The 238,053-nt window shown below is 46.9% G+C and overlaps 1 protein-coding gene across 2 annotated transcripts; it reads right to left on the reverse strand.

Moving 5' to 3' along the window:
* Positions 1–57,575: 57,575 nt before the first annotated feature.
* Positions 57,576–201,934, reverse strand: LOC138487698 (nicotinamide N-methyltransferase-like). Of its 2 annotated transcripts, none has more exons than XM_069614224.1 (3): positions 201,713–201,934; positions 93,649–93,856; positions 57,576–60,993 (listed from the first exon to the last, which is right to left on the reverse strand). In XM_069614224.1, the coding sequence occupies exons 1-3, from the start codon at positions 201,858–201,860 to the stop codon at positions 60,555–60,557; spliced, it is 795 nt and encodes a 264-aa protein (XP_069470325.1). In that variant the 5' UTR covers positions 201,861–201,934; the 3' UTR covers positions 57,576–60,554. The 2 variants fall into 2 exon arrangements, with proteins under 2 accessions (XP_069470325.1, XP_069470324.1); XM_069614223.1 differs by lacking the exon at positions 201,713–201,934 and adding an exon at positions 190,259–190,475.
* Between the last annotated feature and the right edge of the window lie 36,119 nt (positions 201,935–238,053).

Here is a 238,053-nt window from a genome sequence, read left to right on the forward strand (position 1 = left end):
AGGGGGGCTAGCTAGCTCACTACGGTTGGCCCCAACCTCTAAATAATTGCTTATAACTCCTGTTCTGTAGTGGATCTAATGTAGAAAATGGTTGATCAAACCGGATCTAATGAAAATCTAACAAATTACACACGTTTTTGTTCTATTTTTGATTGAGGTGTGTGACTAGTCTACCGCAGATTAGCCCGCCTTCTCTAAATAATTGCCTATAACTCCGGTTCTGTAGCGGATCTAACATCGAGAATGGTTGATAATATTGGATCCAAGGAATATCTAACAAATGATGTTCATTTTTGATAATTTTTTTGATTGAGGGGGCTGGTTACGGGATAGCACTTCACTCTAAATAATTGCTTATAACTCATGTTCTCTAGCAACTCTAATGTTTAAAGTGGTTGATCTTAGGAAATCTAGTGAATATGTATTGAAATGAATACCTTTTTTTCCAAAATGTTGTTGAGGATGGCCTGTCCCCCTTCTTTGCAGCCAAATATTTCAGCACCTGTGTATGACCTAACAAAGAAAATGCCTGATTATACCATATCTAATGAATATCTAACAATGTACATTCATTTCTGTACATCATTCGGCCGAAGGGTGCTAGCTAGCTCACTAGGGGTTAGCCGCAACCTCTAAATAACTGCTTATAACTCCTTCTCTGTAGCAGATTGTGGTAAAGAGAAGCTCGGGGACTCCAGGTAAGTTACTTCAGCTATATTGTACAGGTCCTGTACCTTCACAGATACACAGGGATAGTGGGGGACACAATAACAAGACAAGAAGGAAGAAAACTGGGCTTGCCCCACACCCCACTGACACTCTCTTTCTCCTATAGCCCAACGGTCACCCGCAGAACCCCACAGCCCACACATTCCACCAATGATGTCACCACCACGGCTATGGAGCATGGAGCTATGGAGCAGCAGCTCACATTACAAAACATCCCCCTCCCTCGGGGAATGGCACAAAAAAATGATGGAAGGACTATGACCAGCATACCACCCACATCGTCACAAGACCAACACTAAATCACAGAACATGACGGCCGTCCATATCCGCAACTTAGCACCCAAACACAAGGACAATCATTAGAGACCTAACCGGACCATTCCAAAGCGCCCGAACACCAATTGCCTCATTACAACCCTGGCGGTAAGTGGAAACCAATGCCGGTAAAGGATTACCGGCATTGCTTACCGCTAGGTCCGATTACAATCCAAGTAAGTGCAATTAGCGGCACCATAGTTAACGGTGCCGCTAACAGCACCAAGGGCGCGGGCACGCGACCCCCATGCCGGAAATAGCGGCATGGCACAAATTGGGGAACATCACGAGTCAAGCGGACATGCTCTTAACGCCCTTGCAAAGGCCGTAAAGTACCTTACCGCCATGGTGCAAATACCGCCATCGCGGACCAACCGTAAATGGACATGTGCAGTGTTCCCAGCTGCCACAGGGGAACACAATCAGCACAGGTGGAGGCAATACAGACTCACCAAGTACAAAAAGAGCACACCCCACCCCTTCCCACACCCAGTCACACTCCACAATGGTTCCAATAGGAATAGCAATGTTGGGGCTGGAGGACCTGATTGCAATGCAAGTGCTACAACAACAACAACAATAACAACAACAACAACAACAACAGGCAGCACAGAGGAGACGCAGGAGGAGAAGGAGGGCAAGGCAGGGCCAGCAAGCCCCACCAGCACAGCCAATGCCACCACGCAGGCAGCCCCCAATCCCACGCATCAGAGCCAGTCCATTCAACCTCACCGCTGAGCAGAGCCACACCTTGTACCGTTTGGACCAGGATGCCATCACCACCATCGTGGATATGATACACAACGACATCGTCAGCATGATTGAAACACCCACCGCCATCCCCCCACTGAAGGTAGTGTCCGTGCTCCACTTCCTAGCCACAGGCACCTACCAGCACACAGTGGGGCACTTGCATGGCATTTCACAACCATTATTCTCACGTACGCTGATCCAAGTGCTCGATGCCCTCCTCAAGCACACAGACAACCACATTTCCTTACCACGGTCTGCCCAGGAGATTGCAAACACCAAAGTGGGTTTCAATGCATTAGCCAGCATACCTGGTTGCATTGGTGCCATCGATTGCACCAATGTGGAATTGGTGGTCCCACATGCCATTGAGGTAGCGTACCGCAACCGTAAACTATTCCACTCAATCAACGTGCAAATGGTATGTGACTCCAACAGGATCATCACACATTGTTGTGCCCGATTCCCGGATCAATCCATGATTCAATGGTCCTGCGTAACTCCACAATACCACGCTACATGGAGCGACATGCAGGGCCAAGATCCTGGCTACTCGGTGAGTCTCATGTCATTGCCATGGAAATGTGAAGTGGGTAGGTGATTGACGTATCAATGCATACTTTACATGGCTGAAAGGGGGGGGGAGATGCATACTTTACCTGGCTGAAAGGGGGAGGGGGAGAGATGCATACTTTACCTGGTTGAAAGGGGGAGAGAGATGCATACTTTACCTGGCTGAAAGGGTGGGGGAGTGATGCATACCTTACCTGGCTGCGAGTACCAGAGGCAATGGAGCCAGCTCATACCCTAAAGCAGCCCAAACGTCAACTGACACCTGAACACATAATGCCCGATGTAAGCAGCCCTACCATGTGAATGAAGGTGTGTCCCAACCATGACACAACCATCTGCAAGTGCACTGTACCGAATCGGACCATATAGACCTCAACGAAATGCACCTACATGCAATGACTTCAGCCAATACACGGCACCAAACACCATCAACTGAAAGGCCAGTCCCCAATAACTGCGCACAAAGGAGGCACATGACGGACAAAAACATCTATACACCACTACACAGACACCGAGGCCCCAAAAAATTGCCTAGCAACAATAGTAGTGCTCAGTGGGGTCATCATGAGGCTGACAGCAATGTTGCCATGATGAGAGCATTGATATCACTGGACACCTTCCAGGTCAACAAAACAAACGCCATGGACTAACACAGTGGATGGGCACTCACAAGGCACTGGACCCCCCTGCATACACTGGTTGATGGCATGCAAAACAGTCCATGAGAGGAATACACATATACCAGTCACATAATGTGACTCCATTGGTGCATGTAAATGTGGTACAAAGTAAGAGATGAATGCATGCCATGGTGGCACGTCATGATTTGAGATTTGATGTCATGACTGACACATACATTGTTGCCCACATACAGGTGATGCAGGCTATCCCCTGAAGAGGTGGCTCCTTACCCCAGTCCAGAACCCACAGACCCAGCACGAGGAGGACTTCAATCGTGCACATACACAAACCCGTGTGGTGATTTAGCAGACATTTGGCCTAACAAAGGCACGGTTTCGCTGCCTCAGCAGGTCTGGTGGGGCACTCCTGTACCGCCATGAGAAGGTGGCAAAGATCGTCATGGCATGTGTCATGCTACACAATATGTGCATCAGACGGAATGTGCCCCTGCCCCCTGACGCTGAACTGCAACCACCTGACGATGAGGATGAGGAGGGTGGGGATGGGGAAGCAACTCAGGGAGGCAGCGATGCACAGGAGGGACGTGACATGTGTCGGACTCTGATCAACCAATGTCTCTAGCACACACGGATGGGGGGTGTCACATGGAGATGGCAATTGGGGCACTGTGTGTGTCTGGGATATGCACACTGTGGACTGTTCACCAATAAAGCACACATGCGCAATGAGCAATGTCCACACATGTGATTTGTGCTCAAGCAAAAATTGTATTGTAAATGTGAATTCAATTAACACACCCAGTCCCCCCTCCCCCCTCAACTCCCCAACACACCCACTCCCCCCTCTCAACTTCCCAACACACCCACTCCCCCCTCCCCTTCAACTCCCCAACACACCCACTCCCCCCTCCTCCCTCAACCCCCCAACACACCCACTCCCCCATTCCCCCCTCAACTCCCCGCAAAAGTGCGTGGATGCCTGTGATGAAGTGCCTAATGTGGGATTGTTCCACAGGGCGGCCTCTATTGGCAGCCCCCTCTGCCGGCCTCAGGGGCACCCCTGCCTGTACTCCGCAGGTTCCTGGCCGACCTGCGGACGGGGCTGCTTGGGGCAGAACTGGCAGCGGAGGTGGTACTCGGCTGCTCACTAGGACGCATGTCCCTCATTCTCTGTACAAGCTCCGAGAGCATGTGCCGCACCGCGGCAAGTTCGGCACAGATATCCTTGGTGGAGGATTGTATGGCTGCCTTCACAGTCTCGGACATTTTACCATTTCCGCACTTGAACCTCCACATTCGGCCACATGCTGAGTCAGGAGTGAGGACAGTTGGTGTTGGCGTGTTAAGATTTGGTCCAGCGACTCTTTTTTTTGGGCATTGGATAATGCCAGTGGCGTGTTCATTGAGCTGCTCCCCTCCTCCACACCTTCCACTGGGCATGGAGTGGCTGGCCAGGAGTCATCAGGGGATTGCCCCTGTGTGCCATCATCACGCAGGCTACATGGGGACAGGTAGGGGGCATGAAGATGGGCAGTGGGGGGACATTCTACGACATCATCATTCCCTACATCACTACCCAAGCAAGCTGCAATGGCAGCAGTCTCCCCAATCATGCTGCTTCCTGCAGACACAGACCCTTCAGTGGCCACCAGTTGTTGGATGTCTGTTGCTGGTGGTACCGTGCTGCTTGCTTTGGTGCTTATCGGTGCCCTGGCCTGTGTTGAGGCCGTCGATTTTGGCTGCTGTGGGCGTTTGTTTGGTCCAGCAGAGACGGAGGGTTGGTGTGGTGTCAATTCGGGCCTGGCCTTCTTGGCAGGTGTGGTGCCAGTGCCTTCCTCGCCAAGGTCCGAATGGGAGCCTGTGGTGGAGCAAAGGAGGGAAAGTGTTATTGTGATGACTGCCATCATTTTGATAACTAGATGGTGCACATTGGAGGCAGTGACATACAGGTTGTCTCCCTTTTGGGTGGGAGAAGCATGCAGGAATGTGGGTGCCTGCAGTGAGAGAGTGCATACTTCATGTGTACAGGGTGTAGGTCAATAATGTCTGTAGGCAGTCTTCTGCTGATGTGTCGCGTTAACCCTATTAGGCAACATTGTGCTTCCCATGAAACTGGACTTCAGAGAGTTTTGCATGGCTTGATTTGAGGCACCTACCTGCGTCACCTGATGTGGGGGCTCCTCTCTCCATTTCTCCGACCCCCTCGATGCTCTCGATGCCAATGGCTGTGGCACATATCTCCTCCCACGGCTACAATTTTATCGGTGAGTCTGCTCCTCCACCAGTTGCCATGCCCAGGTTTCTGTTGGCAGACAATATAGCCCGGGAGGATAGCTCAGCGGCAGCGTGTGCGTCTTGGAAGCAAGACGACACAAAGCAACAACAGGTTCGATCCCCGGGTCCGCGCTTAGAAACCTCTGGGTGTTTAAGCACGTTATAAATACGTAACTAAGAAAAAAAAAAAAAAAAAACACAACTACGCAACTAAGAAAAACAAACAATTCCTGTAACAGCGCCTCGATGCCTGCGGGCTGTGTGAGCGCTTTATAAATGTAAAAATAAAAAATAAATAAAAAATATACTCCTTACACGGAGCCGGAGGACGTCCCACCTTTTCCGGCACTGTTTTGTGGTGTGGGGTGTTGTTCCAACTGCACTGACCTGCTGTGCGACCAGGTCCCATATGGCCTTCTTCCGTGCTATTGCCGGTCTGGTCATTTCTGTTGAGAATACAACGTCCGTGTTTTCCTGTAGGGTTTCCGCCAACATGGTGAGCTCTTCCCTAGTGAAGCACTCCTGCCGCAGCCAATCGCAACTTTTTTTAACAACTTCTGGCATTCTGACGATGGGTGGATGTGGGTGAAGGTTTGTGGCGGGTCTCGGGGTCAGATGTGCAATGGTTGTGGAGGATGGCAATGGATTGTGTTTTTAAAGATGGCCACAATGCTCTTTCCTGTTCCGGTGCAATGGCGCAACTTCCGGATCCGCTTCTTTACGGTCACCGCTAATAGCAGTCACCGCTATTTGCGGTGATCGCTAATATCAGTGGGTAGGGTGGCCGTAGTGCACCTTGCACGGCATACGATGCCGGTAGGTGCCGTTTTTGGGACGTTACCAGCATGGCGCAGATTACATTACCGGCATGGCGCAATGCTCGTGCCCGAGACGTCGTAATGTACCACTTTTAACGGTTTCTGGCCAGCACTGACACGTTAGTTGCGCCATGTCGGTAATGTCCATTAATTACCGCCTGGGGCGTAATGAGGCCTGTTAGGTAAGATTTCCACAGAGCTGGTAAATCTTCCTTTCCTGGTTCAACTCCATAACTTTTTGCTTTTCTAGTGAGAGATTTTTCATTAATACCTCAGTGAGTGGGAACCTTTTTCCACACTCACCTGTCTTTAACTCTTTTTATGGGTGTCATTTTTAAGACTCTCCATAGTGTCTTTTTAAAGTTATCATGTCTAACAACTTGTTGGCAATAAGTGCCTGTTGTTGCTGGGTTGCCCTAGGGGCTCCCCCTTTAACTTTCTTGTGCTAACCTTGAGTGAACTACAGTTACCAAGGGTACAAAGGATATTTGGATCCCTTTTACATTTACTTCTGTGAAACCAGCACACCCCACCTTATGTGGAGTGCTGGGGAGATACAATGTATCCCCTTTCACATTTAAACTGTAACAATTCTGTTACAGTGACAAGCTTACCTTTAATGGCTGGTGGCAGTGATACCTTTTACTAATTTGGTGCACCTTTACCGCGTGCTGTAATCACAGCTGCAGTAAAGGCACCTAAGGGTGCTCATTTTTACCAAAATGGCCCCTGTCTTCTTTTTCTGCCATTTTAGTGTTTCTTGTCGTTTCTTGTTCCTTCCCCTGACATCCAGGGTGGGAAAATCCTTTGTTTGAGTTTTGTCTTTGGCGGGAGTCGCCTGGACACCCCGCCCAGGCTCCAGTCAGTCTGTAAGCACAGGAAGTAGGGGAGGAGTCCCAAACTTCCCCCTCCTTTGTTTTAGGCCTTCCTTCAACTGGGTCAGATCCCAGTGGGGGGGTTGGCTGTCCTGATTGGACAGCCAAACGCCCCTTTCTTGTAAAATGCGGGGAGAGAATGCAGAGGTTGTGTTGCAGTTCCTGATAAATACTGGAAACCTGGAAGCTGAAGTCATGTCGACCACTGGAACCAAAAACCGAAGAGGATGACGAAGGAAAAGCAGCGGGAATGATTTCCAGCGGCCAGAGAGCCTGCTTTGTAACCAGAGCCTGCTGCAGCCCTTCCTTCCGATCGACCTGGGGTCTCCGAAAACGACGACCTGAACCCAGAGCCTGGTGAAACCCACTAGATTCAAGACAACCTGCATTTTGAGCCATCCCACAGGTTGCTGCGACCTTGCGTTCTTGCAATACCCCAATACCCTGGGACTTCCTGCCACTGTGCGGTGCATGGTCTTCCGAATTCCAAATCTCGCTGAAACTTCGTGGGCATCTTGGTCTATCTCCAGAGACACGAATCGAGTCCAAAAAGTCCCCTCACAAGAGTGCTGGACCTTTTAAACGACGAGAATTCAACCACGATTTTCTGTCTTCTTCTGTGCTCCCTGAAAAGGTGCCAAACCCACAGAACCGCATTCAGCCATGAGAGAAATCTTGCCTAGAGCCTTCTTCATCGATCCCTGCTGCAAAGTCCCTTCTGAGGTCTTGTGTTCAGTCTCCAGGACAAGGAATCCAGTGACCGGGTATTTGGCTGCAGTCCCTGAAGTTCTCCTGCTGCAATCTCTTCTTCATTGCTGAGGTACTGTGTTGGCTTGGGTATATACTTACCTTAAGCCTGTTGGGATTTCTGTGTAGTCCTGCGGTGTTTTCTGTGATTGGGAGGTCCCTCGTCCAGTACACCCAATCCCACTGCTAGAATCCTGCTGGGGTGTCTTCTGTGAAGCCCCTGGACCCTATTCTAACCCTAGAAGTAAAGTACTCACTTGTTTGCCCAGTTTTCCTAAGGAAACTCTGACTTTTGCTACTAACGAACCTATTCTAACACTGCCTGTTGGTCACTAGTCCTAGTGCCTTCTGCCACTGAGAACACTCATGCTCTAAGGGAAAAGACTTTGAAGGGATTGGGACTTCTGCCTAGAAAAGAAATCAAGTGTTTTTACTTACTTGTAAAGAGTTGGTTGGTAACTGTAATCCTAAGAGTGAACAGTTACAAAAGTTCTTACTGATCTTGGGTGTGTGATGCACTATTCTTAAAAGTATGGTTAACATCTTTCCTTCTTTAGCCACTGTTTTGCCAGTCTAAAAGAAAGTAGATGTGAAGGTATTTTACACTCCTGTGATTAGGTTATGCCTCTTTACAAAAGTAATGTGTTGGTTTCACCAGATTATTCCTGAAGGGTAATTGTATGAGTGTCCTCCAACTGTTGGTATCACCAGTTTAGTCCTGTTAGGATAACTGTATGAGTGTCCCCCAACTGGGTCTTGCTTCCCCTGACTTGCTGCTAGCCTGTCTTTAATAAGTCTACATTAGGTTGTTGCCTAACTAGAATATCTATTCAGTAAAGTGTGACATTGGGTTTTACTTTCCCCTTCATTGTGAAGTTAAAGTAAGTGGGTTTTACTTACCTTGTGTTAGCTGTGTGCCATCCAAAACAAGTTACAAGGGTTATTGCTTACCTCAATGACTATAAAGTCACAATGAAACACTCCACTGGGAACAGACAACGGCCTCAACAAAACATCAACCCCTTACACTACCTAGGAGCTATTCCCTACACCCCTAACATGGGCCACTACACATAAACAACATCACACTGGCCCCAACACACTGACCTGTCCTAACAGGTGGTACAAAACTGCTCCTGACCATCAGGTTCCTCAAAACACCCCAGGGCTTCATCCAGGGAACAAAACAGACTCTCAGCACCAGCATCCGGAACGCCCATGGTGTGATCCGCTGTCCTCTACTGGCAACCTACACCAGGACCAGAATAGCCCATGACCTCTGATCTGCATACCGCCCGTTCAGAATCCGAAACTACACACACGTTATGCACATCGCCCTTTGATCGCCTCAGATTACTGTTGTTTTTTGCTTGAGACAAACCCTGCCTCTGCATCCTCTGATTCACTTCGATGGCAGCGTGTGTGGGACAAGACCCGCAGGAACACCAGCGGCTGCGAAGCTGATTGGAGCACAGAGCCCCGGATGAATGTAACATCATCACTCCTGCTCCTTTCTCGGAGCCGTCCACAACACTGCTTGCTCCTGCAGAGCCATCCACAGGACATTGTCACACCAGATTTTCACTTAACACCGGACAGTTCCCTGGAGACGGACTGGGAACCCACAACTGCCGGCCCTCCAAGACTTGACAAGTCTTACGCTTCCGCTCCATGGCTGGACCCGACTGCCACCAAACCGCTGCTGGCTGCTTCAACAAAGTAGCATGAACCTCCTCAAGAACTGTCACAGACCCACTTCCATGGTGCTACATCTCGCCAGGAGAACTCGCTCCCAAATCAGCTCCACTCTGCTGATCTGATTGCGGGAGCACGCCACACTATAAGCATGTCCCTCTTTTTATCACTGCAGGCACGGATGACTACGGGCACCGGCGCTGCCAAACTCCCTCGCAAGAAACCACCAGGAGAATGCACATCTGCAACAGTCAGGGACTTCAGGCTGCAAAACTAACCCGGGGTGTGGGGCCTTCCGTCAGGGGCAGCGTTCTCCGGATGAAATCGCTGCACCCCCTCCAGCAGACAGCAGTGTCCTCACCATCATATCCTCGTCGCCAATGTGGTAAAGAGAAGCTCCGGGACTCCAGGTAAGTTACTTCAGCTTTATTGTCCAGGTCCTGTACCTTCACAGATACACGGGGAAGGTGGGGGACACAATAACAAGACAGGAAGGAGGAACACTGGGCTTGCCCCACACCCCACTGACACTCTCTTTCTCCTATAGCCCAACGGTCACCCGCAGAACCCCACAGACCACACATTGCACCAGTGATGCCACCATCACGTTCCACAGATATGGAGCATGGAGCTATGGAGCAGAAGCACACATTACAACACGGACCTAACATTAAAAATGGTTGATCTTACCGGATCTAACAAATATGTACTGAAATGAATGACTTTTTTCCAAAATGTTGTTGAGGTATGGGCAGCCCCCACTCCTTTGCAGCCAAATAGTTTGGCACCTGTGTGTGATCTAACAAACAAAATGCCTGTTCATACCAGATCTAATGAATATCTAACCAATGACCCACCTTTGTTTACATTATTTGGTCGAGGTAGGCTAGCCAGCTCAATACGGATTGGCCCCAACCTTGAAATAATTGCTTATAACTCCTGTTCTGTAGCAGATCTACTGTTGAAAATGGTTGATTGAAGTGAATCTAATGAATATCTAACAAATGACATACCTTGTTGTATTATTTTTGATTGAGAGGTGTGACTTGCTTACTATGGGTTAGCCCCCTCTCTAAATAATTGCTTATAACACCTGTTCTGTAGCAGATCTAATGTTCAAAAATAGTTGATCATACCAGATATAACGAATATCTAACAAATGGCATACGTTTTTGTACTATTTTTGATTGAGGGGTATGACTAGCTTACTATTGGTTAGCTACCCCTGTCTATACAATTGCTTATGACTCCTATTCTGTAGCAGATCTAACGTTGAGAATGGTTGATCATACCAGATCTAATGAATATCTAACAAATGACATACATGTTTAACGATTATTTGATTGAGGGGCGCTGGTTATGGGATAACTCCCCCTCAAAATAATTGCTTATAACTCCTGTTCTGTAGCAAATCTAACGTTTAAAGTGGTCGATCTTACGAGAACTAACAAATATGTTTTGAAATTAATGACTTTTTTCCACAATCTTTTTGAGGTGGGCCAGCCCCCCTTCTTTGCAGCGAAATATTTCAGCACCTGTGTGTGATCTAACAAATGAAATACCTGATCATGCCGGATTTAACAAATATCTAACAAATTACATACATTTCTGTACATGTTTCACTCGAGGGGGTGCTAAATGGCTCACTCTGGGATGCAACTCTCTATAAAATTGCACATAACTCCTGTTCTGTAGCAGGTCTTATGTTGAAAATGCCTGGTCATACAGGATCTAATGAATATCTAACAAATGATGTACATTTTTGTCAATTTTTTGATTGAGGGGTGGTTGGATATGGGTTAGCCCCCTCCAAATAATTGCTCATGGTTGATTTTACCGACTCTAACGAATATGTATTGAAATGAAGGACTATTTTTCTCTGAAAATGTGTTGATTGGGGGCCAGACCTCCTCCTTTGCAGCCAAATATTTCAGAACCTGTTTGTGATCTAACAAAACAAAAGCCTGATCATACCGGATCTAACAAATAGCTCTAACAAATGACATACATTTGTGTACATTTTGTGCTCAAAAGGGGACTAAATAGCTCGCTCTGGGTTAGCTGCCTAAAACATTTATTATAACTCCTGTTCTGTAGCCGATCTAAATTTGAATATGGTTGACCATACCTGATCTATTGAAAATCTAACAAATGACATACATTTTTTTATTATTTTTGATTGTGGGGTGGCTGGTTACAGGTTAGCCCCCCTCCTAATAACTGCATATAGCTCCTGTTCTATAGAGGATCTAATGTTAAAAATGGTTGCTCTTACCAGATCTAATGAATATGTATTGAAATGAATAATTTTGTTAAGTAGGTGCCATCCCTCCTCCTTTGCAGCTAATTATTTCCGCACCTTTGTGTTATCTAACAAAACAAAAGCCTGATTGTACCGGATCTAATGAATATCTAACTCGGGAGGATAGCTCAGTGGCAATGTGCTCGCAACGTGCTTGTCTTGGAAGCAAGACGACGCTGAGCAACACAAATTCGAACCCCAGGTCTGTGCTTAGAAACCTCTGGGTATTAAGTGTATTATAAATAACCAATTACAATTTAACACATGACAATAAATAGTTGATCATATCAGATCTAATGAATGTCTAAAAAATGACATTGATTTCTGTACTATTTATGATTGAGAGGGAGTGACTAGCTTATTGTGGGTTAGCCCCCTTCTCAAAATAATTTCTTATAACTCCTGTTCTGCAGCAGATCTAACATTGAAATGGGTTGATCATACCAGATCTAACGAATTGCTAACAAATTACATACATGTGTGTCCTTTTTTTGATAGCAGGCTTGCTATGGGTTAGCCCCCCTCTATAGAATTGTTTATAACTCCTGTTCTCTACAGATCTAATGTCAAAAGTGGTTGATCAAACCAAATCTAAAAGAGATCTAACAAAACAGATCATGTTTTCTAAAAGACCATGAAAATGGGGGTCTAACCTGGGGAGGTGCAGCACGGCATGTGAAAATTAAAAGCCTCTGACAGTATTTCTGCCCCCCTTTCATGCTATGTTCACATGCATTCTCTGACGCACCACACAAGCTCTTAACACCTTTTGCTTGCCAATTCAATATTAAAAATAAATAACCCCACGGCAGACAGCATTGCCAATACAAAAGTCTTAAGGAGGACAGCATTGTCTTACTCACCCGAAGAAAATGTGTTATGCAGATGTGTGAATATGAATTTTAGATATTGGTCATCGATGAAAAGACTTGACGTTTTACTGAAGTATGTGTCCATGTAGTCTTTTGGATCAAAATCCCTAAGGTAAATGTCATAGCTGTTTTTTCCAGAGGCCATTTGATTTTAGTTTGTTCACAGGAGAACAAGTCGGTGCTTCTGTGTCGCAGTTTGCAAATGAGCGTGTGCCACATGTTTTATGGCGCAAACAAACACCCCTGCCAGCTTTCATGAAAAATAAACACGTTGTACCAGTTGTCTCTTTGGTACCGCTTCCTTTTCCTCACTGCAGCCAGGCTGCACTGGGGACAGACAGTGCAATGTAAGACTGTGGAGTGCAGAAGGTGCATGCACCCATTGAAGGGGTGTAGCTGAGGCTCACATGCCCCAGCCAAGGGTTGAATGTGATTACATCAACAACAGTTAGTTTGTAGTCTTGTAGTTCGACTCTTTTACAGGCTCGCACTGGCATGTAGGGCAATAGGGCAATGTCCAAGGTGCAAAGCCAGCATGCCACTGTGGGCCAATTTTGTGGGTAAAAGTGGGACGGTTTTTTGACCAAAGTGGGCCAGTTTGATGAGATATTTCACTGTGCAGCTGGTAGGTTTTACAAGTGTTACCAAAGAAATATTCTTTGAAACCCATAATTTGAAGCACATTTTATCATAAACTCCACCGTGGATGCTACTTAATAGCCTGTCACAAAAGGACAATTTGCCATTTGTGAATGCTGCCCTCTTTTTCATTGGTGCCAAGCCAATTTTATGCCCCAGTCTGACCCAGATCTTGTAAGTCAACATGTTTTTTTTAATATGCATACAAACAATATATATATATTCAGTGAAAAAAACTTTGTTAAAGAGACATTATGGTTTGTGGGATGTTTTTTAGCCCTACCACAAAAACTGTGCCTTACTGGCATTGAAAACATCATGATGGCCAGAACTTCCCAGAAAATGCACAGGGAAATGCATGAAGAATAGGCTGCCACCCACTTTTGCCTATGTTGTGGGCACAGAAGGGCACTGCCTAAAACCACCATTGGGCTTCACACAGTAGCCTGAAACCATTGCAAAAGGGGCAATGCTGATTGCCAAAAGCAACCCATAACTATTGGGAATTCATTTTCTTGAGGTCAAATATGGCTAAATTATGGGCACAAAATTATTGCCAAAAGCAACCCATAACTATTGGGAATTAATTTTCTTCAGGTCAAATATGGCTAAATTATGGGCACAAAATTATTTTACTGCAGAACCACACCAGTGCCATGTGCTGAACCTGGATAATATACTTCCATGTAAAATCTCTTGTTTGAAATGCATTAAATCAAGACTGATCCAAAAAAAAAAAAATGCATGCAGTACCCGCTTTGGACTCAAGGCGGCGCTAGTGGTCTAAACTCTGACAGGAGAACTGCTACTTCAGAAGCTAATCAGCCTTCTGTGACAATTGGCACTTCAAAGACTGTGAGTTAATTAAAAATCTAACCACCTGCTGTTCCCAGAGACAATCTGATTTGATTAACAGGCCAAAAGGCTGGGAAACCTTCTCACCTCAGAAAGCCCAGGATATCACATGGTCATGCTGTCTTTTCCCTGTGCCCTCCACCTGGAAGGATGGCCCCCTCGACCACCGTGGGACCCGGAATGTTACTTTCTTCATCTCTGCAGCATCCGACGAGGCCATGCCAAGATGGCCGCCGTGCTTCCTTCTTCGTTTCTCCACCGTCCTCGGTGCTTGGAGGCACGTCCCCCTCTACTGCCTCCTGATTGGCCCCTGCCCTCCTCAAATGCAGAGACCCGACCTAGCCGTGAGGCGAAGCCGGGTCCACGCATTTAAGGGCAGCGCTTAAGGGCTTCTTTCTGTCTTTTCCCTGTGCCCTCCACCTGGAAGGATGGCCCCCTCGACCACCGTGGGACCCGGAATGCTGCTTTCTTCATATCTGCAGCATCCGACGAGGCCATGCCAAGATGGCCACCGTGCTTCCTTCTTCATTTCTGCACCGTCCTCGGTGCTTGGAGGCACATCCCCCTCTACTGCCTCCTGACTGGCCCCTGCCGTCCTCAAATGCAGAGACCCGACCTAGCTGTGAGGCGAACCCGGGTCTGCGCATTTAAGGGCAGCGCTTAAGGGCTCCTTCCTGTCTTTTCCCTGTGCACTCCACCTGGAAGGATGGCCCCCTCGACCACCGTGGGACCCGGAATGCTGCTTTCTTCATCTCTGCAGCATCTGACGAGGCCATGCCAAGATGGCCGCCGTGCTTCCTTCTTCGTTTCTGCACCGTCCTCGGTGCTTGGAGGCATGTCCCCCTCTACTGCCTCCTGACTGGCCCCTGCCCTCCTCAAATGCAGAGACCCGACCTAGCCGTGAGGCGAAGCCGGGTCCGCGCATTTAAGAGCAGCGCTTAAGGGCTCCTTCCTGTCTTTTCCCTGTGCCCTCCACCTGGAAGGATGGCCCCCTCGACCACCGTGGGACCCGGAATGCTGCTTTCTTCATCTCTGCAGCATCCGACGAGGCCATGCCAAGATGGCCGCCGTGCTTCCTTCTTCGTTTCTGCACCGTCCTCGGTGCTTGGAGGCATGTCCCCCTCTACTGCCTCCTGACTGGCCCCTGCCCTCCTCAAATGCAGAGACCCGACCAAGCCGTGAGGCGAAGCCGGGTCCGCGCATTTAAGGGCAGCGCTTAAGGGCTCCTTCCTGTCTTTTCCCTGTGCCCTCCACCTGGAAGGATGGCCCCCTCGACCACCGTGGGATCCGGAATGCTGCTTTCTTCATCTCTGCAGCATCCGACGAGGCCATGCCAAGATGGCCGCCGTGCTTCCTTCTTCGTTTCTGCACCGTCCTCGGTGCTTGGTGGCACGTCCCCCTCTACTGCCTCCTGACTGGCCCTGCCCTCCTCAAATGCAGAAACCCGACCTAGCCGTGAGGCGAAGCCGGGTCGGCGCATTTAAGGGCAGCGCTTAAGGGCTCCTTCCTGTCTTTTCCCTGTCCTTTCCATGGACTTGTCTATGGACTTTGCCTGCAGCCTACCCTCCTGGTCACCCAGCATTCTTTGCAACACCTTGTTGCCGAGTCACGGCACAAAGGTAAGGTGTGCACGCACCTCCGTTTTTGCCCCTCCTGTTCCATGTCCGCCTTCCCCTCAGAACCTACCGAATAACCCAGCACCGTTGTTATCTTAACTTTACAGCACCAACGTGACTCTTTGACTGCCCTCCATCACCAGTTGACTTCTGTTTCGGCCTCTCTACCCGTCAGTGGACCCTAACCCTCAGTGCCACAACAATCATTCGCGTTTTGGGCACATGTTATTTTGCATGCCATCATCTTCATGTGCTGGTCATCTACAGTCTCTAATTCCACCGGAGTGGAATCTTTGTAACTTAACACTGTTAATATTGCCTGTAGTGGTCTTTGCACTAATTTTGTATACCCCACATCTGCCCGCCATTGCTTTGGGGGATTTACCCGTACCTCATTCATGTTTCACCCTTCCTCTAAACAAACGCACTGCATATGCTTGATCCATTATCCATGCATGTTCCTGTGTTGCATTCACTGTTTTTAACTTACCTTGATTGCCTACTTCTGGATACTTTGTGCCTTGTACACCTACTCTGACCCTTCCACCTCTCTCCCCCACCACCTTTACACCCCTTGCCCCATTCCCTCTCCCTCTGATCGTCTTCCTCCCTCTCTCTTCTCATTCCTTAAATGCCTAAGCATGCCCGCCTCTGTCGAGACTTGGTCCCGTTACGGCCTGACATTGCCATTTGCTTGTCCACTTCTTGCCCCTGCCTCCGGACCTTCGTGACCTTCCTACCCCTGCTCTGCGCCTACCCTGTACTATGCACCTCAAACCCTTCCTCTTCTACTTCCCACTCTACTTCCTACTCTCACTTGCCTGCATCTCCCCCTCCTCTGGGGACCTAAACACTTCCACGAGGTCTTCCCTCCTTGCACTTACTCCTATCATCTGTTCCTCAACCGATGATAGTAGCTTGTCTGTCCCCCCTCTTACCCTTTGTTCTCCATCCCCCTCCCCTGTTTCTAAATTTATCTGATGAATTTGGCTCAGCAGTTGTCTTGTTCCTCCTCTCCCCCTCTATCCTTGCCCTCCCCTCCCAACCCTCCTCTTGTATTCCTCCTGCACTGCGTAAATTGTCGACAGACATAGTAATGTTACTGCTTGCTTTGTTCTCCTTCTCCATTCCCTCCTACCCTACTTGTTTTTTGGTACTTGCACTATCAGAAATGTCGTCAGGCCTATTATGGTAGTTATTTTCCACATTCTATATTGTTCAATGACTTTACTGAATGCACTGTATTTCCTATGTTCCCTCCCTCCTTGAAGCGCTTTGAAACACTTCTGTGTATAGGCGCTATATAAATAAACAATCATATCATATCATATAACCAAATGCAAAGTGGCCCCCTGGTCTGTTGACCTCAGCTTGCTGCAGCCCACACAAAAGACTTTTCCCTTGAATAGGATATGGTGATTTTGACTGTTTCCTGTCAACAAAGATCTGCCAGCCAGGAGAGACATGTGATCACTGTCATCCCCAAACTTTGGGGGCGGACTCAAACACTGCAGTACTGTGAATTGAAAGCAAATATATATTTTACAGAAACACAGATAACTCTTGGTAACCAGATGACAGAAATGTGAAATTTGGGGATCCTTAAAATGAAAATTTTGCCCACAATTCAAGCCCAAACTCCAATTTGTGTGATGTTCTGGGGCAAAACCCTGCTATTTATTGATACTACAGACTCTGTGTTTAAGCTGGAGACATGGGAATTTACTGGAGTATGTATGGACAGGCCGTGTATATGTGTATCATTTTTAATGAAAAACCAATGTTGCATAACCCACTAAAATCGAAAATAAGTTGCCATTTCTTTACCCAAGCTCCTAGAAACGCCAGAGTCGGAAAAGTGCCTCCCTCATGTGATATATGATGTGTGTAGGTGATGTAAAAACAACTGTGTAGTTGGGAAGTATGTATTTGGATCAAATATAGATTTGTGTGTAAAGATGGCAGGGGAGGGCCCTCTGGCCAAAAAATCTACCTCATCACTCTGACTCACAACTCAGTTCCCCCAATCATGGGAGAGGGGAGAACTGGGCCAATGACAAGTAGAGAGGGGCGGGTTTAGTTATGACCAACGCACACACCCACTTTCCAAAACACATAAAAAGAGACTCCTGGGACAGGTAGAGACATTCAATTCCATTTGCTGCGGAGCATGCTGACTGAAGACTTCACATCCAGAGATCCAACACTTAGACTTCCAAGCTAAACAGAGACTACAGAACTTTGAACCAAGAAGGCCCACTGCAAGCAAAAGTAGTTGTCAGCAGGCCTCAAAATCATTTTCAAACTATTCCACAGCCGGGCGAGCTGTCTGAATTCTTTTGCCAAGAACTTTTGCCAGTACTCAGAAAGCAGTGTTACATCCAGAATCCACTTGATCCGGATCGGAAAGCAGAGCAGTATCCAGAACCAGAGGCCGCTGAATCCAGAGAGGCTAGACCAGCAGAGCAGAGCTGACCCAGATCGCTGTGAGCAGAACCGGTGCCTGATTGACCCGCCGAGCAGACAGAACCGCAGCCGGACGTGTTGACCAGATCCGTGACGAGGTCTAGTTCAAATTTATATTGTGAGTACCTAGCAGAACTCTGCAGAACCAATCTCCTAGTTAAAATAATCTAATCCAAACTATTTTAACCTAAGTAGAACAGCATCCTAGAAATTGTGTCATCTGTCATTTGTAAAGCTGCACAACTGTCACCTGTCAATTCTGAAGCTGCAAGCTGTCACCTGTCATTTTGAGTTTTTCTTTAAATCCGAAAAACTACCTTTATTTAATCATCCGTATCTCTGGAACCGTTTGGGCTAGGAACGAGATTTAACTTTCCCCTGAAAGCCTAGAATCTAAGCTTTCCAACAAGCCTAGACTTCTTACTCCTTATACTTATTCTGCAATCACGATTCACGCACTCACAAAATTTACTGCGATTTGCGATTTTTGGCTCAATTTCTCCACTTGTCAAAATAGCAGCTCCATTCTTTCTTTTGTTAAAATCCGTTTGCAACTTGGTAATAACTCATAGAGCATTGCTAAAGTGAGCCTGAACTAATACCAACACGCATCTCCCACTCACCCTGAATCTCTAGAGGGAATTTAAATCAGTTGGCACATTTTCCCATCCATTGCCATCACATTTAAAAAGCATTTTGGGCCTGTGTTTCAAACTCCTACCTGTTTCCGCTAAGCTTGCTGCGGGGAACTGAATTTCGTATTGTATTTGATTGCATTCCTGAGAACTGTGTGCTCCCCTTTCCATCTCCTTCCATTTCTTACATTGCATAGGGGCGGGGGGTGAATTGCCAGAGAAAAAGTGATTATCTTATCTTTTGCTAAAATCATATCAAGTATTTCTGTACTGCATTTTATTCCTCATTGCTTTTCCCTTGAAATCATAAAAGTATTTTTGCTACTTTATCCATCCTATACTAACTCCTCATTGATTGTAAAGAAGTGTGCTAGTGCCAGATTACCCATTGTTGATCAACATCATATGTCTAAGTGTACTATCAGATATTAATTTATTATAAAGTGTGATATCTATATATTGTTTAAATTCTCAAATAAACCTTTTAATTTGCAAAACTAACCTACTTCTTGGCTCAGTGGGGTCAGGGGGATTCTAAGAGGGGGGTGTTATACAAGGGTGGTCCTCCAGAGTACTGAACTAGACATAACAATACATTAATAAGGTTTTTCTCAGCATCCCAGACTAGGCATTGACTTGGCTGTAGTGTTGATTGAATATCGCTTACAAAAGTGGGGGCTCGGAGCCGGGATATTCTGGGTTAGATTTACCATTTGTGCAGATTAATACAGTGTGCCAACTGACCAGATACACATATCCGGTTAGATCACCACGCTGTTTTACACTGTGAAAGCACCCCTCAAAGGAACGCTCTAAGGAAACGGTCTGTTTTGCAAAATAAAATACAAACTTCTGTAAGTCAGGAAGGAACTCAAATTCCAGAATGACGACCTTGGTAGATATGAAAAAAGCCAGAGAGCACTTCTAACATAAGCTATTTGTGAGAGGTGAGTGGACTCATCAGGACCAAACGGTCTGGTTGCAGGCAATCGAGCAAAAGGTCACTGAAACAGGGTCAGATATATGGAGAGATCAGGGTCCATTACATGTGGCCCTGAGTGAATTATACATGGCTCCTAAAGTTAAAGATGAACACGACAAGATGGTTAGGATAGCGGCATATTTGTATCTATATATGGGAGCCATGCAGGACAAATGTGCTGAAGGCCAAGATCTGGCAAGTAGGCAACAGCTGGCGTTAGAAAAGGCCCAATCTGACCTGGTCTCTTCTGAGCAGAGGCTGCAGAGGAGCCAGGAGTCAGAAAATGATAGTAGGCAGTATATCATTAAAATAAAAGAGGACATGGATAGACGGCAACAGGAGAAGGCTGACCAGGATACCAGATTTCTGGCCTTGCAGAAGGAGTACCAAGAAGGTTTGGACTCCCTTCTGCAGAGCCAGAAAAAGCTGGAGCAACAACTGGACTTCAACAGGGCATGCACAGAGCAGGTAGCCACCCTGCAAATTTGATTAGACAGAGAGAAAGAGGAAAGCAATAAATTGATTCTGAAAGACCTGGATACCCAGGCAGAGTTTGATCAGGAGCGCCAGAAAGCTGGTGCCTTCCAAAGGCAAAGGGACGACCTGGCGGCACAGATGCAGGCTCTTAGTCAGGAAAGGGATACCTTAGGCCAGGAAGTCTGCCACTTAAAAAGGAAAATGGAAGAAAATCACCTGGCCCTCCAGGGACTGGGTGACCTCCAAAAAGAACACCAGAACTTGTTAGAGCACACCAGGAGGGTGGAGGATGCTCTGCCAAGAAAGGAGCAGGCCAATGGGGACACAGCTCAGGAGGTAACCCTCCTGCAGCAGAGACTGACCCAGTACTCCAGGACCAATCAGGAGGCACAGAGAGAAAATGAGGCTCTCTGTCAGCACAATGATAGGCTCCAGCAACAGGTAGCGATGCAGGAGAGACTGATAGATTCTAGTAAGGCCTTAACTGAGGAACTGAAAGCGCAGGCTCTTGCATGGCAACAGGAAGCAGGGGCGGATAGAGATGAGGTTCGCTGGGAAAGAGAAACTCCTGAGCATAACCTCAGGAGCCCTAGTACCAGAGGCCTTCATCTCTCCCAGTCCCTGGACTCTGCCACCCCCATGTCCCCTTGCGCACATGAGCCCAGGGCCACGGGGATGGCAGATTACTATCCAGCTAGAAGTATGGGGCTCATAGGCCAGTACCTCCCAGGAATGGATGGGCGGGTATCCGGTTATGGGCACCCAAGCACAGTGCAATTTAGTGGGGAACCCCTGGAGAGTAGGCCCATTAAGGGCATCCTGAAAACCTCTACCCAGTTAGGTCAGTGGGGGGGATACCCAGCAAATCCTGGTAGCAAGGAGGGATCTGAAGACTCCTCTGAGTGTCACAGGACACAGGAGACCAGGTCCCCACATTCTGCCAGCCATTCCCAGGCTCACAGAATCCGGGAAAACCTGGAAGATCAGACGGGCACCTCTGGGAGCAGTGCTTCTGAGTCAGAGGATGAATGGACCAGGGTTACCCGAACCAAAAAGGCCAATAAGGCAAAAAGGGCCTTGCTTAAGGACCCATTGAAACAAATAAAGGCAATCAGGAGTGTCATCACTCCTTATCATAAGAACACCAAGTATTCCGTTTGGGAACACTTGGAGCTCTATGAGCAAATTATGGAGACTTTCCATTTGAAGGACAGCAGTAGCTGCATCCAGTACGTCAAATGGACATTCTCCCCAGAATACTCCAGTTTCTTTGCGGGGCTGGAGGAACAAAATCATTTAAGATGGTCCACTTATAAGGCGGCCATCTTGAAACATTTTTCTGTTCTCAGAAATCCTCAAGAGGCTCGCAAGGCAGCCTACAATTTGCAATGTGGGGAGGATCAGGCCCCACAAGAGTTTGTGCAAGAATTAAAACGTGCTTTTGCGCAGACCACCAGAAGGGTGCGCACGGATAGCAGAGAATTTATCAATACGTTTTTCCATGCCTTACCCAAATACATAATGACCCAGCTCGTGAGAGATTTTCATGAGAAAAGATCTTTAGACTGGGTCATTGAACAGGCTACCCGGATCTATGAGGTGCAGAAGCCTATCGAAAATAAAAATAACGCGCCGAAAAACCCCAAAACCAACAGCACCCCTGCTGCTGCCAAGGTGGCAGAGGTAAAGGTTGCCCCCGTTTTAGATTTGGAGATGGGGGGCCTAAAAACCTGCCTGCACCAAATAATTCACAGCCCAGAAGGTCACAGACAGGGAGTCGAGGAGGTAGTCCCACAAATGGGGTCCCCCGCTCCCCTGACTATGTAAGTCCCTGCTACAAGGGAAACCGACCAATCCTGGGTTATGTGTGGACTCCTATAGCCCAAGGGGGGATCCGGCCAAGCACCTGGCCCGGGGAACTTCCCTCCTAACTTCCCCCAGGAGGGCAGAAGTTCTCCAAATCCTGGGCAGAACTTTTTTCCCAGGTATCCACCCAATTTCCAACCTTCAAACCATCCATCCTTCTTTCCCTAATTCCCTGAGCCCAGACAACCTAATCCGGGAGAGGGGAGGCCAAGGATGGAGGGGTACCAAAATCTTCCCAACCAGGGGTACTACCAGAGAAGGGATAGCTACCCTTCCCGGGATCAGCCCAGGGGAGAAAATAGAGCCCAATATAAGACTGAGCGGGTTTCACAACTTGAGCACAAGGTCCAAAATATGGCACGGGATCTGGGTCACATACTGAGGGCTCAACAGAACCCTCAGATGAGCATGTCACCGCAGAATACCCCAAACTCTGGACCTGGTGCTCCAGAACAATGACGGGGGCAGCACCCCGATAACCCACCGGTTCCCAGGGAGGAGGCACAAGGGGAAAGGGGGTGTAAAGCCCTGGAGGAAGCTTCCTTCCCAACTTGTAAACAGCCCCTGGAAAACCAGGAACCGGAAACAAACCCCTGAAACAAACTCCTACCCCTGAAAGTCTGCCACCCAAGGAGCAGAGAGGAGGTAGGAGAAACAAAGTACCCAAACAGGCCTAGTTTGTGGAGGAGGTACAGATCTTCCAATTTGAGGGAGAGGGATCCTCAGAAGATCCTGGGAAAAGGATCTTCTCCTTCAGAGATGGGGGAACTCCTCCCAAGGAAAAATGGGTCCCAAGGGATTCCAATCCAGATTGGGGAGATGTGGAGACGGAGCTACCGCCGCCCATCATCTCATCCCAGAACCGACAATACCAAAATCCCAAGGGTCAAACCCATCCTGATGACTGCCTCCAAAATGGGTGGGGCGGCCCAGAACCAGAACCAGGGGAACCCACAATGGCTCTGATCTCCAGTTGCCAACTTTTTCTTTCAGATTCCCAAGGCTCTCCACAAAATTCTGCCCAAATCTCTTCGCTAGCAATGTCCAAAACCAGAAAGTTAGCCCACCAGTTGTCCAAAAATGTGCATTATCTGTGCCCCCTTGAGGAGAAGGAGGGAAGATACTATGCCCCGGTACAAGTACAGGGGCAGGGTACAATTTTGGCACTGGTTGTCACTGGATCCCAAGCTACCCTTCTGTCCAAAAGGGCCTTTGAGGAACTAAATGCAGGAAGTGGGGAGAATTACCGAATTCCTCTCACCTCTCTTCCTGGACAACTGCAGAACTTTGGCGGGAAGGAAATTCCTGTTGAAGGGACTGCAGACTTGGACATTAAAATTGGGCGACACAAGGTGAAACACCCGGTCATAGTAGTGACTCCAGAGGGCACCCCTTGTTTACTAGGGAATGACCTCCTGAGAAGGTTGTCACCCCTAATAGATTGTGTAAACAAGGTCCTCTGGACCCAGACTAGCCGACCAATAAAATTAAAACAGAGTGTCAACCATGTTAGTTTAAACGGCACCTGCCACATGGTTGAACAAAAATCTGACCAAGTAGAATTTCACTTCCAGAACAACCAAACTCCAGACGTGACAGTAATAGCAGTAGGACAACAGACTGGTGATGGGGGGTCCTCTCTATTTCTGAAAATCAACCTTCCTTCCAGTTTAAGGTGGTATTCCACACTGGAAGGAAACACCCTGAAATTCTTTACTAATCCACAATCAGAAACTCCCGCTCCTATAGTCCAGAAAGATGTAAAATCAGCTCAGAGCCTGGCTGATATTCAGCAAATTGGAGAGCAGTTGTTCATCCCAGTTCAGTTAAATGATGGGAAGGACTCTGTTCTCGCTCGAGTGTGTGAGAACAACGGTAAGAGCTTCATCAGCGAATCCATGTTCCGCCAACTCCCAAAAGATCCAGCCATTCCCACATTCAAACTGATAGACAAATGGGAAATGGACCTGGAAGCACCTAATTCCAAACATCTCCTGCAAAGCAGGTGTATGCTCAAAATCTCCATTGGCAACAAGAGCATAGTCCATAATTGTTGGGTTGTGCGAGATGTCACTGGCGCCTTTTACTTAGGCAGTGACATTTTCAATCGCTTTGCCATTAGTTTGGACCTAATAAACTTCAAAGCTTGGTCCCGATTAGCGGATAATTCCATGGGCTTTGATGATCCAGAAAAAGCATTTAGGTCAGCTCAATTGCTACCTTATGCAGTTGAAATTCAGATTAAAGAGGAAGTCACCATCCCAGAAAGGACCCGACAATTCTCCCTGGGAGTGAAAGTTAAAAGAGGACAAAAATTGAAAAACCCTGATGCTTATATTCATCTAAATGCTTCTCTCCAACAGCAAGGTTTAGGGGTAAACCCAACACCATTAGTTAACATAGAAAATGACAGCATTCCAATAGAGGTGGATAACAGCGACTTACAGAGTATTACTCTAGCCGCAGGCACCACTATTGGAATGGCGGTTGATGACCGACATTTCTCCATTGATTTAGGAAATGAACTGTTAGGACCAATCCCCAAGAACTGTTTTGACAGTGACAGTGAGGACAATACAACACCAGACAAGATTTTCACCCGGCATGGGGGGAACTTCCTGGTGTACACTTCTTGCCCTTATGGTAAGGAAGATGTGACTTGTGACTTCAGGAGGGATGAGGTGATTTTCCAGGTCCATGAGGGCTGCCTTTCCCACCTGAAACCTCCAGTCCAAATCAGCACTCTGACCAGGGACTTCTCCACCCAGCTGGAGGAGGCCGCTGAGATAGCCAAACCAGAAGTCTTTCCAGGCTTCAGGCAGATGTGGAAGAGAGAGTCAACCTAGCTGATGCCTGTGTGACTCTGGAACAGAAGCAAAAGTTGAAACAAGTTTTCTTGGATTTCCAAGATCTCTTTGCGGTAGACTCATATGACTGTGGTCGCACCGACATCCACACCACAACAATTCCCACAGACCCTGGAATGACTCCAGTGTTTGTGAAGCAATATCGCTTGCCTCTCGCATCCATGGAGTCCCTTACTGAAATAATTAAGAACCTTGAGTCCCCGGGAATAATCCGTCCAGTCCACAGCACTTTCAATAATCCGGTGCTGGGAATATTGAAGCCAAACGGCCAGTGGAGACTCTGCGCCGACCTTAGGGAGCTCAACAAACGGGTCCATACTTCCCGATGGCCTCTGCCCTACATTGACCAAGGGCTGGCCCAGATTCAGGGCTCACAGGTATTCACAGCAATAGACCTGACCAATGGATACTGGACCGTGCCTGTCAGTAGGGAGGACCAATACAAACTGGCTTTTACCTTTGGGGGCCAGCAGTACACATGGACCCGGACTCCCTTCGGATACCTCAACTCCGGCAATGAATTCAACATTTTCCTACATAAGGCCATGCCCAACCTGGGTGCGAGGGGTAACCTGGCTTATGTAGATGATGTCCTCATCAAAAGTTCATCTGTGGAGGAACACAGAGCGGAGATCCGTTATGTTCTGACACAGTTGAGGGCCGCCAGAGCAAAACTTTCCTTTCAGAAAGCACAGTGGTGTAGAACCCCTGTTAATTTCTTGGAGCATGAGATTACTCCTCAGGGTCTCTGTCCCCAAGAAAAGAAAGTGGAAGCACTCCAGAAACTGAAAGACCCCACAACTCTGCGGGAACTAAGGAGCCTCCTTGGACTGACTAATTACAGCAGAAAGTTCATTGAAAGCTACGCAGAGATCACTAGGCCCCTGATTCATCTCTTGAAGGGGGGGGGTCAAGTGGGAATGGGGTCCAGAACAATCCGAGGTTTTGAAGAAGCCTCTCACAAGCGCCTTGCCTAGCTTACCCTGTCAGAAACAAGGAGTTCTTCCTGGAGACGGGGTTCTCTAATACGTGCTTGACGGCAGTATCATACCAAAAGCATGACAAGGTCAATAAAGTAATCTTCTATGCGAGCAAAACTTTATCCTCTCTGGAGGAAAAATTCAACGATTGTGAGAAGGCACTCCTGGCAATGGTGTGGGCATTGAAGAATTACCGCCCATTTATCCAGGGGGAACACATCATAGTGGAGACTCCACACCAGCCTCTGCAATATCTCCAAAGTGACAGGATCCGGGCCGGAAATGTGAGTAATTCCCGAATTACTTCCTGGATTCTGTCAATTCAAGGCTTTCCTGTGGAGGTCAGATATGGCTGACTTGCATGATTGTGCCAGTGAAAACTGTCTCGAGGATGAAAGTCTAAAAATCAAGGACAACAGGGAGGCATACCTTAATTCCCCACACAAAGTCTTTGAAGAAGACAATTGTGAGGGAATGCCCACTGTCTATGTGGATGGATGCTCTTACCATGTTGACAACGACGGGGCTAAAGAAGTGGTGGCTGGCGTAGGGAATGCATGGCCGAAGGAGTTCCCAGAACCCTCCGCTGGATACAAAATTGGTCCCCGAAGTAGTCAGGTGGCAGAGTTGATGGCTGTGCATCAGGCCATCCTCACTGCTGTCCAACATCAACTCCATGAACTGGTCATAATCACTGATTCGGTTTATGTACGGAACGGGTTCGTGGAGCACCTGGTTAATTGGAAAACCAGAGGCATGTTATGTGCTAATAACAAACCCCTGAAACATGGGAAGTTAATCCACAACATTGATGATCTGTTCACCTCGAATGGGATGACCATCTACTGGAAGAAGATCAAGGGTCAATCCAAAGTAGAGGAACCAGACAAAACTGGAAATGACTTAGCTGATCAGCTGGCCAAAACCGGGGCCATCCAAGGGGATCTAATCGAAATAGAGTCCCTGTTGGGGGAAAATCCAGTTCACCGCTATCACTAGGTCCCAAACAAATGCTCACAATGATCTTTCAATTGCACAATGGAGTAAGGAGACCCCTGATGCTGATTTAATTACAGCTCAGAAGGGGGATCCAATAATTGGTAAGTTTTACCAACACATTGAGGACCCTGAGAACTTTCCCTTGACGGACACTGATTACATTGGGAAAGAGGACCTTAGAGTGTTGATGAAATGTCCAAAGATGTTCCGGATCCAAGACGGGTTGTTGGTAAGGAAATCCCAAGCTGGCCATGATCAGTGGGTGGTTCCTACCTCATTCTGAAGCCTGATGTTAAGTCACGGCCATGATGCGGCCACCGCCGGTCATAGGGGGTTTCATACAACACTTGAAATCTTAAGAGAGGTTGCATACTGGCCACACATGGGCCAGGACCTCAACCAATACTTGAAGGGGTGTCTTGTGTGTGCACAATTTCAGCCATCATCCCTCGCACACTGTGCACCTCTCCAAAAGAGGGGGATGACACTGCCATGGTCAGATTTGCAAATCGACTTTGTAGGCCCTGTAATCCGCTTGTCTAGAGGAAACAAGTACATGTTGACCGTTACATGCTTGTTTACCAAATGGGTGCAATGTCTCCCAGCCCCAAACTGCAAGGCAGAAACAGCAGCTGCCCTGATGATTAACCACATCTTTTCCCATTTTGGTCTACCTCAAAGGATTGAGTCACACAGAGGTAGCCACTTCACCAGTGAAGTAATGACAAAGATGTGGGAGATACTGAGGGTCAAAAGAAAGCTACATATTGCTTACAGGCCAGCTTCTTCCGGAGAAGTGGAGAGATATAACCAAAGCATTGTGAGCATCTTAAAAAAGTTTGTGGCAGATTCTGGGCCAAATTGGGATATCCGATTACCTCTGGTCCTAATGGCCATCAGATCTACCCCTTCATCTGCAACTAAAATGTCACCATTTGAGTTGATGACGGGACGCAAGATGGTGTTTCCCCAGCATTTGCTCTACAGAACCCAAGAGCAAACGTTGATAAATGCCTCCACAACTCATGAGTATGTGGAGAATTTAAGGAAACACCTTCAGCATGCTTTTGCCGATGCTCAGCGGAATCTAGAAAGATCAGCCGAGAGCATGAAGACCCACTATGATTTAAAAACTATCCGAAAGGAATATAATGTGGGTGATCGGGTCTATCTATACAATTTCCAAAGGAACCAGGCCAAACAGCGAAAATTCTTGCCTACATGGAAGGGACCGTTTGAAATTATAGACAAGATCTCCCCTGTTGCCTATAGGATCTGCATCCCCAAAGGCAGTCTGGTGGAAGGGGAAGACAAGTGGGTACATATAAATCAGCTAAAGTGTTGCCATCCCAGGCACACTCTGCAGCAACTGGAGTAGTCCTCTGCAATACCAGAGGGGGCCGCTCCAGAGTAATTCAGTTCCAACCCTAAAATATCCCACATATAGTCTCTAAAATATTATACTCTTGTAAGCCACTGTCTTTGAATGATAACTTGTATCTCAAAAGTAAAATGTTAGGTATGTTAAAGTATAAAATGTATATGTCTGCCACACCATTATAAGTGATGGAAAAATGTCTACGAATAGGTATTGCCGCTTTTCCTTTGTCGTCCTAGGAGAAAGAAAACCTGGAGACTGGCCAAGGAGAACGATCCAAGGACCGGGAGCAAAGATCCGAGTGGCCCGGGGTACCGCCCAATATTCCCATAAGGACCGGCGAGGAGAACCGATCGATCTAACCGGATGGGGGAAAAGATGCTGAACTGTGCCATCTACCGGAAGAAGATGAGGAAAACATCCCAGATCTTGCGAGTTCCATCTGTGAAGGATCAGAATGGCCATTGCAAGAAGGGGGGGCTTGTGGGATGTTTTTACCCATGCACCCGAGCCCTACCACAAAAACTGTGCCTTACTGGCAGTGAAAACATAATGATGGCCAGAACTTCCCAGAAAATGCACAGGGAAATGCATGAAGAATAGGCTGCCACCCACTTTTGCCTATGTTGTGGGCACAGAAGGGCACTGCCTAAAACCACCATTGGGCTACACACAGTAGCCTGAAACCATTGCAAAAGGGGCAATGCTGATTGCCAAAAGCAACCCATCACTATTGGGAATTCATTTTCTTCAGGTCAAATATGGCTAAATTATGGGCACAAAATTATTTTACTGCAGAACCACACCAGTGCCATGTGTTGAACCTGGATAATATACTTCCATGTAAAATCTCTTGTTTGAAATGCATTAATTCAAGACTGATCCAAAAAAAAATGCATGCAGTACCCGCATTGGACTCAAGGCGGCGCTAGCGTTCTAAACTCTGACAGAAGAACTGTTACTTCAGAAGCTAATCAGCCTTCTGTGACAATTGGGACTTCAAAGACTGTGAGTTAATTAAAAATCTAACCACCTGCTGTTCCCAGAGAAAATCTGATTTGATTAACAGGCCAAAAGGCTGGGAAACCTTCTCACCTCAGTAAGCCCAGGATATCACATGGTCATGCTAACCAAATGCAAAGTGGCCCCCTGGTCTGTTGACCTCAGCTTGCTGGAGCCCACACAAAAGACCTTTTCCCTTGAATAGGATATGGTGATTTTGACTGTTTCCTGTCAACAAAGATCTGCCTGCCAGGAGAGACATGTGATCACTGTCATCCCCAAACTTTGGGGGCGGACTCAAACACTGCAGTACTTTGAATTGAAAGCAAATATATATTTTACAGAAACACGGATAACACTTGGTAACCAGATGACAGAAATGTGAAATTTGGGGATCCTTAAAATGAAAACTTTGCCACAATTCAAGCCCAAACTCCAATTTGTGTGATGTTCTGGGGAAAAACCCCACTATTTATTGATACTAAAGACTCTGTGTTTAAGCTAGAGACATGGGAATTTACTGGAGTATCTATGGACAGGCCGTGTATATGTGTATAATTTATAATGAAAAACCAATGTTGCATAACCCACTAAAATCGAAAATAAGTTGCCATTTCTTTACCCAAGCTCCTAGAAACGCCAGAGTCGGAACAGTGCCTCCCTCATGTGATATAGGATGTGTGTAGGTGATGTAAAAACAACTGTGTAGTTGGGAAATAGGTATTGGGATCAAATTGAGATTTGTGTGTAAAGATGACAGGGGAGGGCCCTCTGGCCATAAAATCTACCTCATCACTCTGACTCACAACTCAGTTCCCCCAATCATGGGAGAGGGGAGAATTGGGCCAATGACAAGTAGAGAGGGGCGGGTTTAGTTATGACCAACGCACACACCCACTTTCCAAAACACATAAAAAGAGACTGCTGGGACAGGTAGAGACATTCAATTCCATTTGCTGCGGAGCATGCTGACCGACGACTTCACATCCAGAGATCCAACACTTAGACTTCCAAGCTAAACAGAGACTACAGAAGTTTGAACCATGAAGGCCCACTGCAAGCAAAAGTAGTTGTCAGCAGGCCTCAAAATCATTTTCAAACTATTCCACAGCCGGGAGAGCTGTCTGAATTCTTTTGCCAAGAACTCTTGCCAGTACCCAGAAAGCAGTGTTACATCCAGAATCCACTTGATCCGGACCGGAAAGCAGAGCAGTATCCAGAACCAGAGGCCGCTGAATCCAGAGAGGCTAGACCAGCAGAGCAGAGCTGACCCAGATCGCTGTGAGCAGAACCGGTGCCTGATTGACCCGCCGAGCAGACAGAACCGCAGCCGGACGTGTTGACCAGATCCGTGACGAGGCCTAGTTCAAATTTATATTGTGAGTACCTAGCAGAACTGTGCAGAACCAATCTCTTAGTTAAAATAATCAAATCCAAACTATTTTAACCTAAGTAGAACAGCCTCCTAGAAATCGTGTCATCTGTCATTTGTAAAGCTGCACAACTGTCACCTGTCAATTCTGAAGCTGCAAGCTGTCACCTGTCATTTTGAGTTTTACTTTAAATCCGAAAAACTACCTTTATTTAATTGTCCTTATCTCTGGAGCCGTTTGGGCTAGGAACGAGAACCGACTTCCTACTCCTTATCCTTTTTCTGCAATCACGATTCACGCACTCACAAAATTTACCGCAATTTGCGATTTTTGGCTCAATTTCTCCACTTGTCAAAATAGCAGCTCCATTCTTTCTTTTGTTAAAATCCGTTTGCAACTTGGTAATAACTCATAGAGCATTGCTAAAGTGAGCCTGAACTAATACCAACACGCATCTCCCACTCACCCTGAATCTCTAGAGGGAATTAAAATCAGTTGGCACATTTTCCCATCCTTTGCCATCACATTTAAAAAGCATTTTGGGCCTGTGTTTCAAACTCCTATCTGTTTCCGCTAAGCTTGCTGGGGGGGAACTGAATTTCGTATTGTATTTGATTGCATTCCTGAGAACTGTGTGCGCCTCTTTCCATCTCCTTCCATTTCTTACATTGTATAGGGTTGAGGGGTGAATTGCCAGAGAAAAAGTGATTATCTTATCTTTTGCTAAAATCATATCAAGTATTTCTGTACTGCATTTTATTCCTCATTGCTTTTCCCTTGAAATCATAAAAGTATTTTTGCTACTTTATCCATCCTATACTAACTCCTCATTGATTGTAAAGAAGTGTGCTAGTGCCAGATTACCCATTTTTGATCAACATCATATGTCTAAGTGTACTATCAGATATTAATTAATTATAAAGTGTGATAAATATATTGTTTAAATTCTCAAATAAACCTTTTAATTTGCAAAACTAACCTACTTCTTGGCTCAGTGGGGTCAGGGGGATTCTAAGAGGGGGTTGCTATACAAGGGTGGTCCTCCAGAGTACTGAACTAGACATAACAATACATTAATAAGGGTTTTCCTCAGCACCCCAGACTAGGCATTGACTTGGCTGTAGTGTTGATTGAATATCACTTACAGGTTCGAAGTAAAACCGAAAACCCCCAGAAATTTGCCAGTTATAGTAAGCTAAGCAACCATAACTCTAAGTCTAACACCCAGGACATCAAAAATTACATCACAAATGTACTCATACATTTTCTGTATTATGTACACTAAAACTTATATATATATATATATATATATACATATATATATATATATATATATGTATATATATATATATATATATATATATATATTTTTATTTTTTTTTATTTTTTATTTTTACACAGAAATGTCCAGTACTTTGGATTGGCTGGAAGAGAATTTCCCACGAGACGACATGAGTGAAGAGAGTGATAATAATGGTATACACAACATTTCTCTATATAAGCCAATTAATAACCATTACTTTACATGTTCTTAACACATTTTTTTTAACAGACCAGACAGACAATAAAACTATTATAACAAAAGAGATAATAGAAGATCCTCTCAAATGAATGGAACTGAAAATGGATTTATTACTATAACACTTCAATCAACTAAAAGAGTGTATTGTGGACCACATTAAAGAAAACATTAAATACCACTGTCCCATATGTACCTGTTCCCCCTCTCCATGTCCCAGCGAACTATCCCCAAACCCTCCCCACCATGAAAAACGGTACAATGAAACTTCCATACCTTGCTCCCCTCCCATACATCATGTCCAAACCCCTAATTCCCCAATATTTGTTTCAGTTTCTGCTTCCCCTCTCTTTTCTAATTGTTCTACTGTTAAACAATAATCACATTTTAAATGTGTTCTTAGTATATACCTGTGTCTTATTTTTTTTTAAAAGGCAGTCAGGATATCCACGGACAGCGCGGCTGTCCGGTATGTCCCCAAATACCCAAAATGGGGATTTTTGGAATTGAAATAGATGTACAACAAACTAGCAACTACTGTACAAACAGCAACCTTCTATTAAACACATACAAACAAGAAATAAACTCTAAAGACACTATAGATGATGCACTTGAAACTTACCAAATGCGACAAGCCAAAGGATCTCCAATCAGCATATGGGAAAAAAGTATAGAAGCACAGGCCTTTCCGGTACTCTTTCCTACTGGAAAAGGAGGAAGGTACGATGATAGACCCACACAGATAACAGCATCAGAATATCGCTCTCTATAAATGTATTCGGACGACCTCAGGTTCAGACAAAATGTGGAATACATATTCAACCTTCTCTTTGAAAGTTAACTAGCAACTCTATGCTACGGAGTTGCACACACATTAAAATCCGGTACCCATTTTCAAAATATGTCAGCTATTCAATTATTACAAAAAGTGCAAGAAAAAGATGAGGTTTTACAGTCAAGTATTACAAATCTTTTAGCAAACATGTGTGGTACAAAAGAATACTGGTTCCGACGTCACGGAGTTGTACGCTGTATGATAAGAAACCTTGGCCCACCCACTTGGTTTGTAACATTAAGTTGTGCAGAATATGCATGGGAAGATTTACACGATTTCCTACGGATAGCAAACAAAAATAAAACAAACCTAGATATAAAAACACCAGGATAACTCTGCTCTCAAGATCCTGTAAATGTATCAAGATATTTCCATCATCACTTCATTGCTATGCTACCCTTTATTTGTAATAAGACGGTTGCTTCCCTCTGAGAAGTTCAACACTTCTTTTGGAGAAAAGAATACCAAGCCTGAAGAGCACCACACATCCACATGCTATTATGGATTAAAGAAGCTCCTAAATTTGGTCAGGACAGTGATACCACTGTTTTGCAGTTCATCCAAAAATATGTCACTTGTGAAATCCCTTTAAAAACAACACATAATGACCTTAATGCACAAATTGTACAATTTCAAAGACACACACTTGGGAAATATAGTTGTCACAAATATAACATTGCAGACTATTCCACTGAAGTTGCACGATATGTCACAGCCTACTTAACCAAAGCAGAGAAAACAGAGTTTCAGGACCTCTGGGATGATATCATCTGACAAAACACTATCACAGAAATTGTACAGCGTAAGCATAAAAATGCTCTCTCATAGCGAATGTGGCTGCTATGAAGCAGTAGACCGCTTAACCAGTATGTATTGTATGGAAAATCTGACAATATAGTATGGTTAAGTCTTGGTCCCGCTAAATCGGGAAAATGAGTTCTCAAATCATATGAGGACATAGAAACAATAGCCAAACATGATCCCAACAGCCAAGCTATTTTGAAAAACAATTTACTAGACGCACACTACCCAAACAGAAGTACCACTTTGGAAACCATGTGTCTCTACCATGTAGCCCAAAAGTTCACATACGAAAATAATGTTAAACCAGATGAAAAGAAAGGTAGATACAGAGTGGTAAATTGTGAAGGCAGTGAAACTTACCAAACACAGCTCATTTAATCATATCAAATTGTCATTAAAAACTCCTCAACATAAAGAACTGTATTACATGTCCCTGCTACAACCTTTTAAACCATGGAGAAATGAAGGAGATTTACTGGATACATATGAGTCCTATGAAGACACTTTCAAAGCAAATGAAAGCACTATAACAGATGTGAACTTTACACAGTACCAAACAATGTGGCACAATGAACAACAACACGAAGAAGAACTCCATGTCCAACTACACGTGGACATTCCTGACAGTAGTCAACCTTCTGTAACAGGAAGCCAAGAACCAATTGGACAGCCACTAATAGCAAATGAGGCAGAATTAGCCATGACAGAAGTGGAAAACACCACGTGTCAGTATGAACAAGCTACAGAAGTCTTCGCTCTACTGAAATCACAATTGAACAATGAACAGCGTAGCATTTTCCAAGATATAACAAAACAAATTGAACATAGTGTGGAACATGAAGATAAAAACTGTACCTGCCAAGACTACAAACCTATACTGCTATACGTGAGTGGTGAAGCTGGTACAGGCAAAGCATTCTTAATCAAAATCCTTCAACAATTGATAAACTACAAACTGTCAGCTGTTGTAACTGCCCCCAAAGGTTTAGCTGCCTACAACATAGGTGGTGTCACTTTACACTGATTACTACTCCTTCCAGTAGAACACCAACACAAATTAGACTATTAAAAACTTTCCACAGAAGCTGAAATGGAACTACGCAGAGTTTTCAAACAAATGAAAATGCTGCTAATAGATGAGGTCAGCATGGTCTCCAACCTAATGTTGGCTTTGATTCACCTCAGATTACAAGAGGTCCTCAAACAGGCTACAAAGAGGTCTTTGGAGGTAAACACAGTATTGTTTTCGGAGTTCTTCTCCAATTGACACCAGTGAAATCTGAACCTATTTTTAACACCTTAGGGCACAAACTGTGCCATAAAACTCTTGGCAGCATAGGAAATGTAAACCTTTGGCAACATTTCCAATACAGAGAATTAACTGAAAACATGCACCAGTCTGCAGACCTCACATACGCCAACATTTTAAAAAGTATTAGAGTTGGTGTACTATCTCAAGAAGCACAATCAATATTAAAAACCCGGCAAATCCTTACACTCTATGGCCATAACTCACGTGCTACTGATGTCATGGAATAATTAGCACGCAAAAATGTCAATTTTATGTCCTTGATGCAAACTCTTGCAAGCTGTTCCAAATTCAATGAAACAATGTTGAAAATAGAAATGCAAAAAATAATTGAAATCTTCTCCACCGATAAACTGAACGTACATGGTATGACACTACCCATGTGTCAACATGCCACAACAAGACTATATAACCTAGAAAACTCTATCTCCAACACAGCTGGTTTGGAGAAAATATTAAAATTATCTTTAAACTGTAGAGTAATGTACAGGATACCAAGTAATGTACAGGATATCACCACAATTCCTCCAAAGAAAAAAAAATAAACTAATACTTCTTCAAGTACCACAATCAAACAAGAATCTAGTGGCCAAAGTAACTCAACTACTTCTTCAAAGAAGCAACAAAAACTCCAAACAAATGACTTCCCCATAGAACTATCAGGTTCATTCAAATGTTCAAATGTAACGGATGGAAATTGCTATGCAAATGTAGCAATACATATTCTATTCCAATTGCCACCAATGTTTGAGAATATTTACTTACACAGTACAGACCAATTGTGTTTGCAAATGTTAGTTCTTCATAGAAAAGCAACCAACAATCCTTCTGTATTTTTTTACCCTCATATTTAGTACTTTACAAGTACTATAGTTTAAACCAGTGTACTGTGCAATTTGCTCAGTTTCTGTGTTTGTTTTCTAAATCATTGGGTCTGTGGAGAAAACAAAATCCATGCTGGATTAAAAAAAAAAACTTCTATGGTGTGGTATAATACATTTCTTTCATTGTGTTACTGTTTATTTCTTGTTTCTTGCTAATCTTCTATCTTTGATTTGTTGTACATTTGTGGGGCAATTAGATACCTGTTGGCATATTCTAATGATTTACTTTTACTTTTATGCTATCCCATATGTCTATGGGAAAAAAATACATTTTTGGACCCCCCTATAACTTTGCCCCCCCCCCCCCGAACCAAACCTCACTAAAATGTGCAAAGAAATTCAGAATGGGCCATATACTTTCTTTGCAAAGTTTGGTGAGGATTCGTCCAGGGGGAGTGATGTTATAAGCCACCCAAAAAGTGCTCTTCCTATGGGATTAGCAACTTAACCATAACTACACAGCCTCTAACGTGGCATATACATATATACATATAATATATATACACACAAAAATATTACATTTACAAGAATCGATCTAAAATACCACAAACTAACTGTGGCTGGTGTAATCACTGTAAATCCCAGCTTAGTTGGTGCATGAAGCTTTAATTGACACAGAGAAGACCAGGAATCCCTTGCTTAGCTTTCTAGCTTTGCAGTAGGAACGCCTGAAGAGACTTTGGGAGGGAGCGGTAAGAAGTGGCAACACACAGACCTTAGTTTCATAGATGATTGTGTTACTGGAGGTTCTCGCAAGGTTCGCGAAATGCAACTTCCAAGCTCATATCACTGTACTCACAAACATTTGTCCTAAACGTCAATCCAATTCATACAATCTCTGTGCCATGCAGCTCCTTTAGGGAAGATTAACAACTCACCCACAATGCCTTTGATTGACACTCCCCAGACCTGCTTATAAACCAAGGTCGCCATGTGGACCAAGGTCCTACGCTTAGCCATTGGTCCATTTTGCCTCTCGCGGTGAAAGTGCTTGAAACTTTCCCAACTCACAGCCCTAATCAGCTTGTGACCCAACATATGATTATTCTTGCTACAAACTATTACTAAGAACGTTTGCAGAGACTTTTGCATTTAACTACCAGAACTGCTTTATCCTATCCAAGACTTTAGCCCATTGACTTTGGCCTAGCCTATTGAATTGAATTAACTCTTCTGGTGAACTCTAACTATTTGCACTGTCTAAGAAATTGTAACCTTTCATGTTCTAATAATTTTTGCCTTTTATTCCTCTTGAAAAGTATTTCTGAAATAGTATTGAAGTGTATTTGAGTATATTATAGAGTTGCCTTCTTTTATTGAATGTTTTATAATTGAATGGTTAATAAATTAATAAGTATTTAACCAAGAAACCTTGAGTGTAAGAGTTTATTTGAACACCTGTAATTGTGGATCTCTGTGTAACATCATTACAGCTCACATTCCCTCTTGCGATTAGCCTGGCTTCTCTGCTCCGCTACCAAAACGGTGTGGTACAGACTTATACCAAAGGTTGGTTTTGCTTACACCTGTAGTCATAGTTGTCTGTAGTGGTCCCAGGGGGTACTGCATTCAAACTTTGCCCAACACTGGTGGCAGGCGGTGAGGATAAATTGTAGAGTTGTTACACTGAGAGCTCTGCTTTGCTTTTGTTCAAATAGTATCCTTCACAAGGCTAAGCTCCACTAGAAAAGCAATTGTAATATGTCAGATATGGATAACTTCAGACAGGAAGCCCTGATCATTCTAACAGTAGATCAACTGAAAGATATGTGTAAGGACAGGAATCTCCCAGTTAATGGAAAGAAAAATTAATTGATTGAAAGATTGTTGAATTATCAATGTCTGAGAAGTAGGGCTGTCATCCCTACTCCTTCAGCAAACATGGAAAATGATGAGGATGATAATGATTCAGAGTCTAACTCTAATGTTATTGAAGGGTCAGAAGAGTTAGAGGAGTCTCAGGAAGAGAGCGCCTCTTTACCTCAACAAGCTCTTAGGCCTCAACCTTTAGCCACAGGGACCCTACCATGTCAAATACTGAGTCCAGAATTGGTCTCCCTTGGAAAAATGAGACTTGAGTTAGAGTTCAAAAGGCTATGACTGCAAACTGAAAGTAAACATCAAGAAATCAAACTCAGAGAAATGGAAATCCAACATGCTCTTGAAAGGAAGAAATTGTCCCTGGAAAATGTTTCTATCCCAGAGTCTTCTAGGTCTTCCAGTCCTAAGAGACCTTGCATGCCTAAGGAACCTGTGAGTATGTATGAGGTGAAACCTGATATTTTGGATTGGTTGGGTGCTTTTGAGTATAACTATGGGATTCAGGGTTTCACAGGGAATCAGTTGATTCCGTGGCTTTTGTCTAGGCTCCCCCAGGTTGCAACAGATGCTGTAATGGAGGTGGGGGAACTTGAAAGATTGGAGTAGGAACATGTGAAGCTAGCTTTGATAGATAGATTTGGGAAAACTCCTTCCCAGTACCTTAAGAGGTTTCGGACCATCAAAAACTATGATGGTACCCCTTGGGCTACCAGAGTGTGTAAATGTGTGAAAAACTTAGATGGTTGGGTAAAGGGTTACAGAGTTAACACTTTTGAAGGAATGAGAAATCTGTTTTTATTTGAAACTATTTTTGATGCCTGCTCTCCTGAGCCCAGACAGCATTTGGCATACTCTAAAGAGATTGATTCCAAAAAGTTATCAAGAGCAGCTGACTTATGCATAGCCAACAGGGCCACGCATCCGGATTCTGGGGGCACTCACAAAAAGGATGAGGGGAAGAAGCACAAATGTGAGAATAAAGATATCTCTAATTCCAACCAACCAGACGAGGTCTCCAAACCACAGAAGGGTAGGCCCCCTGGGAAACCTGGTAGGTCTAGTCAATCCTCTGCTGCCCAACCAGAGGGAGGGCAGCAGGAACCCCCATCCCAGAGAGCATTTGGTAAATGCTATGTCTGTGGGTCTGTAGACCACTTGAAAGGAGATCCCAGATGCCAGGGTAAACCTGCAGGGGTCAACACTGCCTCCTTAGCCTTCATCCCTGAGGGATAAGTACAAATGGCTAGTGCCCACTTTCACCTATTGGCTGAAGAACCCTTGGTTGTTCAAGCCAGTGTATCCTTAGAGTCCCTGCTTCTGGATAAGAAATAGAATATGGATGTGTATGACTCCATTCCAGATTACTCCAAAGGGTATTATATGGACAGTGTTCTTGTGAATGGCCAGGATACTCCTGCCATGAGAGACACTGGGGCCAGCAGAACAGTTGTGGATAAAATAAATTTCAAGCCTGAGGATGTTGCTAAGGCACCCAAAGGTCCCACTAGATTGGCTGGAGGCCCTGTTTAATTGGTTCCAATTCTACCAGCTTTCATTCAGTGTAATAATATGACAGTGAGGATTTTTGTCAGTATTCAGAATGAGATGCCTGGGAGAGTCCTGTTGGGGAATAACTTACAAACTCTAGAAGTAGTGTCCAGTACCCCCAGGCCTCACAGTAAGAGGAAACAGGACCAAACCAAATTGACTAGAGAGGCAACCTTAAGAAACCCCTCTGAGCCTGTGTGACCCTACACAGAGACCCCCACTGTAAACCCTTCTGTTAGTAAGTTAACCTCTAACCAAGGCAAAACTGAGGCTAGAATAGTAGGGAAATGGGAGCCCCAACCAGGCTCCATCATTGCCCAGCCAGTTGTAAAGTCTCTGACCCACCCTGCTTCTGAGGTAGAGGTGGATAGACTATTTGGAACCCTCTCTAGGCCTGTGAGAACTGGTAATTCTCGAAGCTGGTGGAAAACCAGAAAAGATAGGTCTAAGGCTAAACACCTTAAGACTGTTGGAGCTTCTACTTAAGACTCCAGTGTAAATCCTAGTGTTAGGAGGGAAACCTCTAAGCCAGGTAAAACCAGATCTCAGAGGAAGTGGAAGCATGTACCTTGCTTGACCACCGCCCCTCCAACCGAGATACCTGAGACCCAACATGCTCTTGTGAGAGAAGTGGTGAGGAACCATGGAGGCCCCTCTAGGTCTAAGAGATTTCTTTCAAAGGACCCCTTGAAAAAGCCTATTGTAGTTTCAGAGGTTGTCACAACTTCTGAGGGACTGTTAGATCAGATCCCCTATACCTTAAATAAGAGAGATGTACCAAACAGAGATTGTAGGTCATATAGCTTACAAATGAAAACACTGGATAAAAAGTGCCATAGCAAGGGTTACAAAAGGTTGCTGGTATATTCAGCAGCCCATTTAACTGACTTGCAATAGGAGATCCATCCTGATGGGGATTAGATACTCCTGTCCCTTAGTCTGGGGGCGACAAGTGTTCGGGAGAATTCTCATGAATGTGCCAATTCCTCCCACCCTAGAGCCCTCCATCTCTTTTGCTAAACTTTGGTGCTTTGAACTTTTAAATCTGTTTGTTTTCTGTCTGTATTCTCTTTGGTTATGGAGTCTAAACAACTCCATAGGCATCATGTTTTCATTTGTATCATGCAGCACCCTCAGTGCAATGGCACAGTTATAGGTCAAAGGGTCGATTCAAAAGGATCGAATGGTCAAAGGATCGATTCAAAAGGACCGAAAAACTTTTATTTATTTTTTTTACATTTTCTTTTTTGGGGGGTCTCCAACCCCTGTTTTTGTGGTAAAAAAGAATGTTTTTACCTACACGAAAACCGCAAAAAATATATATAATAAAAAAAAATGTGATCCTTTTGTTTTTGGCCCTATTGCGTTGACCCTATTGCATTTGATTCTTTTGTAGTCGACCCTTTGACCGGACACCCAGTGGGCACAGGGAAACCTTTTCAGGCTTTCCAAAGGTTTAAATACCTTCTCTGGGATATACTACTGTTTCCCAGAGAAAGTAAAGTGAAATTTACTTTACTAGTCTTTTTAAATTCCTAGACCCAGCAACCCTATCTTACAATAGAGTGCTGGAGGGGTTACTCAGTATCGCTTATGTCTATATACTCATGTAACAGTCAAATTCTACCCTTTCTTCTCAGAATGGCTGGTGGCAGTGGTTTTACAATGAACTACCATGATTTTTCCAGACCGCAAACTATTCATAGCTCCGGTAGCGTTAAATCACGGGAGCCATGTTTTTCAAGATGGCGTCTGAACCCCCTTTGTTTAAATAGGTCCCAGTCTTCTTTTTTCACCATTTCTTTTTGAAAAGGTCCTTCTAGAGTTTGTCTCTGCACGCCAAACCAGGTTTGGTCCCTTTGTTCATTCGCCTTTGGCGGGCTTCAGGAGTGAAAACTGCCTCTAGCACCCGGTTATCTGGGGTGAGCAGGAAGTGAGGGAGGTGCCCAAACCTCCCTGTGCTTAGTCTCCTAGGAGAACCAAATGCACTCTGGGGTGATTGGCTGGCTGACTGTCCGGCAAGGACAGCCACCCTGCTGGGTGAGTGACAGCTAGGCTGGAATGAATGAGAGAGAACTGAATAAAAGGCGGGTCTCTTGGCTTGGAAGGCAGAGTCGACCACTGGAACCAAAGAACCGAAGACGAGCTTGAAGAGGACGACTGTTGCAACTCCTGGACCATTGGTTTGCCCATTGAAGCCCTGCTGCAGGTCCGAATTGCCAAGTTTGCATCAACAGAGAAGCCCCTGCAAGGATGACTTCTCCCTTTGAATTGGTGGGACCAATCAACTCAACCATAAGCCACCTTGAAACCTTTTGTCAGAGCTGGTTGAATTTCCTCAGAGTTGCTGCAGGAAACCGTAGAACCAGGGAGAGGGACACCAGTTTGTGTGCTTTACTTACAGCTACCGGAATCAAAGTTTACCAAGAATTCTGACTGTTCAAGTGCAGTGCAGGAGTCCCCCACTGTCCTCCCTCTTGTCCACACGACTGAGGCCCAGGAACAGCAAGATCTGCAGGAACTGCCAGGAACAGAAATCATCAGCTTCTCTTTTTCTTCATTTTTAAGTTACTGTAAAACTAGACTGAGAGTACTTACCTCTCACTGTGAAAGTGCTTGAAACTTTCCCAACTCAAAGGCCTAATCAGTTTGTGACCCAACATATGATTCTTCTTGCTACAAACTATTCCTAAGAACTTTTGCAGTGAATTTTCCGTTTAACTACCAGAACTGCTTTATCCTATCCAAGACTTTAGCCGATTGACTTTGGCCTAGCCTATTAAATTGAATGAATTCTTCAGGTGAACTCTAAATATTTGCACTGTCTAAGAATATTGTAACCTTTCATCTTCTAATAATCTTTGTCTTTTACTCCTCTTGAAAAGTATTTCTGAAATCGTATTGAAGTGTATTTGAGTGTATTATATAGTTGCCTCCTTCTATTGAATGTTTTATAATTGAATAGTTAATAAAATAATAAGTATTTAACCAAGAAACCTTGAGTGTAAGAGTTTATTTGAACACCTGTAATTGTAGACCTCTGTGTAACATAATTGCAGCTCACATTACCTCTTGAGATAAGCCTGGCTACTCAGCCCCACTACCAAAACTGTGTGGTACAGACTTATACCAAAGGTTGCTTTTGCTTAGACCTGTAGTCATAGTTGTCTGTAGTGTTCCCAGATGGTACTGCATTCAAACTTTGCCTAACTGCTTCTTTTTCACTGCCTCCCATTTGAACTTTGCAAGGAGCTTCGAGACCCGCTGCACAGTGCTAGGTCTGGACAAAACAGATCAAATCAAATAATAATAAATTTAATAATTGTGTTTTCCTGCAGAATGTTGGGCACCTTCTGTGAGTGCTCATAGTTTATTACATTGAATGCAAGCATTTAGGTGGAAATACAGAAAATGCAGTGTGCGCTTGTGTCCGCGAGTGTTCGTGCGTATGCATGTGGTAAACATTTAGAAAGTAAGCCAAATGCAATTAATGGGCCAAGGGGCCACCCGAAAGGGGGACACCTGATTGGTGCTAAAACAACATTTTATTTGATCGAATTTAAAGTCAACCCCTCCATTAATTTTTCACACTGCAGAGAGATCACTTATCATACCACACAAAATCAAAAGCAGAAAAGAAAATACTACTGATGGATGTGTATGATCCCTCTGGTGGCAAAAGTACCAAGCCATTAGGGTGTATATCCCTGATATATACACTAAATGGAGTTGGAAAAATGCCAAGGGCAGTATTATTTTATGTGGTGATCGGAATGCCTATTGGGATGTAGCTAATAGCATTAATAATGATTCATATGGTTTGAGTGTTAAGCACAGGGCCACTATCTATCAAGAAAAACTCATCAATAGAGACACTCAATGGCCGGACTCTGCAAATAATCCTGCACTCATTGTTATTGACACCATACACAACGAGGGAAAAAATGGGAATCATAATTGGAAGAACTCAAAGTCGCATAGCAATGTGCATTATATATATACATAAGCCCTGAATTAATAGGAAGCCCGCGGGGATCAAGGGCCTGGGTGTTGCGTACCCGCAGGGTGTTCGGTGCCTGAAGGGGGAGGCCCACGGACAGTCCAGCCCAAACAGAGAGAGGACTCTGTGGATGCTGGGGATCAAGTAAGTGACTGAGCCTGAATCCAGTGGCAGAAGGTGGGTGGCGGACACAGTTTTGGTCTTTTCTTGGGCCACTTGATTTTCCGCCTGATATGACAATACTGCTAAGCTCTATCCATGGAATCACTGGAACCCCCACTTATTTCTCCCTTCCCTTCTCTGCTTTTCTGCACTCAGTTTGCCCCCCCCCCAGAGCAAGTGCCCAAGTGCCAGCACAATATGTTGGATGTTAGAAGGCAGTGGCAATATGGAGGGCCACTTAAAAACACCATCAGCACCCCACCGACCCTCGATCCAGCTTTTGGGGGTGTATCGTGGCCCCCCGAGTTACCCCCTAGCAACTCTACTGATCCAGCGTGGAGGCCCATTTGCTGACAGAGGAGATAGACCAATTTCTGGGAGGCAAAGCTGCCCTTGGAGGGGCTCATGGAGCGGCTCCCAATGCAGCAAACTCCAGCTGCCAGGGAGCCATGTATTGTAACCTGGGTGGTTTGTTCAATATGGGCCAGGGAGTGAGGTGTACAGAAATGACCCAAGAAACTACAGCCACTTCAGCCACCTATGGAAGCCTGCCATCCTCCAGGTGGTACACCACTCCTAGTGACATGGTCATGGACATTGATAGGCTGAACGATCGGGTGGTATGTTGGGTAGCACCTGCCTAACCGCATCTAACACCACCCGGCACTGTGTGTCCCCTGTCTCCATATCAACCTCTGCTGCCCCTTTAGTGCACTCCCACCCCGATCCATCCCGCATATGTTTAAAATCTATATTCTCCCCTTGCTACTCATTCTCGATGACCTGGGTGTTCTGTATACCAACTACGCGGAAGATATCCAGGTCGTCCTTGAATTGTCTGGCTCCTATCCCACAGACTCCAAGGCTATCTCCGCCATCTATTCGGTCATCCATTCATGGATGTGTCAGAATTTCATGGCTCTGAATGCGGATAAAACTGAGCTCCTCATTGCATGATCAAGCCACATGTTAAAAAATCTTCCAAAGGAATATGAGTCATGTAATATTGCTAATGTATCTATTCCAGTGGCATGAAGTGTTAAGACTCTTGGCATCACCATTGATGCAGAGCTCTCAATGCGCCAACATGTCACTAAAACCAGGGCATCCTCTAGCTGGATTAACAAACAACTTTGTGCAATGCGCCCTTTTCTCTCTGTCAGCAATATGGCTCTCCTTGCATTTGCCCTTGTTAATTCCAGGTTAGACTACTTCAATAGTCTCCTAGCATGTACGTCTGCTGTTAATATCACCGCTCTCCAGACAACCCACTGAAGCCAGGAAGAAACTGCACTGGCTGCCCATCTAGCATAGGGTATCTTTCAAGATACTCACTCTCACTTTCAAATGTTTGACTGACTCCGCACCCATCTATCTGACCCAGTGTATTCATCGCTATGTCCCTGGTCGTTCACTCAGGTCCACTGAGCAAGCCATGCTTACTCAGCCACGCTTTCGCTCAGTCAAATTTGGCAAAACCATGTTCAGTGTTGTGGCCCCTGCTCTTTGGAACACCCTTCCTCTTCACCTCAGGAGCTCCTCCTCACTGATCCACTGAATGGGACTGGGCTTTCTGATGGTCTTTTCCCCACCTAGTGTCACTTGATGTGCAGTACTATGTTGGGCTTATAGTGTATGAACTTTTGTGATAGGCTACACTTTGATGGCCTTAAGGCCAAATAAAATTATTATGTTGATGAATAATATTAATAATGATTCATATGGTTTAAGTATTAAGCACAGGTCCACAATCTACCAAAAAAGCTCATCAATGAGGCACTCAATGGCTGGACTCCGCAAATATTCCCGAACTCAATGACATTGACATCATGTACAATGAGGGAAAAAATTGGAATTATACTTGGAAGAACTCAAAGTCCCATAGCAATGTCCATTATATATTCATGAGCCTTGAATTGGTGGATACAATTATTGCAGTGAAGCTAGTACTTAGCTCCACGAGTGTTCAAGCATCCTTACAGATAAAAATGAAAACTCAACTAAGAAGTATTTCGGACAAATTGATTGGTCGATTTATCCCTAATTCACAGGGAACCAGAATCATATGGCATGAAAGAAATATAAATAATTATAACACACACATTGCAAAGGATTATAAATCATTATGTTACTACTCACAATTGGCCAGTAAAATGATTGTTGAATGTTTCACTCAGATGACCAGGAAGTGATGCAACTCTACTTATACAGCGAAATCTCAACTGCGCCTGAAAACAACCCTATTTTTTTTTACCATGTAGTTAAGCATAAGCAGGATCTAAGGCGCAATATTAGGAGGGTATTAGGTAATGTAAATATTACAGAAAGTAAAAAAAAATTAAGCATATAAAACAATATGAAAAGTAAATATAAAAACTGGATACGACAGCTCAAGTTAACTACTTTCACTGCTCAGTGGCAATTGATGTTTAACATTCTTTGGAAAAAATAACACTAAACAATTCTGACAAATGTTGAAAAAAATCCAGAATGATGGTAACAAGCAAGAACTGATTCTGATTACTCATTACTATTAGAAATGACACATTATTAATACCTACTGTGTGGAAGACATTCTCTGCTGTATTGAAACATTGCTATCTGCACGGGCGCCTGCCCTGGATGGCTTGTCAAATAAAGTTATTAAAAGTCACCCTACTCTTTGGGCTGATATACTAAAGAAATGTTTCGATAACCAGAAAAATCCTGACATAGTGGAAAAAAGCCCATGTCATACCCATTTACAAGAAGAAAAAAAACCTAAACAATCCAAAAGATTACAGATTATTGGCCACGTTGGGGACTCTGGGCAAAATCTTCTGCAATTTAATACTCCAGGACATCAAAGGATGGGGGAAAATAAAAAAAGTATTTCCCTATTATCAAACATGCTTTTGGACTGTCCAATATTTAATGAATGCAACTTGTTAGTGGGACTCTAGACTCTATATGGCCTTCATAGATTGCATAGTCACTTTCAATGTCATCAATAGAGAGCTACTGTGGCAACAACTCAGGAGATGGGCCTTCCCTGATGTCTGGTTTCACCTCATCAGACAGCGACACAGCAGTCCGTATTCGTTTGACTGACAAGGGCGAATTTACGGACCCAATTGGTACTAAGAGAGATTAAAGTAGGGGTGTGTTTTGGCACCCCCTGCTTTTTAACCTCTACATTGCTGATTCTGACAAGGCTTTAAAACACATTCGTAGCTTCCCACCTAAAATTAAAAACACACATATCCACTGGTTGGGATATGCGGACGATATTGTCGTTCTTGATAGGACTGACATTGGGCTACAAAGGTCACTAAACACACTCTCGGATTATTGAGAATGCAATCAATTGAAGATCAATCAATTTAAACTAAAGTGATGTGTTGAAAAAGGGAAGGAAGCATTGATATAAACACCTGGACGATCAAAGTAATGCACTATATACCTCAGAGTACTGATCACCCATGATAATAGCAACATATTACTAAAAAATCTTATATTAAAAAAAAAAAAAATAGAGTCTTAAAAATGAGGAAGATTATGCAAAAAGAAGGCGGGTTCTCTATATTGGGAATCACAAAGCTTCATAAAACATGTTTTATTCCCAGTGAATTATATGGAATTGAGATATACATGTCTAAAGATATTGGACCTCATTAAGGGTCCAGCGGTAACCCTGCCGCTGCTACCAGCTGGTTGCTGCCGGACCCGTAATATTTTACTGGCACCTGACTTCCCTGTGCCACTGGGAGATTACAACGCCGGCAGCCCGGGAAGTCAGGTGCTGGTAAAAAAAAGTCCACATTCCCACAGAGTCCCAGAGAACTCTATGGGAGTGTGGACACAGAAGCACAGGCACCGTTAGCAACGGTGCCGGTACTCCATGACTGGTCTGCCTACCGTGGTCGCTGTGCCCGGCAGGGTCAGACCTGTTGGGCACAGCGACTCCGACAGGCAGACTCAGAGTTTGCGGATCTTTAAACACGGGTGCCTGTGAGCTTACCGGCACCCTTGTTGCCGGGGCGGCAAACTCCTAATGAGGCCCATTGACTGGCCAAAATGTGTTCAAGGCAATCTATGGCACACCCTACTTGGCCTTCTGAAGGGTACTTGATTGAGGCCTAGGTCTCCCCTCTCTATTAACTATTTATAAGATCAGGCGAGTTTAAAGCTTGTGGCTCTCAAAAGAGTTCATTAATTCATGTCTTGCCTTCCATAAGGAGATAGATTGGAATGGACGGCTTGACATGAACTATATCAGTGCCAAAAAATAAATGACAGAAAAGACAAACAGATGGAAGGGCATTGCAAATATTAACCATCTCTCCAAATTCAGCACACTGAGAGAATATTTGCAACAATAGTTCCCTTACCTTGTCCCGGTCAATTACTTAATAGTCTCTATCAACAGAATATTACGAAACATTTATTCTATGCTGGTGGACATGGGGGCATGGGATAAAATCCCTAAGAAAGCAATAATATGCAGACTAGACTGTGCAATATCAATTTGCAACACACTTGCCATCTATTGACCCAATGCCCCTCGTTAACCAAATATTGCTATGAACACTTTAGTAAGCATTCACATGAAATGTTGCTGATTGGCCCTGATGAATTCTGGTCCTATATAATCTCTGCTAGATTGATTGCCTTTTCGAACCTGATTTTTGGATTATGGAAGTTGATTTTAATTAAACTGCCTTCAGGATAACAGTCACGAGCTAACATTGATCACTAATTGCTGCTAACTATTTTATTCCCTTTGATAGCATCAAATTATGAAACGTATTAGGAATGTTATGACATCATTTGCTCTTTGTATATGTTATCCCTTTTTACTTTGTTAATTCATTTATGTTGCTCTATAGTGTTTAATGCGAACTTGCTTTAGCGATAGAACATCTAATAAAAAAAAGAAAAAGAAAGTTGTGTTAAATTGTATTTCCCTATTTTCTGCCCCAGTGTTGATAGAGTAACTGGGCAATATTGCACAACGTGGTTGTAATTTGTAATAATTGACCCTTTCCTAATCTATGCCATTTGCGATGGATTGCACAGAAGATGCGTGCATGCTCTTTGTTCCATGAGTTATGAACAGGCAGGAATGAGACTATATGGGCGGATTGGAGTAGACCCTCAATAACACTTATTTTCCCTCAAAGTGGTTCACTTGCCCCAAAGACTGAAACCACCTTCAGGAAAACATTTTAAAATAATTGTGTTCTTCACGTTTCACATTCCCATGTTCATTTTACTTGTATGTCCTAGCACCCGGCCATAGGATCTTTCTCATGATTTGGGTCCAGCTGTGCGCCAGCAGTGTGGAAGGTGTAGTAACTTGCAGGTGGACACTTTGTGATTCACAATGCACATGCCAGCTCCATGCAGCTGTTCTGCCTTCTTCAGACCACATGACCAGGTTTGTTTCTTTGTCCGTAGAAATCATTGAGTTATATTAGAAAAATGTAAAACAAAGGAGCGCAAATTACGAATAAATTACAATCTACCACTAACATGCAATATCTCTCTGTGTCGTATGGCATCAATAACGCAAAACAGTAGTTTAGCGTAAAAATCTGAATTTCAGCCACCCACAGCTGCTAGCGAAAGTTCACAGAGGCAATTTCGCAGTGAAAATAAATATAATATAAACTGGAGATTAAAAGCTCATTCCTGGAGACTATTAGGGAGTGAGGAATAGTATGGCCGCATAAGCAGTTCGTCCCCTGCTCCATTCTGAAAAAATATGTCTCCATGGGGGTATTGTCCAATTTGTTCGAATTTAATTGAACGCGTGGCGGATTTGGCTCGAATTCGGCCACTACCATTTGTTCAATTACATTCAAACAAATTGGGTAATCAATACAAAACATGGGGAGTAGAGGTTGCAGGGTTGTCCCCCACTTCTTGAGGACTGGAGGCGGGGGACGGAAAAAAATGAAAAAATAAGAGAAAAGCGAACCCTGCAGCGTCGAATCCGACCCACGTAAGAGGGGCTGATCCGATACTGCAGGGTTAGAAGGAAACGAAGAAGCAAAAGGTAAGCGCGTGGGGACAGTGGTGGGATGTGTTGGGGTGAAGGGTCAAGGTTTTGCTGGATTTGGCTGCTGCAAAATTGAATTCACTGCGAAATTGACCACAGTAATTTCCGCTGCAAACAATTCTGCCACGGTTAAGTCGCTGATATCCACCATTGGCCGAGGTCGTAGATTCGAGCGGTGCAAGGCGTAGGGAAACCTACTAAATGTCTCGGTGAGCGGAAGCACTGGGCTGGGCTGAAGGTTTCAGCACAATATGTCCACTGCCGCAGAATGGGGTACCCAATGGCGCTAAAGAGCACGGCCCCTGAAGTTAGGGCAGTAAGCAAATAGGAGCATATTAGAGAGGGGAAGGGAAGGATTTTCAGAGGAGGCAAGACATCCTTTCCCTTCCCTTCCCCTCAGTCAATCCTGGTAGCAAGAGCCACGTTAGGTATGAGCAGGAAAGGAGAGTCACGCCAGGGTGCCAATGTGTGGTGGCATCACTACCGCATGCCCGCCCTTGGCTGCCTAACAACAGGACAGGAGTAAGAACACAAAAAGAAGAAAGAAAAGCAAAGAGCCTCGCACATAGGTGTACACTGGCTTGTAGGCGCAAGCCGGCCCTGTTTGGCGACTAGGACATTAGCCATGTGCATGGTCTCAGGCAATTTTTTACAAATAGAAGGTTGACGGCCGCGGGAGAAATCTTCAGCTTGTCAGCTCTCCGGACGGAGTGCACTCTAGGTTGTCTGTGAACGCAGAGACCTCTTTCTTCACCCAGAACCCACCCACCTGCAAGAAAGAAGAGGAAGAGTACACAATGAGAGCAGATAAGACAATAAAGGTTGCCTCAAAGTCGTGGAAGGAAGAGGACGGCAGCGGCATGGGCCCGGAAAGAAGGTACCTACATCCACAGGAGAGCTAGAAACAGCCTAATTACAGGCCCGATGCTCACAGTCCTGGGAGAACCAAACGGGCCCAAAAGAGAAAACCAATTCTCATTCTCCTCCTTCAGTTGCCCAAAGTACAACAGAGATGCGACTTTTTATGCATAGTGGTTTTTCATACAAAACATACAGACATGTTTATGTTGTATGTTTTATTGTGCAATACAATCCACAGCCTTTTATTGCCAACACAAAGCGTAAGTCTCATCCATTATTATAGGCAGCATAGTCATTATAAGATATGTAATAAGCAAAGAAATGCCCGACAAACATCACTGCTCCCCAACTTATGGGACCTCCATTAGGGAGAGATGGGCCTGTCGAAGCTGTGGCCGAGTAGCCAATGTCAATACTGAAGCAAGCAGAGGGGAGAGAGGCTTGAGCGGGTGCAGAGAGGTAAACCCCCATATCGTCTCTGACGCAACGAGGGGTAGAGAGACTGTGGGGCATTTTTCCACCCCTGCCTCTCAAACTTGCAGCAGACCTGACATTGGGTTGAAGAAGAGGAGGGGCCACTGAGCCCAAGACTTCAGAGGAGTGTGGTGGGCTGAACGAGAAGCCGGGCTGCTTGCTCGCCGGATCACAGAGGAAGAGGGACCTAAGGGGAGACCCGAGGGTCACGGAGGAAGGATTGGAGCCCCTGAATGCCACAACCTCTGAGCAGTGCTTGGATGGGCTGAAGCAGCTCAACTGAGATAGCAGCTTGCATGTGGAGCATGACACAGTGAGTCCCATAAAAGACTATAAGAGGGCACCAGTGCTAACCGGAAATCAGGTGGAAGAGAGCCTACGGCACAAGGGAGGAGATTGACAGTAGAAGGTACTGATCTGCCAATGGCTCTGATGAGTTGAGAAGTGTTGGTGAGGGCCCCACACTGCTGGAAGAGCATAATACTTAAGGTTTGCTGAGATTTGGGGAGGTTGCACATGGAAGCTGTGGAGGGTGGGCAAAGCCCCCCAGAACTGGAGCAGCTGAAGGAGTAGGTGCAAGTTCAGTGCACTCTTCAGGAAGGACAGTACAGTCAGGGTGTGCTGCTGCAGCCTGGTTTCCCTTCCACATGGAGGCGATCAATATGGCAGGCAAGCAATCTCAGCAGAACAGCAAATATTTTGCGGTGCACAAGGCAGACATACACTCTGCCATCAGAGAACTTGTAAACAGGATGGAAGGCAGGGTGGAGGTGCAGGAACAAAACCAACTCTCAGTAGAGATTCTAGAACTAGATGGGCTCAAGAATAGAGGACCTGAAACGGCAGGCGAAGGAGATGCACTACAAGCTGGACGACATGGAGGATAGTGAGTGTAGAAACAACCTGCGTATATAGGGGCTCCCACACAAGGATGGTGAGACATCAGCAACCTTGGAGCAAATGGTGTGAGTGCTCCACAACAATACAGTTCAAAAGAATTCACTGTGGAGCTGGCTCAGGCATGGGACCCAGGTCTGCAGTGGCAAAGTGTCACTATTCTTGAGAAAAGGAGGACATTCTGTGGAGAGTGACAATGGTGGGAACCTTTGAGTGGGAAGGCACCCGCATTAAGATATTTCAATACTAATCCGCGCATGGATCAGAGAAGGCAATGTATAATACCGCTGACTACATGGTTGCAGGCAGATGGAATCAGATACAGGTGGCTCTACCCTTTTTTCCTGTCCTTTGAGATCAAGGGGGACACTTACGTGCTAAAGGAAGGTGAAATGGAGGAACAGCTTCTGCAGGATCTTGAGAGAGGCCCAAACTATTCTGGTTAGGGTGACGTTGTGCAGATGAGAGAGAAATGTAAGTTGGCATTTTCCCAAATGAGTGGGAGAAAGAGGTTGCCAGGATCGTGAAAGTTCCAGAAGACTTTTCTCTCCCTGCAGAAGAAAGCATCTTGAAGGTGGTCAGTTACCAACCTACCTGCCTCACTTTTTGAGGGGCCCCAGAAGGTCTGTGATTTAATGAACACCGTAAAGGGACTGGTCCCACACTATCTTGGACAGGCCTGTGAACTGAAAGAGCAATAATGGCAAACACATGTTGTGGTGTTTGTGGAGCACGTGGGAGCTGAGGAGCTGAACTCTAGTGGCCCAGGAACTACCCGGCGTCCCTTGTTTGAAGGGATTTTCTCGTTTCCTTTGATTACACAATGAGTTTTCTTGGGGGATATTGCCCTATAAAGCTGGGGTTGGGGATTGGTGGGGTTGGGGGAGTGGTGATGGTAAGGGATTTCCTCTCTCTGGGGAGAGACTTTGGCAAGGTTATGTATCATTGGGAGCAGTGGGTCAGATTGGTACAAGTGTGCGTTCTAGAAATAGACCATGGCTGAGCTCAAGGCTGCAACCCTAAATGTGAGGGGGCTTACCTCACTGCATAAGCACTCACTCTTACTCTGGGAGTTCAGGAAATGACAGCTAGGGTTCCTGTTCATACAGAAAACACATTACAAATGTGGGGCAGGATATCCCCTAGTTGGAGGAGTGGTTGCGCAGTCCTAATGGGTCTCAGAAGGGGAAAGGAAGAATGGTGGGGTAGAAATCCTACTTGCAAAATCATTGGCACTAAAGGAGGTGCAAGTGAAAAGAAAAGGGGCATGCCAGTGTAAGCAGGCCAACCGCTCCACTACACCGCTTCAATACAGACACCAAGCCCTGAAACTATTTATTTATTTATTTGCTTTTGTATTGTGCGCAACAGCCCGGAGGCATCGTTATTGCATTAGGTGTCACTACCCCCCAGTGAGGATAGCCCGGGTGAGGGAGGGATATGACCCCCACTTCTGGAAGTGTCACTGTAAGAAGGGGATTATATGCACATGTGGTGGAATTGCCCCAGGGTTCAGGCATATTGGAGAGAGGTTCTGTCCTGGATAGAGGGGGTGGATGGGATCCTGAGAGACCTCTCCCAGTGGCTCTTCCTCTTGGGTATGAATGTGGAGGGGGAGCCTGAGGCAGAACAGGGCCACGTGTTTCAAATTCTGTTGGTGGCAGCGAGGAGTTGTCTGACCCAATGGTGGAAAAGTCCACGAATGCCATGGGAGAAGGAGTAGACCTCCAAAATCCATGTAATATATGATATGGAAAGCCTAACCCACCTCCTAGCTGAGTCCAGATCCAACATTGAGGGAATGTAGCTCCCGTTCTTTGAGAAATATAGACGATTGTCCTAATGAGGCTGGAAATTGCTGGAGGAGGGAATTGGACTGCATTGGTGAGTTAAAGTACAGATCTCATTATTCTGGTTGGCGGGTGTTAAGTGGTATGTATGACCCTCACAATTGTGTTGCACTTTTAAGATGGTGTGTCCATCCCAAGTGTCCTGCCCTTTTAAGGTGGGCCATGTCAGTGTCGTGGTCCGAGCTAATACAAGGAGCAACTGCAGGCATGTGCCTCACAAGGGCTGCAGACTCCAAGAATGTATCTGGTGTCTCCGTCTCTCACTTTGGGCCTGCAGGCCTGCACCATGTGATCACGATCCTGCAGTCCTGGCCTGCAGGCCCATAACGTGTGACCACGGTCCTGTAGGTACCGGCTGGTCTGGGCCCCCCGCCCAGACTGGTGCTCTGGGTCCAGCCGAGGCACCTTCCATCTAGGATTCTACTGGCATCCATGGTGCCCCTAGCACCCAGGCCGTACCCCTGGCCTAACAGGGTCTCACCCTGCAACCACTGTAAGTCTGGGTGATCCCGGCAAAACCCAACAGGATGCTGGGTACCCCAGCACCTGTGAGGCAGGCAGGTGGGTGGAAGGCAATGGGGTTAAACTGATGAGTAGTGGGGATATACCAGGGAAACAACGGAGTAGCAATATAGACTGAACTATATGGAAGCACATACCTTTGCGCATCATAGTCTAGTGGGCCCTTTCTGCCCCGACAGGACCAGACAGGAACTGTCCTTAAGTGTTGGGCTCCTGTGTGGGCTCCCGACTTCACATGCCAGCTTTTCTCTGGTCTGCTATCATAAGTGGGCAGTAACCAATCGCATACAGCATTAACAGCCATGGATGCTGCATTCAAATTACAATCATCATGGCAAGAATACCCCTGGTGCAGGCTTGTTGAAATGTATTTGACGGCCATCTTTAAAGGGACCTCAGGCACCATACCTGTATCAGAGGGCTTGTGAAGGGGCTCTTTAGTGGCACTGGATGCAGTGTCAGGGTCCATCAGGCATGGACCGCTCCTGATGTTTGTAGGGGCACAGGGGCAGACAGAAGGTTGCCTTTGCAAGCCAGCACATCTCTGCAATATAGGCAGCAGGTGATTAAAATGTTGCACAGATGGCACTACCTGCCGGACAAGTTGGCCAGCATGTATTAGGATGTGAGTTTGAACTGTTGGTAATGTGGGCTTAGGAAAGCTGATTACTGGCTCATGTGGTGGGAGTGTGAGGTGATGCAAATATTCTGGAGGAGGGTCATGAGCTGGGTTGAAGAGTTAGATGGGATACATAGGGAGTTTGAAAATCCATTTGTGCGTATGGTACCAAAGACTGAAAAAGATATAAGTAAAGCCTTTGACCATGTCAACAGGGTAGATCTTTGGGAAAAGATCAATGCAAATGGGTATCCTCATTCCTTGATTAGTATCTTAGAAGCCCTCAACTTGGGGACGAAAATAGAAATTAGATTAGATGCTCACAGGTCTTCCTCGGCCTGGATTGAAACCAACCGAGGGCTACGACAATGGCGCGTTCTTGCACCCTTCCTCTTTAATTTTTATATTAAGGACATGACGGGTTGTTGGGAAACAGCGCTGACTAACTGGGATCAGTAAAATTACAATACCTAAATTACGCAGATGATAGTGTCATTTGCGACATGACCCCAATTGGTTTGCAACAGGCCCTGCATAGCATTGATGTTTTGTTGGGGAACCTGGAACTCACAGTCAACGCTGCATAATCAAAAGTATTAGTTTTGAATGTTGTATATTCTAAGTGCAAAAAATGAAAATGGTTCCTGAACGGGCAGAATATAGAAACAGTGAACTTTATCAAATATCTAGGCTCTGTGATGTATTCCAAAGGAGGGAAAATGGCCATAAGTAGGGACTTGAAAACTAAATTCCTAGCAGCCGCTTCTCAGTTGACCCAATTCAATTAAACATTTGGGAGATACCCGGAACTTCCACTAATTAAACTATATAGGCAAATAATCCTCATGGGGTGAATTAATGGTGCTATTCCCTGGGACTTGTTGGAAGCGTTAATGTGGAAGAAGGTCTTCCATCTCCCTCAAGTGGTTCCCTTGGTTGGCATTCTCCATGAATTTGGACAACTACAAAGGCAGACCTATATCGAGTGGGGTCTACTGCACATGTTTGCTAACGTCTTGGCTCCCCCGTTAGCGTCCTTCTTTGTCCTACTTAATAATATGCTGGGCAATGGGACTTTTAGAGCATTGAACAATGGGGCCAAATATGTAGAGAGCTAGCAAAAACGGAGTCGTCAACTGGGGAGCTGGTTGGAAATCCAAATAAAACTAAGGCAAAGCAGTATAGGTATGCCTGGATCGCACTAGTTATTGCCAAGTTATTGGTTTATCGGTGCTTTAATGATCACTTTAGGTGGTCATTTAAAGACTTGGGATTTCCAATTTAAAATCCTAAGGCAAAAATGTAACCTATTACTGATAATGGAGGTTTTGGGGTTCAGGGGAAATGTCCAAAGGGGTTTGCGTCTCTGTCGATTCTGCAGGAGTGAGGATGAAACCTTGTAACATCTATGTATAATCTGGCCAGTATTTTCTATGCTCAGAATGGAGGAAATGTCGCCCTATCTGCAGCTGGGGCCAGAGGAGATCTGGATTAGGATTGTAAATACAAATGAAATCGCAATTTTAGTACGAGATTTTGATATTTTGGAAGCTGTTTTTTGTGTTTTAATAATTCTATTGAATTTTTAGACTGCACTGTTTCATCAAGTGTGTTTATGAAATGTGTTTCTTATCCTAAATTGTGTGAAAAATCCAACTTTATCAATTATAAAACACAATAAATGAATAAAGTAAAAGAAAACACTGAAAAAGACCTGTACCATTCGTACGAATCCAAAAGTAGAGAACATGAGTAGCAGGGGTTGCAGGGGGTTTCCCCCGCTCCCCGTGTTCAGCATTTTTGTATTCAAGGGTTGCAAGGGTGGTCCCTCTTCCTCGACATTGGAAGCGGGGGACACAAATAAAAAAAAAGGAAAAAAAAGAAAAGAGACTCTGCAGTGTCAGATCCGACCTGCGTTAGAGACACACAGAACTCACAGTGCAGGGGTACAGGAGGCGGTGACGGCGCCCTGGAAAAAGGTAAGTAGGGGGGATGGGAGGGGCTGGAAATGGGAATTAGGATAGTCCAAGTACGTTTGGGTTGTTTTACCGAATTCGAAATGTGGCGAAATTGACGATGGTCAATTCCACCGCAAACGTTTCGACTTTGATAAAACAACCCAAATCCAGGAGTTCTCACCATTGCTTATCCTATTGGGGTGGGTGAGAATGAGGAAGCAGGGTTCTGCTCTAACCATATGTCACTCAAATTGTTGATAACGGCAAGAGGCTGTGTGGCCCAATATTGGAAGAGGTCCACGCCACTATTAAAAAGAGAATGGATCCAGAAAGAGAGAGACATACACTCAATGGAATATCTCACGCACCTTATTGAGGAGTCCGGAGGGGACATAGACGGGTGGTGGCTCGCGTTCTTTGAGAAATATGCTCAAGCCTTGTGAAAATGGCTCGCTGTTACTATCCGACACATACCCCGAGGGTTCTATAAAACTGTCATGCCTAGATTGTGGAGGGGGTTGGGTTGGAAGAGGGTCAGAGAGGGTGGCTGAGGGGAAGGAATGGAGGGAGCAGGAGGGTCTTTACACAAGCTGCATTGTTGTTGTGGCTTGTTCACTGAACTGTCTCTCTTTGAAATACCAGTAAAAGTTGAATTTTGAAGGAAAGAAATCACATTCAGAATTAGACATTTCCATTCACCTGGCAAAGGCAAACCATGGGAGAATATTGAAATTAAAGTTCAATTTTGTTGTTTGCAAAAATGTTTTTATTAAACCTAGAATAGCGTCAATGAACGCATACTTTACATTGAAAACAAAGGAACAAAAAGATGACACCAGGAAAATGTGTTTTTAATGCAGATATAAGTATGAAAGTTGATATTGGAGCAAGTTAGCATCTGGCTGCAAGCAGGTCCATTTCCAGAAAGATGTTTGGTCGATTATAATAGCCTCAGTTCTCCCCAGACATGCTGTAGAAGTACAGACACTCAATTCACTCTGTCACTGAAAATTGCCTCTGGGAAAAACCTGAATCACAAACACGTTGCTGGGACTTAATCTTGACTTAAACCTGGAGAGGGTATTTGAGTCACAAAGACGTTGCTGTGAGTAATTCTCGAATTATGCCTGACTTACTCCTAATCGGCTAAGAGTAAATCAGGCGTCAATCAGCCGTACTCCTTGTAACCTCTTTGTGAAGCGGCCCTGATTTTGTGTGTCATGGTGGATTAGAAAAGGATATAACCAGACCATAGTGGCCATGCACAAAGCACATGGAAGCAGATTGACATTCATGCCATATTATCAGAAAGGAAATGACAATATCTGGGGTGTTCAGTGTATGACCGTCTATGCCCAAAGCTACCAAAAGATGCAGATGGAGCGACCTCCAAGTTGCTTCTGTATTAAATGTGTATAACATTCCATGGGTTTCAGCTATTCGGTGCCACCTGTAAACTGAAGCTATCTCAGTTTACTAGAGATCGGTGGGAGATTGAGTGGGGGTAGGGGGCACACAGCATGGGGGGTCTTTCAACCACCCATTGACCAACCATGGCTGTGCGAAAACCTATGTCAAGGTTCTGCAACCAGGCGCTCTCCAGATGTTGTGCACTATAGCTATCATGATCCATCACCCTTGACTAAACTGACTACGGCTGAGGAAGTTGTGGTACAAAACATCTGGAAGACCCCTGCAATATGGCTCTTCACACCCGCTATCTGCTTCTCCCTGCTGGAAACACATCCTCCTGGGATGTATTTGAGCTTGGTCTGCCACGCATAAACCTTGTGCTGTATGGGGATTTCCAATGTTATTTCTAAGCAGTCTTCTGGGAGCTAACGGCTTAACTGCATCTGGAAGAGAGCCTCTGGGACAACAAATGCCTTATCCAAGTAGGCCTTCAGTCACTTGATTTATGAGACATGTGAGTCTTCCTCACACCGGTGCACTGTTAAGAACAAATATTGGAAAAGCCAAGTTGTGCCTAATTTATGGGTATCAGATAGTTATTTGCCAGGTAAGGTAAGGTAAGGTAATGTTTATTTGTAAAGCGCCGATACACAAGGCAAGTGCTTCAAAGCGCTCAAGGAGGGAGGGTACAAATGGAAAAAAACAACAGTCATTCAGAGCCCTTGAATTTCTGAACGATAAAAGTCTGCACCTGCAGAATAAGTGCATATACCACAATTAACAGTGTAGATAATGGAAAATAGGTGTGACGAGAATTCTGCAGTTTTTCCTAGTGCATTGAGGCGAGAAAATACAGGAGGGGAGACATGGGAGATAGATAGGTGAATCTTCAAGGCATGGTATGTTCAGATTGTGCAGGTGCACAGATGGTACAGGAGAGGGAAAGGGGCAGTTGCAGGTGGTGGGGGGGGAAATCAAGTGTGTCTAGTTAGTCAGACACTGGGTAGGTGCTGAGAGATGCCATTTACAATGATCTTGTGAGGTAGTGATGCGGCAAGTGAAGGCCTGGAGGCAAGTGCGAGAGGACTGGTGAGTGTGCCAGGGACCTGTAAGACTCTGAGGTACACCCGGGGCCAGTCAGCAAGCTGTGTGGAAAATGATGGAGAGAGGGATAGAGCGGAGAAAAAGGCTAGCAGGGCAGAGGGAGAGAGAAGGAAGAGAAGAGGAATGTCTTAAGGAGTTTCCTGAATTTAAGGATGTAAGGCTCAAGACGGAGGGCGAAATGGAGGCTATTCCACATGGAGGCCCCTGCTGAGGATAAAGATATCCCTCCAAATCTCTGCTTGGAGAACCGGCTCTCTCGCTGAAGGTTGGAGAAAGATGAGTGGAGGGCTCGGGTGGGATAGTATTTAGGTAGGCATTGTTGCAGATAGGCCCCAGAAAGCCTTGTGGACAATGCAGAGGGTCTTGAACTTGATCCTTGCAGCCATGGGTAGCCAGTGCAGGGATTTCAGTGCCGGAGAGATGCGGTTCCTGGGCTTGAGGCCAAGGATAAGTCTTGTGGTTCTGTTCTGGATGAGTTGCAGAAGGTGCAACGCAGAGGCAGGGAGGTTGAGAAAGAGGCTATTGCAATAGTCAAGCCTAGAGAGAACCAGTTTTCTGGAGACAGTGAGACGCTGGGGGAAGGTGAGAAAAGGAAGAGTACCTCTAGGAGGTACAGCTGGAAGTTGGACTTTTTAGAGATGTTTGAAATGTGACTTGAGAAGGAGAGAGTGGAGTCAAACATGACCCCAAGGTTTCTAGCCTTGCAGGTGGGTGCGGGCACAGTGCCAAGAGAGGCCATTCATAAACGCTGTGCTCTATGGGTCTTTCCAATATTATTTCTAAGTAGTTTTCTGGGAGCTAACAGCTTAACTGCATCTGTAAGAGAGCTTCTGGGGCCCCACAAATGCCTTATCCAAGTAGGCCTTCAGGCACTTTATTTATGAGACATGTGCGTCTTCCTCACAATGGTGCACTGTTAAAAACAAGTACTGGAAAAGCCAAGTTGTGGCTAACGTATAGGTATCAGAGAGTTATTTGCCAGGCACTGACATAATAAATCTAGCTACCATTTCCAGCTGTTGCTGTCTCATGGTGAGGTTGTACTATTGCGTTAGTGCCTGTCAAATGCCTATGCCATGCCTACACAAAAGCCAAAGCTATTTGCGTTGTCAAATCTTGTTTGTGAAAGAGTAAAGAATGGGGTTCTCCCATGCTGTCAATAAGTTGCTTCATGAGATGAGGATATCAGTTTGACACCAGAAAGTCTACTTGACCTCTCTCTGTTTTTCTGCAACTAAATAAAAATTGCCATAATAATCACACACACTGGCAACACACTTGCCAGCCACAAGCTCCACCTCTAGCTGCTTGACGCCATAGCCACATTTGGCCAGGGAGGACCTGAGAAAGTCCTCGGTCAGTGGTAGCCCAGGGAATTGTTTATCAGCAACCATCCAAGCTCTAGACCCCAAAACACCACACAGCACCAAGTGACCGCCTACTTTCAAGAGTGTTGTGATATTCTGAAGGGCGTGGCAAAAAGTGTCGTAGTCCTTGCTCGCAGACTCCAGGCAGAGCAGACTGAGCAAGCAGTCCACCTGGGGCAAGACGACCGGGTCTAGCGGATTGCTCTCTAAGACGTCGCATCTGAGAACCTGCTTGACGGCTGCTCGTATCTTGTTTTCCTTGTCAGCCCATTTGCTCCTGAAAAAAAATTAACACAAACAGGGTTAGCGAGACATCCACATTACACAGTTAGCCAGTGCTGCACACAGTGGAGGCTTGTGATTTTTTTTATTATGGGGGCATACATGTTTGCTATGAAAATGCCAGAGTGACTTAGTGTAGCGACGTGGAACAAACCACCCAATCGAGGCAGGGGGAGTATCCACTGAACAAATGTTCACAATAATGTGATACAATAGTGTGGTTTCTACCACACTTTCTGTGTAACATTGTGTAAAAAGCCACATAGTTTGCAATATGGTTTGTATGGTAGCACATAAACAAGTCTGTTAAATGCAAGCCACCAATAGTGCACAGGACAATTTTCCGACACATTTCCATGATACTTTTCCCCACAATATATGTTACTATAAAAACATTTACATGCTGGCTGTGCGCATACCTGTCCATGCAAGCTAAACCAATATATGGCATTATTATCATATACAAACTCACTCCTTTTGGCTTTGCCAGTAAAATATATCATGCCACAGTAGAAAAAACATGTCCAGACCGGCTGCACTAATGTAGACCGGTCTAGCTATGTAATAACACTTATCATGTTTGCCTCACACTTGATGCCCAGTAACAAGATGCCATGTCATAATAAGAATTTTTGGCCAGACTGGATACATCAATTAAGGCCAGTTTAGCCATGTAATAACACTTCATATCCAGTAAAATGCCATGCAGCAATATGACAGTATCCAGGCCAGACTGGCTACACCAATGAAGACCAGTCTAGCAACATTATAACACTCAATATGCTGGCTTTTGCCTTCATACGAGTAAAGAATGTAATACAACAATAAGAAACATAACTTGATGGGCTGCACCAAAGTAGGCCAGTCTAGCTGTGTAATGAAACTCATTATATTTGCTTTACACTTGGAATGAATACTTCTGTAAGGATGTCACTGCACCTGGAACTCAGCAGGTCCACAACCCATCTTCCCTTTCTCTTCTAAAATTCTAGCACAATTGGACCTGCTGTTCCTCAGTGGAGTGGCAGATTCTGCAATTATTGTATCCTCACATCCAGATCTAGGAGCTGTCAGAATGAGTTTAGTTGATTCATGGGTACAAATACCTTAACATTGTGGTGAGAGATGTGAAACGTGTAATGGACACAGAGCCCAGTATGCATTAAGAGCGTTATGATTGCATCATCTAACCCTTGTATCTCAGACATATGTGTCAAATATAAAGGCATGTAGTCATTCTTCTGTTCCCAACATGCTCTTTAATGTTATGCAAAGCAGCCATAAGTCCTAATTGTTTGTAATTGCCCCAACCCTTTTCTCATAGGGTTATTTCAGAAGCGTACCATAGGAGTGTACTAGTCTGCCCATCTTTTAATGATGCCCTTCTTTTAGAAAATAATGTGTATGGTTATCAGGGTTTTGACAATGTGGTTTGTCAATAAGACAGGTGTAGCAGTCTGATTATGAATACTTTATATTCTGGCAGCGAACATTAGAAAAGAGCATGGTACATTTCAAAAAGAGCACATTTACGATGTAATTACATTTAACCAATATTTTCTTTTTTTGTAAATCGCTTCTTTTGGATAAAAAGCACCACATCACGGGGCCGATTCATGGAACAAACGTGCGCCGAAAATCCCAGCGCAAGCAGGCGCAAGGAGGCGCAAGCGTGAGAAAGCAAGCGCACGTGCATGGCGCATGCTGGCGCACACGTCTCCAAATAGCGTGCAATAAGCGCACAGCGAAAGCGCACATAGCGCGGCGCACACAACAAAAGTAGGCGGAACGGGGCGTAACACACGGAATGGGGAATAACGCATGAAAAAGAAGGCGTAACTGGGGAAGTACTGCAGGGAACTACACGGAACGCCCACACGCACGCGAACAACCCGTATTCATGGATTCGAATACGGGTAAACCGCGCATGGCAAAAGATGCGCACAGGAGTCAACGCGTCCGCCACACGAAGGCAGGCGGAAGCGTCCCCGCGCACAGTATAAAAGTGCGTGCAAACACATATATACAGCTACGATAAATGCCCCATTTGTCGCAGCACTGATCTTGGGACACCGCAGGAGGAGGAGAATAGCCAGGGCACGCATTTTTTCACCGCGGACAAGCCTTTTTGGGATGCCTGACAACCAGGTCTATGGCAGGTATAGGTTTCCACCCCGTATCATCCTAGACATGGTCAGGGAGTGGGAAGATGACCTAACATCCCCCACCCTCTGCTCCCAAGCATTGAGCCCCTTGGAGAAGGTGCTCAATGTCTTGCATTTTTTGGCCACTGGGTCTTTTCAGCAGACTTCTGCCATAGTGGAGGGGTCTCACAGGCCACACAGTCACGCTGCCTACACCAGGTCTTGGTAATCATGACTGCACGCCCCTCAGTCCGCAGGCACATATACATGCCCAGAACACCCGCAGAAAGGCAGGCCGTGGTCCGGGACTTTTACAGGGTGGCACACTTCCCCAAAGTGCTTGGTGCCATAGATTGCACCCATGTGGCCCTACGTCCACCTAGGGCCACTGAGCACATCTACCGAAACCGCATGCACTGGCATTCCATCAATGTACAGGTGGTATGCGATGCAAAGGGAATCATCACCTCTGTCTTTGCAAATTACCCTGGCTCCACCCATGACAGTTTCATATACAGAATGTCTGCCTGAGCCGGGCCCTGGAAGCTGGCCAGCATGGCGACACATGGCTCCTAGGTGAGTACAAATGCCCGTGCACATGCATGCATGTCACACACACACACAAATACACAAACCCCAATAATCACAACCATTATCACCTCTACAGGGGACAGTGCCTACCCTCTGAGCAACCACATGATGACGCCAATCCGGAACCCCACCACACCACCCCAGGTAAGATACAACGCGGCCCATATTGCAACCAGGGCCATAGTGGAGCGCACATTCAGAGTGCACAAGTCACGCTTCCGCTCTCTTGACCGCTCTGGCGGGCAGCTACTCTATGCACCCCCAGTAGTGTGCAGGATCATTGTGGCAGCATGTGTCCTGCACAATGTTGCAACACGGCAGGGCGTACCGGTGGACATGGTGGTGCCCCCACATCCCCAAACACAGGCACAGGCGCTGCCCATGGGAAGGGATAGGGAACGTGGCGAGGAAGCACGAACCCAGCTTGTGGACAGATTTTTCACCTAAACTCCCCACCCTGCGGAGTCCACCAAGGCCTGGCACATACCAGGTGACAATCGATGATGACAAAGAGGCAGTCGACTGTCACAACCTTACCACCCTGAGATTGTTGCCATGGAATTGCCACATTGTGTGCATCCATAGCTACTTAAACACAAGCAATCCTGTGTGACCAAAAGGCACACATGCAAGGTGTGAATCACACAGACCTGCCAAACAGGCCAAGACTATCACTGGTATGTCACTCAAACCCTCCAAAACCACAACATCACATGGCAAGCAATAGCCATACACCAACACAGTAACAATAAGGTACACATTTCTATGTGAAAAATGTAAATTGGCATCAGACAATGATGCCTGGCATGGAAACAGATGAAATGACTGACCAACAACCTCCCACCCAAAATAAGTCATACCCAAATGCATACCAAAAGTTGTAGTTGAAACATAACAATGAATGCCTGTCTACATGCACAATGTGCATTGCAAAATCAACACTGCAGCTACTGTGTGCCGTGTCCACTTCCTACAACACACTGCTCAGCGCACAGCACAGTGAACAGCCATTGTGTGTGATGCACACCCTGAGCATGACATCTAAGTGACAAACTACATAAAAAACCAAATTAGGCATGTACAGGATCCACAAATGGTCAGAGAACATGTGCTGCAGGGACACAGTGGGCACCAGAAGGCAAACAGAGTGTACACGTGGACATGGAAGGGTGGTTGTACATGTAGTGGATCATAGTGCGAGCGTGTGGGTCAGTAGGGACATGCACTCAGCATATGCATGTGAAATCAAGTGACCACCAGTGTCGTCTACACATCACATGTGAACATTCACCATGTGTATACCCCAGCATATCAAACCACAACTATCCCCTCACACCTGAAAGGTAAACACAACACATGAACAGGCATTGATCAGCAGAATACATCATGTACATAGGAAAGCACAATTACAATTTCAGGGTGCCCATCACACTTCAGGGCAAGGCAACTATCAACAACAAAACACCCCCCCCCCCCTCGCTCACAAATCACCACGACCCACAGAACAACTGCATCTGGGTCATTCATCGTACATCTTTGAATTCCACCTGGCCACAGGATCACCCTTCCCCTTTGTCACCATCTCCCACCTTGTGTGTAAAAAGTTGCCAGCACCCTCAGAGTCCACCTAGATTTGCAAAAGCACAAAATCCAAGATAACTCAAAGCAGGACAACACAGAAGCCAAGCAAATACCCTGCAGGCAGTAAAACAAACCAGAACAGCCTCCAGTAGATGACTTCAAGTAGCAGTACGCCACAAAGGCCAAGTACGACCACAATGATGTCGACAACCATGGCAGCACAGTAAAACAATGTCACTACAGGATCTGAACCATGTGTGGTACATGACATAGAATGATGCAACACTAACGGATGTCTACTGTCACAGCTCCCGTGTACAGGTGCAGGAGTGGCACAAAACAACCACCCCCACCGTGGTGTGGGTGCCTGCAAGTTCTAACTCACACAGGCCTCTGAGACCTTGGAGGGGAAGGAGGGTCAGGGATATGCAGTCAGCACAGGCATTGGCATACTGGATAACGGGAATGAGGGGCAGGAGAGGGGAGTAGGATTGACACGGGAAAGTAGGGAATGCACCAAAATGTAATACACACATTAACACATACACAAATCAACAAAACTTGTTCACATGCACATAGCAGCAAATTACTCAAATGGAAGTCAAAGAGAAACTTATCTCTGGGGTGAATGCTGGCCTCCTGCCTGTGCACTCTCCGGTCCGGTAACAGGAGCAGTTCAATGCTGCAAAGAGAGCTACAGTTAATAATCTGTGCGTGCCCAAAACACATAAACACACTACCAAATATGCCCCAAAGTAACAAAATACACTACAAACAGACAAATTTGTGTGGATGCTTCATACCCATACGTAACATTACCCCTCTGATGGTCCATACACAGTCAATGCAGTAAGTCAGGCACCGGTGGGTGCGTGGCAAATGGAACACCAATGTGTCACGATTCAGACAACATGCAATGTTCCCTGTGTAAGTGGACAGACGCATATAGCAAGGTCTGACTTCAGAACAAGTCCTGTACCACCATGACCAAAATAAAGTAGCCAGTGTATGTATCAATTTCTACTTGGTAATGAAATGCACTGCACCCAAGTCTGTCCCTTGCTGTCTGTCCCTGTGAGCTGCTTCATTCCATGTCTCGGAATGCTACATGGCTAATACAAGTGCCTCAATGGACCATGGTGGACCGAAGGGTATGTGCCACTGCCCCTGCGGGTGCCACAGACAACTTTCACATCAACTAGCCATCAGTCCATTAACACATCTGAGCTGTATTGTGCACTTCTACAACAATATTTGTCCATGTTCACCGTCAGTGCTGCTACTAAGCATGCATGTTCAACTGGCCAGGTGGAAGGTTTGCTGTGTTGCGACCCCCCTGTGCTGCTCACCTTGCCTGGATTCCCTTGAAACACGTCATCGATTTTCAGATGTATGATCGCAATCCCTGTGCCTCTGCCTGCACACACATGCGCATGTCAGCAGCACCAAACGTGTCCTGATTCCAGACGTCCAATGGCCCATGTCTGCTGGCAAAGGTGGTCTTGAGGCTCATCCCCCTGCAGAAAGTGCATGAAACACATGATTAATGCTTAATATTCATCTGTGTGTGTCTCTTCAGGCATTACATGACTGGACCATGTCAGAGACGTACATCAGAAATCACATCATCAGTCCGTCTTTCACAGCAACGGTGTGGAACACACTATCTATGGCATGATTTGCAACAAGCAAATGTTCATTAAAGATAAGAAACATACTACACAATGCATAGCAATGAATGTAAACATGAATCATTAAACACCCCATCTAGCAAAGGAAGAACAGTGGACAATTACACCCCAATCATCCCCACTAGGGGTGTTAACACAAGTTCCACAGCAGCAGACAGCCCACAGATATGACAGTCCATTGCCCTTGTGTAATAGGCTGTTACACCGAACCATCCTTGCGAGCCCATGGATAAGGGAAGCAGGAGTGGCATATGTGAGTCAAGGACCCCAAGCAGCAAACACATACACAAGACAAGCTTGAAGGGCCCAGCTGGAACAGACAGTGGATGCTTTCAAAAGCCACAAAGCACCACCCGGTCACATGAAAGCAGAAAAGACTAGCAATTTTAAACTATATTAACTAATCACATTAACTATGAAAAACCTACTTTACCTATTTAAACTAACTATCAAACAGAAACTGAACTAACTAAACTAAAAGAAAAATCAAAAATGGCCACATATGACCGGGGGGGCACCCAGGAGGGGGTAGGTACAGGGTGCTGCTCAACACCCACATGCGATGATGCAGAGGAAAGAAAAAACTTCCATGGGCTCAACGCCTGCACAGCCCGACCTATGTGGGAGATAGATTGTCGTCCGAGTCTGGCTCTTCCTGGAAAGGAGGATATGGTACAGGAGCATGACCACGCCTAGCCGCAGCTTGCCCCTCGTCAGCAGCAGGTCTGCTGGACGGGTGAGCCTGGTTCTGTGTGGTGATGACATGTAGGTCTGCATGCAGAACCTCCCATGATACACGTGCTTCCTCTTGCAAGGTAGCACGTGTAACACAGAGTTCCTCCTGCAAGGCCTGGCTTGACAACTGCTGCACCTCCCGGCAAGCATGTAGCTCAGCCGAGATGGTACGCTCAAGCTGTGCAAACCTCTCCTCTGCCCGCTCCCTCTGGGACATCAGAAGGATACCCAGAGTGGATCTGAGGGAAGCATGCTCCTCCCTCAGGGCCTTCATGTGTGCCTCTGCGTGAGCAGCAATTGCTTGACGCAGAGACGACATTTCAGCCTGGCGTGCCCTGTCTGAGGCCGCCATGCCCAGCCTGAGCGAGCGGGCCGTAGACCGTGCTGCCTGCTGCTGGAGAAGCACCTGCCTAGCAGGGGGGAGCACAGATTGGGCCACACGCTCCATGCTCTCAGCGATGTTCTCCATTGCTGCCCCCTGTCGTTCAGAATGGGCAGTCATGTCTTGCTCCCACTCAGTATACTGTGGTTGCGCGCGGCGACCATGTTGCTGGGCTTGACCCCTGCGGGACCCAAGGACCGTGTGTCCTCGTTGTGTTGGCACCGCCCGCGGCTGCACGACTACATGCCCCCGTCAACGTGATGTCCCAGGCACATCAGTGACTGGTGTGGAGGGTCACCCTGCATCCTGATTCACCACGGGCGGAGGTACCAAGACTGTGTGACCCCTCAGTGCAGGTGTCGCAGACAGAGGAGTGTCCACATCAGAATCACTCACCCCTGACATATAGACCTGATGCTCATCCAACTCAACATGGTCGTCAGAGTGTTCTTCAGGGCTGGACTCATAGGCAGCCAGAGACAAGATGGACTGTAGCACTTGTGGGTTTTCGTGGCCTACCACCCCACGACCCCCACTTGTGCCGGGTTGTTGTAGTGAGTACAACCTTGTGCCTGGCATGACAACGCCATCCTCCGGCTCCACTGCGTCATCATCTGAAAAATAGAGAGAAAAAAGGTCACTACACATGTTTGAAGCACACAACACACACACACACCGACAACAAACACATCAGGCAGACATGTGACACACAAAATAGAACCTGGCATGCATGCTGGGTCAACTTGAATTTGCTTCTGTGATTAGACCTGTTGAAAGGTGGCAGTTCGCACTGAAGTGGGTCTATGCAGTGCAGCGAATATGTATGTTACTCACTACCTACATGTGCAAGGACTCCATGGTGTGTGTCAGAAAATGTGAAGGCAGTGCAAGGTCAACTTCAGGTATCACGTGCAATGTGCATTCAATGGGCAGCATATCTACAAGCAAAGCACCCCACCACTTAAGTGCAAAAGCAGGGATGCCTAGCATGGTATCAAAAGTCTGAACATAGACCTGTGTATTCACAGGCAGTGTTGACTAGCATCAACAGCTTCATGTGAGTCAAGTGACAACACTGCAAATGATGATGGGACAGTAAACTGGACACATGATGAAACCTCTGGAGTCCACCCACGTGCGAAGAAGACACTCCACCAGTTGGACAGAGTCATTGGCCTTTAAACAGGCTGAGGCCTGTCACCCTCACAGATTGTCAGACCCTAAATATGTGTGCAACGCAGCACTGAGCCACAGTTAACATGGGAAGGCAGATGAAATGCCATGCAATTTAGGTCATCCTGGACTTGTATTACAGTCATCATCCAGTCATGGACACATATGGGCATGCATGAAATGCACATGGAGCATGAATGGGCACTCATGTCCCTGCAGGGCATCTGACCTCTGCACAGTACAAGTGAGACATCCTGCATCAAGTACTAAGGATGTACCACAATGGATATGTCTGGCAGATTGGCCGCTGGATGTTAGCATGTACACAGGAGGCATGAAGAGGTAAGTACCCAACGGCAATATTGTAGCAGACCAGTGCTAAGGTGGAATTGGGGTGCAGAGCAGGGGGTTGAGGGGCAAGGGAGCATGCCTACATTGGGTTCCCCCTTGCAGGCAGAGTACACATGCACGTCAGTCATGCTGTACATAGTTCCTGGGCTGAGAGGAAGCTCACCCCACGCTACATGCAGAAGTGCCAGTGAGCTGGAACATGGACCGGAGGGGCAAACTGGTAACCAGCATGTGAGTAGGATGCAAAAGTGGTGATGTGGACAGTCCCCGTCTGCTCCACATGTCCACCATCCAGCAGAGTAGACATGCATCAGGGAAGCATTGCATTACTCACACATCATAACCATGTACACGTGACATGTAGTGGTAGTCATGCACATCACATAACACAAGTAAAACACACACTTCCTCCACAAACACGCATCAACACTCACTGGACTGTGCATCAAAGTCCGGCATCTCTCCCACTCCTTCGACCGATTCTGATGGTATGAACTCCGCAATGAGTGACTCATGCGGAGTGAGGTCTTCCTCCTCCGGTGTAGGCCCACCTCCAGTCACCAGAGTCAAGTTGTAATTTGAGGCACGCTAAGCCTTAGCGCTGCGTTTGCGGTAATTCCAACGCTTTTTGCACTCTTGCGCCATGCGCACCTCAAGGCCGAATGCACTCACATGTTCCGCAACTTGCTTCCAGTGAGTATCACGGTGGGCAGCCATAGTCTGACAATTGGCACCCACTAGCATGTCACAGCCGTGGTCCTGCACGTAGTCCACGAGGTAGTCCAGTTCTTGGTTGCGGAAAGGCTTCTTCCTCGACGTGCAGGAGGTCGTGGCTGTGTGTGGAGTCCCAGCCTGTGCTGCAGGTGCAACCATCCTCCTCTTGGATAGTGGCGCAGACCCTGGCTGGCTGATGCTGCCCTGATCAGCATGGCCAGTGGGACTGGTGGATTGAACCAAGGGAGTGGTAGGTGGAGGGACGACCAAAGGCCTGACTTGCGTCAGTGGCAGCTGGGTGCCCTCTAATGGACCCTGCGCAGCAGCATTCGCTGTGGCAGGGTCATTGACCGCAACTGTCCTGGTTGGCAGACTCACAACCGGGGTGTTGTTGGGTGCATCTGCCCCTGCACTTGTCAACACCCGGCTGTTCTGGGCAGCAGATGACATTAATGCCCCAGGGACACGTGTCTTGGTCAGGGCAGCCCTGCGTGCCCCTACGGTTTACCTCTGCGCCTGTTGGAAATCTTCCAAGGCCTCTTCAATTGCCAACACAGCCTGCGCTGGCAGACCCTGAGCCTGGGTGGTGGTGTCCACAGCTGCACCTGCAGCTTCCACAACCCTTGGGCCTGTGGCAGTCGATGAAACAGACTCCCGGGTCACACGGGCGCCAGTGCCAGATGCAGAAGCTGCATCTCCCAGAACCACAGGGGGTGGTGGCATGACTGCAATGACACATGGCACAACATCGTGCTCAAGTGGCGCACCCCTGCCTCTTCCCCCTCTGCGGCCAGCCTGGACACCCTGGAGTCCCCATACTCCCTGGTCACTCCGGCCACGTCCCTGACCATGCCCGCCACGAGGAGTATGCCCAGCTGAGGTGCCCCTCACCTTTGGTGGCCTCTCAACCATGGCACAGATGGAGTAGTGCCGGCACAGATGGAGTAGTGCCAATGGGAGGTGTACACCACAATTGACCTGGGCAATTGGGGTGAAGGGGGTGGGATGCAAGATGTTAACAGCCCCCCTGCACCTGAAAGGCTGTATGTGACCCCGGTGATGTAGTGACGGGTCACGCTATGCTCAGGCACCCCAAAACTGCAGTAAAACCATGCACGCAACCCTGCAGCCTACGTGCGTGGAATCAACCTCCCGCAGTACGCGGTGGCACCCAGTAACACAAAAAACGTGTATGCGTGGGACACGCAGGCTACTATGACCTCAAAAACGGGTGTGATACACAGGGGCACCCGCAGTGGGAAAAATAGCGTGCACGACTCACCGTCTGACTAGCGCGATGCAGAAAAACACGCGTAGCCAATACCCCCGCCAAAAGAAGAGATACGTCCTCAATCGCTGTGAAGATATGATGGCGCGCGAAACAACACGAAGCAGCTACACACGTCGGTCTCCACTAAAGGCACTTACAGCGAACTGCTGGCCCCGCTCACCTTTAACCCGTGCTGAGAGAAACGCCCGCGTGCGTCACGTCACTTACGCGCATATGCCCTTTCCTCGGATTACACGCATTCACATGCGGACATGCAGTTTTTTCACGCGTGCTGAACCACTATGCCCACATCACGAGGGAAATAACCGCACGCGTACGTGCTTACGCGCTAAGGGCCTTTGGTCCAATGAAAACACATACGTGTGCTGACGCTCTTACGCGCTAAAGGCCTTTCCTCCAATTACATGCTGACGTGCAATTTTTTCACGTGCCAAATCACTCCTTATCAAGCTGGCCACGCGAAAACACACGGAAGACCACGCTCCTGCCCAGAAGGTCGAATTACTGCCCCCCAGAGCCCCAAGCCTGCTCCCACCTGTAATCTGCTGCTGCCTGCTGCCCACGTGCCCTGCCATTTGCTGCCTGCACGTCAGCCAGGCGTGCAGTTGCTGTGACCACCCCTGCTGGAACTGAAGACTCCCGACTGGGATTCCATCGCTCCACATCCCAGCCCCAGGACCCATTTGCCCACCCACTCCTGCCTCTGGGGTTGCCATGTCCAGCAGAACACCATCGGGCAGCACTGGCAACCCCCAGCCAGATAGGCAGAGGGCCACCAGCTTCAGTGCCAGGGAAGTTGGTGTCCTGGTGGAGCAAGTCCTGGGGCAGTATGATGCCCTCTTTGGAAGTTCGCGCGCTGACAATGAAGGATGGACCAGGATCTGGATAGACATCGTGACTGCCATCAATGCGGAGGGGGTGGCAGTCCGCGACTTACATCATGTCAAGAAGCGCTGGGAGGACTTCAGGTCCAGGACCCTCAACAAGGCCCGGCGCCTCGCAAAGGCAGCGGATGCCGAGGGGCGCCGGGGCCAGCTGTCGGACCACCAAATGAGGGTCCTGGAACGCATATGCGCAGCGCTCTACGTCCAGATCCTTGAGAGGCAGACCCATCTGGAGTCGAGCAGTAAGTGTACATGCAGAGTGATTGGACGCTGTGCGTGTCGTGGTGTGCCAGTAGTGTGCAGGTTGCACATTTGTTTTTGTAGGGCCATGTAGGGATGTGTATGAACATGGGCGTGAGGCTGCCACATGTGTGTCCTCTCATGTGTGAGACAAATTGATGGTGTATGTGTTGGTAAGCATGCTGGAGAAATACAGGAGTGGTAGCACACATGTTTGAATTTCTGTGTATGTACATTGGCATGGCTGTGGCATGGATGGTGGTTCCTAATGCATGTATCTGCACTGTGTACATGTGCATGTGTGTGTACTTGACAAGTGTGCAATTGTGATGCAAAATGGATGCATGTGACACTGATATGTAGAAGGCTGAATGGCAGATCTGACATGTATGGCGATCTCATCACTGCAACAGTTGGAGGAGATGTAGACATGCATGTAAGTGTGGTTGCGTGTGTGCATGTCTACTGCACTCCCTGTGTTTCATGTGATGTCTGGCTCACCTTTGGATGCTCATGCTGTTGTATGTGTATGGATGGTGCTGGCTGTTGTGATATGGCTGTGGAATTGCTCATGTGTGTGAGTTAAAATGACACGTGTGTTGGGGATTGTGATGCCATGTCTGAAGTTTGACACTGCCACTCATGTGCAACTGTCATGTGTGTATCAGTCCATTGTACAGTGCCCTGATGCCTGTGTACTATCTCCCCCTGTCTGCAGCGTCAACTGATGAAGAGGGCGGAGAGGGTGCTGTGGAGCACAGCGGCAGGGATTGCACCGCCAGCCGGAGATGCAAGGCCCGGCTCCCCTCCCAGGTTGTCATCTCGTCAGGGAGTGAGGAGTCCGGTGCCGCGTCCCAGGCCGCAGCTGCTGAGGGTAGGTCCAAGAGGCGGAGGTCGGAGTTGGACTCGTCGGCAGCAGAAGGGGCAGCTGAGTCCCCACAGGGTCCGACGGAGGAAGATGGCACGGAGTCATCCAGGTTGGTGGGGGTTTGGTGGAGGAGGAGGCTGTTCAAGGGACAGACACAGGGTCTGGAGGTGGGGATTCCACTGGTGCTAGTGGTGCAGTGCAGGGGCAGGGACAGGAGGCAGCACAGGCCACCGCGGAGGTGCCTGTGTGTAATCCTGTCCCCGATCCTGTGACTGCCTCATCCTGCACTAGCAGGGATGCCTACGTCCAGACCCGTTTTCAGGGAGGGGATCCGCTTACAACAACTGGCCTTCCTCTCCCTGCGGACGTGGCTATCCGGGACCGGGTTGAGCCTGTCCTGAGTGGGACGGCGTTGCGTCAACGGGGCATGCGAGGTTATCTGCAGTGTTTTCATGAGGACACTGTACGTCATCTCGAATGCCTCGTTGACCGCGTTGATCTGCTGGGACAGCTCACCAGGGCCAGATTCCTCCGTTTGCTGGACCTTGTTCCGACCCCCTCCTCACCTGAACCCCCTATGCGCCAGTCGTCCTCCATGCCATCTTCCCACCCATGTATCACCTGGGTACCCTGTGGAGCTGCCTCTGACCCAGCAGCCAGGCTGGTGTAGGACACATCCCTGCCACAGTCAGGAGTCGGACGTCCAGCAGGGGTGGCCACATCAACAACTGCACCCCAGCCGGGGAGGATGTGCAGGCAGCAAGAGCCAGGGCACAGGCAGAGGCACAGCAGCAGCAGCAACAAGGTGGGAGCCATGACGGCTCAGGGCCTTCAACATCAGAGGGGCAGGCATCGGCCAGAGGGCAGGAGGACCCAGGACTGGAAGTGTCTTCCGTGTGGCAGCGGTTAGGCCATGCTATAGATGCGGAGCAGCGGCGGGCGGAAGAGGCACAGCTCACCATGGTCAGGGCGGAGTTCTCCATGCGTCGGGCGTTGAGGCGGGCAGAGTGCCTCGAGGCAACTCGCAGGGAGTTGGAACAGGCCATGAGTGCCTCCCTGCGAGACCTCGGGGCCAGGGCAGAGTGCCGGCTCCAGGACATCGACATGGAGTTCGATGATGCTCTGGCCCGGGACACCACAGAGTGAGCCGCAGGACTTGCCCGCCGCCATTGTATATAGTTAGATAGTGTTAGGTTTCCTTTCCTTTTCTTTTTTATTTTGGTTGCGCTTGGACAATGCACCACGTTTTTGTATATAGTTTTTTATTAGGTAGTATTTTTGGTAGGTTTCATTTCATCAGTTGGGCTCATGGACCCTGGATTGTTCATTTGTACATAGTTCACCATTGGATTTTTCACATTTTTTTTATTTTCACCATGGAGCAATGGATTTCACTTTCTTTTTTCCCTTGGATTTGCTTTGTTGGACTGTGACTTTGGACACCATTTCTTTTGGATTTCTTTGGATTATGATTTCTTGTTTTTTATTCTTTTATGGACATGCAGAATTTCTTTAATTATTACCATTGTTGTGTGTTTTTTTTAAAATTACATTCATGTTGTGTTTAATATATTTTTTTCTTCATACTTCGATGTGTGGTATTATCTCATTGGTTTCATGCATGTCATGATATGGGTTTTCACATTCACTTGCACACATTGTGTGTGTGTGACGGACATGTGTTCATTTACATACTTGCCTTTGGGGTTGTATCATGTAATTGGCTTTTCTATGTGAGTGGATGCAATACTTGGTTGCGTCTTTGGGCTGGGGAGGCTGGCCATAAGGGCCATGATTGAGGATCGTCATGATGTGGGGGCAGGGGGACATGAGTGGGACATGAGTGGGGGCCTGCTGGCAGGTGCCCCGCACTGCTGGGCCGTGGGAGTGCAGGGGGACATGAGTGGGACATGAGTGGGGGCCTGCTGGTAGGTGCCCTGCACTGCTGGGGGATGGGGGTGCAGGGGGACATGAGTGGGGGCCTGCTGGCAGGTGCCCCGCACTGCTGGGCGGTGGGGGTGCAGGGGGACATGAGTGGGACATGAGTGGGGGCCTGCTGGTAGGTGCCCCGCACTGCTGGGGAGTCGGGGTGCAGGGGGATATGAGTGGGGGCCTGCTGGCAGGTGCCCCGCACTGCTGGGCGGTGGGGGTGCAGGGGGACATGAGTGGGACATGAGTGGGACATGAGTGGGGGCCTGCTGGCAGGTGCCCTGCACTGCTGGGGGGTGGGGGTGCAGGGGGACATGAGTGGGACATGAATTGGGGCCTGCTGGCAGGTGCCCCGCACTGCTGGTTGTGGGGGTTCAGGGGGACATGAGTGGGACATGAGTGGGGGCCTGCTGGCAGGTGCCCCGCACTGCTGCGGGGTGGGGGTGCAGGGGGACATAAGTGGGGGCCTGCTGACAGGTGCCCTGCACTGCTGGGGGGTGGGGGTGCATGGGGACATAAGTGGGACATGAGTGGGGGCCTGCTGGCAGGTGCCCCGCACTGCTGGGGGGTGGGGGTGCAGGGGGACATGAGTTGGTGATCAGTAGTGCAAGCTGACATGTGGCTTGGCTGGGGGGCATTCCCATGGTGGATGGGCTGCCTGCGGGACATGACCAGGGGTGCAGGGTTGTCCCCTGTGGCGTGGGCTGCCTGCAGGTGCCATGGAGGGTGTAGAGGGAACACCTGGGAGGACCCACACTGCCAATTCACGTGTAGGACTCCCCGCGCACCCCCGAAATACACATACCCTGCTCATATCGCGTGTGAGACTTCCCGTGAACCCCAGTAATACACGTACCCCACTCGCACAGGCCCTTTCGCGTGTGAAACTTCCCGCGAACCCCAGTAATTCACGTACCCCACTCGCACAGGCCCTTTCGCGTGTGAAACTTCCCGTGAACCCCAGTAATTCACGTACCCCACTCGCACAGGCCCTTTCGCGTGTGAAACTTCCTGCGAACCCCAGTAATACACGTACTCCACTCACACAAGCCAATCGCATGTGAAACTTCCCGCGAACCCCAGTAATACACGTACCCCACTCGCACAGGGCCAATCGCGTGTGAAACTTCCCGCGCACCCGCAAAATATACGTACCCCACTCGCACAGGGCCAATCGCGTGTGAAACTTCCCGCAAACCCCAGTAATACACGTACCCCACTCGCACAGGGCCAATCGCGTGTGAAACTTCCCGCGCACCCGCAAAATATACGTACCCCACTCGCACAGGGCCAATCGCGTGTGAAACTTCCCGCGAACCCCAGTAATACACGTACCCCTCTCGCACAGGGCCAATCGCTTGTGAAACTTCCCGCGCACCCCCGAAATACACGTACACCACTCGCACAGGGCCAATTGCGTGTGAAACTTCCCGCGAACCCCAGTAATACACGTACCCCACTCGCACAGGGCCAATCGAATGTGAAACTTCCCGCGAACCCCAGTAATTCACGTACCCCACTCGCACAGGCCCTTTCGCGTGTGAAACTTCCCACGAACCCCAGTAATACACATACCCCACTTGCACAGGGCCAATCGCGTGTAAAACTTCCAGCGAACCCCAGTAATACACGTACCCCACTCGCACAGGCCCTTCTGCATGTGAAACTTCCCACTAACCCCAGTAATTCACGTACCCCACTCGCACAGGCCCTTTCACGTGTGAAACTTCCCGCAAACCCCAGTAATACATGTACCCCACTCGCACAGGGCCAATCGCGTGTGAGACTTCCCGTGAAACCCAGTAATACACGTACTCCGCTTGCCGTGCTGGTACAGGGTTAGCACAGCCCTTTGCGCTGGATTGGGGATTTTGATGGCTTTTCCCTGCGCGAGGGGTGTTCTTGGGGACGTAACTTGTGCTGCTGCAGGGTCGCTGCGCCACTGTGCACCACAGCTGGTTTTGGTAGCTAAAATTCATGAATACGCTGTGCGCGGAAATGGATTTTAGCACACGCGGCTGGCGCAGACAATTGCATGCGCACACTGTGCGCCAGCCGCGTGCGCCACTTGTGCGTTAAATTCGATGAATTACCCCCTTCGTCTTTAAAAGTCTTCCAACTTGGAAAGTGTTGCTCTCAGTTTAAAACCAATGGTCTGTTTCTTCTTTGAGCACCAAACCAATGTTTAATTGTCTGTGCTGGAAAACGGCTGCACAAACGGAAACACAAAATAGAAACTAGAAAATGTAGCTGTAGACTCAGCGGCCCGGATTGCTGGTACTTTACAAGTCTTCCAGATCAGCAGAAATCACACACAGGCCCCCGTGCGCTCCCCTCAACATTTCCCATATGGACGATGCACGCTCTCTGTGTGTTGGGGACAGAGAGAGAGAGAGAGAGAGAGAGAGAGAGAGAGAGAGAGAGAGAGAGAGAGAGAGAGAGAGAGAGAGAGAGAGAGAGAGAGAGAGAGAGAGAGAGAGAGAGAGAGAGAGAGAGAATATGAATCTAGGATTATTCACTCAGGTACTGCTGGTTTCTATACAGTTATTCATCTAAAGCACTATTGCTGAAAAATGCCACAGCTGGCATGGTTTGGCTGATCATGTATGTTCCCACAACACTTTACTCTCTGCCAACACTTTGTAATCCATCCTGTGTGAAAATGCAACATGCTTTGCGGGAGGGACGCAGAATCATGTGATCCAAGCAACCGAGTCTGCATGGGCCTGTTACTGGCACTGCAGCCGTGCGCCAGCTGCGTGGTAGGTGCACATTGCAGGTGGTGTATAGAGGACACTTTGCGAATCGCAATGCACACGCACTGTGCATGATAACCTGGGCATTTGTCCAATAGTTATGCCATTTGTTTCCAACATTACTCATTTTATCAGCCCCTTCCGTTTCCCCTCTAGTAAGGTGCTGCATGAGACATTTCCTTTGTTTGGCATAACAAGGCCGCAGATTTATTTTTTACATATACAAAAACCACTGCAAACAGGTATTAAACTTTTGATCCAATAGGTGTGGCGACTGCTCCTCGTCCTGCTTCCCCCTTTTTCTCCATACCGATTGCAGGCATAACTCCCCCAAGGCCTTCGAGTCTGAGAAACCGCCTGCCCCTGCAGGTCTTTGCGGACTGGGAGAGCGCCGTTTGTTGGGGGGAAGTTGAGCCCCAATTGCTACCGCCAGACACCCCCGCCGTTTAGGCTCCCAGGAGGCGCTGTCTAGAATGGGCGAAGCCCCTTCTGGTTTAGCAATGGCTCATTCGGAGTCTTAGTCTTATCCTGGGTTGCCACAGCCCGCCTGTCCATCCTGCGACAACGACGTCCAGGCTCTGCCATAGCTGTAGGGTGGGAGGGTGGGAAACGAAGTCCTCCTCTCTTGGCGGGCGCCCGGCTGCTGGAAGAGCTGCAAGTGCTCCCAAGCCGGGCGCCCGCTGTACTTAAGCGCCAAGCCACGCCCACTTTCTTTGTTGCCCTTCGCGGGCTTTTCGGGGCTCTTGGCGCCCTTTCCTCTGCTCTTTCGCCCTCCTCTCGGGGGGGAGGGGCAAGAGCGCGAAAAGGAGTAAGGCCCCTGCCCCGGTTATCGGGGTGCCTCCTCCACTCGCTGCACTCCCCCTCGTCACCTTCATAACCTGGGCATTTGTCCAATAGTTATGCCATTTGTTTCCAACATTACTCATTTTATCAGCCCCTTCCGTTTCCCCTCTAGTAAGGTGCTGCATGAGACATTTCCTTTGTTTGGCATAACAAGGCCGCAGATTTATTTTTTACATATACAAAAACCACTGCAAACAGGTATTAAACTTTTGATCCAATAGGTGTGGCGACTGCTCCTCGTCCTGCTTCCCCCTTTTTCTCCATACCGATTGCAGGCATAACTCCCCCAAGGCCTTCGAGTCTGAGAAACCGCCTGCCCCTGCAGGTCTTTGCGGACTGGGAGAGCGCCGTTTGTTGGGGGGAAGTTGAGCCCCAATTGCTACCGCCAGACACCCCCGCCGTTTAGGCTCCCAGGAGGCGCTGTCTAGAATGGGCGAAGCCCCTTCTGGTTTAGCAATGGCTCATTCGGAGTCTTAGTCTTATCCTGGGTTGCCACAGCCCGCCACGCCAAAGGTGGGTTCTCGCCCACCGTGGCTCCCCCCTTTCCTAGCTTATAACTCCAGTAGTTTTGTGCAGATGTTCCAGAAAAACAAATCCATTCCCTGCTCCGACAAATGCACACCGTCCTTTAAGTAGTACTCCGTGTTTTTAAGATTGATCAGACCGTGCCTGATGTGTTGCAGGCCTCTCCCTTTGCAGAACTTAGCCATGGCCCAGTTCAACTTCCTCCTTGAGTTTTCCACGGCTGCCTGACTCTCGGCGCCCCTCCATTCGCGCCTCGAGATGATTTCAGACCATATGATTTCCGTGTCCCCCAATTGCGCCGCCAGTTCCTGCAATGATGACATCATTTCTCTGAGCAAGATCCCCCTCCCCAACTCAGCCAAATCATTGCCGCCGAGGTGTACCACCAATACGTCAGGCCTCCGATGGCGCCTCAGGAGACTGCGTATGTGCCCTCGCAGCTGTGCCCATTTCATGCCCGGCACTCCGTGCCACTGCACCCGGTACTCCCCGGCGGTCAGCACCTCCTGCTTGGCTGACCAGCTTCCCTTGGCCCTTGTCACAAACGAATGGCCCACCACCCAGGCGGACCGCCGCCTTCCCAGCCTTGGTGCTACTGCGGGGAGACAGGAGGGAGGAACTGTTAGTCTTGCATTTTTTCAGGCCTGACATACCGCTTAAAACAGCCTGACCTCCAGCCCCCAATCTGCTTGATTGTTTCCGCACCCAGGCCCATCCCAGCCGCGGTTGTGGCGGCCCCAATCCTAAAGGAGTGTGTCCCGAAACTCCCACTGGAGAACCCTGCCTCCCCCAGAGATCTGTCCAACACCCTTTTGAACTGAAACAGGCTTAGTGCTGTTCCATCGTTGTGCACCAGGAAGGGGGCCTCTTCCCCCGTGAGGCACCTGTGGCTCAGGTACCTGCTCACGCATCCTACTGGGCAGACCGGACTGTCTTGCCCCCTCCCCAATGTGATCATTCTGCCTTTTCCCATCTGATCGGTCTTGGACCTCCTCAGATATAAGCATAACTGCTCCCCCTGTACCCTTACATCACAGTTCCTCAAGAAACTCGAACCTTTCCCCTTTTTGTTGGCAGGCACCAGCTCGCTTACCCTCAACGCCCCAAAAAATGCGAGAGAGAAGGCTGCCGCGAACAATCTTATCTCGTACTCGTCCCTGCACACCACCCCCAAGTTCCTGATCAGTTTGTGCAATTTTCCCACATCTATGGGCCGTCTTTCGTCGGGCTTTGCCAATACCTGTTTGGCCCAACCTTTCATTGCCATGACAATATAATGCTCCCTCGTGGGATCAGGCATGCCCCTTAATTTGTAGAATTGAGCAATCGCCGCCAAGTGATATGCCACCCACGCCCTGGACCGTCCTTGGCTCCAGGACCAACCCACAAAGGCGCGCACCGGCCGGCCCTTTTCGCTCTCGGGCAGAATATTACTCTGAAAGGCCCTGAACCGTTCCCAGCATGCCTTGTATCTCCGCATGGTGCCTGGTGCGAGAGCCGTGTTGATCAGTGCGCTCAGATCTCCCCAACCAGTCCCCACCACTGTGACTGGAAGGGTGTCATCCGTGCGCTCGCCTCCGGATGGTGTTCCCGGAACTTTCCCCACTGCAAACGAGAAAGAGAATCAGCGGCCACATTCTTAACCCCGGGTATATGACGTACCCTGACTTCTGCATTTAGTTGCAGCAAGCACCTAGTCAATTCCCTGAGCAGCCCCAGTGCCCTCCCGTTCTTGCTTGTTCCCTGGTTGATAATCTGGACCACTGCCAGATTGTCTGACCAAACTAGCACCTTCTTGTCTTGCATCTGCCCTGGCCAGAGCTTGAATGCCACCACTATCGGGAACAACTCCAGTACCGTAATGTCCCTGGCGATCTCCCTGGACCGCCATTCCGCCGGCCAAGCCTGCCCGCACCACCTAGGGCCCAAGATAGCACCAAAACCTAGGGCCCCTGATGAATCGGTAATCAGGTTCGGTCCATCTCCCTTCCCCAGGGGTTCCTTCCACACCAATACCCCGTTAAAATGATCCAGAAAGTTGTCCCACATTTCTAGATCTTTCTTAACCTCTCTCCCTAGGCGCACGTGTTGGCCTGCGTGCTTCAAGCCCACTGTCTTCAACTCTATGCTTCTAGCGAATGCTTTACCTGGGGGGATCACTTTGCCTGCAAAATTTAAGCTGCCTGCTAAGGACTGGAGCTCTTTCAAAGTGGCTTTCTCCTTGCCCAACAATCCCGCAATCACTTCCTTCAACCTCAGTACCTTGTCACCCGGAAGCCTGCACACCCCTGCTACAGAATCAATTTCAATCCCCAAAAACACAAGTGATGTCACCAGACCCATCGTTTTTTCCTCCGCCAGAGGTACACCAAATTCTTTCATTAACCCCTGAAATACCGCCATGAGGTTCTTGCAATCCTGAGTCCCTTGGCCCCCCACAAACATGAAATCATCAAGGTAATGCACCATCCCCCCAACCTTGCTTCTTCGCCTGACTGCAAATTCCAGGAATCTGCTAAACCTTTCAAAATACGCACATGAAATTGCACACCCCATCGGTAAACATTTGTCGTAGAAGTAATCCTGCAACACCTTGAACCCCAGCAAATGATGGCTGTCTTTGTGAATTGGTAGCAACCGGAAGGCTGATTCAATGTCCGCCTTCCCCATGAGGGCCCCCACCCCCGCTGCCTTTACCAAGTCCACTGCATCTTCAAATGTTGCATAATGCACCCTGCATTCTTCCCCCGAAATGCCATCGTTCACCGACTCCCCTTCGGGGAAGGACAAGTGTTGGATCAGTCTGTACTGCCCCTTATCCTTTTTAGGTACCAAGCCCAATGGTGAAACCACCAGGTTTCCCAGTGGAGGAGTGCGGAAGGGGCCAGCCACCCTCCCCAATTGTACCTCTTTCCCCACTTTTTGCGCCAATATTTCGGGCATAGCTAGCGCTGATTTTAAATTGCAAGCCTCCTTAGATCCTAACTGCCCCTGGAAGGGAATCTTAAATCCCCACCTGAAACCCTCCCATAACAGTTTTGCGTCACCCCTCTCGCTGTATGCATTCAAGAAAGGAATCATGGCCTGTAAACGTATGGGTGTGGGCAGCTCTGTTTCAATCATGCTTGCTTTTCTCTTTGCCCTTCCCGCTGCCCCTTGACTTGCCCTCTCGGCTGGTGGGGCTGTGTCTCCCCGCGCTCGCTGCCTTTGTGTGTTTGAACCTGCACGCATTACCATACGTGCACCTCCCTTCGGCGAACAACCAACATTCTGGCAACTCCCCTTGGTAACTGGGCCGGTTGGTCCAAGAGGAGTTCCCACGAAAGGACCCCCTCCCTTTCGCATAGGACCCCCTGCCCCTGCTATGTGCTGTTCTTTCGCTTGCCACGCTCTCATCCACCGGCCTGGCTGGGACCGATTTCGTATCTATGCGACCCCCCACGTCTACTTCATCCCATGTCATTCCCGGCCATACCTGCATTTTAAGTCTAAAACCTTTATCGTAGTTGCTCCATGTATCCCCCCCATGCTTCAAGTATTGCTCGTGAATATACTGCTCATAAGCCATCAATGCCACGCCATCTTGTGGGAATTTTTCTAACATGATCGTGGCATAAACCCTAAATGCCCTCAACCAAGTATGTATGTTGAGCTCTATCTTTGGCCTCTCCCTCTCCTTCTTCTCCCTTTCCCTCTCTGTGGGTTCGCTGAAGCCTTGTCCCGAGAGGGCCATCCCCAACAATTCCATAATGTCCATGAATTCCTTCCTCCAAACCCGCTCTTTGTATGCCAACGGGATATGCCATGCCAATGCATTGATCGCCACTCTGGCCGGTGCAAACCCTGGCATGGGCCTCCCGTATATTGTGTTGCTACTGGCCAGCTCCTGCCCCTGTACCTGTGCGGAGGCCTGTGCCCCCCACCAAGGTGTCCCCCCAATTTGTGGCGTGTAGCTGGTGTTTGCCCCCTGTGTCGCCATCTGCACCGGGTTCCCTCCCATTACTGGCTGTCCTGTACCTGCCATTGGCTGACTCGCCCCCGAGCCAAGTTGCTCCGTGCTCCCATTCTCTCCTTGTATTCCTTTACCCCCCATGTTCAAAGCATTCTTATTAACAGGCAACTGACAATTTGCACCCGTCACCCAAGCTTCCATGCATTCCCTGAACATACCTTTCACCATCTCCAAGGTGGTTGGCGCCTCCGCTGCTACCGCCGGTGTGGCTACAGGTGCGCTGCGTGGACCTCCCACTGGTCTTGGCGCCTCAGCAGGGACAGGTGCCGGAATGGCTTCAACCTCCTGCGCCCTCCCCTTTCCCTTGGGGTTGGTTTTTCTTTTCTGTGCTGCCGCCGCTTGCTGCTGGCTGTCCCTCGCTTTCTTGGTCATCACTCGTTTCCTTTTGGTGACCGGCTCATCCTCTTCCTCGAGCTCCTCGATGTCCAGCTCTTTCTCTTCTTGCGAGTGCACTTCCACCCATGCCTCCTCGATGGGTGTAGGTGGGAACTGGAGTGGTGACCCTGCCCTCTGGTTGCGCCCCGCAACCTCAGCTCCCACCTGAGCTGCCATTAACTGCATCCAGTTGGTGCCATATTTGTCCCCTGCCCTTCTTGCCATCATTAAAAATGCCTCCAGCTCTTCTTTCTGCTGGTCCTCTTGACTTTTTCCTTGCCTCTGCATCGTTTTTCTTTAAGCACCGTCCTTGCCAACAATGTCCGCTTTCCTTCACAGCCCGGCGAAAATTCTGTTTCAATTGATGTCTTTTCTCTTGCTGTCGCCTTTTTGCTAGCTCGTTACTCCCAATTCAAGAATGACACACCTATTGTGGGATTAGAACTCAGGTCGCCTGCCTTGCCAGGCCCAGCACTTTTCGCTTGTGCCACGGACTCTCAGCACGTGGCTGCTTAAGATTGCCCCTGAAAGGCCCTGCAGCCGGAAGCCGTACTACCGGAATGCCCCTCTGCTGCGGGATTAGCACTCCGGTTGCCTGCCTTGGGAAAACACTTGTGCCCTCTCTGAGGCTCGAACTCGGGACCTTCAGATTATGAGACTGACGCGCTGCCTACTGCGTTACGAAGGCAACGTCCCTCGCCTCCTGCCGGCTGCGAGCGTGTAGCTCTCTGCTGCCTTTCCGCTCGATGGACGGCCCCGCCTGCTTCCGGACCTTCTTCGCCGCCGACCGCGGCTCTGGATGTCGGCCGCTCCCACCTTCGTCGGCGCCGCTGCTTCTTCCAAAAGGTTGCAGTCCCGGTAGAAACACGCCTCGGGGACCTCGACCTCCGCTCTCCGTCGTAGCCGCCTCCAGATGCCGCGCGCTCGCTGGGCACCTCTCTCCCTCAACGATGAACGCCGCACCACGAAGCCCCGACAAAACGAAGTCGATTCGAAGTCCGAAGTCCTCCTCTTCAAACGAAGTCCTCCTCTCTTGGCGGGCGCCCGGCTGCTGGAAGAGCTGCAAGTGCTCCCAAGCCGGGCGCCCGCTGTACTTAAGCGCCAAGCCACGCCCAATTTCTTTGTTGCCCTTCGCGGGCTTTTCGGGGCTCTTGGCGCCCTTTCCTCTGCTCTTTCGCCCTCCTCTCGGGGGGGAGGGGCAAGAGCGCGAAAAGGAGTAAGGCCCCTGCCCCGGTTATCGGGGTGCCTCCTCCACTCGCTGCACTCCCCCTCGTCACCTTCATGACGTGTATTTCTTTGCCAACAGGATTTACTGAGAACTGCTTAAAATACAGACATAAATCCAAATAACAGGTGGGTAATGACTTCCCATTAATGGGCAACTTCTGTGTGCAGATTGGCATCCGTGGTGGTACATGGCACAAAATGCACGTTAACGTAACACTACTAATGTTAAGCACCCTGGGCACTTAACGTAAGTGCATAGAGGCAATTTCACGGTGAAAAGAATCCAATGCAGGCCAAAGACATGTATTCATTAAAGACGTAAAGGAAATTACGCCAGCGACATTTGCTGTTCACAAGTTTGCAAGTAAGATTGTTGCAGTTGCCCCCAGACCTATTTTACATCTGCAGCCATTCCCTTCCTCAGCAAGACGACCTCTGACCCTGCAAAATACAGCTTTGCCTCCTGGAAAGAGCCTGAGTCCCAAAGAAGCCGCTGTGACTTACTCTTGACTTAAATCTGGAGAGGGCTATTGAGTCCCCAAAAGGTTACTATGTGCAACCCTGGAGTTACTCCTGGTTTACTCCTAGTGAACTGGGAGTAAATCAGAGGTACTTGTGTATCATGTAGGATTAGACCGGGAAACAACCTGACCATAATGGCCATGGACAAAGGGAATGGAAAGTGGATTACAAATCATGTTATATTATCATTAAGGGAATTAAAATAGTAGGTGTGCATAGTGAAGGACTTTTGTGGCCGAAGCTGCCAAGCGATACAGATGGAGCCATGTCTACATTTCTCATATATTATGTTTTTTAATATCATTTAATTACTTTCGGCTACTAGCTGGGTATTTACAGTCCCATTGTCTGCCCATGGCCAAGCTATACCCTGTGCCTGGCAACTTTTATGCTCCCTCGTCCTCACGCTCATGCTGACTACAGTCCAAATATCTAGAGAGGAAAAGATTGCATTCCCCTGCAACATGGACATTCCAACCTACTACCTGCCCATTGCGGCACAAATCACATCCTCCAAGGATATTTTTTGAGTTAGTTGTATGATGTAGTAACATTGAACTTTGTGCTCTTTTTGGCCTTCCAATGTTATTTCAAAGAAGTCTTCTGGCAGTTAATGCCTTAGCGGCAACTATGAACGTTTCTGGTGTAAAAGAAATGTTTTAACAAAGTGTGCATTTAGCCCCTTGATTTATAAGGCATGTGTGTGTCCACGCATCTGTTCCGGCACCGGTGGCTGTGAATCAGAAAATCCCATCCCATGGAGTCTGATATGGGAACTTATCGGCTCATCACCACCCGTAATACCGGGATATTGGGTGGTGTAGATGGTAAGTGCAATTTGACAGTATCCCGCCGATAATACCCGTGGGCTACCGGCAAACTTATAATGAGGGCCACAGTGTATATGTGTTGTTTGATTATGAGCCCACCCATTGACTGCCCATAGCCATGCTAATCCCAATGGCCATTCCCACCCATTCCTGCCCTCCCCGCCCAAAACTCCTCCTCCTGGGAACTATTCGAGTTTCTGAGCTCGCTTTAACAAAGGCCATCACGGCGTGCTGATGTGCTGGTGTGTGGCACAGGCTGCCTGGTTATTTTTGTTCGGGTTGGGGAAGGAAGGAGCAGGTCTCATGGAGGGGTGCAGCTGCAGCTTTGAGTTGCTTGAGCAGCTCGAGGTAAAGTTTCCCAGATGTGGGGCGTGCGTCTGTTTTTTTTTTTCTTTCATGACGAGCATAAATAATCACACGTGGGGAAATGGCCTTGCAAGGCCAGAGCATCGGGGCTGTGAAATGAAGCGGCTTTTGACGATGCTGCCTCGGCCGAGGTTGAGTTCTTCGATCTGTTCCAGTACTCGAATCTTGAGGTATTAAAATGGTGCGGTATCCTTGTGTCTTGAAAATAGTTGCAATCCTTAGAAAACATGTCCCCTCTGCTGCTGTCACGAGCAGCGTATTCCACAGAGGTTGAGCACATTTTCAAAACCAAAAACCTGATGGTGACACACTGAAAGTGATGTTTTTCAGTCTCTTTCGATTTCTAAGCATGCATGACCTTCACTGAAGTCCTGTTAAAAACAAGCATTGGCATGGCAAAGCCACCAGTTTTTGCTTGTGTACAAGAACTAGGCCTTTGCCAGGCACTGCTTTTAAAATGCCCAGGTATTCGCACCATTCTGCGCCTTCTACCATCATTGGGTGATTTATACTACTACGGCTGTGCCTGGCAAGTGCCTTTGCCATGCCTACACACAAGTCGAAACTGTTGACATTGCCAATGCTTGTTCGTTTAAGACTCTGTCCAGGGACTGTTATCAGGTGGGTGTAGAAATGTGCCAAAAACAGTGCTGGGCGAAATGGCATTGTAGGTCTACACTGCCACCTGGTGGCTTTTAGGGAAAGTTCTGCTTGAAAGTTATGAAGGTGTTCTGTGGCAAAAGCAGCAGAACTATGAAACTGTCCCAGGGGTTATCCAGGGGGTTGTGTGAATCTTTATAAAGGAAGAACAGCGACTGCTTTTAATAGAAAATATAAGCACATCTTGGAGGGTGATTAGCAACATGTTTTCTTAAAGGGGGCTCAGTATAAAAGAGCTTGGATGCTACTGGCCTACATTCAACGGCCTGTAGGGTGAACATATTATGATTACGTGTGGGTCGATTCCCGAAACAGGTTAAACAATAAGCGCCCAACAATTCATCATCACAGAAAAATAATGCAAATAAATGGTTCCCTTAGGGTAATTTATACAAAGGAAAAAAATATTAAAAAATATGAAAAGGCAGACATGCGTATTGAAAAACTATGCAACCATCCTGAGTTTGGCGATAATTCTGCTGAATGACTGTTACCGTTACCGCTACTTGGAGGCTGATTCTTAGCTTGTGCTAAATATATCACAGAACGCCGACATTCTCCTCTCCAGTTTCCAGCACCATCATTCGGAGTGAGATACTGGAGGGGAAATGTTGTGCTCTCTCCATTGATATTGATATTTTATTTCTATCGCGCTCGTACACAAGTGTTTCAGAGCGCCACAAGGCAAGGGAGGGGAACAGGGGAGAGCAAAACAACAATCTTACTAGGCCTAGTGACATTGACAGCCCATGGGACACCATGGGGTTTTTGGTGGAATTATCACGAGTGGTAATTCCGCCACAGTAATTCCACCGATTTTTGGTTTTAAAGCGGAGGATTTATCGTAAATCCTCCACTGTATCGCCAACCTCTGGATTTTTTGGAGCAGTACAAATGGTGGTAACAGAATTACTGCCACTTTTTTAATGCTCCAGCAAACTCAGAATGAGGCCTTAGGCATGTAATTATATATGTTAAAGTGTTATATTTAGAAATGCAGAAAATTAAATCAACAGAGAATTTAATTGCAAACAAATTATGGTTAACCAACGCAGGCAACGGAACAACACACAGGCACAGGATGCCAATTTCACAGGCAATCACATGAAAAAGCAACCCTACACAATATATAGAGAATCAACATGAAAAGCATATCTAATGCACAAACCATGTGTGATCTTAGTTAGTTTCTTCACGTAGCTTGAACATGTGATGGTGGTGTAGTCATTACATGCACTTATCAGATATACCTTATCTGACTGTCACCTGCCACTTGCTGGATGCACTACCATGGTTTATACCCTTGTTTATTTATTTTATTTAATATGTGTTTCTGTTTTCTCTCCACTGCTCTGCACTTTTCCACTCCCCCCTTCCATGCACTTTCCCCCCTTTCCCTTTTCCATACACTTGCGCTTTCTTAAATGTCACTGGGCCTAGTAAGATCGCAGTTTTCTTTTTTGTTCTCCCTTACTCCCCACCCTTTTTGCCTGGCCACGCTCTGAAACAGTTGTGTATGAGCGCGATATAAATGAAAAATCATTTTATTTTACAATGACAAAGCACCTGCTTTGTCATTGTTTTGTCAGTCATCTTTATCAAATATTGTTTGGCAAGGAGAAAAACGTCAAAAGAAGGGTTCTTTATTTATATATGTGTTTATTTATATATGCACTCCGTTTATAACACGCATATCCACACACAAGTGAGGAACGGCGCAGCCAACCTGCATCTGGGTGCAGTTGTACCCAGGAAGCGCAAAGCTACGATTCATTTTTGGGGATATTTATTTTATTGATCTATTACCAATTGCTATTAGCACCATGGCTGCCTCCAAACCTGTGTCCGGGTCCGTGTAGACAGAATGGGTAGTTACCGGGTCATTCCGACCTTGGAGGACCTCTTAGGTCCCCATTCTGAATACCATTCCGCATTCCCATTTGAGCCCCCATAGGGCTCAATGAGAATGGGGAAGGAGCTAATAACAGGCCCGCTATTTGCGGGCCCGTTATTAGCTCCATGGTCCCTTAACGGGTCCCGCTAAGGACGGCTGGTCAGACCGGCCGTTCCAGGTGGGACCCACTAAGGGACCTCGGAATGTGGCAGTAGGGGGTTAATGGCACCGGCATCCTTACCGGTGCCGTTAACCCCCTACCACCATACTCGTAATGACCCCCATTGTCTTTTGATCCTTTGTTACCAGCATGCTCGCTGGTTCCAATAATCCATGCAGCAGGTCTGTTTTCCTCAACATCGGTCTTAAATTCAAGAACTACTTTCTCTCTTCCAACGTCTCCTTGGAGAATTCTGATGTGAAGTATATTCTCCCATATTATCAGACTTTTCCCTTTTGTTGCTGTTAGAACCTGCTGTAAGTGGGGGTAATGAAGGAAACAGCTGATCATCGGCATTGGTGTTTGCATGCCGCTGCCATTGTTTCCTCATTACCATATGCGCTGTCTGTATTTCCAGCCCTCGCCGAAACTCTATTTTCATAATGTCTGGGATCCATTTCTCCAGAATGCTGTCTTGGCCACCAGCCTCCACTGCTTCTGGAATCCCAAAGAAATGCTCATTACACCAACTGTTTCTATCTTCTAAATCATCATTTGCCAATTGTAGCTCCTCTACCTGTGCCTACAGAGCAAAAACTCATTCAGTTACGTCTTCTACTCTTCCAACTCGTTCCACTACTTGAGCCAGCCATTCTGTGAACTTGCCCATTTCATTTCTGACGCTTAGGGCCTCACCATCTGTTTCTCTTGTTCTTGCATTCATGTTAGCTAACACTTCAATACGCTTTGCACGTTGCCATAGGATCAAGTCTAAGCTTTGCATATTGCCATAGGATCAAGTCTAAGCTTTGCACATTGCCATAGGATCAGGTCTAAGTTTTGCACATTGCCATAGGATCAAGTCTAAGCTTTGCACATTGCCATATGATCAAGTCTAAGCTTTGCGAATTGTTATAAGGATCAAGTCTAACTTCAATGTGTCTTGTGAGGGATTGTTTCCCTCTTGCTTTTGGCTGCCCATATTGCTTCTCTGCTACTGCTTCTGTATTCTCAGAGGTTCCTTTATTTAGGCCACTTCCACTCTTTCACTCTTCTTCTGTACTTTCAGAGCTCCTTCTCTTCACCCCCTTCTCTTTTGCTCACGCACCCATTGCCCCTGCATTGGTCCTGGGTTATGATGCTCCTCTTTAATTGCACTTTCTTGCTGTCAGCCTCTTCCAGCCTCTACATGATGTGCCTCTTCCCTCCTTTGTGTCTCCCACTTCCTCTTTGTTCTCTGGAGCATGTGTATGTGCCTGCGTTGGCTATAACTATGTTTTGCTACATTCCTTATTCCTTGTCCCCTATGCTCATCTCTCTTCGATTGCTTCATCTGCAATCTATTGCCATAGCTTCATTGCATTCAGTGGTGTGCTGTCTACCTACCTCTGTCTATGCCTTTCCACCTCCTCAGACCTAGCCACCTACTCCTCACCTTAGTCTACACGAACCAGCCACCTGGGTTTGCTCAGGCAAGCCTTGCCTCATGCTGATGCCTTGCGTCACTGAGGTTCCACCTTCTCCTCCCATCTCCAGCCCTCCTATCTCTACTCTGCTGGTTCACTGCCAACTATGTCCCTGCTTTTGACACACTCCTCCATGAGGGCTACAAGATCCGCTCTAAGCCCAGGCCTAACCAGTTTGGAGGCGGATTAGCCTTGATTGTCCCCAAATGGGTCCCTGCTACTGTCATTCCCACTCCTCCTTTTAATGCCTCGCCTACAGGCTTGGTGTCTCTCCAACCCTCTCGTTGACGATCGCCACCATCTACAGGACCCCTGGCCCGGTCTCCTTCTTCCTCTCAAAGTGGTCTGACCTCTCCTCTTCTTGCTACCACCTCCAAGCTTCTCCTCCGAGACTTCAATATTCACCTTGACTCTCCTGATTTGTCCACTGGCCTCTTCCGCAGACTCTGTGACATTCTTTCCCTCAACATTCATCCCTCCGGTCCGACACACTCAGCCGGACATTCCTTGGATGCTCTCGTCTCAGCATGTATCCCCATCTCCAACCCACTCACTTCATCTCTCTCCTGGTCCGACCATGCTCTCCTGTCCACCCACCTTGATCTCTCAGGCCCCCTGGCTAAGCCCCTGCCTGCACTGCCAGTCTCCTTCTTTGTCATTAGACCGATGAAGCGAGTATCAGTTGCAGCTTTTGCCTCCACTTTCATCTCCTGCTACTGACTCCCACACTGACTCTGCCCTTGCCAATCTTCAACTCTTCAACTCGCTATAACCAACACCCTGGATATCCTTGACCCTGTCATGAGAATCCGCATGAAGCCTGCCTCCAAGCGCAACACCTGTTATGGCTCCAACCTAGCCTCTCTGAACTGAAAGTGCAGAGTTGATGAGCAGAAGTGGCGGGCATTGGGCACATACTCTGACAGACTTGGATGCTGCGTGTTCCAGCGGCATTACAGACTCTGCATCCATGCCTGCATCTCTGGGGCAACTAACAAATCTGGCAAACTGTTTAAAATCTGCAAGGAACTCACTAATCCTACAGTAGTCTCCACTTTCCCCTGCTTTCCCTGACCCTCTGTACTTCACTGGCCTCCCACTTCTTAACTAAAACTCAGGACATCCTGTCCTCATTATCCTCTAAAAGCCTCCCCTTCCCTAGCTCTCAGATCTCCTTTGGCCCTCCTCTACCCTTCCTTTCTACTCACCTCTTTTTTTGCCATTAGCACCGGATGAGGTCTCTAGATAAGCCCTCTCTATGAAAGCCTCCTCCAAACAGGTTCTCCCCTGCTCTTCCAGATCTATCAAGGACAACATTGCCTCCCTTGTGCCAGCCATGGACAATTTCGGTAATCACGTTTGCCACTGGCTCTTTCCTGCTACCTCTCAAGCACTCCCTTGATCATCCTCCCCTCCAAAAGCCCTATCCAGACCCCTCTTGTCCAGCTAACTATTGCCCTATCTCCACAACCCCCTTCATGGCCACCTCCCAACTGATCCAACATACTGAATCTGTTGGTTGTCTCCATGACCACCAGTTGGGCTGCAGAGCAGCCAGAGGCATGGAGACTGCTCTACTGAACACCCATGAAGACTTGCTCTCAATTCTCGATTCCATTTCTATATCCGTTCTAAACATCTGCAATCTTTTCTCTGCCTTTGACACAGTCAATCATGACACCCTGACTAATCAGCTCTGTAACACCACTGCAATCACAGGCCTGGCCCGGACTGTTTCACCTATTTCCTCTCCGACTGACCTTCTGAGGTTCAACTGGGCCCTTTTCTCTCCCCTATCACTCTCTCCACCTGCAGCATCCTTCAAGGTTCTATCCTCTCGCCGTGGCTCTTCAACATTTACCTTGCCCCTCTGGGCCACCTAATTTCCTACTTCTCTACTCACTTCCAGTGTTATGCATACAACACACAGCTCTCCATCAACCTTTCCTAGACTTCCTCCACTACTTCCTCTCTCATCCTTGACTGTCTGACTGCTATTCAGGCATGTTGTGCTGCCAATGATCTCTGCCTTAATGCCAGTAAGACTGAGATCCTTTTCATTGGGACTCCAGCTCCTTCCTTCCCCCACTTGACCTCCAAAAAAAGACGGGTTTACCCTGAAGTAATTCTGCCAGTGGTAAAATCAATAAAAATCCCTATGTACTCCTATTGACTTCAAAAATGGGGAATTACCACCACTTGTAATCCAGATGTAACCCCACAAAACCAAGTGGTGTTAGCAGTAGTTGATTTTGGCGGTAATTCGGGAGAATAACACTGAATTACTGCGAAACTTGTAATGAGGCTCTATGTTTTGGCCTCCACTGTAACATTAGAGATGGACTCATACAGTGGTCTTTACCCATTTGGATATTGACATCAGCACAATGTTAACACTGATAGGTAGGTCTCCACTCCAGCACATTCAATGTCTATTTACCTGTCGCCTTCCAGTTCACAAACCATTTCCCCAACTGGACGCCAGTCGAACGCTCCCGGCTCATTGTGCAGCCATCTCTTGTACTCTTGGTGGTTTTTTTCACACAAATCCGTGGCGATGATTTCCTTAAAGGCCTCGCAGGCGGACATGATCTGATAGATGGTTGGACCCGAGCCGATGTCCATCAAGGTGTCACCTTTCACATCACCTGTTCAATAAAAGAGGGCACATATTAGGCATCTATATGAGTCTTCAGAAAATGTCTTCCACAAATGAAGTAAAAACAAACACATTTCAGTTTTTTTATTTTAATGCATGTGTAGTTTTTTAAATGGGTGTCAAGCTCCTGCAAGATTTTTCTTAACTAACATGGTATGCAATCATTTTTTGTCCATCCTCTGCTTAAAGTGAGGTAGTATTTCTACCTTTTCCTCTCCAACCTCACACTTCTGATTCCCCTAGGTTTGTTAATCAGGTAGTGGGTGAAACACGCCCCAGAAATCCCTCTATTCTGCCTCCTCCTTCGTCCCAACTCTTTCTGTCTGTCACCTCCCGGACGCAATGCCTATGTCACACAAGTGCACGAGTGGGAAGCAGGGATGTCATTTAGGGGTCGCCAGGGGTCACACTTGCGATCCCTGAGGTCTCTCTTGCTACCCCTGTGGTCTCCCTTGCTACCCCTTGTTTGTGTTTTTGCAAATTGAAGCTCCTGGGCTGTGGCCAATGCCATGTGGCTATTTGAGCTATTTGTCTTTCTGGAATTCCATACATTAATTGCTAGACTCATAAAGGTTTATTTCAGGAACACTTCAGGGGGTGAGTCACTGATTTAGTCTGTTCTTAAAAACCTCAAATTCACAATGCAGACACAATCCCCCAAAAAGCATTTAGAGTAGAATAACCATCCATTTCGGACTATGCACTTTGCTTTTGACAAGTTACAGTGATAGCATGTTTTTTTCCTGCCGATACATATGGTGATCCATTCTTGTATGAAATGTATACCATGTTACAGTAATATTGTAACCATATTTTTCACAGTGTACTTCCGCTACCCCTGGCATTTTGGTGAAATGACGTCCCTGGTGGGAAATATTGTGACAAAATGACTACTGCTGAGCAGTAGTGCAGGGATGAGTAGTGAATACATCTCCAACCCAGCTCAGCAGTGCTGCTAAACCAGCAGTAATCCCAATCGTAAAGGTGCTAGGTCTGTTTGGGTAGTGTAGGCCATGGGCAGGCTATGCACTTCAGGACGGATGGGCCTGGTATACAAAAATATGCCTCACCCAGATTTGAGAAAGAATTTGACACTTTAGTTACACTAACAAATACAAGCAAACTAGTTGAAAACACTATAACACTCCTCTGTAAATGAAAAGACAGAGAATGCAGACTTTGGAACAAATGGAATAGGCTGGGTTGAGGACAGAGGTGCACAGGCACTGATTTCAGCAGCAAACATCAAAGGTAGCAGAGATGGCTTTACAAAGATAGAGAGTGTAATCTTGCAAGTCACTAGGTCCCTTTGAGGGCAGCCGGGAGGACAGGATCACGTCAAATACCTTGTAATGCCTCTCTTTGGGGCTCAAGATCATCGAGCCAGGCTTCTGGGTAATTTTCAGCAGTCCAGCCTGTGTGGAAAGAGTCAAGTTGCACTTCCCAATGGTGGGTCTGCATAAAGACAATTCAGAGCGAGGGCACCAAATGTATCAAATAGTTGGCTTTTGAGAGGGTGGCTCCCAGTGGGTCGAGTTGATGGTTGAGGCAGGGTGACATAATGCTGCTGCTGCTGGGTCAGGTTACTGTGGGAGACAGTGTAGTTGATGGCTTCCAGCAGGTCTACGTGGCATTCAAGTTGGGTCAAGGTAATGTTTTAGTTGGATTGAGTCTGCTTCCGGGACACAGTTAGTCGGCTCATTCCACTGAGTTGAGCCAGCAGTTGAGTCAGGATGATCAGTCTCAATATGACAAGTCTCCATTGAGATGGCTCAGAAAGCAAGTAAGCTGATAGAAGCGATTAGCACATCATGGGCAGCACCGCAGGTATGTCATTTCATGGCTTGAAGTGAGTTGCGCACAGCTGATCAGGATCAAAAAGCACTTTGAGGAGGGAGACAGGCTTTGGGCTGCTTCCGGGCTTCTGAGATGCCTGGAGTCCAGGGTCTTGAGGGCAAGTCTCATTATTTCTTCAGCCCTTCCCAACTAGGAAGGTTTGTAGAGAGCAACTCCAGGGTTCTTTCATCTCTAGAGAGCAGGGCCTGGTACGAGCAGTCTCAGATGAAGTAGGTCTTCCACCAGCAGTCAGGCCAAATATTCCTTTGGATGATTAGGGAGAAGATGTGCCTCTTCCTTGGAGATCTCTGTCTTCACCTCTATGGTAGAGAACTTTGAAGAAGATTATTCTCCCAATAGAGTTCCAGGCAAATCCTTCTTTCAGAATCCAACGATGAATCGCCCAAGGAGAGAGTCTCCCCACCTATATAGGTAATTGTTATCTTTCGGCCTTCTGTAAGTGGTCCCATCCTTACTGCTGTAACAAAAGTCCATTGACTTGTGATGTCATACCCAGAGTGCTTTGTCTACAGGAAATGGGGAGGGGTGGTAGGTTTGGGAACTGTAGCAATATTCAAAATGTGGGACCCACTGTGGACTAAAGCTGTCTTCTGGGCTGCACTAAATCCGTCCGTTTCCATGTTTGCTTTCATTGAAAAGACTCCAGTAATTAGCCCACTGGTGAGAAGTTGCAAATATATTGATAGGACAGTCTTTGATGCGTGGGTTCCTAGCTCAACCACCAGGGAATGTTCACTTTGCCTGGAGGATGTGACAAGCCTTCTCAGTGGGATCAAAGAAAGGACTTCCTGGGTGGGACCCATACATTTGCTTTTAGGAAGACCAGCACAGACCAACTGAATGCACACCAGGCCCTGTCATGAGTGCGTGAGTCACTGTCCACTCAGCTGGCAATCAAACAACATCAGTTGGCTTAAAAATGTGTAATTCCAGTAGCCTCCATGATAAAACCAGATATGGCTATGTTAAATGGGATGTCATATTGTGCCTCCTTTATTGTATATATTGGCCTAAGCCCAGTCGCTCTGCGAAGAAAACCGCATTGCAAAGTTCCGATCTTAGATCGACTTTTTAGGTCCATCCGCCATTTTGATTCTCACTCCAAAGTAACTCTGTGTTCTTAAATGGTGGACAGTGTTTCCCACTTGTAACCTAGCCGTCCTGACCTTTGCACATAATTTAATGTCTAAACTGCCCATTGGCCAAATGCTAGGGTCATGTAATGAGAACTTGTCCTACGTTTGACCTGAAGATCGAGGATTACCCGCACCAACAAGTCCGATCTGCGGAAATACATCTAATACAATGTTGTTTAAATACTAAACGTGGACACTTGTTGAACTACTTTGTATAGGACATGTACTAAGGCTTAATGTTAAATCCAAAGATACACTGTTGCCATTGTGACTTGTTGTTGTACAAACTGGAAATAATCCATATTCATATAGTTGGACAAACTAGAAGTGAACTCGGCACGAACCCTAGACCGAGAATTATTAACCTGTAGGGGGCTGGACATTACGATCAGAACTGTATAAAAAGTGTAAATGTTTAGATGTCCAGTACCTCTCACTTCTCACACCGAAAGGGCTGGTATTCGCTGTGATGTACTGAGGGCCAGATAGCTATCTGATGCTTTGTTTCTTTGTAAAACTGTAGTTATAGAATAAATATCTGTGAATCTTTATAAGCCTGTGTTTGGTGTATTTCCTTTTGGGGTACTCAGCCTGGATATTTCCTTTTGCTTTTACAGTTAGTTATTACCAACTGCTACAAGGCTTCTGAGAGCACACAGTTCCGATATTTTTAACCAGAGGTGCATACAGTTAAAAAGCCACCACTGCCGGTTAGAACTTTGGTTCAAGCAGCTGGGTTCACTAATGCACATGTGAGTTTTGAAAGTGCCATATTGTTTCTACATAGCTGTTACATAGGGAAACTTCCTGGGGTGGTGCATTATATAAGTGATCTCGGTTAGCAGAGCTTACTTTGAGAGGCTGAGTTACCAGCATCATTTTATCATTAAAAATCAAAGTCTGTGGCTCAATCTTTCCAATGGTTCCAATCTCAGACTGGACGTGCTTGCCCCTACTACTGTCTTCTGTGCATGAGGGATAAAACATGCTAGATCAACTGGCCCAAATGGCCAAAATAGGGACAATTGCATTGGGGTTTGTGCTGCCTGGACAAAAACAAATTCTGTACTTGAAAACATCCCGCTCCGTAAACGTGGTGGCTGGGATGACTGACTGCACATGCCACTTTGTGCATCGCTGAACATGGTGCATGGCCAGCTGCAGCACTCTACCCCCCTGGCTACCCTTGCAGTAGTTAAGCAGGGTGGGTTCTGGCACTACCAAGCCTCATTGTCCACATGGTGGCTCCACATGGTGGCTCCAGATGACCCCTTTAGGTGGGTGTGGATCTTCCATCCAAGCACTAAATGTTGCTTTATCGCCAGTTTTTCCCCAATCTTTATTTCATGTCTGACAAAACCTGTACTGCAACTTCACTGTGCCGAGAGGGAACATGTATTATTACTGTATTGTACTTGTTGTGCAGTTTTTTTATTTTGCACAAGAGGTTAGGCCTTCTGTTATTGAAAATATCAGTGTCTTACCATATGAGACCCTCATGAGGATACTGGTTTTTGGGTAGCACTTCCGCCTTTTGTTTTAGTTGGTTGCTGAAGGGGGGCTCGCAGCTGCTCACTTGGCGCATGTGGACTTTGCCATTATGACAAATGTTCCAATCAGTCTCTATCCAATTTTGTTGCACAATCCAGTCTGGCCAGGGTGCTCTGCTGCTCTGACCAATCCTCCCCAGTTCCTACTGGCAATGTCGCGATATCATGGTGTGGGTGGCATATGTGTCCCTCTCTTCTGGTCTCACTCCCTAAACAAATACCGGACTCCTAGTGGAGCCCAGTTGAAAATAGAAATGCAGGTTGAACTACCTGTATTTCCAAAATGTGAGTCCTCTCAGTCAATACAGTTGGCAGATCCAGCTTAGTGCACCTTCGCCATTCAGGGACACCAGGACACAATGAGCCCTGAGATCCTCTACCTCGCCCCCACCCACTTACATTGCTCAGCATCAATAAAGGCACAGCCAGCAAGTCACCACCATCCCCTTTGGGGTCTACAGCAGTGTGGGCCTCTGCCTAAAATTCCTCCCTTGTTTCTCAGTCCTGGTTTCGAAATGGGGGTGGGTGTTTACCAGTGATTACTCGACCCCTTTACAAGATAGATTAGAAAACCATCTAGGAGTCCTAGCAGGCTATCACATACTCTGGCTTCTAGTTCTCCTGTCTGCCTGGGGGATAGGAGTTCTGGCTGTCCCTTGCTCTGGCTTCTAGTTCTCCAGTCTGCTTGGGGGACAGGAGTTCTGGCTGCCCCATGCTCTGGCTTCTAGATCTCCTGTCTGCCTGGGGGATAGGAGTTCTGACTGTCCCATGCTCTGGCTTCTAGTTCTCCTGTCTGCTTGGGGAACAGGAGGTCTGGCTGCCCCATGCTCTGGCTTCTAGTTCTCCTGTCTGCTTGGGGGACAGGAGTTCTGGCTGCCCCATGCTCTGGCTTCTAGTTCGCCTGTCAGCTTGGGGGACAGGGGTTCTGGCTATCACATACTCTGGCTTCTAGTTCTCCTGTCTGCCTGGAGGATAGGAGTTCTGACTGTCCCATGCTCTGGCGTCTAGTTCTCCTGTCTGCTTGGGGGACAGGAGTTCTGGCTGTCCCATGCTCTGGCTTCTAGTTCTCCTGTCTGCTTGGGGGACAGGAGTTCTGGCTGCCCCATGCTCTGGCTTCTAGTTCGCCTGTCAGCTTGGGGGACAGGGGTTCTGGCTATCACATACTCTGGCTTCTAGTTCTCCTGTCTGCTTGGAGGATAGGAGTTCTGACTGTCCCGTGCTCTGGCTTCTAGTTCTCCTGTCTGCTTGGGGGACATGAGTTCTGGCTGTCACATTCTCTGGCTTCTAGTTATCTTGCCTGCTTGTGGGACAGGAGTTCTGGCTGTCCCATGCTCTGGCTTCTAGTTCTCCTGCCTGCTTGTGGGATAGGAGTTCTGACTGTCCCATGCTCTGGCTTCTAGTTCTTCTGTCTGCCTGGAGGATAGGAGTTCTGACTGTCCCATGCTCTAGCTTCTAGTTCTCCTGTCTGCTTGGGGGACAGGAGTTCTGGCTGTCCCATGCTCTGGCTTCTAGTTCTCCTGTCTGCTTGGGGGACAGGAGTTCTGGCTGTCCCATGCTCTGGCTTTTAGTTCTCCGGCCTGCCTGTGGGACAGGAGTTCTGGCTGTCACATTCTCTGGCTTCTAGTTCTCCTGCCTGCTTGTGGGACAGGAGTTTGGCTGTCACATGCTCGGGCTTCATCTGGCTGCGGTGGAGTGGCTGTGGATGGAAAATGCAGGTGGGTGAGGAGTCTTTTGCCTGTTAGCCAGATGCAACAATGGTGCGGGATGGACCTCATAGGGCCACCCCTCTATCTCTGGTAGTACATAGTAAAAATAACTCTGCATAAATAAATAATAATTAAGAGGTACAACTAACTTTGACTGGAAATAACTAGGATAAAACTGAAAAAGGAAAAAATATCCCAACTTTAATATTTAATTACAAAATCATAATATGCATCAACAAAAAAATCTTATGGCTGGGGTCGTTGTGATTTATAACAGGAGGGGTTCCAGTGGTGCTTGATGCATGGGGGCTTCCCCATATTTTGAAAATGATTGGGTCAAGGCTGGCAACAGTAAGGGACAGTACAGTGGGGATGGATTTACATGAGGATAGTATGGTGGGTTTACCCTTATACTGTTAAATCAATTAGCCATCAAAATCACATTTTTAAACGAAACTATTATTTTTACTTTCTTTATTTAAAAAGTCTTTACGTTTACTATTTACATCTTTTTTTTAATTAAAATGAGCTATATTAGCGTCATCATTTGTACAGCTTCTTTTGGAGTCTGGGTTATTTTTGCCATGATATTATGGCCTGAGGCCATCACTAGTAGAACTGCCACTACTACATTTTTTTCAGCTGTCCCATCTCTTACAGATGTAATATGATGTAATATGTACAGATAAGATGTAATATATACAGATGTACATATCTGCTGACCGTTTGTGTGATCCTGACATGCTTTTAGGAGTAAGGGCTTTTTTACCGGCACTCGCTTCACTGATTTTGTTTTGGGGCACGGGTTCGACTTTAAGGCTAGCGATGCCTGGGAACCTGGTCCCCCATTTAAGTTTATTTTGTAGCCCTACTTCCTCCCTTAAGGGGAGTAGCACAGAGGAACTGTGTTCTTCCTTTAACCGTTTTCCAATTCTCAGTGTATCTAAAAACACTTGTTACAGTCGTCCATTTTCTTTGTACTTTTTTCTGTGTCTTTTTACCGCAAGGAAGCCATTTTTTTTGTCATCAGTGCCCACAATGGCTAACATTGTTGTTTACACCTGGACTTTTTGGTCTCACTGCCTTTGTGGGCCATTTATTCAGGGTGGGTGTAGGAAATGGCCATATTTGGGAATGTGCTCATGTCTTTCGGTGCCAGAAACTGGTTTAAACTGGGCAGTGAGTCGTAGACAACCTCATCTACATCAACACCAGAGTGAGGTGAAGAGTGTGGCTCAGGGGGCCCTCTATGATGGAATAGAGACTCAAAAGTCTGAATGTTGTAGGTCTGTGATAGGTGGACTTGGATCCCCCACAGCCTAGACTTTTGTAGGTAAGCAGGGGATCTTGAGCTATTCTGGTGATCACCTATTGCAGCTGAAAATATAACTTATAAGAGTCCACAGAGGGGTGTCTGGAAGCTGTTGTTATGACAAATGCTGCAAAAAGAATTCTCAGAATATGAAGCTCTGTTCGCTTGAATCAATGGTGGCCAGTACGGTAACACCCATCCTCGAGCCAGTGGAGCAACTGGTTCTCTGTCCTGCACATTGCTGAATGTCCGCTCCAGGCTTGAGGAAGCTGTGGGCTCCATGGTGGCCAGCACCATCCAGGGTGGGAATTCCTCTATGCTGGGGAATCTATGCAGTGTACAGTGCTGTGCAGCTTTCTAGGTGGACACTTCCAAGCATACTGACTTCAAAGCTCTGCTGCTTCTGATCTTGACTTGAAAAGGAAACTTTGCTGGAGCTGAAGTCCTTTGTTCTTCCCCACTGTCACCTGTAGTCATGTGCAGCATCAGCACGTGTGCTTCTCTCATCTGATGCATCCCGGTGGTCCATCCTCATCAGAGGTAGAGCAGCAGAGGCCCATCTTCACCCAAAGCCTGATGTGCAGTCTCGAACACTCTTGAACAGTAGGTTGAGCCTGGAGACCAAAACAGCTAACTGGCCAGATCAGCTGCCAAATTAAGCACCTCTGCACATGTGATGCCTTGACCCCCAGTGCTGCAACCAATGGTCAGAGCAGTCACCACAGTAGCCCTGACCTACCAGGAGTCATTGGTCTTCTCGGTTGGGGTTTGAGAAGCCTGCCCCCCCCTAAACTCCTAGTAGTGGTAGCTTCCATTTTCCTTGTTAGCTAAGTGCTATCTCACAAATTGTTGCTTAACAACCACATTTGACTATTGAACTGAGCCCCTTCGATTTCCTTGGGAGATCTTCAGTAACTTTTCTAATCCTCACCAAGTAGCTAAAATGTTTTAATTCCATTGAACGCTGTTAATCATTGTTCTTGGAACTGGGTTGATGTCCCTACGTTTATTTTCAATGTGTTGGTATGATTTATAAGTCCATTGGTTTGACGGTCTGTTCTGAATTTGTAAATACACCCTCCTGGGCAGATACATTATTTGGTGGCAATTCTTTATGAATATTGAAAGACAGTGGGGAGGATTTAACAGGTCCTTAAATCAGACCTGGGACTTGTTGGGGGAGTCACTTACCATTTACCATGAGTACGAATAAGCGATGTAATCAATAACACATCTTTGAGGGAGATTGATTAGGCCATGCACCTATTATTGATTACCCTTTTGTTTTTCTGCAGTCACACATGACTGGGACAGGTATGCACAGATGTGGGACTAGAGACCCAAACTACACCTCAGCGATGACGCGCAATGAGGCTGAAACATGTCTGTGGGTGCTTGTGGTCTGGTGCAGAAGCGATGTGACTAAGCAGTTCGGAATGGACCTGTTTTGCAGTAGGACAAGCCGGACTGGTGCATTTGCTTTCCCTTTCTTTAATGGCGTGGCAGGCTGAACAATGATGGTCTGGAGGGTTACCCAGATCTATGCCAGAGGTTAAGAGGTTAAGAATAATTCTAATTGTTGAGCCCATGAAAACCGTGGCAGATGCTGGAGACCCCTGGTTAACTGAATAGATATCCTTTTTCTTGTCACGTGCTAGAACTGGCTTGTTTACAATATCCAATTGGGAAATTTAAGACGGTTTAATTTAATCACTCGTAAGATATAATTCAACAAGTGAATGGAATTGCACAAACTGGTCAGTTTTTGTGGGGAAGATGTGAGTCAATTAGTTAAACTATCTCATTGAATTTTAGAGTCACACTCTCAGCCTATGCCCACTCTGGGCTATTATTAATCATTGAATCTGTAATAATGTGCTTAATACCAGAGACCAGTCTCTAAGCGCGGGACTGGGATTTGAACCTGTGTTGCTCTGCCCTGTCTTGCCCCTGAGCTATCTTCCAAGTCTTATAATAAATATATAAATAATATTGTTTACTTGTTATATAATATAATAACACTTCATTTGTCTCCTGCAGACTCTATAGTATTGAGGTATGTGGTTTTTTGTGTCCTTTTATGCTCAATTACAGAATCACAATGTTACACATACAATGTTGTTTTGTGGTGGTTTGTTGTGCTTTTTGTTTTTAAATCGTCCTTGATTTTCTTAACACCAAAAGTTGCTCAATGTCTGGTTGTGCCTATTCTATCCTGTGTCAGATAGGCACTGCACACACTTGTTTTTCTTGGAATAAATTGTGTCCCAAGGGAGAGTTAAGTCTTTTTGGTGTGCAGCTTTTTTTAAATAGTATAATCCAAACAAATGGCTCACAGCTGGCCAAATCAACAAGAATGACACCTTACATCAGCAGTTAATATTTCATTGTACACAACAATGTAATACAGCACATGCATCTAACAGTTGATTGCCTAATCACAAGGCAGACATCACCAACGCATACGTGTGACTAAAAGCACAGAACAATAGTCATGGTCAGGAATGTTGTAACATCAGACTCTTAGATGCCGACACGTGTTTCAATGTTTAGGGAAATTAGCAGATCTCACAAAGTGAATACAATCATTCAGCCACTGTGTCTCCCACATATGTGGCATCAGAGAGTTACAACCTGACACGTCTTCATCAGGGCTTGAATACCACTTTCTTCAAGACTTGGCCAGACCAAACAAATTGTCTTTGTTTTGTTGTGTAAGCATATACCTAGCCTTGATGTGTTACCAATTCATGTGTTCAGGTTGGATAGGCAACTTGAGTATCTGGAAGGGCTGCGTTTTTGGTGGGTTTATGATATACTCAAACATTGCTCCTCCCCCAGCACTTTAGCCTTATAACAGTGCACTTTACACCAAGCTCAAGATTTCTTCAGTCTAAGCCCTGCTGTTCGGTCACCTATCTGTGAGATTTTGCTCTGACTTTTGTGACAAGTTACTGCAGGTTGACAAGTGTGAAAGTGCCCTAACACTGTGCCAGAGAACGGGACCCGCCCCTTCTTTCCCCTCCTTACCTTTGGGGGAGCAGTGAAGCAAGAGTGCTGCAGAAGACGCCAGCAGCCAAGGGACAGAGCAGAAGACGGCGCAGTGCAGCGGTCTACAGGAAAAGTATGGAATGCCACAAAGGTGCCAACACCTGTTGCTGTAGGATGCAGCAATGTTACGTTGCCCCAGGGAGTGCCGCTACAAGTACAACACCAGTGTGGGATTTGATATAGTAAGTAAAGGGCTCTGGAAAGGCTCTAGCCAATCCACTACACCACCAGGGAAAATGGTTTAAAGTCCTCATTATGGGACCCACTAGGGAATACATTAATTAAAAGGCCTTGCAGAAGGCCTGGGACAGGATTTCCTCCTTGGCTCCCACATGACACATGAAATAATGAAGCAAGACTACCTAGGTAGAGGGGTTGGGGGTTACAAGCCCTTTTGAAGCCTCTGAAGCCTCCCCCTGTGACACACCCTCAAGGAAGGTAAGTAATTTGCTAAGGTAAGTTGCCAATCCTGTTAGAGGTTGGGATATTTAAGTGAGTGGGTGTGAGTGGTTGTGCATGGGTTAGTTCGGTGAGGACAGGAGGTGGAGAAGAACGTCCGAGAGACCAGATCAGGTTCTTGTAGAGGCTATTATAAGTAAGGGGGCTATAGAGGGTTTGTGCGTGAGAGTGTGAGGAGTAGAGGTAGAACAGGAATAGTGGAGAGGGAGTGGTAGGAGTGGTAGTTGGGAGTAGAGACAGTAGGTAGAGTGAGTAGCAGAGTAGCTCGTAAGGAAAAGGCAGTAGAGTGGTAGTTTCTAGTGGAGGGTGATAGTGAGCATTAGTGAGTAGAAGCATCAGTAGACTGATAGTAGTAGTACCAGAAAGGAAGGGTAGTAAAGAGATAGAGTTAATAATGGAGTAATAAGAGTAGTAGAGGGAGAGTAGGAAGAGTGACGGGGAGCGGGAGAATAAGAGTAGCTAGTGGTAAGACTAGAGAGAGACAGACAGAATAACAGAAGAATAGCAAGAGGGAAGAAGTAGAGTGGGAGGAAAGAGGGAAGGGACTATCACAGCGAAGGTAGATGTAGAGGGTATTTTGAGGTAAGATTGATAATAAGAACAGGGGCAAGGGAAGAAGTAAGATGAAAGGATCGAGGTAGGATGGCGGAGTGTGAGATCCGAGGGACAGTAGCAATGGCGGAAGAAGAAAATCTTCAGACCTAGGGCAGGAGAGAGTCAGGTGAGCCTTTGTGTGGGAGTAGAGAGTGACACTGTGTCGAAGGCGCCACCATCCCTGATTCCCCTAGCACACTAAGTGGGACTAGGAGAGGGAAAGTTAGATGACTCATAGGGACATAGCAAAGCCACCTTTAGTCTTAAGAAGAATAAGAGACAGTAAGGGTGATCTGGGGCTAGCTACTGACCTTCCTTTATGGACGCCTGGGTTAGGCCCTAGCATCAGATTCCCCAGTAGCCCACTCAGCCCTGAGGCCTAGCCATGAATCCCTCAGACCAACCAGTTGTAATTTTAAATGAACACCCTTGGAACTCCTTCCAGTCTCCAACGTGGTTCTTTGTGGTTGGCCGCCCCATCCCACTAGGGTTGGTTTCCCTTTGCCCTACTCCAGAAGTGGTTCTGAAAAACCCTCCTAGCAACCTCAATACTGTCCAGGTGTCTAGAAGAATGTCTTCTGAAAATGTGAGGACCATATTATTTGAAATAAAAAATGTCAGTCCAATTGCGGGAGGATTTTACGATACAGCGATTTCATATTTAGCCCGCCACAACAGGTCAGAAATATTGTCAAAACGTTTCTTTTAGATGCCTTTCTGTTTTGTCACAAATGTGACCTACCTGTGAGAGAATATGCACAATATTGATATTGAATTATCTATAGCACGCAACGGGCGATGCCCACATCTAGCTGGAAAAGACAAAAATACAAATGTGTGCTAAACTGATTAAGATTCTGACGGTAATTAAAGCTCTAACAAAAGATAGATTTTCAAGCGGCACAAGTAAGTTTGCACTGGGTTTTCGAACTGTGCTAGGTGCCCCCAGCAGCACGAGAATCTTCACACCATTCTTTACTCCATTTGTGAAAGGTTTGCACAGCGGCACGAGAAACCTCATGCTGCTGTTTTTGATTCGCACTAGATTTGCGAAAGGACATGAGGAACGTCGTGCAGATTTTTCTTCGATTCGCACTATGTTTATACAACAGCATGAGAAAATATGTGCTGCTCTTTTCGATTCCTGCTATGTTTGCGCAGCAGCACGAGAAACTTTCAGGGTAATTCATAGAATCCAGCGCACAAGTAGCGCACGCGGCTGGCGCACAGCGTGCGCCTGCGATAGTCTGCGCCAGGCACGTGCGCTAAAACTGATTTCCGCGCACAGCGTATTCATGGATTTCATGCTCCCAAACCAGCCGTGGCGCAGAGAATCGCAGCGAGCCTGCAGCAGCGCCAGTAACGCCCCCAAGAACGCCCTCGCGCAAGGAAAAGCCATCAAAATCGCTAAATCATCGCTAAGGGCTGCGCTAACCCTGGACCACTTCACAGGGCAGGCAAACAAGGAAAGCAAAGCGGGCAATCTTCAAATCAGGAGTACGCGGGAAGTACTACACGCGACTAGGCAGGGAACGTGAATTACAGGGGTACGCGGGAATTATCACACGCGAACAGCCAGGGAACGCGTATTACAGGGGTACGCGTGAAGTAGAACACGCGATAGGCCAGGGAACGTGTATTACAGGGGTACGCGTGAAGTAGAACACGCGATAGGCCTGGGAACGTGTATTACAGGGGTACGCGGGAATCATCACACGCAAACAGCCAGGGTGCGTGTATTACAGGGGTAGCGGGAAGTTCAACATGCGATTGGCCAGGGTACGTGTATTACAGGGGTACGCGTGAAGTAGAACACGCGATAGGCCAGGGAACGTGTATTACAGGGGTACGCGGGAATTATCACACGCGGACAGCCAGGGTGCGTGTATTACAGGGGTAGCGGGAAGTTCAACACGCGATTGGCCAGGGAACGTGTATTACAGGGGTACGCGTGAAGTAGAACACGCGATAGGCCAGGGAACGTGTATCACAGGGGTACGCGGGAATTATCACACGCGAACAGCCAGGGTGCGTGTATTACAGGGGTAGCGGGAAGTTCAACACGCGATTGGCCAGGGTACGTGTATCACAGGGGTGCGTGGGAATTATCACACGCGAATAGGCTGGGTGGGCCCTCACAGGTGTACCCTGTACACCCTCCACGGCCCCTGCAGGCAGCCCACAAAACAGGGGACTACCCTGCACACCTGATCATGTCCCCCTGCACCCCCATCCACCAGGGGCACCCTCCACCAGGCCCCCACCCATGTCTCCCACCACCCCCACCCCCCAGCAGTGCAGGGGCACCTGCCATCAGGCCCCCACCCATGTCTCCCACCACCCCCACCCCCCATCCACCAGGGGCACCCTCCACCAGGCCCCCACCCATGTCTCCCACCACCCCCACCCACCAGCACTGTGGGGCACGTGGCCAGCAGGCAGTCAGGCAGCAGCAGATGGCAGGTGGGAGCGTGCTCAGGGCTCTGGGGGACTGTAATTCGGCCTCCTGGCCAGGAGCGTGGTCTTTCGTGTTTGGACGCGTGGACAGCCTGATAGGGAGTGATTTTGCACGTGAAAACCCCACACTCAGCGAATCGCGCGAAAACCCGTCACCAGCATATGTGCGTCTATAGTTACCTGCACGTGCAGTGTCAAAGCGTGTGATTGGTGAAAATGGATCTACACGCAGGAGTGACAAAGCGTGTGATTGGTGAAAATTGATCTACACGCAGGAGTGACAAAGCGTGTGATTGGTGAAAAGTGAGCTACACGCAGGAGTGTCAAAGCGTGTGATTGGTGAAAAAGGATCCACACGCAGAAGTGACAAAGCGTGTGATTGGTGAACATGGGCCAAGCACGTACACGCTGTAAGTGACGCTGTACGTGTGGGCCTGTATATAAGGTAGTGTTGAACACCATTTCCTTGTACGTGCTTTTCGTGGAGAGCGAGTGGGTGAATTCTGTACTTCTTGTCGTTTCACACGCGATTTACTTCACGGCGTTTCCAGTTCGTACTCCCTGTTACCTCTGACAGCTTTTTCTCTTTTTCCTCTTGTACTGGTTTACCTGGGCCTGTTCCCTCAAACAGTGTCCCCTTCTACTGTTGTCTTGTCTCCTCAGACAGCGTACACATCTTCTTTTGGCGGGGGTGTTGCCAACCAAACGCGCTCATTTTTCACGCTCTTTTACCTGGCAGACGGTGAGTCACGCACGTATCTAACTTCTGTGCTTGCCCCGTGTGTAGCCTACCCCTTCAGAGGTCATTCTAGGCTGCGTGTGACACGCATACGTTCATTGTGTTACTGGATGCCACAGCGTAGTGCAGGGTTTTCCATCAGCACACGTGGTCTAGGAGGGGTATTGTGCACGTTCCTTAACTTTTCTGGGGTGCCTGTGCGTTGCGTGACCCGTCATCTTTCCCCAGGGGTGTCATATAGCCTTGCCACTGCACTAGGGTACGAATACCATCTGGTACCCAACCCCTTTGACACCCAATTGCCCAGGACAATTGTGCACACCGACTCCCATACGCACAATAACATCAGTGCCATGGTTGGGAGGCGTGCAAGCCGTAAGGGTGGCAAAGGTGGCCGAGCCACACGTGGTGGCCGTGGAGGATCCACTAGGGGACGTGGTTGTGACTTGCAGGGTGCCCCTGTCCCCCCCAGTCTGGAGGACCAGTCAGGGACACCCATGCCCCCCCCCCCCAGTTGAGGGTCATGTGGCTGATACCAACCCTGATCAGCCCTTGTTGGACCAGCCCATTGTGGCAGCAGACCTGTCCGAGGGTGATCCCATCGCTGACATCCAGGTCAGCAGGTCCACTGCACGTGCACCGGTGCACATTGGTGTCATCAGGGCACGCGCATCTATGCCAGATAGGTCATCTGCTGGCCCCCGTATCCAGGGTGTGGCTCCATCCACCCCACCTCTCATACACCCTGCCAAGACTGTGTCGGTCCTAGTTCATGCACCTCAGATCAGGCCTGACCCCATCCCACTACCCCCAATGCCTGCACCTACTCCCATGCTGAGTGTGCAATCCCACACACCCAGTACTGAGTCCACCACGGCTCCTGCCCCTAGTGTCCACAGCGGCGTAGGACACTCTGGATCCCCACCCCCTTCCAAGCGCAAGAGGAAGAGTGCACGTCCGGCACAGGCTGATTCCCCAGGCACGGCTGCACAGTCCGGCCCATCAAGGAAGCCAAGCTTCACAGACGCCGAACTGAATGCACTTGTTCAGTATGTGTCAGATCATGATAGGGAAATGGTCATCGTTGCAGGGTCCAAGACCACACATGCCAGACGCCAGGCACACTGGCAGACCATTGCTGACAGAATAAGTGCCCTTGGAGTAGTGAGGCGCACAGCTAGTGATTGCCAGAAGCGCTGGAATGACCTTAAGCGCAGGGCAAAGGATAAGCTGGCCTCAAGTCATGCCGCAACCTTGGTGACTGGAGGTGGGTCCCCAGCACAGGAAATAGAACTCACACCACACGAGTCCGTAGCTGGATCCTACGTCACCGAGGGACAACTCCAAGGTGTGGGAGATCTCCCTGATTACGAGGCATCATCCGGTGAGTGCACATGCATGTGTGTATTATCCATGTGCATGGTGTGTGTGTGAAGCATTCATGTTGGGTGCCTGTCAAGGGGGTGTGTGGCAGAGTAGATAGTGGCACCCATGTGCCTCATCCAGTATGTTCAGTGCAACACCATCTGCCCACAGCACTATCCCAACTGGCAACAGTGCACATATGGCCCTACACCATGGAAGTTGCCCTTGAATTGTCATTTTGTCACTACATTGTTGCTCATACTCCCCTGTCTATTCATCTGATGTCTTACATACCATTCCTATACTTTCCCCCAGCCAATCAAGTTTCATCTTCACATGCCTGACATGCAATGATACCACATGCTAATGCGTCCTCTGTATATAAATGCCAACCAACATGCTGTCATACTGTGGATGTTGCCTTGACATCCACCTCCTACCTGTGTGCTTTGGTACCGTCTGGTTTCGAGCCCCATTCCCTCACACTCCATGCTGCTCTTCATGGTCTATCTTCCCTGACTTCTACAGTTCAGACCATCGTGCCCTACTCACGACACCTGCTTGCTAACAGTCAAATGAGGGCACCCTGCCCTCCAATGCGACCCACCCTATTGCTGACAAGTGCATCTGAGCCTACTCAAAGCCAACTCTCACTGACATCTGCTCATACATGCCTTTGCCTGTCCCATAGACCCTTCACATGGTCCCTGTCCTCTCTCCTTGCTCCTCTTCCACCATCAATGGTGGGACCCGTTGGGGTGTACTCCTGGCCTCCTTCCAATCCTCAGAGGCCACAATTGATGTGCATGGTAATGGGAGCATCTCAGTCCAAGGCCCTTAGGCCAACCTCATTCTCCTTGAGAAATGCTAGCCACATCTCATCAACTTCCTTACCTCTCCTGCTGTCCCCCCTCCTCTCTCCTCATCAATCCTGCACTGCCTCCCTGCACCCTCCCATGATCCTTCTCCGCCTCCCACTCCAACTCCTACACATGCTGCACCTCTGATCTCTAGCACTCCCCGTAAGTCCTCCAAGGCTGTCAACCTCCTCCACAATTACACTCCTTTCACTGCGGCTGCATCAGGCATTCCTCCGATATCTGTCACTTACATGAGGTTATGCACCTTGACATCCTTGGTCTCATGGAAACATGTCTGACGGCCAGCTCTGTCTGCATCCTTCACACACTCCTACCTGATGTTCAGGAGACCCTCTCCTTTGCCCGCCACTACTGTGCAGGGGGGGTGTGCCCTTGGCTTCCCTGAGGGTATTCCTGCCACTGTCACTCCTACTTAGACCTACTCCACTCTGGAATGGCTTGTGTGACGTCTCTCTCTACCACACCTTGACATTCACAAACTGTGCGTACTATGTCTGGGAAAACTGGTCAAATGTACTACTTCCTTTCTGAGTGTCCTCACCTCTCCTCCTCACTCATGTCCCCAGACACAGAAATCCTCTTCCTTGTTGCTGTACGCATCCACCTGCATGCTTGTTGACCCCCCCACGTGACCTTTCTGTGACCTCAGCAACTCCCTCTCACCCTCTAGACTCCCGTCTGTCCCTACTCATTCTGCAGGGCACACTCTTGATGCTCTGATCTCATCTGACTTTCCCCTCTCCGTCCATCTCTGCACTCCTCTCTCCTGGAGTGATCACATTCTCCTCTCCTCCCAGCTCACCCTCACCACACCACAGGCAAAGCCACCCTCACCACTGTCACACACCTTCTTGGTATTCCAACCCATGAAGTGTGTGTCAGTCGAGGCTCATGCTGCCAAAATCTCCCCCCCATCCAGCTCCCCCTTAGGCTCACTCCCATCCTGACAGGGCCCACTCCATGCTCCACTCTATGTCAGGTACACTGGATGTCTTTGCCACGGTCATGACCACCTGTCTGAAGCCCCATGCCAATGCAGAGTCCTGGCATGACTCGGATCATGTGAACCCAGACCACAGGTGCCGGGTGGCAGAGAGGGAATGTCCTGCATCATGCTCATCCTCTGGCAAACTGGCCTGCCACATGCTCCAAAGGCAATAGCGCCTCACCCTTTTCACCAAGATGAGATCCCCAATCCAAGGGCACATATCTGCGGCATGTGACAACTCTGCAGGACACATAGAAATCTGCAAGGACCTTGCCGAGCCAGATGCAGTGTGTACCTCCCCTGTCCCCTCCGAGCCCACAGCACTGCATGATTGTCTCTGTACCCCTATAGGCCACCCCCCCAGCACTTGTCTGCGCCTAACACCATCTGCCCTTGACGTTAAGTCCTACTTACCTTGTACAGCACTTCCAGCCGCCACTTCCCCTTGCACATCATTGTGCCACCCACCCCTGCACTTGCGTGACATGAATGACACCAGCACCAGTAGGATTGTTGACTGGCATCCCCTACTGCCCCACCACCCCTCAGTGCTCCGCTGTACCTTCATACATTTCTGGACCGGTGCTTCACGAATGCTATATGATTCCTTTACAGGTGATGGGGAGGTGGAATCTCATTGTTTACTGCATTTTGTTGATGTAGACAAGGCACTGTGCATCGTGGCCAATTTGGACTAGCAGATCCATGTACAACATGTCAACTTATTGATGTGATGATGCAATGTCAGGACCAGAGTGGTAGAAATCCAAAAAAGTTGCCCTCCTCTCCCTCTTCACTTGGTGGCTATGTCACATGCCATGTGTGTGATGGCATGTGCCTTTGACATGGCAATCACCGGCCAATGTGTGATGGCAGTGCTAGGCAGCATGGTGAGCAGGCGTTGCTCTCCAATCTGTACATTGTATGCCCTGAGCCTCCCCTACAGACCCAGTGATGGTGAATGCATAGGAGGTCTCCCAGTCATGTGGGACATGTGTCGTAGAACTACTGCCTCTGTTGTTCATCAGCCCTTGTTGCATGCCATGGTGCTAATGCCTGTTTCCATTTTTCTCTTTCATGTCTTTGCAGGGGACGAAGCACTTGTTGATGCTGGGGATGTGGTGGTTGAGCCGTCCCAGGAGGGCAACCCGGGCCGACCTTCCACAAGTGAGGGACGTGGTGTGTTTGTGGGTGAAAACCCACAAGTGCTGCAGGTCGTGCTGTCGAGGGGTGTCTCTGGGGGTTCCTCCCCCGAGCAGTATTCAGGTGTAGACTCGGAGGATGACACCTATGTGCAGTCGCAGGTGAGTGTTCTTGGGAGAGAATCTCCTCTGTCCGACCCACCTGCAGCCGGGCCATTGCCCTCAATGGGGATGTCAGTGTCGGCAGCTCAGCCTCCGGTGGTTACGGATGCAGGGCCACACCACACAATCTCTGATCCTGTTCCTGGGGCTGCAGATCAGAGAGGGAATGCAGTCCTGCAGCCTGAGGCCTTGCCGGCACAGCAAGGCGCAGTCCGCCTTGCCCCAGGCAGGTGTGGTGCCCGTCAACGTGGTGGCCGTATGCCACCTGGCAATACCGCTTGGGAGCAATCCATCTACGGTATGGCCAACCAACAGGCAGCATCATCCGAGATGATTGCACAGGCCATGGATAGGGTGGCCACTTCCATTGTCCCCCCAGAAAGGCTGATGGAGCGACTGGAGCAGGCTACAGAGTCCATCAGCCAGGCACACAGGGAGGATATGTTGGCGTCCAACAAGGACAGGCGGGCGGCACTGGCGACTCTGCGGGAATCACTTTCCATGGAGTCCCAGCGCCACAGGGAAGGCCTGAGGGAAGAATTCCGTCACCTCAGGTCGACCCTGTTAGAGCTTGAGGCTTCATCCCATAGAAGGACAGAGGAGCAGCTGGAGCGTCTGACACGGACGCTCTCGGCCGAGATGCAGGCAACTCGTGCGGAGGTCAGGTCATCCCGGGAGTTACTGCATGGGGACCTCCGCATGATTATAACCCAGAACCAGAACTACCAGACCCGCCTGCTTGCAGCCATGGAGGAGCAAACTTGTGCTTTGCGTGGGCTGCCTCCCATTGTCACACCATCTTCTGAGGCAGCTCCCCCACCTCCTGAGTCAGCTGCAGGGTCTGGCCAGAGCGATAGCGACTCATCTCCCACAACAGAGTAGCCGTGTGGGCCACGAGCCTATGGGGTGTTTTAGTTTCCCATGATCCACACAGGTGGATTGTGGCGTGCATCCTGTCCTCGGACCTCATAGGTGCCCCCCCCCCCCCGCCGGCCCTTTCATGGCCATTTTTTCTCAATTTTCTTTTTTCTTTTCCAAGAGTGTTGCCTTGTGTGGGTACCTGGGCATACACTGTATTGTGGCTGGGCACATGCAGGCTTGTCCTGAGTTTGGTTTAGATGCTTGGGTAGCAGACATCCACACCCCTCCTGCTTCCGTTTCCATGGGCTTGCAAAGGGTGTGCCCAAGTGACAGCAAATTACACGGTGACATTGGACTCCCATGAGCTGTTGGCCAGTCCATAGTCAATACTGTGTAGACATTCATAGTGTACATTGTTGTTGCACCTAACTATGCATGATGGTTTGATATGTGCCTCTACTTACATATGTTGCTCATGTTTTGCAGGTATTTCACACAGTTCTTCACACGGGCATACTCTCTGGAGTCAGACTACATGTCGGTAGATGTGCACTGACACTTTTGCGTGGCGCCATCACTGTACATCTGGACGGTGAGGACATACCAGCAGAATCAGGTAATGAGACTACCATTGATTACATGCATTGTGTCTTGTTTGGGTGGGCTTCAGGGTGGGTTGGTGTGTAATTTGATTGAAATTACTCTTACACAGGTGTGTAGTAGTGGCTCCAGCGCGGTTAGCTGTTCAAGTGCGGCTATGTTCCATTTGGGGCACTGCTATTTGTGACACCGGTGTCATGTTGTGATGGCCAGTTTGTTTGCTCTCACATACCATGACATGGTGTCCTCAGTGGCGGGACTGTGAAGGGAATGGGTGACATGGCAATGTTGTCATGTAGTGAATCGCCTGTGGCAATGCATATTTGATTGATGGAGTTGTGTCTTCTCGTTGTGATGCATTGCTGGTGTATGTGTAGGTAGGGGTGCACACATAGTGACACTTCCATGTTAACAATCTCAGGCTGATGTGTATCTGACAGTTTATTGTCAAGTAATTTTGTGACATTGTCAGGTAGTGTCATCATTGATTGTCAGATGGTATGTGCCAGAGCAGTGTGCACTAGCCAGCACTGTGATTCCTAGGTGAAGAAGTTGGCCACCAGTTGCGTACGGGCTGCCACCCCCCGTGCCCTTTCCCCTCCCATGCGCAGCGGGCGTGCATGTGGTTGTGGATGTGGGGGCACCACCATGTCCACGGGCAGGCCCCGGCGTGTTGCAACGTTGTGCAGGACACATGCTGCCACTATGATCCTGCACACTATTCGGGGAGCATATAACAGCTGCCCGCCAGAACGGTCAAGGGAGCGAAAGCGTGACTTCAGCACTCCGAATGTGCGCTCCACTATGCCCCGTGTTGCAATGTGGGCTGTGTTGTACCTTACCTCGGGTGGCGTGGTGGGGTTCCGGATTGGGGTCATCATGTGGGGGCTGATAGGGTAGGCACTGTCCCCTGCGGAGGTGGTGATGGGTATCATTAGTGGTGTTGTGTCATGACCCAGTATCTGACATGCATGCATGTGCAGTGGCATTCATGCTCACCAAGCAGCCATGTATCTCCATGCTGGCCAGCCTCCAGGTCCCGGCATAGTGTAGACATTCTGTAGATGAAGCTGTCGTGGGTGGACCCGGGATAGTTGGCATATACTGATGTGATTATTCCCTTGGCATTGCATACAACTTGCACGTTGATGGAATGCCAGTGCTTGCGGTTTCTATAGATGTGCTCTGTTGCCCTGGGTGGACGTAGAGCCACATGTGTGCAGTCAATTGCACCAAGCACTTTGGGGAATTGAGCCACACCATAGAATTCCTGGATGCACGTCCGCCTTTCTGCATGAGTCCTGGGGAGATATATGTGCCTGCGGACTGATGGCCGTGCAGTGATGATGTTCAAGACCTGGTGTAGGCAGCGTGACTGCGTGGCCTGTGACACACCACCCACTATGGCACTTGTCCGCTGAAAGGATCCAGTGGCCAAGAAGTGCAGTACATTCAGGACCTTCTGCAGGGGGCTGAGTGCTTGGGAGCACAGGGTGGGTGATGTGAGGTCATCCTCCCACTCACTGACCAGGTCCAGTATGATGTGTGCTGGAAACCTGTACCTCCCATACACCTGGTCATCAGGCATCCCGAATAGGCTGGTTCTGGGTGTGAATATTCTGGCCCTGACTCTCCTCCTCCTCCTCCTTTGGTAGCCCACTGCCACTGCTGCTAGGAACGGTATGTTCATCCTGGCATCTGGCTTGTTTATTGATAAGTGCGCAAATTAATGCCTTGCGCGTGTTCTAGGCGAGCGTGTGACCCTCGCACCCCTGGAATCTAGTTCCCACTCCAATAGCGTGTGGAAATTCCCACGCAGCAGGCATACAGGTGCGCTGACGTACTTGCGTGTGTAAGTGCCCGCGCACCCCTGTAATACACGTACATAGGCCAATGGCGTGTACGCGCACTTTTGGCCAATTACACGCGATGTAATACACGTACATTGGCCAATCGCGTGTACGCGCACTTTTGGCCAATTACACGCGATGTAATACACGTACATTGGCCAATCGCGTGTACGCGCACTTTTGGCCAATTACACGCGATGACACTCTGACGTGCAGTATTTCCACGTGTGCTCCGTCATCACGTGCTGAGTGGGGAACGCCCGTGCGGATCACGTCAGACGCGCTTACGCGGTGAGGGACTCTGGTCCAATAGAATCGCGTATGCGTGCTGATGCACTTACGCGCTAAGGCCCTTTCCTCGGATTTCACGCTGACGTGCAGGAATTTCACGTGCCAAATCACTCCGTATCAAGCTGGCCACCCGAAAACACACGGAACACCACGCTCCTGCCCAGAAGGCCGAGTTACTGCCCCCCCAGTGCCCTGAGCAGCCTCCCACGTGCTATCTGCTGCTGCCTGCCTGCCTGCTGCCACCGTGCCCTGCCATTTGGTGCCTGCACATCAGCCATCTGCAGGGGTCCAGTTGCTGTGTCCACCCCTGCTGGAACTGAAGACTCCCAACTGGGATTACATCGCTCCACAGCCCAGCCCCAGGACCCAGTTGCCCACCCACACCTGCCTCTGGGGTCGCCATGTCGGGCACTTCGACATCTGGCACCAGTGGCAACCCCAGGCCAGAGGGGCAGAGGGGCACCAGCTTCACTGCCACCGAAGTTGGTGTCCTGGTGGAGCATGTCCTGGGGCAGTATGATGCCCTCTTTGGATCGTCCCGCGCCAGCAAGGAAGGACGGGAGAGGATCTGGGCCGACTGTGTGGTTGCCATCAACGCGGAGGGGGTGGCAACCCGCAACGTCCAGAAGATCAAGAAGCGCTGGGAGGACTTGAGGTCCAGGACCCTTGTGAAGGCCCGGCGCCTCGTGGAGGGGGGCCGGGGCCGCATGAGTTCCATCCAGAAGAGGGTCCTGGAACGCGTACGCCCAGCGCTCCACGCCCAGGTCCTTGAGAGGGAGGCCCGTCTGGAGTTGAGCGGTAAGTGTGCAAGCATTACTGTGTGAGACAGGGCATGTTGCGGTGTGCTGGTTCTATGATACTTGCCTGTATGTGTGCCATGGGCCATGTATGCATGTATGTGTGCAGGGACATCATGGTAATGCATGTGCGACCAGTGATGTGTGACCCACATGGTTGTTTCATGTGTTGAAATGTGGCATGGGGAGCCCTATGCAGATTTAGGACATGAGAGCATGCCAGTCTCTGTACCTGGACATGGATGGGGGTGAAGGATGGGTGCTGATGCCAGGTACATATATGGTAGCCATGTCTGTGTGCCTGACCTGCGTGTCTGTGACTTGTGCATGCCATGGATGCATGACACATGTGTGTGACAATGCACAGATTCTGTGACGCACCCAACTAACCCTTGTTTCGCCTGTGTTCGTTGTGTTTGGGGCCAGATGGATGTGACTGAGGTGAAGTGTGTGCATGTGATATGCATGAGCCATGATGCATGTGAGTCACATATCATTGAATGTTTCAAGAGTCAATTGGACATGCATGGAAATGTGCATGGCATGCACCATGCCTGTTACTGTGTGTGTTTTGCCTGGACTGACCCATGTGTTGTGGAGGGACATGATGGAAGTGTACTTTGACAGGGGTGCTCATCTGCTATTGCTTCCTGTCTAGGGGACCATTTTACAGTAGCCTGATGCTTGTGTCCTTTGTCTCCCTCTACGCAGCGGCTAGTGAAGAAGAGGGCGGAGACGGCGCTGTGGAGCAAGGCGGCGGGGATGCCCCCACGGCTGCAGCAGAAGGGGTGGGTGAGCCCCCACAGGGGCCTGCTACGGCGGGAGACGGTGAGGAGCCATCCAGATTGGTGGTTTGCACAGAGGAGGAGGAGGCCGACACTGGTGCTCACATGGGGCCTGGTGGGAGCATCCCTGCTGGTGCAAGTGGTGCAGTCCAGGGCCAGGGGCAGGAGGCAGCACAGGTCACCGTGGAGGTGCCTGTGCATGTCGCTGTCCCTGACCCTGTGAGTGCACCACCATGCACCAGCAGGGATGCCCCGTCCCAGGCCCGTCCGCAGGTAGTGGGGATGTCCATGTCAACTGACTCCCCTCCACCTGCGGCCGTGGGAACCCCTGGCCGCGTGGAGCAGGTCCTGATTGGGGTCGCGATGTGCACGGCTGTGATTCGTGATGACGTGCGTGCTTCCCGGGAGGAGCACGCACGTCATCACGAAGTGCACCGTGCCGACGTGGCCCAATTGGGATCGGCCATGTTCGGGGGGTTCCTGCATGTGTTGGCCAATCTGACGGCCCTCTCCTCCTCTGTGCAGGCTATCCAACAGTCGTTCTCCTTGCCGTCTTCCGGCCCAGATGCCACCATGGCCCCCTGTGGACCTGCCCCGACCAATGCAGCCAGCTCGGTGGGGATCCCATCCCTGCCACAGTTGGGAGTTGGAGGTCCAGCAGGGGTGGACGACACAGCAAGTGGACCCCAGCAGGTGGAAGATGTGCCGGCATCATCGGGCAGGGCACGTGCACGACGGCGTCGGTGGTTACCATCAGCCTGGATGCCGTCGTGCTGGCAGAGGCAGTGGCGTCGGAGGCAGCAGCGGGCTCGACGTGGGAGGCATCATGGCTCAGGGCCATCAAGATCAGAGGGGCAGGCATCGGCTGGAGGGCAGGGCAACCCTGGCATGGCGGTGTGTTCCGTGCGGGAGGAGTTTGGCCAGCGGATAGGTGCGGAGCGGCAGCGGGCGGAAGAGGAGCGGCTCGCCATGGCCAGGGCGGAGATCTCCATGCATCGGGCATTGAGGCGGGCTGAGTGCCTCGAGGAGGCTCGCAGGGATTTTGGTGAGCACATGGGGTTGTCCCTGCGAGACCTCGGGGCCAGGACAGAGTCCCGCCTCCAGGACATTGACATGGAGTTCGAGGATGCCCTGGCCAGCATCACCAAGTGAGCCGCAGGACTAGCCCGCTGCCTTTGTATATAGTTTTTTAGTTAGTTAGTGCTAGGTTTCCTTTATTTATTTTTATTATTTTGGACCGCTCGGACAATGGCCACTTTTTTGTACATATTTATTTTATTAGTTAGTATTAGGTTTCATTTGTGCTGTTGGGCTCATGGACCCTGGAACATTCCTGTATATATTGATATGTTTTGGGAGATACATTTTTTAATTTTTTTATTGTTTACACCATGACGTAATGGTTTTTCTTTGATTTCCTACTACATGGTTTTGCTTTGGACAAATTATATTGATTTTTTAATCCTTTGTTTTTTGGTTTATCATTTTTGTTCTCGGACATGGACCTTTTATTTACTTTGCCACATAGTTGTATGTTTTATTGGTTTACTTGATTTGTGTTTTTAATACATTTTTATATTATCTTACACTTGTGTTATTTTCTCTTTGGTTTCTTACATGTCATGATATGGGTTTTGACATTCACTTGCACCCATTGTGTATGTGTGTGTGACAGACATGTGTTCTTTTGCATACTTGCCTTTGGGGTTGTGTCATGTGATTGCATTCACTATGTGGGTGCATGCAATCCGTGCCTGGGTGTTTGTGCTGGGTATGCTGGCCATTACTGCCATGATTGTGTATCGTCAGGACCTGGGGCCAGGGGGACATGGGTGGGGGCCTGCTGGCAGGTTCCCCACAGTGCTGGGGGTGGTGGGAGACATGGGTGGGGGCCTGGTGGAGGGTGTCCCTGGTGGATGGGGGGTGGGGGTGGTGGGAGACATGGGTTGGACATGGGTGGGGGCCTGCTGGCAGGTTCCCCACAGTGCTGGGGGTGGTGGGAGACATGGGTGGGGGCCTGGTGGAGGGTGTCCCTGGTGGATGGGGGGTGGGGGTGGTGGGAGACATGGGTTGGACATGGGTGGGGGCCTGCTGGCAGGTTCCCCACAGTGCTGGGGGTGGTGGGAGACATGGGTGGGGGCCTGGTGGAGGGTGTCCCTGGTGGATGGGGGGTGGGGGTGGTGGGAGACATGGGTTGGACATGGGTGGGGGCCTGCTGGCAGGTTCCCCACAGTGCTGGGGGTGGTGGGAGACATGGGTGGGGGCCTGGTGGAGGGTGTCCCTGGTGGATGGGGGGTGGGGGTGGTGGGAGACATGGGTTGGACATGGGTGGGGGCCTGCTGGCAGGTTCCCCACAGTGCTGGGGGTGGGGGTGGTGGGAGACATGGGTTGGACATGGGTGGGGGCCTGCTGGCAGGTTCCCCACAGTGCTGGGGGTGGTGGGAGACATGGGTGGGGGCCTGGTGGAGGGTGTCCCTGGTGGATGGGGGGTGGGGGTGGTGGGAGACATGGGTGGGGGCTTGGTGGAGGGTGTCCCTGGTGGATGGGGGGTGGGGGTGGTGGGAGACATGAGCAGGTGTGCAGGGTAGTTCCCTGTGGTGTGTGCTGCCTGCAGGGGCCGTGGAGGGTGTACAGGTAATGCCTGGGAGCACACAGCCATATCGCGTGTGGGACTTCCCGCGCACCCCTGAAATCCACGTACCCGGCCATATCGCGTGTGGGACTTCCCGCGCACCCCTGAAATCCACGTACCCGGCCATATCGCGTGTGGGACTTCTCGCGCACCCCTGAAATCCACGTACCCTGCCATATCGCGTGTGGAACTTCCCGCGCACCCCTGAAATCCACGTACCCGGCCATATCGCGTGTGGAACTTCCCCCGCACCCCTGCAATCCACGTACCCGGCCATATCGCGTGTGGAACTTCCCGCGCACCCCTGCAATCCACGTACCCTGCCATATCGCGTGTGGGACTTCCCGCGCACCCCTGAAATCCACGTACCCGGCCATATCGCGTGTGGAACTTCCCGCGCACCCCTGCAATCCACGTACCCGGCCATATCGCGTGTGGGACTTCCCGCGCACCCCTGAAATCCACGTACCCTGCCATATCGCGTGTGGTACTTCCCGCGCACCCCTGAAATCCACGTACCCTGCCATATCGCGTGTGGTACTTCCCGCGCACCCCTGAAATCCACGTACCCGGCCATATCGCGTGTGGAACTTCCCGCGCACCCCTGAAATCCACGTACCCGGCCATATCGCGTGTGGAACTTCCCGCGCCCCCTGCAATCCACGTACCCGGCCATATCGCGTGTGGAACTTCCCGCGCACCCCTGCAATCCACGTACCCTGCCATATCGCGTGTGGGACTTCCCGCGCACCCCTGAAATCCACGTACCCGGCCATATCGCGTGTGGAACTTCCCGCGCACCCCTGCAATCCACGTGCCCGGCCATATCGCGTGTGGAACTTCCCGCGCACCCCTGCAATCCACGTACCCGGCCATATCGCGTGTGGAACTTCCCGCGCACCCCTGAAATCCACGTACACGGCCATATCGCGTGTGGAACTTCCCGCGCACCCCTGAAATCCACGTACACGGCCATATCGCGTGTGGAACTTCCCGCGCACCCCTGAAATCCACGTACCCGGCCATATCGCGTGTGGGACTTCCCGCGCACCCCTGCAATCCACGTACACGGCCATATCGCGTGTGGAACTTCCCGCGCACCCCTGAAATCCACGTACCCGGCCATATCGCGTGTGGAACTTCCCGCGCACCCCTGAAATCAACGTACCCGGCCATATCGCGTGTGGGACTTCCCGCGCACCCCTGAAATCCACGTACCCGGCCATATCGCGTGTGGAACTTCCCGCGCACCCCTGAAATCAACGTACCCGGCCATATCGCGTGTGGGACTTCCCGCGCACCCCTGAAATCCACGTACCCTGCCATATCGCGTGTGGAACTTCCCGCGCACCCCTGCAATCCACGTACCCGGCCATATCGCGTGTGGTACTTCCCGCGCACCCCTGAAATCCACGTACCCTGACTAATCGCGTGTGGAACTTCCCGCGCACCCCTGCAATCCACGTACCCGGCCATATCGCGTGTGGAACTTCCCGCGCACCCCTGAAATCCACGTACACGGCCATATCGCGTGTGGAACTTCCCGCGCACCCCTGAAATCCACGTACCCGGCCATATCGCGTGTGGAACTTCCCGCGCACCCCTGAAATCCACGTACACGGCCATATCGCGTGTGGAACTTCCCGCGCACCCCTGAAATCCACGTACACGGCCATATCGCGTGTGGGACTTCCCGCGCACCCCTGAAATCAACGTACCCGGCCATATCGCGTGTGGGACTTCCCGCGCACCCCTGAAATCCACGTACCCTGCCATATCGCGTGTGGTACTTCCCGCGCACCCCTGAAATCCACGTACCCTGCCATATCGCGTGTGGTACTTCCCGCGCACCCCTGAAATCCACGTACCCTGCCATATCGCGTGTGGAACTTCCCGCGCACCCCTGCAATCCACGTACCCGGCCATATCGCGTGTGGTACTTCCCGCGCACCCCTGAAATCCACGTACCCTGACTAATCGCGTGTGGAACTTCCCGCGCACCCCTGCAATCCACGTACCCGGCCATATCGCGTGTGGAACTTCCCGCGCACCCCTGAAATCCACGTACACGGCCATATCGCGTGTGGAACTTCCCGCGCACCCCTGAAATCCACGTACCCGGCCATATCGCGTGTGGAACTTCCCGCGCACCCCTGAAATCCACGTACCCGGCCATATCGCGTGTGGGACTTCCCGCGCACCCCTGAAATCCACGTACACGGCCATATCAGCTGTGGAACTTCCCGCGCACCCCTGAAATCCACGTACCCGGCCATATCGCGTGTGGAACTTCCCGCGCACCCCTGAAATCAACGTACCCGGCCATATCGCATGTGGGACTTCCCGCGCACCCCTGCAATCCACGTACCCGGCCATATCGCGTGTGGAACTTCCCGCGCACCCCTGAAATCCACGTACACGGCCATATCGCATGTGGAACTTCCCGCGCACCCCTGAAATCCACGTACCCGGCCATATCGCGTGTGGAACTTCCCGCGCACCCCTGCAATCCACGTACCCGGCCATATCGCGTGTGGAACTTCCCGCGCACCCCTGCAATCCACGTACCCGGCCATATCGCGTGTGGAACTTCCCGCGCACCCCTGAAATCCACGTACCCGGCCATATCGCGTGTGGAACTTCCCGCGCACCCCTGAAATCCACGTACCCGTCCATATCGCGTGTGGAACTTCCCGCGCACCCCTGCAATCCACGTACCCTGACTAATCGCGTGTGGTACTTCCCGCGCACCCCTGTAATCCACGTACCCGGCCATATCGCGTGTGCAACTTCCCGCGCACCCCGGTATGCACGCACACGTTTATTTTTTCTCTCAGCGCGTGTCTGTGTTTGTGGGTACCCCTTTGTACGTCATTTGTCCTGGAGGGCCACAGTATTGGACATTGATCATGTCTGTATATAGGTGCTATTTGTTGGCGCACCTTTTAGCGCACATTTCTTGCAGGCGCAGAGACGCTACCGCCTGCTTTCTTGTGGCGGTCGTGTTTGTGCCTGTTTGTGCCTGTGCGCTGCTTTGAGCGTGCGCTTTTTTGCCCTATTCTATTCCATGAATACGTGTTGTATGCGAGCGTGTGGGCGTTCCGCACACTTGCCTCCTATACTTTCCCGTGACGCCCACATTCTTCCCCATTCCGAGTGTTGTGCCCCATTTTATTCCCCATTCCGAGTGTCCCGCCCTGTGTTCCGCCTACTTTAGAGCTGTGCGCTGCGCTCGGAGTGATAGCGCAGTGGCCGTGGCGCACGACGTTGGTTGACCTGTGCGCCGGCCTCCGCCGCGCGCTTTTTCGGCGCACGTCCTCTGCTTTTCTTGCGCACGGACTTCCATGAATCGACGTGCGCTGGTTTCCCTGCGCTTTTCGCTAATTTTCGGCGCAGCGCACGTATTGGCCCCTCTGCGCCGGGATTTTCGGCGCACATTTATTCCATGAATCGGCCTGTGAGTGTGGCTTTTTTCCTGTCGCGATATAGCACAAGAAACTTTGCTCCACTCTTTTCGATCGGCAGTGGTGGTGTAACCGAGGATTTTGGCAAAACAGATACAAATGTTTCAGATTTTGCTTCTGCAGCAGGTGGAATGGAATTTTACAAATTCACCTAGTCCTACTGCCATCCAATGTAAAAACAACTAGAGTTCGACAATTTGAAGATATTCCTGATCGCTGCTTTTTAAACTGTCTGTAAATAGGGGATTTGATTTGCAGGAAGGCCTACTAATATACTCTAGCATAATCTGGTTTAGAGTTAGTAAGAGTCCAAACTATCCCGGCATGTTCATTTTTCAACAATCAGAGCTCACGGAAGGCAATTTTTGGTTTTGATGCTTTTTGGTGGCATAAGCCACCAAATATGGCCAAAACATGGGTTTGTGAAAGAGAAAGGAGAAAGAGGAGTTCCGGAGCAGTGTATGGTGTTGCCATGACAACTTGACAATGCTTGGCCTTGTTTTTTCAAGGAGGGCTGCGCTTCTGCCAGTTTTGGCATAAATCAGGAAAGAATCCTACGAACAGGCTCTTCTGATTCGAGTTTCTGTGTGCGATGGTGAGTACTCGCCAGTGGCTGGCAAAAGCCTGTGGGCATGGGACTCTTTGTCAGTGCGCACATAGTCACCAATGAGTTAGGTCTGGAGCGGGTCGCTCCTGCCCGTCAGCAGAGCCGATGCTCGAGAACTGCTGCCCAGGAACCGCGCTGCACCTCGGCCCACAGGCTGCATGCTGCTGTTCTGACAGCGGCTGGACACCGGTAGCACGTAGGTTCAAAGGTCTTTTCTGCACTACCACCCAATTGTTTTAAACAAAAAGCACATTGAATATTGTCTGAAGGCATTTACGCAACTCGTTTAATTTTAATAGCTCTTAACGCCAAGTCCAGTAAAACTCCTCTTATCAATGGCGGGCAGATGAAATGTGGAGATGGCTTCGCACTTGCAAGCTTTCAGGTTAGGCTGGGAACGGGATTTTGTGTTGAGTCCAGCTGAGTGACTTCAGATCACTGGACCCAAGCTACATATAACCTGCACTGACTGACTGGCTGGCTCATTCACTCACTCGCCAACCAGGCTACAGTCCCTGTACCATTAATGCCATCCTTTCACGATTACCTGTGTAGTGTATTGATGCAAATGCACGTTCCCAGTCCTCACAGTCTAAAGCAGTGATCGGTCAAACTGTGGGGCTGGTCGCAGTAGGTGGGGGCTGGTCGCAGTAGGTGGGCCCGAAGGATGCCCAGAGGGGCATGAGGCTGGCTCTTCAGAAAGGGATTATAGGGACTGCTTATAATATAGCTTTATAGACCTGCTGCTAGGGCCGTACCAGGCGTTATTGGCCCTGGACACTGAGTTTATGGGGTATGAGGGCCCATAACGCTCAGTACGGCCTTCGATGCAGGTCTATACAGCTATTAGAATACCCTCAATTTATTAGCACCAGGTCAAACTTTATCCTAGTGCATACATACATCAAAAAGTCACCTTTTTGCACTAGACACATTTTTGTCCCAGTGGTTATACTATGCCAAACTGCACTTGTGAATGGTGCAATGGTTTTCTCATATGTCTCTGGCAAACTTTGCCCTACTGTTAAAACCATGCAACTTAACACTTGCACCGGTGCAAAGGTTCTGTAATCGGGCCCCTGCATGGCAACATTTGCACATCGAGTTTTGGTTCCTTTACTATCGGGTCTAATGACTCGCCTTGGATGGGCACTCGAACCTCAATCGGCAGTGATTGCATCAATGTGCTGGTAGCAACGGGGTAGAATGCGGAGCCCGGCAAAGCCATTCATCATTTAGCGCAGTCGTGTCTGAGAATTCACCCAATGCGGCTCACGCATTGGCGCACAATGGGCAGAGGAATGAAAAGTCCTCATTAGGCCGGGCCTGCCACAGAGGCCGTTGTCATAACTGTTTGCGAGGTGTCTGCATTCAAAAACATAAAAACACGTCTGACTGGTTCAAGGCAACAGGAAGAAAAATGAACGTGCAGGGACGTCATTTGACCAAAATGCCAGGGGTGGCCGAAGTGACATCACACGACCCTTGACCCCCTGGTGACATCACAGGAAGTGATGTCATTTGACCCCACCCCAAAGTGATATCGCGGGAGGTGATGGAACACGACCTTTCATCCGTTCACAAAACAGGGAGTGGCATCACATAGCATTGTACACTACGAAAAATATGGTTACGATATCACTATAATGTGATGTACATTTCATACAGGAATGGATCGCCATATGTATCGTTAAGATCAGTGTGTATAGGCCCATATTACCAAATTACTGGGAATGCAAGCAGACGTCCATGACCAAATGATAATGAAGTGGTATTATATAGCACTTACGCTTAAGCGCTTTACATAGAAGAAAAATACACCCAATATCACCCAACCTGTGTTGGGACTCATTTATCAACCTCAGAAGGATGAAAGGCTGAGATGAGGCGTTTAAGAACAGACTAAATCAGTGACTCACCCCCTGAAGTGTGCCTGAAATAAACCTGTAATGAGTCTAGCAATTATTGTATAGAATTCCAGAAAGACACATTATTTGGTATTCCTATTCTTTATTATTTAGGGCCAGTGTTAGACTTGTGGCACTCCTGGTCTTTTTTTTTTTTTAAGGGGCCTGAACAAGAAAGGAAGCCACTCCAGACGTAAATAGCCACATTGTGCTGGCCACAGCCCAGGAGGCTGCATAACAACAAAAAAAAAAAATAAAGTTTTTTTTTATTTCTTTTTTTTAACAGAGGTCGCAAGGGAGACCTCAGAGGTCGCAGTTGCAACCTCTGGCGACCCCTAAATGACGTCCCTGTGAACGTGAAGCTGTGTTGAAGGAAGAAGAAATGTGGGCATGCTTGAGTGAGAGCCGATCCTCGACGATGCTGGTGTGCATGAGAGCTGCTGCGCTAATCACAGGCCAAACCATCAGCGAAGGTAAGCGCATTCAATTACTTTCCAGGCTGTATTCATTCTGCAGGCTATACCAGTTCGCATAGACCACAGATTGACCAATCACGTCACTGAAAACACCACTAGGATGTTCAAATAGAAAATATAGCAGACATTGAATCTGTGAGGGGGCAACAACAATATTTATACTCAGGGCAATATCTTTACTGAAGGGGGGCTCAGCATAAAAAAGTTTGAATACCACTGATCTAAAGGATTTCTCCATCGGCCCATTCTAGCCTTGAAGCACTTGGGGAATATTCATTTGGTTGTCTGCCATTTTACGCACGCGCTCTAAAGAAACACACAGCGAGCCATATAACCACTGCATTTGTCCATTTGCCCTTTTTGCCAATTATTCCTTTGCGCATGCACCCCGCTGCGCTTTGCACTTTCCTCAATCAATTGGCATGACACAATATTTCAAATGGCAAACTTGGCCGCAGTTTTATTTCCATGACAACAGAATTATTGAACACATTGCAACACATTTGTGAACCTCAGTCTTCAAGTGTGGTGCTTGTTCCGTGCCGGATTTCCCTTGCTTCCCCCTATACTTTTAATTAGTAGGCCCCCAACTCCCCCGTCCCTTTGTACCTGAGCCTATCCTGCCAGTGCAGGTGTCCATGGGTGGGGAGAGCGCCGTTTGTTTTGAGGGAAGCTGAGCCTTATTCTTTACCACCAGACGCCCCCGCCGGTTAGGCACCCAAGAGGCGCTGGTCCGGAAGAGCAAAGACCCATTCCGGTTTCCTTCTGGCTCATCCGAAGTTATCATTTGTGCTTGGTTGCCCAAACACCGCCAACGCTGTCCCACATAGTCCTGACCGTCCTGTGACAGCGACGTCCAGGTGTCACCCTCCTTCCCTGCCCTTTCGTGGGTGGGTGGGTGGAAAACGAAATCCTTCTGATACGGCGAGTCGGCAGGGTCCCACTGCAGGAGCGAGATGTCTCTGCAGACCAGCCCTGCTGCTTATAAGGCGCTCACCCCGCCCATTTCATTTGTCAGCCCTTCGCCGGCTTTTGGGTCGTTTTGGCGCCCTGGCGCCGTTCTGCCCCCTGCCCTCCCTTTCACTGGGCGAGGGTCACAGGTTGTAGGCAACATGACACCGCAGCGGTTACAATGCTGCCTCCTCCATTTTGTTTTTGGGTCTTTTCGTCGTCAGCGACATTTACTACATTTGATTAGCACACACCATCTGATCGGTGCATTCTGGGAAGAGATGCATTGACTCGATTTCAAACACGTTTTCAGAGCATTTACTTTTGACTGTCAGTTTTGGGAAAATAAAGTATTTATATCATATTTTTATTGTATACACTCTGCTAAACGGGTACTTGATCGTCATTTGTGGTTTGGTGGAACCCTTATTCATGTGAACATGCCTCAAGTCTATTGCATCTTGTTAAAGCCATTATCATGGCAAGTTCGCCGTACACATTCACCCACTACTCTTGCATGCACTTTTGTGATAAAACGACCTCTCGATTAAAGATGCACTGCGCAGAAGCAGACACTGACTGCCCTGGTCGCTGCATCCTGGCTCCAGACCGGGGTCACAAGACTCCCGGTCGGAAACACATACCATTATGCTCGTGACACACACAGGGCTCAGTTTTCCTGGTCTGCCCAGATTAACACCACAGCAAAGCCATCCTGCATTGCATTTTCCCTTTCTCCCCACGTACCTTACACCCCCCACCCGCCTCGTCTCCTTCCGATCCGCACCCCATGCTTATGGCAGTGAAGCATGTACACAAAAGTGAGAAACCTCCAAATAGAAAATGCCTTGTCCCAAAGACAGTTGTTATTTCAGAAACCTATCACACACAGCAAAACACAGTGAGGGCACTGCATTGATAGGGCCCAGCGAGTTCCCAAATACACTGTGACAGCATCTCATTTAAAGGACGCAGCAGAGTCCCCAATGCAGAGCGACAGCACCTCATTTAAAAGGACATAGCATGTTCGCCAATACATTGGGCAGCAGCACCTCTTAAATGAGTTGCTGCATTCAACAATACAGAGTGACCGCACCTTTTTTAAAGGACAGAACGCATTCCCCTTTGCAGTGTGACAGCACTTTGTTCCCCAGAACAGAGGCAGCACCTCTTTCAAAGAACATGGCACATTACCCAATTTAAAGTGACAGCGACTTTCTTAAAGAATCCAGCATGTCCGACAATACATTGTGACGGCAGCACCTCTTTAAGGATCTGCCACATGCCACGATCCAGTGACAGCACCCCTTTCAAAGGACCCGATGCATTTCCTTTTGCAGAGTGACTGTAAAGAACCTGCTGCATTGCCCAGCGTAGAATGACAGCATCTCTTTTAAAAGAGCGTTTCCCAATGCACAGTGACAGCACCTCTTTTAAGGACCCGACGCATTTCCCATTGCAGAGTGACAGCACCTCTTTCAAAGGACCCGATGCATTTTCTTTTGCAGAGTGACTGTAAAGAACCTGCTGCATTGCCCAGCGTAGAATGACAGCATCTCTTTTAAAAGAGCGTTTCCCAATGCACAGTGACAGCACCTCTTTTAAGGACCCGACGCATTTCCCATTGCAGAGTGACAGCACCTCTTTTAAGGACCCGACGCATTTCCCATTGCAGAGTGACAGCACCTCTTTTAAGGACCCGACGCATTTCCAATTGCAGAGTGACAGCACCTCTTTCAAATTGCTGGGCACATTCCTCAATATAGTTACATCACCTCATTTAAAGAACCTGACGCCTTCCCCAAAACAGAGTGTGAAAGCACCTCTTTGAAAGAACCTGCCAGATTACAAAAAGTAAAGTAACAGTAGATCTTTTAAAGGACCTTAGCATTCCCAAACGGTAGTGACAGTAGCTCTTTTAAAGGACCTAAGCATTCCCAAACGGTAGTCACAGTAGCTCTTTTAAAGGACCTAAGCATTCCCAAACGGTAGTCACAGTAGCTCTTTTAAAGGACCTAAGCATTCCCAAACGGTAGTCACAGTAGCTCTTTTAAAGGACCTAAGCATTCCCAAACGGTAGTGACAGTAGCTCTTTTAAAGGACCTAAGCATTCCCAAACGGTAGTGACAGTAGCTCTTTTAAAGGACCTAAGCATTCCCAAACGGTAGTGACAGTAGCTCTTTTAAAGGACCTAAGCATTCCCAAACGGTAGTGACAGTAGCTCTTTTAAAGGACCTAAGCATTCCCAAACGGTAGTGACAGTAGCTCTTTTTTTGTGTTAAAGGTTTTTATTAGGATCAAATCTTACATGGCATAACACAAACAATTGGTAAGGAGTATCTACATAAAACATAAAGATATAACAGCATAATATATACGTTTTAAGATATAATATAATAAAGCCTAGTATGAAAGTATAACATTGATAAACAATAGTTTGTTTTTTTAGGATGAAAAGAGGGGGTGGTCGTAAGGGGGAGTTTGTATGGACAAGACATGACATACTAAAACAGGACATCCACGAAAGGAGTACTAAGTTCAAGGAGGAGGGAGGGGAGGGAAAATGGGGGAGTGCATAACACGTTTAAGATATAAAGCTAGTTAAACCATTGATGATTTTGCAAGAAATTCAGTAAAGGGTTTCCGTTTGAGCTCATGTTTAAGCATTAAAAATACAGTTGGGGCATTACAAGTTTCTAGTCTATGGGAACTGCAAATGACATTCCATCATATTTTATGATGAAGTTCATCTAAATGTTTCCAGTTGGATTTAATTGTTTTTATGGCTGACATAATAAGTAACACAAACAAAAACGTGCTATATGTACATGCGATCTCTGAAACAATAGCACTGCCAGCAAAAAGAACCTGGGGGCAAAAGTCTAATGACATATTAAACATGTTTCTGATGACTTTCCAAACATCTGTCCAGAACACTGGAACACATTTCCAATCTAGGATCATGTGTTTAAAGGATCCTGTGGAGTGAAGACAACGCCAACATTTGTCATTTAATAAGAGGCCATATTTGAAAAGATGTACAGGAGTTATGAAAATTCTATGATGAAAAAAGAACATTGTGTGCAATGCACTTGCCGAAGGCGTGATTTTGGATATATGATTCCAGACTTTGGGCCATTCAAGTTGGTCAGTTGAAGGTGTATAATCTAGAAGGTAGATTATGACAAAGAGTTTTGTAATATGAGGCAGCAGAAAACGTCAAATTGTAGAGGGATTGTAGCCTTTCAGCATTTGGATAAGTAATTTTATTAATGAGAGAATCATAGTTCTCAACAATAGCATTAATAACGGATATAAATGGTTGCAAGAATGAACAAGGAACATTAAATCTGTCCATAAGTACATTAAAATTAATAGGTGCACCTTGAACAATCAATTAAGATATTTGATGTCCCGAGAGAGTCATGGCCTCCAAAAAAGTGACTTATTATTAAGAGAAACAAGAATTTTCTTAGGTAGCATGTGGATGATAGGCAGTTGTGCACTTGATACCTTTTGTTTTTGCCTTAATAAGGAAGTAGTCAGCTAAACTTAGGGGGGATACCATCGCTCTCTCTAGACATAACCATTGGGGTTCAATATCATAAAATTCATGGGTAAACCACAATTGAGTCTGTTTTAAAACAAAAGCAATATGATATTTCCTAAAATCGGGAAATCCAACTCCACCAATTGCCCGTGATAGTTTAAGTTTATTAAGAGATAATCTGTGTTTCTTTTTCTTCCAAAGGAATTTGGTTAAACAGGAGTCAATGGCTTTGAAGAAATAAGAAGGAAGAGAGACTGGTAACATATATAAAAGGTATAGGATAATGGACGTTATCATCATTTTAATGGGTTCTATCCTACCCCATTATGAGATGTAAAGAGGAGACTACGAGTGAGTTATTTCCTGCATTCTCAGTAAAAGGGAAGTGGTGTTATGTTTACTAATGTCTTTGATGGAAGAGGAAATGTGGATGCCAAAATACTTGAAGCCATTAGGACACCATTTCATACCCGTAGTTAATGTATGATGTTTGGTACAATGGACATTAAGAGGGAAGATCTCAGATTTATCTGTGTTCAATTTATATCCTGATATGGCCGAGAATTGAGAGATAATATTTAAGATGTGTGGCAAGGAAGAGTTGGGATCTTTAAGCAATAATAATATAACATCAGTGTATGCCGCTAACATGATTCATGCATTACTACAATTTATGCCCTTAATATTAATATTATGTCTCATTCTCTCCAAAAAGGGTTGTAGTGCTAGGTTAAATAGGAGAGGACAAAGGGGACATTCTTTACGAGTGCCTCTAAAAAGGGGGAAGAAATGGGGATATATGTCCATTAATAAAAATGAAGGTCATCGGATTAGAGTACAGCACTTTTACCATATTCAGGAAAGGGGCTTCCAAACCATGCCATTTGAGAGCTTCAAACATACATTTCCATTCAACTCGGTTGAGTGCCTTTTCAGCATCAAGGGCGACCGCAGCATATGGGTCATTGGAGCTACAAATGGGATCTATGGAATTTAAAATTAACCTTATATTGGAGGAAGAAAGTCTGTCTTCAATATAGCCAACTTGATCTTGTTTTACTAGTCTGGGCATTACTAATAATATTCTATTGGCTAATATCGTCGCAAATATTTTGCAATCTGTGTTAATGAGGGAGATGGGTCTGTAGCTTTAAGGGGTTTCAGGATATTTACCGGGTTTAGGGAATACCATAAGCATTGCCTCTAAAAACGATCCTCACGTTTCACCATTTATAAAAAATTGAGAAAACAGCTAATTGAGCCTGGGTGCCAAGATATTAGTGAAATGTGCATAAAAATAACTAGAAAAGCCATCTGGCCCAGGGGCTTTACCTTTCTTAATGCTTTTAATGGCTTTCTGGATTTCACTAATGGAGAAAGGGGTGTTAAGTGGTTGGAGATTAACTGATGGATATGAAGAACGAGGAGCACCTTCAAGAAAATTCTGTATGAGCTCATTATTGGGGGATATTTCCAAAGAGTATACATTTTAATAGAAATCTGAAAAAACTTTTAAAATGTCTTTATATGAATACTTTCTTCCGCCTATGCCATCTTTAACGACTGCAATTCTAGTTTTATCTTTTTTAAGTTTTAGGTAGGATGCCAAGGATTTGCCTGATCTATTAGAGAGTTGTAGATCTTTGCTTTGTATTTGAGAAGATTATCATATGAGTATTGGGTAACTATTTTATTATATCGAAATCTGAGTCTAGTGATAGAATTTAATATTGAGACTAAGTTAGTACATGAACATTGAGATTCAAGGGCTTTAAGCGCTTTTAGAATATTTCCTGACTGTAATTTAAGCTCTTTCTTTTTATTGGCCATAAAAGAAATAATGTGCCCTCGAAGTACCACTTTATAACAATCCCAGTTGTTAGGGAGTGAGGTTTCTTGACTTGAATTTTCTGAGAAGTAATAATTATGTTGTTGTATAATAAATGAAGTAAATGTCTCACATTTAAGCTGAGCTGAGTTAAATCTCCATCTGCTAGGAGTCCATGACTTTTGTGGAGAGGATAATTGTAGATGGACAGGGGCGTGATTCAATTTTGCTATACAATCAATCTTGGCATTTATAGGACAGCCCGCAAGAGGTTTGGAGATGAATATGTAATCTGGTCTAGATAGGGTTTTGTGAGGATTAGAAAAGAAAGTGAATTAAGAGTCTGTAGGGTGAGTGATACGCCATAAATCTATGAGGTCTAGTTCAGATATAAAGTTGGTAAATTGTGTATGGGATTGTGTGGATTTGCAACGGGCACTGGATTTTCTTTCCAAATATGGATCTAGAATCTTGTTACAATCCCCACATACTATCAAATTCTTAGGGTTGGAGAGGAAGACATGGTTCTTGAAATTAGACCAAAAGGAAGGATCTGAAGAGGTAGGTCCATATACATTAAGAACAGTAAATTCAGTGGATTACACAATGAGTGTCACCATTACCCATCTGCCCATATCATCTGATTCATTTGCTAGTATTTGTCAATTAAACCTCTTATTAATTAAAATGATGACACCATTCTTCTTCCAATTGGCTGCACTTGAGAAACTTGACCAACCCAATGACGCTTGAGTTTGGCCACTTCCTCATTGGAAAGGTGAGACTCTTGAATTCATGCAATGGGGTGTTTGGTTCTGTTAAGGTGAGAGAGAACCTTCTGCCTCTTTACAGGGTTGTGTAATCCTTTAACATTCCACGTTGTTACATTGAATTCAAAGGACCATAGTAATAATCAACAAGACTTGTGTATCTAAATGCAATGCATGGTATACAAGACAAATTAAGAATTGTAATAGGCCAAAATATATAGATTATCAATTGAGGAAAAGTGAATATTATATAAGCACTCAGCAGTGACACATAAGGAAGGAGACAAAGGGGTTAAAGGGAGACTAACAAACTCAGCATGAAAACCACCACACTTGAGAAAAGGAAAACTTGAACAGCGGTTGTTGCTAACAGGAAGCGGCCAGTCCAATTCATGCCGAGCAATAAGAAGAAAATGGGGGAGGAAGAGCCTCTGGGAAGACGGCTAAACTAGTGCTCACTCTGAAAAATAATATTCATGACGAAGATCAGTAATCAATATAACAACTTGAGTAACAAATCTTTAGGTAGCTGGTCTAGACGTGTCCATATCTTCTTTTCTCTGATTTTGGATAAAGTCCCTTAAGGTAAGAGGGTCTAGAAATGAAGGTGTGTGCCCAATGAGAGTCACTTTAAGGATAGCTAGATGTTTAATGCTGTATCTTGCATTAAGTTGTTTAAGAGCGGGTCTAAGCGTGAGGAGTTCTTTCCTTCTAGCTGCAGTGGCATTTTATACATCCTGGGTGATGAAACGTTTTCTACAATTCCATGTAAGATGTTTTAATAGTTTAACTTTCTCCATTATCATGAGCATGTGAGTATAGTCTAATAAGGCAAAAATCATTGTTCTGGGTGGGCTGTTATTGGAGCCATTAGAGGAATACATAGAGGTAGATGGCCCAATTCAATGAGCCCTTTGGATATTCAGCTTAATTGATGATGGAATTTCCAAAAGCTTCACTAGAAGAGTATTGATGAATGAGACTGAGTCCTCTCCTTTGGCACCTTCCTGAAGACCAACAATTCGCAAGTTATACCTCCTGTTAGGATTTTCAATGTTTTCGGTGTGCGTCTGTAGGGATTTAACAGTGCTCTTGAGTTCTTGGACTCTTCCTGTAATGTCTTTGGTGTTGCTTACCCTTTGTTCAACTCCTGAGATTCTTGCCTCAAAGGCAGACCACTTATCATCTATTTGCTGTAGTTTTGTATTTGTTTTCTCCATAAAAGGGATAAAGGCTTTGATTTCCATGAGCATGGCTTGCATGGTAGCATCTGATATATCTTCTTTAGGTGTCGGCAATTCACTCTTTGGTCTCTTGTTTGGAGGGGAGATTGACTTGATTTGTCTTAGACGTCATAATGAAAATGGCTGGTTTAATGTTTCACTATTTGTTTGAGCAAAAAGCACCTTGTCTGTGAATCGTGAAGAAAGCGTTACTTGTGGGTGTATTGCTCACACAAGGGTAGATTTATTTCTTCCTGAGATTGCAACACGTGTTTCCCGAGTGATTTGGTGTAATGGTACACAGGCCCCAAACCTTTTCCTTTTAAATTCTTGAAAGCTTCCAGTTATTATGTAGAAAGTACTAGCCAAGAGCTAAATGGTATATTGCAGACTTTTAAGCATAGGCACTTCCTTATCTTATCACAACATCTCAGTCTCGTGTTACTCCCTTATATGGGATATATAGTATATTATAAATCTATGCCGGAAGTTAAGGGTGCAACTGATTATTAAAGTAATCTCAGTAACCAAGTAACAGAAAAAGCTCAAAAAGTCTCAGATTCTTAAATTAACCATCAGATGGCTAGGCACTTGACTGTAAAGCCTTAAAAGCAAGCAGCTGCTTGTTAATTATAGCATTTATGATTCTTATATGCTTTCACATGAGGAGGCAGCTCTTAATATATGCAATTATAAGAAATAGGAGGGAGACATTTTGACTTCTAAGAAGTTAGCATTAAAAATGTGCTGTATCTTTAATTACATGAGGATGACATGTAGTGCTAATAAAAACATGTTCTTGATAGTTTTCCCAAGAATTTGCATTTAAATGCTCCCTGCACCTTTAATTTCATTGAAGGAACGGTCTTTCAGGGTAAATAAACGGTGCCGGGCACGTGCTGTGTATAAACTACGTGACCCGTTGTGTTAGCGAGTCCGCTCGCTTCTGCATACCCGACCAGCTGACTAGAACGTCGGTGAGCATGTCATTGGACTTCCCGGGTTGACAGCCCCGCCCCTCCTCATACACGTCTTAACTCTTCAAGCATGACACTGGGTAGAGAGTGCCCCATGGACCGCCAGGGATGCAGTGACACGTAGGCAGTATATTTTAAAAGTAAATTCCACATGCCATAGCACGCAAGCGAGATGAAAGAAGATTTTGGAGCGGGAACTCACTCGTCAGGCAGCCATCCCGAAATGGCGCTTAGTCACGCCCCCTGACAGTAGCTCTTTTATAGGATCCAAACATTCAAAAATGGTAGTGACACTAGCTCTTTTAAAGGATCCAAACATTCCCAAAAGGTAGTGACAGTAGCTCTTTTAAAGGACCCAAGCAGTGAGAGAAGCTCTTTTAAAGGACCCAAGCATGTCCAAATGGTAGTGACATGACTTATTTTAAAGGACCCAAGCATTAATAGTAATGACAGTAGTTCTTTTAAAGGACCCATGCATTCCCAAATGGTAGTGACAGTAGCTTTTTTAAAGGACCCAAGCATTCCCAAATGGAAGTGAGAGTAACTCTTTTAAAGGGCCCACACATTCCCAAATGGTAGTGACATTACTTCTTTTAAAGGATCCAAGTATTCCCAAATGTTATTGACAGTAGCTCTAGTGACAGTAGCTCTTTTAAAGGACCCAAGCATTCCCAAATGGTAATGACAGCAGCTCTTTCAAAGGACCCAGACTGTCCAACATGTTAGTGACAGTAGCTTGTTTAAAGGACCGAAGCATTCCCAACTGGTAGTGATGTTACTTCTTTTAAAGGACCCAAGCATTCCCAAATTGTAATGACAGTAGATCTTTTAAAGGACACAGGCATTCCCCAATGGTAGAGACGGTAACTCTTTTAAAAAGACCCAAACAAAATGTAGTAGTGCCAGTAGCTGTTTTAAAGGACCCAATTATTTCCAAAGGGGAATGACAGTAGCTCTTTTAAAGGACTGAGGCATTCCCAAATGGTAGTGACAGTAACTCTTTTGAAGGACCCAAGCATTCCCAAATGGTAGTGACAGCAGCTCTTTTAAAGGACACACAGATTCCCAAATTATAGTGACAGTAGTTCTTTTAAAGTACACAAGCATTCCAAATGGAAGTGACAGCAGCTCTTTTAAAGGACCCAAGCATTCCCAAAAGGTAATGACAGAAGCTCTTTTAAAGGAGCCAAGTATTCAAAAATGGTAGTGAGTCTTTTAAAAGGACCCAGGCATTGTCAAATGGTAGTGACAGTAGCTCTTATGACAAGCAGCTGCATGCCTCTGCAGGAAACCCTGCCACTCTATCTCCCATATGTTGGATACCTGAGATTGTGACATGTTTGACACCAGCAGTTGTGCCACTACTGCAGCGTTTGTTCGAAAGAAGCTACCCATTGAGACAACTGTACCAAATCTATCCCCGAAGCAATGACAACCTAAGGAAGGAACTCCCTGAAGGAATATGAAAAAGAGCAAATAAAGAAGCTGGTGACATCACAAGAGACATATACAACGTCCGGAGATACTGGCTGAAGAGGATGTATGGATCCTACAGAAACTAAAGACGAAGTAATAAATCAAGTGATCTTTTAAACACGAAAAAGAAGATTACAGTTGCAGAGAATCAACCATCCAATAATTGTACAGACGCTTAGATCCAAGTAGACTAAGTCATCATTGATGCTGGCTATACGTAGTGAATAGAATGCAAGCAAAGCCACCATTGTATAGAAGCTGGACATCGGTATCATGAATTTAGTAAGCCAGGACCCATGAAGAGGGAAGGGAAAACTGTTGCAGCAAGAATAAGCTGAATCGTGAAGCAGCATGGCGATGTTGTCTGGCCTGGAGTCAAGGCCGAAGCAGCCAAGGTCAGCTATCTATTTGGAAAAGGAGTGAACGTGCGAAGGATGAAACATCCCTTGTTAAGGTTCAAAGAAAGAATATCAAGAGTGCCAAGTTTAATTAATTTAAGGCATTTAAAACCTGCAAAATTCACAAAATGGTGGTCTCTTGTCACGTGAGCCAAGGATGAAAAAAGAGTTCGGACTTGGACTCCCAGAACAAGATATTGAGTGCTCGCACTCCCATGTATTTTGAAGACAAGGATACTTTCGCAAGGCCAAGTTCAAAGACAATATTCATGGCAGAGGCATTTGTGATGAGAGATGCTAGGCTAATTGTGTGGTGAGGTAGTGTAATGCCCCATTTCCTTGTACCAGGGTCAGGGCTTATGTGCAGCTAAATGAACCGAATGTTCCAGACATGACACAAGCGTGCCAACCAATTGTATTGGTCCATGTAACAAAGGACCGTATAGTTTGAAAACCAATGAGAAACTGTGTATCTAATGTTTCTGAAGATTACATGTTTTAGAGGTAGGCATATATTGTCCACCTGACAGTGGGCAGCGAATCACAATCCTAGTTCATATAGAAAAAATACTTAGCTGTTCCCCTTAAGCCAATCCCGACCCTTGGTAGGTTTTTCATTATTTGTCACATATTATGACATTACCTCTGACGTATTTTTGATATATAAACTATGTTTTATGAAAAGATCGCTGAGAGAACCTGAGCGTATGTCCTGTAGAGGAGGTCCCAAGCACGACCCACACTCCAGGCTTCCATTTTGAAGTTCCAGGAACATTCACGATGAAATATGTGACGTATGATGAGCAAATAAACCAGCAGAGAGACACAGTGGATTTTGTACGATCGGACCAAAAAAATAAGGTCTGACTGTATAAAATGAAAAATGCTACCAACAAAGGTTCGAACACTGTGTTTCATAGTGAGCGGGGTGTTGCGGGGGACACCCCCGCAGCACACCCCCAAAAAAAGTTTTTAAAAAAGCGGGGGCTACAGGGGTGTCCCCTGCAACAACCCTCTCACAATACTTTACAGTATAGTGAGCGGGGGATGCGGGAGAAACCCTCTGAAGCCCCCGTAGTATGTAAGTGTGTTCGCATGAGAAAGGTGCAAACTTTTGGTAGTTCGCACCTTTCTCATGGAAACATTGTGGCTCAGTCCAGTACCTGTCAGAAGAACAGCACCTGTTGAAATGCCAACACCCAAGAAAACATGGACAGTAAGGTACCCATTAAAAAAGCCACATCGACAAATGAAACAGAATGAAGATTGTCAGAACACAGTCCCTGACAAAGTTAAAAATATACTGAAAGAAGACGAATGGTGGCTTCACAAGAACCTGGACTGACTCACATATAGAAGATATGACGACCTGCGAATGATGAAAAGAGACGAAACACCATGGATAAGGGACATCATGAAACTAAAGTGAAATAACAATGTCAAAATGTGAGAATCTTATGCCATGTGCACGATGAAGATATTCAGTTAGTTTACACGTGTACATATTCATGGAACCGCAAGAAGCAAAGAATTGTGAGGCTTGCTTACGCTTAGCATTTGTCATGATTCCTGCCTCTCATGTCCCCAGCCCTCCAAGATGTCAGGCTGGAGCCAGGCCACGATCACCTACATGGCCCTCAAGCGCCTCTCCATCCCTCCAAAGACCCACTTGGAGTCAGACTTGGCACTTGTGGCACCAGACTCGCTCACTCCCATAGGATAACATTGGGGATTGGACTTGTAGTGCATTGATGTGGACATGATGGATGCCCCCACATATTTCGTTTCCCAGAACTGCATGTCCAGTCTAGTCTTTTGGGTGTGGTTCAGCCCAGAGACACCTGGGATACCCATAGACTATTTAAGCCACGCCCAGGCTGAGAAACATGCTTTGCGTTTTTTGCACCTGCAGCGTGACACTCACCGTGTTCGGATCGGTCTCCAGTAGGCCTGCATCTTTCTTCTGCGCTCAGCTCCTGCAAGAACAAGAACACAGTTAGGAACAGCCTTACCTTGCGGCGCTTCTGCCCATCATTCATCACTCCTTCTGTTCTGCGGGCATCTTCGGCGGTGTCATTCCCATCCCGGCACGCTGCTTCCTAAGGAATAGGGAAAAGAACAGAAAAAAAGGCATTAGTAAGCATTTTGCAAATCTTCGCTTGTTTTTAAATACTGTACGAGCTTCAAACACTTACCTGAATCCCAGCCGCTCTGGGGGAACTCTGTCTCCGGAACTTCTCATCCATCTGCAAGAGGGAAAAGACACTCCAGGTTAGCATGGAAAAAACTAGAGGTGCTGCATACCGCGCTTACTCACCGCATTTCTTCTTCATAACTGGTATACACGCTGAAAATGTTGCGGCACCTAAAAGACACAGAAAAATAACTCAGTTCAATACAAATATGAAAGGGTTGCATCGTGCATCATGCTCTCACTCACCTTCAGCGCTACTCATCTCAGCAGCATGTCGCCATCCCTGGACACCGGCCATCATCTAAGGAAGGAAAGAAACAAAGTTAGAGAACTGTTCAAAAGACTCATTATACTTACCTGTCGGACTCTTGCCAGTGAAGTAACTAGGCAGCAACGAGCCTGCATCAATCAACGCGCCCCTGCGCTGAAAGCAGGACAGAGAGAACACTTTCCAAGAAAACAAGGTGAGAGGTGGATCAAAGGGAAGGGTTGGACCCCGGGGAAGAAAGGGTTCAAGCACACAGAGACAATAGGGAGTTAAACTCTACCAATCCTGTGTTTCTGGCCCAGTCTCCAGTCGAATAGACTCCAGGGAAGGGTTTGAGGTCGTAAGAGGTCAGAACAGGCTGAGTGACGTCCCGTGGATACCATGTGAGCATTACAGTATTAAAATAGATTGCGGCAAGCGCCACCTATACATATCTACCTCAAAAGGAGTGATTTATATAAGTATACTTCCACTATGCACAAGAGCAGAATCATCCAAAGGTTACTAAAGGTCTCTAGAGAGGACCCCTGCAGCAAGCAAATCAAAAACTAAAGACAGAGAGAAACTAAGATGCATGCAAATCGTGTCAAGAGGCCAAGGTCATATCAGCTGAAACAGACCAACAGTGGATACAATTTATGAAAGAGGAACAGGGTATCCTGTTCAGACAGGTCAAGGTAAGCCACAAAAGGCAGATGGCTGGCATAATGAAATCAAATACACAAATTGCGTGAAAATAAGATGATCTCACGGTGTCTGAATCATGTGACCAGCCAAACGAGAAGGGATGAAACTTTCACACCTATGCGTGGCCTTGTGCCATCCACAGATAGCTTAACTTTTCCAGACCGAGAAGCAGTTTCGAGGCTAACCACAAAGAAATAATTGACACTTGACCACTGAGGTGATGATAGATTGTAGCAATTATTGGAGGAAAGCTGGGGGTGCAGACGAGCTACCTGCACCTGGCTGGCTATTATGCACGCTGCTAAGCAAGTGGAAAAGTATGAGTGGGGTCGTTGCCAACCCAATCATAGAGGACCAAGTAATTTAGGGCTCTATAGTGAGTAGAACCAATGAGACGTTGTACTTTTAGTGACGTTTACAGTAGCCATTTTGAAAGTATGGCTTAGATGCCCCACCTGACAGTGTTTGTCCAATCCCTTCACTTCGTTACCATATACAGATATAGTACCTATATTAAAGTTACCTTCCTAGAACCAGTAAAATTGGATGCAACATTTTAAGTGTTACACGTCAGTGATGACGAGTTTTTACTATAAATGATGTGATTTGTATGAAGTTTGCTGGAGTTGTTGAAGCGAGAAGGATGATCGAGCAATTGCTGATATTCATGAAGTCCCCGTTTTTTGTACTCGTCATTAAATGGACTCCCTTTGCCAAACCATTGAGTTGTCATTCTTGATTTGATGCTAGAGTATTAATCTGCATCCCCATTCATCTCACGGGTGCTGCTACTCATCTTAAAGGGCTATTGGGCAACCCCCAGGTTTATGGGCCGGTTGGGGTCTTAGTGCACACTTGATAGCAGAGAGAAGATGGTTTATCAACTATCGATTAGTTAAGACACCCATTGATCATCGACATAAGTAACTCTAGTTCCTCAGCAATATCACAAGTCCTTTGCCATCCGGCTAAGTAGACCGAGAAGCTCCCCGTAGATAGTGGTTAGACTAAAGTGTAAAACCTGCAGATTTATGTCTGAAGGAACCTGTGCTTTCTCCCACAAACCCCCTCCCATTTCAACAAGTAGCCGATCGAGCGAAAAAGCAGGAGAGGCGGTAACGAGGGTGGTGATCCCGAGCAGCCAGAGAGGAAAAACATGCGAACGGTGAGTGAAAAAGTCTAAATGTTTTGGCAAAAAGTAAGGGAAGGTAACGGAGGGAGGTGGGACAAAAAATAATGTCAGAGCAAGAGTAGAATGTACATATATAAGGGGAAAGAAATATTGACTCAAGTGGGGCAGAGGTAAAGAGAGAATACCGGGAAGGGTACCCGAGCAACAGAGGATACAGGGAGAGGATACCCGATAGAGAGATACCAGGAGGATACCTGAGCTAGGGAGAGGATACGTCCAGATACCTGCACTTTAATATAGCACTAGAAGAAGCCTGCATTCAATGAATCCTTTCCCGAGTACGATTCAGTACCAGGCACATCTAGTGCAAATATCGAAGATGACTTCGACACCAGAAGCATCGGAGAAACGATCGATAGAATATATGTTGAAATGGGGCTAGAACAAGCACCCCAAGGGAGAGGAGAGGACGAGCAGCTTGAGAGCACTCACTGTAAGACACTGAGGACACCTCCCAAAGTATCAGAAATAGAGATCTGTCTCTGGATAGGCTGAAGCTAAACAGGAATGAGGAGGATGAGAGAAGTTGCACGTGTTGGGCACAGACAATATCAGATGCAGAAAGAGAGGAATATGAGAAAAAGGAAGAAGAGAGAAGATGCGAAAAATGCTTCTCTGGAGGAAAAGGGATAAGATGATCAGATTCTAACGAGTATAAACCTAAGATATCAGAGTCAGTCACATAGTCAGACCGACACGAAGGAGTATTTTACGGTCATCGGGGGGTGTCTCCACCACCCTATGTGAGCCAACTAAGGACATTGCCAGGTAGTCGGCGATGCAGGACTATCACCCCTGCAGTGGATAGAAAAATGATGAGGAAGGAAATGGAGTGCCATGTATTACAATTCCTGTTGCTCAAAAAAGGAGGAACGAGGCAACAGTATATTCCATATAGAAAAAATTACGGGAGGGAACACGTTAGCTATAGGGGATATCAAGGGTCTTTTAATCACCATACTTGGTGATAGAGCTGACAATGTGTGGACATGTGCAGGTTGTCCTGGCGTGACTACAGTTAATACTGCACACAATGGAGCTCCAAATAACAATTGCAGAGCCACGGTATGGAAAGCATTACGATTGCTGCACTGCTATAATGACATGAAAAATGAAGGAGTCAGAGGATCCTTTGCTTTACATTCAGAATATTCAAGACGCCTGGGTGCTAGAAACTCATGAATCTTGGGAGAAATCTATACCCGTGTTTTACCATATATTATGCCAATGGCTGCCAGATCAGGTGCAGAAGCAGTTCAAGAAATTGGTAGGAATCGAGGCCAATCGAGTGGTCTGAAATACAGTTGACCATAGCTCACTATTGCAGATTGCTGAAAGGGAAGAATCGCAAAAAAATTGCTCCACGAAAAGCTGAAGAGACAAAATTAGTGCAGAAAAAACTGTCAAAATATGCCATTGAAGGGGCAATGATAACTAGCACAGACGGATCGAACATACAGCAGGTAAATAATCAACAGTAGGTTAATCAGGGCAGTAATGGGTTCTCCCCAAGAGGGAGAGGCTTTGGAGGAAGAGGATGGCAGAGTAATCAGGGAGGTTTCCAAGTTAATCAGGGAGGTTTTCAAACATGCAAAATGGCAAGAAGGATATGTCCAATGGGCAAATAATCGGACCCCCGCCAATATGTTGGATGTGTGGGATGACAGGGCATCTAGCATGCACATGCAGAAGTAAAGGTATGATGCAAAACGACAAAGGAACAAGAATAGGAATGGTGAACCCACCTGTGTTTTTACAGCAGGGTGGAAATGGAGTTGCACAAAATCACACGGTGCAGCAGCAAGCGGGTGAGCACAACACAGCTTGCAACCTCAGAATATGACACATTTTCCGCAAGGACAGTCTCAACAGTCGCCTATGCAACTGTCAGAGACAACAAGTGCAGGAAAGGTACTGAATTCTGAAATGAGAAATAACACTGGTGATGGAGGAAGTCCATTCACTCAGCATGGAACAAAGTTATACATGGATTAGAACAGCTCACTGGGAAACCTGATCTGTTCTATCCTATCAGTGGCACTAAACCCTCATGAGGAACCAGGGGTAGATGGCGTTATAGGGGATAAAGAATATTCCTTCTTAGTTGACACAGGTGCATAGTCTCGTGTATACGTGAAAGCACGTTTTGCTTGTCCGGCGATGCCATAAATACTCTGGGCTTCACATGAGCAACTAGTCCTGTTCCTTTTACAAACAAACTTCCAGTTTCTATAGGAGAATGTGACATGAACGTGCCACTACTGTATTCATGGCAGACCCCCGTAAATATATTGTGGCGTGACCTAATGACGAAGTTAAACATGACAATCTCGTTCACGGAGAAGGGCATAATATGTTCAACTCTAGGAATGTATTATTTGAATGTGTGCGAAATGATTAAAGCATACGCAGGACAAACGGCTACGAGAGTTGTTCCATTGGAACCAGTAATATTCGCATCTGGAGTGTGAATACTAATGGCAGGGTTGCCAGGCCTTGCAGACAAAGCCATGAGAACCCCCGATGATTTTCTATTCAGGCCAAGAATACCTATGCATGAGGAAAGGGACAATTGTTTCCCCTAGCAATACACACAGCTATAGTGCGAGGAAAAGTGGCTTTGATCAATGGTTGTGATGACGAAGGCAGACAATGGTGTGCAGTGATCACCATTGAGGTAGGATACAGATTGACTGAAGTCACTGATGACGAACTGTTTGAAGAGCAAACAGATATAGCTGAAACAACAGTTGAAGTTAATCTTGTTTATTGGGTAAAGAGGATCAAAAGAGACGTGCCCCAGAGAATGATGCTGGCACAAAACCGTCCTGAATATTTTGAGGATGACACGGCAAGGGTGCCTGTCTCAGTGTGGACTACAGGCCCTTATGACGTAGGCTGATTGAAAGGAGTCGGAGAAGTGAGGATTAAACTAAAACCAGGAGCAATTTGGCCAAAGTACGACAGTATCCCATGTCTAGGGAAGCAGATGAGGGGATTTTCAAGACAATTTCTACTATGATGGAGTAGGGCATTTTGGTGTTGTCAGAGTCGTCATGCAATACCCAGTTTATCAAATTAAAGAATCAAAGGGAGGGGCTTGGCATTTAATCCAGGACCTAAGGCCAATAAAGGATATTGTAGAGGCCGAGTTCCCTCTACTCCCGAACCCGTACACAATCTGATGTGATATATACCTGTTGAGGCAAAATATTTCACGGTGATTGACTTGAAAAATGCATTTTTCTCAATCCCATTGCACAAAGACTCACAAGATTTTCTGTCATTTACATTCCGACAGATGCGTCTGAAAAGCACAAGGTTACCCCAGGGGTACTGTGATCTCCTTCGATTTTCAACAGAGTCCTGTAGATGGACTTAAGCAATATTGCATTATGGGTGTTGTCTTGCATTATGTGGACGACATCTTAATTTACAGCACGACAGAGGAAACGTGCAGACACAATTCTATTCGGCTATTGACTATAGTGGTTGAGAAAGGATATAAAGTTGACAAAGAGAGGTTACAATATTGTCAGCAAGAAGTGCTGTACATAGGCCAGCTAATCCCACATGAGGGGAAAATGGTTACCCCTGAAAGGGCTGAGGCCATATTAAACACAGCCAAGCCACACAGGATAAAACAGATGCAGAATTTTCTAGGCCTATGCAATTATGTCAGGGCATTTGACACAGCTTGTATACCAAGCCCTTGTTACAAGCCCTCAAGTAAGCACAGGTGACGAAAGAAAAAATTGAATTGGCCGAGACCATGGAAGAAGGGTTTGTTGAACTTAAAAAGTCCATTTGCACGGCACTAGTTTTAGGAATCCCCAATTATGCAGAGGAATTCTACCTGTTTTCACAAACAAATGGCAGTGTTATGACGGCAGTACTCACACAGAGAACCACTTTGGGGTACAAGCCCCTGGCATACTACATTGGGAATTTGGACCCAGTGATGAGAGGTCACTTCCCATACGAACAAAGTTTATCTGCTGCAGCGTTTGCCACAGAGAAGGCTACAACCATTGTGATGGGATGCTCAATGACGTTGATCATCCATCATGCATTATTAGCCATTCTAGAAAAACCAAAAGGCACATTGACATCTCAGAGAGCTTCTGCCTATGAAGTGATCATATCAAATGCATCGATTAATATAATTCGATGTAAGATAGTGAATCCAGCTATGTTTATAGCAGAGCCAGTCACTGAAGGAGAGCCAATCCATGCCTGCGTGAACTATGAAAAATTCTATGATGAAATTCCCAGAGTGAAAGTAAATGCATTAGCAGAAGGAGAAATTGTCTTCGTTGACGGTTCTTTGAGAATCGATCAAAATGATGGGCAAAGATATACAGGAACCGCTGTGATGACGCACATGGCAAATGGAGAATTTCGAGTACTCATCAGTGCACGATTACCATCTATTTATTAAGCACAAGCTGCAGAATTATTGGTGTTGATACTTACGATTGAGAATCACGCAGACCAGAAAGTGACAGTATACAGCGACACCGCCTATGTGACGTCGACAGTGCATGCAGGCCTAGCGCGCTGGAAAAGGAGGGGCTACCTCTGAGCGGACGGCATGCCAGTGCAGCACACAACCTTATTGGATAGGCTCATTAAGGAACTACAACTCCCAGTGGGCATAGCGGTCGTGAAATGCGCCGCCCACATGAAAGGGACAGATTTTATCTCACGCGGAAATCAAGCAGCAAACACAGAAGCCAAACGTGTGGCGTCCAAGAACAAAATAATAATGGATGTGGAAATAACCGATGTGTATGAGAGAATGAGTGTTGCACAAAGTGAACCTGGGGGTTATAATAACATGGGGTAAACCCAGTTAATGGAACTCCAAGGGGAGGCACCATAGGAGGAGAAAAATCTGTGGAAGCGGCAAGGGTGTTCTTTAAACCCCTCCGAAAGCATGTGGCGACAAGACAGCACTGGTAAACCGGTGATGCCTATAGCCCTATTGAAAATAGCATTGGAACAATTGCATTATCCAGCGCACATGTCAAAAGAGAATCTAGCAGCAACGATCGCTGAAGACTGGTTTATACCAAACTTAGTGGAGCACGTTGCATTTTTTATGGTGAACTGTATAATCTGACAACAGTTCACAGCTGGGCATACACTAAGAGTAATTAGAGGAGTCATCCCAAGGCCCAATGGACCTTTTCAGCACTTGCATGTCGATTATGTCGATATGATTCAAGTATGTAACGGGTACAAGTATATAATTGTTGTGGTGTGTCCATTCTCTAGATGGATAGAAGCAGGTCCATGTACACACCCATACTCTACCTATGCGGCCACATTTCTGGTGAGAGAGGTATTTCCCAGGTGGGGAGTATGTGAGATCATTAGGTCAGATAATGGTCCTCACTTTGTTAATGCAGTATTTGAACAGATCAGCTTGCTGCTTGGTATGAAGCACAAGTTCTCAATGGCGTATCATCTGCAAGGTAATGGAATATGTGAGAAGCTCAACGGCTTGTTAAAGGACAGGATAGCCAAGTTGAAGCTTACTCTAAAGAAGGGTTGGTTGCACTGCCTTCCTTTGGCACTGTACGCACTCAGAAACCAGCCTAGTTCTGACCATAATCTTACGCGACACATAATAGCAACAGGCAGAAGGATGAACACTCCATTGACACCCCGAGCTAGAGCTAGATGTGATGCTCAGCCAACAGGGGAAATGTTAGGATCAGAAATGCAGAATTACTTAAATTGCATGACATCTTGTCTTACTGTAAGTTCAGGACAGCTGCAACAACGGCAAAAAGGATGCAGGGAAGCAGATTCAAAGTTTACGTTTACCACCAATCTTCCCTGGATACACGGTCCTGGTGAGGAACCACACAAGAAAAAAGTGGGACAAGCCGAGTTTCATCGGACCCTTTACAGTGGAAGACGTCACTCACTCTGCAGTCAAGCTACAAGGAAGAAGGGCTTGGCTCTTCCTGGGTGACATCAAGCCATACAACGGAGAAGGCCCCTGCCCACACCCCAACGCGTAGAGGCTACAGATGACGGGTAAGAACCGCAGCACGTGCAGACGAGATCCATAATGAGGAAGAAGGACGCATGGCCAGCAAAGCAAAGACAAAGAACTTTTGTGCAAGTGTGTGGCTTAATTTTGGACATTTCCTCTATGAAAAAAAGGGCATAAGGACATAAAAATTGACACTCTGTGCATCCTAGTTGCAAGGTGAAGAGGATAACTGCATGCATAAGCCACAACATAGGTTATTAACTTTGAACTTTGGACTGAGGCACACTGAAGCCTTGATAAGAAAAGGATATGCCAAATTTTGATTGAGGACACACAAATTGGAAGAAAATACAGTATCCAGACCTGTTCCAAACAGGAGAATTGTTTGGACTCACTTATGTTGTCCCACAGTAGTGACATCACTAAAGACGTTCTGAATTACTTTGACTTAGCCTTGAGATCTCACCCGTCGCTAGTGGGAACGCTCACTAACATCACTGAATTTCTTCAAGACCCCGAAAACAAAAAAGACAATAAGGAGGCTGCTCACTGTGATCTGCGAGCAGTTCCTCCTGCTTCCAGAATACAGAGAGGAAAAAACAAATGTCCCAAGCAGAAGAAGAAGCGAATAGGCTTATCAGAGTGCTATTCTTTCGTTTAATTGAAGACTGCCCAGATCTTGTCGGGAGACACACTGCCATCTTGACATTTCTTCGAGATCCAGCAAACACAGAACGTTTGAGTCTAATCCTGAACGGAATCATAATTCAGGTTGCTCTTCATGCTCATTGAAATTACAGAAGCTTCTCAGAGTAAGTGCCAAACAGTTCCTTTCACAGCAAAGGTAAGACAAATGTCCCTGTCACCAGAAGATAGCAGATTGGCGAGCAATGTCTTCTTTTGCCTGATTGAGGACTTTCCAGAACTTGTGGGGAGGCCCGCCAGTTTTGACGTCCTCACTTTCATCAGAGATCCAGCTAATTCTACACAGATGCTCTTAAATGGTATTGTGATGCAGGTTGAACTGTCTAATCACCATCAGAATTTCCGGAGCAGACTGTAAGACTTTCCACCAAGGGACAGATCAAGAAAGTGTTTCCAAAGACGTCACTCTTGTTTATATTAACAAGGACACAACATGTCATCCGGAGTGAAAGAGATAAGAGGAATCGATTGGGAGATTCTGTATTTTGAACACGTACAGTAAAAAAGTACTTGCTGAACTTATTGGGCCTCATTACGAGTGCGGCGGTAATGGGTTGACAGCACCGGTATGGATGCCGGTGCTGATAACCCCTTACCGCTGCATTCCGAGGTCCCTTAGCGGGAGCCGCTACAGGACCAGGTAGCTAATAATGGGCCCGGTGTTTGAGTCCCGTTATTAGCTCCTTCCCCATCCCCATTGGGCCCTATGGGGGCTAGAATGGGAATGGAAAATGGTTTTCAGAATGGGGACTTACCGGGTACTCCAATGTTGGAATGACCTGGTAAGTCCCCATACTGATAACCCAGACCCGGGAACGAGTTTGGAGGCAGCCATGGCGCTAATAACGTCATGGCAACCTCTAAACTCATAATGAGGCCCATTGTCTTAATTGACATTTTTCGTATACAGAAAAGAGAACTGTCTCCAGAGACAATAGACAATCCATTTTTCAGGCAAAGGAAGACAATTGTTCGATTACCTGCAACCGACAAGCAGAGACAGCAGAATCCAGAGATATTTTTGCCTAGAATGTATTAACAGTTAGTCTTATTTCCTTAGATGATAGAGATAGGCAACCAAAACAGCAGCATTGTCATCCCTCAGGAGGAGAGACACTCTTATTGTTCCAGAACTAAGTGTTGCCGACTAACATATAGAGGCATAATGTATCTATGCATTGTATTCATCATTGTTTACTGTCACTGACGATTCAAACTGCATTTTTCATTGGTGCACAAAGTGTTCCAATTCCAGTGCACCCACCTAATGATGTACGCATGACACCCACAAAAGCACCCGGACCCTTTATAGAGATTCCAGTTCCTAGAAGGTCTGACACAGGAGTGAGTGAACTCGAAATGGATGTGATTAGCAATAAAACACATCTAGTGACAAGCAAGTTGAAAAGCCGGAGACAGGGTCGGCAAAGTAAGAATACGAAAAGGTTACTGACAACCACACGCATGCAAACGATGAGTGCACATATGCCAGGTCTAGTGTCAATAACTGCAGAACCACAATGCAAAGAATGGGAGAAGGTTGGACAACCAACAATGAGAAGCTCTACTACAAGTAAAGTGAAAAGACAAATGGAAAAAGCTGAACTTTTAAAGAAACAAAAGGAGTTGGAGAAGAAACCAATAGAGACATAATTGATAAGTACCCCTGACCCAGCACTGAAAGAGGCAAGTGCAAGCCCAGCAAAACTCTCACATGCACAAATGATAACGCTATATAAATGCCAAATTATTAATTATTATTATAACAGAATCATTATGGTCATTCATAGCCAGAGCTAGGAAAAACAAGAGGACAAGGAAAGAATTGCCAGACTTTCTTCTATCCAATTGGTACAGATGAAGAGACTAGAACCATGGATTGAGATACCTGAGAATCCTCCAGCAAGAAGAAGCCATACGGATGTGTTCAAGGATGTGGTTATAGCAAACTACAAGAAGACCTTAAGAATTAGAAGAAACATACAAGGAGATGATAATGAACTAAACGACTACCTGGACAGCACAGCACACTTTGGAAATAACATCTGGTACCAACATAAGAAAGAAGTTGGAAGATGAAATTCAGAGGAGGAATGCTTTGTTTGTGCACTCCTACCTTACAACATGGGGAAATCAAAGATCTGCGTAGCAGTTGAAATAGATGTGCAGGCGGCACACTGTTTATCACATATAGCAATGTGCAAGACCAGAAGCCAGTTCATGGGAAGTGATGCCTCACTAAAATGCACAACTGAAGCAACTGATCCAAATGAAAACGATTATGTCCAAGACATAAAGACAAGAAACAATGGAAAAACAAAAAACATTGTGATTAGATATGAGAAGCCTGGAGTTAAAGGAGCAGAGATCAGAAGGGAGGCAAATCAAAAACTAAACGTCCAAGGAAAAACTCCAGAAGAAGCTCTGAAGTGGAAGGACAGAGGCCAAATGCAAATTTGGGGAACAGTGCTTTCACCAGACGGATGGGAGAAAGTAGTGGTGATCTGCAGAGCATGGATGGTCTTTGGTCACTACGAGCCCACCATTAACATAGTGCGAAATGGATGCAAGCCATTATGGCCAAAACTTGCTAAACTACTGACATTGGTCGAAGACAGGGGAGGACCCTTGCAGATAGTGCCATTGAAGAGCCCAAAATTCTGCTTCAGGAATAATGGCACAAGGAAAATCGGGGGAATCAGAACTCTAGATGAGTTTTTGACGCTCCAGGAATGGTACACGGTACTGCAGTGATCATGGATCATTATTGGACATGTGGATCCAAAGCATATATCAGGCTGCCGAAAAACTGGGGAGGTATATGCACAATAGTGAATGTCCATGTTCCAGCATTGGTAATTCTAAAAAGTGATCTGAATATTGACAGTTTCCCGAAAGCAGATGCTCACCTGAGGAAGAAGAGATCTGTGGAACTGATTAATCAAATAAAGAGACAGAATCACTTTTTGGCTAAATCAGAATAAGCTTTTCATGCAATCCCATATGAACACAGACTGCTCATCTTAACCTCATCAGTGTTCACGACAATTTTTATTCCAAGAGTTCAAGTTGGAGCAAATACTAAATGGTTGCAGATATCCAGATGGGAGTTACTGCAAATCATCAACTCGACCATAAAAGGATTCAACACAATCAAAGAAGAGTTAAGGGCAATCCGACTAATGACCCTCCAGAACACATTTATCCTTGACATGATCACAGCTATGGATGTGTAATGCTCACCTGATTCCCACGGAGGCGCCGGTCTTGGCAGGATGGTGTCTGTGACTCGAAAAGTGAAGTGCAGGACTCGATTGGCTTCCGGGGCTGAGCCTCTTCGCACTGTGTGTCTAACTCGAAGAGTGAGATATCTGCAGGTGAAAGAATATGGGGTTAATGATCTGGGGTTGTCGGGTATCTCTCTCCCTTTCACTTCCTTGCTTTTCCGTGGAGCCCCAAGGTCAACGTGCTCACCTTAGATAGGTGAATGCTGGACTCTCCATCTGCGTCTGGTGCAGGGTGCTGTTGCCAGTTCCTTCACTGGGTGAAACGTAGGCCTCTTGACATCAGAGGATTGCTACCGTCGTTAACTGCACGAACGGTGAGTTTCCGGACACCTTTTAAGTCCTTACAGTCTTTAGGTGCGTGGGCACGTTAATGTGGAACAGGGCTCTGTATAATGCTTTTTCTATTTGTCTTGCAGGGCTCTTGAGGTAGAAGATGGTGTGAAGAAAGCCGAAGTTCGAGCCAGAGTCTTGGAATGACGCGCTTGGAAATGCGTAAGTAAATGCCGGTTGCCTGCTTTTCAAAAGCTCTCTGTCTCTTTTCCCTTGCAGTTGTGAGTTCGGGTGTTGAAGAGACGCTGGAAACGCCGGAGTATTTGCAGGCACCCTATTGTGGCGGGCGCGATGGCGCGTAAGTAAAATACCTGTCTAATGTCTCTTCTTTTGTCTTTCAGGTGCAGGATTGCAGCGTTGAAGAAAACCGGAATTCCCAGAGTGCCGGTAAGTAATTCCACACAGGAATAACTATGCTTTTGTCTTCACAGGCGGAGGAGCAGCGTGAAGAGATGGTAGCTGCCGATGGATCAGGTGAGGAAAGCGCTGCGCGTGAAGGTTGCCGTGCTAACCTGTTGTTTCTTGTCTTTGCAGGTGCTACTGAAGGCTGGATACAGGAATGGTAAGCGTTTGTTCTTGCAGGTTCAGGATCGGAAAGAAGAAAACTGGAACAGACACGGTGAGCGTTCTGCTGCAGATGCAGAATAACGCGAAGCACGTTTCATCAATCGGGTATGGTTTAAATAGCCTTGGAGTGATGAGGCGTCTTCCTCCACCGCCTCGCCTAGGTAAGAAAAGAGTTCCTGTTCCAGAAGAGTTCCAGTGTTGTATCCAGGGAGTGGAGCTTGCCCCACCCAGGTAAGAAAGTAGGCCCGGCTCACAGAGGATTCCTATGTGGCTGGTAAGTAAGCAGCATGGTCTGCTGCAGGTAAGTCCACCCAAGCATCTTCATACAAATTATGAGCCCGGCGCTTCCAGTGCCGGGACCAGTGACTTTGATGAGCCTGGTGCCACCGGCGCCAGGACAAGGTCCAAAAGGTCCCAGTGGGGACCGGCTGGTGCCTAGGATGAAGGTTAGGGGCCTTCTTCCAAGGACGTTGGGCTGGTCCTAGCTCCTTGGAAGCAGTGATCATGACAGCACCCCCCCTCAAGGCCCCTCCTAAGCGTGTCTTCTCCGGGGGTTTTGGCTTGTCGGGGTGATTCAGATGGAATTTCTTGACCAGACGAGGTGCGTGGACATGTTCTGAGGGTTCCCAAGACCTTTCCTGGGGGCCGTATCCTTTCCAATCAACCAGGTAATATAATTTAGATTTGGAGATTTTGGAGTCTAGGATGTTCTTTACTTCGAACTCAAGTTCTCCATCCACTAGAACAGGTTCTGGGAGTTCGGTCAATCGGGTTTCTGGTTGTACTGGTTTTAGTAAGGAGACATGGAATACTGGATGTATTTTCATATGCGAAGGCAATTCCAATTTGACAGCCACCGGATTAATTATGGCAGAGATGAGAAAGGGTCCTAAGTATCTCGGGATGAAGGTGCAGGGTCCTTTTAGAGGCAGGTGCTTAGTGGATAACCAGACCTGATCTCCCACTGCGTAGTGAGGGGCCTCTTTACGGTGTTGATCCGCTCCTTTCTTGTATAGAGCTTTAGCTCTTTGCAGATGGGCAGTGGCTTCTTTAAAAGTACGAGTGATCACCGAGTGCAAGTGATCCACAGCAGGTGTTTCGAATTCTTGGTGTGGATCCAGGTTAGAGGTCCTAGGATGGTTTCCGTATAATAGGAAGAAGGGAGTCTTCCCGGTTCCAGAATGGGTCGAATTGTTATAAGCGTACTCAGCGATCCAAAGGATATCCTTCCAAGGCTTTTCAGTTTGTTGGAGCATGCAACATAAATATTGCTCCAGAGTTTGATTTGTCCTCTCGGTTTGTCCGTCAGTTTGGGGATGGTGACTGGTTGAAAGTCTCACATCAATTTGGGCTAAGCGACAGCAACTTCGCCAAAAGTGGGAGATGAATTGACTTCCCCTATCGGAGACCAAAACCGAGGGAAAACCGTGTAACCGAACGATGTTTTCTAAGAATTCTCGGGCTAATACTGAAGCTGAAGGTAGGCCCTTCAGGGGAATGAAGTGAGCCATCTTGGAGAATAGATCCACGACTACTAAAATGGTATTATACCCTGAGCATGGAGGTAAGTCCGTGATGAAATCCATGGACAGGGTATGCCATGGACAGGGAGGGATGTCCAGTGGGTGTAAGAGGCCGTCTGGTTTCTCCTTCTGACTTTTATTCTGAGCACACACACCGCAGGAGATTACAAAGTCTCTAATATCCTTCTTCCATGATGGCCACCAGAAATGTCTTTTGACCTTTTCCATGGTTTTGGTAATGCCAGGGTGACCCTCCATTAATGAGTCGTGATAACAGGAGATTACCTGTTTTTGTATTTTCTCACAGGGCAAGTACAATCGTCCTCGGAAATATGGTAGGTCTTGGTCCACTGAGAAATCCTTCCCCTTGAATTGCCAGTCCTGTAATTCTGCCGGAGTTAGGAGTGATTTGACTGTAGTCTCGATGTCTTCAAAGGATTGAGCGCTGACCAAGCCCAAAATCCTTTGTTCCGGGATTATGGGTATTGGTTCAGGATTGGTCAAGTGTTCATCTATTCCCATCCGGGAGAGGGCATCTGCTTTTCAGTTTTTACTGCCTGGTCGATAAGTAATTATAAAGTCAAACTCAGCCAAAAACAGAGCCCAGCGGAGCTGCCTGGAAGACTGAGCTTTGGCCGTCTTCAGATATTGTAAGTTGCGGTGATCTGTCATTACGGTGACTGTGTGTCTGGCTCCCAAAAGATAATGCCGCCAGGCTTTAAAGGCTAATCTGATAGCTAAAAGTTCCTTGTCTGTAATTGAATAGTTGATCTCGGGAGCCGAAAATTTGCGGGACCAAAAGGCTACAGGATGTAATTGGTGTGTGACCGGATCTCTTTGTGATAAAACTGCCCCCATAGCAAGACTAGAAGCATCTGTTTCTACGATGTAGGGGAGTTCTGGGCGAGGGTGTTTTAGAACAGGTGCAGAGATGAATTTAGCTTTTAAGTCCTGAAAAGCTTGTTCCGCCTCGGTAGACCACTCAAAACGTTTGTTTTTCTTTAATAGAGCGGTGATGGGCTGGACTATTCGAGAGAATTCAGGAATGAACCTGCGGTAAAAGTTAGCGAAGCCTAACATGCTTTGAACTCCTTTTACAGAGGTTGGTGAAGGCCACTTGATGATTGCATCGACTTTCTTTGAATCCATATGGACTCCGTTTGGTGACAATATGAATCCCAGGAACTCAACTTCAGTTACGTTGAAAACGCATTTTTCAAGCTTAGCAAAAAGGTTATGTTGACGTAATCTCTCGAGGACCTCTTTAACGTGTTTCTGATGTTCCTCTTCAGATGATGAATAGACGAGGATGTCATCAATGTAGACAACAACACACATATCTATGAGTTCTCTAAGGACATCATTCATAAAATACTGGAAGGCGGCAGGAGCGTTGCATAGTCCAAAGGGCATAACTTGATATTCAAACAGCCCATACTTGGTGCGGAAGGCCGTCTTCCATTCATCGCCCTCTTTTATTCGTACCAAGTGGTAGGCTCCTCTGAGATCCAACTTTGTATATATACATGCGTCTTTGACTTGGTCCAGGAGTTCAGGGATCAAAGGTAACGGGTATCTGTTTTTAACAGTGATTTGATTCAGGGCGCGGTAATCTATACAAGTCCTAAGGTCTCCTTCCTTTTTCAGAACGAAGAACAAAGCCGAGGAAGCTGGAGATTTTGAAGGACGGATAAATCCGTTAGCTAGGTATTGGTCCAGATATTGTCTGAGGTGAAGATTCTCTGGCTCGGTGAGGGCATAAATCCTACTGCAAGGAGGAGTTGTTCCGGGTATCAGATCTATTTGACAGTCGTAAGACCTATGAGGAGGCAGGGTATTAGCTTGGTCCTTCCGAAAGACGTCTTGGAATTTCTGGTATTCGGGAGGTAGTTTGAGAACCTCAGAAGAGATTGCCGCCAGTGAAACATCAGGCCGAGGATAACAAGTGGAGATACATTCTGGAAACTGAACCGTCTTTGCTCGCCAATCGATCTGAGGATTGTGCTTCTCTAACCAAGGAATTCCCAGAATGATCTGGAACTGAGGGGCCTTGATCACATCGAACACGATTTTCTCCCGGTGTCCCTCTTGGCTCACTAACGTCACTTCTTGGGTGGCGTGAGTTACTGGTCCGGAGGCTATCTCCGTGCCATCCACTGTAGTAATGACGTCTTTTACTGCCTTAGGGACAAGAGGTAGATTCATCCTTGATACCATTTCACGGTCCACATAATTACTGATTGCTCCGCTGTCGATGTAAGCTTCAATTGCATGCAAACGATCCGGACGTTCAGGGCTAATGAGGACCATAGGCACCACGAAATGCGAGGTCATGGAACAGATTTTAACGCTCGGCAAGAGGACCTCTACACTTGTCGGGCTAAGTCGTTTCCCTGCTCAGAATTTGTGGTACAGGTATCTGCGGCTCCTACAGCCTTCTTAGCTGGTTTCACTGGACAGTCTCGAAGACAGTGCCCCGAGTTTCCGCAATAGAGGCATAATTGCAGCTGTCTTCTCCTTTCTCGCTCTTTTTGGGTTAAAGGTCCTTTCATGCCCCCTATTTGCATGGGTTCCACGGTGTCAGCTCCCCTAGTAGAGGTCTGCGGTTTAGAAAACACTCGGGTATCAAATTTGGAACGATCAGCCTTTCTGTTCTGTAATCTGTGGTCCAATTGAACAACTAAGTCAATATAGTCTGAGCATTCTTGTGGAGGATTCACAACTTGAGCTAACACATCCTTGAGCTCTCCACGCAGGCCTCTGTAGAAAAGCGTTATTCTTTTATCCTCAGGCCATTGAGTTTCCACTATAAGTCTGTTGAATGAGGCAATGTAAGTCAAGAGGTCTTGATTACCCTGTCGTAACGAAAGGAGTTCATTGTCCAAGGCCAGCCCTTGTGCATGTCTTGCAAACAGTTTCTCCATGCTGGACTGGAAGGCCTGGAAATCATGAAGAACCGGATCATCCTGAGTGACTAAAGGGATCGACCAATCTGCGGCACTGCCACTGAGGTAAGAAAGCACAAAAGCCACCTTGGCCTGATCTGTTGGGAAGGCAGCTGGTCTACATTAGAAGTGTAGGCGGCACTGGTTAATGAACACTGCAAATCTCTTTGGGTCACCAGAAAAGCGTTCGGGCGGAGCCAAGGGCACATTACCGGGTAGATTGATTTGCACTGGATTTGAGGAAGATGCTGAAGGATAATTTCCTCCTGGAGCGGGCAAAGGTGTTTGTCCTGCCTGCGTTTGTAGCAATTGCCTAGCGAGGTCCTCTGTTCGCTCCTTGGATATTATCAGCTCTCTTCTTAGAGCGTTTGTTTCCTGACAAGCTGCATGTACTTCTGCTCTTAGTTCCCCAAGCAACTGGGCCAATTGATCAGTATCCGAGGTTTCCATTGCGCCTGGGTAGGAGTTTTGCGGTGGGCTTCGCGTTCTGTAACGCTCACCTGATTCCCACGGAGGCGCCGGTCTTGGCAGGATGGTGTCTGTGACTCGAAAAGTGAAGTGCAGGACTCGATTGGCTTCCGGGGCTGCGCCTCTTCGCACTGTGTGTCTAACTCGAAGAGTGAGATATCTGCAGGTGAAAGAATATGGGGTTAATGATCTGGGGTTGTCGGGTATCTCTCTCCCTTTCCCTTCCTCGCTTTTCCGTGGAGCCCCAAGGTCAACGTGCTCACCTTAGATAGGTGAATGCTGGACTCTCCATCTGCGTCTGGTGCAGGGTGCCATTGCCAGTTCCTTCACTGGGTGAAACGTAGGCCTCTTGACATCAGAGGATTGCTACCGTCGTTAACTGCACGAACGGTGAGTTTCCGGACACCTTTTAAGTCCTTACAGTCTTTAGGTGCGTGGGCACGTTAATGTGGAACAGGGCTCTATATAATGCTTTTTCTATTTGTCTTGCAGGGCTCTTGAGGTAGAAGATGGTGTGAAGAAAGCCGAAGTTCGAGCCAGAGTCTTGGAATGACGCGCTTGGAAATGCGTAAGTAAATGCCGGTTGCCTGCTTTTCAAAAGCTCTCTAACTGTCTCTTTTCCCTTGCAGTTGTGAGTTCGGGTGTTGAAGAGACGCTGGAAACGCCGGAGTATTTGCAGGTGCCCTATTGTGGCGGGCGCGATGGCGCGTAAGTAAAATACCTGTCTAATGTCTCTTCTTTTGTCTTTCAGGTGCAGGATTGCAGCGTTGAAGAAAACCAGAATTCCCGGAGTGCCGGTAAGTAATTCCACACAGGAATAACTATGCTTTTGTCTTCACAGGCGGAGGAGCAGCGTGAAGAGATGGTAGCTGCCGATGGATCAGGTGAGGAAAGCGCTGCGCGTGAAGGTTGCCGTGCTAACCTGTTGTTTCTTGTCTTTGCAGGTGCTACTGAAGGCTGGATACAGGAATGGTAAGCGTCTGTTCTTGCAGGTTCAGGATCGGAAAGAAGAAAACTGGAACAGACACGGTGAGCGTTCTGCTGCAGATGCAGAATAACGCGAAGCACGTTTCATCAATCGGGTGTGGTTTAAATAGCCTTGGAGTGATGAGGCGTCTTCCTCCACGGCCTCGCCTAGGTAAGAAAAGAGTTCCTGTTCCAGAAGAGTTCCAGTGTTGTATCCAGGGAGTGGAGCTTGCCCCACCCAGGTAAGAAAGTAGTCCCGGCTCACGGAGGATTCCTATGTGGCTGGTAAGTAAGCAGCATGGTCTGCTGCAGGTAAGTCCACCCAAGCATCTTCATACAAATTATGAGCCCGGTGCTTCCAGTGCCGGGACCAGTGACTTTGATGAGCCTGGTGCCACCGGCGCCAGGACATGGTCCAAAAGGTCCCAGTGGGGACCGGCTGGTGCCTAGGATGAAGGTTAGGGGCCTGCTTCCAAGGACGTTGGGTTGGTCCTAGCTGCTTGGAAGCAGTGATCATGACAGGATGGAGGTGTTTGTGCAAAAATCGGAAAATCATGTTGCACATGTATACCTTCTCACGGCGAAGAAAATGGAACATTAGCAGAAGCCAGAGGTGTGTTGATGAAATTACAGAATCAAATGGTTGATGAAACTGACAAAGTGGATGATGACAGTTGGTTTGGATCACTATTCTGATGGGTTCCACAATGGATGGCAGATGCATACAAATTCCTAGGAGCCCTGCTAGTAATGATACTGCTCGGATTCTGTGTTATCAAGATAATAATCTCTCAGTGCCAGAAAAATGCTATAAAGCCATAGGGATGAATATCATGATTGATGTCAAACCAGGATGGAAACCCAAGGACCTGACTGATAAAGAACTAAGGCACTTTGTAAAAGCCAGCATTTATGCACCAGAAGGAGCAAAGTTTCGATGTCCAAGGAAACATAGAAATGATGTGGGAAGATTTATCTATTGTGGCCCTAGTGGACAATGTCTACTAATGACATGGAACAAAGATGAACATGTGAGAACAGCAGGAAGTTAAAAAGGAGTCATAAAGATATTGACCCCAAACATGTATTTCTTCACACCTCTATGTGTGGATCCAGAGGAGGAAGTTAAAGTGGATACCAAAGAAGAAATGAAAGTGGTCGATGAATCGCCCAGAGGGGGGAGAGTAGAGGAGGTCCCAAGCACGACCCGCACTCCAGCCATCCATTTTGAAGTACCAGGAACATTCATGCCGAAATATGTGATGTATGATGAGCAAATAAACCAGCAGAGAGCCGCAGTGGGGCTCTGTCCAGTATCTATCAGAAGAACAGCACCTGTTGAAGTGCCAAAACCTAAGAAAACATGGACTGCAAGGTACCCATTGAGAAAGCCATATCGACAAATGAAACAGAAGGAAGACTGTCAGAACGCAGTCCCTGACAAAGCTAAAAAGATACTGAAGGAAGACAAATGGTGACATAACAAGAACCCGTACTGACTCACATATAGAAGATATGACGACCTGCGAATGATGAAAAGAGACGAAACACCATGGATAAGGATCATCATGAAACTAAAGTGAAACGACAATGTCAAAATGTCAGAATATTATGCTGTGAGCACGATGAAGATATTCAGTTAGTTTACACGTGTACATATGCATGGAATCACAAGAAGCAAACAATCGTGAGGCTTGCTTACGCTTAGTAGTAAAATAGATTGTGGCAAGCACCACATATAAATATCTGCCTCAAAAGGAGTGTTTATATAAGTATACTACCACTTTGCACAAGAGCAGAATCAACCAAAAGTTACTAAAGGTCTCAAGAGAGGAGCCCTGCAGCAAGCACATCGAAAACTAAAGACAGAGAGAAACTCAGATGCAAATCGTACCAAGAAGCCAAGGTCGTATCGGCTGAAATAGACAAACAGTGGATACAATTTATGAAAGAGGAACAGGTATCCTGATCAGACAGGTCAAGATAAGCCACAGAAGGCAGATGGCTGGCATAATTAAATCAAATACACAAATTGAATGAAGAGTAAGACGATTTCACAGTGTCTGAATCATATGACCAGCCAAGCGAGAAGGGATGAAACTTTCACATCTACACCTGGCGTGTGCCACGCACAGATTTCTTAACTTTTCCAGACCGAGAAGTGGTTTTGAGGCCAACCACAAAGAAATAATTGACGCATGACCACTGAGGTGATGATTGATTGTAGCAATAATTGGAGGAAAGCTGGGAGTGCAGACGAGCTACCTGCACCTGGCCGGCTATTCTGCACGCTGCTAAGCAAGTGGAAAAGTATGAGTGGGGTTGTTGCCAACCCAATCATAGAGGACAAAGTAATCTAGGGTCCTATAGTGAGTAGAACCAATGAGACGTCATACTTTTAGTGACGTTTACAGTAGCCATTTTGAAGGTAGGGCTTAGATGCCCCACCTGACAGTGTTTGTTCAATCCCCTCACTTTGTTCACATATACAGATATAGTACCTATATTAAAGTTACCTTCCTAGAACCAGTAGAATTGCATGCAACATTTTAAGCATTACATGTCAGTAATGACAAGTTTTTAGTATAAATGATGAGTTTTTTATGAAATTTGTTGGAGTTGTTGAAGCGAGAAGGAAGATCGAGCAATTGCTGATATTCATGAACTCCCCTTTTTTTGTACTTGTCATTAAACGGACTCCCTTTGCCAAACCATTGAGTTGCCATTATTGATTTGATGCTAGAGTATTAATCTGCATCCCCATCCATCTCATGGGTGCTGCTACTCATCTTAAAGTGCTATTGGGTAACCCCCAGCTTTATGGGCCGGTTGGGGTCCTAGTGCACAGTCCGTTGATGTTTGTTGTAAACTCCCGGTTTAGATAATTGTTAATAAAACAGTACTTTGCCATATTCCTATGTTGGTTTGGTTATAGACCCAAGCATTCCGAAATGGTAATGACAGTAGCTCTTTCAAAGGACCCAGGCATTCCTAAATGGTAGTGACAGTAGCTATTTTAAAGGACCCAAGCATTCCCAACTGGTAGTGATGTTTCTTCTTTTAAAAGTCCCAAGCATTTCCAAACGGTAATGACAGTAGCTCATTTAAAGGTCCCAATCATTCTCAAATGGTGGTGACAGTAGCTCTTTTAAAGGACCCAAGCATTCCCAAATGGTAGTGACGTTACTTCTTTTAAAGAACCCAAGCATTCCCAAATGGTAGTGACAGTAGTTCTTTTAAAGGACACAAGCATTCCCATATGGTAGTGACAGTAGCTCTTTTAAAGGACCCAAGCATTCCCAAATGGTAGTGACGTTACTTCTATTAAAGGACCCAAGCATTCCCAAATGGTAGTGACAGTAGTTCTTTTAAAGGACCCAAGCATTCCCAAATGGTTATGACGGTAGCTCTTTTAAAGGACCCAGACAGTACCACATGGTATTGACAGCACCTCTTTTAATGGACCCAAGCATTCCCAAATGGTAGTGACAGTGGATCATTTAACGGACCCAAGCATTCCCAAATGGTAGTGACATTAGCTCTTTTAAAGGACACAATCATTCCAAAATTATATTGACATTACTTATTTTCAAGGATCCAAGCATTCCCAAAAGATAGTGACAGTAGCTCTGAAAAAGGACCTAGGTATTCCCAAAATGTAGTGACTGTTGCTCTTTTAAAGGACACAGGCATTCCCAAATGATAGTGACATTACTTAAGAGCCAGGCTATTATGCAAGTCTATGCAAAAAGGACGCGCATACTCGTCCTTGGCACTTAAGTGGTGGACCCAAGCATTCCCAAATGGTAGTGACATTACATCTTTTAAGTAACCAAGCATTCCCAAATGGTAGTGCCATTAATTCTTTTGAAAGACCCAGGCATTCTGAAATGTTAGTGACATTACTTCTTTTAATGGACCCAATCATTCCCAAATGGTAGTGACATTACTTCTTTTAAAGGACCCAGACATCACCAAATGGTAGTGACATTAGTTCTTTTAAAGGACCCTAGCATTCCCAAATAGTAGTGACAGTAGTTCTTTAAAAGGACCCAAGCATTCCCAAATTTTAGTGACAGTAGCTCTTTTAGCATTCAAATTCTTAAATTGTAGTGACAGTCATTCTTTTGGAGGACCCTGGCATTCCCAAATGTTAGTGACATTACTTCTGTTAATGGACCCAGGCATTCCCAAAGGGTAGAGCCAGTAGCTATTTTAAAGGACCCATGCATTCCCAAATGGTAGTGACAGTAGCTCTTTTAAAGGACGAAGGAATTTCCAAATGGTACTGACAGCATCTCTTTTAAATTACCCAAGCATTCCCATATGGTAGTGACAGTGGATCTCTTAAAGGACACACATATTCCCAAATGGTAGTGACATTACTTATTTTAAAGGACCCAAGCATTCCCAAATGGTAGTGACAGTAGCTCTTTTAAAGGACCCAGGCATTCCCAAATGATAGTGACATTACTTAAGAGCCAAGCTATTACGCAACTCTATGCTAAAAGGACGAGCATACTTGTTCTTGGCACTTAAGTGGTGGACCCAAGCATTCCCAAGAAATGGTAGTGACATTACTTCTTTTAATTGACCAAATCATTCCCAAATGGTAGTCACATTTCTTCTTTTAAAGGACGCAGGCATTTGCAAATGGTAGTGACATTAGCTAGTTTAAAGGATCCTAGTGTTCCCACATGGTAGTGACATTAGCTCATTAAAAGGACCCAAGCATTCCCAAATTGTAGTGACATTAGCTCTTTTAAAGGGCACTCACATTCCCAAATGGTAGAAACATTCATTCTTTTGAAGGACCCTGGCATTCCAAATGGTAGTGCACACTGAAAGGTCCAGGAAAACCCCACACCCGTGACCGGGGTATTAATGTACCAAGGTATACTGAAATATTGTCCAGAGGTTGTTTTTTAATTTTTTAAGGTATCGAAATTTATTTACTGAGATACATCATTTTCCACAATGAGTTAATCATCAATTAATGCACACATTAAATTACAGAAATATTGCAAGACAGCATAATACATCAGATTATAAAAAAACCTAACACAACCATCATTCCTCAACAATCAAACCATCATTTACAACTCACATCAATCAACCTCATTCAATCACAATTTGATAAAAATTGAACCAAACTATTAGTACAATAATTATGTAGTGGCATTTCATTAATTAACCCCACATAATCTTTGTCATTTCATCCACATTGAATATGTATCAACACAATGATTGTCGAAAATGTGCTCAGTTCCACGGAGTGGGTACATTCAACAAAAAAATGGCTAGTCCCATCCCCGGATGTTCTTCTCTACCGGTTTCGACGTTTGAAAGCAATTGGAGCAACGTCTTCATCAGGAGGAAACAATCAATAAAATACAAAAACTGACTCCCAGGTTCGTATGCTCTCGATAACCAAACCCGTAAGTATTACTCGAAATCAATTCAACGGAAATTCTATATCCCGAGCAAGGAACGGAGGATGTTCCAATGTTCGAAAAATTATTTCAGTGTATACTGCCGATGTTAGTATTCATTCAGCTCAAAGGAATCGAAATTCGAAGTTGTAACTGTTAACGCTGAAAACAACACACGCTACATGATCTGATTTCAATGGCGAGTGCGTGTTGCGTTGGCAATTCCAAATGGTAGTGACATTACTTCTTTTAATGGACCCAGGCATTCCCAAATGGTAGAGACAGTAGCTATTTTAAAGGACCCAGGCATTCCCAAATGGTCATGACATTACGTAAGTGCCAGGCTATTATGCAGGTCTATGCATAAAGGACGAGCATACTCGTTCTTGGCACTTAAGGGGTTAAAAGACGCAAGCATTCCCAAATGGTAGTGACATTACTTCTTTTAAAGGACCCAAGCATTCCCAAATGGAAGTGACAATAGCTCTTTTAAAGGACCTGGGCATTCCCAAGTGGAAGTGGCATTACTTCTTTTGAAGGACCCAGGCATTCCCAAATGGTAGTGACAGTAGCTCTTTTAATGGACCCAGGCATTCCCAAATGGTAGTGACAGTAGCTCATTAAAAGGACCCTAGCATTCACAAATGGTAGTGACAGTAGTTCTTTTAAAGGACCCAATAATTCCCAAATGGTAGTGACAGTAGCTCTTTTAAAGGACACTCAGATTCTCAAATGGTAGTGACATTAATTCTTTTGAAGGACCCAGGTGTTCCCAAATGGTAGTGACTTTACTTCTTTTACTCGACCCAAGCATTCCCTAATGTTAGTGGCATTACTTATTTTAAAGTACCCAGGCACTCACAAATGGTAGCAACAGTAGCTCTTTTAAAGGACTTGGGCATTCCCAAATGGTGGTGACAATAGCAATTTTAAAGGATGCGAGCATGCCTGAATGATAGTGACAGTAGCTCTTTTAAAAGACCCAATAATTCCCAATTGGTAGTGACTGTAGCTCTTTTAAAGGACCCAAGCATTCCCAAACAGTAATGACAGTAGCTCTTTTAAAAGACCCAGGCATTACAAAATCGTAGTGACAGTAGCTTGCTTAAAGCAACCAAGCCTTCCCAAATTGTACTGACGTGACTTCTTTTAAAGGACGCAAGTATTCACAAATGGTAGCAACAGTAGCTCTATTAAAGGACCCAAGCATTCCCAGATGGTAGCGATATTACTTCATTTAAAGGACCCAAGCATTCCCAAATGGTAGTGACAATAACTTTTTAAAGGACTCAGGCATTCCCAAATGGTAATGACATTACTTAAGTGGCAGGCTATTATGCAAGTCTATGCATAAAGGACGAGCATACCCGGCCTTGGCACTTAAGGGGTTGACGCAAGCATTCCCAAATATAGTGACATTACTTCTTTTAAAGGACCCGGGCATTCCCAAATGGTTGTGACATTACTTCTTATAATGGACCCAATCATTCCCAATTGGTAGTGACATTACTTCTTTTAAAGGACCCAGGCATTCCCAAATGGTAGTGACAGTATTTCTTTAAGAGGACCCTAGCATTCCCAAATGGTAGTGACAGTAGTTCTTTTAAAGGACCCAATAATTCCCAAATGGTAGTGACATTAATTTTTTTGAAGGACCCAGGTTTTCCCTAATGTTAGTGACATTACTTAATTTAAAGGACCAGGCACTCCCAAATGGAAGTGACAGTAGCTCGTTTAAAGGGCCCAAGCATTCCCAAATGGTAGTGACAGTAGCTATTTTAAAGGATGCAAGCATTCCTGAATGATAGTGACAGTAGCTCTTTTAAAAGACCCAAACATTCCCAATTGGTAGTGACAGTAGCTCTTTTAAAGGACCCAAGCATTCCCAAATGGTAGTGACATTACATCTTTTAAAGGGCCCAAGCATTCCCAAATGGTCGTGAAAGTGGCTATCTTAAAGGAATCAAGTATTCCCAGATGGTAGTGGCATTACTTCTTTTAAAGGGCACAAGCATTCCCAGATGGTAGTGACATAAGAGGCAGGATCCTTTTCACTCCCACTACCTATACACTGTAAGTTACCACCCACACTCCTACACAGACAGACGAGCCCCTCTTAGCCGCATCATTTACGTGCCTTGCCACCATCTGTACTATGGGCAACCTGGGATCTGTTGCTTCGTCTAGTCCTCACCATGCAGCCGCATCTATCTCCACCACCACTGTGACTACCAGCAGATCTGGGCCTCCCTCCTCCCCCTCGCTATCCCATCACCCGCTCAACCCAGCACTGTCTTCGACTCTGAGTGTCCCAGCTTTCCCGCAATCTGCTGCAACGATCTGTAACCTCACCACGGTTGTGCCACTTCGCCCTCCTCACTTCTGACCACCTGTGACTATCGTCCTGTCTGACTCTCTGCTTGCAGCTGATCTCCATAGGATCCAACCCCCTCACCAACTCGCCCTCAGCCACTCTGCTGCTGCAACCTTCACTCCATCGCCTGGACTCCCTCTGTGCAGTTGCGACTCCCCATCCCGCCTCTCTAAAACCTCAACCCACCTCCCCTCTACTAATCTACAACAGCCCCTGACACCCACTCCAACTGTGGGCACGCCACTGTGTGGCCACCAGCACTTACTCTCTCAGCCCCTTCCTGTCATGCCCTCTACCTACCTTTCCCTCCTACGGCCTCCCTCCATCTCCCTCCCTCGCTCCCTCTCCCTCCTTCTCTTCTTCTTCCTCTTCCTTCACCTTCCACTTACCCTCATGCTCCCTCCTTCCTTACCCCCCTTCGCTACCCCCCTCCTTCCCGCCCCCTCCCATAATCCCTTCTCGTACTAATCTTATCCACCTCCCCACTGCCAATCACTCCAGTATCATCAACATCGCCCTCTGGAATGCCCGATCCATCTGCAACAAAGCCACTGCGGCCCTTGATCTGTTCCTACGACTCAACCTTCACTTCCTTTGCATCACAGAAACTTGGATTTCCCCCTTCAATTCCACTGTTCCTGCATCTCTCTCCACCCCCTCTTCCTCTGTCTTTCATGTCTGACACCCCTCAGGTCGTGGAGGCGGCATCAGTCTCATTTTTTACCCTAAATGTCTTTCCTCATCTCCTCCCTACTTTCTCCTCCTTTTGAGTTTCTTTTCAAATCCTTCACTTACCCTCACGTGATTTCCTTCTTAATCAGCTACAGAACTACTGGCCCCCTCTCTTCCTTCTATGAAGACCTAGATCACCTCCCTCTCATTTCTCCCACCCACCCCTACTCCTCTCTCTGTCCTTGGCGATTTTAACCTCCCTCTCTACACCTCATCTCATTCTTCCCCTCTCCTCTCTTTACTTGACTCCTACCTCCTCTCTCCCCTTCCTACCCCCCCACCCACTCCTCTGGCTCTACTCTCAATCCCATCTTTCTCTCATCTCACTCTTCGTCCCCGTCTCATACCTCCCCAACTATCTCTCCGACCACGCCTTACTCTCCTTCTCCCTTACCCATCCCACCTCCTCATTGTCCCCCCTCTCCCTCATCTTCCTCCTTCTTTCGTCGTGATCTCTGCAACTTCAACTCTTCTCTCTTCCGCAAAACCTGTTCTTCCTCCCTTCCCCCGCTCCCTGACTTCTCATCCCTCTCGCCCGATGACACCCTCTCCTCACTCTCCTCCTCCATATCCTCCAGTCTTGACCTATTCTATCCTCTTACTTCCTTCTCACCCTCTCACAAACCTTCCCAACCTTGGCTCTCCTCTCACCTTCTGTCCATGTGTCGCCTCCTCCGTCGCCTCGAACAACGCTGGCTCAAATCCCCCTCTCTGACAAACTAATCCTCTTGCTTCTCATATCACTCTCTCTATGACTCTTGCCTCTCATCTGCCAAGCGCTCCTACTACTCTAACCTTCTACACTCACAAGCTTCTCACCCCCGCCGTATCTTCCAAACCCTCTCTTGCCTTATTTCCTCTCCCCCTCCTGATCCTTCCGCTAACTCTCTCCTCTATCCCTCTGATTTTGCCAACTTTTCCTTATCCAAAATTCTCTCTCATCGCCAAAACATCCTCTCCTCAACTTCATTCTCCCCTCCTTCCCCCCTTCCTTTTCCACCTCTGCTACCATGTCCGCCTTCTCTCCTATCACCCCAGCCTGTGTCTCCCATCTCCTGTCTAAAACTCACCCTACCGCCACCCCCTCTGATCCCATTCCCACTTCCCTCATCCCCATAATGTACCTTCTCCTCATCCCCTACCTAACCACTTTTTTTAGCACTTGTCTCTCTACTACCTTTCCTTCAGCTTTCAAACATGCCACCATCATCCCTATCCTGAAGAAACTTTCTGCTAGCCCTCTTCTTACCTCCAACTTCAGACCAATCTCTCTTCTCCCCTTCATCTTAAAGCTCCTTTTAAAGCTTAGCCTACTCTCAACTCTCTGCTTTCGTCTCCTCTCAATACCTCCTCCCCTCCTCTCAATCTGGTTTCCGCCCTAAACACTCCACTGAGACTGCTCTCACATATGTACTCAACTCTCTCCTCACCGCTCGCCACACTAAGCAATCCTCAATTCTCATCCTCCTTGACCTCTCTGCAACCTTTGACACTGTAGACCACCCCTTACTTCTCAGCACTCTGTCCTCCCTTAGTTTCAAAGGCTCTGTCTTCTCCTGGCTCGCCTCTTACCTCTCCAACCGATGCTTTACTGTCTCCTGGGGCAGCCACACCTCCTCCAACTTCCCCCTGAACTATGGTGTTCCCCAGGGCTCCGTATTTGGACCTTCCCTTTTCTCTCTCTATACCTCCATTCTCGCTCCCGTCATCTCTTCCTTCGGCATCTCCCACCATTTCTACACCGACGACACCCAACTTTTTCTCTCCTTCTCCTCCTTCACCTCCGACCTCCACCAATCTCTCTCTTCCTGCCTCACGGCCATAAAAAACTGGATGTGATCCCACTTTCTTTCCATCAATTCCGACAAGACTGTAGTGTTTTTCTTCCCTCCTAACACTCTCTCACCTTCCCTTCCTCCTTTCATCCACTTCCCCCCTTCCAATCTCCCCGTCTGGACCCATGCCCGCAACCTTGGCCTCCATATTGACTCCTCTCTCTCCTTCTCCACCCACATCTCTCTAACCTCTCGTACCTGTCGGCAACACCTCTTCAACATCCGCAAGATCCACCCCTCCCTCACCTTTCACGCTTCTAAACTCCTAATCTCCTCCCGTATTTTCTCCTGTCTCTTCTACTGCTCCCCTTTTCTCTTTGGCCTCCCTATCTCTCAACTGACTCCCCTAAAATCCATCTACCACTCCTCCATCCGTACTCTATGTCTCCTGGGCCCTTGAGACTATCTCTACCTCATTCTCCCAACTCGGCTGGCTCCCTTTCCTCTCACAATTGAAATTTTAATTCCTCTGACTTGTCTACATATCTCTCCATGACCTTGCCCCCCTATCTTTCCTCCCTCCTCTCATTATACTCTCCCTCACGCTCTCTCCGCTCAGCTGACCTATACCTTCTCACTGTACCCCCAACCCCTTGTGCCTCCTCAAGCTTCTGTTCCTTCCAACTCTTGGCCCCGCTCCATTGGAACAACGTACCTCTCCCTATCCGCTCCACACCTTCCTACCCATCTTACTGCTCCTCCCTGAAAGCCCTTCTTCACCTCCCCCCCTTGACTCTCCTTCCCTACCTCTCCTGCCCAAAACCACTCCCCCTTCCCTTTCTCCCCCTCCCTTCCCCTCCTCCCAATGCCATTATATTGGATGCTGCAACCACCTGAGGGCGTTAAGACCATCTGGGAACACCCCCTCTTCCCCCCCTGCTTTGAGTAAATTGTTCTATGTACTGTACCACTGGTTTGTTTCAAGTTTGTATATATGCTTCTTTCATTTGTACTGCTGTTATACTGTAAAGCGCTTTGAAGTAAAGCGCTATATAAATTCAATAAACATAAACATAAACATTACTTATTTTAAGCATTCACAAATGGTAGTGGCAGTAGCTCATTTATACGACCCAAGCATTCCCAAGTGGTAATGACTACTTCTTTTAAAGGACCCAAGTATTCCCAAATGGTAATGACAGCAGCTTTTTTAAAGGACCCAGGCATTCCCAAATGGTAGTGACAGTAGCTTTTTTAAAGGACCCAGACATTCCCACATGGTAGGGCAGTAGTTTTTTTAAAGGGCCCAAGCATTCCCAAATGGTAGTGCCAGTACCTGTTTTAAAGGACACAAGCATTCCCAAATGGTAGTGAAATCACTCATTTTAAAGGATCCAGGCATTCCCAAATGGTAGTGACAGTAGCTCTTTTAAAGGACCCAGGCATTCCCAAATGATAGTGACATTACTTAAGTGCCATGGCTATTATGCAAGTCTATGCATAAAGGACAAGCATACTCTTCCTTGGCACTTAAGGGGTTAAAGGATGCAAGCATTCCCAAATGGTAGTCATATTGCTTCTTTTAAAGGACCCAGGCATTTCCAATTGGTAGTGACATTACTTTTTTTAATGGACCCAATCATTCCCAATTGGTAGTCACATTACTTTTTTTAAATTATTACTATTATGCAAGTCTATGTACAAAGGATGAGTATACTCATCCTTGGCACTTAAGTGGTGGACCCAAGCATTCAAACATGGTAGTGCCATTACTTCTTTTGAAAGACCCAGGCATTCTGAAATATTATTGACATTATTTATTTTAATGGACCCAATCATTCCCAAATGGTAGTGATATTACTTCTTTTAATGGACCCAATCATTCCCAAATGGTAGTGATATAACTTAAGAGCCAGGCTATTATGCAAGTCTATGCAAAAGGGACGATCATACACCTCCTTGGCACTTAAGTGGTGGACCCAAGCATTCCCAAATGGTAGTGATATTACTTCTTTTCAAGGAACCAGGCATTCCCAAATGGTAGTGACAGTAGCCCTTTTAAAGGATCCATGCATTCCCAAATAGTAATGACAATAGCTCTTTTAAACGACCCAAGCATTCCCAAATGGTAGTGACAGTGGATCCTTTAAAGGACCTAAGCATTCCCAAATGGGAGCGACATTAGCTCTTTTAAAGGGCACACACATTCCCAAATGATATTGACATTACTTATTTTAAAGGATCCCAGCATTTCAAATAGTAGTGACAGTAGCCCTTTTCAAGTACCCATGCATTTCCAATTGGTAGTGACATTACTTCTTTTAATGGACCCAATCATTCCCAATTGGTAGTCACATTACTTTTTTTAAATTATTACTATTATGCAAGTCTATGTACAAAGGATGAGTATACTCATCCTTGGCACTTAAGTGGTGGACCCAAGCATTCAAACATGGTAGTGCCATTACTTCTTTTGAAAGACCCAGGCATTCTGAAATATTATTGACATTATTTCTTTTAATGGACCCAATCATTCCCAAATGGTACTGATATTACTTCTTTTAATGGACCCAATCATTCCCAAATGGTAGTGATATTACTTAAGAGCCAGGCTATTATGCAAGTCAATGCAAAAAGGACGAGCATACACATCATTGGCACTTAAGTGGTGGACCCAAGCATTCCCAAATGGAAGTGATATTACTTCTTTTAAAGGAACCCAGCATTCACAAATTGTAGTGTAAGTAGCTCTTGTAAAGGACCCAAGCATTGCCATATGATAATGACAGCAGGTCTTTTAAAGGACCAAACCATTCCCATATGGTAGTGACAGTGGATCTTTTAAAGGACGCAATCATTCCCAAATGGTTGTGACATTAGCTCTTTTAATGGACACTAGCATTCCCAAATGGTAGTGACAGTAGCTCTTTTAGAGGACCAAAGCATTCCCAAATGGTATGACAGAAGCTCTTTTAAAGGACCCAGGCACTCCAAAATGGTAGTGATGTTACTTCTTTTAAAGCACCCAGGCATTACCAAATGATAGTGAAATTGCTGAAGAGCCAGGCTATTATGCAAGTCTATGCAAAATGGACGATCATACACCTCCTTGGCACTTAAGTGGTGGACCCAAGCATTCCCAAATGGTAGTGATATTACTTCTTTTGAAGGACCCATGCATTCCCAAATAGTAATGACAATAGCTCTTTTAAACGACCCAAGCATTCCCAAATGGTAGTGACAGTGGATCCTTTAAAGGACCTAAGCATTCCCAAATGGGAACGACATTAGCTCTTTTAAAGGGCACACACATTCCCAAATGATATTGACATTACTTATTTTAAAGGATCCCAGCATTTAAAATGGTAGTGACAGTAGCCCTTTTAAAGGACCCAGGCATTCCCAAATGATAGTGACATTGCTTAAGAGCCAGGCTATTATGCAGGTCTATGCAAAAAGGATGAACATACTCATCCTTGGCACTTAAGTGGTGGACCCAAGCATTCAAAAATGGTAGTGCCATTACTTCTTTTCAAAGACCCAGGCATTCCGAAATATTAGTGACATTACTTCTTTTAATGGGCCCAATCATTCCCAAATGGTAGTGATATTACTTATTTTAAAGGACCCAGCCATTCCCAAAGGGTAGAGACAGTAGCTATTTTAAAGTACCCAGGCATTCCCAAATGATAGTGATTTTACCTAAGAGCCATGCTATTATGCAAGTCAATTCAAAAAGGACGAGCATAACGTCCTTGGCACTTAAGTGGTGGACCCAAGCATTCCCAAATGGTAGTGACAATGGCTCTTTTAAAGGACCCATGCATTCCCAAATGGCAATGTAATTACTTAAGTGCCAGTCTATTATGCAAGTCTATGCATAAAGGGCGAGCATACTCATCCTTGGCACTTGAGGGGTTAAAGGACACAAGCATTCCCAAATGGTAGTGACATTACTTCTTTTAAAGGACCCGGGCATTCCCAAATGGTAGTGGCATTACTTCTTTTGAAGGACCCAGGCATTCCCAAATGATAGTGATATTACTTCTTTCAATGGACCCAATCATTTCCAATTGGTAGTGAAATTGGTAGTGACATTACTTCTTTTAAAGGACCCAGGCATTCCCAAATGGTAGTGACAGTACCTCTTTAAAAGGACCTTAGCATTCCCAAATGGTAATGACAGTAGTTCTTTTACAGGACCCAATAATTCCCAAATGGTAGTGACAGTAGCTCTTTTTAAGGACCACGGCATTCCGAAATATAAGTGACATTACTTCTTTCAATGGACACAATCATTTCCAATTGGTAGTGACATTGGTAGTGACATTACTTCTTTTAAATGACCCAGGCATTCCCAAATGGTAGTGACAGAATCTATTTTAAAGGACCTAGGCATTCCCAAATGGTAGTGACAGTAGCTCTTTAAAAGGACCTTAGCATTCCCGAATGGTAATGACAGTAGTTCATTTAAAGGACCCAGGCATTCCCAAATGGTAGTGACAGTAGCTCTTTTAATGGACTCAGGCATTCCCAAATGGTAGAGACAGTAGCTATCTTAAAGTACCCAGGCATTCCCAAATGATAGTGACATTACTGAAGAGCCAGGCTATTATGCAAGTCAACGCAAAAGGGACGAGCATACACGTCCTTGGCACTTAAGTGGTGGACCCAGGCATTCCCAAATGGAAGTGATATTACTTCTTTTCAAGGAACCAAGCATTCCCAAATGGTTGTGACAATGGCTCTTTTAAAGGACCCAGGCATTCCCAAATCGCAATGGCATTACGTCTTTTGAAGGACCCAGGCATTCCCAAATGAAAGACATGACTTCTTTCAATGGACCCAATCATTTCCAATTGGTAGTGATATTACTTCTTTTAAAGGACCCAGGCATTCCCAAATGGTAGTGACAGAATCTCTTTTAAAGGACCCAAACATTCCCAAATGGTAGTGATATTACTTTTTTAAAGGAACTAAGCATTCCCAAATGGTAGTGACAGTAGCTCTTTTAGAGGACCAAAGCATTCCCAAATGGTATGACAGAAGCTCTTTTAAAGGACCCAGGCACTCCAAAATGGTAGTGATGTTACTTCATTTAAAGTACCCAGGCATTCTCAAATGATAGTGACATTACTTAAGAGACAAGCTATTATGCAAGTCAACGCAAAAGGGACAAGCATACACGTCCTTGGCACTTAAGTGGTGGACACAAGCATTCCCAAATGGTTGTGACATTAGCTCTTTTAATGGACTCAGGCATTCCCAAATGGTAGTGACAGTAGCTCTTTTAAAGGACCAACGCATTCCCAAATTGTATGACAGAAGCTCTTTTAAAGGACCCAGGCACTCCAAAATGGTTGTGACGTTACTTCTTTTAAAGGACCCAAACTTTCCCAAATGGTAGTGACAGTAGTTATTTTAAAGGACTCATGCATTCCCAAATAGTAATGACAATGGCTCTTTTAAAGGACCCAAGCATTCCCAAATGGTAGTGACAGTGAATCCTTTAAAGGACCCAAGCATTCCCAAATGGGAGTGACATTAGCTCTTTTAAAGGGCACACACATTCCCAAATGATATTGACATTACTTATTTTAAAGGATCCCAGCATTCCCAAATGGTAGTGACAGTAGCTCTTTTAAAGGACCCAGGCATTCCCAAATGATAGTGACATTGCTTAAGAGCCAGGCTATTATGCAGGTCTATGCAAAAAGGATGAACACACTCATCCTTGGCACTTAAGTGGTGGACCCAAGCATTCAAAAATGGTACTGCCATTACTTCTTTTGAAATACCCAGGCATTCCGAAATATTAGTGACATTACTTCTTTTAATGGACCAAATCATTCCCAAATGGTAGTGATATTACTTCTTTTGAAGGACCCAGGCATTCCCAAATGGTAGAGACAGTAGCTATTTTAAAGTACCCAGGCATTCAAAAATGGTAGTGCCATTACTTCATTTGAAAGACGCAGGCATTCCGAAATATTCGTGACATTACTTCCTTTAATGGACCCAATCATTCCCAAATGGTAGTGATATTACTTCTTTTAAAGGACCCAGGCATTCCCAAATGATAGTGACATTACGTAAGAGCCAGGCTATTATGCAAGTCAATGCAAAAAGGACGAGCATACACGTCCTTGGCACTTAAGTGGTGGACCCAAGCATTCCCAAATGGTAGTGATATTACTTCTTTTAAAGGAACCAAGCATTCCCAAATGGTAGTGACAATGGCTCTTTTAAAGGACCCAGACATTCCCAAATGGCAATGGCATTACTTAAGTGCCAGTCTATTATGCAAGTCTATGCATAAAGGACGAGCATACTCATCCGTGGCACTTGAGGGGTTAAAGGACACAAGCATTCCCAAATGGTAGTGACATTACTTCTTTTGAAGGACCCAGGCATTCACAAATGATAGAGACATTACTTCTTTCAATGGACCCAATCATTTCCAATTGGTAGTGAAATTGGTAGTGACATTACTTCTTTTAAAGGACCCAGGCATTCCCAAATGATAGTGACAGAATCTCTTTTAAGGGACCTAGGCATTCCCAAATGGTAGTGACAGTAGCTCTTTAAAAGGACCTTAGCATTCCCAAATGGTAATGACAGTAGCTCTTTTTAAGGACCCAGGCATTCCCAAATGGTAGTGACAGTAGCTCTTTTAAAGACACTCAGATTCTCAAATGCGAGTGATAGTACTTCTTTTAAAAGTCCCAAGCATACTCAAATGGTAGTGACAGTAGCTATCGTAAAGGAATTACGTATTCCCAAATGGTAGTGACAGTAGCTCTTTTAAAGGACCCAAGCATTCTCAGATGGTAGTGACATTACTTATGTTAAAGGACCAAGCGTTCGCAAATGGTAGTGGCAGTAGCTCATTTAAAGGGCCCAAGCATTCCCAAGTGGTAGTGACAATAGCTCTTTTAAAGGACCCAGACATTCCCACATGGTAGTGACAGTAGCTCATTTAAAGGACCCAAGCATTCCCATGTGTTAGTGACAGTGGATCTTTTACAGCCCCCACGCATTCACAAAAGATAGCGACGTAACCTGTTTTAAAGGACACAAGCACTCTCAAATGGTAGTGACAGTAGCTCTTTTAAAGGACCCAGGCATTCCCAAATGGTAATTACATGACTTAAGTGCCAGGCTATTATGCAAGTCTATGCATAAAGGACGAGCATACTCGTCCTTGGTGTTAGGCAGAATCCTGTGAAGTACCCTTAGGGACCACTGCAAACAATTAAGACTTAAAGTGGTAATACAAGTTCACCTTTCGTACAAGCCTGTACTAATATGTTAAAGTGGTAGCAGCAGCGGAGCAGCCAGACTTATCTGAAGAGCAAATGAGCAGTCGCAGAGATTACACAAAGGGACCACAATTACTGTGTCTCAAGTAAACACTGACTCAAAGTTTCAGGTAAAAAATATAAGTACATTTATTTTCAAACCGTTTGTTATAAACACAACACTTCTATTAATTCAAAACCACACGTAAAATACACTATAACCAACTAATTCACTTGGCACAGTATAACTCAAGGTAAGTACCCTATGTTTTAACGGACCGGTGTTGTGAAACAAAAGACGTTACCGAGAATACATATGCGATCACTTTTTGACAGTAATGACAGTTCGGTCTTACTAAAGATACGTGTACCCGCGGCAATAAATGTTACCGGGGCAAAAACACACGTAGCACCTGAGTTAACCAGAGAGAGTGGGGGTAAAAATCATAGGCAATACTATTGTCAGGGCAGACAGAATCAAAGAACACACGTAGACAGAAATTCAAGAGTCAATAGGCCAGAGACAGTGTCAAGTGGGACCGTGTTCCTGTTGTCGAGGATCACACAGTCGGATAGTTCAAGATTCAACGTTGCCAGGAGTACTTAGATATTGTCAACAGAGGAAGCAAAAGTTATAAGAAGGAGGGAAGATAAGGGCAAGCCTTATAGGAGGAGAAAAGGGATTCACCCCACAGTACCTTATTCAATGAAGAAGCTGGTGCCACGGCAGTTGTTCCTGGTAGTTTCCTGCAGACCCACGGTTTCTGGAGCTTCGGCAAGAAGGAGGATGTCTGGAGGGGTCTGTACCACACAGGGATGAAGCCAGCAGCAGCGACGGTGAATAAAAGGTGCTCTCCTTAAAATCAGGAGAGGTTCTTCAGATGGCTATCCAGACCACTACAGCAGTGTGCAGCGATTTCGACCACAAAGAAGATCCTCTGGCTGTGGAAGATGAGCTGGTTATCCCCACCATGCTCAAGGGAAGAAGACTCCTGACTGGATCTTCTCTGGTCGTCGAAAGGTAGATAGCTCAGGACTGCAGCAGGGCTTCACCAGGATGGGATAGTTGCAGCAGCCGTTGTTTTCTCTGCTTCTCTTCGGTTCCTTGTAGTTTCAGTGGTGACTCTGACTTCTAGCCCAAGAGTCCTGCCTTTTATGGGAAAATCCCCCATTCACACAGCCTGGCTGTCAATCAAGCAGCAGGGGGGTTGTCCAGCATGGACAACCACCTCAGCCAATCATGGCAAAGTGTGACTTGGGTTTCCTAGGATCTCTGTGCAGGGGTGACTACACCCCTCCCTCACATTCAACCCACCTAGACACCCATGTGCCTAGAGGAGGACTTCTTGGCAGAAGCCCGTCAAAAGACAGTGAACAAAGAAGACAAACCTGGTTTGCCGCACAAAGTAAAACACAAGAAGGACTTTAACAAAAAGAAATGGCGAATAAACTTGACCAGAGCCAAAAGAAAGAGTATTTGGTCAAGCGGGTTTATGTTCGAGGCTAATATAATAGCCTAAAATATACCACATTTATATAGTATAGTCGCGGTAGAAAAGTTAGGGTAGATACCACTGCCACCAGCCAAGTCTCAATGTTAAAAGAGTGAAACAATGCTCTAGGAGGTACATATAAAAAGGGCTAAGGATTAACCCTTTCCAGTACTCCATGTAAGATGGGGTGAACTGGATCTGTGGTTATTTGACTAAGTCAAGTAAATGACAACTTTACACTTTTCTGGGGGACTGTAGTCAGTCTCAGAAATGGAGTTGGTGTGAAGTCTAAAAGACAACCTAGTGTCACTGCACTGAAGGTGCTGTGTAACACACAAAAGACGGGGGCTACTGAAGTGGTGTACTCCAGAGTCCACAATCACAAAAGCAGATGAAATACACATGGCAAAACACAGGTAAGAGTGGGAAAAATAGGTACAATATTACCAAGTGAAAATAAATAAACTCCAGAAATCCAGCAAAGCTGCTGGGGACTCACTAGGTAAGGGAAATTGGCCATAGAATGAGAATTCTCACTAACACTCACCCCCCCCCCCCCCCTCCCAGACTAAGGGAAAGGAGGATTTAATCCACTCCTGGATGGTTCTCATACCTCTAATCGGTTATAAACATCCTAGAGAGACCATCAGCATTTTGGTGGTGGCTTCCTGCTCTGTGCTCAATGGAAAAATCAAATCCTTGAAGGTAGATTGACCATCTGAGTAACTTTGCGTTGTCCCCTTTCATCTGTATCAGGCATCTCAAGGGTTGGTGGTCAGTCTGAATGATGAAGGTAGATCCATACAAGTATGGTTTAAACCTCTTCAGTGACCACACAATAGCAAAACAGTCACGTTCTATTGTTGCTCACCTTGTCTCAGGATCCTTTAACTTCCTGCTGATGAAAAAAATGGGGTGTTCTCTACCTTTCTCATCTAGTTGACTATGGACTGCATCTATACCTACGCTAGAAGCATCAGTTTGTACAATGAAGGGTTGATGATAGTCATGAGCTCTTAGGACTGGAGCTTGACAAAGGGCTTTCTTCAGACCTTCAAAGGCTGATTTGCACTCATCATTCCACCTGACCTGTTTAGGAAATTTGGGAGAGGAGATGACATTCAAGGGAGAAGCTATGGTCCCATAGTTCTCTATGAAGTTCCTGTAATACCCAGTGAGAGCTAAGAAGGCTCTTACTTGGGTTTGAGTAGTAGGAGTGGCCCAGTTTTGTACAGCTTTTGCTTTGCTATGCAATGGCCTTATTTCACCTCCTCCTACCGCATGTCCAAGGTAGACCACTGTACTCTGACCATTTTGACATTTGCTTGCCTTTATGGTCAGATGGGCCTGTTCCAGAGCCTGAAATACATATCCTAGGTTCAATATGTTCTTTCCATGTAGGGCTGAACACTGCAATGTCATCCAAGTATGCCATGCAGAAGACCTCCATCCCATTCAGAACTTGATGGACCATCCTCTGAAATCTAGCAGACGCATTCTTTAGTCCAAAAGGCATTACCTTGAATTGGTAGAGGCCAGCTGGGGTGGAGAATGCGGTTTTCTCATTGGCATGGTCTGTCAGGGCTATTTGCCAATAGCCTGACGTTGGGTCAAATGTGCTGGGGTACTTGACTGCACCAGGTTTGTCCACCAGCTCATCTGTCCTAGGCAAAGGATGGGCATCCATCTTTGTGACTGCATTTAGAGCTCTATAGTCCACTCAGAATCTCAACTCCTTGCATCCTGCCTTTGGTACAAGCACAACTGGGCTAGACCATGGGCTAGCAGAGGGCTCTATATCCCCGAGATCAAGCTTCTTGTTGACATCATTCCTTATATGGGTCTTACATTGTCTGACATTCTGTACCCCCTGCTTTTGACAGGCAAACAGTCACCAGTGAGTATATCATACTGGCCCCAATGGGTCAAGCCTGGTGAAAGTGAGAACAGGGAGGAAAACGGATTTAACAGTAATTTGCACTCATCCTGCTGGTCAGATGGGAGACTGGAAGAGAGATTAACTCCTTCCACTTGCTCATCTAAAGGTAAGCCTCTGAGGAGGTCAGGCAGAGGTTCACTCTCCTCCTCCTCCTGAGCTGAAGCTAGAAGTAAAGCTCCTATGTCAGGTCTAGAGACATAAGCCTTCAAATGGTTGGTGTGAAAGACTCTGGGAGCCTCCTTAGGATTGCCTAAGTCCACCAGATAGTTCACCTCTCCAAGTTTACCCACAACTTTGAAGGGTCCTATCCATTTGTCCTGCAAGGCCCTCTACCTTGTGGGGGCCATAACAAGAACAATCTGGTCTTGAGTAAACTCAACCATGTTAGCCTTCTGGTCATGCCAATGTTTGACCAGAGCTTGACCAGCCTTCAAGTTATCACTTGCCTCCGCCATCATGTGTGGCATTCTCCTGCGGAGACCTATCACATAGTCAGTCACTCTGACTGGCTTGGGGGAAGGAGCACTCTCCAACTCCTCCTTAATCAGGGCCAATGGACCTCTGACTGGATGGCCATAGAGAAGTTTGAAGGGACTGAATCCTACTCCCTCCTGAGGGACTTTTCTATATGCAAAGAGAAGGCATGGCAGTAGAAGGTCCCGCTTTCTTCTAAGGGGTTCTTCTAAAGCACCTATTATGTTAAACTTCTCCACCAACCCATTGGTTTGGGGAAGGTAGGCAGCTGAGAACTTGTAGGTGACTCCACAGGTTTTCCACATGGCTTGCATGTAGTGGTACATAAAATTTGATCCCCTGTCAGATATCACCTCCTTAGGAAAACTTACCCTTGTAACAATACCAAGTAGGGCCTTAGCCACAGCCGGAGCCATGACAGTCCTCATAGGTATTGCTCCAGGATACCTAGTGGCATGATCCACTACAACCAGGATAAACCCGTTGCCTGAAGATTTGGGAGGGTCAAGAGGACCAACAATGTCAATCCTGACCCTCTCAAAAGGAATTCCCAACACTGGTAGAGGCACCAAGGATGCCACATTCTTGGCTTCACTCTTGCCAGGGGTTTGGCAAGTGTGGCAGCTCCTGCAGAATTTGTCTACTTGTGAACCCATTTTAGGCCAGTAGAAGTAAAGAGAGAGCCCTTCCTTGGTCTTCTTAAAACTTAAGTGACCAGCCAAAGGTATCTCGTGGGCTATCTGCAGAAACTGGAGTCGGTTCACTAGAGGTGCTACAAGTGTTTTGCAGTCTCCAGGGGTTGCCTCAGTTGGTTCACTGTAGAAGAGGACATCTTCCCAGTGTAACCTATACTTTCCAGGCTCAGTCCCACTGAGCTGTGAAGCTGCCTGTAGGCAAAGACCTTCAAGGGTAGGACACTATCTTTGTCCTTTTCTGAAATCTGCCCTGTTGGGCCCACCTTCTGCCAGTAAAGACTGCAGCTCAGGATGGTCAACAGGGTCAAGATCTCCTACCAGAGTAAGATCTTCTTCTAGATCTGATTCCTCAGAATGTAGCTGAACCATACAGGGTTGAACCTCACACTAAGCCTCAGCTGGTGGAGGAGTCACAGTTGTGACTTTGGACAGTCTTGGAGATGTCCTTCTGGGCACAGGAGTGCTTGCTGGTTTCTTGCTGGTAGACTTGGGTTTCCCCTTTGTCTCTTTCTGACCTGCAATAGCAGTAAGTAGGTCCAGTGGACTTTGGGTGAGAGTTTCCCCTATCATGTCCCCAGGAGAGCCTCTGAAGGTTCTCTCCCTTGCAGACCTTGTGAGCTCCTGCTTCCTTCTGCTGGGGGACATGGGGGTACTAGACACAACTCCAAGAGTTTTAAGGTCATTACACAGAAGGACCCTCGCAGGTACGTTATTTTGCACACTTACAGGTATTCTGACAGTCATGTCATTACACTGGATGAGAGCTGGTAACTGGGGAACCATTTGCACAGGGCCTCCAGCTAACTTGGTTAGGTGTTTGGGTGCCTTAGCAACATCCTCTACCTTGAAAAAACATTCATCAACCACAGTTATGCTGGCTCCAGTGTCTCTGATGGCAGGGGTCTCCTGACCATTCACAAGAACACTATCTTTGTAATACTCTTTAGTATTATCTGGGATTTAGTTATAGACATCTAGGTTCTGTTGTTCCCAAAGACCCAAGGACACTAAAGAAACACTAGCTGAGACTCTCATGGGCTCATCAGCTAGTAACTGAAAGTTTCCACTGGCCATTGGTACTTCATCCACATGGGAGAAGGCTAAGGAGGCAGAGTGGACCCCTGAAGGTTTGCCCTTACATCTGGGATCCCCTTTCACATGGTCGGTTAAACAACAAACAAAGCATTTCCCAAATGCTTTCTGGAATGGGGCTTTGTTCTGACCTCCATCTGGTTTGGGACCAGATGGTACACTTTCCTGATTCGGTTTTCCTTGTAGCTTACCCTGGTTATGTTTGGAGCCCTCTTTTGGATTGGAATTATTGGAATTCTCTTTGTTGTCTTTCTTTGGCTGCTTTCCCTCATCCTTTTTCTGAGTTGCCCCAGAATCCTTGTGAGTACCCCTATTGGCAACCAACAAGTCAGCAGCCTTAGCTAACCACTAGGATCTATCTCCTTTGAATCAGCCAAGAGCTGTCTAAGCTCAGGAGAGCAGACATTAAAAATAGACTCCAACATTACAAGATTCCTCAATCCTTCATAAGGGTTCACTTTGTAACCCTTAACCCAACCATCCATGTTTTTCAAACATTCACACACGCAGGTAGCCCAAGGGGTACCATCATGCTTTTTGACGGTTCTAAACCTCTTAAGATACTGGGAAGGGGTCTTCCTAAATCTAGCTATTAATGCTAGCTTCACACACTCATAATCCTGTTCATCCTCCTCCCCAACTCCATTACAGCATCACTTGGAACAGGGGGAAGCCTAGCGAAAAACCAGGGAATCAGCTGATTCCCTGAGATACCTTGAATCCCATGATTGTACTCAAAGATTGCTAACCAATCCAAAACATCAAGTTTAGTCTCATACATACCAATCATTTCCTTTGGCATACGGGGTCTCTTAGGGCTGGAAGACCTAGAAGACTCTGGGAGAGAAGCATTTTCTACAGACAATTTCTTCATTTCTAGTTCATGATTCAGCTCCATTTCTCTGAGCCTTAACTCTTGATGTTTCATGGCAGTTTGTGCATCAATACGTTTCACTTCCAATTCAAGTCGCATTTTCTCAAGTGCAATAATCTCAGGAATAAGTGTAGGACCTGTGGGGGTCCCTGTGGACAGAGGTTGTGCTTTCTGAGCAGGCAAAGGAGTTATAGGGTTTCCTAACAAGGACTCATCTACTTCTTCTAAATTAACACTCTCAGAATCAGAAACATCAGTATCCACATTTGCTGGAGGGGTAGGCCCTTCTGACCCACTCCCCAGACTTTGTTTTCCCATTAACTTTGCAATCAATTCAGATGTCTTTCCTTTACCAGAGAGACTCCTCTCCCTACACATGGTTCTCGAAACTCAGCAGTGTAGTTTAAGAGACCTTCTTCAGTGTAGCTTTTCATATTTGACATGATTTCTCAGTTAAATAGAATTAGTGGTGTTTAGCCTTGTGGTTAATTGAACCCAAGCTGTAGCAGCACTCTAAGTGTAATCACTCTACTTCCAAATCCTCACCGCTGTACACCACTGTTAGGCAGAAACCTGTGCAGTGCCCTTAGGGACCACTACACACAATTAAGACTACAAGTGGTAATACAAGTTCACCTTTGGTACAAGCCTGTACTACTATGTTAAAGTGGTAGCAGTAGCGGAGCAGCCAGGCTTATCTCAAGAGTATATGAGCAGTAGCAGAGATTACACAAAGGGACCACAATTACTGTGACTCAAGCAAACACTGACTCAAGGTTTCAGGTAAAAAATATCCGTACTTTTATTTTCAAACCGTTCATTATAAACACAACACTTCTATTAATTCAAAACCACACGTAAAATACACTACAATCAAACAATTCACTTGGCACAGTATAACTTAAGGTAAGTACCCTATGTTTTAACGGACGTGTTGTGAAACAAAAGACGTTACCGGAAATACATATGCGATCACTTTTTGACAGTAATGACAGTTCGGTGTTTACGTGTATCCGCGGCAAGAAATGTTACCGGGGCAAAAACACACTTAGCACCTGAGTTAACCAGAGAGAGTTCGGGGTAAAAATCAAAGGCAATACTTTTGTCAGGGCAGACAGAATCAAAGAACACTCGTAGACAGAAATTCAAGAGTCAATAGGCCAGAGCCAGTGTCAAGTGGAACCGGGTTCCTGTTGTCGAGGATCACACAGTTGGATAGTTCAAGATTCAACATTGCCAGGAGTACTTAGATATTGTCAACAGAGGAAGCAAAAGTTATAAGAAGGAGGGAAGATAAGGGCAAGCCTTGTAGGCGGAGAAAAGGGCAACAAAAATCACAAAATTGTGTCCCCACAGGGAATAAAGTAATAGTGATGCGGTATATCCATTACCGATGCTCACCTTATTTTCTCTAACCTCAGTTTGTGTGTTAAACTGTTTTAAACAAGGATTACCACAGACTAAATCTATTGCTCCTAAGTTATGTGTGTTTATCCTCTTCTTTGCATATAATTATGTCATTAATGTTATCAGAAGATCATTGCTTTGAAGATATACATTTGACACAATGCAGAATCTTGATCATACAAAAATTAGTATTTCTCGATATTTTAATGAAAAACATAAAACAATCTTTTGTGCATGAGCCTCAATGTCATTTAACAAAATATTATCTGGAAGCAGGTTCAATTTTGAATACATAACATATTATAATCATGTTAACGGCATCAGAATAAATCATGCACCGTAAAAAAACAATAATAATTGGAAACAGGTAAAGTAAAGAAAATAAACAAAAAAATAAACAATTCAAAAGGACAAACTACTGAAAAAAAGACTTTACATTTGAACAAAACAATTCTAAATATCACAGGACATGAATTCTATCCTTATAGGCAGAAAAAGATTATAAAGTTATTTTGTTTTCACCCTGTTTTATTTATGGGAGTCCACCTGTGTACATTCCAAGGAAAACCAAGGAACGAAAGAAACAATTATAATTCCTAGTGGGGTGTGGAGATGTATGGCTAGTGTAAGCTTGGTTTATACATTCACACTTGCCAACCGCTTCTTACAGTGCTGCTCAGGCGGAGAAAAGGGATTCACCCTAATCCCTCAAGCAGAACACAGTACCTTATTCAATGAAGAGGCTGGTGCCACAGCAGTTGTTCCTGGTAGTTTCCTGCAGACTCACGGTTCCTGGAGCTTCAGCAAGAAGGAGGACGTCTGGGGGGGGTCTGCACCACACAGGGATGAAGCCAGCAGCAGCGACTGTGAATAAAAGGTGTGCTCCTTAAAAACAGGAGAGGTTCTTCAGATGGCTCTCCGGACCACTACCGCAGTGTGCAGCGATTTCGACCACGAAGAGGATCCTCTTGCTGTGGAAGATGAGCTGGTTATCCCCATCAGGCTCAAGGGAAGAAGACTCTGGACTGGATCTTCTCTGGTCATCGAAGGGTAGATAGCTCAGGACTGCAGCAGGGCTTCACCAGGACGGGATAGTTGCAGCAGCCATCGTTTTCTCCGCTTCTCTTTGGTTCCTTGTAGTTCCAGTGGCGACTCTGACTTCTGGCCCAAAAGTCCTGCCTTTTATGCGAAAGTCCCCCATTCACACAGCCTGGCTGTCAATCACGCAGCAGGGGGATTGTCCAGCCCGGACAACCACCTCATCCAATCTTGGCAAAGTGCGACTTGGGTTTCCTAGAACACCCTGTGCAGGGGGTGACTACACCCCTCCCTCACATTCAGCCCACCAAGACACCCAGGCGCCTAGAGGAGGGCTTCTTGGCAGAAGCCCGCCAAAAGACAGTGAACAAAGAAGGCAAACCTGGTTTGCCGCACAAAGTAAAACACAAGAAGGACTTTAACAAAAAGAAATGGCAAATAATCCCGACCAGAGCCAAAGAAAGAGTATTTGGTCAAGCGGGTTTATGTTCGAGGCTAATATAATAGCCTAAAACAATAACACGTTTATATAGTATAATCATGGTAGAAAAGTTAGGGTAGATACCACTGCCACCAGCCACGCCTAAATGTTAAAAGAGCGAAACAATGCTCTAGGAGGTACAGATAAAAAGGGCTAAGAATTAACCCTTTTCAGTACTCCATGTAAAATGGGGTGCACTGGATCTGTGGTTATTTGACTAAGTAAAGTAAATGGCAACTTTACCCTTTTCTGGGGGACTGTAGTCAGCCTCAGAAATGGAGTCGGTGGGAAGTCTAAAAGACAACCCGGTGTCACTGCACTGAAGGTGCTCTGTAACACACAAAAGACGGGTGATACTGAAGTGGTGTACTCCAGACTCCACAATCACAAAAGCAGATGAAATACACATGGCAAAACACAGGTAAGAGTGGGAAAAAGAGGTACACTCTTACCAAGTGACAGAAATATCCTCCAGTAATCCAGCAAATCTGCTGGGGGACACACTAGGTAACGGAAATTAGCCATAGAATGAGAATTCTCCCTAACACTTGGCACTTAAGGGGTTAAAGGACGCAAGCATTCCCAAATAGTAGTGACATTACTTCTTTTAAAGGACCCAAGAATTCCCAAATGGTAGTGGCATTACTTCTTTTGAAGGACCCAGGCATTCCCAAATGATAGTGACAGTAGCTCTTTTAAAGGACCCAGGCATTCCCAAATGGTACTGACAGTAGTTATTTTGAAGGATCCAGGCATTCCCAAGTGGTAGTGACAGTAGCTCTTTAAAATTACGCTAGCATTCCCAAATGGTAGTGACAGTAGTTCTTTTAAAGGACCCAATCATACACAAATGGTAGTAACAGCAGCTCTTTTTAAGGACCCAGGCATTCCCAAATGGTAGTGACAGTAGCTCTTTTAAAGGACCCAGGCATTCCCAAATGGTAGTGACAGTAGTTATTTTGAAGGATCCAGGCATTCCCAAGTGGTAGTGACAGTAGCTCTTTGAAATTACGCTAGCATTCCCAAATGGTAGTGACAGTAGTTCTTTTAAAGGACCCAAACATTCACAAATGGTACTGTCAGTAACTCTTTTAAAGAACCCGGGCATTACGAAATGCTAATGACGGCAGGTCTTTTAAAGGACCAAACCATTCCCATATGGTAGTGACAGTGGATCTTTTAAAGGACGCAGGCATTCCCAAATGGTAGTGACATTAGCTCTTTTAACGGACAGAAGCATTCCCAAATGGTAGTGACATTACTTATTTTAAAGGACCCAAGCATTCCCAAATGGTAATGACAGTAGCTCTTTTAAAGGATCCAGGCATTCCCAAATGGTAGTGACAGTAGCTCTTTTAAAGGACATCCAGATTCTCAAATGGTAGTGACATGAATTCTTCTGAAGGACCCAGGGGTTCCCAAAAGGTAATGACAGTAGCTCTTTTAAAAGACCCAGGCATTACAAAATGGTAGTGACAGTAGCTTGCTTAAAGCAACCAAGCATTCCCAAATTGTACTGATTCCCAGATGGTAGTGACATTACTTCTTATAAAGGACCTAAACATACTCAAATGGTAGTGACAGTGGCTATCTTAAAGGAATCAAGTATTCCCAGATGGTAGTGACATTACTTATTTTAAAGAGCCAAGCATTCCCAAATGGTAGTGACAGTAGTGATCTTAAAGGAATCAAGTATTCGCTAATGGTAGTGACAGTAGTTCTTTTAAAGGACCCAAACATTCACAAATGGTAGTGTCAGTAACTCTTTTAAAGAACCCAGGCATTACGAAATACTAATGACGGCAGGTCTTTTAAAGGACCAAACCATTCCCATATGGTAGTGACAGTGGATCTTTTAAAGGACGCAAGCATTCCCAAATGCTAGTGACATTAGCTCTTTTAACGGACAGAAGCATTCCCAAATGGTAGTGACATTACTTATTTTAAAGGAACCAAGCATTCCCAAATGGTAGTGACATTACTTATTTTAAAGGACCCAAGCATTCCCAAATGGTAATGACAGTAGCTCTTTTAAAGGTTCCAGGCATTCCCAAATGGTAGTGACAGTGGATCTTTTAAAGGAACCAGGCAGTCCCAAATGGTAGTGGCATTACTTCTTTTGAAGGACCCTGTCACTCTCACCCTTTCGAACTCATATTTCCTCTTACTCATTATCGATGGCACCCTCTATCAATGGCTTCCTCTCTTGCTCTATTCCCCTTGTCATTTTATTTCACAGCGCACCCCTTATCGCATCCCCCTTTTGAAGCTTTGCTCTCTCCGCCTTGCACCCTGGTGCCTATACATGCAAAATGCAAAGAAGAGCCGTAAACGACCCAACTATTGGCATTTCCAATGCTTGTTTTTTACAGAGTACGACATTGTTTTTTTTTTTCTCCATAAGGTTTTAAAACCTAAGAAACTATCACCAAGGGTCCCCTTTGTCTTGGTACCCTGGGGCCCCTGAGTTTCTTTAAACCGGCCCTGAAGCCTAGCATCAAAACAATCATTTTTTTTAATTGAAAGTACATTTGGAATTCTCTGTCCTGGCGGAGGGGCAAGTCTGGAAGCAGGTATTATGGAAGAGTAGGAAAGGGGGGAAAAGAGGGAAGGCAGCATTCCCTTTAAAGGCCGTGCATTCCCAGTGCTGAGTAATGGTCCGATTACTTCGCGGAAACCTTCATCACTCTGTGTTCAAGTCTTCCTTGTCAAAGTCGTTGACATGTTAGAAAACTGACTTTGATAAGGAAGACGGACCAGGAGGAAACAGCACGATTAAATACCGGTAATCTTCATTTCTCCGAGCCCAGCTCTTCCTCGTCACAGTCATTACTATATGGTAAGGAATGTGTGACGAGGAAGACGTACATGGAGGTAGTGCGCCATCTTTGGAATATGCAATAATGACATTAATCGCGCTCGGATCTTTTGCCGAAGAATGCATGTTTTTGTATTAAATGCTAAGTATGTTTTTACCAGGTTTAAATGTATTCTACTGAAGTAAATTAGAAATAAGCTATTAGTACCGTGTTTTACATGCAGGCATGGATAAGTGTCCCACGAGTTTAGTGTGCATAGACCTTCACAGATGAGCCACATGCATGACCACACAGCATGGCATGTGAAAAGTAAAAGGCCCCGTTAGTATTTCTGCCCCTTGTACATGCTATTTTCATATCCAACTTCTGACATTTACGAAGCAGCGCACCCCGCGAACTCCGAAAACCCCTTGCAGGCCAGTCCATGTAGACGGCATTGCCCAACACACGGTATCACAGCGGACGTCATGGCCTTACTCACCCGAAGAGAAAGTGTTGTGCAGATGTGTGAGGATGAATTTGAGGTACTTGTCGTCGCTGAAAACACCCGAGGATGTATTGAAGTAGGTGTCCATGTAGTCTTTTGGGTCGAAGTCCCGATGGTAAATGTCATTGCTGTTTGAAGCCATTTTCCTTTACTGTGATCACAGGTAGAAGAAATGGGCGCTTCCGTGTCGCGGATCTGTTAGGAAATGACAGACGCCACGTGCTTTATGGAGCAACCCAACACCCCTGTGAGTTTCCACAGAAAAAAAAGAAAAAAAACACGCCCAACCAGTTGTCTCTGTGTTGCCCCAGCAGCAGGTAGGCCTGCATTCCATTTTCACCCAGCCCTCGCCGTGAACGTGAGTCCTCGAAACATCCGTGTGAGGCCTGCTTTTCAACTAAGCACGTGCTTCTCTCTCTGAAGGGCACAGGGCACTGTTCGTTTGTTAATGTAATGCGCCATTGGTATAGCTCATTTCTAGCTCTTTTAAAGGACCTGGGCATTCCCAAATGGTAGTGACATTACTTCTTTTAAAGGACCTGGGCATTCCCAAATGGTAGTGACATTACTTCTTTTAAAGGACCTGGGCATTCCCAAATGGTAGTGACATTACTTCTGTTAAAGGACCTGGGCATTCCCAAATGGTAGTGACATTACTTCTTTTAAAGGACCTGGGCATTCCCAAATGGTAGTGACATTACTTCTTTTAAAGGACCTGGGCATTCCCAAAGGGTAGTGACAATACTTCTTTTAAAGGAGGCAGGCATTCCCAAATGGTATGGACAGTAGCACTTTTAAAATACCCAGGCATTCCCAAATGGTAGTGAAAGCAGTTCTCTTAAAGGACCCGGACATTCCCAAATGGTAGTGACCATGCTGGTTCCTACAAACGTAGTAACAGTACTGCAATCCAATGCACAGGAACAACACCTTTTTTTAAATGAGCTCGGGCACATTCCTCCAAGCAAAAGGACAGTACCTCCCTTAAAAGAACCACCGCATTAAAGAATCTGGCAGACTCACCAGTGGAGAGTGCCAGTACCTCTTTAAAAGAAAGGACCTGACAACAGCATATCAATTTCAGGTCTAAGCCCCCTCCTCTTACACCATCCCCGCCACCACCTTGACAGGACATTATTTAAAAGGACCGTTGCGGAGTCGCCTGCTTTGAATTAGGCGATCCACAGTACTCTTTGAGTAAACATCCAGACGTACTATTGGTTCACCTCAGGCAGTGTTGAGGTTTTCTTTATATATAGGCTTCGAGGTGTTAGAACGTAAAGCGCATATGTAACTTGCCGGTATACATTATGTGCTGTGTGGGTTTACTGAACTTTTTCTCTCATTCTGTTTTTTTTTTCTTTGGATTTGCCCTAATTGTGTGAAACCCGCTGTGAATTGGACGTACAATGATGCTCCTCTATGTTACTCATGCTCCGGATGAGAGAGGCGTATTTCTATGTGACTGGGTAACTCTACAGCACCAGAATCCCAAATAGGTTGAGGATAAATAAATATAGGATGAGGATACCCATTTTTGCACTCGGTTAAATTATTATTGGTGCAACAGATTCACTGATATGTTGCACCTATAAAAACGTCTGTTGGTAAGGCCTGGTTGTCATCTACGCCAGACATTTGGGAGGCCAGGCTGTTTATAAAGAGATCGCCGCCCGCCTCCAGTTGGTTTCTATGGTTAGTGGGTGTTAAGAAAGATTTCTGAAATCTGACCAGGAGGGGCAGAGGTTCAGAATGCCAACCTAGTTTCTTGAAACAGGGTAAACTCTGGACAAGCCAGACCAATTAGGGTAGCTATGGCAGGCAGCCAAGACTAAGTCTCAAGAGGGTTGAGGGTGACTGAAATACCTCAATGAGTACACAAAGCAAGGACACTTACAAATTACTCCAGACAGGTGTTATATTAAAAATATAGACACATTTATTACAAGGCCTTTGTAACATAGACCATCGCAAAGAATCACAGTAATACTAAAGTAAACCAATGCATCACAACCAATACACTATATATACAAGACCACAGGGGTCTAAGGGATTATAAGCACGAAATATGTAGACCACCTAGATGGGGAGGAAAACAGGCAGTGCAAGTAATCTTTAGACCCAATTCAACATAAAGAATACACCTAAGAGGCCAGAGGAGTGCAGCTGAGGGCTGCACTTCTCTGGAAATGTCTAGATCAGGGTGTAGAACAGCAGCAAAACGTTTGGGGGTTGACACATGGGGGGAAAATTACATACAATTTTGCAATCTTTCCTAACACTCTCCCTCCCCAGACTAAGAACAGGGGGAACTAATCCACCCCTGGATGAGTTTCTTGTTCAGGTCGGTTAAACATTCTGGACAACCCATCAGCATTGCTATGTTGGACACCTGGCCTATGCTCAATAGTGAAGTCAAAGCCTTGCAGACTTATGGACCACCTAAGCAACGTTGGATTCTCTCCCTTCATGTTCATTAGCCACTTTAAGGGTTTATGGTCAGTTTGCACAGTGAAGTGGGTCCCATAGAGGTAGGGCCTCAGCTTCCTTAGGGCCCGCACAACAGAGAAACATTCTTTCTCTACTGTGGACCATCTGAGCTCTCTGTCCTTAAGCTGGCGGCTAATAAAACAATAGGGTGTTCCTCACCCTTCTCATCTACTTGTGATAATACAGCTCCTATCCCAGTGTCAGAGGCATCTGTCTGCACAATAAAAAGGTATTTGATAATCAGGGGCCCTGTGCACAGGTGCCTGGCACAAGGAGTCTTTTAAGCCATTTAAGGCCTTCTCAACTCTTCAGGCCAAGTTACCTTCTTGGGTTTCTTTGGAGTAGTGAGAGCAGTCAGAGGGGCAGCTATGGTACCATAGTCTACCATGAAATTTCTGTAGTACCCAGTGACTCCTAAGAAGGCTCTCACTTGGGTCTTTGTAGTGGGGGTATGCCAGTCTTGTACTGCTTGTACCTTACTGGGTAGAGGCTGTATCCTCCCTCCACCTAGTTCATGTCCAAGGTAAACCACTGATCCTTGTCCAATCTCACACTTACTGGCCTTTATGGCCAAGTGGGCCTTCTGAAGAGCCTGTAGCACAATCCCAAGGTGTTTCACATGGTCTTCCCAGGAAGCACTGAAAACTGCTGTATCATCCAGATATGCAAGACAGAATTCATCCAACCCATTCAACACATGATTCACAAGCCTCTGGAAGGTGGCAGGTGCATTTTTCAATCCAAAAGGCATTACCCTGAACTGGTAAAGGCCCTTTGGAGTTGAGAAAGCTGTCTTCTCCTTGGCATGTTCTGCAAGGGCTATTTGCCAATAGCCTGCAGTGAGGTCAAATGTGCTGAGGTACTTGGAGGCACCCAAGGTTTCCACCAGCTCATCTGTTCTTGGCAATGGGTGTGCATCTGTCTTGCTGATAGCATTCAGAGCCCTGTAGTCCACACGGAACCTAAATTCAGAAATACCTGCTTTTGGAACCAAAACCACCGGTCTGGACCAAGGACTACTGGATGGTTCAATCACCCCCAAGATCCAACATTTTGTTGACCTCTGTCTTAATGTAAGACCTTACTTTGTCTGACATTCTGTATCCCCTACTTTTGATAGGTACACTGTCTCCTGTGTCTATGTTATGTTTGCAACAAGGTGTCAAACCAGGGGACTGTGAGAACGGGGGGAAGAATTGCCTAAGCAAACTTTTCACCTTAGCCTGTTGATCAGAAGTCAGGTGAGGGGTCACTTGGACACCCTAAATGGAGCTATGTGAAGGACTGCTTTGGAATAGGGCAGGGAGAGGTTCAGACTCCTCTTCCTTAACATCTGAAGCCAATAGCAGTGCTGTGATTTCAACTCTTGGGATGAAAGCCTTCAGCCTATTTACATGGAACACTTTTGGAGCCTCCCCAGGCCTTCCAAGGTCCACTAAATAGTTGACCTCACCCAGTGACTCCACCACTGTGTAAGGGCCTGACCATTTATCCTTTAAAGCTCTAGGCCTTATGGGATTCATGATCAGGACTTTCTGACCAGGTGTAAAGTTGATGAGGGAAGCCTTCTGGTCATACCAATGTTTCACCAGGGCTTGTCCTGCCTTCAGTTCGTCACTAGCCAGTCCCATCAAGAGTACCATCCTTTTTCTGAGCCCCAGCAAATAGTCTACTATGTTAGTAGTGATGGGGGGAGTGGGCATCTCCCATCCCTCCTTGACTATGGCTAAGGGTCCCCTTACAGGGTGACCAAACAAAAGTTCAAAGGGGCTGAAGACAACATCCTCTTGTGGTACCTCTCTGCAGGCAAACAGTAAGCATGGTAATAGAAGATCCCATGTTCTTCTTTGAGGATCTTCCAGAGCCCCAATCATGCTTTCCAAGGTCCTGTTAAACCTTTCCACCAGACCATTGGTCTGGGGGTGGTAGACGGAAGAAAACTTGTAGGTGACCCCACATTCTTTCCACATAGCCTGCATATACTTTGACATAAAGTTGCTGCCTCTGTCAGACACAACTTCTTTAGGGAAGCCAACCCTAGTAAAGATGCCAAGTAAAGCTTTTGCAACTGACTTGACAGTCACAGTTTTCAATGGGATGGCCTCTGGGTACCTGGTGGCATGGTCGACCAGCACCAGGATAAACCTATTGCCCAAGGATGTTTGGGGGTCAAGGGGACCAACAATGTCGATCCCTACCCTCTCAAATGGTACCCCCACAACTGGGAGTGGCACTAGTGGAGATTGGATTGTTGAGCCACTCTTACAAGATAACTGGCAGGAGGCACAACTCCTGCAGTGACTTTCTACTTGCACCCCAATCTTGGGCCAGTAGAAGTGCATGAATAACCTTTGCTTGGTCCTCTTAATTCCAAGGTGACTAGCAAGCGGTACTTCATGCGCCAGCTGCAGGAGGAAGGGTCTTACAGCAAGGGGAACCACCAACCTCCTATGGTCTCCTTCTGTAGACTCTGTAGGGTCACTATACAGGATCCCACCTTCCCAATAAATCTGATGCTTCCCAAGAGGTTCACCCTCAAGCTGGGAGCAGGCCTGTCTCCTTAGGCCTTCCAGAGATGGAAGCCAACACGCTGTTTTCCAGTCAGGTTTCATTGGTAGCTAGCAAATAATTATATGCACACCATTACATTATATAAATGTCAAATTTTACATAGTTGGCCTTTACTGAATTCTTCCCTGTCAGGACCACCTTCTACTAACAAATTATTTAATTCAAGATGGTCATTGGGGGTCAAACACTTCAGGTATCACCACCTCCTCGTCAGGTCCTGGTGATTGAATAACTACCTCCACCTCAGTTGTAGGTGAGTTAGGGGGAATATTTTCTTTCCCTCTTTTTGATTTTCTGACTCCTTTGGCTGGGCATTGGTCTTGGCCAGTGCTGCCCTTGTTTAAGACCTTGTGCAGGGTCTGTCAGCAGTGTCTCCAACAAGCCCTAAAGCTCTGAGATCATTGCCCAACAAGAACTTTCCTGGGACACTCCTCTGAATGCTCACTGGAATCCTGACTTCTGTACCATTGATAGTAAGATTTACAGGTATTACTGGGAACATGAGAAGTGGGCCATCAGCCAACTTAGTGGGCATCAGAATAGCTCTGGCAACTTCCTCTGGGTCTACCAAGGTAGAATCCACTACAGTTCGACTGCACCCACTATCCCTAAGAGCTGGAGTATCTACTCCATTGATCAGCACACTGTCTTTAAAATAGTGCTTGGTGTTATCGGGAATCCTAGCATAAGCCTGTGAGACTTTAGGCTCCCAGGAACCATGGGAAACTAAAACTACCTCAGCTTCTATCCCACTGGGGAAGGAGTCTGAGGAGAAGGATGCCCCTGTAATCTCTTCTTCCTCATAGGAGGAGAAGGCCAGATTAGCAGAGTGGACCCCCAAGGGTTTAACCTTACTTATGGGATCCCCCTTCACGCGGTCAGTTGCTCCACAAGCAATACAAGATCTATTGGGTCTGTTTACATAGGGAGGCTTATTATAATCAGAGTTCTGTTTTGGAGGCTGACCTCCACTACCCTGTGAGTTCTTTTGTGTCTTACCCTTATTTTTCTTTTTGTGGCCCTTATGGGAAGAAGTGTTATCAGTTTCCCCGCCCTCCTTATCTTTGGACTTTTTCGCTTCCTCCTGCTTAACAGAATGATTCTTGTCCTTATGGGACACTCTATGTGACACCCACAAATCTGCTGCAATGGCAAGTTTCTTATGATCTATCTCCTTTGAATCAGCCAAGTGCTGCTGAAGCTCAGGGGAAGAAGATGCAAAAATATGTTCCAGCATGACAAGACTTAACATACCTTCAAAGGTAGAAAGTTTATAACCTTCAACCCAGCCAGTTAAGTTTTTTAAGGATTCAGTTACATAAGATACCCAAGTACCACCTTATTTCTTTTTATACTCTCTGAATCTCTTTAAGTATTGGGCCGGAGTCTTTCCTTACTTAAGATGAGAGTCTGCTTCAACATTGCAAAATCTGCTCTCTCAGCTTTTGACATTTCCATAATGGCACTGCAGCCAGAATGTGGCAGTCTGCTGAGTAACCAGGCAATTTTATCAGCATTGTCAACTTGTTGAACTTCACATGCATACTCAAATGTATTCAGCCAGTCCATAATGTCATTATTTTCCTCATACACACTGAGTAGATCTTTTGGAAACCTTGGATGAGAGGAGGCCCCAGACCCATGTCCAGGACCCTTGGATCCATTGGCAACTTGGAGCTTGGCCAGTTCCAACTGATGATCCCTGTCTTTTTGTTTTTCTTCCTGTTCTATATTTAGTTTGGCCATATTGAATTTAAGCTCCTTCTGCCGAAACAGCAGTTCTTGCTTCTTGAATTCAAGTATGGCCTCCCCATCAGCACTGGCAGAGGAAACATTGGACATTTCATCCTCCATGTCCTCATGGTCACTGTGGATCAGTGCAGCGGTAGAACCATCAGTTCTACCAGTGAGAGCAGCCCCACCTCCTTCTGCACTGTCCTCAGAAGCTATAGCTCTAATCTGAGCTTCTTGCCAATCTATGATTCTCTGGATCATTTCTACTTTTGTGCCTTGAGAGGAGACACCTCTCTCCGCACACATCTTTCTCAATGTTTCGGATTTAGAAGCATTTAAAGTTAACAAGGTACTTGTTTCCATACTGTTAGATAGGACTATGGCCTTTTAAAAGTTATACCACAATAATTAACTATGTGCCCTGGTTGAAATAACTTGAAATGCCTTCACTTGTGTGCAATACTGGATACCTTCAGTCCCATCCCACCGCTGTACAACAATTTGTTAAGAAGGATTTCTGAACTCTGACCAGGAGGGGCAGAGGTTCAGAAGACTAACCTAGTTTCTTGGAACAGGGTAACCTCTGGACAAGCCAGACCAATCAGGGTAGCTTTGGCAGGCGGTCAAGACTAAGCCGCAAGAGGGGTATGGGTGACTGAAAGACCTCAATGGGCACACAAAGCAAGGACACTTACAAATTACTCCAGACAGGTGTTATATTAAAAATATAGACACATTTATTACAAGGCCTTTGTAACATAGACCATAGCAAAGAATCACAATAATACTAAAGTAAACCAATACATCACATCCAACACAATATATATACAAGACCACAGGGGTCTAAGGGATTATAAGCATGAAATATGTAGTCCACCTAGATGGGGAGGAAAACAGACAGTGCAAGTAATCTTTAGACCCAATTCAACATGAAGAATACACCTAACTAAGAGGCAATCCAAGCCCTACGAAGAGAGGAGCCTTATGCTCAATAGTACATGCACGTGCTTGTGCCAATGGACAAAATAGGTTCTCTTCAAGGGTCTCTAGCAGCTCAGGAAGGTGGATAAGGCGATGAGGAACAAGTTCCCACTATTCAAGCAGGACCTCCATTTGAGGGCAGAGGCAATTTGAGAGTGCGGGATGGAGTCGCTATTTCGCAATAGCTGTGGAAAGGAAAGGGGGCCTCAGGAGCCACTTTGTGCCTAAAAATGGGCTCCTGTTCTAGGGGTCACCGGTTGGGGTAAGGAGTACTCACCGGTCCCCGACGCAGGCAGACCCTAACTTCGCCAGTACAGTCTACTTCACGGGCAGGTTGGAATGCGACAAACGGGATGTCTCGACAACGTGTAGACTCTGAGATACAGCGAGGATTCCCAAATGGGACAGTGGTGATTTCTCCGTTCTGGGTGGAGAAATCAGCCCAGTTCCACTGCAGGAGGCTTCAGGGGTAAGGGGGTCACAAATGCAGCAAAATTGCACAGGTCGTTGCCACAGCAGGGCAACACGGTAACCGCGTTTACTCCGGTCCGGGCGCACTCGTCTCACTTCAGACCTGGGAATGCCAAGTGTACGAAATTCTGTGTGAGAGTGCCGTGGACACAGAGCGAGTAGTATACCAAGTTTCGAGGGCCTCCTCGAAACAGCGGCGGTAACAGAGCAAAAGTCCTGTGTAAACTGGTCAGCCCACTGGTTGGCCCAGGGACACTTCTGAAGAGGCTTGCTTGCAGGGTTTGTTGAAGGTGCCGAGAATAGTTGATCCCACTATTTCAATGGGTCGAAGAGGCTTCGCAGACCTTCTAGGACGATCAGATGCAGAGGGGTCCACGGGACGATAGCGGCTTCAGGGTGCCAAACCTTCCAGCGGGTCACCAGCGGTTCCTCGACTCAGCTTCTTGTTGCAGGATACTTTGCTCCTTATCCTTTGTTCGTGTGAACTCAGGAGATCAACATGGTAGTGGTGTTTCCAGCCGCCACTTATCCAAAGTTCCCTTCGTGCCAAAACGGAGGGGACCCAATGGGAGATCTGCTCACAAACACTCTCTCCATACGTGGACCAATCATGGACCACGGTGGTCCCAGGCATTCAGGACACTCCAGACTCTCTGTGTATTGGGAACAGACATCCCAGCCCACATCCAGGAGGCACACACACAAGGCATTCAGAAGCCTGCGAAAGCATTGGGTTTTGTGGGAAAGTGCATGACCAAATAAGGACTGACCCGGGTCAGCTCGACCTGGTGAAGGTGAAGGGGCAAGATGGCCAAAGGACAAAGAACCTCGTGGCCTGGCCATTTTGGAGCCAGGCCACCTATTCGTACCAAGCGCGGTAAGCGCGGCCTACATGGCAAGAACATGGCAAGAACGGTTAAAAATACATGAAAATAATAGCTGCCACCAGTCTTGTCCATGACACATCTGCCCAGTTCATAAAAAGTCCAGCGAGAGTTTCTAGGGCCTTTGGAAAGACTAGAGACCCAAGGGTGCTGTAAAGTAAGTTACATGGCACACTTGTTACATGTTGCACAAAAGCTGCAACATGAGGAAAGGACTACAGGAAACCAAGCCCAGAGGAGTGCAGCTGAGGGCTGTGCTTCTCTGGCAAAGTCTAGATCAGGGTGTAGAACAGCAGCAAAAAGTTTGTGGGTTGACACATGGAGGGAAAATTACAATTTTGCAATCTTTCCTAACAGTGGGCAAGATTTGCACAGATCTTGAGTAGACCGTTTTGTCACTGATTTTGGCGCTAAGCAGGTCAATGTGGGATCAAGTGCTTAAATTGCAGAGTACGTTCAAATTCTTGCTACGCCATTTAGCCAAACTGTATGATACTGGGAAAAATAATCAGCATCACTCTGGCTTAACTACACACGAGTACTCATAAGTGATCACACTCATCACCCTCGACGCCCACCCATCCTGCGCCCTCTTTCTCTACTCAACTCTATCCATTTTCTCTGGTATACTGTCGTTTCATCAACAGTCATTTTTACAACTGCCTTTTTTACGAGTACAGAATTACGAAAAAGGTCATCGAAATTGGGGGGGGTGGGTGCGAAAGGGCGGAGGGGTTGTGGGGTCGGGAATAGTTGAAAATAGGTGGGGGAAGGAGGTTTTGGGGGGGAAATCCCCCCCCCAAAACAAACATTTCAATGACCTTTTTTCGGAATTGCGTACTAGTAAAAAAATTAGGCCTAAAAATGACTGTCGATGAAAGAACATAGAACCCCTTCTCTCTACCCCACTACGCACGCTACCCCACCCACCCCATATACACCCTTAATTGCACCACCCACCTTACACTCTCTTCCTATCCCCTCTCATCCTTCCTCTCACACGCTCACTTTATTTGTTAGCCTGTCACTCGCCCTTTCTCACTCATATTTCCTCTTACTCATTATCGATGGCTTCCTCTCTTGCTCTATTCCCCTTGTCATTCTATTTCACAGCGCACCCCTTATCGCATCCCCTTTTTGAAACGTTGCTCTATCCTCCTTGCGCCCTGGTGCCTATAAATCCAAAACTCAAACTGCAGTAAACGCTAAAACTATTGTCGTTTTCAATGCTCGTTTTTAATAAAGTATGACATCGTTTTTTTTTTCATAAGGTTTTGAAACCTTAGAAACTGTCAGCAAGGGTCCACTATGTCCTGGTACCCTGCCTGGGGCCCCTGAGTGTCTTTGAACCGGCCCTGAAGCCTAGCATCAAAACGAGCATTTGTTTCATAGAGGGAATATTGGGAATTCTCGGACCTCGGGACATTGTAGGCATTATTTCTAAAATATGTACCTATTAATGTGGGTTTGTTAAGCAGCACAACATGCACAACTAATCTGCTTCCAAGCAACAGCAGGAAAATAGGGAGAGGAGGCAGGAGGAAAAGAGAGGAGCTACTGCAGGTGGGGGATGGGCAAGTCTGGAAGCAGGACTTCTGTAAGAGTAGGACAGGGCGGAAAAGGGGGAAGGCAGCATTCCCTGCAAAGGAGGCGCATTCCCAGTGCTGAGTAATGGTCCGATTACTTCGCGGAAACCTTCATTACTCTGTGTTCAAGTCTTCCTCGTCAAAGTCGTTGACATGTTAGAAAACTGACTTTGATAAGGAAGACGGACCAGGAGGAAACAGCACGATTAAATACCGGTAATCTTCATTTATCCGAGCCCAACTCTTCCTCGTCACAGTCATTACTATATGGTAAGGAATGTGTGACGAGGAAGACGTACATGGAGGTAGTGCGCCATCTTTGGAATATGCAATAATGACATTAATCGCGCTCGGATCTTTTGCCGAAGAATGCATGTTTTTATATTAAATTCTGAGTATGTTTTTACCAGGTTTAAATGTATTCTACTGAAGTAAATTAGAAATAAGCTATTAGTACCGTGTTTTACATGCAGGCATGGATACGTGTCCCACGAGTTTAGTATGCATAGACCTTCACAGGTGAGCCACATCCATGACCACACAGCATGGCATGTGAAAAGTAAAAGGCCCCGTTAGTATTTCTGCCCCTTGTTCATGCTATTTTCATATCCAACTTCTGACATTTACGAAGGAACGCACCCCGCGAGCTCTGAAAACCCCTTGCAGGCCAGTCCATGTAGACGGCATTGCCCAACACACGGTATCACAGCGGACGTCATGGCCTTACTCACCCGAAGAGAAGGTGTTGTGCAGATGTGTGAGTATGAATTTGAGGTACTTGTCGTCGCTGAAAACACCCGAGGATGTATTGAAGTAGGTGTCCATGTAGTCTTTTGGGTCGAAGTCCCGATGGTAAATGTCATTGCTGTTTGACGCCATTTTCCTTTAGTGTGATCACAGGTAGAAGAAATGGGCGCTTCCGTGTCGCGGATCTGTTTGGAAATGAACAGACGCCACGTGCTTTATGGAGCAACCCAACACCCCTGTGAGTTTTCACAGAAAAAAAACACGTCCAGCCAGTTGTCTCTTTGTTGCCCGCGGCAGCAGGTAGACTTCAAGTTCAGCTTTCACTCGGCCCACGCCCTGAACGCGAGTCCTCGAAACTTTTCACTTGGACTTTCCATTAAGCACAGTGCATCTCTCTCTCTGAAGGGCACAGCTGGGCGCGCCACCACATCCCAAGAGCAGAGCGTCACGTGCCCCAGTAATGCCATCCAATGCCAACGAATGCCTCAAAAGCCTGGTGTTGCGACCCTATGTACGCTGAACACCGGCGTGTTCAGGCGCTGCCATCATATGTCGCGGTTTCTTTGGTAGTGCTGGCTGGTGATAGTTAATGCCTCCTTTGGCTGTTATTGCCACCATAAGTAAGATTAATACCTAGAAGTCCAGGGGCTGCCATCATATGGCAAGTGCAGTCTTGGGTGCCCTGGTATTGCCACACAATGCCAGTTAATGTCTTATGCATTGTGTGGTCCCATACACAGGTGCAGCTGCTGTCATAGTAGGTGAAGTGCAGCCTCGTATGCCCCAGTTAGGTCATCCCATGTGAGTTGATGCCTTATATGTTCCTGATGGAGTGGCCATATGGAAGGTTAAAATCAGCATGTTTAGGTGCTGCCATCATACGTCTCAGTATCTTTAGTCGTGTCATACGTCTGCTGATGAAGTGATGAGCAAGACATCCAATTACCTATAGTAACATAAACATCCCCACTATGCTGCAAAACAACTGTGCACCCTTCCACACCGTACTATGCACACTTCCACACCATACCATACTCAATCCAGCATGCCGGCCCTGCAGCTGGAAAACACTGCAAGGAGACCAGCCCCATCACCACATCAATTACTCACTACAGCCTCATCACCACACCAACCATCCACCAAATCACATAGGGCCTCATTACACGGTAGGCAGTGAGCCATGGCGCTATTAGCGCCATGGCTCATGCCGGTAAAATACCGGCACCGCCTTGGCGGAAAGGGGATTTACTGCCTCATTCCAAGGTTGGAGGGGCGGTAAATCCCCCTTCCGCCATTGCCCTTCCCCATTCCCATTTCTGCCCCATAGGGCTCTATGGGAATGGGGAAGGCGCTAATTACGGCACCGCAATTTTGCGGTGCCGTAATTAGCTCCGAGGTCCCTTAGCGGGTTGGTTTTTAACGCCTGCAAAAAGCAGGCGTTAAAGCACCAACCCGCTAAGGGACCTCGTAGTAAGGCGGTAATGGTTAACGGTCACCGTTACCATTAACGGTGGCCGTTAACCATTACCGCCATCCATGTAATGAGGCCCATAGACTCTAATACCCGTATCACCTGCCTGTACCACACTACAAGACAGCAGCACAACACTACTCAACATTAAATACGCTGCACCACCATACAACACCTCAGTGACACACTCGGGACCCACCCGGCCATTCCCAATTACGCTTCACTACAAAAATCACTCAGGACCCAACCCAGTGTCATAATCTGTGTTGAGGCCTGATTATGTGCTATGTGTTGTATGATGGTGTGGTGATGTCACTGACACAGAATGTGGAGTGTTGGAGTGTTGGTGGATGTTTGGAGTGCTGGGTTCTACGGGTGTCAGTTGGACCTAATGTGCTGGGCTGGATGGATGTCCCAATGCTTTCTCTACTTAATAACTGGATAATAAACCTACATGTAAACTTACCTTCTGTCGTTCCTGCTTCTGTGGAAGCTGCCTTGTTTACATCACCCGGCCATCCTCAATTACGCTGCACTCAAACAATCACTCAGGACCCAACCCGGCCATCCTGTAACACAAAGCAGCACACACACACTGAGGACCCTAAATCGGCCTACATGCTCCGCATCCTCTACTTCCTTAACCCCCTTGCAATAACATAGGATCCACCCGCCATCCTGGATTGCACAAAAACCCAAAAGGAGGAAATTCCAAACAGTTCCTTAACATCTAAAAAGTCCATATATTTCTTGCAGATCCTGCAAGAAAAAGAAAAAAAAACAATATGCTGCACCTCTCACATCACTCAATAGTCCATAAATTGCTTGAGGAACCTGAAACATATATTTTCCATTTGAAATTCATACCTAAAAACAGAGTCCACAACACACATAACCACACAACCTACACTCAAGCAGGTTGCACAACATTTACTCCAAACGCAGGCCTCACATCACAGGTAACTCTTCTAACTGTTAGTTCCTTATAACTCATGTGGATCCCTGAAGTTTCCCAACACATCAACCATCAAACCAAAAAAAATGTTCATCCTACGGATAAAGCACTCCACTCCGTCAGGGCTGTACATCTTTTTTTAGTCAGTGTCACAGCAGGATCTCAGAATTTCCCCAAAACTTTATCCAAGAATTCATTCCGTTTGTAGCAGCTTGTTGCTCTTCTTTGTCAGCTCTAATGTTGCACCTTCCCCTGCAGTGCCGTGCAGGAAGCTCTTTCTCCATGACCAGACATAGTTCCATGGGCTGGCATAACCTCTACGGTGATGTGCGCAGGACATGACCTGCCGGCGCACCAGCCCCACACCTCCTCATAGGTCCATGACGTCACCATTTCACGGATAATCACCGACTCCTGCACTTCTCCGAACAGTAGCTCCAGGCCACGGCCAGGCCCAACAGTTCGCTCAGCGGGCTCTTCATACAGACCTCTGCTCACCATCTCCTCAGCTGCCAAGCCCTGGGCACAGGATCGAGGCACCCACAACCGTCGAGCAGGCCTCTGCCTAGGCACTTCCTTGGTGGGGAAAAAGGTACTCTCTACTTCTCCTCTTCTCCGACCCATTTACCATTCTCCCTTCCTCCATGAAAAACGGCGGCACAGCCCAGCGCTCCTTTACTGCAATGTTGCGTTATTTATAAAACCTTGCCAACTGCCCTTTATTACTTGCAATGTCCAACACTTCAAAGATCACAGCTATTCCTGGATCACTGACCCCTGGCTCACTCGCCATTCCCCAATGTAGGCACTCCGTGCGTTACCTCCAAGCCTCTCTCAGTCCTGCCCCCTATGCTCCTTATATCGCCTAGGGCATTCCTCTTATCTGCAGGCTGAAGGTACTCTCACCTTAGGAACCCCCAGCCGTTGCCCTTTTTACTAATGTCCCAACTTTATAAGGAACGGGACCTTTTTGGGGTTTGGGCGCTCACCTTAGGAGCCCGGGGACTGGTGGATGACTGCTGTCTTCAGCGCCAACTCTTTCCAGCGCCGCCTTCTTATTCCTGCTGAATATTTTTTTTCCTCAGCACCTCGCAAGACGCCTTCATGTTCTCCCCTGACACTTCTATACTTCTGTCTCTCCTCTTATGACACTCTAAAACCTGAGGAGAACTATCTCCGGTTCTGGAAGCACCTCAAGACCTTCCTCTTTTCTTCTGCCTTCGCTCCCCCTCTCCCCTGCTGATCTGTTCTCTCTTGGCACCATGCACCTGGCCACTCTCTGTCCTCCGGGTCCAGGTACCTGCTACCCTGCCAGACATCCGCACTGCCTCTGGGCCACCCCTTGCACTGGGGTCTGTATCTGTACCCATACAGCCCCCCCTTTTCTTCCTGCACTTATCAGACCTACCCTGTCTGCTGCCTTAAACCTAGAACTTGAACATTGCTGTCTGCACTACCACTGTTTGTTGCCTTTATTATTTATTTATTGTTATTTACCTGTTTCACCTCTGCTTCGCACTTTCCACTTCTCCCCACTTCCATGCACTTTTCCCCTCCCCCTCTACCATGCACTTGCGCATTCTCAATATCTTTGGGCCTAGTAAGATCGCTGTTTTGTTCTCCCCTGTTCTCCTCCCTTGCCTTGTCGCGCTCTGAAACACTTGTGTACGAGCACGATAGAAATAGAAATAAAAATATCAATATCAATTATGGACTGTTTAGATCCTCGTCGTCAATGATGCGTCTGCTGACAAAGTGATGAGCCGGACACAAGCTGTTGATTAGTTCTTTACTGCAGTTCATATGTTCACAGCTTAATGAGTATATATGTATTAAGAGAAGTACTAAGTATAGGAGAAAGACATCCACCAGCCCCCATATCAGCAAGCTCTCATCAACCACTTTCTCTAGAATCCACAGCTAGGAATTTTCCATCTACACCAACTTTCCACCATAGCTGCAGCCCTCACTCATATACAGCCTAGTCGAAATGCAACTAGATTACAACATAGTGCTAGCTGGTGATAGTTAACGCCTCATATGGCTGTTATTGCCACCATATGTAAGATTAATACCTAGAAGTTCAGGGGCTGCCATCATATGGCAAGTGCAGTATGGGTGTCCTGTAAGCGGATTCAATTCAACACTACAGCTAAGTCAATGCGTAGTCTGGGATGCTGAGGGAAACCCTTATTGATATATTTTTATGTCCAGTTCGTTTACTCTGGATGACAACCCTTATGTAACACCCCTCTCTTAGAATCCCCCTGACCCCACTGAACCAAGAAGTAGGTTTGTTTTGCAAATTAAAAGGTTTATTTGAAAATTAAACAATATATATATATATATATATATATCACACTTTTATAATAAATTAATGTTTGATAGCACACTTGTGAAGATGATAGTGATCAACAATGGATAATGTTTCAGTGGTACACTCTTTTTGTTGGCTTAGAAGTGATATAGAGAGGATAAAGTAGCTGAGAATGCTTTTATGGCTTCAAGGACAATTCAATGATGAATGGAAGTGCAGTACAGAAAATAAACCTGATGTGACTTCAACAAAAGACAATTTAATCACTTTTCTTTGACAATTCACCCCCCCCCCTATGCAAGGTAAATAGATTGGAGGAAAGCACACAGTTCTCAGGAATGCAATCAAATATAATTCAGTTCCCCCCTAGCAAGCTTAGATGAAAACAGGTAGGAGTTTTAAACACAGGCAAGATACTTCGATGTGGTTGCAATTAAGTGAAAAATATGCTAAAAAGGCTTTTAATTCCCTATAGGAGGTTCAGGGTGAGTGAGAGATACTTAAATTAATTCAGGATCACTTTAGCAATGCTCTATAAATGATTGTCAGGTTGCACACGAATTTCAGCAAGGAAAGCAAGGACACATATTTTTACACGTGGCTGAAATTAAGCAAAATGTCAAATCGTGGCAAATTTAGTCACGTGCGTCGAGCGCAATTACGGAGGCACTATAAGGAAGTCGGTTCTAGGCTCTTTGGAAAGCTTAGAATCTTAGCTTTAAGATGACAGTTAAAACCTGCTCCTAGCACAAATGGTTCCGGAGATACGGCCGATTTAGTAAAGGTAGTTTTTCGGATTTGAAATTTTAAAGCTCAGAATGACAGATGACAGTTTTCAGTTTTAAAAATGACAGAATTACAAGATTTTAGGAGGCAGTTCTAATAGGCTAAAATAGTTTGGATTAGATTATTTTAAACTAAGAGATTGGTTTTGGCACAGTGCTAGCTGGGTACTCACACTAGATTTTGGACAGGAATGAGACTTCGTCACCGATCGGGTCAGGATTGGCTGGACTTCTGCTAGCGGTTCTTCACAGCGATCTGGTCTCTGGTTCTCACTGGTTCCGGATACAGCACTGCTTTCTGGATACTGCTACAGGTTCTTGCAAAAGTTCTTGGCAAAGATTTCAAACAGCTCGCCCGGCTGTTGAATAGTTTGGTTGGTTTTGAGGCCTGCTGAAGAGGATTCAGCTTGTGGATTCAGGCCTCTCTGCGACAAATTCTGGAGTTAATTTCTGGTCTCTGGAGATTGATGGATTTGAAGTCTGGATCTCTGGATGTGAAGTCTGAAGTCTCCCCGCAAAGCGTCCTGCAAGAAAGTGGAAAGTGAATGTCCCTACCTGGGTTCCAGTGTTCCTTTTATGTGTTTTGAAAATGGGTGTGTGCTTGGGCCTAGCTAAGCCTGCCCCTCTCACTTATCATTGGCCAAGCGTTTCTCTCTCCCTTGATTGGGGGAAAGAAATGGAGTGTCAGAGTGATGCTGTAGGTTTTATGGTCAGAGGAACCTCCCCTTGTCAAATTGCACACAAATCTATTTCTGACCCAAATACATATTTATCTATGTACCTTTTTTCTAATATTATAGGTCCAGTTAACATATTTTCTGTAGCACCAAACCATCCGATCCCTGTCTTTGTACGATGTCGTGTCCACTTATGACAGAGTTCTCCCCTTTTCATCCAGATCACAACCTCTAAACCTTTCCAGATTTTCCATAAATGTGCACCAGGGATATGGGTTTCAGATGATAAAGTGTCAGATTTTTAACATGCATACATTTGGAGTAACAACCTTTTTTTTTTACTATCCCCAAGAACATACCACAGGGTCCTAACACCTCTTAAAATGTGCACAGAAAAATCACAAGAATGATGATGTTATTTATATAATTTTTACAAGTCCGCACTTGAAGATCCATCTTTTTAAAATCATGCTCTGGTCCCAAAGGGGTGTGGTTTTCCAAAGCACATGGTGGAATTTCTGGTTTATCCACTTCCCCCAAGCTCAGCTTGCTCTCACAGGCACTGCCCCTCCCAGTTTCTCCCAAGAGGAAGCCATTTTACGACCCCTCCCAACATAACATTTGCCTGAGCCAGGGACAGTGCTTTGTTTAGTTTCCTGAGGTCCCCAGGTGCTCCTCCCCTAATCCAATCAGAGAGGTGTCATCTCCTTTTGGCAGGGGCAGCAGAATGCAGCCAGGCCTGGGAAGAGTTGTTGAGCCAGTTCAACTCCTGTCGGGGGTAGTTGTCGGGCAGAATTCAGCTAAATGTCACTTTAGTTCCCAGTTTTCTACATTCAAATCCAACTTAGAATTTTTGCACATGCAGCTGGAATGCTGATTCTAAGTTCTAACTATGACATTTAAACAATTGCAACCTATGTGACACTCACAAGTAGGTCACTCATTTATTCTAAACATTTCGATTTTAGTTGCTTTAAACCCAAATTCACTTAAGATGCTGACATCCCCAGCTATTTTTTATATATACATTAAATAATTACTTCCTTCAAGTCATTTCAGAATATAGTTTTACATTGTATCCACCTCTTAGCAAGTCTTTCCCTGGCCTGGTTTGGGTTCATTTGTTCAGTTTTACACAAAAGTCTGGTGGTTTTAAAACGCCGGCTTTCTGATAGTGGTGAGCACCAATATTGCATCCATTTTTGACATTAAGAAAATGAATTCCCCACAGTTCTGGTTGCTTTTGGCAATCAGCATTGCCATTCCCAATGGTTTCAGGCTACTGTGTGTTTAGCCCAAAGGTGGTTTTAGGCAGTGCCCTCCTGGGCTCACAACATAGGCAAAAATGGGTGGCAGCCTATTCTCCATGTTTTCCCTGTGCACTCTCTGGGGAGTTCTGGCCATCATGATGTTTTCAATGCCAGTAATGCACAGTTTTATGGTAGGGCTTGGATGCATGGGTAAAAACATCCCACAGTCCTAGTACTGCAACAGAATGCAAGTTAATATATTATGCATTGTGTAGTCCCAGACATAGGGCACTGCCTCACAGGTGCAGATGCTGTCATCGTATGCGAAGTGCAGCCTCGTATGCCGCAGTTAAGTCATCCCATGTGTGTTCATGCCTGTTGATGCCCACATTTTCAGGTACTACATTCCGAGGTGCTTTATTATGCCAAGTGCTTCTTCCTATATGGCAATATTATGATGTTATGCCTGTGATTACCACACATGCCTTGTATATCCAGGTACTACCTAAGCCTGTGATTACCAAACATGCCTTGTTTATCGAGGTACTACCTATGCCTGTGATTACCACACATGCCTTGTATATCCAGGTACTACCATCACATGCCAAGAGGATGCTCAAATTTCTCAGACATACCATCTGATGCCAGTTAATGCCTTGTATGTGCCTGGTGGAGTGGCCATATGGAAGGTTAATAGCAGGTGCTGCCATCATGTCAGGTGCAGTCGTGGATGCCCTAGTATTGCAATACAATCCCAGTTAATGGCTCACAGGAATGTGAAGCACAACCTCATAATTCCAGAGTAAAGTCATCACATGTGAGTTAATGCCTCTTAATGCCCACATTTTCAGGTACTACCCAATGGAGCTCAAATGCCTCAGTGATAGCATGTTAATTGGCAATTCGCATCTCTCCTATTATGCATGTCTCATCACTATCCTTAATAATGAAGGCTATTTGAGCCCGCAGACCCCTGCATATCCGTCAGCCCTGCTGCCCTCACTTCCTTGTCTGTGCTGACAGGCTACTGAGTGAACAGTACAACAGACCTACCAATTGACCAGTGATTTGTGGTTGTGACCCACATTGATTTACATACAGGCTCTCTTTAAACCCTAGACAGGATCCCCATTTGATGTATGACAGCCCCAGTTGAGAAGGGTTGTATTGCCACTACTGAAGACTGTAAAGACTGGAGGGGGTGTCTGTACTTCTGAAAGAAAGACACCTAAATGACAGTTGTCCACAACATTATGAGCCTTGCCCGGCTTCCTTGGGAGAGTATAAAGGCCAGCCTCTTCTTGTTTCCCCCCTTAACTAGGAAGGCGATGGACATGGACTGGGAGAAGATGATTTAATGAAAGGACTGTGATGAGACATTCTCAAGCTACCATTACCGCCTGCCCTCTTTAATCACATCTAATGAACTACTAAGGAAGCCATAGCAATTATTCTTACCTATACATGGACCCACAAAGCACTTAAGGGCACAGAAAAAAATGGCATAAACCAGAATTTATTGAGTTGCAAATTGCGAGGTGGCAGAAGAAAGAACGCTGGATGCAAAGTGAGCCGACATGGAACCTCCCAAGGTCCCCTCAAAGTGGCGGAGGAAGGAATGCTGAGTAGCCCATGTGACTGCATTGCATATGTCCTTGAAGGATACACCCTGTAGGTCCACCCAAGCTGCAGCCATCCCCTTGGTCTAATACCCAGAGAGGGGAAACCATGCTGATGTCGGTCTTTCCCCTTTATTATGTAGACACATGTGACAAACAAGGAGTCAGACTTCCGGAGATGGAAGTCAGTTGTGTTTTATCTGTGAGAGCAGCTTGAGAAGAAGATGCCATAATGAGAAAGACATGTTAATTCTGACACAATTTAACATATCTGGAGTTCATTTAGTAGCCTACTCTCCAGGAAATCAATTCATGAATTTCACTAGGGGCGCCACTGTCCAGGTGCTAGGGCAGTGACACTGGAAGGGGGCAAGCCCCCAGACACCTGCATATCCGTCATCCCTGCTGCCCTCAATTCCTGACAGGCTACTGAGTGAACAGTACAACAGACCTACCAATTGTCCAGTGATTTTTGGTTGTGACCGACATTGATTTACATGCAGGCTCTCTTTAAACCCAAGACAGGATCCCCATTTGATGTATGACAGCCCCAGTTGAGAAGGGTTGTATTGGCACTACTGAAGACTGTAAAGACTGGAGGGGGTGTCTGTACTTCTGCTCTCTATATGGTAGAGAAGAGGAACAGAGGACCCCAGCCAAGATTCTCTATTATTGGTACGTGGTCGAGCAATCAAGGCCTAGCTTCTCAGGAGGTGATGCAGGCTGGTTCTTAAGTACAGTGTAGTCCCAAAGCCCCCACAAAGGAATGTTCGCACATTGTATTAGTTAAAACACAGTCTTTATATAATTAATATTCAAGGTTATGTATAATATCATGATAACTCACTTTGTACTCGGTTATCTATAATGGCAAATCTATACAGTTCTACGTGGTACCACAATTACTATTCAATCTCTTTAAAGTGCATCAACTGTACGGTTAAATGTCACACAAATCATTTCGTAAAGCGAACCAATTATAGATATAAGAGGAACGCAGTTGGTTAGCACAATAGGCAGAATGCTGGCCCCTTTTACTTAGACTCAGTTCTGTGTGGAGATCCCCCCACCTGGGCAGCCTGTAAAATAAAGATATATCACAAGCCCAGTCCATATATTGTTCACAGGAATCTTTCCAATAGTTCAGCAACCCCAAAGTACCTGGTGTTGTAGAGTTTCTCGTAGGGGAATCGATAGCCCTTCTTGAGTACCCTCCCTTTAAGGCAGGAGTCACGGGTCGTCGAACGTTCAGCGAAGAACAGGGTGAACTACGGCGGTGAAGTGGCATCTTTGTTCCTAGATGTGCTCGTCGATGGGGAAGAGTAAACGTCCTGCAAGGAAGAGGCATGCACGATTGTCCCTGGTAGCTTGGGAAGAGGGCGCCTTACCAGGTCCTCTCTGGGTCAGTCCTTGGGGACACAGCAGCTTTCAAATTGATGAAGAAGGGCAACAGCAATTCTTCTCTTCCAGCAGGGCTTCAAGGTTAAGCTTCAGTTTCAACTCCAGTTTCTCTTCAGCTTCTGAACACAAATTCTAGCAGTGAGAGGCCCCCAGATATACTAGTTGATCTCCCATTCATTCTGCTGGGTCACATACGGGCAACCAATTGGTCAGAAGCACATTCATGCAGGCAGGCAGCCAATCAGGTGCATAGTGCATTCAGGCCATTCACTTCTCTCCAGACACACAGAACAATTTATGTGTATTGGGACAAGTACCCAGCTATTCAACACTCCACACTGCATTCATACAAGTTTCGGGCAGGGCTGTCTCAGTCATTGTGTCAAAAACCAGGGACTAGACATCCACAACACAGAATGCGTATTTGTCACACACTCCGTTCACCCAGGTCCCACCCACAGGGTGTACCCACAACATACAGTCACTGGGAAGGCTCCAGCTGGTCTGGCCTGGACTTCACAACAACACCATATATGGAACTTCCACCCAACAGTCAGTCAGGGGGAAGGGACAGGGTCATGGCTTCCCAGGACTTTGGGAAAACATGGTAACAGTCAATAGAAAGCAAGAGGCCACAGGGGCCATCTTGTTTCCTATCAGGAATCAACTGATTCCAATGGCAGGGCCTGGGTATACCAAAATGGAGGATACTCAGAGCACCTGCCAAATTCAGCATGGAGCTGCCACCAGCCCATACCCTTCTCTGTGGGCCACACACAGGTGCCCAAAAGCATACACTAGGGGCACAGGGTTATACCCCCACCCATGGGTGCCATAAGGGTATCCCATCGGTCTGTACACCAAACCAAAAGAGAGAGCTGCACCGCCAGGAGTCCCACATGAACTCCTGCACGGACAACACGACAGAACACACGATAAAAGGGAGTAAAGGACAAGGATACGGAGGCCCTGTCCCTCCGATGCATTTCCAGCATCATACTGCTCCCCCGACATCATCTGCTCTTCAATCTCCATTGTAAAGGACACCTGTCCTCCGCTCTAAATCCAAGATTTAATATGTCGGTAAGCATTTTTGTGCCAGAAAATGTATTGATCTCCCTGTGATGTCTATAAATAAATAATAATACAATATTAGGTTGTTGACCTGCAGTTGACATGGCTCGTGTATTAGGTAGGGAAGCTATCATTCACCTTCCTGGAAGGTGTGGGATGCTATGAAAATCATTACATCTTTCGGGTGGGCAAAATATGGGATGCATGATGATAGCATGGAAGGGGGTTGGATGCTCATGCTAGAGAGGACATCTCTCTGGTGGACAAGAGCCCAACCTGGCAAGGTATAATGGGGTGCTCCTGAGAGCACGTGCTGCAGACAAATTAAATCCCCATATTTGCCTGTCATAGAACACTGTACATTTAGCCAGGCAGCTGTCGACACAAGTACATGTATATGCCACTGTCTCACTGCACCCCAACGCTGACATAACCATGTCATGTGTGAGATGCATATTTTAAATCAGCAGCAGGAACGGGTCTGCAACAGCCTGACATTGCAACTTGTTAGGGAAGATTTCAATTTATGGGTCATTTTCCCTCCAGTTGTGAACACCCCAACTTTTTGCTTTTGTCTGTCCATCCTAGCTGACTTGTGCCAGTGGTTACCAGCCTTCTGCTGCACTCCGCTGGGCTTTTGCTAATTTTCTTATGGGGAAACTGACATGCCCTTCAGACTGTCAGAACCGGGAGACTTTGTTTCCCTCAGTCTTTCACTTTGTTACTATTTGTTAGTAACATTTTATCAGTGCACAATGTACCTTCCAGTACAGAGCGCTGGGGTCCCTTTTTGATTTTTAAGACCCTAAACACCGTAGGAGGATTTTTGGTGAAAGTATAAGTTTGACCAGTAACCAGTTACTTTTAAAACATGTTTGACTATTTTTTATGGTCCAAAACCATGTTTACAGCGTTTGGCCCAGGATAGTGACCAGTGCCGAAAATGGCCATGCTATGAGGTCCTTTGTCCTGTCCTTTGGCCATTTTGTCCCTTTCCCTTCCCCAGGTCGAAGAGACTCGGGAAATTCCTTATTTTGTCATGCAGACCCCGGCACAAACCAAAGCTTTCGCTTGCTTCTGCATGCCTTGTGTGTGAGCGCCCAGGATGTGGGCTGGAGCTGTCTAGTTCCAATACACATCCTGGGTGCCAGGATGTCTGGTGTGCTGGGATGACTGGGACCACCGTGGTCTGTTATTGGTCCCATTCTGGGATGGCTGAAATTGAGCAGATCTCTCATTGGTTTCTCTTCATTTGGCGCGAAGGAGATTCTGGATAAGAGAAGTCACGCTGAACCACTGAAGCAGATCCATGGAAGCTCTGGTGACCTGATGGAAGGATTGGCACCCTAACCTCGCTGTTGACCTGTCTGAGCCCCCATTTTGCAACAACACAAAAGGCCTGCAAGGGTGCTTCTACTTGTTGGAGTAGTGGGACTAACTACTCTCAGCACCTCCTGCTTAATCTGCAAACAAGCCTGCTCAGAAGTGTTCCTGGACCTCCCAGTGAACTGACCAGCTTGTACAGGACTTTTACCCTGGAACTGCTGCCGTCTTGAGTTTCAAACTGAGCCTTTAGGGACTGTAAGCTCTTGGTAAACAACACTCTCGCACCGAGTTTCGTACACCTAGCATTCCTAAGTCTGGAATTAGGAGAGTCTGCCTGAACCCGAACATACACGGTCACTCTGTCGTCCTGCTGTGGAGACGAGCTTTGTGGGTACTTTGATGCTGTGCCCCCCTGTGCCGTAAAATGAGCTACAGTGGAACTGGCCCGATCCCTTACCCAGAAACAGAGAAATTGCCACTGTCGCGCCACAGACTGAGGTCCCGGAACGCAGCCCCTGAAAGCTGCAGGTACACGCAACTGCAGGATTCGAACCTGCAAACAAACTGGACTTTACTGGAGAAGTTTGGTCCGGAGGGTGCTGAGGGTCGGTAAGTACTTGCATCCCTTACATCCCTTACCCGTGGCCCCTGGCACATTTGTACACTTTTACGCATCAGTGTGAAGGTAGCCTGTGCTACCATACTATTCTAGATTCTTGGAATTCACTGTGCCCTCTTGTGGAGACCCTCCTTGAATAGTGGAACTCTGTTCTTCATCACTTCACCCGCAATCCTGAGTCACTACAGCCCCTTGAAGAGACCTGTTTTGAACTAAACCGCACAATCGAGTGCTACAGAACTGAATGTAGTTTTGAGCACAAGACTCCACACTTCTTAGGGACTGGACTGCCTATTTGTTAGGGTTTGAATTGATGAAGGACTGCCTAAAGTATATTTGCACTGTATGACCCCTTTCTGTTGCAGTTTGTGGATCTCTACTCGTGTGAAATTATTTTAGGTCAATAGTTACTGTATATATGTTTCCTAGTTAGTGTTGTGTTAGTTTAGTTAATATTGCTGAGATGTATTTGTGTTTGAGTTAAAAAGCATTTAACCCTTTAAGTGCCATGGGTTTTCCCCCCAGTGCCAAGGCCTTTTTTGGTGATTTCGGTATGTCGCCATTCAATGCCTTGTTACTTTTTTGCTACATGAGATATCTCAGCCAAATTTGGCCCCTCTTTTTCCCAATTGTAGGCGGTCGTAACGTAATCCTAGGTTCCTGTAGGGAAATGAGAGAAAATAACCAAAAAGGGCTAAAATATTGTGTTTTTTCAAAAAATGCCAACAAAATGATGTACAAAGAAGCCTGTTTTTTTGTTTCCTTGTAAGAGCTAGGAACAAATGGTTTGCTCTGCTGAATTCCCCAATTTCAGGGCTTTCAAGAACAGGTTGAATGGAAACAAAAAAAAATTATTATGATGTGGTTATCAACCGTTTTGTGAGAGGTAGGCGATTTTGGCCATTTTTGCTAATTGGACATGCATGGACGGAATGGAAAAAAAGGGTAGGAAAGCCGAACTGGAGGACAAAAAGGCATACATTTCTGAAAAATAGACAAAGTTCCAAGTTTAGGAAGGGTTTATTTGCACAGGTCGGGCAACAACTGGGTAGGAGAAAATGTCATAGATTGGGGAAAAAGCGGGAAAATGACCGAAAAAAAGGTATGTGTTGGACATGGTTGGCTTGGTACGGCAATGGCTTTTATGAAATTAGAGAAAAACAAAGCTCCGCTCCATTCCCCCTACTCTTGCAGTTAGGAAAGCACCATTTTTTTTATAGTGTTTCACAAAACAAGCAATGCCTCAAGCCAAACACTGAGCCTTGGTACACAGGAGTTTTATGCTTACGGCCTGAACAGACGTATTTAGCATGTGTAAATCAGGAAAACGGTGAGGAACGGCAAGCATACATTTTTTGAAAGAGCACAGGCAGAACATTTCAAGGGTAGGTGACTTGTGCAGGTTACAAAAGTGTATGGTGCCTAAAGCAGCGACTAAATGTAGGGCACATTTGGGAAATGAAAGGGTTGTGTGACAAAGGGCACCAGCAAATGGGTCAAAACGTTATGAAAACTACAAAAACACAACAAATGTCATACATTCCCGCCTTCCCACATGTGAGGTAACGTTTACATTGGGACACATGTGTGGGTGCACCTACCTGGGCGCCAAGGGGAAAGCCGAACACACCCCAACCTCAAGTCTTTTCCAACATCTGAATTTCACGATTTTTCCAGACTGGCACACCATGCAGATATGGGCCTTGGGTGTCCAAGCCACCAAAGAAAACAGGGAACCCAATGCATTTCCGAAAAGAGGACATCCGTGGGAATCCGCAGAGATCTGACTTGTGCAAATCGGTCTAGAATTTATTACCCAGAAACCCCAGCAAAATCTGAAATGTAGTGAAAAAATGCATTTTCCGCACATTCCACTTGGCTCACCTACCGAAACACGCTGCCAACAACACATGGCCAACCATCCTGCATTCCCATAGGTGTCCCAATGAAAAAGCTACCTCACATGTGTGGGTGCACCTACCTAGGTGCCAAGAGGTAAGCATAAAACATGGGTAACCCCAAGTCTTTCGGCACAGCATCATTACAGGAATTCTGCCCATGTGCACACCCTGCAGATTTGGGCCTAGGGTGTCCAAGCCACCAGGGAGAACAGAGAACCCTATCCATTTCCAAAAGAGGACACCCGTGGGAATCTGCGAAGGTCTAACTTACGCAAATCAGCCCAGAATGTATTACCCAGAAACCCGAGCAAAGTCCGATATGTGGCAGAAAAAATGCATTTTCCGCATATTTCACTCAGCTCACCCACCGAAACACGCCACAAACAACACATGGTCTACCGTCCTGCATTCCCACAGGTGTCGTGATAAAAACGGTACCTCACATGTGTGGGTGCACCTACCTGGGCGCCAAGAGGAATGCCTAAAACACTGGTAACCCCAATTATTTTCGCACAGCAGGATTGCAGGATTTTGACTAATGTGCACACCATACAGACCGGGATTCTGGATAATAAATTCTGGCCCGCTTCGCGCAAGTCAGACCTCTGTGTATTCCCCCGGGTGCCCTATTTTCAGAAATGCATGAGGTTCCCCTTTTTCCTTGCTGGCTTGACACCCTAGGCCCAAAGCTGTAGGTTGCCCACATGAACAAAATGTGCTGTGCCGAAAGGCTTGGTGTTACCAGTGGGTTACCCTTTTCCTTTTGTGCCCCATTAGGTACACCTACACATGTGAGGTACCGTTTTCATCGGGACACCTGTGGGAACGTGAGAAGGTATGACATCTGTTGTTGGCAACGTGTTTCGGTGAGTGGACAGAGGGAAATATCTCTGAAATTGGCTGGAAAGGAAGACAATTCTCAGACATTTCGCTCTGGCCACCCACCGAAACACACCGCCAACAACACATGTTGAAAGGGAGACCCATCGGCTCTCCTGAACACCCTCCTCATCTATCGTGCAAGGCCTGTATACACTGTGGTGGTGACGTAGGCTGAATCTAATTAAATCATTTCATGGCACCCTTGGGACGCTTGCAGCAGGTCAATAAGTGCTATGAGCTCTGCTGCTTGTGCTTAAAAATGCCTTAGTAATCTTTTCTGCACAAGTGTTTCATATTCCCCGTCCATCAAGCGGACCACTGCCACAGCAGTGTGCCACAAGCCTCTGTCATGGTCAATTATTGCTGACCCATCAATGAAGATAACCTCCCCCGCTCAAGAGGTCTATCATGTGCTTTGGCATGTCATTTTCCGCTCCCTCAAAAGTCACATAGTCATGGTTTGCTAAATCTTTGTCACAGCACATTTCTGTCAGAAAGGTAGAAGGGGTGACTGTTTTACATTGCAAAATGTGAATGTTTTAGTTTGATAAAATAATCTCATATGCAGATGCATGCTGCTTGGTCAGTGTCCTTTTTGATCAGTCTAAAATTGCTAAAACTGCATGCTTGACGTACAATGTCATGGACCATCCCATAACAATAGTAGAACTCTTTTCAATGGCAAATGCCGCAGCAGCAAGTGCTTGTTCACATGCAAATTGGCCTTGCATTACTGAGGCTATTACACCACTGTAATAGGCCAATAGCTTGTGGTCCATGGTGCTCTTCTGTGTCAGCACCACAGTCATCAGTTGTCTATTGGAGTGGGAAAATAAATAGAACTCTTGCGTGTAGTTTGGGGATGCTATCACCGTTGCTGTCGATTTGACCACCTTGAGGTCATTGAAATTCATAAACATGTCCTCTGTCCACAATATTTTGCTGTCCCCGTTTGTGCTTCCTTGAGGGCCTTTAAAACGGGCCTGGTGTGTGCAGCATAGTCAAGTATCCATGCCCTGCAGCAATTGCAGACTCCCAAGAATGTTTGCATTTCTTTCACTGTTTTGGGCTCTGGGGTAGCGCACACATAGGCAGCGCGATCAGGGATGACTCTTTTTGCCATTCACTGAAATCAATTGGCCCAAGTACAGTATCTCCTGGAGGCAGTATGATAATTTTGTTTATCGAACTTGTATCCCTTGCGTGCCAAAAGGTGTAGGGGTGTTATGGAGTCCTTCCTGCACTGCTGCTTGCTGACACTGCACACTAGTAAATAGTCCACATACTGAATCATTGTGTTATGCACCCAAATGTTTCCTAAATCAGCATGTAATATCCTGTTGAAGATGCTGGGGCTGTCACAGTACCCTTGAGGCAATTGTGTACATTTGAAGAAAATTCCCTCATGCATAAACGATGTGAGATATTGTGAGTTGCATGCAAAGGAACAAAAACTAAGGCATTCTTAAGATCCACCACAGTAGAGTTGGTCGCCTCTTTTGGGATGTTACAAAGGATTGTCGGAGGGTTCTGGACCATTGAAAATTCTGCCTGTACAATGTCATTAAGAGAGCACAAATGTTAATGTTAATGTTAAAGGATATTTGTACCGCACACTATCACCACCAGAGTGGTCCCCTGGCACTCCTGAATCATTCTCCATCTCCTGCCTTTCACCTTCTTTATCGGTATATAGCTGTGTTGCATGGGGAGATAGATGGTACAATTATCCCCTTATCCTATAAGCCAACAATAGTGTCCCATATCGTCTCCTCCACCTCCCTTTATAAAGGATAATGCCTAACCTGGTGTAACACAGCACCTAGCTTGAGTGTTATTAGAACTGGGGTCACTCCTTGTAAGAGCCCCACACCGTAGGCATTTGTTGTCCAAAGCCCTTGAGGGACCTGTTCCAAGTCTGTCTCATTGAAAGGGGTGGGGCCATGAGAGCCATCTGAGGACATTGCACCTTTCAATACACCACCATAATGTCACAAGAAATAGAAATTGGCAATACAATTTCACCATCATCTGCTCTATCTTCAAAAAAGTCTGCATCAGTCACTTCTCTGAGAGGCACTGTAGGATCAATACACAGCACTGTGCACCACTCACACCCTTCTGAATCAGTCCTGATCCCAACAATCCATTTATGTGACACTACCAGGCCCTGTAAATCCAGAGACAGTATTGTCCCTGCCACTATTTCATGTGTTACCACAGACCAAAAAATGAAGTCAAATGGCACTCGTCCAACAAGCCTTGCCAATCTAGGGCACTGTGTCAAGAAGTACTGTTATGCCATACACAAGCAAATCGGGGTCAATAGGAATACCGCAGACCACTGCCTCTCCTCCCCTTGCATGTTTTATGATCATCGCTCATATGGCACACAAGCCAGGGGTGGCCCACACTATTCCTTGCTCTGTGAAAGAGACTGCCATATTCAATTTGATTAACAGGTCTAACCCCAATAAATGTGTTGGGGAGCTCTCAGAATACAACAGAGGTGTATGTACCATCTTTCCTCCTATTTTGATATCAAGTTCTTTTATGTAGGGAACAATGGCGAATAACCAGAGAAGGTGTTGCTGTGGCTGTGTAGTGGAAATCTTGTCCACAATCTTTAAGAGATAGGGGGTGTTGGCAATAGGCCACAGAGTGCCGGGCTCCTTAGGATTCAAGCCTGTTTTGTTTTACAAGAGGGGTTGGTACGACTTCTTTAATGGTGTTGGGGATCGAGTTGTGGCCAAAGCATGTGAAGAATCATACAAGGAAGGGAGTAAAAGCTTTTGAATTACCTAGGATATGTTTGGGCAGAGGACATCGCTCGGGCAGAAGGTTGGGCTAATGTTTTTAAGTGTTGTTTCCATCTCTGCCTCAATGGAACTTAGGTTCTTCACTGTCTTCCATCACCAGTATTTACGGTTGTGTCTCTCTGCTTGTGCTATTTGTATTATGGTGCGAGCTAAATTGACTTTGTCTAGAAATGACTGCTAATCTCTAGCACAATCCTCGTCAGTGAGAATGAAGAGTTCTGGTTGTGAGTTAGGCTATTTGAGTTTCCTATAGATCTCAAAGATTTTCTTTGCATTGGTGTCCGCACTTTCAATTTGGTTATTTAAAAAGTGCTTATTCGTTTCATAGATTTGTTTGTTATAGATGTTTCCCAGTGATTTCCAAACTGCCTTGTTCTTTTCGGATTATTTTTTCCCCAAACCCACTGTGCTTGTCTCTTCTCCCTTTTTAGGTCAGTAACGACTGCGGTAAACCATTTCTGATGGCAAACTACATCTCCTATGACCTTTGATTTTATGGGAAGAACGTTATCCATGAGAGTGTTCAAGTGCATGCCATAGGGATTTACCAACACACTAGGTCTGTCTAACTCAGTGCTAGTATCCATGATAAGATTGAGGCAGCGAACTAATAGGTTCCAGTTGCTCTTTAGTTATGTATAAGGAGACATACCACCCACTGGCCATCCTCTCACACACTAGCTCAGCCCCCGAACTGACACTCACAGAACTCTCACCAGCAAACACTCAACATCCTCCAGAGCTGTCAATCATTCCATGCACCAACATTCTCTCAGCATGCATACATAGATGGCCAGCAGGATAGGACAACAATTAAACTGTCCCAGGAAGTACTAAATAGGATGAAACCGATGATTGACTCAGGGTGTTGGAGGGGATGTGGTGAGAGGGTGACAATGTTACATGTATGGTGGACCTGCCCGGGACGCAGGGACTTCTGGCTAGAGATACAATCGGCAATAAGGGCTATCATGCGTAGGGAGGTCCCAGATGACCTGGGGTTCCCATTACTAGGACTACAGGAAGACCAGGGAGGGGAAGGGTACATATGGGATCTACAACTGACATTTAAACTCTTTCTGGCATTGAAGAGGTCCATTGCAAGAGTTTGGAGAAGACCAAAAACCCCCACAAAGCACCTTTGATTATCCAGAGTATGGACCCTGGTGGTAATGGAAGCCTATCCAAGGTCCTGCAGGGGAAAATGTTGCTGTTTCAAAGCCTATGGTCACCGTTTCTGGCAAAGGTCGGCGTAGAACTGTCAGGGGCTGTTCTGCCCCATGAGAATGAGGACTTGATTGACCTGTAAGGTGGGCAGAACAATAGAGGAAGAAACAAACCAGTAGCTTGTCTAGTAGGCAGGGGGTGGTTAGAGGAGAGGGGTCTTAAATTGTATAATTTTATATGATATAAGACAAATAAAAATAGTTGCAAAAAAAAGAACGTTCCCAACAATAATAGACAACAGGTGCACAAAACACAGACACAGGAGAGAAAGAGAGAAGCCAAAGTGAGGGCATAGAACATTACCTAAGTACAGGTGAGTGTGTGCATCAATCACATGTCATCTGTGGGCAGAGGTGTGTATGCATCGATCAGATGTCCTCCGCAGGTTGGGGTGTGTGTGCATCAATCAGATATCCTCCGCAAGCAGGGGTGTAGGTGCATCACTCAGATGTCCTCCTCTGGCAGGGATGTATGTGCATCAATCAGATGTGCTCCACAGGTGTGTGTGCATCAACCAGGTGTCCTCCGCGGGTACTGGTGTGTGCATCAATCAGATGTCCCAATCGTGAAGCAGTTTGTGTGCTTCAATCAAATGTCATCCGCGGGCAGGGTTGTGTGTGGATCAATCAGATGTCCTCTGTGAGAAACCTGAAGGAGTCTCACCTGCTTGTCCCCAGAAATCTGTCATCCAGGTCTACAGGACACAGCCATCTTTATTGGTTCCAGTTCCTGGGGGTGCACCAGTGGGGGAATATCACCTGGATGGGGGGTCTTCGGGGAGTACAAGTGGGACACTGGTAGGCAAGACGCAGTACCCCCTTCATTCTAACCCCTTTTCCCCACCCTACCCTGTTTACCTGACATGTCGAAACACAAGGGTCAGAAAGAGTCAGGCAATTGACCATAACTATGCACACCTGATGGCCCTTTCCCTTCCCCACAGGAATAAAAGGCAGAGCACAAGAGCACACTTTGAGCAAGGCCGAACTCACAAGGAAACAGCTATTCTGGACCGGTAGTTCAAGTGGAGGAGAAGGGCAACGAGACCTGAAAGGACGACAAGCATGGAATTGCCCTTCCTTGTTTCAACTCAGTCCTGCGAAACCTCTCAAAAGGGAATCACAAGACCAGGAAGTACAGCTGGCGTGTGGTGTGACAGGTGTCAACGGTGCACGGGAGCCTCCCATGTTGATAACACAGGCAGGGAGGCATGCTGGCTACTGTGGTACCGCCCTTGACTCCAGAAACAAGACAAGCCAACATGTTCAGCACAGCTGGTGAGTCAGAGAAACCTGATAGCAAACTGAACTGTGTTTAGCCCAAGGTTGCACTCAGCAACATTATATGAATGCGAGGAACTTGTGAACAAAGAACTTGTGTGTGTTCGAACTTATGGGAGAGCCCAGAGAAGGGCCAGCCGTAGAGTTGTTACTCGCCACAGGAGTGCTCATTCGAAGGACTCTGGCTGGCTTGCTTTTGTGTGTGTTGAAACTACAAGTACCAGCATGCCATAGGAGAGGGTGGCGTGTGGTGTCAGAGTGGTCATACTAGGGTCACTTCAAATCCCTTGAACAATCAAAAGTCTCTGACCCATTGCCAAGGGAAAAGCTAAGAGAAGTAAATCCTGCATTGTGAAAAGCAAAGTGAACTGTGAAATTGGCAAATGTGAACTAGGTTGAGGGATGCCTGTGAATCGGGGGGAAGCATGATACACCCGAGAACATTGTGTTGATATTAAGAGTGAAAGCCCATATTGAACCTGATGGAGGGAGCCCCATGTTGCAAGAAGGATCCGAGCCGGGCGGAGGGTGATCCAAGGGGTGAAGAGCAATCGCCCAATGGGCAAGATCACTGAAGGAACTTTTGTTTGTTTTTTGTTTTGATCCAGCAGGCCTTCTAAGGCAAGAGACTTTCCAGAAAAGAGATTTGGCACCTGAAGGTCCTGGTATCATTTGATGGAATTGTTAACCTCATGCTGGAGAGGCCCAGGAGTGTGCTGTCCTCAGAAGTCCCACCTTGTTCCGTGCTTAAAACATTGGGAAGGGAAAATCCAGCCAAACCATCCTGACTTATCATTTTGTGAACAATTCTTTCTTTTCTGGTGAACATTGTCCCACACTCTTTTGTAACTTAGTGATAAAGATTGGCAATAGTTTTCTTTAGTATAAGCCCTTTTTATTTGACAATATGTCACTAGGTCTCCCTTATTTATTATTCGATGGTTGTAGCTTGCTCCCATCTTAGCGTTAGGTTTAGATTAGGCGTTTTTCTCACCCATTCATACAGTTTAATAAACACCCTTGAACTGTGATCACTTGTGTCTGTCTTTACTGTTGCCACCACAAGTTCCTTATATATGGTGTCAGGTATGGGATGTGACTCAATTGAAACTAATTGGGGAACTCTACAATTTCAAAATCTTATTCAGAGAGCTTCTAGCCCTTCCATTGCCACCAAGGAATTGATAGGTTTTGATATTTGTAGCTGTCGGGAAGCTATTATTCCCCTTGAAGAGGAATGATTCCCATAGACCTGGTTTTAATAACCCTACGGGCTGTAACATAAGATTGGCTCCAAAATGTGACCTAGCATGGAGGTTCAGTATAGAAGTATTAGCAGGTGTCATCGATCGTGACTTCTGGGGAGATGTACAGGTTTATGGTGAGATCACCTTTGAAATACTTTGTGTAGACCAAATTGCTCAAGGAATTTTGGAAAGGGCATTATTGTCTCAGTTTAAAGAAAATAAACCAGACGAAACAGAGAGAGGTACCTTAGGCTTTGGGGAAGCTAGAAGTAGGGATGTAAAATCGAAGGAAGAAAAGGGAAAAGAGGCTACCATCTATCCCGACCTAGCCTCCGCTCAGCGAAATGATACAGGTCTTGCTGAAGCTTTTCTACAAGCTATTCGGGAATGAGAAGTTATAGAGAAAGGAAGCTATTTTGTCTTCCTAAAACAAGGGTTACTTTATAGAAGAGAGACGTCTATGGAAGGCTAAGTAAAGACACAGTTGGTACTACCCAAGACCCTCCGAAAGGTTGTGCTGGTGATTGCACATTCCCATCTTACCGGGGGTCATTTAGGACAGTCTAAAAGCCAGGCACATCTTAGTGGGATGTTTTACTGGCCAATATAAAGACTTTCATACAGACGTGCAAAATATGTCAAAGGACCAGCATGCACATCCCCTTACCTGCCCCTCTGAAACCTTTGCCGATCATAGAAATCCCTTTTTCAAGAATTGGGATGGACATAATTGGACCTCTAGAAATATCCAGGCTAGGCAACAAATATGTCCTTGTGATTGTGGACTATGTGACACGATATCCCGAGGCGTTCCCATGTGAAATAATACCCCTCACCCCTCCCTACTGGATAGTCTTTCCCAAGCCCTTGTGTCTCCCTCTGTCCAGCCTCCTGGGTCTTTCTCTCCCCAGTTTCCATGATCTCTCCTCCGTCTTAATCCTGGGTCTTCTTCAGTCTGCAGCCCCCTGCATCTCTCTGTGCCCAGCATCATGGGCCCCTCACTCTCTTGCTTTCTCTCTCTCGTTCTCTCTCTCTCTCTCGTTCTCTCTCTCTCACTCTCTCCAACAACCCCTCTTCCATGTGGGCCTCTCATTGCAGCTTCTTCGAGCTCTTTCCCCCTGCTTCTTGTGTCTATTTCTTCCTAGCTTTCTGGAACTCCATCTTTCTCCATCCTTCTGAATGAGCTGCTTTTCCCCAACCTATTGGGTCTGTCGCCCCATCTTCTAGGATTCCTTTGTCACCAGGCGTCAGGGTCTTTCTCTGGGCAACCTAATGGGTCTTACTCTATCTAGCCTTTATGGTCTTTGTCTCCCCAGTTTTGCGGATATCTCTCTCTCTTTCTCTCTCTTTTTCCCAGCCCCCCAGAGTTTCCAAACCCATGCCGTTGGCTCGTTTTCTCCACAATTTCCCCAGAAATGTCTCTCCCCAGACGCATGTGACTCAATTCAAGCCCCTTACTTACTCCTTCCCACATACCCAGTTCCCTTCTCTCCCTAGGGCCTCTCCTCTGGCCTGTTGTCTCCTGTTTTAGTTCATTCTGCTCCCTTGATCAGCTGTCTCGCAGGAGTTCTCCTTGCATGAACCCCACCAGCCTACAGGCACAGGCTCTTCCTTTTATAGGGTCTTGGTCTTGCCTTTCATCCTCTTTCAGGACTAAGAGAATTCAGGTGTGTCTCCCTTTGCAGCTGGTATGGCGAAACAGGAGGACATTTACGGTGGGACACAATAGTACATGGTAGAAAGTAGAATGGCAAGCAGGTTAGTGAGGGTGCAAACAACCAAGCCTCACTGCAAGGCTTTCAAATGCCCCTGCTATCTCTCGCAAAGATGCAAATCCCCAATTCCCAGAGCACCCTGACTGTGAAAACAGATCCTGGTATGCCACCTATGTAAGGGGATGAGAATAGTGGGGGCATCTACAGGTAGGTATATTGACACAGGCAGCACCTCAAGTGGGCACCTAGGCGGAGATGGGCACATGGAGTGACACGTGAGGCCAGCAGAGCTGAATGAGTCACAGCTTGAGGGGGAAATCGCTGTCTCTACTGACACCCTACCCTCCGGCATTAGAAATCGAGTCCGGTGCCAAGACCGGCATGCCACGTCAGGTCCAGTAGCCACACCCTGCACCATCTAGGAAAGGGAATAAGACTGCACCAGATCACCATAAGGACCCAACACACATCTTTCATAACCATTCCATGGTGCATACTCCAGAGAGCCAGCAGTGAGGCTTCTGCTACCAGGCTAGCCATGGTAGCACCAGGAGTGCTCCCGGGGAGCAGCTGGTACTGCACCAAGGCAGGTCCTGATATGAATGCACAATCACTCTGAGGGCATCACTGCAGCTATTGGACATGCACCAGCCATGGAGGAATATGTGGTTGCCATAATAGTTAACTTCAGCTGTGGTCCCACTCGTAGTGTGGCTGTGCAGCTGCAGAGTGCCCTGTCCCTGCTTCTGTGACACAGTTCCCTGATTGTCTCTGGAGATGGTGGATGTGGTTCTCACGGGGCCCGGAGGAGGATCCCCTGGACCACCCCGTTTCTCCAGGGCTCTGTCAGGGGATGGACACAATAGACACTAAACCCACGTAAACAGAGTCTTGGTCTGCTGCAACACCATATTTATTCTGCATTCACAAGATCTCATATATAATACTGTCGCCAATGTTAAAACATCTACATATGCATTTGGTCACACTCAATATTGTTCCTATACTAGTCAGAAACTTTGCATCAACAATTCTCTTCCAGCCATACCTCATCCATTCTACATGCATGTATACTATGACTCCTCATGAACCGTGTGTCTCCTCACCATTGCGACTATTCCTTCCACACACGTTATGTGTAACATCCATTGGAAAGCAAGGGGCCTCATTACGAGTCCAGCGGTAGCCATGCCGGTAAAATCGGCAGGCTGCTGCCGGACTCGTGCATTTTTCAGGCGCCTGGCTCCACGGAAACACCAGGGGATTATGACCCCCATGTTCTTGGAAGTCAGACACCGAAAAAATATAAATCCCTATTCCCAATTGAGTCCCTTAGGACTCAGTGGGAATGGGGATGAGGGAAGCACCAGCGCCGTTAATAACGGCGCTGGTGCTTCTTAACCGTGGGCTTCATTATGAGTTTGGAGGTAGCCTTGCCGTTTTTAGAGGCATGGCTACCCCCAAACTCGGGTCTTGGTCCCGCAAAAGGGGACTTACCGGGCCATTCTGACCTTGGAGGGCCCGGTAATTCCCTTTAGCGTGAACCGGACCCGGTACGTCCAGATTCCCATTTGAGACCGCATAGGGCTCAATGGGAATGGGGAGGATGCTAACAACAGGCCCGTTAATGACGGGCCCGTTGTTAGCATCCAGGACTGCTAGCGGGTCCCGCTCTGCACGTCTGGTCTGGCTAGGCATCCAAAGCGGGACCCGTTGCAGACTTCGTAATGTGGCGGTCCGGAATGAACAGTGCCGGTCCCTTACCGGCACCGTTCATTCCGCGGCCGCCAGCCTCGTATTGAGGCCCCATATGTCTGTATGTATGGCATGCTGAACTATGTTGAACTAGTGTTGAATAGGCCCACTCCTTCCTTGGCCACATCTAGCAACAAGTAACTGGTTTCTATGACAAAATCAATGACTGTACTCATCATCTTTTTCAGGGGTCCATACTGTTGAAAAAATAAAACGCACAACAATAAACAGATGGGACCACATTATAAGTTTGCCTTTCCAGGAACTATGGTACTGGTAAGCTTGCCGGTACCGTAGTTCCCGGACCAGCAAACTTCGAGTTGTGCTCGCGGGTGCCTGTCTGCCCGCCAGGTGTGACCTGGAGGGCAGAGCGGCACCCACAAGCACAGCATGTCACATGCACCGGCACCGTTTATAACGGTGACATCCGACCACCCCATTCGCATTGAGCCTTATGGGGCTCAATGGGAATGGGGAGCATTCCATTCTGGCGCCCGCGAAAGGGCAATTACCGGGTCGGGCAGGGCCGTAATGACCCGGTAATTGCCCATTTGTGGAAGTTTGGTGGCAGTCTGCCGGCTACTACAGACCCAGACTCCTATTATTGTACAGTGCTTCACACTTTATAATCACACTAAGTGCACATGCTTCTATCGTGAAAAGTGAAGTCTAACCATCTCACACCCAAGAATGCATAACCGTGTCACAAATCCGGGCATGGAAAAAATTAAATAACAGTCACCAGTAGCTCGCTTTAACCCCATGATTCCTCCCCAGAGGTGGGCGTGTATGCAATGTGAGCCATATGCTGTCCTTCCACCAGTGTGTCACTCCAAAAGCGGTAATACCTTAAACCGCAGCCATTAAGTTAAATTCTGCAAATATGAGAATGGCTCTGCAGACTCCAAAAGCAATACAGGTCTCTCGTTTAACAACATCCTCTTTCAGGAATCTATTCAACGCCCCCTGAGCCAATGTACTGATTTACAGTTGTTCTACTCCGTCTTACACAATGGGCCGGTTACTGCGTCTGACGAGACAATGCGCGCCTCTTTTCTCAGTGTCGACCTGCCATAATACGCCAAGACCATACATGTATAAATTGCCTCTTAATAGAACTTACATAACATACTGCTGCGTCAACCTATATGCTGTACTCATTGTCACAGGCAGATAGAAGTGCTGACTTGGATGCAGGATTCAGGATGGCAGTGGAGCATCAGAAGTGGTTGGTGGTGAAGTGGAGGCAAAGGAGGGGGTTAGAGGGAGAAGAGCAGAGGAGGCTGAAGTCGAGCAGAAGGGGGAGGTTCAAGGGCAAGTGAGAGATGAGGCTGAGGTGGAGCAGAAAGGGAACCTTGGATGGAGAATTACAGAGGGGGCTGTGGTGTGGCAGAAAGGGAACCTTGGATAGAGAAGGTCATAGGAGGCTGAGGAAGAGATGAAAGGGAACCTTGCATGGAGAAGGGCAGGGGAGGCTGATGTGGGGCAACAAGGGGACTGTGCATGGAGTAGGACAGAGGAGGTAGTGGTGAAGCAGAGAAGGACGCTTGGATGGAGAAGCACAGAGGAGGCTGAGGTGGGACACAAAGGGATCATTGGATGGAGAATGACAGAGGGGGTTCTGGTGGAGCAGAAAGGGAACCATGGATGGAGAATGACACAGGAGGTTGTGGTGGAGCAGGAAGGGAACCTAGGATGAAGAAGGACAGGGGAGGGGGAGGTGGTCCAGAAAGGGAACCTTGGATGGAGGACAGAGGAGGTTGTGATGAACCAGAAAAGGAAACTTGGATGGAGAAGGACATAGGAAGAGGAGGTAGAGAAGAAAGAGAACCTTGGTGTAACGCTCACCTGACTCCCACGGAGGCGCTGGCCTGGTTCGCGCTGCTGTGACCTCTTCTAAGATGATGCGCAGGGTTCGGAAGACGGACTGGACCAGGCCCCCAAATCTAGCTTGTCTGGCTCGCAGAAGTATCCTTCTGTAGGCGAAAATAGGGGATTAACTGTCTGCGGGGTAATGCAATCGGCCTCCCACTTTCCCCTCTCACCCTCCTCGAAACCCTTCTGTGATTCCCCGTAGCGTCTCACCTTAGGGTCTGAAAGCACGAGCTCTCCATCCTGCTTCTGATGCAGGGGCACGTTGGTATCCAGTTACTTCACTGGATTTTCGGATTGGTGAGAACCAAACTTGCTTGGCTTCCAGGTAAGTTTTTTGATAAGAGGTTCCCCTTGTGTCCATGCATTAATGTACTAATGGTAGTGTCTTTTTCCCCATAGGGGCCGGGGTACGGAATGCCGGGGAACAGGCACCGACCCGAGATGAGAGGTGAAATCCTTGTAGAAATCAGGTAAGTCTTTAATGAGCGTTTTTTGGTAATGTCTTTTCATTCGCTCATTAACGCTGATGTCCTTTTTTCCCCCTTAGGGGCCGGGGTCCGGAAATGCCAGGATGCGGCGCGGACCCGAAATGAAGAGGGAATGAATCAACAGGTAAGTCTTAACATGGAGATTTAGCTTTCCTTATTCCCTTCTCTCTCTCACCTTTTGTTCTTGCCTTTTTCTCCCTAGGCGCTGGGGCGTGACTGCGAATCCGGATGATCGCTGCTGAACATGGAGGCGCCCTGTAAAGGTGAGTGGAATGCGGCGCTGCAGCGATCGACGCGATGAGCTTTTAAATAAAAGTCTTCCTTTTCAGGATTGTCGACGAGATGTCTCCGGGATGCGGATTTTGTAGCAGGTAAGGACTTTCCTTCTTCTGTTCTCTTCTTCTCTTCCTTTGCAGGTGATCCAGGATGCTGGCAGGCGTGGCAGAAGTCAGGATGCAGGAGCAGACACGGTGAGCGTCCAGCTGCTAGATGCAGAACAACACGAAGCATGTGTGGCTGTTCGGGTGGGGTTTAAATAGCCTTGGAAGAAGTTCCAGGTATGTATCCTTCCTCCAATCAGGTATGTATCCTTACCCGACCACACCCGGATGGTAAATTAGTCCCACAGGTAAAGTAGTTCCGTTCAGGCCTCAAGGAGGCTGGGATCCTGCAGCATGGTCTGCATCAGGTAAGTGCACCCAAGCACTCCCATAATGAGCCTGGCGCCTATGGCACCAGGACTGATGTCTTTTATGAGCTTGGCGCCATAGGCGCCAGGACACTGTCCAAAGGGCCCCTATATGGGGTTGCTGGGGCTTTCCTTGGGGACTGGATGTCCGCTTTCGGGGACGCAGGGCTTGAACCGGCTCCCCGGGAGCGGGCATCATGACAGCACTCCCCCCCAAGGCCCCTCCCAAGGTTGTTCCCTCCGGGGGTTTTGGTTTGTCTGGGAAGAGTCGGTAGAATTTCCTGACTAATCGAGGTGCATGCACATGGTCGCTGGGTTCCCACGACCTCTCCTGAGGTCTGTACCCCTTCCAATCAATTAGGTAGAACAGTTTTGACCTAAACATTTTTGAGTCTAAAATGTTCTTCACTTCGAATTCGGGCTCCCCATCTATTAGAATAGGTTCTGGAGGTTTGAGTAGTCGGGTTCCGGGTACCACTGGTTTCAGAAGTGACACATGAAAAACAGGGTGAATTCGCATACTAGCTGGTAAATCAAGTTTAACAGCCACTGGGTTAATTATTGCCGTAATAGAATAAGGTCCCAGATATTTTGGGTTAAAAGTTCGAGGCCCTTTGAGTGGTAAATGTCTGGTAGCTAACCACACTTGATCCCCAATCTGATAATGAGGTGCTTCACTCCGATGTAGATCAGCATTCTCCTTGTATTTTCTCTTGGCTTGTTGTAAATGCGTAGTTGCCTCTTTGAAGGCTTGGGTAATTGGAGAATGCAGATGTTCTACTGCAGGCATTCCGAGATTCTGAGGTGAGTCAAGGTTTGAGGTTCGAGGGTGATGCCCAAACAAAGTATAAAAAGGACTGTGGCCAGTTCCAGAGTGTACCGAATTATTATATGCGTATTCGGCTATCCAAAGAATGTCTTTCCAGTTGCTTTCAAATTGCTGTAACATACACAGTAAGTACTGCTCAAGGGTCTGATTTGTCCTCTCGGTCTGACCATCGGTCTGAGGGTGGTGACTGGTCGATAATCTTACGTCGATCTGCGCCATTTGACAACATTTGCGCCAGAAGTGGGAAATTAATTGGCTTCCCCGGTCAGAGATTAGTATAGATGGGAATCCATGTAGCCGAACAATATTTTCGAGGAATTCTTTGGCTAGGACAGAAGCTGAAGGTAAACCTTTCAAAGGAATAAAGTGGGCCATTTTGGAAAACAAATCCACAATTACCAGAATAGTATTGTACCCCGAACAAGGAGGCAGGTCCGTAATAAAATCCATTGATAGGGTGTGCCAGGGTGCTGGCGGTATGTCTACAGGTTGAAGGAGGCCGGCTGGTCTTTTCTTTTGACTTTTATTTTGGGCGCAAACACCACAGGACATCACAAAAGATTTATCATCTTTTCGCCAAGAGGGCCACCAAAATTGGCGTTTCACCTTTTCCTCTGTCTTGGCAATACCGGGGTCTCCCTCTATTAATGTAGCATGATAACCGGAAATAACTAGTTTGTGTAATTCCTTATGTGGCAGGAATAAGCGTCCTCGGAAATTAGGTAAACCATTATCTATGGTAAAGTCTGATCCCTTTTGTATCCAATCCTGTAAGGTTGTAGGGTCCAGGAGTTGTTTCACTCTGGCTTGAATGTCTTCTAGCGTCTGTAACAAAGTCATGCCTAGAATCCTCTGTTCGGGAATTATTGTTACTGGTTCTGAGTTTGTATCAGATTCTCCCATTCCAATTCGGGATAAGGCGTCTGCTTTGCCATTCTTGCAGCCAGGTCGATAGGTAATCACGAAATCAAATTCAGCGAAAAACAAAGCCCATCGGAGCTACCGTGATGACTGAGCCTTGGCGGTTTTCAAATACTGTAAATGCCGGTGATCAGTGATCACTGTGATGGTATGTCGAGCGCCAAGCAGATAATGCCGCCAGGCTTTAAAAGCGGACTTAATGGCTAACAGTTCTTTGTCAGTGATTGCATAATTAACCTCAGGTGCTGAGTATTTTCTGGACCAAAATGCTACGGGATGCAGTTGGTTGGTGTCAGGATCTCTTTGGGACAGGACAGCTCTCATGGCTAGGCTGGATGCGTCAGTCTCGATGACATAAGGGAGATCTGGACGCGGGTGTTTCAATATAGGTGCGGAGGTAAACTTAGCTTTTAAATCCTGAAAGGCCTGCTCGGCTTCTTCAGACCATTCAAAACGTTTATTTTTCCTCAAGAGTGCAGTAATGGGTTGTACCATGCGTGAAAATTCTGGGATAAACCTGCGATAGAAATTGGCAAAGCCGAGCATACTTTGAACCCCTTTTACAGAGCTAGTTGATGGCCATTTGAGGATGGCATCCACTTTTCTTGAGTCCATTCGGACTCCTTTGGGTGTTAGGATGAAACCTAGAAACTCGACTTCTGTGGTATGGAAAACACATTTCTCCAATTTAGCAAATAGTTTGTGTTGGTGCAGTTTTTCAAGTACTGCCCTGACGTGTTTTCTGTGATCAGATTTCGAAGAGGAGTACACCAGAATGTCATCGATATATACGACAACACAAACATCGATGAGTTCCCGAAGGACATCATTCATTAAGTATTGGAAGGCAGCCGGCGCGTTACACAATCCGAAAGGCATCACATGGTACTCGAATAATCCGTATTTAGTACGGAAGGCAGTTTTCCATTTGTCGCCTTCTTTAACTCGTACCAGATGATAAGCCCCCCGGAGATCTAACTTGGTGTATATGCAACCGTCCTTCACCTGGTCAAGGAGTTCAGGGATCAGAGGCAGAGGATAACGGTTTTTAACCGTTATCTGGTTCAATGCGCGGTAATCGATACAAGTTCTAAGGTCGCCTTCTTTTTTGGGCACGAAGAACAAAGCCGAGGATGCCGGGGACTTTGACGGGCAAATAAAACCATTAGCTAGGATTTGATCCAAATATTGTCTCAAATGCAGGTTCTCAGGTTCGGTAAGGGCATAAATCCTGCTACAAGGGGGTTGTGCACCGGGCACCAGATCGATTTGGCAATCGTATGATCTGTGAGGAGGTAACGTGTTGGCCTGTTCCTTTTGGAAGACGTCCTGAAAGTCTTGGTATTCGAGAGGTAGTTGCATGGAGGCAGAGGTTACAGATGCTATATTAATCTTCAGGTTTTCTGGGTAGCAGGTTTGTGTACAATCCGGGAAGGTTATTCTCTTAGCTCGCCAATCAATTTGGGGATTATGTGTCTCTAACCAAGGGATTCCAAGAATAACCTGAAACTGTGGAGCCTTGATTACATCAAACACTACACCCTCCCGATGGCCGTCGGGACCAATAAGAGTCACCTCAGTAGTGGAATGTGTTACCGGTCCAGAGGCAATTTCAGTTCCATCGACTGTGGTGATGACATCTTTGCTGGTTTTAGGACGGAGAGGGAGGTTAATCCTAGAGACCAATTCACGATCCACATAGTTTCCAATAGCCCCACTATCGATGTATGCCTTTATTGCATGCAACCGCTTAGGCTGTTCTGGATCTACGAGAACCATTGGCACAATGAAATGCGAGGTCTGAGAGTTAGTTTTCAAGCTTGGCAAGCGGACCCCTACGCTTGTCGGGCGGAGTCGTTTCCTGAAACAAAGTCTTCATGGTTTTTATCAGCGGCTCCTACCGCCTTTCGGGGCGGTTTTGCTGGGCAATCTCATAGAAAGTGTCCAGAATTCCCACAATAAAGACATAATTTTAACTGCCGCCTCCTTTCATGTTCCTTTTGAGTTAAGGGTCCTTTAATCCCTCCAATTTGCATAGGCTCAGAGACATCAACTCCCTTGGGATTAGCATGGGTCTTGACCAACACCCGGGTCTCAAACCTGGACCGATCTGCTTTTCTGTTTTGAAGTCTGTGATCCAATTGGACCACTAAGTCTATATACTCTGTGCATTTTTGGGGCGGATTTACAACTTGGGCCAAGACATCTTTAAGTTCTCTGCGTAGGCCTCGATAAAACAACGTGACTCTTTTATCCTCTGGCCATCCCGTTTCCACAATTAGTCTATTAAAGGTTGCAATATAGGATAGGAGGTCCTGATTGCCCTGTCGCAGGGATAGAAGTTCGTCATCCAGAGCCTGCCCCTGAGAGTGTCGAGCAAATAACCTTTCCATGCTTGCTTGAAACCCTTGAAAATCACAGAGAATCGGGTCATCTTGAGTAACCAGTGGAACTGACCAATCGGCAGCGCAGCCGCTGAGATATGACAATACAAAGGCTACCTTGGTCTGATCATTAGGGAAGGCCCCAGGTCTGCATAGGAAGTGCAAACGACACTGATTCATGAATACGGCGAATCGTTTGGGGTCCCCAGCAAAGCGTTCGGGTGAGGCCAGTGGCATGTTTCCGGGTAGATTAATCTGCACAGGGTTACTGGAAACCACAGGAGCGGGGTTCCCTCCGGAACCGGGTAGAGGAGTTTGCCCAGCTTGACCTTGCAAAAGCTGTCTGGCCAGGTCATCAGTTCTTTCCTTTGATATTATTAATTCCCTCCTGAGGGCATTAGTCTCTTGACGAGCGGCATGTACTTCGGCCCGTAATTCCCCCAGTAATTGGGCCAACTGATCAGTATCAGAACTTTCCATAGCGCCTCGGTGGGAATTTGTAGGAAGGCTTCGCGTTCTGTAACGCTCACCTGACTCCCACGTAGGCGCTGGCCTGGTTGGCGCTGCTGTGACCTCTTCTAAGGTGATGCGCAGGGTTCGGAAGACGGACTGGACCGGGCCCCCAAATCTGTCTTGTCTGGCTCGCAGAAGTATCCTTCTGTAGGCGAAAATAGGGGATTAACTGTCTGTGGGGTAATGCAATCGGCCTCCCACTTTCCCCTCTCACCCTCCTCGAAACCCTTCTGTGATTCCCCGTAGCATCTCACCTTAGGGTCTGGAAGGACGAGCTCTCCATCCTGCTTCTGATGCAGGGGCGCGTTGGTGTCCAGTTACTTCACTGGATTTTCGGATTGGTGAGAACCAAACTTGCTTGGCTTCCAGGCAAGTTTTTTGATAAGAGGTTCCCCTTGTGTCCATGCATTAATGTACTAATGCTAGTGTCTTTTTCCCCACAGGGGCCGGCGTACGGAATGCCGGGGAACAGGCACCGACCCGAGATGAGAGGTGAAATCCTTGTAGAAATCAGGTAAGTCTTTAGAGAGCATTTTTTGGTAATGTCTTTTCATTCGCTCATTAACGCTGATGTCCTTTTTTCCCCTTAGGGGCCGGGGTCCGGAAATGCCAGGATGCGGCGCGGACCCGAAATGAAAAGGGAATGAATCAACAGGTAAGTCTTAACATGGAGATTTAGCTTTCCTTATTCCCTTCTCTCTCTCACCTTTTGTTCTTGCCTTTTTCTCCCTAGGCGCTGGGGCGTGACTGCGAATCCGGATGATCGCTGCTGAACATGGAGGCGCACTGTAAAGGTGAGTGGAATGCGGCTCTGCAGCGATCGACGCGATGAGCTTTTAAATAAAAGTCTTCCCTTTCAGGATTGTCGGCGAGATGTCTCCGGGATGCGGATTTTGTAGCAGGTAAGGACTTTTCCTTCTTCTGTTCTCTTCTTCTCTTCCTTTGCAGGTGATCCAGGATGCTGGCAGGCGTGGCAGAAGTTAGGATGCAGGAGCAGACACGGTGAGCGTCCAGCTGCTAGATGCAGAACAATGCGAAGCACATGTGGCTGTTCGGGTGGGGTTTAAATAGCCTTGGAAGAAGTTCCAGGTATGTATCCTTCCTCCAATCAGGCATGTATCCTTCCCTGACCACACCCGGATGGTAAATTAGTCCCACAGGTAAAGTAGTTCCGTTCAGGCCTCAAGGAGGCCGGGATCCTGCAGCATGGTCTGCATCAGGTAAGTGCACCCAAGCACTCCCATAATGAGCCTGGCACCTATGGCGCCAGGACACGGTCCAAAGGGCCCCTATATGGGGTTGCTGGGTCTTTCCTTGGGGACTGGATGTCCGCTTTCGGGGACTCAGGGCTTGAACCGGCTCCCCGGGAGCGGGCATCATGACACTTGGATGGAGAAGGACAGAGGAGGAGGATGTGGAGCAATAAGGGAACTTTGGATGGAGGAGAACAGAGAAGGTTGTGGTGAAGCAGAAAGGGAATCTTGGATGGAGAAGGATAGAGGGGGCTGTGGTGGAGCAGAAAGGGACTCCGGATGGAGAAGGACCGAGTAGGCTGAGGTGGGACAGAAAGGGATCCTTGGAGGTGAAATGACTGAGGGGCTTGTGGTGGAGCAGAAACGGAACCTTTTATGGAGAAGGACAGAGGAGGCTGAGGTGGAGCAGAAAGGGACCCTTGGATGGAGAATGACAGAGGAGGTTGTGGTGGAGCAGGAAGGGAACCTGGGATGGAGGACAGAGGAGGTTGTGATGAAACAGAAAAGGAAACTTGGATGGAGAAGGACATTGAAAGCTGAGGTAAAGAAGGGGAACCTTGGATGGAGAAGGACAGAGGAGGAGGGTGTGGAGCAATAAGGGAACTTTGGATGGAGAAGGACAGAGGGGGTTGTGGTGAAGCAGAAAGGGAACCTTGGATTAAGAAGGACAGTGAGAGTTGTGGTGAAGCTAAAAGGGAGTCTTGGATGGAGGAGGAAAGGGGATTTTGTATTGAAGCAGACAGGTACCATTGGATGAAGAAGGACAGAGTAGTCTGATGTGGAGCAGCTAGGGAACCTTGGATGGAGCAGGAGATAGGAGGCTGAGATAGAGTAGAAAGGGAGCCTTGGATGGAGGACAGAGGAGGTTGTTGTGAGCCAGAAAGGGAACCTTGGATGGAGAGGGACAGAGGAGGCTGAGATTTAGCAGAAAGGGAATGTTACTGGGAGAAGGACAGACATGGTTGTGGTGAAAAAGAAGGGGAGGTCAGAGGAAAAAGGTCCATTGAAGTTTGAAGATGGAGGAGGTTGAGGTGAGAAGGAGGAGGAGAGGGGA

The sequence above is a fragment of the Ambystoma mexicanum genome, chromosome 9 (assembly GCF_040938575.1).
Source record: "Ambystoma mexicanum isolate Mex_15411 chromosome 9, UKY_AmexF1_1, whole genome shotgun sequence".
In the NCBI taxonomy this organism is placed as follows: Eukaryota; Metazoa; Chordata; class Amphibia; order Caudata; family Ambystomatidae; genus Ambystoma; species Ambystoma mexicanum.

Bases quoted from the DNA above. Each gene is read 5' to 3' on its own strand.
- LOC138487698 (XM_069614224.1), bottom strand. From the start codon at position 201,860: ATGGCGTCAAACAGCAATGACATTTACCATCGGGACTTCGACCCAAAA. The intron at 93,857-201,712 runs GTGAGTAAGGCC...TTTATTGAACAG, and splicing joins GCACAACACCTTCTCTTCGG to GTGATGTGAAAGGTGACACC. The intron at 60,994-93,648 runs GTAAATAGACAT...ATTTTTTTTCAG, and splicing joins TGTGAACTGGAAGGCGACAG to GAGCAAATGGGCTGACAAGG.